At 33.3% G+C, this 266,712-nt stretch overlaps 4 protein-coding genes, 1 long non-coding RNA gene and 1 pseudogene across 16 annotated transcripts in view; 3 read left to right on the plus strand and 3 right to left on the minus strand.

Annotated features, from left to right (window-relative positions):
* Positions 1-22,990, plus strand: part of LOC143240794 (store-operated calcium entry regulator STIMATE-like) — a 23,612-nt gene extending 622 nt beyond the window's left edge. Inside the window, exons 2-7 of the mRNA XM_076483855.1 lie at positions 2,127-2,175; positions 6,178-6,273; positions 10,747-10,868; positions 11,565-11,677; positions 12,661-12,744; positions 14,199-22,990. Of these exons, the coding sequence (XP_076339970.1) occupies positions 2,127-2,175; positions 6,178-6,273; positions 10,747-10,868; positions 11,565-11,677; positions 12,661-12,744; positions 14,199-14,414 (680 nt within the window). The 3' untranslated portion in view covers positions 14,415-22,990. The remainder of the gene's footprint in view (positions 1-2,126; positions 2,176-6,177; positions 6,274-10,746; positions 10,869-11,564; positions 11,678-12,660; positions 12,745-14,198) is intronic.
* A 7,841-nt stretch (positions 22,991-30,831) lies between these two features.
* On the plus strand, positions 30,832-69,171 carry Atg7 (Autophagy-related 7). The gene is given in 19 exon segments (XM_076483857.1): positions 30,832-30,939; positions 37,035-37,179; positions 38,356-38,410; positions 39,606-39,723; positions 43,211-43,291; positions 46,124-46,240; positions 48,724-48,864; positions 54,464-54,552; positions 54,897-55,018; positions 57,955-58,045; positions 58,473-58,617; positions 59,139-59,297; positions 61,907-61,964; positions 62,400-62,530; positions 63,716-63,880; positions 64,271-64,386; positions 65,581-65,746; positions 66,820-66,939; positions 68,636-69,171. Coding segments are annotated over 18 exon segments (2,049 nt in total). The 5' UTR covers positions 30,832-30,939; positions 37,035-37,037; the 3' UTR covers positions 68,669-69,171.
* Positions 69,172-73,476: 4,305 nt separating this feature from the next.
* LOC143240796 (transcription cofactor vestigial-like protein 4) lies at positions 73,477-99,537 on the minus strand. 7 transcript variants are annotated; one of them, XM_076483860.1, is made up of 5 exons: positions 99,365-99,537; positions 84,620-84,749; positions 79,796-80,231; positions 77,870-77,977; positions 73,477-74,907 (listed from the first exon to the last, which is right to left on the minus strand). In XM_076483860.1, exons 3-5 carry the CDS (start codon positions 80,070-80,072, stop codon positions 74,732-74,734), a joined length of 561 nt encoding a protein of 186 aa, XP_076339975.1. In that variant the 5' UTR covers positions 80,073-80,231; positions 84,620-84,749; positions 99,365-99,537; the 3' UTR covers positions 73,477-74,731. The 7 variants fall into 7 exon arrangements, with proteins under 7 accessions (XP_076339975.1, XP_076339978.1, XP_076339973.1 ...); XM_076483863.1 differs by lacking the exon at positions 99,365-99,537 and adding an exon at positions 95,621-95,711; XM_076483858.1 differs by lacking the exon at positions 99,365-99,537 and adding an exon at positions 92,572-92,886.
* Positions 99,538-108,847: 9,310 nt separating this feature from the next.
* LOC143239821 (uncharacterized) lies at positions 108,848-120,819 on the plus strand. The gene is made up of 3 exons (XR_013021397.1): positions 108,848-109,498; positions 110,013-110,129; positions 120,673-120,819. It is a non-coding gene; the product is annotated as an uncharacterized LOC143239821 (long non-coding RNA).
* A 5,912-nt stretch (positions 120,820-126,731) lies between these two features.
* LOC143236239 (rab GTPase-binding effector protein 1-like) lies at positions 126,732-204,752 on the minus strand (annotated as a pseudogene). Its single transcript, XR_013019515.1, has 19 exons — positions 204,705-204,752; positions 202,749-203,168; positions 199,742-199,877; positions 199,312-199,563; positions 196,465-196,586; positions 195,849-195,943; positions 193,833-194,068; positions 192,823-192,965; positions 191,139-191,340; positions 180,958-181,082; positions 179,915-180,137; positions 170,837-170,935; positions 168,092-168,130; positions 166,252-166,353; positions 149,193-149,382; positions 146,553-146,719; positions 144,299-144,415; positions 138,762-138,872; positions 126,732-130,979 (listed from the first exon to the last, which is right to left on the minus strand). The product of XR_013019515.1 is annotated as a rab GTPase-binding effector protein 1-like (transcript).
* On the minus strand, positions 199,744-242,099 carry LOC143240797 (uncharacterized). 5 transcript variants are annotated; one of them, XM_076483865.1, is made up of 7 exons: positions 241,898-242,099; positions 229,748-229,951; positions 228,631-228,748; positions 219,066-219,183; positions 205,072-205,118; positions 204,705-204,917; positions 199,744-199,877 (listed from the first exon to the last, which is right to left on the minus strand). In XM_076483865.1, exons 1-6 carry the CDS (start codon positions 241,941-241,943, stop codon positions 204,893-204,895), a joined length of 558 nt encoding a protein of 185 aa, XP_076339980.1. In that variant the 5' UTR covers positions 241,944-242,099; the 3' UTR covers positions 199,744-199,877; positions 204,705-204,892. The 5 variants fall into 5 exon arrangements, with proteins under 5 accessions (XP_076339980.1, XP_076339982.1, XP_076339985.1 ...); XM_076483867.1 differs by lacking the exons at positions 199,744-199,877; positions 205,072-205,118 and adding an exon at positions 206,409-206,486 and having other exon boundaries at positions 204,782-204,917; XM_076483870.1 differs by lacking the exons at positions 199,744-199,877; positions 205,072-205,118 and adding an exon at positions 206,409-206,486 and having other exon boundaries at positions 204,782-204,917; positions 241,602-242,086.
* Positions 242,100-266,712: the final 24,613 nt, after the last annotated feature.

Raw genomic sequence — 266,712 nt, forward strand, 5'->3', positions numbered from 1 at the left:
TATAAATTACACTAATATTAGTCGGTTATAAGAAGAGTTTCCCCTCTTATGACAGTAATTTAAGGGATCTCTTAGGGCATATAACTACAAGTTATAATAGTAGAGTCAGTAGACTCAATATGTAGATATGATCAAGGTACTCAATTGGCATGATACAAATATGCATATTATAAAATCAAATAATGATAGAAAGTTTTACTTCAAAAGATGATTGCTACTGTCTTTCATTTGCTTCTCTGGTGAAACAGGAATTGCCAGTCAATGCTAGATGAATATTAGATTACTGTAACGTGTAATATACTTGATACTTTGTGCACTGTGCTGTTGGTGTCTTTAAGAAATTGATCGCTATATCATGTATGAAGTGAAGGAGTAACAACAAAATCAATCAGGGGTGAAAATCTCACAAAACAAGTAGTAAAAAACATTTTGTAAATATAAAATGATGTAGGGATGGTAGTGCCAAAAGATGGATGGTACAGCTATACATAGATCATATATTCAAGACTGTAAATACTAAAATTTAATATTACACTGTAAAATTCATACTTGACTTTAATATTATTACAGTTGTAATATATTCCTGACTGTTGCTGTGCATTTTGTTTATCAAAAAATCATGTTAGAGTAGGCTTCAATGTGATGTAACTAAGAGTCTTAGACTTGTGTAGAAGGAAAACATAGTTAAAACTATTATAGACTCTTACCACAGGAGTGGCCAATTTGACCAACCTTGTAACCATTTTGTATATGTGCAATAACTACATGTTTTTACATGTACAAAATGTGTTTAATTACTTGTATAATTTAGAAGTTAAAATGACTAAGCTTATATAGCTATACTGCTTGGCATTTAGAATTACTTAATATCTGTATTACACCATGCATATTTAATGTGTTTATTAGTACTAAATATGCTGTGCTGAAGTATTTTATACCTTAAAGTCTGTTTTGGAAACAAATGTTACATATCTATTTTTGTAATATGAATGTCATATATCATTGAATTAATAATATTGTGATTTGGTACATTCTGTTGTTAATACTCACCAGGCTGTATGAACTCCATTAATATTATTAAATTCTCATTTATGCTTATTTAAACTGTGCTTTGTGATTCTTGTAATGGATTATTGTTAAATTTACTTAAATTTTATTTGACTTCTCATTAGGTGTTTTGTTGTGTCAGTCTACTTTTTGAAAACAGGCTTTTGCACCTCAACCTTTAACATGAATATTGTATATAAAACTGAAAGCAATTATGGTTGTAAAACTGCGCAAAAGTTACTCCAAGATTTTTTTACATTTATATTGATTTCATATATCATTATAGTGTTTCATTTTTATTCCCCTTTTTTATGAAGTTCAGGATATGCCTCAAATAAATGATGCCAAAAAAGTGGCGTAAGTTTGATAGATGAGCCCCGCCTATCATCTTCTGTTATTATTAACATAGTCCATAAATTTTGGAAAATAGCATTTAAATTTCATTGTCAAATATTGTATCACATTTTTAATAAGCTGAAGTAAAACACAAATTTATAAAATTGCCCACAAATATTCTATTGAAAATGTGCATTTCATAGAGATTAACCTAGAAATTTCTGTAAACACTAATTTATTTTAAATTTATAGTTTTTCTCCAGTTTTATTAGAAGTATTTCCCTGATTTATTTCACCTTCAACTCAATTAATGTACTTGTATCTCATTGTCAAAAAGGTGTGTGTAAAATTCATTAAGATTAGTTTTGCTGACTTTGTGAGAATATATATCATACTGTTTCTTTTTTTTTTTCAAATTACGTGTAATAACTATTGAATTACGTACATGGAAATGTTTGAATGAAACACAATGTGAAATGTCTGATAATTGTACTACAATAACAGCTTGTAGCTAAATATTTTACCTTATTATAGTGGTGTAAACATTATCAAGTTAAAATTGGGATAATTATTAAAGCGTGTATTTTTTTTATCATACATCTTTCTTAGTGACACATAAATATGTTCCAAACTTTACTGAAAATAGGAACAGGCATTATTAGCTTCACTGTAATGTATGAATATACATGTGTGTGTGTGTATATATATAGTGCTATAGTATTTCAGTCCATTTTCCTTTTCAGTGAAAAGGTTTTGTGAACCTACAGTACACAGAAGGCCTTGGATTATCTGGTAAGCATACTTCTCTATGCATCTCCTAGTGAGACATTGGTTACTTTACAGATTTACATTCTACAATTTCAGGATTCATTTTTCCACAGTGGACACAGCAGGTAGCCCTTTGTGCTTTGCTGTAAAACAAACTTCTCTAAACAAATCTGTTTTTCCTTCATTTTTGTGTGTAATAACGGTTTGTAATTTTATGGCATACTACAATGATGTGTTATTTATAAATAATTTTCAGAAAATTTAATGTTTAAGAGGGATTATTATCTTGCATTAATATTTTATCTGTTTATCTTATTTCTAATTTTAAGTCTTCAACACATTCTTAATGAAAGCCAACCTAACCTTTCCCATTGTTATCATGATGATTGCTATAAATGCCCATGATGTCATTAAATATCACTAACTTTCACATCTTTACACTTCTTATACATTGTGAATTCATCCTGAAGTAGTAATGTATGCTTTTTTAGAACCTCTAAATTATTAAGATTCTTGTTTAGTCTGATATATGATATTTCATGCTTTCTTAGTATCAGGAAAAGTTAAGTCAGTTTTTATGAACTTTTAAAGCCAGTGTAAAGCCAATTTATTGTAGTGTTTAATTATTGACAATTCAAGAAGCACTGGCATTTTAGAGCTAGTAGATATTTCAGATGAGATTATGAATATTCAGACCAGTTGTGAACAGTGGTTAAAGTTATTGAAAAAACTGACTGCATGTGCGACACGTATAGTGGAAAACCACACTATTATAACTAATTGACAATCTATTTATGAAGTTTCTTGTCAGTATTTCAGTGAGAATTCATTAACTTTAAAATAGCAAGTTAAACAGCAAGTTCAAAAAGTGTGAAATGAAAAATGCAATACTTCCTGTAAATTCACTAGTGAAGTGCCACATAATTAAGAGTTTTGCCTTTTATTTAAATCAGTGATATTGATAAGGGCATACATAGTAAGTTAGTAAAGTTTTCTCATGACATTAAACTTCCCTGTATTTAGAAACAATAAGTATGTTGAACAGATATATATCACAATTGAATTTTAATTATGGCAAGTACTATGTAATGCATTCAGTTATTATGATTTGCATTACAAATAATCTAATCTAAATGGGAATTTGCTCAGCAGTGTGAGTGAGAAAAAGGATCTTTGCATAGTATTGGATAGAGTGCTCAATCTATTGAAGAAACTCTTTTACTAGTATTAATGCTAATAGAATTTTAAGATGTATTTATAGACATTCGTGATGACTAAAAAGTCACTTGAAGCAAAAATGTATCTCAGGTAGGCTGGTATGGGTATTAACACTTTTACTAATAAAGCAGAGAACAATGTTTCAACCTTCTTAGGTCATCTTCAAGTTAACAGAGGTGACCTAAGAAGGTCGAAACATTGTTCTCTGCTTTATTAGTAAAACTGTTAATACCCATACCATGCTGCCCTGAGATACGTATTTATAGACATATTCAATACAAGTCAAAATCATCTGAAAATCATCAATTACACCTGGCTTAGAAGCTGTACACAGTATTCCAAGTGAGTGTATATTCTAAGAGGTATTGACTGACTTGAAAGGATTCAGAGGAGAGCTACTAGAATGATTCTGTGGGTGGAAGCATTATATTATAGGAATGAATTAACATCTCTTAATATATTTCCTTTTGAGATAGGAAGGTAAGAGGTGATTGTATTGAATTTTATAAGATTATTTAAAATATTGATATTATTAAAACTTTGATTTATCTGTGCTATATTCTACAGTTAATAGGGCAAGAGGACACAAGATTAATATTGATAAAAGATAGTATTATATTTCTAACAAGCCATCCATAAGTACAGTTTGTTTGTTAATGCATGTGTTAGTAATGTTAGTAATTTACATGTAAATAGATAAATGGCTTATTATATGGGGTGAAGAGAGTATAAATTTCTGAGCACCCCTGGTTGTTTCTGATCCAGAGCTCCAGCTAACAGCTAGTTAAATCTTAAACCGAAATACTTGCCATGTTTTCTATATATATATTTCTAATAGCATGATTGCTTATGGAATGAATTGTCATTGGCAGTAGTGGAAGCAAGCACTTTAAAAGTTTTATAAGAGAATCGATAACTTCCCAAAAATTAAACATGGATTTAAATTTTTATATTTCTAAAAGGTAGGTATGCAAAGACTGCATGAAAGGACCAAGTGGTCCATTGTCATCTATATTGTATGTTAGTTATATCTGTTGAGAGCATTCAACTTGTGCTTTATTTTTTTTTTTTGACAACATGATTGGCACTTTTGCAAGCAACTTTTAAAGTTAGTTTCAAACCCTCTTTTATGTCATTCTGTGAAACATATGTTAGTGTATCTTGCTAGATTTCTTTGTTTTCTTTTATATATGTTTATAAGTGCTTGTTTCATATCAGCAATACTCATCCATAATATCTGAATTATGTTTGCTCATAATACCAGTTTTCATTTTGACATAAAAATTCACAATAAATTCATATGTTCATCAGCTTTACCCAGGTACAAATTTTTATTTCAGTAAGAAACTGTTTAATGTTTTATTGTTGAAGATGGTTAAAAACAACCCATACATTTTTATTACTTCTGCTTAGCTCTAAAAATTATTTTAAAAAACACAAGTGTTAGAATAGCTTTTTTATCTGAAAATTTATAAAATTTGTCTAGATTTGCTGTAACATGTAAAACATTTTCAGTGGTTTTTATGCCCTTTGCTTGAATTTTCCTTATTCTATCATTTTGATACACACAATTTAAGCTTTGATTTTTTTCAAGCATTGGATTAGATCGATAAATTATTGTCTGTTTGAAAGAAATTTAGGTGTCAGATAAAGATACACTGACATATGAAGATGTAGTTTTATTAAATAAAGTGATGTACATATAGTTTTATTAAATAAAGTGATGTACATATAGTTTTATTAAATAAAATCATATCTATATGAATTTTTTTGTCTAACACCTAAATTTAGCAGAACCATATCATACACCTAAAATTAGCAAAAGCATTTCATACACTGAATGCTCATAACTGTTTTGCTACTTGAAACAAAGAAACTCTCAAAAATGTAGAATAAAACTCGTAGTAAAGAAAAAGTAACTAAAAGGTGTTTGTAGTAAACTATGATATGAATTGAAGCTAAACTATTGCAAAGTGAAGTAAATGTAAAGTTATAATGAAGACAAAGTTAGATGAATATACAGGAACATCTAAATACATATTCACAAATTGATAGATGTATAGCTTTGAACAAACTGCCCATGCATATTTTAGACCTAAACAAATTGAGAAAACTCATAGAAATAGTATATAAGGTGATTTTTTATTATTATTATTAGGAAATCACATGTAGGTTCCATGTTTCGATGAAATACCTTGCAAATGAAAAACTATAGTTGAAATCAAAGCCAGTTATCACATGTTGACAATGACACTGTGTCATCAAATACCATACTCATTGCATTGAAAAGTTTGAACAAACAAAAAATAGGTAAGTTAGGTGATTCTGAATTGAAAAGCAATCTGGACTCCTCAAAGAAAGGCTTTTCTAACAGTGTGAGATTTGTAATATTTGATCAAGAAAAGTTCTGGACAGAAAAATGCAAGTGTATTATGTGTATAGATATGCTCTCAAATTTGGAGCTACAATGGCAGAAATAGATTATCTATAATTTAATTGTTCTACATTATTCATTAGTTACATTTCTCTAAACCATTCAGATTAAAAGTGTACTATTTGTGGCATGAATTTACAAAAAATAAATTTAAAATTTTACAGTTCAGCATGAAGGTTTTCAGAAATCCTGAGCTCAGTTTAACACATCATAGGTTACATGGCATTCATTTTCCTGAGTTTAATAGTATTTAACAAAATCACTATAAAAAGAACTTTGTGAAAATAACTAAGGGTACATGGAATAGGTGTGTGACATTCTATACTATTAGTACCACTGGAATGTAAGTTTGATAATGATTTTTTATTTTGTAGGTTTTATGACACATCAAAGCAAGGTCTTGGAGCTCTAGTCATTCACTTTGCAAATGTGTTTCTTGCCGAATTCTTCCATGGAGATCCATGTACTTGGTATGTTTAATTCTTTCGTATGTATTTATAGTTTCTTAAATCAAGATGTATATAATTCCAAGACTGTAAGCAAATAGGAAATTTACCAGTTTAAACTTTTTCTATCTAATCTTATTAATGTTGGTCAACAAAAGGTCATTATAATATTTTTTTTCACCTTGTATTTGTACTGAAATACATTTCTTCAGAATTTAAACATAAAGATGAAATAATTTATTATACAATTAGAATGTTCTGTAAAAGAACAGAAATAACCAAGATATAATAAATTCCAAACACACATACCTCCACTTACACTTATAGCTATAACTTGACTTCCAGAGTATCATCTTTGCCCATCCAAACAGTTGTCTGATTTTTCATTCTTGCTTCAGTCATTTAAATCCAACTTAGTTACCCTTGGTGATATATATATATATATATCGCCTCATAGTTTCCTCCTGCTTCAGTGCACTCTCTGCCCTGGTTGTGTTTATAGGTACTACATTCAGATAATTTACTTATTCTTGACAAAGTATCACTAACAGTGTTATCTAGTTGATTTTGTAATAATAATAATATTAATAATTTCATTTTTTTTCTTCAAATTGGCAATCTGATTATGGTATGAATTCCCAGATTGTTATTTCTGGCATGGAGGCCAATTGGGTCTCTCCTCTTCCAACTCTGATATCTAGCATAGCACAACATTTGGGGTGGGAGGGTCACTTTTGATTAAGACTGTCATGGTCTTATTCATAGTGCAATAGAGACGTATTTTGTATGTGGTGGTTCAACAAGAGGTGTGAGGCTGCATTTGAGTGTGATCCTCAACATTTTAGAGAGACTTTAGGCTCACTTTTTCCTGTGCTTTCTGTTATTTTGTTGGATTTTCAGCCCCTCTCCCCTTGGATCATTGGTGAGTTTAAGTGCTTGCAGCACTTGGGTTTGATTCCCTAAGTTGGATAATGCAGATAGCTTGTGGTTGCTTTGCTTATATGAAAAAACTTACTTTACCTCACAAGATATTGTTCGAATCATTGATAATCACCATGGTCTTTAAATGATCTATGAAAAATGGAAATGAGTTCCCTTTGGAAAAAGCTTTCTTTGATTTGTTTTTCTTCTGTTGGTTCTTCGATTGTGTGATGTTTGGTGCTTCTTCCAAGTTGCTTTTGAGCTTGCAACTTAATTGAAGGCTAAATGAGCTGGGAGTGTACTTTTTCTTCATTCACAGAAATTATGTTTTATGCTGAAAGGTTTAATTATTAGTTATGTGAAGGGACAGTTAGGCCATATCCAACACATTGTCAGAACTTTGTTATTTTGCCTATCATAACTGCACGGAAGCATTTCTCCCCCAAGAAATTTGGGGTTTTAAGGCAGAGTGTGTATTCACCTATATAGGTCTATGTTCACTGATGGGACAGAACAAATCTATGGACTTACAATTCACTATCAACATTTTGTTTCCTTTCACTTCTTTTTGTTAGAAAACTCTCAAGATCACTAATTTCATTTAGGACAAGCTGGATCCATTGTTAAATTGTATACTGATTCAGTTTTTAGTTTCTACATTCCTTCTGGTTATTGCTAGAGTCTCTTATTTCATTGGCTCCTACATGGTGATTCAGAATTCAACACCTGTTTATGAGTACTGATATCAATTCCTCGATACTTTGATATTCAGAATATATATTATGTCTATTCCACTTCTTAGTCATACTTCTAACTCTGTCAGCAATTGTATATCTTTGGGTATTATGGGGGCTCAGTTTCAAGATTTTCTGGATGTGTTTTACTCTTACCCATTGGTACAGAAGTTCTGCAGGTTCTTTGGTCACAATTAGTTGTTCAGTTCACACCTTCCTCAGTATTATCCACCCTACCTGTAGCATTTTTGTCTCCTGCAGTTCCTTGATACTTAGTTCTAGAATTATCTGAATATAGTTGGTCTGGGGAAAATAAGAGAGTTGGACTAGTTCTTCACTGTCTATTTATGTCAGTTGTTGAGCCTATGAAGACAGGAAATTGGTGTCTAGTCATCATTCTTCCTTGTCTATATCAATGCCTAGATTTTTAGTGTTTCAAAGTGTGTTGTTTTACTGGGATTGTAGATGTCTAATTTGGTTGAAGTTGGTTCCTACCTGCACTTTGCCTCAGCAATGGAGCCCCTCTAATATTGCCATTTGTTGTGCATGAGGATCAGATACTGCAGCTCATGCTTTTGACATAGAGATTATACTATTTGCACACATCTTTAATGTGTAAATTCTAATGTTTCTGCTTTGTCCCAAAATCTCTTTTTTCAAAGGTAATTACATGCATATTGGCAATGTATTGAGAGGAGGTTGAATCCTTTAAAGTAAGTGGTGTCAGACATAACCTTTTTTTGCTTGGCTCTTTGACAGAGATTTTTGCATCTTTCACAATTGCCATTGTTTATAGTAGCCTTATTAACTACCATTCAGTTATTGCAACTATATATTTTTGAGATCATTGTACTGTCCAGATTTCTTGCATCTTTTTAGATAGTTGATTACAAATGACTATTCCAGTTACCTAACAAGTTGGTTCAGGTTACATGTTCTTTCTCTATATTTATTTGTGACTTGAATCTTATATACTATGTATCTTAGATGTTTGGTTCTTTTCTCTGATTCGTCTGCTCTATCTTTCTATGTCAAATTAGAGTTCAATCTTGGGCATGTTTAGTGAGGATCTTGAAGGTTTTGTATCCGACACTTTTGCTTTTTTAGATATGCTAGACAACAGTTTATTATGGGGTTTCTTTGAAGGCAAGGTAATTTCTATAAGAAGCATCTAATCAGTTTTCTCTTTTCTATGTCCGTAGTCACCAAGTCAAATTACCTTACTTGGGTCATTATGCAAACCTAATATATGGATTTTCTCCCAGTATCTTGATCTCTCATTATTTGCTTCATTCTTTTCATCTGAGGGTTTTTGCCTACCCCCTGTAGCTATCTTAACTATTTCTACTAGATTATCCAAAGTAGTGCATATTTTATTTCTACATTTTAAGGTCCCTTTGTTTTTTCTCTCAGGGTCCTACAAATGTTGCCCAAACAGGTGTACTTTTATCAAACCATTTCCACACCAGCAACCACTATTTCACTATAATTACTACTGGTTGCAACAGGCTCTGTAGAAATGAGGTGTTCCATAAGATCACCTAGAGCTCATCAGGTGGTATTACCTTACTATGTTGGACTGCTGCTCATGCACTGTGGTGAGTAAAACCAAAGGGAATTGTGTCCATTCACACTGATCATTAAATTGAATAAATTAATCTCCAACATGCATTGCCCACCCTCTCCATGTTCTAGTAGTGGAACTACTGAGTCCTAACCATACTCAGTTTTCAGTCACTGAGGTGGTGGACAAAGGCTTTTCTTCCAGAGTGAATTTTTCCACTCTTCAAGAAGAAGTCAAAGTTGAGAGCCCTCCTACCTTAGTTCCTAATGTTTTTTTTCCCCCAGATATCAGTAAGAGCCATAATTTTAGAGGAATGGAAGACCCCTAGCTGACTTAGTTGGGACTAAGGATGAATGTTCATAATTGTAGACCAGATGCCCCTTTTGTTGAGTAAGTCATATACTATCCTGTCATTCTGACCCCAGGTTAGAGCCTTTCAGGTTTGTGCACTTTTTGTCATGATTCTGGTAGTTCAGAACACATCACTCTATGGCTACAAGTTGAGATCTAAACAAAAGTACTTCTACATATAACATTGCAGTCCAATTGCACTAGCTACCAATGTGGGATATAAATACCAAAACCCTTTAATTTCAACTCTGAATAGTAGTACCTTGACTATCCAATTTTCAATTGGAGCTAGCCTATAGTGATGATAACACATGTATTATTCCATGCTTGATACAGGAACTAAGTTCAGGGTGAAGAACATCTGTTTTAAATGTAGTATGGTTCCTCCACTCAGCTACCACTCTTATCTTGGTACACTCGTGATCTAATCATATTCTTTGTGTATCAATAATGCCCTCATGGTACTCTCCACCTTCACAGTGTTGGATTCTAGCTATGCGTTAGAGTGAAGGTGTGTGTGTTTTCTGTTTTCCTGAAATGAAAATGTATTTCCAGCAATACTTACCTCCTCTCAAATTCTCCCACCCTTCCTCACCACTAAGAGCCAGTGTTAAAAACTGGGATAATATCAGTTTTAAAAAAGTGATAAACTTATCTGAATGAGGTGCTTGTGTACAGTACCAGGACAGAGGGATTTTGATGTAGGTGGAGAGTGTCATGATACATACATCACTAAGAGCAATTGATTGAACTGTAAAATGACTATGGGAATGGAGGAAAAATCAGACCAATGCTTAGATGGACAAAGATGAAACTCTTGCAGTCAAGTAATAGCTCTAAGTGAGAGAGGAAGTAAGTACGTTTGGAAATACATTGTCAGTTTAAGAAATTGTTAAATTTTGTGTATTCTGTCACTTATTTGGGTAGGTACATAGTCAGCTTTCTTTTGGATTCTTCCATTGGGTTATTCATCATTTTTGTTGGAATACGTCTGACCCAACATATTGCTCGAAAGAAAGGGTGGAATAATATTGTATTTGGAGAATATGGTAAGATTATTCAGTATTACATTGGTGTGTAGAAAAACCCACTAGTCAAAAAGCTGCTTTACAACTAGGCTTGTTATGTTAACTTTAACAATCAGTATTAATTTAAGCATAGTTTTAATAGTAATCATATGTAGAAGCAGTGTCCTCTTTGTATAAAGCTGTTAGAATCAAGTTGTTTTCTTTCTCAATTTTTCCTTTCAATGTGTTCTACTTGCTGCATTTTCGTTATCTGAGTTTACTTATAAATTGATGCGCAAGTGTATTTATATGCATTGTACTTAGATGTAAGTGGAATAATCAGTTGTGCAAATTTTACCAGCTTGTGGCTGGTTCAACTGGTTTTGACACATTTCAACATATTTCTTTTATTGTTACACTCTAAAGTGAGGAAAAGGTTATTTCTTTACTTTAAAGAAGATATTAAAAGAATAGATTTAAATACCAATACAAGTATCATTCTAGGTTAGTTTTTTTATTTGGTCACTTTAATATGCCATTTTTTGTTTCATTTTTATAGGGCTATTCATTTTGTTAATGTAGATTTTGTCATAAACATTCTTTTCCAATAGCTTATCTATAAATAATATACATACTAGATTAAGTAATTACAATATTCATATTAACAGGTTTTCTCTTATTACTTTTGAGTGCAAATAAATGTTTATTTGTTTACATCTAAACACATTTCATTTTCAGGTTATCCTCCAAAAGTAAATGCTTGGTTGGCTCAATGTGGTTTATATGTTGTAATTGTTGTTGTGGAAAAACTGCTAATCACATTACTGATTCAACTGAGATTCTGGAAAAGTGTAAGGAAACAACTTTTTATTTTAAAACTTAGTTTTTGTATGTTGTGCACTTGTTCAAGAGAAATCAATCAGTACTGTTATAACTTGTTATAAGTTTCATTTTTTTTGTACTAGACTTTTTTTTAGCAATGTATAGTGAGACTTTGTCTTTACATTAAAAATCCTTTTTATGAAAATTACTTGATTTCATTTATCATTTTTATTAGCATTGTCTACAAGTCACTTTAAAAATAATAAATGTTTTCTCTAGTAAACTGAAAATTTTACCAAACATAACAGTTACTGATATTATCAAAAAAAAAAACTATAAAAATGTTTGGAACTTCTATAAAACATAAATGATTGACTTGATATGGAAATCAAATTGATTCTGTGTGTATTATGTGTGTTACTTTGAATGTTGTTAGAAATGTGATTATGTTTCTGGCAATCATAAATTAACTAGTGGACATAAATAATGTGAAACATAGTTGTAATTATTGGTTCTCATACTATATACATTTCATTTTTAATTGGTATGTTTCTATAAGTGGAGAATAAAATAAGTTGAGTGAAAACATATGTTTCTGAAAATAAGTAGAACTTCACAATTAATGGCATTAACTAATCAACCAATGTTTGGGCTCATTAATCAGTTATTCTCACTTGAGACTTGAATAGTTGGAATGCTTGTAAACATTAATAATTCAAAAGACTGACTTTGAATAGCTGATTATTTTCATGGTATTAATCAATTTCTTTTGTAATTTCAATTAATCAGTTGTTTTATCTGACACTACTAATTGTATAGTCAATGATCATGGATAACTAGTTATATTGAATAATAATAAAGTTAGTTACCCAGCTGTAATGTGAATAAAAAAAAGCACATGCTCAAGTAACATAATGTTTATTTGTATGTCAGAGTTTAAATGTTTTTGCATTTTGTTAATGTTAAATTATCATATTCATATTAACTGTATAATTACATGTTTATTTTACAGGTTAGGGCATTCATTATGTCTCCAATAACAAATGCTAAAGTAGAAGTGGCCATAGTAGTGTTGATAATACCATTTATCATTAATGTAAGTACCAATGATAACTGATGCTCCATGGCTGCATTAGTTGCAATCCCCATGAATCTTCAAATACTTGAAGATGGTAATAGCTGTTGTAACATGATAAATATATATTTAAAGTGGTAATTCAGACAATATAATTACTTAAGATTTCTGTATAATGTTTGTGGGAAGGTATAAATAAATAATAAATATGACTGATTTACTATTGACTTGTTTCCAGGTTATCTCTTCCTTCCAATCTGTTGCTACAGTTCCAGTAGAACAACTAGATATATATATGTGTATTTTAAAAACAATTTCAGTATTTAGGAAAAAGTATAAACAAACCTAGTTTAAAAAACAACAACTAAAACTACATTTATTTATCTACTTATTTATGCTCTGCTTGTATAGTTGACATTAGTCACTATACTTTATATTTTCTTGACCAATCAGTTTGAAATTGGACTGATCCATATCATAAAAATCTATAAGATTTAGAAACTTGGTTAAACGTCAGAGCCATACGTGTCACTGATGATACTGAAACAAGTACTGTGATTACATGTGACTAGAAATAATACGTACAGCTGAATTGAGTACATAGATGAATACCTCAAAACCAATTATTGACTAAAATCATGTAGTTTTATTAATTGTGGTGAGTTTTTTATTTGCTTTATCAAATTTAGCCAATAAAACAAAACAAAAAAAATTGAGTAGTGTTCTTGCAAAATATGTTTTCATTACTTGGTCTTTAGAATATAAATAATTCTATATTTATTTAGATATTTGCAAGAAATAATTTCTTAAAATTAAGCATTGTCACAACCATAATAAATTGTGTGGAGTCAAATATAATATATTTTACTTACTGATATAAAAAAAGACGCAAGTGTGACTTCAACAAGAACAATTATGTAAGAACATTTTGTATTTATTATTCATAATAATTTTGTAATTCGTGTAGTGTTGTTCAGTAATTTATGTTTTTTATAAGAATGGTTTTGAATAAGGCTTTTAAATGTAACATAACTGCTGATTTGGTATTTAGGGTAGAGTCTGCCTCTGGAAGGTGATTGCAAGTGTACCATATACTATATACGACTTGGAAAAATTCCATACATAGTTAGAACAACCACAATCGTACAAACTGATATACCATCTCTTGCATATCTCCATTCCAAGAAATCCAAGAGAGGTTAATTGCATGGTTATATGTATTAATTTCTATAAAATAAGGAACAAACATCTTTCAGCTTCAGTATTTTGTACTTATAATATTTAAAATATATAGAATACAACGAAAACCTTATTTTTGTTGTATGTTTATATGGATATTGAAACTTTCCACACACCGTTTTTTACACAGAAGTTTTCACATGAACTTTCTTCAATAAAAATGAAGTATAGAATATAGCTTAAAAAGATTAATAAAGAAATCTTTGTATTTTTATTTCTGTTTATATGTACTGTAGGTTATCATGTTTTGGGTGACCGACAATTTCTTGATGCACAAACATGGTCGCTGGAAGGAAAATGAGGACTCGGTCACAAGGTTACAAGTGCAGTACCGACCAATGGATAATCACAGTAACTCTGAAGCTGAAATTCTCTTATCAGATGAGGAGACTGGGGGACCAGATGAACTTACATATCAACATCATCATTCAAACTCCTTGCCAGTTACTTGATTTGGTAGCTGATATATTCCAGGTAGCAAATTAGTATCCAGAAAACAAAGAACCCAAATAGTTACAGTGTTCACTGGGTTCTTTTTTTTCTCTTGCAGCAATTTTTCCATTGGTGTGTTTAGAGGTACTACAATAACACATGTCACAGGGACATAATTATAATGATTTGACTGACAGTAACTGTCAAGGAGGCACTATATTTTCTCCACTTAGCTGGCTGATGGGTCTGCACTGCTAAGATATATATACTGCATTAAGATTTTCACAATATCTATAGTATTATAAACATGGGTTTACAATGAAATGAAAATTATAATTTAGTTGCACTTTTTTTTTAATTTTCTTGACCCTGAACTTCAAGCAGCACTTAGCCCTAAGGAATTATTTTATTTATATTCATATATATTTTGTTTAAAAAAAAAATTCTAAATTCAAAATATTTGTTTCATTTAATTGAACTGTGAGTGGAAGATATTTAATGCATGGAAGTTATTTGTAATTATCTGGTATAATTATTTTCAATTCTACACAGTAATCCAATTTAGAAAAAGAAAATTGCTAAATTACTAAAAGTGAGCAGGAATTATTATGTATTGCAATGATTTTATTGTGATGCATTTTGTGTGTTCATTCCCAGAGTTTATTGTCCTGCAACTTTAGACTGTTATGCTGGACGTTTGTGTAATGTTTTTGGTAGTGACTACTACTTCTTGGTAATCAGCAATATGTCAAATGTGGCCATATTAAATTCCATATTTTTAGTGTTCATGCTTATGACTTTTAATTTACAAATCAGATGTAACCACTAGCATTCATCATTTTCGGAGTTTACCCACAGATTTGAAAATATTTTCATTAACGGTAATCAATTCTTTATATCTTATCTGTATACAAGTCACGTGGTGGATTTGAGCAGATAAGATTGTTTTACTAAAAAGTGATAAAGAGAAAGTATTTTGAGTTAGGAACAGTAAATGATTTCAACATCAACTTTTGTTGTAGTCAGAACTGCTATAAAAATAGACAAGTGACTGATTATATCAGATAAATGCATTATGGTGAGTATTTTAAAGTTGTGTTTCTCATAAAGTTACACCTGTGATTAACTAAACTTAAATGGCACATCTGTTTTTGAATAAATGCTTTAAACTGACAATCTAATTAGTAATTGTTTCTACTACAGTTAGGTTGTGAAAAAATTAATTAGTTAATTAAATATGCTCTAAAATTTGGCAAACTTCAATTATTTTAACAAAACATGTTTGTCTTTTTATGCTAGGTTTAAACTGATTTCAAACATAGTGTATAGTTTCTTTTAAGTATCATTGCATTCAAAGAAATAATGGTAACTATTAAGCATAGCTTATTTGTACAGGCATTGCAACTATTCGTAAACTGTGTATTATGACCAATTATTATGGTAAATTGTCCATGTACCCTCTTTGTAAGAAAACAAAAGTGTGTGTGTGTGTATATATGTATATATAATTGTTGAAATAAACTCTTAGTGGGAATATGACATTTTTTTTAATAGTGTTTCCTCTCTAAGAGTACAATATTCAAAGTAAAAATCTGAATATTTTGTACTTCAAAAATTGTACACACTCATGTTTCATTTTTAGAGACAAAACATTTTATTCAAAAAAATAAATACAATATTTCCACCAAAGTCTGTTTCAAAAATTATATAGATTCATCATTTACGTTAGTATGTCTTAAAAATGAAAAAAGACCATTTATTTAACAAATTCACCTTAGTGAAGCAAAAGAGTACAACTATCATGTATATATATAAGAAAGTTGTATTGGAATTAGATTTTAGAGAAAAGTTAATAAATAAGAAAAAAGAAAACAGTTGATAGTGTAACTAAAAGCAAGTTGAAAACATCAAATTTAAAGTATCTTAATGATATTAAAACCCTAATTAGGATTAATTGGTTTTAGTAAAAATTATGTAACTATGAACCTTAGTAATTATAGTATGAAAAGGTAAATTTTCCTGCTTTTACTCACTCCTGTTCAGTGACTCAGCAGTAAGTACATGCTTCCAACACTAAATGTTTCATTACTTGTGGTAGATAGAGCACTAATAATACATTGTGTAATCTTGTGCTTAACAACAAACCAACTTTTGTTCATGGCGATGAGAAACCCACTTAAAGTAAAAATGCATCTCAGCATGGCTGGAATGGATATTAACACTTTTACTAATATAGCAGAGAACAATGTTTTTACCTTTTTAGGTCATCTTCAGGTTAACAAAGAGAAAGTTTTAAACTGACGATTGCTGGTCACATGTATTAGGGTATAGGATTGTAGGTGGTGTTGCAGTTAAATATCAGGTTATTAATTAGTATAGGTGTAAAAGTGTTCCTTTATATTGGTTTACTTTTGGTTTTAGTTATTGTATAAGTAGGGCTTCTTTGATTTTGCATTTGTTTCCCAACTTAGTATCTGGATGTTTTCTGTGGTTATGTTGTGTTTATTTGACTTGTAGTGTTCAAAAACAGGTGAAGGAGTTTTTGTATTTTGAGTCTAGTTTCCATTTTTCTGCTTATTTCTCCAATGTAGAAGTGGTGGCAGTTGTTGCATTGTATTTTATAAATAATGTTGGTGTTGTGTTTGTCTATGTAGTTTTTAGATAGTATGGACTTTAGTTTTGTACCTGTTTTTTGAATAAATTTGGTGTTTACTGGAATGTTGTGTTTTGTTATAAGTTGGGTTATTTTTTTGCTGATGTCAAGAATATATTGTATGCACCACTATACAGGTATGTTGATGATACAATTGCTGAATTCACATCTACAGAACACACACTTAGTTTTTGAACCATGTTAACTCCATACACCCCAACATTAAGTTCACCTATGAACAGGAAAGAAACTAACCAAATAGCATTTCTTAGTCTCAAGATCACCAGAACTGATATACAATTCAAAACAGAAATTCACAGAAAAATCACCCATTCTGGATTGTACATTCCTTGGGACTCAGCACATGAAACAAAACAAAAACTCAACATATTAAGAAACCAAATAAACACAACCACAAAACTATGGTCACCTGATAAAATTAATGATTAAGTCAAAAAAATAAAATAACACTTCATCAACAAATTTTCTCGAAAAACCATTGAAGAAAATTATACACAAACACACAGATCAACAACACAATCAACAACAAATAAACAATAATAAATCCCAAGATACAACAAACTACAAAACCTTGCACTGCTGCATACTATATATTCCCAATATCAGCGAAAGAATAACCACCATTTGGAAAAAAACTTATAATAAAACACAACATTCCAGTAAACACCAAATTTATTCAAAACCCGCACAAAACTGAGGTCTATACTATGTAAAAACTACACTGACAAACACCACACCAACATTATTTATAAAATACAATGTGATAACTGCCACGACTTCTATATTGGAGAAACAAGTAGAAAAAATGGAAACCAGATTCAAAGAACATAAAAAAACACCGTCACACGTTTTTGAACACTGCAAGTCAAATAAACACAGCATAACCATAGAAAACACCCATATATTAAGTAGGAATACAAATATAGACAAACACAAAATCAAAGCCCTACTTATAAAACAACTAAACCCAAATTAAACCAATATAAAGGAAACCTTTATACCTATACTAATTAATAACCTAACATCTAACTGCAACACCTATACAATCTCGTACCCGTTTACACTCTTGTCCCTAAGATGCCCCTGGCAACAGTCAGTTGCAAATGTTCTCTTTGTTAACCTGAAGATGACCTAAGAAGGTCAAAATGTTATTTTCTGCTTTATTAGTAATAAAAGTGTTAATACCTATACCAGCTGTCCTAAGATACAAACAGACAAGCTTAGTTTCTTCTTTCTGCAGTATTTATGCACTGAAGTGTTATCAGTTGCTGTTACATCTGTACTGTACAATTCATATTTCATATGTAACTACCTTTCTTTTTTGTTAGTTTCAAAGGCTGAGAAGAAATGTTTTATTGCATGGACAATCCAATGTTTATTTGTTGTATGTAGATAAGAACTGTTTTCTTTGTTCAAGTAGTAGTACTATCTATTTTAAATTTTGTGTTGTATTTAGTTCTGCTGGAGTTTTACTCTGTTCATTTAAAAGAAAATCCAGTGTTCACGTAAGTTGTGTAAAAAAATAAACTTACATTTCAAGTTAAAAGGCTGTAGTTATGCATGCTAATAATTAAAAATGTTACATTATGAACTAAAAACTAGAGAATGAACAAATGTAGGATATACTGTCATGACATCTAACATTTTGTTGAATAACAAGACTGTACAGAAAACCATCTTGCACCTTAAATATAATACCAAAATAGAACACTAATAATTATCTTGTAGTTGAAGCAGTTAATCAGATATTTTGATAATGCAAGAGTAAGTCCCTGATATAAAAATTCCAATTGTTTCCTGAATTTTGCATTACCCTGGATATGAATATGGTACTATTATTTTTCCTATTTGGAATAAACAGATTTTAATATTGTTGTGGCATTAAACTAGAAGAAACGTAACTACATGGGATCCTAAAAATTGAACTGTGATTACAAATTTACATTACATTTACTCAGAGTTAATTTACTGTGATGAATAGTAAATGTTAGCTCCTTGTTCTATAGTTATGAAACAGAATATTATTGCATATTTGCATTGCATATTGTACTGTTTATATTTCAACTCATTATTGAGTTTCAGCATGTGCAACATGATTCAGAAGTACAGTGACAAGCAAATGATTCAGAAATGGCAAGGTATTGGATAACTGCTAATACAGTAAAACCTGTCTTAGCCAGAAACTACATAGAGCAGAAACCTGTACAAGCCAGAACTATCAAAATTTTGCAGCATTATCTTAAGATTTCTCTTGTAAAAGGCCCTCTATATGGCAGAACCTGCGTAAAATGGACGGAAAACTATCTTTTACCTACCTCACCTATCAACAAGTAGGATTAGAACCTGAGTAAGGTAGAAAAAATATTATTAATAATATCTTTAAATATTAATAAATTCTTGTTTAATTAATAAGTTATTTAAATATTAATAAGTTCTCGGACATTTTGTTACAGTAAGTGTTGGTTAAATATATTTTGTTCTTTTTTCTGCTGTCATCATTTTGCAGTTAAATTAAACAAAAAAATGAAACAAGAAAATAGGAATATTCTAATTTTCCTAGATAATGCAACTTGTAACCCAAAAGTTAAACTTTCAAATGTTTGTTTAGTCTTTCTACCTCCATGTACAACATCAGTTCTACAGCCACTAGATAATTGAATAATACAATATATAAAATTGAAATACAGAAAATTGATGCTTCAGCATATTATTGCAAACATGGACGACTGTAAGAGAGCATTTGAAATGACCATAAAAATTGATGTGTTAGATGCTATTGCATTTTTAAGTCATTCAATCAAATGTGTAAAAGATGAATGTGTAATAAAGTGTTTCCAAACTGTGGATTTATTCTTGATAATGGCAGAGGTTGTGGAGAAGTTGTTTGTTATGATGATTCTAGTGAAATCCAAACTCTGATTGATGCAGATGATTCTATGAACATTGACAAGAATGTTTTAACAGAAACTGATGCAATTGATTTAAAATCTATAAAAATATTGTAAGATGGTAATGGTGTAAGAGGTTTGGAAGATGAACAAAATGAAAAAAATAGTCAGGAAATAGAAATTCCTACATCATCAGAAGTGTTAAGTTATATTAATACTATTAAATTGTATGCAAAAATGATGGGAAAATGAACTTCATGAAAAGGCTGTAGAATTGGAGTTATCTTTTAACCACATGAGAAAGCCCATTAAATAAATGAAACAGTTGAAATTGGACACTTTCTTCAAACAAATTTAAGACTTTGTGTACTTATGTATATTTTGAATGTCTGTTTTTGTTCTTATTCTAATAAATATAACATAAACAGTATAATAACTTTATTCACAAACATCTTGCTTCCCTTGAGTAAGCAAGTATAATGTTCCACTCAAAAATTACATATGATTAAGGAAGTGTGTGTTCATCATGTCTAAGCTGGATATTTTACTTGGTCCCATGCGATTCTGCCTTAGACAGGTTTTACTGTAGTATGGAATAAGGTGGTGTAGGCCTACCCACTGACAAAGAAATTGAAATAACAACTGTATTACAAAAATAAATAGTCTCAAATCAAAAATCATCAAAATCAATTTTCAGGAACAACAATTATAGAGATAAATGGATCTCTTCTCTGAATGCTGAGTTGTGTGCCATAAAAGATTGAAATCAAACCATAGCAGTTTGTTATCAAATCTAGGTTTGAGGTCAGAATTTTGCATAAAATAATTGCACATTTGAGAAGTCAAATTACTCCCCTTCAGCACACACACTTGTATAAAATAGCATATAAGCACCATACTTCAACTGCTCTCAACAACCACCTAAATAATGACACTTTTAATTGAATAACAGTTTGACACTGTCAGTATGAAAATTGTCACCAGAATAGCAAGCTGCTATCAGATTGAATGTAAAATGGTTTCTAGATAAACATCATTCTTTAAATTAATGTTGTTTTTTTATACCAAGGACTAGCTCACTATCTCTCTAAACTATTGTTGACCAGTAAAGTGCAAATACAATGAAAATTCATTACAATTTACATTTGAATATTTTATTAGTATTTGTTTATTTGTTTGCCTTAATGAAATCCACAGACTGCTGCCATCTCCAAACCAGTAGGTGAAAAATATTACTTTAAGTCGTGTGATAGAAGTACGTGTTTACAGGTGTGTACTATGAGCTCATTTATTTATAGATGCTATTTAAGCGTATCAAGAACAGCAATCACTATTGGCAATTTTCATATTTAAACAGCACTTTGAACACAGCTATTAATTATCTCCACCATTTATAGATGCCGTTAGGATATTTATGTCAACTTTTTTGTGTCTGTAATCATTGCTTTGGATTATTTATGGTTTAAAATGTTTCATTTATTTCCATCTTCACCATCTTTGCATGTGACTTTTTTTTTCTGTCAGATACATTTTAATAAAAGGATTGAAAGATATGACCATGAAGTTGATTTTGAATGATTGCCAATGATATTATCCCACTCTAGGTCTACAACACCTCATTCCATGCTACTAAAAGTTATTTTTGTATATCTTTCTATTTCTGAATTATTTGCCTGTCAAAAACTTCTGAATTCCTGGGAATGTATTTTCATTATGTGATACTGTAATTAATAATACACCTCATGGAACAACTTGTATATTTAAATGTGTATAAGAAGTAATTACATTAGATTAGTTACTTCTTGGTATGTGAGACAGCACTTAGTGGTTAATATGCTAGACTTTCAAAAAAAAAAAAAAAAATCTATGGCTCTCAATATGTTGCCCTGAAACACATTATGTACTTTGAGGTCATGGATGGGTTGTAAGAGTGGTAGTCAAATGTCACTACTGAGAGTAGCTCAAGGATTGGAAGTAAGTGATGTTGACTTGCTCGTACCCATGTAGTCTATCAGTTCAAAAGTAAGGAAAGCTGATATAGATACTCATTGTGTAAATTTGTGCAAATATCTAACAGAAACAAACAAAAATACATCTAGGTTGTTCTATCTGTGAGTAATAGAAATAAGCTAATAGTAACAATATTTAAAACACATTGAACTGTATCTTTTCAAATACAGTTTTTTGTAATAAAAATTGTCTTGTTATCATTTTTAATTAAATCTTGTTTCACTGTATTGTCTGTAAGACTTCATTGGTGTATATAACTGTGAATAAGCATTTTGTATTTCTACAATTGATTACAAATTGACTAAACATTTTTGAAATAATACATTATCGAATGACTTCTGGTATTTTAAAAGGCAGACTTTTTTAAATATATAAAACATTAATGAACTGCTACATAATTAAATAATTTTCAAGAATTATAATAATACTGGATATTAAAACTCATATCTGTTTCTCAGAAAGAGATGTTGAATAGCTATGTATCATGCTAAAATGGTGCCTTTATAATTAGATGATCATTTCTGGATTATAGTGTTCTAGCTTTCAAGGAACAGTTGGAGCAAAGCTCAGTCATTTTGTAGCAACTATTTCTTAAAAGGAACTGGAGCAAAGAGATAACAGTGCTACCTCTTCAAAATATCAGTTATAAAAATCACTCAGTATATATATATATATTAGGATATGCTTATGAGATATGTATCGTAATTTGTTTACTTTTTTTTAGTATTTAACAATTATTCGTACCTTATAACTCGTTCAATAAACCATTGTATTTTAGTTGCTACGTGTTTATCATCCTAGTTTTAAAATAATGTATTTATTGAAGCGAAACTAATCATCACTACGTATAATATATATTTGGCCTTCAATAGATTATGTTAATGTTAATTATGAATCCTTGCAAGTTAGACTATTCAAAGAAATTACAAATGATTTTGAGTTAACCAAAGACTTCATGTTGCTTTTACAATCGTTTAGGAAGTTGTTATAGATGTGTTTGAATAATAAATTTGATTTTGATGTATCTCTTGTTTTGTATTCTTAGACTTGTGTGAAATCTTTCTCACATTACCATTCTTCCACTGGTAGAACAGTGCTAAGTTTACAGGTTTAAGTGCTAAAATCCGGGTCAGATTCCACGTGATGGATACAGCAGATAGCCCTTTATGGCTTTTCTCTAGAATGAACAAAGATAATGCCATTCAACATATTCTGTTTTAATCAGAGCTTAGTTGCTAATAAACTCTTGTTATTTAAACGTTTTATTTTTATAGTTATTAGGTTTAAGTAATGCTAATTATGATGTGAATTTGTGCATGTATGCTTCTCAAAATGCATTCATGTTAGATCGTAGATGTTCGTAACTTTATTTTTTGTTTGTATACAATATATATATATATATATATATAAACGCACACGTAAACAAATATAGTAAAAGACTGTTAGTTTGTGAACACGGCTTCAACTACGCATTAGAATTCAACAACGTAAAGTTTTTAATTTGGGAAATGCATTACTACTGCTATTGTAGATTATGTATAGTTGTGGAAAGTAATACACAGAACTTGTAACAAAATTAATTGTTTATCACAGATAATAAATATTACAAACTCAACTGATATTTTTTATTTGATAATTTCATATAAGTAATAGAATTTTTCGTAAAATATTAATTTTGATAAAATGGCTGCTAGATAATGATATGTTTACGCAGTTAGAAGCTCTAAGATTCTCTTTCCCAGGAATAGATACACACGTTTGCAAAACTATTAATTCATCCAGAGGCAACTTGCTACATAAAGTGCAGTAAATATATAGTATGAAGCTTACTGGTATTTTGTAGCTTATGCTAGTTGATGAAATTTACCTTAGTAAAGAACATACAAAAATATATATCTTTGTATCTTTAAGAGTGGGGGCAACGTGTACTGATACAGATTTTACAACAAAAATCCAAACGATTTACAATACTTGAATGTTCGTCAATGGAATGGCATTCCTGACGTTGAACAAGCGTTATAAAATTAAAAAAAAAAACATACTAGAAAATATATACTCAAAGACACACACATTAATGAACATGTTTATATACACTATTATTCAGAGGTTCATTAACAAGTGTTTTTTTTTTTAAAGAGATTTAGAAAAGCGATTGTTAGCAGTATTGTGGACCTACCCTATGGTTGAGGTAATGTCCCTCAAAAGTTTTATTGAAATGCATCTTAAATAACAGATATGAATTATAAAAGTGTCTACAATAAGAACTAAAATATTGTACACTAAAATCGTTCCACAATAGAATAGTTATAGGCATAAATATCTTGCCAGTGTTCAAAAATGGCAGAAGACAATAACTGTTCAATATATTCAACTTGGGTCAGAAGACAAGTTTTAGTTTTAAATAGCCAGGTTATTAAACTTCCAAAGCTAAAATCAGTCTAATTTTTTATTTCCATCTATATGAAGATATTTGAGTTGCACAACCGCAGATACTTGGAACAAGTTTGATCACACATCATAGCGAGTAATGGATTCTCCACTTTGAATAGCATAAGACACAGCATAATACATCTGTATCAAAACAATTCAGAAGAGAGGATTGGGTCGTTTCTATTTAGTAGCATCATTTAACTTTACAGGGGTAGATGAAATTCTCACTTATCATAATTAGAGTTGACTTGAAATGTTCAATACTAGTTTGTTAAAGAAACTATAAGTAGTGAATTACTTCACAGTTTACTGCACTTAAGAGAGGATTACCATGAACTACTACATCAAGGATGAGTAACATCGTGGATGATATCTAATTATACGTCATTCAAGTGTCTACCTTTTCCACTGTTGATAGGATAATAAGTAATGGTGACTCAGGGTTTAGTTCCAGAATTTGATTCTGTCACACTGCCATCACAGTCTAATAATCAAAGAGCCTACACCAGTAGCAAGACTTGCTGTGATTATAGCATCTAAATGTGTCTGTACCTTACAATCCTGATTAATAGCTTTTCATCTGAGCTTTCAAAGTCTTAATTACTATCTCCATTTAGGCAAACTGGTAATGAACTAAACATACATTCAGCAGCACCAGCTCTGAGGTAATCAAGTGGAAATCACACCAGGTAATGTGAACATTATTTGGTGAAAATCATTTAGTAACTTATAAAGCAAGAATCACCGTTTCCTTTTAAACACTGATTTCTCATCTATATGACTGTCTTTGCTCAAAATCGGATTCAATGTTTTAGAAACAACTGTAATATCCTATTCTGTAAACGGTTTTTGTTCATATGTTTGACTTATTTTGTAACAAGTGGAATATGTGCTATACGTTTATTGTTCGAATTTATTGCCAACAAATCACAGCTACCCATTGCAGGAAAATAATCTCAACCCCCATATACAAATACCTGATGTTTGGCGTCGAAAACAGGATTATACAGGACTTTTGGCATGATGTGATGGATATAACCCTAACACTATTTATTTAGTTCTACATCAGTTACTTTGTCGATATAATTATCTCTTCATGCAGCTGGATAACTGGTCTTTCATAATTGCAGAACAATACCGGAATTTCATCTACTTTTGAACGGCTTGAGTTAATAGTTCTTGATTTCTGGACATTAATAGTTAATTTCAATTGTGAGCTACCTAACAACATTACGTGGCACCAACGTACTAGACACTGTATATAGTAAACCATGAAATACCATTTATGTACCTGAGAGTACTCTGACTTTCTATTCGATATATACTTGTGCAATCCACTATTCTTGGTATCGATCAGGCCATCTATGGATAACTACTATGAATCGTCAATTCGTCAGATGCAAAAAGAAAACAACTAACAAGCTATGGAGCATATTCATTTCAAGGATGTCAACGTCAAAACAGAAGTTGCACAGCTACCTGTGATCTGTAAGCAAAATCTCCTAGACATAATCAAAGCCTTGTTTATCACAATTCGCCGGAATGAATTTTTTTTTCTACTAAACCAAGTGATAGTCCACTTTGAGTGCTTAATATATTGCAAAATTTACCAGCTTTCTAGCTGTTCCTGAACTGCAGCAATATCTTCCATGGGCAAAACATGTATTTTCTACTTGGAAATAAAATAACAAAGGAACAAAGCTAGCTAGAATGAGGTCAATTCAACAGCTTTCTCGACCATGTGTTATGTGAAACCTGTACATGTGCAGAATAAATAATAAAATTCGAATAAATATTATAATATTGAAAAGATACGAGTGCGTGGCCTATTTATAAATCACACTTGTATTAAAAGTGTGCATCACATAAAAAACTTCCTTTTGTTTTGGCAAGTTCAAGAACTCCATGTTTTAAATGAAACGTTTTTCATAGTTTTAGTCCCCAAAATTCCAGTCTACTCATTAACCCTCAACTATTAAAGCAACTGCTAGTTTAAAACAAGTAACCACGCAGACAAAATTAAATTGAATTTTTGTATATCAAGGTAAAAAATATAACAGTTTTGCTTTTGATCATTAAAGAGCAAAGTACAGTGGACCTTTAAATTTAGAAATAAAGCTATTTTTCTGTTTTCTTTTTCAAAATTTCTCTTTTCTTTTTGAGATAAAGCTTACCAAGAAACAGCTGCATTTCACTTGTTAACTAATTGCTTCAACTGGGACATCGTTAAGGTATTTCATATTATCAATCAACTGTGACAACTACCAATCTTTAACATAGTTAAACTAAACCTCTAACACTGCAGTGCGTAAGGCACATAAAACCAGAGTTCCAAGACACAAGCGGACGAAAATGATAATCCATCCCTCCTGGATGAAATGTACGTCTTTCGCAGGTTAACTCCCCATCTGGCCCGGCAAGTCCACGTGGGTTAAGGCGTGCGACTCGTAATCCGAGGGTCGCGGGTTAGAATCCCAGTCGCACCAAACATGCTCGCCTTTTCAGCCGTTGGGGCGTCATTATGTGACGATCAATCCAACTATTCGTTGGTAAAAGAGTAGCCCAAGAGTTGGTGGTGGTGCTGATGACTAGCTCCTTCTCTCTAGTCTTACACTGCTAAATTAGGGACGGTTAGCGCAGATAGCCCTCGAGTAGCTTTGCGCGAAATATAGAAAAAAAAATTATCCATCTAATGCCTAAGTAAATTTGAGTAGTACAGGGGTATGTCTACGGATTTACAACGGTTCTATTTAGGGGTTCTATTCCCCTCGGTGGGCTCAGCAGATAGCCTGATGTGGCTTTGATAAGAAACACACACACACACAAATTTGAAAAGCGTAATAACGTGTTTTACTCAAGAAAACAACAGCATGAAGCGATCCAACCATAACTCTTGACCATTCCATTATAAGGCCAAAGAATGAAGTCACTAAGACACGTTACCCCATCTTCAATATAGCTACTAATTAAAACTTTCATAATAATTCAAAATATCTGTAAAATTAAAATTTTCAAGTATTAATGATGTTAGTTAGTTAGTTAGTTATCACCATTAGATTCTATCTAGGAACATAGGGCCGCAATTGCTTGCGGATTCTTCAACAAATATTTAAGTGAGTAGGTTGTTAGCCCACTGCACCGAGCCGTCCCTAATTTAGCAGTGTAAGACTAGAGGGAAGGCAGCTAGTCATCACCACCCACCGCCAACTCTTGGGCTACTCTTTTACCAACGAATAGTGTGATTGACCGTCACATTATAACGCCCCCACGGCGCGACGCGGGCGCGAACCCGTGGATTACGAGTCGCACACCTTACGCGCTAGGCCATGCCAGGCCCATTAATGATGTGAACAATATTAATTAATACATATGCAATGGTATTATTGAAAAGACTGCACAACCCAGTTCTATTATACCGTATTCCCCTAATAGGTGACCACAAAATGCGCGTCATTTGGTGTGAATAGTCCTATTTTAAATAATGAGGGAAAGTACTACTATTATTAGAAACGTTTACCAACCTCTTTTACTTTTGATGCTGTTGAAACCAGTGCTATCATCCATGATGAAGCTCTAAATTCATTGACTGAAAAAAATCATTATTGAAATACCATCAAGCCAACAAAAATGTGAAAGATGCTATAATAAATAACTGTCGCATACTTTCAAATGATCTAATTGTTCGTTATTTACTGCTAATTTCTTTTTAAAAACGTAAAATTAAAAACCCATTGGCACACAGTAACGTTAATAAATATTACAAGACCAAGCAATCGTTTCAAACCTGTAAACAGTGCTGGTTTCTGAATTTCACGCAAACTTGCACGAGGGTTATCTGTGCTTGTTGTCCCTAATTTTGCAGCGTAAGTCTAGAGGGAAGACAGCTAGTCATCACCACCCACCGCTAACTCTTGGGCTACTTTTTCACCAACGAACAGTGGGATTGACCGTAACATTATGAAGCCCCCACAGCTGAAAAGGCGAGCATGTTTGGTACGACCGGGAATCGAACCCACAATCCTTGAAGTACGAGTCGAAAGCCTTAACCCACCTGGCCATACCGGGCAGCCTGTGAACAGAGTAGATGCTTCAATAATTTACACATAAATAATACTTCTTGCATATATGGTGGGCCCGGCATGGCCAGGTGGGTTAAGGCGTTCGACTTATCATCTGAGGGTCGCGGGTTCGAATCACGGTCGCACCAAACATGCTCGCCATTTCAGCTGTATGGGTGTTATAATGTGGCAGTCAATCCCACTATTCGTTGGTAAAAGAGTAGCCCAAGAGTTGGCAGTGGATGGTGATGACTAGCTGCCTAACCTCTAGTCTTACACTGCTAAATTAGGGACGTCTAACGCAGATAGCCCTCGAGTAGCTTTGCGCGAAATTCAAAACAAACAAGCATATATGATCGAAATATCAATTTCTACATTAATCAGTTATTCGTAATCATTGCAGAATGTATAATGTACTGTATAGTGTACATAAAATGTTGACAAACTTACATAGGATGGAAATGACGCATATACTCCGATTAAGTTTTTAAAAAACAACATGTTTTACTAGCAATGAACAAGTTATTGAAGACACCCCTTTAACAAGAATTAAGGCATATTTCAACTGACATATATAAGGAACAAAAAATCTAATTATCTGTAAACATAAACCCTTTATTTAGGTGGTTTGAGTGAATGTGTTTCACATTTATAAACCACTTTTCTTTTTCTTACTACGTATTTTTCTTTCGTATGTTCTTTAACATGTACATACAAATCGCTCCAGACAGAAGGTGGATTTAATATAATACGTTGCATGGTTAAGTAACCCATGAAAATTTTCATTTAATTTGATATTTTATGTTTAACATGATTTTTATTGTTACTCTTAACTTTCACTTTGGTATTTTAAGCTCAATGATTAGTAATAAATACGGAGGATAAACAACAATATATATATATTTAAGAATTAAACTCAATTTATGACTTGAAGAATAGTTTATTTGTAATTAATTACAAAGTGTTACAATGGGTCATTTGTGCCCACCATGCGTATCATAACCCGATTTCTTCAGTGGGAGTCTGCAGATATGCCGCTGTGCCACTGACGGATGTTAAAGAATTGAATAAATAAACTTCAAGAACAATATTTATTTGCCAAATAATAAACATGAAAACTGACGAATACATTGAACTTCGGCTAAAGCTTCCAGATAGCAAAAAAAAAAAAAAAAAGGCTAATTTTCAATTTATGCTAGAGATATGCTTTGTTAGACGGACAGAATTAACCACCATATACTTCAATAAGTAAAAAGGATTTCCGTAGAGTTTTACGTATTTGTCCATGCCTTCAAACTATTTCCAAACTCAATCACAGCAGTGCTGCTAGATTTTACAGAATACTAAGTTTTTATCCCATAACCTTTCTGCAAGCTACTCCCATCAATAGTGATATATTTATTATAACCAATTTTAGTTATTATTCAGATGAATTTACATTGTTACCTTAATTTATGGATTTCGGTTTGTCTCTTATAGTGAAAAGCCACACCGAGCTATCTGCTGTGTTTCCTGCGAATCGAACCCAAGATTTTAGCAATGCAAGTCTGTAGGCTTACCGCTGTCGTGCAGGGAAACCTATGGATTTTGGACTAATGTTTGTTTGTTGCATTTTGAGCAAAGCTACTCCGCGTTAATAATAATTAGAGTTTTTTCAATACAATATTAATTTTAAATTCATTATTTTTGTCTTCAAGATTATTTCACACGGTTAGCTTAGTTTATAGATTTCAAACTAACCTAAATCTACTAAGCTAGCTTAGCAAGTAAAACTTACCACGTTGTGGTAGTTCATAGTTAAAAATCGACTTACATGAAATAAAGTTCTACTGCTATACCAACACACCTGTACGCTCGTAATTGATTAGAGTATTTAAAATATTATTTTTATTCTTTATTATTAAGTAATAACTCTGTTTAATGTTTTGCTTAATATATCATTTAGAACTAACTTGGGTTTCCTGGGTTGGCCGAGTCTAATGTTATTGAATTTATTTTGTTTGTAGTTAAGAACAAACCTACAAAAAGAACTACTTGTGTTCTGTTCACTACTGGTACCGAAACCTTGTTTCTAAGGTTGTTTCTAGGTCGAAACTTTCAGGGAGTTTACTGGCCACAGAAACCGATTTTTACAGCAGGGGCATAAACAGCATGGTTACATGTTAGCAAAAGTGTGTTGAAGCAAATGGTGCTTACTTTGATTAAAGTATATTTTACAACACTGATTTATGCTTTTCCAAATCTCGCAGTTCAAAAACGACATTTATTTCTGGACAACCGAAAACAACTCTTTTTCCATGTTTTTATAGGTTAATTATTTGTGCGACGGATGTTTCGTGTGTTATAATGATGATCCTTATTAATAGTTAGTATTGTGAAACGTCGTGGCGTGGCGTGAGTGTGTGCTGGCGAACCATAGATATAATATAGATAAAAGTAGCAGAGAGCATAGGTTAGATGAGTAATACACACGGTGTTGAAGGTGGTTGGTATATTATTTTCGGTTTTTAATCTGATGTGATACATAAACTAAACGTTTGGAGAGAGATATTTGCGTGAAAATCTAATTTTAAAATAATATGAATAAGGATTAATTTCTTGGCATAACGATCAGACATTTACAGTTTTATTAGTTTCTGGAAAAATTATTCTAATTGGTAGCATTTCAAAGTAACTAATAAAGTTAATTTTATCTTTACGTGTTGTTAGCATTACTAGTAGTAGTACTAATATAAATAAGTCCCATGATTTATATTGTTTATACACTATACAGTAACTAGAATAGTTGTAGAGTAATTGTATTTGTTCGTAAAGATTACAGTACAAACACAATTTGTAATTGATACACGGTTTTATTCATTTTTATTGTAAATAAAAAAAAGATGGATGCTTGTTAATTTATTTATAAAGTATTATTATTATTATTAGCTACCGATGCTATTAATAATACTAGTATTGTTAATAATGAACAGCTAATGTTTAGTTCCTGAATTAAGTATCGTGTAATAACACACATGTTGCTGCCTTTGTGCAATATATTTTAGAAGTGTGTAAAGAAAGTACTTGATTACAAACGTATGATTTATATTTTTCTGTTAAATATAATAAGCAATAATAACTTGGTTTGCAAATAGTTCCTCTTTTAATTTAGCCTTTAGGTAAGTTTCCTAAAAACAGTATATTTTATGCTTGTTGGTTTCAGTGTTTTGCCAGCTTTTCAAAACTTGAAATGAATATAAGTAATTTGAATGAGCCTTATCAGTATTTAGACTCTACCTGTTTCATAATCAGATGATTTGCTGGAAATTTACTACTATTGTAGCATTACCACTATTAGTAATCCTGTGTTGTAGGAATATGTGATAATATATATGGTATTGACTTGTTTTGATATTATTATAACGTGCAGAATTTAATTATTTAGTATTCTATTTGAAACTGGCAGTTAATAACTGAGAAAAAGGTGGTCATGTGTTGCATGTGGTAGAAATTTTCAAAAGTACAGTACAAGGTTTAAATGAGACATTTTAAGAATTGCTAAAGTCAGTCATTAGGCTTTCTTCATTTGTATGATGATTTAAAGGTATAGAAGCTGTTTTCTTATGATTGCTTTCACCTAAGTGCATTAGGAAATTGCAAATGGAAACACAGTTAAGTAACTTAACTATAATTTTAATAATTTAGTATTAGAGGTTAGGGTTGTTTTTGGACTGGGGAGGATTTTAACTTTGTTTATAATTGGCTTATGAAAATAATTTTTACTGAATGTACAAAGCTTAATGGAAGTTTAATTTTTTTTTTTAATGCCAATACTGTTAATATCCATCACATTGTTAAAATTAGTTTTGTGTGCGTTTGCAAGTTTCATATCACATTTAACATTACTGGGTCATAATTAAGTGATTACAGTGATTTTTGTTGTTGTTGTTTTGCTTCACAAGTTATTGGACATTAAGAGTTATTTTTGTGGCTAATTAATTTTTTTTAATGACAAATATACTGACTGAATTTCTCTCAACAAGGGAAGCTAATTGTAAAATAAAAGCCCATTTTAACCCCCTATTTCTGACATTTATCAATCTACTTTTTGAGTTGTAGTCACTACCATTTTAAATGAAAATTTGTTTAATGTTTCCTGCTCATGTGTTTGAGAAATAAAGTTGCCTTTATTGGAGATGTCTGACTTTTCTAAATATTAAATAAATGACCTTGTATCCCACTGCACTTACTCAACATGGTGGAGGGTTTCATAGACAGTGTAATCAGAGGAGATATTTCATCTATTAACAGCTGTGATGTTTTAGACATTGGTGGTAATGTAATGGTTAAATAATTGTGTAATGGAAGAGGGAAAAAGTTGTTGTTTGGGTTTCTTAACAGATCTTCTGATCAGAAGATTGATATTGATAGGAATATGAATGCTGCAAATGAAAACTCGTTTTTTGTTATTGAAAACTGCTGATATGATGGGAAGTTGTTTCAATTTGAATTGAAAAAAAAAATCAAGATGTATATTATATTATTACTTGGCATTAGTGTTCAGTTCTGAAGAAAACTTTGTAATGTAGGTATGTTATGCAAAAGCCTTTAAGTAACAGTGATCATAATAGTGTCATTTGCTTACTTTTAGATCAAGCATAGAGTAAGTCGTGTCCCATTATTTTAGAAATGCTCTGTCAGAAACTGAGGGTAAGGTTTCAATAATATAAAAAATTTATGGCAGATAATAGAGAATACCAAAATGACATAATTGAGGTTAAGAAGGATTTTAAGACTCTTGGCCTGGTAAACTTGGATCTGTATTATTTTGCTCTAATATTAAAACTGGCAACACTGTACTTTAAGAAAGGTAACATTTATTTTTGTTCTAGTGTTTTTCTAAAAACTAAGAGAATTAACCTGTCTAACATGCCTAAAGGAGAGGGTGGATAGTTTTTCTAATAATGGTTTGGGGAAGCTTAAATTTCTCAGTTAATAAAACTTCTGGCCATTATAGCTTATCCATTTACTGTTGATTACATTGAAAAGGGAAAGAAATGTTGGTGACAGTTGAGCAAATGGCATCAGGAAAATTCTGTGCTGTTGGTTATATGTCACCAAGATGGTCAGAATGTGTAGTACTGCAAGGGAATCAGGCCGTTCCATCTTTGTCAAACACTAAATACTGCATAAGACAAAAGCTACATAGACAGGTGGAGTAAGGAGAGAAAATAATCCCTCATCTATGTCCCCAAGCAAATCAAAGTCCACCTGACTGTTATAATTACAAAGACAGGTATAATTTATTTAGCATTTTGAATAACCAGTATAAAAAAACAAAACAGAATTAGACTATTCAGTATACAAGCACTTCCTGGTAAAATACTTCATACTATGGAATACCCAGCATTAAATGCATGTGGATGCATACATGCAAAGTGTTGGTTTGTGGTTTTAGAGGAGAGTAATTATAATTACTGATATACTAAAAATTTGAATGAATAAATGGGAAAGATATTACTTTTATATTTCTACATATATTTGATATAGAAATATAAAATATAAATTGTGAAAATGATGTGGATGCTTCTACACAAAAACATACACAGTGACTATGCTACTTATATACACAAGTACATACATGCAACATCACTCTTGTACATTTAATTATCAGTTAGGTTTGTTGAAAAAGGAAAGAAATGTTGGTGGTAGTTGAGCAAATGGCATCAGGAAAATTCTATGCTCCTGGTTACATGTCACCAAGATGGTCAGAATGTGTAGTACTGCAAGTACTTTAAGTTTAACAAGGGGGAATATCCTATCCTTTCCAAAAGTTGTTAGATAAGACAAAAATAAGTTAATTTATTAGGTCTAGGAAAGACTCAGAATATCACATTGTTCATTCTGACTGCTTTTATTGGTAAATGACTGGAATTCATTGACAGGGAAAACACCTTGAAGATTGGATTTGATTAAAAACTCAATAAGATTTAAGGAAAGGATTGTCTTTTCCTCCTTTTTTGGCATTTTTTGATAGGGCTTTGTGTATATCAGATGAAGTGTGTAGATTTCCAACAGGCTTTTTATAAGATTCCTAATTATCATTCAGTTAGTTAGTTGAATTCTTACAGAATTGGAAACAACTTGTAAGATTGAAAATACATTATTTTAATTTGGGCACCATTGTCATTGTGTTGAGGGACTATGACTAATGGCAGTGTCTTTTTAAGTCTGTCTTTGGACCTTTGTTATTCATTAGCTATATGTCTGTGTGTTTGTGTGATACCACTATAGATCCAAAAGAAAAGAACCTAGAAACTTAATTATGCACCCATACTAAGTCTGGTTATTGCTTATCTTATCCTTGTGTTAGCATGTATATGTACATCTTTTTAAGGAGGCAAGCTAGCAACACCCTATATAAAAGAATTTACTTGCCATATCTCTAAGAGGAAAGAAATTAAACTTAATTTTGTACCCATACAAAGTAGACCTTGCAAATGCACCAAGGTATTACTTATCTTATTCACCTGTGAACATCCATGTGCACATTGTCGTAGTGAGGCAAGCTAGCAAAAAAAAAAAAAGTGGTTCCTTATATAACAACTTTTTAATGTATACAGAAAAACCAATTCCTTCCAACAATAGCTTTCATGTCCCTTAGTAACAAAAGTATAAACTAATATTGTTGTTAGTCTACATAGTGAAAGTATAAAATGAAATATGTAGACAACAAAACTGGAAATATATTTGATTACTTAACTTAGTCTCTGTTGATCAGATGTTTTTTTAAATTTAAAATATTGGTGATGTAACATAAAATAGCATAATTCAGAAACAACTTAAGTTTAAAATTGGATTAATCTCACTTTAACACATCAGCCATTAGGCCATTCATTCCCACAACAGTTAGATTTATGCTTTCTAACTTCACTCTGGCCAAAATTCTCTTTCATGTGACTTGTTTTACTCTGTTTTTACTCATCTGGTCACAGCCACATCTATTTTTCTGTCATGTAGACCTCATAGAAATCTCCATAGCCTTGACATCAATGAATTACAAACACAAAATAAATAGTAATACTATGTACAATAGTCTTTTATACCTGAAAGCATAAACTGCTAGCCTGTGATAGGTAAGGCTGATTCTTTAGAAAAGCTTGTCTCACCATCTTAAGTCAGGATTAAGTCCTGTCAGTTGCCCTGCACATCAAACTATACTGTCTTGTCTTCAAATGTAACATGCTCTTCAGCTTCGACAGTTGATGTCCCTCTCCTTTCAAGAGCATCTGTTATTCACCATATTGTGTCTTCCAGGTGTCTTTTTTTTTCCTTGCGACTTCCAATTCATAAGCTTCTTTGGGTATCTATATAGCATCTAACCTCAGTTCTTTTGTTTGTTTGATATTAAGCATAAAGCTATACAAAGGGTTATCTGTGCTCTGCCCACCATGGGTATTGCAACCTGGTTTTTAGCAGTATAAGTCTGTAAACATATCACTGCACCTGGAGGGCATATTTCTTTCAGTAATTCCTAGTATTTATGTTGCATTTGAATCTTCTCTAATTTTGTATTTCTCTTTGAATAAAGTCTTTAGAAGATGTTTCTTAAACTATGATAGTGGGGGGCAAACAGTAACAAATATTTTGGTTGTTTTGACTAGATATAAGCTTGTAACTTTCATGTACTGTTTTAGAAATAGCTGTTAAACCTAACTGATAATTAAATGTACAAGAGTGATGTTGCATGTATGTACTTGTGTATATAAGTAACATAGTCACTGTGTATGTTTTTGTGTAGAAGCATCCACATCATTTTCACAATTTATATTTTATATTTCTATATTAAATATATGTAGAAATATAAAAGTAATATCTTTCCCATTTATTCATTCAAATTTTTAGTATATCAGTAGTTATAATTACTCTCCTCTAAAACCACAAACCAGCACTTTGCATGTATGCATCCACATGCATTTAATGCTGGGTATTCCATAGTATGAAGTATTTTACCAGGAAGTGCTTGTGTAGCTTTTGTCTTCTTGTGCAGTATTTAGTGTTTGACAAAGATGGAATGGCCTGATTCCCTTGCAGTACTACACATTCTGACCATCTTGGTGACATATAACCAACAGCATAGAATTTTCCTGATGACATTTGCTCAACTATCACCAACATTTCTTTCCCTTTTCAATGTAATCAACAGTAAATGAGTTACTCCCAATAAGATCATTGGCTTAAACTGATGAGATATACACATTCAAGTTGAAGTTGTGTACAAGTAAAACTATGCTTAACAGTTTTTATAGAATTTGGTAAATTTATAGGTGGCCCTGATAAATCTTCTTGTCTCCTCTTTGTCACTCATTTCTTCTGTTATTAAATATAGATTAACATGCCTCACTAGTATTTTAATTTCATAAATGGCAATTTAATTAACAGTTATATAAACTTTCTTAACTCATTTTTACCTTAGTCTTCTTTGAAAATGTTGCATTGACCAAAAGCAAAATGTTGGTATAAATTAAAATGTGTAGTTAATGTTAAATTTTAAGTTTTTAATTTGTTTTATAAAATAAAAGCATTTTTGTGATTCTTCAGAAAATGGATGAAGAAAAACTTCTACAGTTTGCTCCCTTCAGTTCATGCTTGGATCCTGGATTTTGGTATCAGCTGACTCAACGTAAAATAAATGTATATAAACTGGATGACAGCCCAGTGTCAATAAGTGGCTATTATTCCAATGGTAATCAAAGGGTATATAATTGTATGCATAATAGTATATTAGATGTTTAAAATCTATCAGATGGGTATTTCAATGCTAGAAAGTATATTTTTTTGAAAGCATTAAATGAACTTTATTATAAAGTGAAAAAGGGTTTTTAAATGTTTTCAAATTGTGAATAAAAGAAGTGAATCTTTTATTGATAAAACATTGGTATTATAATTAAGGTTTAAAGTTATAGCTTTTTGATGTTTAAAACTATATCATTGTGATGCATATATTAATATACCATTGAGTTTTAGTTATTGTAAAATATATATGTATATACTATTTTTTGTTAATTTTAATGGAGAGATTCAGTTTTTGGAAGTTTAATATCTGATTTTTCACCTGTATTACAATATTAGAAAGTTTGTTATTTAAGTTGAATTAAATAGTAAAAAAAAATTACATGTGATGACTAATTTTACAGATTCCTCTCATTTTGGTATTATGAAACTTTTTGTGATGTACAAGTTAAAAACAAACTATAAATGTAGACATATAACCGCTTGTTGTAATGTGCAAGACTAACTTTCACTAACTAACTCTACTCAATGTATTTGAGTAACATAGCTATTTCTGTTTTTTTAGCCTGTTTAATTTATCAATCTAAAAATAAAGCACAATTTTCATAAAACTTTAACAAATATAATGCGTATTACAGACATTTGATTTTGAATAATGAACTTTTTTCCTTTAAATCTAAATTTTAAGAGGGTGATTGCTTAAAATCTCTTTCTTTCCTCTCTCTCTCTCAAGATTAGTAATTGACTTTAACACTGTAACCATGAAATTTATCCAGCAGGAATCTCAAAGTAAATTGTTTATTTCTGTTGCTTTACTATCTCACCAGTAATCAAATCAGAGAGGGTATATTTTAGGTGGGATTCAGAAAGAAAACATTATCTTAATTAAAGAAAGAAAATTACTCCCATAATCTACATTTATAAAAGACTAAACCAAAACACTTTTTTGAAACTAAAGAGAGAAATAGTCTTAGCATTGCAGTTGGTTTGCTTTTTGATTTTTTTATTAAAAAAAATCAAATGCCTTGGACTTCTATGCTTTTCTAAGCAGAGTTAAAATGGATAAAAAAATTAAATACTATACTTTTGATTGAAATGTTATCTGCTTGGTTGTGTGCTTTTATTATAGGAGAAGCACCAGGTCTTCCAGTTTTAGCAAATATAGACTATGCAGCATTTGATGGGTAAGTGTTGTATTTGAAGGTTAGTATGTTTCCCAGGATAAAGTACATTTGGTATTTTTAAATATAAGAGAAATAGTAGTAAATGTAATTTAACATATCAAAGTGCTCTTAGATTTTATATGAAAATAAATTGGAACTTCTAAAGTATTGAACTTTTGTTGGCTAAACATTTTTGTTTTGAACCTTCATCAGAAATTCCATTCATAGCAATAAAATTTCTAAATAAACAGTAACACTTCCAAAAACAGAAGAACGAACAAAACTTTATTTGTTTGAGGCACACGTAAGGACAATTTTGTGAAGCAAAGTAATTTAATAATTTGTAAAAAGGAGTGTATATACCTGATTGATATACAAGATAATAATGACATTAAACTACAATCACTGAGAGTTAGGTTGAGACTTGAGAAAATAACAAGTAAGAATAATTGAACAGCATGAAGCTGAGAATTATTTAATTGAATATATAAGCTCTAAATTATTAAATTTTTAGGAGTCTCAATTTTTCAAGTAGCACATTGACCCAATTGAGTTGCTAGATTCCTTTTTCTATTGTTTTGTTACTTTAAGACTAAGATGTGTGTTCAAGTATTCTTAAATTTCAGTATAATACTTTTAGATATATTTGTCACATATATATCACTTAGGTCATCTTAATATTGGGTAGTATCAGTATTCAACATTGAAGTATGTTTGGATAAGATGTGACTTGGTGCATGCTATAATGCTTTAAAACTGGAATAAATATTTTTCTAGTTTTGCATAACCATTGAAAGGTCTGTAAAGCTGCAGAAGTGTTTTCATTATCAGGTCATTAAAACCAGAATTTTCTGACTAGTATAAATTTTCTTGTTCTCATGGAAATTCTTGGTACCTAAGAGTTAGTTAAAATGAATCAATATTACAGCTATTCTGTCCATGCAACTTTGTCATGGATAAAATTGGAGAAATATCTTTAGTCTGTAGAACTTTATGGATTAAATTACAACACTTAATAAATTACATTATTGCAGTACTTTTGTTATAATTTTTATTGAGAAGCATTGATAGTAACATTTAGCAAAGATTTATTAAGTTAACTAAGATTTTTGGCTGTCATGCAAGTTTTTAAATATTGAGACTATAATTCAGGAATAATTGTAATGTAATTGTGTTCTTATGCATGGTTTTCTAGTGTTATTTTGTATTTCTCTAGAAGTCGTAAAGTACCAGCACATCACTTTACCCTGGTGGGCACATTGTACAACACCAATACTTTGGAAGAATTTAAACAGAAAGATAAGCAGAAGCTCATATTAGGTTTTGGAAAACAAGTAAGGAATAATTTTATATCTGGTGTTATCTTGCATGTAGCATGTCGATCGTTTTTAATCCAACAGTATGTCACTAGTATCTCTCACAGTTAAAATATTTAACAAAATTTAAAATTGGTACAAAACTTTTATATAAGTAGTTTATTCTTTAAGAAAATCATGCAGCTAGGTTTAATAGTTCTGTAAGTTTGTAGGTTGTGAGATTTTAGAAAGTTTCTTGTGAAAGGTTGTTTTTAAGAATAAAAAAGTAATTCCTTTTATCTTTGTTTATGGTTTGTGTGTTTTAAGATCCTGTAAATGTGTTCAATAGCTATTTGTTAGTAACAGTATATTTTTTTCTAATAAAAGCATACTTACTCTATCATTTATTTATGCTGCTGTGAGTTTTTTAAATTTAGACTTTTAGTAACGTTATTCAGAGGGAGTTTTTTTAATGTTAAGTGATGCTTTTGTACCTTAATGACTAGGATTTCTTAAGTTTACTTAATGGTTTGAACAGTATTTAAAGTTCAGTCACTTCACAATGGACTGAAACTACTGATTGGTCAGTGAGCCATTTACAATGATGTATCAAGTTAATTAGTACACTACTTGATTAGTCAGTTTTGTGAATATTACATTGTATTTCAATGATGTGGTAGATATACAGGAAAACTGAATAGGTGTGAGAGAAGTTTAGAAAGTATTTTTTTTCTAATAAGATACCTTATTTCTAAAAACAAAACATTTTCTTGATTATTACTGCTCTTAAATGGTATAAATTTCTCATTTGCTACTAGCCTTGTCACTCTCACCTTTTCTGCAAATCTACCTATAAATGATCATGCAACAACCCTCCATCAATAGGGGGTGCAAAACTATCCCTATTGTAATAAATACCCTAAAATTTTCAATATAGTGTTGTTGTTTTTTCTCACAGGATATTTTTAAAAAAATTTCTAGTCAGCGTGCAAATACTTGTATTATGAAACCAAAAGTTCCAATTTTATAAGTTTTTTTTATTTTTTTACTTTTCTGGAAGAGTTAGTGATAATTTATCTGAATAGAAACACAACAGAGGTGTAGAAAAAGTATATTTTATTTAGCTAAGTAATAAGTGGGGGGGGATGAACCACAGGACTGCTACACCTGATAGTGAATGAGTAACAGAACTTTTTTTATTGAGAATTTTATCTCTGGGTACAGATGATTTGTTTTGTTTTTTTTCTATAAATTTGTAATTGTATTTTCCTGAATAACATGCACTAAAATAAGATTTAGTCATCTGAATAACTTGCTGTCCATAACTAGTTTACCGTGTTCACTAACTGTTTAAAATATTCTTGCTTACTTTCTTCATATTCATGAATTACTGTAGTTTTTGAATTGGTGTAACACAGAATTATCATAGATAAAAAGAATGTTGAAAGATGAATTATGAAGATCCCTGGTTCACCTGTATAGGACCTTCTTTTTTAACTTGTTGGGACCACAGATAACTGCTCCAACCACTGTTGTTTTTTGGACATTGGTATGAATAGACAAAAACTTTTTGCTCTTCAGCCTTTTTTGTATTCTTAGTGGTTGGTTCTGTTTTAGTAGTTGATATTTCTATTAGTTATTCAGTTCTCATGCAATGATGCTACAGCAGTATGTTAATAATGGACTGTAGTTATAATACCACTAACAGAGAAGGAAGATCACATGAAAAATAACATTCATAAAGATGTGATAGCTTCTGAGCATCTATAAGCCTGTGCTTTTGTAGAAGCAAAGAAGCTCTAAAGAAAATCAGTTATTCTGTATATAAGCAAGACTTGAGAACTGTACAAAATTATAAAGGGAGCTTTCTAAAATGTTTTTCCAGCATTGTTTAAAATAGTTAAAACTGTTTTATAAGTATCAAAATTCGATATCCATGTTTGCATTAAACACTTGGAGTGTATGCAAGATCTTTATGGTAATACAAATTACTTGTATATACTGGGGTGTTTGATCCAGCTCCCCACTAGCTTATAACATAAGTGTGGGTTTGATACCTACAGTGAGCAGAGCAGAGATGACTCATTGAATAGCTTTGTACTTTAAAACAAATATTTGATCCAACTAATAATATTAATCAGTGATCATAGTAATGACAATAAAATGTTAATGAGAAAAAACAATTTAGATAAATGTTATCTAATTACTTTTATGATATGGATTATGCATTAATTATTGTTTGAAGAAATCTACTGTTTATCTAGAAAATATACCCTAAGATTACAAGTTTGCTAAGTGTACTGATAATATTAAATAACTGAAACATTTTTCACATTTTACTGCTATCACAGATATTAAATGACAGATACCAGCAATGTTTTCTGTTTTGTAGTTTTAATAAATTCTGTTATTAATAGGTAGTGTAGCTCTATTTCATAGATATATATTTTATTAAAAGTTGGGAATAATCAATTTTTGCAGAATTCAATCTTTGTGAATCTAGAAATGCCAGTTCTTAAGGTGCAATTTGAGATTTAAGCCCTCAACCTGATATTTTAATTAAAAGCTAAATTTATTCATTTTTGGCTTATCAAAATTTAAAGGAGCATAAACAACCAGTTAAATGCCAAAATTTTTTCAATTAATAACAAATTAGAAAAAATTTCTGGTCTATAATTACTCTAATTATAATTGACTAACAATTAATGTGCTTTGTGCAGGGCTGGAGGAAGCAGTCAGGCCATGGCTTGACCACTTTTTCATGGCATGTATAGCTACAACTTGTATTAAAACATGCTTTTTTAATTCAATGTGTTACATTGTGTGTAAAATGTAAAAAATGGCTCAAGATTCAGTTTCATAGCATTAGATTTTCAAAACCCCAGACCCCTTTAGAAATGGTACTGTGGCAATAGCCTGACCACTCAAATATTAATTCCTCTGGAAATGCACACACAGTATTGTTAAGATATGCATGAGGGTTTAGTGGAACAACTGTGCATCAGTGTTGGATGTTGTGTGTATTGCATTTTATGTCTAAATAATGTTGACTAAGGCTCAACTTACCTAGTATTGGGCAAAAGGCCTCATTAGCACTGGATGTGGAAGATATAGTGTGGTTGACATATGTTTTTCACTCTTAAGTTATTAGAATTACCACACACACACACACACACACACACACACACACACACACACACACTAAACTTTTAAATGATATTTTGAAAAATACTATTTTATTATATTTGTCACAAGACAATAGTATTAAGCTTATTGTGTTTTTATTTGTCCTTATGTTTTATTTAAGTAAATGATTGTATAATAAGTTAACCACATTATGTCCACCATAGCCATTGCTAATGCCTTGTTTTACTCGGTATCAGAATTCATCAGGTTAGCTGTGATTCAGTAAACATAATATACATTCTTGATATACTATTCAACATTTAATTTTTTATATAAACCGTAAAGATTCTCTTTTCAATTTTGTGTGTTGTTTTGTTCCTCAATACATTTAATTTTTCAGATCTGGGATGACATTAAATCTGGGAAAGCTTTGAAAAAGCCATCGTCAGCTTTATCACTGTTTTTAGCTGTGACATTTGCAGTAAGTATCATGAAATTCAACTTTTTTTACAGAAATTTTGATAGGTGGTATATCTGTTTCAGTGTTATAGTTCCAAGAAGAAAATAGTTCAATAGTTAATCTTCATTGAAATATATAGTATAATGAGTGTTATTAGTTGTGGATTAACTTGCATGTTAAACAAGGAGAGTTCTGTGTTGCCAGTGAGATATAAAAACAAAACTAGTTCAGTTCACACATTAATTTTTTCTTATTACTGAAGTTTGGTACACAAACATTATAAGATCAAATGGATTGTATACAATGCAACTAGAAAACTAACTAATATTATCATAAAGATTTCATATTCACATAATTAAAGTGAAGTATTCTGTTGCATTCTATTTAGATAACTCATACTTAGTATTTGTCATTCTAGACTGTATAAATGTTGTTTTTATGTATGTGTGTCAGTCAGTCTGTTTTAAACTTTAACTTCTGGTTAAAATTAAGTAAGTTTTTTATGTTGACTTAGTCATAAAAGATTTGCCAGTAGACTGTGATCTAGCTGCAAACTCAGTCACATCTTCATTAGATTTAAAATCATATTGATAATATCTGTTAAGATATGTTTACAAAAAAAAAAAAACAGGGCATTTTTAAATATACAACACGTTTCTGACTATCTAATTTGTAGATAATGCTTTACATATTTTAAAAAAATTTAAAATGGAAAAGCTTGATTATGACTAAGTATGTGCAAGTGAAACTTGACATTATTGATAAAATAATTAGGGATTTGTTTTATCTAAACTGTCTTGGCTTTGTTTTAGTGGACCAGTATTTTGTAATAGTCACATTTCAATTATATTTTATGTATGTATATTTATTATCAGTATTTAGACATAAATTATTAAGCTTATTTTCCTTAAAATGTAGAAACAATACATTAAGAAGTAAAGCAAACATCTCTTCTTGCCACAATCTTTGAACTCTGTTGCTGCTGGATATAGGTTGCTAAGCCTTTTAAAATTTTGCATGTGGAGAATATTTTTTTAAGGTTTTATATATACCTTTGAATAACCAACAAAAAATCTTTAACTATACTGATACCATAGAATTCCACTATACTTTATCAAGCTCAGTAAGCTGTATTGAGGTCCACAAAGTATGAAACTTTGATTAAACAAAAGACACAACCTATATCCATGAAATATTGGTTTGAAAGAACATGGTAACCTTTAAACATATTAAAATGGCTGAGGAAACCACTAGTGAGACATTCTAAGCTATTGACTTGTTATTCATGTGTAACATATTGAGGTAAATGTATATAAGGGAGTGTTTTCAAAAATGGAATGAGATGAATTAGACCACTGTTTGATTCAGTGTATAAGCTATACCTCAACAACAACAAAAATGTTCTTACTTTACATTCTAGTTTTAAATATTGGTAGTTTGAGTTACTGAAACTATAGACTTAGAATTTTGACATCAGAAATGTCTAATTTTAAACAGTGCTGCATTCAACATTCCACATGACCCACTAAAATCTATATTTAGGTGTGCTCTTTTAATGTTTATTTTTAAATTAAGAAATTGATGCATACATCTTCAGAAGTGTTGCATAGTAAAATAAGATGAGGTTGCCTAGCTCATTTTGTATTTGACCATACAAAGTTTTATTTCACCGACAAGACCACTGTATTTGTCAGTTTTTATCATGTATCTTACAGTTGAGTCATTACTAGTTAGGAAGTGTTTCCACTGTGTAAAGTGTATAAAAAATACAAAAGGCAATAACACTGCTTACTAACATTTTTTCAGTTACAACTCCCAAGACTGAAATGCTGCATAAGAGTGTAACAGTCAGTTTTGACCTATCAGACATACAACATGCAAAAGGTATAAGTTCCATATTTCAGTAGGAACTGTATACAAGATTACAGAGTTTATGCAAAACTGATATTGCTACTAATAGAGGTGAAAATGTTTGAAAAATAAAATGTATACATTAGTTGAAGTATTAAACAAAAAACAAACTGAGAAGAAGTAATCAAACCAAAGGTTGAAATAGGCATCAGGCCACAAAATGATATTCAACAAAGCTGGAGAAGTGTGCTCTTTTTAGATGAATCTAATTTTAAAATGTTTGGCAACAATGATATTTTTTTTTCATTGTCAAAGATGAGAACAGTATCACTGTTGTATCTACAGGGAATTATGATGGAGATAATCAGTGTAAGATTGGAATTGCATCTCACTCAACACTATTAATGATTTACACAAAGTTGATGACACCCTCTCTACTGACAGACAGATTGATTTTGATCCATCATACCATTCCTTCAAGAACATGACTTATTTGGAGGGGGTTTCATTTTGTAGCAGGACATTGATAATCCCAAGAATATACAAATTAGTCGTAAAATATTTGGAAGATTCACAATCATGGCTTTGAACTGCACATAATGAAATCTTTACATTATGAGCTTATGCAAAAACTGAGAAGATCAAAAGATGAATAATATTCCACAATCATACATTGACAAATTGTATGGCCCACATAAATAGCAGTTTTACTTTAGTATTTTCTGCAATAATGTTTTTCTTTTAATGAATTGACTAATTAGTTGCCATTACTCATTATTTGACTCCTGTTGGTGTATCACTTGTGTATTTTCATAATTATTATTATTACTTTGTATTCATATGTACATACCAACTTTATGTATAGATGTACATGTGTATATGATGTGTGCATATTTATGTAAGTCTGTTTGTGTCATACCACAAATGTACTTAGCACACTGTCAGGGTTTTTTGTTGACAATTTATGAATCAGTTGTAATATAAAATGTGTACTTCTTGCAGGACTTAAAGAAGTATGTCTTCTACTATTGGTTTGCTTACCCAGCATTAATACATCCAGAGAAAGTCATCTTACTTAGCCCACCATTAAGCTTACAAAACTGTTTCACTGCTGAACAGGTAAGTAACCATTGGTCAGTTCAGTTTCTTGGTGATGTAGTAAGGTGAAATTGTCTTTTTATTTGCAATCTTTGATTAGTTAGTAGTATTAATGAAGTACCCAAGGAGCTGCAAATTATTTTGACACTATATAATAACACATCTGTATTTTTACTAAACATTTTGCCACCACATGTTACTGGTAATATTTCAAGCAACTTTGTAGTAGACATGTTGGTATTTATCATAGGAAACTTGGTTTATATAGCTTTTTTTACTTGGTTAGCAATTGCATCTGTAACTAAACTGCTCTGATTTACTTAAAGTGAGTATGTATGTCTACAAGTATAACTTAAACCTAATTGACACATAATAAAGTATATGGTATTAGGGATAATGTTTCTCTGCTCTTATAATTTAACTGTTTGTTATAGCATTTGGTCAGTTTTTTGCAGTTTTAATGTTAAATCACTTGCAGAAGTAGATGTTTTTTTGTTTTTTTTAACTTGCAGGTTAACAATAATTTTCATATGGTAATGAATGTTGCATTTGAGATATCTCGGTTCTAATTAATCCTGACTCTTGTGCCCAGAATATTTGATGCGTCTCAATACCAAATACACATTGCAGAATGCCCTATATGCAAGATCAGTTGATTTGACAGTTTTTAACCCTCAAAGTGACCATCAGTTTCCATACCAAAACTATTAATGTTTGGTGTAAGTTCTCAAAATTTGGGAAGCTTTCAGTAAAAATTTACTTTTTTGTACACAAAAAATTTAAATCGGTTTTTAAATTTTTTTTATTAAAACAGAATCAGAATGTTGACTGCTTTGAGTGCAAAGTTATTTGCATGTTAAGGATATTTTTCTTTACCTGAAAATTGTGAAATTCAATTTAATTAATCTCTAATACCTCCTAAATAACACATCAAACATTTTTCAATAAATGTGTGTATTCTAACTATATCCAACTAGTAAATTTGACTAACCTTGTAACCATCATACAAATGTGAAATACATCTAATTACCCACCCACCCCTTTTTTTTTCTCTTTCTTTCTAGAATGACTACAAATTTTAGCATGAAACTAGAATTAGTCTTAAGTTGCTTAACTCTCAGAATTAGTAGATTTTAGCAAGTTATATTTAAAATTTAAACTACTTTCTTATTATTGCATAAAAATGTAGCTATTAATACAAATTTAAATATTGTATAACCTTTAAGGCAATATTTAAAACTCATACTTCCCTAGTGTGACTTGTGCAGAAAGCATCTCCTCTTCTTAATTTATTTGCCACCCCTCCATGACAAATTAAGCTTAAAATAAATTGCTCATTATAATGTTTTCATCACTCAGTCAAACCTTAATTTTTAAAGTATTCAATTTTATTTGTTTAAAGAACCATAAAATATAAAACAAGACTCTACTTACAACACCCACCACTCATATCCTTTCTTTCAGAAATTGCCAGTAGTTCTTTCTGATGTTTAAAACTATTTGACCAACATAAAGCTGAGGTTTTAATCTATCAAATGGTGTAGTATATTATGTTCTGTGTACATAGAATTGTCTAATTTGCTCCAGTTCATATTTTATTCTTGTAGGAAATGCATCAGCCAGCTTGGCTGAATTTTGAATGATACTTATGGCATAATTAGAAATATAGACAGATTAATGTAGAATTGTATATTCTGTTCTTTTCACAATTAAAACTGCTACCAACATAGTTATTTTATAACAATGAAATGTTTTATGGGTTTAGTATAACCTGATCTAGTAAATTTGTTATAGAAATGAAATAATATTATCAAGATTATAGTCATTTAAATATATGTACTTCTGCAGCTGTACTTAAATCAGACTCGTACTTTGTATCACTGTAAAAAAAAAAAAAAAATAAAAAAATCAGCCTATCAGAAATGATATTCATAGGTGGGACAGCCATATCAGACAGGTTTTTTCAAAAGTATATTGAAACAAAAGAAAAAAGTTGTATGGCCAAGAATTTGTGGGGAAAAAAAAGGCACATTTATAAATACTTCACCCTCACAACAAAAGCAATTGAAAAGAAATAGACAAAAGGAAAAAATCTAATCACAAATATGTTTGCTACTTAAGTAATAATACCTATAATTTTAATGGCATTTAATAAATTTGAATGATTGTTTACAAACACTGCCAACTTTATTATTGTTTAGCATTTTATCACATCTTTAGTAGTATTATCCTTAATAATCCAATACTAACAATGCTTGAAAAATAAATAATTGATTTTGTTGTTGTCAATGTTGGAATTTGTTGTGTTTTTTCACAGTAACTTTTATAGTATTATTTGTGATTAAAATATAAATATGCACAAATTCTTTTATACAATTTTTTATGTGAAATAATTAATAAAAATATGAATCTGTAGAATCAGTATTCTGCTAGAGAATTTTAAATTTATTGTGTCTAAGTTTGAAAACAATGAGAAGTGAGTTTAACTGTTTTTGGTTCTTTAGATTATTCAGCTTCAGTGCACTTATGACTTACTGGAGGATCCAGAAGACAGAAGTTACTTTCTTGTACACATTAATGAGGATAAATCTATTAATGTTAGACCTCTCAGAGAGTATCTTAACATCAAAAATGAACCAGGAAAGGCAAGTAGACTTTGTTCTCTTTCTGAAGTAATCCATTTTAAGTAGTTTAATTGATATTTACTTTCTTTGATCCTTTGGTTGCCAGTATAGGTGCATTTTGATCCAATATTTTATAACGGCCAACTAATATGTAACTTAAGAAAAGCATACATAAATCATGTTGGGGAAAAAACATCTGTTTGATCCTGTGGTATGCAGGGGTTTATTCAGTTTATTTCTTGGCACATACTCTGTTACTTTGAGCAAATTTCAATATTACTTTGCAATTTATCATTCCAGACCTCCCTTTATGTACCAGAACTATGTAATTTTCTCTCTTGGGAACTATTTTACATGAAAATACAGTGATATTTTGAATAGGAAGAATTACACATTTTAATTTTCTGTATAGATGTATGTGAAATAATTATCAGTACTGGTTGTGAGGAAAATTAAAGTGAAATAACCAATACTCTCCTCAAATATCCTTCAGCCAAAAGGAGAGGACTTGGAGAATGATGGAAAATTTTCTTATGAGATGTTAGGTCAAACTAACACAAATTAAAGTTTAAATTTTGTATGAAAAGGATCTGTTCTCACAAATGTATGTATTTTAACTTGACATGTTAAGCACATGCTATTTGACACATTATACAACATGGTATGTAACATACAATTGTAAATATGATAAAATTGGTACAAATACAATAATGAGAGAAGTATTGACACTTAAAGGTATTGCAAGACACAGAATGCAACATGCATATTGGTTCAGACTAGTTTTCTTGTGACAGTCAGTTCTGACTGAACATGGGCAAAACAGACAAATTTCATTGTGTTATTGGAAATGTTCATTTGAAGTAATCAATTTTTATTTATAATGTATGAATACATCTGTAATTTCACACATTATTGTGGATAGATTATTCAGAATCTATTTCAGAAGGTAGAAGTCGTGATCTTTATGAATCGCTGTCACTGCTATGCCTAAGATTAATCATAATAGAATGTACATGCAAATCACATTTTAATATTTTTACTTCTGTTTAGTTTTAGGAATGAGCATTAGCATTCTCTATTCAGAGTTAGAATTTAAATCAGTAATGTACCAATTTTGGAGCTATTATCTGACCTATTACAATTTCAAAGAAGGTGTGAAGAAACTTTCTGACAGTGTAGAATTAAGCACTTTTGCCAACAGTTTATTCCTCCTTGGTGTGAATTCCTGATCATGGTGAGGGGACCTCCCATGGAAGGTCTTGTTTTTCAGTTTACTTCTTTGTTTGGGATCTAAACATCCATTCACGTGTTTGCTGTGCATGGCAACACATGAAGGGGAGGAGGGGATCCTGGTGGTTTAGGGGTCCAACCCTGACACACCACTTTGGCCTGCCATCATCTGTAAGCCATCAATAGATAACTGTGTGGCAGCAGTAACTGACTGTATTATACAAGCATCTGCTCAGTGTATTCCTGAAAGCTCAACACATTTTCCATGATATCCTTGTCCGTGGTGGAATCCTGCCTGCCACATGGCACAGAAGGCTCAAAAACAGGCCTGGGATAATTTCCATAGATATCTCACACTCTTGAACTGCATAGCTTTCCAACAGGCCCATGCACATGCTAGGTGGGTAAGATGTCAAAGCCAGAAGAAATCTTGGATTAAATTCACAACCAACATATCTTCTACCACCAGTTTCAAAGTCATATGGGACAAGATTTGAAAGATTAGTGGGCAATATAATTGTCCCTCTCTCGATCTTGCTCTCTGACCAGGAAGCATTTGATACCTGAAGCATCACTGATACTCTAGGTGAAAACTTTCACTGGGTGTCTAGCACTTCTTCCTCCACATTCTTAGCCATCAATACTTAGGCAGAGCAATCATCTCTTTCCTATCAAGCTGATTGTCTCTATAACAATAATCATCCCTTTATGCTGGTGGAACTCAAACTGGCTATACGTTTGTTGAATCTGATTATGTACACTATGAAATGCTGCACTATCTATCTCCTGCTTCTCTTGCTATTCTTCTGATTTTTTTTAACTGGATCTGCCAGGAAAATGTTTTTCCTGATGCCTGGTGCTGGGATGTTGTCCTACTGTTCTCTAAGCCTGGGAGGGATTCCACGATTCCTTCAAACTGCCACTCAATTGCTTTGATGAGCTGTCTCTGCAAGACCTTGGAGAGGATGGTTAATGCTTATCTTGTTTGGTTCCTTGAATCAAGCAATCTCCTCTCACCTACCCCATGTGGATTCTGATGACCACCTGATTTGACTTGAAATGTCAATCATAGAAGCCTTTATCAAATGATAGCATCTTGTATCAATATTCTTTGACATTGAGAAGGCTTATGATACAACATGGAGGTATGGAATTTTTTGATACCTCTATATGTATGGGTTACGTGGCCATTTGCCCATTTTTATTAAATTTCTAATGGACAGGAGATTCCAAGTTCATGTGGGTTAAACACTTTCCCATTCTTTTCTGCAGGAACCTTGAATCCCTCAGAGCTGTGTTTTGAGTGTCACACTTTTCAGTATAAAGATTAATGCCATGACTGAACAACTCCCTGTCACTGTTACAAGCAAGCTGTATGTTGACTTTCACATCTCGTGTCAGTCGTCGAATATGAGAGATATGTTAAGCGGCAGCTACAGACTGCCCTCAATTGTTTACTGAAGTGGACCACAGCAAACGGCTTTAACTGCTCTCTCTCTAAAACCATTTGCATGCACTTTTGCTCCCAATAGGGTATTCACTCTGATCGTGAACTCCGTATCAGTGAACTTGTGTTACCTGTTGTCCCTGAGACGATGTTCTTGGGGCTTATCTTTGACAATAATCTGACCATTATATTACACATCAAGTAGCTATGGGTCAAATGTACAACAGTACTGAACATCCTCCGTGTCTTCTTTTCCACCTCTTGGAGAGTGGATCTATGTTCTATGCTAAAAATATATTGTACTCTTATTCTATCAAAACTCAACTATGGATCACTGGTATATGGCTGTGCCAGAACCTCGGGCTTTAAGATGCTGAACCCCATTCATCATCAGTTCAGAGCTTGTACATAGTGTCATGAACCTCCTTTGCACACTCTGCCATTTGCAACTGTCTTTACTGTATGCTTTGAAAGTTCTTTCCTTACCAAAGCATCCCACGTGGGATTGTTTTCCTTCCTCAGTGGGCCATACTTTTTCAGAACAGACAATCTGCCATTGCTCCTTTTGGCCTTTGTATGCAGGTGCAGTTGGATGAATTTGGTCTGTCCTTGGATAACATTGCTGTATCCACTGGTCAGCCCATCCCACCATGGCTTCTTATGGTCCCCAAATATGACCTATCTTTAAGTCATATGAGAAAAGCAGACACTTCTGATTGGAAATACTGTTTGTTATTTGCTGAACATCTCTCCGGACCATCCTTCCATTCCTGTTTATATAGATGTTTCGTAATCAGGTGACTGTGTGGGCTCTGACATGGTTTGTTGTGGTACAGTGGTTGCATACAGAATCCCCTTTACAGCGTCTGTGTTCACTGCTGAACTGTACACCATTTCTCTTGCCCTGGATTACATAGAAGTTAAGCAGTACTCAAATTGCACTCTTTATACTGACCCTGGAATTGCTTCATATTAGTTCACACCCTGTTCTTGCCAAGATTCAAAACCGACTAGCCCGTTTCTGTTCAAAATTTACTTCTATCTAGTTTTCCTTGGATACCAGGCCACATTGGTATTCATGGGAATGAGCTTGCAGACATCGCAGCTAACTCTATCTGCTATGGCACTATCACTGCTGTGCCTGTTCCATGCATGGACTATGGTCCTGTATTCAAGTCTTGGCTTCCTGCCAGCTGGCAGTTGATTTGGAGTTGGCAATGTGAAAATAAAACAAGCTTTTCCAAATAAAACCCTCTATCGGACTTTGGCCATCTTGCTTCCGTAAGAATCGGAAAGAGGAAGTTGTTCTAACTAGACTATGCATTGGTCAGTTTTTAACTTGTCATTTTATTTTATCTGGGACTGTGCACCAGTTAGTTGTCTGTGTAACGCTCAGGTCACAATAAGCCACATTTTATGTTCTTGCTGTCATTATGACTCTTAATGATGGCACCAGTTTGAACATGTTCTGTCCCAAGGTTTGTCCATGACGTTAGACAGTGTTATTGGTGATGGTGACACTGTCCATCTTGGAAATGTTTTTAGTTTTTTAAAGACTATTAATCCCTTTAATGCCATTTAAGTTTTTTAATTTATACATTAGTCATTTTTTAATGTGATTTCCTTTTTAGAATTACAGTCCATCTAGTTCGATTTGAAATTAGAAAATGGGCGTAATGTTAAAATACTCAACCAGGACTGGAAAGGCCAACTTCAGGTGACTAACACTGTTGTTTGAACTACCTGTTAGTCATCCTGGCAAGTTATTAAAATTTTGCTACAACTCTTTCATTACTTTTACGTTTTGAAAATGGCCATAACGTCAAATAACTCGGAACCAGGACTGAAAAGGCCAACCTCAGGTGACTGACAGTAATTTTTGTACTTACCTGTTAATCTTCCTGGTGAGTTATGTTAATTACAGTTATGCTACAAAAAGTCCTGTATAACTTGTGTTACTGTAGTTTTTCTCTTAACATAGTAGACTAGATGTAAACATTGGTTTTATGCTGTTTGTTTTTTTAAACATTTTAATTTTGTTTTACCTTATTTTCCTTTTATGAATTTTACTAAATTTCCTTTAATTTCAACTTTTTACTGGATATTTGGTACAGATAATCTAGCTGCTTTGTGCTATAAAACACCAAATCAACCAACCAACTTAAAGTAGCAATATGTCATGTAGAATTTCTTAGAGCATGGGTTATATTCTTCTGTGGTTCCACAATTTTCTGTTATTTCCAGTTTCCACTTAAAAATGGTAGTGAGATTCTGAATTTCTTTTGGTGTCTTGTTTTCCACAATGACTCATTGAACACATGCAGGTAAAAACAAAATGGTAGAGCTTCTCAATGAAAAGCACCACTTGCAGAATAAGGATATAATGGCCTCTCATAAACACTGAGAGCACACATGTTGAAACGGTTGTTGTTAATGTACTGGATTTTAATGTTTTATTTGTTTGGCAGATAAGTAACATAAACCTTCCTTAGGGTATTTAAGTGAGATGAGGCACACACAGGTGATTGCTTGCCTCATAGCCAGCTCCAACTGGTACTGAACTGATTTTAAAAGATAGGTTCTGTTACTTCAGTGTAATTGATAAGTAATTGTTATGAACTTAAACAGTCTATGGCTGCATAAAATTACAATGCTGTCTGGTTTAGGGTTTATCTTAACAAGTATGATTATTTAGTATTTTTTAATTAGGTTGTCTATTCAGATTCTTCAAAAAATTGTTTTTCATCTCCACCCACTTCCCCCCAACATGCATGCACACGATGGCTCAGCTATAAGCTTGAGAATTCATAAGTGTTAAAATTTGTGGTTTGATCTCTGTAGTAAGCATAGTGCAGATAGCATAATTTTTTTTTATACAAATTTTCTCTTTCAATATATTTCAAAATACCATGTAACACTAATGTTTTGTTCCTATTTTTGTAGTTAATTGTAGGGTTTGCAGACCCTTGTACTTTAAAAGAAAACCCTGGTTGGCCTCTCAGAAACCTTCTGGCATTAGTTTCATACCATTGGTAGGTATTAGGTCTGTTGCACTGGCAAATAGTATGACATCATGCAGTTTGTTAGTTTTAGTTTTATCTTGCTGGTTTAAAAAGATATGCAAGATGAGTCTTATTACAAAGAGTTGTGACATCTCTCTTCTGTAATTTTGTAAAACTATTTGATATGATGTAGAAACTATTCATAGTTAAAGAGAAACATTATGAGTGCTGTGATATAGGACATGATGATGATTTTAAGCATATTTGAAAAATTGAAAACAAAACAGATGAAAACCTGAGATAGTGAAGTTATTTACTATGTTAATAGTTGAAAATTGGATTGAAAAAATATACTTATTTTTTTATTTGCACAGGGGTAAAGACAGGTCTGAGTGGGAAGTCTTATGTTTTAGGGATAGAGTTAAAGAAGGCAAAAGATCCTCATCTCACAGTCTTCTACTGAAAGTAAAACTATGTGGAACAATGACCCCTGATGGTTAGGACTTTTCACTCGTTTTTGTTGTTTTCCTGTAACAATAAAACAACTTGATATTCATTTCACCTGCCACAGTTTAATCATGGGTTTTGTCACATTATTTCTATATGGAATATTAAAAGAAACAAAATTAACTCTTGAAATTTGCTGTTTATTTACTGACATTAGCAATATTAGTAATATAGTGTCAGCTTGTCATATCTTAATTCTGGAACATTAAAAGAAGATTATTACTTGATACACAACTTTATAATATTGTGTACCTTCCATTTTGTATCAAACTGATATTAATATTTCCTAACTGTTTTTAACTTCTGTAAACATCTGTTTTAAGAACACTAAATCATATAGGAAAAGAATTATTGGTTTAAATCTAATAGAAGAGGATCATTTGTAGGTTACTTTAATTTTTTATTTTAATTCTTTAAAAGCAGTATTTAGCATGCTGGACTGTTTAACTAAGATTCTGTGACACCCAGTTATGAACATCAAAAATGAATTGGTTTCTGCATTTTTGAGCTATGAGTGTCTTAAAAATCGTAACAAATCCCACTATTCAGTCTGACAGTAGGAGTTAGTGGTGTGTGGTATTGAGTAGCTGCTTTCCCTCTAGTCCAGTACTTCTTAACCATTTCCATTATTATTTGTCCCTCATGTTTTTTACAACAACTTGCTTAACCCAGTTTAAAAACCAAAAGGCCAAGGTACTAAGTTAAAATACAACTTTCTTCATTATTACTTCAATATAAATCAAGCTACAACTAAAATGAATTCAACAAAAATAATGTATTTATCAAACTACAAATAAAGCAAATAACAGTAATTAGATAAAATACTTTTTTGCCCTCATATATATTGTATAATTAATAATTCTCATTTACCCTGATTCTAATCTCATTAACTCCTAGTTGAACCATTCTCCTAATTGACAAGCACTTCAAATTTAGAGATGGTTAGCACAGATATCTCTATGTAATTTTATGTTAAATTCAACAAACATGCTTTTTGTGAAAGTAAACTTTTTGCTATATTTCCATGAAATATTAAGACTTAATGAATTTAAATAATTACTCGGTAATGGGACCAAATTAAAGTTTTAAAATCTGATACTAACCAGTCAATATTGAAATTGCAAGAACATTTTGGTAACCGTACAACTAACAGTTATAAAATTAATTTCTCTACTGTTTTTCTTCTCCGTTCATGCTAGTTAGTATCAGATATAAATACTTCAGTATCAAAAATAAACGTCAAGTATATCGGCTGTTATCATGCAATTTCAGTTGCTAGAACTTCTTTATCAACAAATCTAGAAGAGACTGTTTGGTGGTGAAATAAAAATTATAAACAATATAATTCAGTTTTATATAAGTTTTAATTCCTTCTTTTCTTTCAAAAGAAATGTTTAAAATATACTTAAACTCCAGTTTTGTTGTTGATGCATAAGTGGTTGCAGATTTTGACATTTGTCTATTACTTGGAAAATAGCTTGTACAGTGTGTGTGTGTGTGTGTGTGAGAGAGAGAGAGAGACAATTCTACCTATGCTGCACTTCATCCATTCTTAGTTCAACTTCCTTTAGCTCAACTCTGACATCACAGAAAACTAAATTTGCTCACCTCCTAACAACAGCCATTCCTGTCTTTTTATTTAGACACATTATTTTAAACAACATGTACTTGTTTAATTGGCATGTTTGTAACCAATAGAAAGAACTTGTTTTAAACTATAATCTTCCTATTGTTATTTTAAAACTGGTGCACCATATTTGTTAACAACAGCATTGTTTGCTTATTTTATCTTTGCTAACAATTGCATTGTCTCTCACCCAGATACATAAGTTAAAATGTATTTAGGTTTTATTTGTATATTATAGTTAATTATGTATTATTTATGGATTAAAATTCGTATTTCTAAGGTTTAATAATTTTCTAATACAACTTTGCCTTGCATTGTAAGGGTTAACTTACTATGTGAAAGCAAAAACATTTTACCAAAGGCTTTCATGTCTCTATTTAATATACTGTAATATGTCCCAAGAGCCACCTGTTGGTGTGTGCCATGAAAGAAAATAAAACTTCAAAAATAAACTAAATAAAAAGGTAAAGACCTGAAATTTTGAATGTAACCAAAAGAAAAATGTCTTAAGATTAGTTGATGAAGAGTTAGAACAACATACAAATATAATTGTTTCATTTCAAACATTTCATTGTGCTGAACATTGATAAGTTAGTGATATGACATGGAAAATGAAAATATGAACATTTGTCTTAAAACACAAACTTGATATTCATTAAGATGGTTATAGAACAGAGATGACATACTTTTTCAAGGGCCAAGTGCTAAAATGCATTAAAAAATTGAAGGTTTTAAGCATGCCAGCCAATTTTATTTTACATGTAATGTGTTTTGTTTTTTTACTTCATTATATATTTTACATGAAACTTTACAACAAATATAACATGCCTAACAATTTCCCTTTATCTCCTAGCTGTTCCAGATGTTGTACAAATGAAATTTAAAGACTAAGATTAAAACAAGTATCTTTATACTTAACATGAAAACCATCTTTCAGTTGAACTGCTCAGTCTAAGTGTAAATAACTACAATAAATAATGAATTTTAGTAGAATTGGTAAAGTTTTGTTTCTGAAACTGTATGTCTCTAGGAAAGTTACTCTGATGAATGTTGCATATACTTAGTATTCTCCTAGTACTAAACCTAAATCATAGTATTTAAATGAATAAAATGATATACTAAGGACAATGTCCTCAAATTTTGTTAATCAAGAAAGTGTCCTCCTGTGAGTAATGCACTATGTTTGCCTTTTGTTGTTTTCAATATATTAAGTGTTTGTTATCTTGAATGTACTTTGCATGTTCTTAGTGTTAACTTTGAATGCCATCTTTAATCCCTTTTTAAATTTATTTTTCAAGATGATCCTTGTTGTGTTGGATGGGAGAAAAATGAAAAACAAAAGCTAGGACCTCGTTATGTGGATTTAAGCTCTAGTATGAATCCTAAAAGGTACCTTTCAGACTAAAATCTTTGTTTATTACATCTATTCAGAGATATTGGAAATGTCTTAGAAAGGTACTTTGTTAAAGTCATAGTAAGAAAATATAATAATGCAATACTGTATGAATTATATTCTATGTACTCATAATTAGAGTTAATGACACTACATATATTAAAGTTATAGAATAAGAAAATACTTCTGCCTCGTTGTGAACATAAGTATACACTGAACATTTCAACAGGATACAGTTGAATGTTTATAGTACAACATTTGTTTTACATGTGATTTAATATTGAGTTGATGAAAGGTAGACTTATTTTAATATAATAAACATCAGTAAATAAAGTAGCAGTCATTAGCATTAGTTTGTCTTCTATTGTAATAATCTCTCTTCTTGTTGAGGTATTTATGAGATAACTAGTTATTCTTCAACAGGTTAGCAGAGTCTTCTGTAGAGTTGAATCTAAGGTTAATGAGATGGAGACTAGTACCTTCGCTTGATCTAGAGAAAATAACATCAACTAAGTGTCTTCTTCTTGGGGCTGGCACTCTTGGTTGTAATATAGGAAGGTGTTTATTGGTAAGTTTTATGAATATATTTTTTAATTCATTAAAGGAGATGACACTTTCTATTTGTTATATATCAAAAACACATTTTTGTTGTACCTTTCTGAAACTGTAATTACAAATTTTTTCCACCTGAATCATTTAGTATTTTTCATATCTTCACCTTCTTTCCTTAAGTCTGGTTTGTACCCAGTTAATTTATTTTTCTTCACAGGCTAGCATTTCAGTATCAGGACCAAATCTCTTTCATTAGATGCTGTAATGAAACACCTTAAATTTCCAAAAAATAGCTAATAGCATAAGCAAGTTTTATATTGTTCAAGAAGAAAGTGGTATATTATCTATATAATTGATGTAAATTGACTCTTGTTTGCTTTCTGTGGAACATAAGAATTCTAGAACTATGTCCACTGAAAACAGAATTTTTAATAAGCTTGATAGCTTTATGTAAAATTTAAGTTTGAGAAATATTATACATTAATGACAGTGATTAGTAGTAATGATGAATAAATAACATTGTCTCTTGTTCAGTAGGGTTGGGGAGTGAAACATATCACTTTTGTGGATAATGCCAGAGTTTCCTTTTCAAATCCTGTTCGGCAGTCCTTGTTCACATTTGAAAGCTGTTTGGATGGTGGCCAGCTTAAAGCTGAAGCTGCAGCCCAAGAACTGAGGAGAATCTTTCCTGGAATAGTAAGTTTTTATTATTTTAATTCATAGATTTTACATCTTTCTTAAATGGTGAAGAAACTAACCACTAATTAGGTGTTATGATTTCTGTTTGGAGCTGTTTAATAGAAAAACTGTGTTGTAGAAAGCTACATTTGTTGCTGAGAATTTGTTTTTATAAGCTTGATGTGTAGAGCTAAGCAAATAGTGGAATTTGGTTAAAGAACAAAAAAACTGATATTCTGTAATAAAATATCTGGAAAACTTCTAATTATAAAAATCCAGCTTTGATACCCACAGTGGTTAGAGCACCATATTTTTGTGATTAACTACACTCATGCACGCACATGCTCTCTCTCCAATATTTTACTTGTCTTGATTAGTTAATAATCAGAAACCCTAACTGTAGTGCACTGATTATTGTCATGAGACTATTCAATATTATCATAATTGTGGTTACTGGATAGTTAGAAATCACTAAAAAAGTAACAATCAGAAACACCAGTTATTTTGGTGACATTAACTGGGTTTCCAAACATCCTCACTTTCCTCATTTATTCATGTAATTAAAACAAAATGATTAACACTCCTACGAAAAGACGTTTCTAGTCCTGATTTCTCCAAGCCCGTTCCCCTGGCTGTGGTTTCGCTAGATAGTAGATAGGGACAGTGGGAATCTCATTAATCCATTCATTAATGGATTTAAATGGCAATTTCATTTAAATACAAAATTATTAGCCTAATATTAATAACCTTTCAAGTTGCTCTGGGGCCTATTAGACCCCACTTTTCGTAGGAGTGTTAAAGCTATTCAAACTTTTATTGTCTTGTACTTGAATCTTAACAGTTTTATATCTTTTGTACTGTGGACTAATTTGGTATTTGAGAACTGTTTATTGTAATCTTTAATTTACTGTGTGTATTTATATGAAATGTGGCAAATGTTTTTCAAGATATACAAGTGTTGTACTAAAACAATTGGATACATTACAAAGGTATTTGTAGTTGATATATCTGTGTACTAATGACTGCAGTCTAAGTCTGTATGGAATGTGACATTCACATGAAAAGTAAAAATACTTTTATCTGTTGTATATTGCATTTGCATAACCTCCAAAATCATCATATATATAACTTGTTTTGATATTTGTGTGTGATATCTGATGTTAACTCTTCTCTACCACATACTGTTACTAAATCAACAGTGTAGGATAAGACAGCTGTGACATCAAGAATACAATACTATGTTGAGACATTGTGTAAAAGATTGTCTTGAACAGCTTGACCCCATCCATGCGTGTAGAGTTCTATACAACATAATTTGAGTATTGATAAAACAAGTCTAATCCTACCACATACAGATAAACAGATTGTATTGACTAGAAACCAGATGTTAAAGCTATTTCATCTGTGCTAAGCCTTAAGTTGAATGGAAATGAATTTCCAAGCTGTTATACAGATTAAAGTATTTCTTCAGGTTATAGTTTAGTTTGCATGTAATAAAGTATTTGGAAATTTGCTGAATGAATATAATGAAGCTATAAGTAGAGTACAATTTAAAATTTTGAAAAATAACAAGAACTGAGTATAAAGAAAAATCCATTGATCAATAGACTTAAATTGGTATTAACTCATTGACTGTGGGCTGCTCTAAACTTGAAGTTTTTGCAAGCTGTACAATGTTAAAGACATGTAAGTGCTTTTATGGCACACTTACAATCAATTTGGAGGTGGATCGTATATAGCAATGGTAATTCAGCAGTGGGTTACATTGGTAAAACAGTTAAATTTATTATTAAATATCTGTTAACAAAACTATAAATAAGTTTCCCATTATAGAACTTTGTTGAATTAGTGAAGAAATTTTGTTTTTACTATTTTTGGCTCATTTTTATAAATTTATAAATTAAATTAATTTTTGTTATCCATAAGGTGGTATTTTACAATAACAGTTTATGCTGTTTAAACACTTAATATGGATTAATTAACATTTCATGTAAAAAGCAAATACCTGGTTAGTGTCCTCTCTAACAGGAATTTTAACCTCTGCTAGTTGCAAGCTCTTATGCAACTGGTCTCTGCTACTTGTTAGCTGTTATGTAACTAGACTCTACTGTTGCAAGCCTGTATACAAATAAATCTTTCAGTTGTCCTTCAACTGAAATGTAGCAGGATTGATTTTCTTTAGAACACAAGAAAATCATTAACAAATTTAGCAAAATTCATGTTTTATTCACGTTAGTGTATTTATAGTATGTTTTATAACATTTTGTGGTTGCTTAATAACTTCCAAACTAAACTGAGTTACACAAAAATATGTTACTTGATTTTTAATATTGTGTGGAGGTGGAGTGAAGAACGTTAACTCAGAAGGGATAGTCTAGAACTGAACAAGATGGGTTGTCAGTTTTGTACTCATTACACAAATGTAAACATCTGTGTAAGGATAATGACTGTAAACAGGAAATCTAACTTTTTCTTGTGGCTTTTTCACCTGTATTGCAGTGTATTTTCTTCATGGGTTTAGCATATATAGTGAATTTTAAAAATATTTTATGCAAACGATGTGCTGACATTTTTAATATTGTTTAACTTATCACTTACTAATATTTTGTTGTTTTTTTTTCTTTCAGGTCACGTAAGGAATAAACTTGAGCATTCCAATGCCAGGACATCCTGTAAATGGAAAGTGTAAGAAAATTCTGTATTTATTTTCTTCAATAAGTTTTACTACCATCTAATACTCAAGACATTCTTTTTTTATATATATCCTTGCCTTGTATATTTTATTTTCTCTAATCATTCTAATCAAACAAAACATGTTAAGCTTCCAACCCACATTATTGGGAATTAATAACATTGCTTTAAGATTTTCACACTGTAGCTACATTTATTTGTTAGAGAATTTACTACATTGAGTTTTTTGTTTCCAGTGCACTTTTAAAAGTTTTGGTACAGGATTAATCATGTTTTTGTCCTTTTAATGAAAAGAACTATTTTGGTAAATTGGTGAACCAGTGGTGAGTATTAACTCTGAATTTAAAGTTTTGTAACACTAGGCAGTAGTTCTTTGTTCAATTTTATTTCCTTTTGAACTGAAGGCTTTTCTCTTGTTTTGTTTTATAGTAATAGAACAGATAAAGCAAGATGTGGAACAGCTGGAGGAACTAGTGGAAAGCCATGATGTTGTGTTTCTCCTGATGGACACAAGGGAGAGCCGATGGCTACCCACAGTGTTAGGAGCTGTGAAACAGAAGGTAAGTCTCTAATCTTTTGAAACACTAGAAATTCATTATCAGAAATGGTAACAGTCAGAATTTAATTAATACTATTCCCAATAGAGCCAAAATAATTTATTTAAAAAAAATTCATAAATTGAGTGCATGAGTTACCTATATTGTTTCTTTATAAAAAAAACGAGTAAGAAAGAAGTCAGTCATATGTGGTTTATTTGGCTGACTTATCCAATATGAATATTAAAACATACAACTTGTATGTAAAGAACAGTAGACTGCCAAAATATTGTATAATTTCTTTGTTTTCAGCAGTGTCTTGTTAAATCTGTTTTTAAGTTTATAAATCATTTTATATCTTTAGAAAACTTGATAAACTAAACCCTTCCTTAAAAATGGCATCTGTAAAATTAGTTGTTTTTAATAGTAATAACTAATAGGGTTTATACTTTATTTTAAACATCAAATCCCATTTTCTTTTAATAATTGTTGAATGTGAACAGTGGTGTGTGTGTGTGTGTGTGTGTGTGTGTATTTATCACCATCTTTTTGTTAATATGGATATTATAAATGTTAGTTAATTGAATATTTGTTTCTTTATTAAAGTGATACCAGCAGGACAAAATTAAGATCAATAGATTATCCACTCCAAAGATACATTCACATGAATGTAAAACTAAAAGAAGCATCTGTGAGACATAGTTTAAAATTTCACTGTTTGTTGTCTATGGAAAATAGTTTGAGTTTATGCTGTTTGTAAGTTATATAATGTCTTAGAAGTTGATCTCGGAAGCACTTTTTTGTGCTTTCTGAGAATCATACCTTTTGTGAAATGTTGGTTGTGTTTATAAAATGAAATGTTTGCTTTTTTTTTCCAGAACTAAACTAATCATGATGTTTACAAAGATGGTTTGAATGTAAGTCTATATCTGTGCAATCTGATCTCAGAAATAAGAGATCTAAATAATTTGCGAAATGCATCTGACTCGGAAGAATTCTGTTTTCAGAAATGTAGCTCTTATTTGGGTGGTCATTTTGATTTACATCAGGCTAATGCCATTAATCTACAGCAGTCTCAATATTTTAATGTCCTGCTTAAAAAGGAAATAATTTGTTGTTGAAGTTTCTATTTTCTTACGAAAAAGTATTTTTTTTACATAAAGAATTTTTGAATGATAATTGAAAAAGTTAAAATAATCTTCACTTTAGATAGTCTTCAGTGTAGCTCTCGGCTTTGACACCTTTCTAGTGTTGCGGCATGGTATGAAATCAAAAGATTCTGTGTCCGGGATGAAACCAGTACATTTAGATGGTACTGTGCCAGGAGATCAACTTGGTTGTTATTTCTGTAATGATGTTGTGGCACCAGGAAATGTAAGTAATAACTTGTGATTACAGTGAAATATTCTGCCAGCAACAAGAGAATACTGTAAAAATTATGATAATGCCACATGACTGTTAGCCTTCATCATGTTGAGGTTCTTTGTTTTAGCAAATTTGTATATTTTAGTTCAGTATCTAATAAGCAGATAAGTCAAATAGAATTTTCTTTGTAAAATACCAAATTAATTCTTTTGGTGTTTTTTACAAGTTCAGTAACAATATTGATGTTGTAGAGGTTTTTCAGAGTGTAGTTTTATGTAACCTATAAATTGTTAGCAGGAGTGAGATTCCTATCTATGAAAACTCATCAGTGACTTTTTAGGATTGTTAGTATATTTTTAATATAAAGACTCTTGGTAATTACTACCATTGTTTGTTTAGTCAACCCATGACAGAACGTTAGATCAGCAGTGTACAGTTTCAAGGCCTGGAGTGTCTATGGTGGCCTCAGCTTTAGCTGTTGAACTTCTAGTGAGTTTGCTACAACACCCACGTGGGTGAGTGAAAGTTTAATTCCCATTTTTAATATATTATTAGGGTTTAACGAATATAGAACTTTAATAAAAATACAGATAAAGCTATTGTGTTAAGCTTTGGTAGTTAAATTTATGAAAAAAAAGAAATATTTTGATTGTATTGTATATGTGATTAGAGACAGTTGAACTTCAAAACCCAAGGACCACCTACAGAATTACATAAAATTCAAAAAGCCCAAAATATACAAAACCTAAATATGCTCCAGTGAAAAAATCCACCAGAAATGACCAAACTGAACAAAATTCTAGGTTGTTTGTCACCATTCATCACTCTAAAACAGTGGTTCCCAACCACGGGTGCGATATAGCGTTCCAGGTAGTACCACATAACATTTGTGAGGGGTGCAAGAACATATTAAAATTTTTAGGGGTGCAGGGCATAGAAAATGTTGGGAACCACTGCTCTAAAGTGACTGAATAATTCAATTCAAGTAGTTCTTTCAGTGTGAATGATATACCATTATTTTAAACACCATAGTTAGGAGAAAGGCATGGCACTATCTATTGGACAAAGTAAAATTTCTTTAAAATTTTACGTTTGATATAATTGAAATGCAAAATAATTTCGTCTAGCATCCTCATGAAGGGCAGTTCCAATATTTAAAGACAACTTTCTCATAGATGGAGCCAGAGTTTTATTTTAAGAACAGATGGACAGAAATTCTTTGGGATCCATGGCAAATCATTTATTTAGGTCCTCTGTTTCAGTAGATGAATTCAGTTCAGTTTTGGCCCATCAGGTACACACTGATTGTAGATGTAGTGTATTAGCATTGGAAAGGTAAATGTGATAAAGAAAAAATGATTTAATAGTTTTATATTCCTATAAAACTGAATAATAGATTAAATGGGTATTAAGTTCAGAAGAGCTGTGACATTTAAAATTTGTGTTGAAAAACAATTTGAGCTATGCACGAGCTTTAATCATGAGGTGATGGAAAGTGTAAAAAGGGTTTTCACTTGTAACTTTCATCAAAATAAAATGTTAAAGTGGATTTGGTGTTAGCTGATTAGCAGGTGTAGTGCAGAAAAACTGTGTATATACTGTTGAACTAAGGTCCAATGTTAGTAAGTGCAAAATAAACTTTAGTCTTTCATGCTAAGGATTTTTTAATTAATAATTATTGATGTTGCTATCTACTAAATCTCTTTCAGCCCTTTTGCAGAAGCAGAGACAAGTTCCTGGGACCAGAATTTGACAGTAGAGTCGGAATCGCCATTAGGAATCATTCCTCATCAGATTCGAGGTTTCTTATCTCGTTTTCACCACATCCTTCCTGCTAGCATTGCCTTCAGTCAGTGTACAGCATGTTCCCACTTGGTGTGTATTGTTGCATGCTAAATTATAACTTGCAGTATTACAAGTAATCAGTTATTGTGAAATACAAAGTGGTGCATTGTTAAATGAGTAAGTTCTGAATTTAAGTGACATGGTTTTTTACATGTCAGTTAATTTTCAAGATATAAAAATTAAAAGGTGTTAATGTAGAAGGTGGTTTATGTAACAATATTTTGAATATAAGCTCTTAATTAGTTGATGTTCACACATTTGCTAACAAAATTACTTGTAGAATAAATAATAACAATGTACACATGCACCTAATATGGAACATGATATGATGTGCTGTGATAGTTTTAAACTTGCTATAAATTTAATGTTGTATTGGATGAAAAACTTTTGCATAATATTTTGGTACAGAATTACTTTTTACAATTTACTATAAAGCAACAGTAATTTCTTTCTAACCATTTACTACAACAGTTATAAAATTGACATATCTGCACCTAAGATATTTCAAATCTTGCATGGTTTGTTGAAACACTTGTATTCCAAAAGATTCAATCTCCTGCTTTAATTAAAGTACACAGTCCAAATGACATCACTTGTGTGTCCCTTCCTTGGGTCCTTATTGGCCTATAGCAGATTTGGTGCCAGTTGATCTAGTGGTTCAATAGGTATGAGCAGATACAATGCATAAGAAAGATAAAGTTACCAAGAAGTGTGACATAGGAGAGCCATATTGGAATACCAAACCCACCCCTCACCTACATCTTCCATCAGGGCACTATAAGGGTATGTGCCAGTTTTTCATAACATTTGGTCTACCAGTTTCCCAGTTATAAGTGCATGCACACACATACTTTATTAATTGTCTCAATTTGTCAAATTTACAATAATGAAAATGCTATACTTTTCAGACTGAAAACATTTAAATAACTACAGTAAGATTTTTGTTTTGTTTTCAGCCAGTACATTTTTCATGCAGGTCATGTTACCTGGAAACAACTGTTTTGATGCTGTTAATGAACAGTAGCTTTTGAACATATAATTGTTGCAAAACTTATTGAGCAGGTTGGTTCAATGTATTTTCCTTTATTCCAATATTGTTTTAGGTTCTTGAGATGTATAAAAGTGAAGGATATGACTTCTTGTTGAAGGTCTTTAATGAACCCAACTACTTAGAGGACTTGACAGGGCTTAAGAAGTTACATGAAGAAACAAACAGTGCTGAGGTAAATATAGTATAACTTATTACTGTTAGTTATATTTAGTTTGTGGATATTAGAGATATTGTGGATTGCACTTGTATATTTTCTTTGTTTTTATCACATTTGCATTCCTTTCCTTTATGACCATAAAATGAACCTATTTGTTTAATACTAGATATTAAAAATTCCCAATATTATTTCTGCCAATAGTGGAAATGTTTTATTTTTGCATGTTCATAAGTTTCTAGCAGAGTAAATATGTAGCTTTTTAGAACATTTTAATTAATGTATTGATTTCTGTTTTGAATTCTGTGTTAAGGAGATTTTTTTACGAAGTAGAGGATCAGTCTTCAGACTTGAATATAAGTTGCTCTAATTTAAGTTGTATTCTAAACAGTTTAATTAAAGTATGTCTTTCTACACATTTTCTTCTACTTTTCATATCCTGTTTGTTTATTTTACTGTAAAGATTTTGTGGTAAAATTAGAAACATAATTTTCTGAGGCCACTATATATATATATAAAAAAAATTTATAGAAATGATTCAGTTATGAACTTTTATTTCTTCATGCCTTAAAGTTTTTAAACTAATTGTTTTTGAAGTTTAACTTGTTTAAAAGTAAATACTTTATACAAGCAATTTGAACCTTGTTTTGACATTTGATGGGGAATTGATTTATTCTTTATTAGTTGTATTTTTTGTGACTGTATGCTACATATACTATAGTTTTGGGGTGGAACTTTTTAAATCTTCAAGTTATTAAACTTATTTCTTTAATTTCTATGTTACTAAGTAACTACTTGCTAAGTCTGAGAAGGTACAGACATTTATGGAATAAATGTTTTATATGGCTTCACTCTTTAGTCTGGTATTCATTTTAAACAACGTATTTGTTATTGATTCACCATGTTAAAAAAGAACAAATTCTACTTTCAAGATGCATGAATACTTGGGCATGTATTAACAAATGTCTTGTTTATTTATGGGATCCTTTTTTGTGTAGAAACTTAAATCATATTCTAAAGTTTAAAAAACAATTCTACAGTATGATAAAGAAAATGAAGTAAGTAGGTTGTTTTTTTGAAAAGTGTGTGTGTAAAATGAAGTGTTAAATTTCCAAAACTAAGATCATTTACATGTTGTTTATATATTTATTCATCATTCAGTAAAAGAAACAAATGCTTACTTTATATCAGTCTTACTAAAGTGTTATCTGATGCACCATACTTTTTCTATTGACAAGTACTCATCAAACTTTCCTCTGACTTGGAGATTGTAGTAACAAATACAGCTAGATACATTAGGCCTAATGTGCACCAATGCTTGATATTCTTAAGTTGATAAAACTCTACTATTCAGTATCCACATGCTTTAAAAAAAGAAATCGTAACATTCCTCTATAATAAATAGGAACGTCTTTTAAGTTTAAGGCTAAAGGCACACAAATTAAAATTACAAAACTAAGTTTATCATCACACAAAAATTATTAATTCAACCAGCTCAATTAAACAGCTTTCAATTTAATGATTGTTGTAGAGAATATATTATCTAGTCTTACAAAGCATCATGATTAGTAAAAAATGCTAACTTCTTTTGCTCTTTATGAAAAGTTAACAAATGTAGCTTTATTTCTAACTTGGTTTATAAGAATATATTAACTAAGTGTTAGATAACAGTTAAATAGCTGTGTTTATCATTGTAGTATTCTTTTTCTTTCAGGTTTGGGAGTTAAGTGATAATGAGAGTATGTGATCAAAAGATTGACACTAAAATAGATACAACCTCTTTTGGAACAACCTGTCTATATGGTTATCATCCTTCATCTAGAAAGTTCTCAAATGTTTTGTTTGTGAAAAAGAAAACAAACCCTGGTTTTGTGACAATGAGTTCTACAATTTAATATTAGTGATTTGTTAGTCTTCAACAATTAAATAAATTAATTTAATGAGGAAGTATTTCTATTACCAGTGTTTTTTGTGATCAAGTTTCAGAGAAAGATGCTGTATTGTAGACTGAAAGTCACAAGTTTTACATGCTGTAAGTTGAAAAGGAAACTGATTAACATTCACTTATCTGAATAGTATTTTTAAACCTGTCTGTTGTACTTATGATTTATTTAATTATGTTTCAGCTGACCCATAATAGTATTTTGTGATAAAACGTTGAGTAATTAATAATTTGAATCTATTATTAAAATATATTTTTTTCTCTTTTCTTTGGAGTTTATATAAAAATAAATATATACACACACAGAATATATTTTTTGTTTGGATTTCTTTCCTACAAAAATGTTTCTAGATTGGTATTTCTAAGGTTTCAGGCTTGTATATCACTTTTGTTTAATTTTTCAAAATTACAAACCTGGGTCTAATTTTTAAAAATATGAATGTTTGTTACTTGTTATATATATCCATTAATGCAAAATGTGCAATTGTTTTTCCTTGCACAATTGGAGAATGTGTGGTATCATTTTTGTCAATTTTAAGAGAAGAAAATGCTGGTAAGTTTATGTAAGTAGAGGACAAATTTATAAGTGAGGAGAATAGCATGTGTAAGTATATGGTAAGCTCAGATAGGGTTTATTACAAATTTTATAATTCTTGGAGCTAGTGTTGATAGTACACAACACAACTTATACGATATACCACAGTTTGAAAATTTCTACTGTAAATGGTACAGTTGGTCCTTTTTCTATATAAAACATTATATCATTATAGTATTCACTGAGCAGACATGACACCTTCTGTTACCTTGCTATGTATTTTCACCACTTACAGGAGCAAACATGCATTTATTTCGTAATTGAACATTTAATTTTCATTATGATGCCTATATGAAAGTTAGTGTAAACATTACATCAACTAAGAGGAAAATGGGTAAAGAGAATCTAATGTTTTATACATAAACATTATGGTACTTGTGATTTGGTTCAAAATATTTTAAATTTCTTAAAATTATCATCTATGCAGTATTTTTTAATTTGTAGATAGTTCATTCATTGTCATACTGACTTCATTAATTTCCTTAGTCTGCCATGTTTACTGAATTGAGTCTACTGTAAATTTGTAAAATAATGAACTTGACCCTTTTGTAAGGAATTTCATAGGTTGTAGTTGTAATTAATGTAGCTGTTAGTTTAAAAAAAAATTGGCATTATTGGAAGACAAATCAGTAGACAAGCTGATTAAAGCTTAATTACCTCAAGAAAACTTGATTAGAAGCCATAGTTCCAGAAAAAGCAGTTAGAAAGTGAAGTCATTGAATGAGAAAAACTTCAACGTATTAATTAAAAAAAAAAAGAAAAAAAAGGGGTGACTCTGGTTGGGCTGTGCTGAAATAGTGGAGAAAGAAAATTGTTAGTAAAACTAGCAGTTAGTGTTCATTATATAGGTTAACTTAGCATTCTGTGGAATGGAGTTGTTGAATAATTTTTAACTATTTAATTACTTCTGGTGCTACAACTGTCTTTAAAGATTCCATAAATTGTTCGCTTATTTAACCTCTTTCTTCTGTTGTCCAGCACTTGAAACTGAACTGTCCAACAGTAAGTTGGACCCCAAAAGGATTTGTTAAACTGCATTTTGAAATATTTCCTATAATTAATTTATCTCAGCTTTCCCTAATTCTTTAAACTATTTGTGAAAAACAGGGTGAAATGCATGTTAACAGGATGAAAAAATTATTTACCATGCCAAACTATATAGTTTCTGTAATCATATGGTTTACATATTAATGTATTTTCTCTGTTGAACTTTACTGTGTATTTGTCATATCACACTATAAGGCTTGTTTTGTTATTTGGTTAAGAGGTGCATTTCCAAAGACTTGGTGGAGTTCCCCCCTCCCTTCCAGGCACGTGAGCATCACAAGTATTTTATCTTCGAGTAAGATTTGTTAAGTTAAATAAACGAGGAAGAAAAATTCAGCGCCCTCCTTGTGGATTGACAACTGATAAGACAAGTGATTTACACAATAGTGAAACTAGACATATTATCCCTCTACCTTTAAACTTAATGCAGTTCCAATATTTCTATGATTAAATGATAATCAATGCTCTAACATGAGATTTTGTCGTATGATGATGCACAATAAAGTTTAGCATTGAGACGATTTCCTGTTGCAGTTCTCGTATCATTCTTATTTAACGTTGTGCCCCATTCATTTTCGCAAAGCTACTCGAGGGCTATCTGTGCTAGCCGTCCCTAATTTAGCAGTGTAAGACTAGAGGGAAGGCAGCTAGTCAGCACCACCCACCGCCAACTCTTGGGCTACTCTTTTACCAACTTGTGCTAGAGAAGATGTACAACAAATTTCTAAAATATATGGCGTATGAAAAGGCGAATCGATTGGAACTGTAAGGAAAACGAATGAATCGTCGATATTTTACTTTCAAAATTTAAGTTTGTAAATCAGTGGTCATTAATTTGACCTATACGAAACAGATCTGTTCAAGTATTGTTCTAATACTTCATGAATTATCAGCTTTATAATACTTGGTTGTCAGTAATTTCGACAATAAGAACAAAACTGAAGTGGCTAAAATTCTATATTTACCGATAACCCTAGTGGGAAAATAGTATGAATATTAGAAGAAACCCTCAAAAGATTTGCGGTCAAATTAGCTTTATTGCAACATACCTGTTTAAATAGAGGATTTATCGAATGATACAAAAATTTTGAACTTAAAACATCGAAATCTACGAGTGCTCTTACCTTAGGCTGAACATTAGTTAGGCCTTTTAAGTATTGTCTATTCCGATCAAAAATAAAAAATTAGCGTGTAACTTGGATCTAGATTTTTGATTTAGTTTAGGTAGGGTTAAACTTTACTGTACATAATACTATTAGTAAATAAACAGTTATTCTATGACCTGTCGTTAGACATTTTAAAGAAATACTTAAGTTTTAATATATTGTACAAAATGTTGTCTGAAGGATAGTTACATATACCTTTTGCTTACATACCTTGAAAAGTTAGCGCGTATTTTCAAGACAGACAAAAGCTATTGTCATAATAGATTTAATACCCAAAAATAGACTAGAACACGTAAACTCTTGTTTTTGGCCTTCACAATATGTTCGTGGGCTTGGAAGCATGTCATTTCTAATTCTCATCCCGTAAATCACTGGAGGTAGCAAACCGAAGATGCTACTTTTTAATATCTTTCAGCTTTGCCCTCCTCCACTTATGCTAGGTTCGTTCGAGCGTGTTAAACAGAAACAAAATATTTTAAAAGGTAATTTTGGAGATGTGTGTGTGATGCGAGTTAAATTGTATCAGCAAGTGTTTTGTGATGAAAAGGTAGTAAAAAAACTTAATTGTGAAACACTTGCTGATACAGTTAATACATCTGACTCGCATCTCAAACGTCTCCAAAATTACCTTTCAGAATAATTTTTATCTAACACGCTCGAGGGAACCTAACATAAGAGATGGAGGGTGAAGCTGAACAGTGTATCTCAATCCAAACCAGCCGTTTTTACATCTATAGTGTATATCAACATTCCAATAATTATCTAGTCAATCTTGTTAAGCTTAATATTAAAATTGTACTTGAGCTATAAAAAGTGCCTTAAATCTGAATACTCAGACCTTTTTAAATTAAACTCATTTTTCTAATATATATTTATTTTACTTAAATACTTAATTGTTCTTGTGTTATGGTGATACAGCCTATATGAGTTATGATCTCGTAGAAGGGGTTCAATCTCCGCGTGGAGCACGACCCATATAACCCAAAGTGCAGGTTTGTTAAACAAAAAAAAGTCTCCTTAATTTCAACAGAGTAATAAGCGATGCCAGTCAATTTACAAAGGATTTTAAGGCCTCATTACTGACTGAAAAGCAGGGTTGTCTTTACAAGTTAGAAAAAAAACCCCGAGAAATACGTAAGACAAGAGCTATAGATTTCAAACGTTTATTTGCGAGAAAGGATTATCGTTGTTTTCAAAGTGACACGCGACTGGCTTCTTGTCAAACGTGGAATACTTTTTATATATCGGCGCGTCTAAAATTATCCAAAAACATGTTGCTTTAATTAACTGTCGCACCAAATAACTCATTCAACCACGACATTAGCCATTTTAAGTTACATCGTTTGTTAGTGTTTTAAAAATATACTTTCATTGTAAAACAGCCTTTGTATACTCTGTTCAAAAGATTTCGTAGGTTTGGCAATGCAAACAATTATCAAACAAAGGAACATTCCAAACCACAAGTAGAGCAATAACCTAATATTACACACTATATGTCTCCACTGCAAGAAATCTAAATAACTAAACTATATTTCCAAACTTCTGCATTTTGAAATGTGTTGAAAAACACATATACAAGCAGAAAACTTTAAGATTATACTGTAGCTAAAAATATATATTTCAGGTTTTTCATTCATTTGCAGTCTTTAGAGAAGTTTCTCCTAGTTCCAGTCAACTTTTGCCTGAAAAAGTTTTTTCAACAATAATGACGAATTTGAAGAAACTTGTGATAAAGTTTGAGTTGTAGTTGCAAGTATTGTAGCACTGTGTTAATGAGCAATATAACAATGTAAAAAATACACCACTGTAATACCAATTGTTTATTTAGAAATGTAACTTGATAAAAAATAAAGGCTCAAGGAGAATCTTACCAAACAACAAAAATACACGAATAGTCTTTTTCTCCCATGCTACTCCTGTAGTAACTACAGATCTGAAAGGGGGAGTAAGTTAGTGTAATTTTTACGACCAGAAAATAAGGTTTGTTAGTGACAAATATTCATGTGAAATTTAGAAATAATCATTAGTAAAAAATTACATTGCAGCATAGAAGGCTGTTATTACTAAAAGTCTAAGGAAAACCTTGGTTAGCATGTGGTCTGACATTCAGCTCAGAATGAATGTTTAAGTGAAAAAGGAAAGTCTTAATGTCTTAGAATTAGTTCAGTATTCTCTAAAATGTTCTTGGTCCAAAATCCATTTTCACTTCTTAATGAAAAATTGTCCATCTAATGTTCTCGACACCAACTTCAGAGTTTAGGGCTGATTAAAATCTAAAACAAACTGTTTAAATTTTTTAAAAAATAAAATTAACCAGTTAATTTGCAGCTGAACTATAAGGCACTGCTTTATAAGAAAAAAATATCTAATGAAAATTGGGAGACGTAATTTAAAAAAGGATAATCGTAGGAACTCAGCCTACATTACTGTAAAACAAAGAACCCAGCTTACTTATGTTTTAAAATTAAGCAACATATACATTTTACATATAAATAGAAACTAATGTATAAGTTTAACGTCTGAAAGACTTTGCGATTGCCAACAATTTATTCCTCTTAATATTAAAATTCAAAGAAAGGAAAAAGTAATGATGATAGTGCAGTTTAATAAACTAGTAAACATCAAGCACATTAAATATTTCCCATACAAACTTTGGTTTGGAGTTAAAATTACAAATAGTATAGGGGTTCTGTAATATTATTCCAACTTTAGTAAAATAATAAACATTTTTAAAGCAATTTATCCAATGATACATAAAAACCTCACCCTACAGCCAAGAGGTAACTGAAATGGAATTGTGTAGAAGTTAACATTTTAGAAATCATACAGCGGCACAAATTACTGATTATACAGCATGCCTTATACTTTGCTGTCTCTTGACCAAACTTATTCTCTCTCTCCCAAATGTATCAAAAAATTGTTTTGTTTATAACAAAAGGTGTTCAGACAAAAAAAAGTCCAAAGCAGTAATACACCAGTTTCTGTACACTTTCAGGTTGCAGAACTTTAAGTACCACCAGAAGACTATAATACAAAGTGGTCAAATTTTACAACAAGATCTTAAGTAGACACTATTTCTTGAGGATGCTGCAGTAAGGTAGATGATGAGGGAGAACCTGATGTCAGCCTTGGCCCTGAGGCAGCTGGTGTTAGGGTGGTGATATCCCTTCTACCAGATTTGGTTTGTTGGAGCCTTAACCAGATATCTCCTAGAGCTTTAGCAAAGTGGTCATCAACTGGAAAAATAATCAAATATTTGATTAAATTGGTCACTTCAAGATATATTCTGACATTAATACATACGGTTCAAATAAGTGCTGTTTTAATACTGCACAAAGAGAAAACATTAGTTAATGGAAATACACATGTATTTTTTGCAAGAACTGAAAATCTCAGATGGAGAATCAAACCTTCATGTTACATTTTAAAATCATTTGAACAGTTCCTTTAATTTGTGATGATGAGAAACCCATTTGAAGTAAAAATGTAGCTCAGGATGGCTGGTGTGGATATTAACACTTTTACTAATAAAGCAGAGAACAATGTTTCGACCTTCTTAAGTCATCTTCAGGTTAACAAAGCACCTGTTAACTGGAAGATGTGTTAATACCCATAGCAGCCATCCTGAAATATAGTTCCATTTAATGCTTCAAGCATTTTTGCTAATATATAAAAAAAAGTATTTCTTTAAAGACGTTTTTTGTTTCTTTTCCATTTTTGGAGTGTACAAGTAACGAGAGTTTTAAATTCAATTAGATGTGTGCATATATTGATATTCCTTAAATAAATGCTTCAAATGTTGAAAATGTGCTATCACTACTGAAAAAAACAATAACTCTGAGCTGCATGCTGTAGTAGATTTTCAAATAAATTTGAAATCTATATATATTTCTGAACAAGTTCTTCATAATTACTTGGTAAAAATGTGTAAATCCAGTCTATTAATGATAACAAAAAAGTTCTATTTCTTCAAGTTCCATATTTAGTGTAACCAACATTCATCAATAGAAGGCTAAGTGCACAAATAAACTTTAGCAGAAATTCTACTTCTAAATCTTTGGTGATTTTATACTTCTGTTTCTTAACAATCACAGCATTGAACTAACTGGCTGGCCATAAGAGCCAGGACTAATTCGTGCACTAATTACTCATTAACCAAACACTTGCAAGTTCCAGTCTGACTTGTCTTTTTGTATGTAGTTCAAATTGTTTCCTAAACTTTATAAAAAGTTCAAAATATTAAAGCCACACAACTATCACCTAACTTTGAGAAACATCCAAATTAAAAACATACCTTACAACAACACACAGAGATTGGTATAAATAAATTCTTCAAAACGTGGAAAAATTTTAAGTGAAGAACTTTTTCCCAATAACTGGTTCCAAATATTGCCATAAAGCAAAAATAAGCTGTATGTGCATTAGACATAAAATATATCCATCAAAAATTACTTCTAACTTAATTTATAAACAAAATAAATCCTCAATAACCATGGCACTTGAAATTCTTTTATATGGGATTAACTTAATCTATGAGACCTTGAGGGTTGTCAGATACATCAATCAAAAGTTTTATCTCCCCCCCCCCCTGATCTAAGCCCGAAACTGTAATTAGATATCAAATTGATCAAGAGATGACAGAAGTTTAGTTTCTGGCTTAATTTAAGTACAATAACATGTGGTAACTTACCTGGTTATTGCAATATCCTGAGAATATATATTTGTAATACTTTGCTTTGAAAACTATTTAACACAAGGAAACAAAGATTGGAAACAAGGAAACTTCAGAGTGTTAATTTATATACTCTTCAAAAAAAAAAACGCAAAAGGGATATTTTTGTTATTTTAAAGAGAAATATATGTAATAACGTTACAAGCTCAGAGTATGTGATGTTACTCGTGTTAAGGCACTGATTGTCAGACCAAAATGACAATAAAAGTTGTGCACTTTGAAAACGGAGGAAAACATCGGATTTTTCACCAAAACACATTCGTGTCCAACAAATTTGTTTGAGAGATCTGCATGTTCTGCAAGTGCAACATGTGCAAAATCCCTATAAAAGTGACGGGTTCTCGGTTTCCATAGCTCAGTGTTAAGCCACCGACACGAATTACAGTTACGCCAAGACTGACTGAAGCACAACGCAACAACGCCATTAGTCAACAGGAAGCAGGCAAATCTCGATCAGATGTTGCCAGAGCTGTGAATGTCCACCCAAGCACCATCGCAATGCTATGGAATCGTCACCAACAACATGGATCAACTTGTGACCGTCCACGATCTGGCAGACCTCGTGTGACCACGCCCGCACAAGATCGCAACATCCGTTACGCCACCTTCGGATAGGACCACCACTGCGACGTCTACTGCTTCAACCATACCAGGGCTGCGTGAGGATTTCCGATCAAACCGCACGCAACCGTCTCACGAGATTCTTAGGCCCCATGTGCAACCCATCATGGTGAACGTCAACGACGTTTTTCAACATGACAACGCCTGTCCTCACACAGCCCGACTCACCACTGTCTTCTTGAGACACCATAACATCAACGTTCTTTCCTGGCCCAACAGATCACCAGATTTAAACCCCATCGAACATCTTTGGGACGAGTTGGACCGACGTCTGCGACGATGACAACCTCAACCGGAGACTCTACCTCAGCTTGCAGCAGCTTTGCAGGCTGAGTGGACAGCCATTCCACAGGATGTGATTCGTCATCTCATCGCTTCCATGGGCAGGAGATGCCAAGCAGTTATTGATGTTCACGGGGGGGGCATACTCGTTATTGACGTTGAGTGACGTTAAACTTCAACTAGTGAGCGTGGACTTCGCCTTTGCAGTCGTTGGATGTTCAGCAGTGAATGTGCAAAGTTTCACACATGTCATACAGAACTACCCAGAATAAACTTGTTAACAATGTGTCTCATATTTTGCCTTTTGCGTTTCTTTTTTTGAAGAGTATATTTTATGTCACGAACATGGGAAAGTCATATCACAACACCTTAAACCATTTTATACAACAATCTAAGAAATGATGCAACATTTAGTTTGATATGTCTTTAGTCAACAAGAAAACTACTTCATTTCAACAAGATAAACTTCTAATCATTTTTACAGTTTGAAACTGTATGGATCTGCAAACAAAATGTCACAGACTAGTACTTATGACTCAAAAAATCAAAGTTTAATAGTTTACCTGTTACTGATACACTTGGAGCTGTAGGAGTTGCAGATGAAAGAAATTCTGGGTAATCTTTCCCCAAAGATCTCCTGAAGTGTTCATCAATAACAGAATCACACATGCCTGTCATAAAGTAAGTAGAACCTTACATATAACAATGCAAACCAGAACTAACAAACCTAATTTTACAAACTTAAAAAATGTGCAACAGTATTAATAAGTTTCATTGCTATAAACAAGTTATAAACAAAGTAAGTTTTATTAGAAGTAGTAAGTTGCAAAATGGAGAGAATTATTTTTGAAGAACATATTGCACATTGTGACAGAACTCTAGTCTTGTCTAAATTAATAATTAATATAATTACAAATTGAAATATGCTGATTTATCAACTGGACAGAAAAGAAACTAAAAATTACCTAAGATAGTGTTACATACAATCATGTGTCAGTAGCATGCTCTTTTATTTATTCTGGATCCTTTAAAGAAAAAGAAATCTTCTGAAGAAAAAAATGGAATCTATATCTAATTTCTTTTGTCACCTAACTAAAATATATCTACCAATTAAATTACTCATCACATTAAGTAGTATCATTACAAAGACTATTTTATAACAGTGACTTTAATTCAAGCTTTTCTTTTAAAAGAAATTGTATGTACAATTAATTATACTTGTCATAAGACATTAATTAGCATTAGGTCTATTAAAATCATATTTCACACGCTCAGAAAAATAATTTACACTATAACAAGTGTTATTTATACAAAATGCCTTATGTATAAATATTTCGACAAGTACTGTTTGATTTAGATGTGTAGTCTTATACTCACCACTAATAACCGAACAATACTTTAAGTGTTTGGATAATGTAACAAACCATCACATTTAATTATATATTATTATTCAGTGGACTAACTGATTATTTATATAAATGTTAATTTCTTTTCTTAGCCAAATGGCTTGTATATGGTGTTCTGACCACTAATGTTTTTGCTTCACAGACAGCCTTATGAGCTATATTGCCAAAAATGAATATAGCAGTCTTGATGTGACTGAAATACCACTAGACATCTACTTGAAAATACCCTATAGAAATTATTAGAGTGCAGTGTCAAAAATATGAGGTCTCATACTAATGTCCCATGACAAATACAAATAATTATAATAATTTTTTGCCAGCTGAAATGTTTAAATTAATCTCTGAACTTAAATTATTTTATGGACTTTAAAAAGGTTAATTGGTTGCACTGTTGGCTTCACTCAGAACTACTTACATCACCCACCATGAAAAGTAATTGTTAAACACTTCAGTCATGCCGAGACCCGTTCAACAATAACATACAGTAAATCTACATTTTCATTTTTTATGTTACATCACATTTTGAGATGTGAATGATAGTGTGATTAATTTCTAACAACTTAGTGTAGAATATCCTGCTTACAAAGTAAAAGTTGGCATCAACATTATTCATGTCTGTTCTCCCACCATTTGAAAAGTGAATGTTCAGCTTTGTGTGTACATCTTTTCAAACATAGCACTGGAAACAGCAGCCATAAGCTGGAGATAGATGAACACTCAAATAGACACCAGTTTGCAATATGTACAAGATATATATACATATGTATACATAAATTCTGAATCAATTATTTTCAAATGTATTGATAACTGAAGAATAACAAGGTCGGCCTTAGTTTATGTTGTTGATTTTAAGACAAAGTGTAATAAAGTAACTCAGTCTTACTGGCTGAAATAGAAATATTTCCCTTAATAAGAACTATTCTCACTGGAGATATTTATTCATAATTAAACTATTGTAACTATGTATGGCTCTTGCATTTATTTAAACTATGGATCTTTCATTAAACCACTTTAGAGCATTTAAACAATCATATATGCTAGGTAAAGATACTCCTGGATGCAATAAATCTACTCTGTTTATACCTGCCACTATCTCCCGTCGATAACCAGGTTTAATATTATCACCACCATGAGATGGATGTCCCACACTATGCGAGTGGTCAGTTCTCTGACAATGTGAATGCATCAGGGCTGGAGCACATGTTATCACTGATGGTCTCTGCTGTTGTAACTGTCCATAAGATATGGTTCCAGACTGTTCATAAGTCTTACAGCATTTTTTGGTCATGTCTAATGGCTCATTGCTGTCTGACGAGGACTCGGAAAATATGTATGGAGTTGAGTGCCGTTTTCTTTCCATTACAGAAAAAACATCATTTCCACTTTTAACACCAGGAAATATACCACTAAAACTGAAAGAGGCATGTGGTGAACTGCTAGGGGGAGGGGTACAATATCCAGATAATTCAATGGGAAAGAAAGATGACCTTCTGCTTGTAGCACTGAGGTATCAGAAACTCTGTGAAGAGATTACCAAATCACATTAGAAAAAACAACAAGATTTAAATGATTTTGAATAATCTTTAATATACTCCAAATATTTAAATTTCAAAATTTCTCAAGTTCAGTACATACTTTGAGTGTGCACAGTTATATGGACAATATCGAAATACACATTGAATGAAAACATGCTGTAACAGAAAAAATGAAACTTTGTGCCATCTGTTTGAGAATGAGGACTTCTGTACATAAAATATAGATTTTGTAAATAATGTGAAAGTGTATTAAACAGATAAAAAATGTTGGGTTTTAACTCAGTTCACTTCTACCTCAGCACACTCTTTTAAAAATCAGTAATATAATTACTATTATGTTGAAAAACATGAACTTCATGTTTCCTAAAAGTTTAATTAAATACAGAAATCAAAAACTGTATCAGTGTCAGTAATTTAATTTTTTTTTGTTGTTGTTATACTTTTTCACAGTTTGTTACTGTTATATGAGTGACATTTCCATACTTGTAGAGTTTTTAAATTTCATTAACATGTGAAAGATGCTTGAAATTCCAAAATGCCTTCTAAGTTACATATTCATGTCGCATTGTGCATTTAATATTTCTTTGCAACAAAGAATAGGGTTTGCACCCATCAATAACAATATGCATGGTAAAGGCTACTGGTATTTGTTAATGAGTATTTATTTCCAGGCTATAAATACAAAGGTTAAGACTAGTGTAGAAATTGAGCATTCACAGTTTGGTGTGTTGAGTGAATTTTATTTGGCAACTTGGAACTAAAATGCACTTTTAAGGAGCTAGTAGTGAAGATGTGAAACCTGTATGTAGAGTTTGTAGGCTGGAGAAAAAGTTTGAAACTATTCTAATTAGAGTAGAGGCAATAGATAAAGAGATGTGTAGACTGGGAAATGGCAGCAAAATTTCAAGAGGAGCTTAAGTTTTTACATGCAAGGGAGACATCAGCTAACAATGACCTTCAGGAAGTTAGAGTACTATTAGGGCTAAAATTAGTGGATTTAATTTCAATGAATGTACTCTAGTGACTAATAGATTTTAGTCCTTGGCTTTTGCAGATGAGAAACTATTGGAGATAAAGAAAACAAAAGGTACAGAGAAAAATATGGATGATAAACTTAAGGAGGCTACAGTTATAGGTGATTCACTGACAAGGCATGTGGATAGGATAGTCTGTGACATTACTATTGTAATACTAGAAGTATAAAAAATAAAACAAATGACTTTAGAGTAGCAGTGAAGGAATTTTATATAATGTGAATAACTGAAACATGATTACATATAGGTTATTTTGATCAAAGAAATTTATTTCAAGTGCAGGGTTACAGGTTATTTAATAGGGATAGAGTACTAAGGAGGGGAGGAGTGGCTTTATAAGTAAAATGTGAGTTACACCCTGTTGAAGTCAAGGATATCAAAATTAATACTAAGAGTAGTGAATCCATTTGGGTTTCTATTAGCAGATATAAAGGAAAAATGCTTTTAGTGGGAATTTGTTTCAGACCACCTGGCAATTGTGATGAAATTAATGACAAACTTTACAATAAGGTTAATATTTCAACTGTTAATCAAGTGATAATCATGGGTGATTTTAATTTCAGACAAACAGACTGGGAAATTCTAGAGTCAAACCATGAAGAAGAAAGCTTTTTAGAAACTGTTCAAGATGGGTTTCTTCACCAACTGGTCAAAGAAGCTACTAGAAACTGTTATTTTGAATTTAGTGAATAATGATATTTTGGTTATAAGTTTCAAAAAGGCAAATTCTGAATGGATGCAACAAGAAATGGGGCAACTGAGTGACTTGGATACATGATGTTCCTTGTAAGGAGAAATGGGTAGCTGTAAGCAAAAAAAATCAGGTTGGTGCACATAGAGTATAAAAGATAAAAATTAAAGTATCATAAATTTAGAAATTCCAACTGACTGATATGACAGGAGATTTAGAAAATTAAAGAAGATAAAAAAGGTCAAACAGGAAATCAGGGCATCAAAAAGGATATATGAAAAAAGGTTATTTGAAAATAAAAAAATTAACAAAAAGGATTTCTTCAAAAACATTACTGGTAAACAAAATGTTAGGATCAGGTAAAACCCTTGAGAGATAATAAAAGAAGACTCATATCTAATGATTATGAGATGGCTAGATTATTAAATTCTGCCTTTTCATTAGTTTTTACTTGTGAATATTTAAACAGTACTCTACATCTTGAACAGTTGATAAATGGAAACAAAATGATCATATTAATTCTGAGCTTGTTAAGATAAAAATGGGAAGCTTAAAAAATAATAAATCTCCTGGTTTGGATAATATTTTCCCAAGAGTTTTGAAGAAGGTCAATGATTGGATATATGAGCCACTCACAGGTATTTCTTTTGCAAGTCTTTAAATAGTTAACAGACAGACACCAGAGAATTGGAAATCAGCTAATATAACTCCTCCTTTTCAAGAGAGGTGAAAAAAATTATCCCAGTGATTACTGGACCATTAATCTTTATATCAGTTGTGAGAAAAGTTTTGGAAAGTCTGATAAAAAATGCTTTTTAAAGCCAGTTAACAAGGTTTAGGATTCAATTGGATAATCAACATGGTTTCACTAAGGAATAAACCTTGCCTTATAAATCTTTTGGCATTCAATGGAAAGGTTACTGCATAGATAGATTAGGGTAAGGATGTAAAGTGCCTGTGCAAAACGATTGTAAAGAAACTTATCTTTGTAGATCTGAGGGATAAGTTAACTAATTGGATAGAAGAGTGTCTTGATGGAAGAAAGCAGAAGGTTCTCATAAATGGAGTTCAAACAAACTGGATTAATGTTGCAAATGGTATACCTCATGGCTTACTCTTAGAACCATTGTTCCTTTTTATTTCAATAAATGACAATGATGGAGGAATGGTCAATAAATTACTTAAATTTGCTAATAATATTAAGGTCCTGGGTGTTACTAGCCATGATGTTGCTGATTTAACAAAGGTTAGACCACATACAGAGTATTGTGTCAGTCTTGCAGGGGCATTGAATTGTTGGAAGGGGTTTAAAAGAGGGTTACTAAAATGATCAATGGGATGTAGGGGCTGCTCAAATGAGAAAATATTAAGTTCCCTCAAATTGTTTTCTCTTGAAAAAAGAAGAGTTAGAAGGGATTAAGACTGTAAAGGGAATTGACTGTGTTGATACTTCATCTTTTTATATTTAATGGCAAAAATAGTAGGAACTAGGGGACACAAATATACATTTTGGCAAGGTAGGAGTCATTTTCAGCAAAGACAATTTTATTTTTCTAACAGAGTGGTTACACTCTAAAATGGGTTGTCTTCAGATGTGGAGCCAGTAAATTTATTTGTTTAAGAGAATGTTTGACAATTATATAAATACTAAGAGCTGGCTTTAAGACTTTGTTAATAGTCTTAGTTTAGTTTAGAAGACAGGATACCCAAATTAGATCAATAAGACCCTGGTTATCCTAAAACATTATGTTATGTTATTATATTACATTACAATATTTATACAGACTAGTTGAAGAGTCATATAACTATTATATGAAAATACTGTCAAATATTTTGAAAATGCATAATGACTATTATTTGACAATATCTACATAAATTACATGAAAGTGTGATGTTTGGTAATTATCCTGCAGTAGTTCACAAATTATGAGAATAAGTTTTTAGACTATTAGTGTACAAAATACAAACTATGTGAGAATGAGATATTTTTTTGGCAGTCTGTCTGTACATCTGTGTTTAAACTACTATACATATTACAGCTTGGCCAACCTTTTACAATGCTATTTTGATGAGTTCAAATTTTTCCTAAGAATATGACTGACTGATTACAAAAATTTATTCAAAATACTTAATGGTTATAAAAAATAATTTCCCGTTACAGGATCTATTTAATTATTCCATCAGATAGAAATAAGTCTTAAAACTTTTTCTGATCAGAAAATAGTTTAAAATAAAACCCATGTGATGAACACTCATTTGTTTTTGTTTCCTGCAAATGCAGAGTGTTTAGTCAAGTGTGTCTGATAATCAATACAACATAAAAACATGTGATTAATAAACAAATGGCCTACTTACTTTTAAATTTTGAAATCTAACAAAATTCTACGTCTCCAAAGAAACAAACTTGTTACTGTATGTACAACTAACACAAAAGCTACAATTTTCATTCACCAAAACGAAAATAAGTTACACAACCAAGCATTTTTTGTAAGTTCATGATCTTAAACCAGCACTATTAAAGATAAAACAATATCCTAAAACCAACTTCTTTGATTTTACAAGCCACTTATATCTGAATTATCACATTTTTAAGGATGAATAAATATATCTCAAATCTGTCAGATTTTAACAACAAAGAAATACTTACATTTTCTTGCTTCTAGTCTTTCCTCCAAACGTGTTTTGTTGTACTTTCACTCTCTTCAATTTGTGGCTTTTAGTAAAAGATTCTTTAGGTGAAAGAGACATATGAATGTCACCCATAATTCCACTCTTTTCTGAAAAGAAGGAAACAAATTTTGTTTCACATTGTAGCAGCATTTTAAATGATTAAATGATGAAATTTCTATAGAAGTACTTTTGTCAATACCTTGTTAATATCCACAAATGTACATACTGGTATTTCTTGCTAGAATCAAAATACTTTTTACCATTAATTTTTAAAAGCTATGCATATTTGAATACCTGCTTACTGCATATGTTGTTTTTTTACAATTTACAGATATAAATGCATTTATGGCAATGTCTATTATTAAAAGAGGAATTGTCAAATCTATCTATCTGTGTATATATATTACCTTGCTTTTTACATGTGCTATACTTTAACTTCCATAGACCAATCAGAGATACATGCAAACTTTTTTTTATATTAAATATTTATGACCCCCAGTTGTGAAAAACTAACCTAAATTCAGGGGAAAAAATGTCAGAGCCAAAAGAGGACTGAAGGTGCCAGACTACATACCCATAATCCAATAATACAATCTAAAAATGCTTCTTCTTCTCAATGAAAAAAATATACTCATATGAGAAATCTGTGAAATGCCTTGTTAGGAACATAAACACACAAAGAAAGGAGGCTGTTTTATCTGTAGCAATTATAGATGCTGATTATCTTTGGCAAATATTATAAATTGGAAGCAAAGAAATGATGCTGAAAGTGGAGAAAAAAATGTGATGAGAAGGACAAGGGCCTTGAACAGTCAAAATCGAATTATATTGAAGAAAGCAAGGGGGCATCATATTTCAAAATGTGATGCTATACCTTGACGGAACAATTTTTCATGACCAGGAATCTTGACCATAAATGTGTAAAACCTGAAACTACAAAGTTATGGTGATACAATTTTATATACCTCCAGAATCTGGTATTCTTCGTGCTAAGATAATAAAATATTTAAAACATTCGTATATTGTATACATATATCACTATCGCTGTATCACAAATACTTCATAGTATAAGTTTCAATCGTCATACATATTTAATGTCGCAAGCATTTCTTAAATCCCAGCATGGATACCTATTTTAAAATGTACATTAGTAAACAGTGAATGCACTTATATAAACTTTTCAAACATATATAGCATTTGATAGTAGTAGTAGTAGCCAGGAGCAAAGCTTGTGTGTGTTTTCTTATAGCAAAGCCACACTGGGCTATCTGTAATTTTTTGTTATTTCTCACACTTTTTATAGTTATTCAAACCATTTTTAACGTATTGTGAATTGCCATTGTGTTCACAATACGAAACCACTTTCTGCCCGATAACGTGAAAATAAATGAACCAAATCCAACACGAGGTTAGAATGTATAGTAATCATTCTGTTCTGATGACTCAAAGTTCAAAGCAATCGTGTCTATGATGTAAAAAATTAAAAATCATATGTATTTTTTTCATCTTTAGTAATGGCACTTAGGAATGTTGTTACCGTTAAACATACCACCAACACTCTTACCTCCACGACTAATGCCGCTCAAATAATCTTGAGAATTTTTGGCACGCATTGAAAATTGATGCATCAAAGATCTGCCGCTTCGCGTCGCTTACCGAACAACGCCAAAATCGAAAGCGTTCCTGAAAGACCTCCCCTAGGAAAATTACGCATTCCGGAATAACTGCTAGAAACAATTTTACTTCACATACACTACGAAAAGTGTGATTGGGAAAATAAGTAGGGTTACTTACATAGCTTATCATTAAAAAAAAAACAAAAAAAACAGAAGGACGTTTATTAAAAACAATACAATGATATTGTTGTAAATGTTGAGCATATTATTGTTCAAAAACAATGGAAAAGGAACTGACACTTCTTAAAGCTACATCTCAGAAAGAACACTTTTTTTATATAATAAACACAAAAGGTTCATTTTCTAAAACCAAAGTTCAGTCCTTTCTTAACCATGTAACAAAGATTTATACGTGTAGCATGACTATTTATTATAAAATGAATTTCAATATATTGTGTGGATTTTTTTTGCATTTACCAACTATTACTTTCCAAATAAAATACCCATAAGCTAGCGGTTTGGTTTCTGCTCTGCTTTAATCTGAAGAAATTTCTTGTCTACTTCAAAAAAGTACATATCTCTTCAAGACACAATAAAAATTTATATATTATTTGACAAATTTTGAAATAAGAAATCGAACTACTTTCTTATTATTTTGATGTACATTAACCATAAAAACAGTGCCAAATACACTATGAGTTTAGAATGTTGTACAAATTTGTGATCTAGGGGCATCAAAGACAAAATTCCGTATCTTTTAAGCCGTATGTTTTGCAAAGTGTATTTTTCTGGTTCTCACAGACTTTTCATACAATATTCCTAATATATAATTCTGGTATGCAGTACCAGTATGCAAACTGTTATATCTAGAGCAGTAAAGCTTTCAAATGCACTAAATGTTTTATTTTCTATCACCAATATTTGTTGATATATATAAAGTAAAATATATTTTATTTGCAATTACCTTTTAAGTTATTCTATTTGATACAGTTGTGTACATATTGAATCAGTTTCTGAGATTCATGATGACAAGAAACTCACTTGAAGTAAAAATGTATCTCAAGAAGACTGGTATGGGAACAAAAACTTTTATTAAAATAAAGTAGAGAACAACGTCTCGACCTTCTTAGGTTATCTTCAGGTTAACAAAGACCTCGTTGGGCCGTGATGACTAGCTGTATTCTTTCTTGTCTTTCACTGTTAAATGAGGGGTGGCTAGCGCAGACAACCATTGTGTAGGTTTGAGCGGAATTATGAAAAATTTCTATGCAGTAATATGAACCACAAATAATAACGGACAAAGACGTGTGTATCTTGTCAAACGCGAATGGTTAATGGTTGATGGCAGAATCGTGCTATTCCTTACATTCTTACCACAACGCAACGGCATTATAAGAATGCACAGGCCACAACGCCCATGGTCGCCTAGGGAAATGGACGAACAAAGAGGCTTGCGGCACAACCGCCATTAAATTCTTTTTATCCTAAACCCTAATGTCCTGGTCGAATAAGCTATTTAAGTGTATAATACTCTGTATACATGCAGCAAAAGAATGTTTTTACTATCACGTATATACACATCCCCTAACATTCAAAAACCACCTCTTTATATTACGCTACATATTGCTCCGTTTAATATCAAAATACACTCCATGAAAGTAAATGCATGGGTTCCATGTATTTCCTGATTTAAATAATTTATTTCCTTACTTTGCTGAATGGCCAGGCATCATTTCCTTATTATGCTGTTTATCAGAAATACTGTAATAAATCGAACTAAATGGAGAACATCATGTTATAATTTTTATATTAGCAAGCAAAGAAGATGAGTAAAGTTAACTTCTTTTAAAGTAACAATGTAAACTATAAAAGCTAGGCATCATCATGGTATTTTCAAGTTTGTTTCTGCTATACAAAATAACCATTATGATGCCAGTAATCTCACAGTAACGTTTTAGTGTTCCTGTTGTGACATTACATCATAATATTGTTGTCACATTGTTCTTTCTTTAGCAGGTTTGTTTGTTTTTTATTTGATGAAAATAATTTAAAGTCCAGCTCATATAAACTATGGAAAATTTAGTTTAATCATTCCGTGACGTTTCTTCACGCTTGAACACTGTGGTAAATTCGTAGGCCTAACAAAATACTGTGTTAATTTTTATGATTACATTAAAAATAATTAACTTATTTGTACAAAGTAACTACATGTGCGGAATCATTAACTACGAATATGTAAACATATTGATTGCTTTACAATACAAATTTATTTACTCGTGTGTGTTTGTGTGTTTTTCTTATAGCAAAGCCACATCGGGCTATGTGCTGAGCCCACCAAGGGAAATCGAACCCCTGAGTTTATCGCTGTAAATCCGTAGACATTCCACTGTACTAAAGGGGGGCTTTACTTACGTAGCTTAGTTTCTGGCTCACCTGTAATTATAATTTATCCTAGAATATACTAGAAAACTTTACGTTAGATCTTCTGGACATTTCGCTAAGTTGCTAGGTTTTCGAGACTTCAATATAGAATATTCTAGGACTACTCCAATAAACTTGAATAATGTTAGCGTCGTGTGCCCTTAAGTAAATATACAATGTAATGTATCGATATAAATACGATAGTACCGTTTGATGTATGTCCATGTAATTTCTTTGCAGTAATGGGTTTTCACGAAAATCGGTATGGAGGCTCATTAGGTCCATGCTGAGGTACATAAGAAACTTTCAGTTTTGCGTTTTGAAGTTTTTATGGACTTTTTTTTTACAATTACATATAAGTGAAGCAACATTTCGTGTCGTAGAATAACGTTTCATTTATCAAGAATTTACATAACTTCAGTCCAGAGATCGAGTACTCCAGCTATTATATATATATAAACTAAAAACACGGCTTATAATAATATCCCTCTCGGTGAACTCAGCAGATAGCTGGATGTGGCTTTGCTATAAGAAAACACACACACACATAATAACAGTATCAACGGCACTCATATCGAACAGCTTTTGGAACGGCGCTTAGAAAAACACATTGGTGCACAAATCCGACTTTTCTTACATATATACAGAGGGCTGTACATATTTATGAAATATCCTAAAATAACAGCATTTTTTGTGTTACGATTCTGTAATCGACCATACAGTTTTAATTTGAATTTGTTTTAAGAGACCGAACATTATAAAGCGTGATTTGAATTACATGTGCTTACAGTCACATTTCAAGCTTTTAGTTCCAGGGGTGAATAATTTATTTCTATTTAAAGTGTCTACTTTCTTTCAAAAGAAATGAGTCCTCTGCTGTGACAGCGGTAAGTCTTCAGATTTAAAACGTTAAAATCAAGGATTCGATTTCTCTCGGTGGAAACAGCAGAAGATAGCTTGATGTAGCTTTGCTACAAGAAAAACACACACACCTTAAAGGAAATGAAGGAACATATAGCCAACAACAACAACAAAGAATTAGAGTTACTGTCTAATATTTTAATATTAATTAGAACTGACAACTGCCTTATTAAAGTTATTACTTTATTAAGCATATTTTAGAAATATACCTCGCTAAGCCTAACTACTGAAACTTGGCTAAGCGTTAGCAGCAATTGTGTGAACATTATGACTTAAAATGTCACAGTCTGTTTCCTTTAAAACTCATTCAACCATATATATGTTACAGTATAGTGAACAAAAAACGAACAAGCAAATTTTACAAACGATTTTACAGATTCCAAATTCCAGTGGGAAGAGTGCAGAGGTATAGATATCCGATGTAACATAATGCTTGCAACTCACAACCACTACGAATATTTCTGAAGAAATTAACAGGCGAGATTTAATAGACAAAACACACACACACACAAAAGACTATTCTTAAACATTGTTCACGATCATGAAAATTCAGTGCAATCTCTGATAGTAATAGTTATTAATATTTACTAAACTTTCAATTTGAATATCAAAATAAGAACGATAAATCGCTGATCTGTATGGTATTGTATCTTTCTTTATATGGTTTGTTTGTTTAGCGCAAAGTCACTCAGGAAGCTCTGTCCACCGCAAGGAACTGACCCATGGATTTAAAAGTTGTAAATCTTCAAACTTACTGCTGGCCCACTAGAAGACCTCTTTACAAACAAATGATGTTTTATTGTTCTTTATGCAAAACTGTATAGGACACGTAGAAAAATATTGAAATATCACTCAGACTATCGATCTCCTTCGCTAGCATTCGTGTTATATACCATAACAAAAAGGAACGGTGTTTTTGACCAGTATATTATTTGAAATATTCCTGCTTTATAAACACTGATACGGAAAGAAGCTTCCGAAATTAAGTGTACATGATTATTCTTTAGCTATTTTAAAATGTGTAGTATTAAGGCATAGGTCATTTAAAAAAAAAAAACATTATTAAGTAACAATCTAAAAGTTACTGACTTAAGTCCTTTGACCCATAATTACAGAAACGTAACTGAATGACCCTACCAAGCAGTGTAAGGATTCAGTATAAAGGTCACTGAGATTTACTAAATATTTACCCTTCGATCCTTAATTAAAGAAAATCACTTAGGCAATTCCATCATACCTTTCATCAGGTTGGATTAAAATCTATCAAAATGTTTTGGGAAATGTGAATAAAACAATTATAAACGTGTAAAAATATTCGTTACTTGATTGTCAAGTGGAACTAACACAAACAATACCTACCGGAAAACCTAGAACATTATGTTACACGTCTTAGGAATTACTTTGTTTTAAATTTTACACCCAGCTCAGGGAACAATCCAAACACAAGTGCTATGTCAATATTTAGAACTTTTGATAACTCAAATACAACTAGAATAATGACAAATGGTATATTTATTTTAATGCATGGTGTAAATCAAAAGAAATCAGCCTACGAGGCAAGGTTGAGTGACGTTTCGCTTGCACCATAATCTGACGTCACACTAAGCTATCATAAAAGCAGACTGATAAGTTGTTTATACCGTTTAAGGCGACAGAAGAAACACTACGAAAAAAGAATTATTAAAACTTCTCAATAAGACATTTATAGCACTTTTTAAAACATTATCATGTAAAACGTAAATTATATATAATTTCACAGCATAATATCAAAGTCCTTGAAAATTTTTGTCTAAAGCTTCATATCATTGGCAAATAACAAACCTTTACCAGATTGCACACACAGTTTTCTTACAAATACACGTTTAGTAAAATATTTATCCAGATTTGTCGTTCACTATTAATTATGATAATTAACATTTGTAACAAATTCATAGGAATCATAAAGTTACACACAATACTATTACTAATCGGTAAAATCGGTCACAGCAACGCAAACAACTTAGACCTAGTTTATACGGAACGACAATACTAATCTACGTCAAATAACTACTATATACTGCAAAGCTGAGTTTCTGTGTAGTGAGTAAATTTATCAGCCTGACACTAACATTACAAACTAAAACGAGCATCGATGTAGGAAATTAATTGAAAAATGGTTTAATATTTTCAAACTTAATGAAATAGTTGCTTATTAAACACATTTCTACACAGAATTACATATTATTAGGATCAGACTTACGTAATTCTCGTTATCTATCTGCTATAACCCTGTCAACAGAACTTAGATGAATTAGATATAGTGCAAAAAATCACCCGCAAGATGCGATGTTTCTTTAACTTACAATGATCATCTATGGACATACAAAATACTATATGTTAAGTTACAAGAAAACAAATGCAAAGTTTGTATAGTTAGACTGGGTAAAACGATGAAGTACAAATTCGCACCAAACGTCGTTTCACTTGATTAACCAACTATTTTCTGCTACTTTAGTTCAATGACAGATAATTTTAATTTATCAAAGTTCTCAATACGAGCTCAGATTTTCGTTTTTAGTACCGAAAAACGATGTAGTAGCTCTGCAAATTATACATATTTTATATACATTTTGTATCGTCATTTTATAAAGTAATAATAAACTTTTCGTGGGAATCACTTTCCTAGTTTTCAAACCTTGGAAAGAAACTTGTTAAGTTATAGTCAGGTATCAAACTAAACTAATGTGTAGAAACAAATAAGCACATTACAATGGTTTATAGGTGCTGTCTTTCCTTAATTATAGTACTTTTAAGTTCTAACGACCTTGATCATGTTAACAAACCACTGCCACCTCATAATCAACTTAAAAATTTGCAACATTCCATCTTTCATAAACAATTTATTGAGTAGCTAATTAGGAACTAATAATGAATCTACAGAAACAATACGGCTACCTTCTTGAACATTCAAATTTCATTAAAATCATCTTACCTTTCATATCGCTTTAAGAAAGTTTGAGATTTAGATTTTCAGTGTTTTGGAGGGAAGAAATAAACTCATGTATGTGACTTCGAAATAAATTTGTTTTATAAAGATTTTTAAAAATCAAATCTAAACGAAAATAAAGTTTAAGAGGTTATGGTTCCGCTGCTGCTGATAAATTGCGACTTTACTAAACAAAAACTTCGCAACTGTGAGAAAATGTACCATGTTCACAACAAACACAAAGGTAGCTAGTCAGCTTGACTGGCTCACGCGCACCAATCTGCATCGAGCGTGCGTCCCTAACCTTATTCAGGACTTGCGCAGGAAATGGATTTTGGTCAGCGCCGTGAGGAGTAGTCCAGACCAAAATAATCATGCCCAGAAAAAAAAGAAAAAAGAGATGGCTTATCTATACACTAGCTCGGACACTAAATAACGGCAAAAAAGTTGTAATATTACTATGATACATCCAAAATTCAGTAAAAAAACAGCAACAGAAGCATCGCTATATAGTATCTCTTACTTCTTTAAAGGTAAAAAAGGAAAAAAAAAAAGCACACGGCTTCATTTCCCACAAGAAAGTTAACACGACGTGCAACGAATACTCACAACATTAAAACCCAAACATAAAAGAGACAATCATCCTGCAACAATATATACACACACATTTATATGCGATGTTATTGTGACCCATGTCAACCCACAACATATTAAAAAAGTATGTCGTTGTTACGCTAAGTGCAACCACTACTTTCAGGTAGTTCAAAACTGACACATTTTTTTAACGGATAGAATACTTAAATGAACACTTGTTTTCAAATTGTCTACTTGTTTCTCCAATATAGAAGTCGTGGAAGTTATCACATTGTATTTTATAAATAACGTTGGGTGGTTAATACGGTTAATACCAAATTTATTTAAAAACTAGGCACAAAAATAAGGTCTATACTATGTAAAAACTACACTGACAAACACCACACCAACATTATTTATAAAATACAATGTGAACACTTGTTTTGTTATTGTCCATAACAAACACGTGAGAACGTGTATACATGTAGATATATACAAAAACAGAGAGGTAAGTAAGAAACTTATTTTTAAAAACTGTTCATCACTTTACGAGTATAACACTGAACAGCTGAATTTATTTTACTTTCTTGAGGAGACGCAAACCTTTGCAGATAAACGATAAACAATAAGTAATCTCGACAGACTGACTCTTTTTACTGCATCAGATCAAGGCATTCGGAATATTCTATTTTTACTATCAACTTGCATGGACTATTGTTGTTGTTGTTGTTTTGAATTAGGCACAAAGCTACACAATGGGCTATCTGTGCTCTGCCCACCACGGGTATCGAAACCCGGTTTTTAGCGTTGTAAGTCCGCAGACATACCGCTGAGCCACTGGGGAGCTGCATGGACTATAAATAAAAAGAAAGCAGGCGTCCACAAAGTTACACTTTCAAATACTTATCAGTACAATTCTTGTCATAACATACTTCGTATAGCATCATGAGCATCATGGATGTTTTAGTGTATGGTAACCAGGATAAAAACTTTTATTTTTATTAGATGGTACTAACAATATATAAATGTTATTGTTTAGACTTTTTACACACATTTTTTAGTCATAAGACAGTTTCATAACAACCACTGTTATCACAACTTCCAGCTAATTAAAAAAAACAAATAAAAAACGAAGGTTTTATCAGTATATTTCTTGTCATACAACAATCAAAATTTTCACTGGTCAAATTTTCACCAAACCATAAAAACAAACAACAGCAACAGGTTTTCTCTACCTAAAGTCTAGTTAAACCTTTACACAAACAACAGTATTGATAACTTATAGCTACAGCCTCATTAAATTTTAAAACAATTGACAGGAAAGGCTTTCCATATCTATAGTGTGACCAAACCCTCAGACATACAACATTGGCAAACACTATAACAAATGGCGCTACAGTTTATAATAGCTATAGCCTTACCAAAACCTTAAAGAGACAACAATAGTACAGGTTTCCAATAACCACTGTCTGTTAAAATTTAGTAACAAACTGTACAAATGGGGTGTTAATTACAAGACAGTTGACTACCATCCACTAGCATGTCATATCTCCCACTTAACTGCAGGACACCTTATTACCGTCCATTGACAAGTTATATCTTCCACTTAATTACATGACGCCTTATTACTAACCATTGACAGGTCATATTTATTTGTTTTGAATTTCGCGCAAAGCTACACGAGGGCTATCTGCGATAACCTTCCCTAATTTCGCAGTGTAAGACTTGAGGGAAGGTAGCAAGTTATCACAACCCACCGCTAACTCTTGGGCTATTTTTTTAACCAATGAGTAGTGGGATTGACCGTCACATTATAATGCCCCCATGGCTGAAAGGGCGAGAATATTTTATATGATGGGGATTCGAACCCATGACCCTCAGTTTACGAGTCGAGTGCCTTAACCACCTGGCTTTGCCAGGCCCGACAGATCATATCCTTAAGCTAGTTACAAGACACCTTATTACCTTACACTGACCGGTCACATTCTACTACTAACTACAGGACACCTTATTACCATCCACTGATAGCTCACATCCTTCAGCTAATGATTGGACAGCTTATTAACATCATTTACAGGTCACACCCTCCAACTAATTATAGGACAGTTTATTACCATCTAGCGATAGGTCACATTCTTAAGCTAGCAACACGACAGATTATTACCAGTTACCGACAAGTCAGATCGTAATTACAGGACGCCTTATTACTATCCATTGACAACTCACATCTTTCAGCTAATTACTGGACACCTTACTACTATCTATTAACAGTTCGCATACTTATTACCGTCCACTAACAAGTCACTTTCTTCAGCTAATTACAGGACAGATTATTAACATTTACTAATAGGTCAAAACAGGACTGGTGTGACATGTTTTTCAACCCCGTGCAAACGGTGAATGGATTGCTCCGCCATCTCCAATTTTCCGCCATTATTGGAATTCTACACAATTATGCCCCTAAGAATCTAACAAGACTTACAATGCTAAAGTCCCTGTTCGACTCCATATCGTAGAAGGAGTTAGTTAGCTTGTTGTATACCGTTGCGCTAAAACAAATAAACAAGTTCACTGAAAAAACAACAACAACAGAAAATCTGTGTAGCTTATTATGACTAATTGATAAGTAACATCTTTTAGATAATAACAGTGCGCGTATGACCACATAAGTCAGGTTATAAATCATTTGGTAAACAAAAATTATTTAACCAAAGATGACGAACAATATGGGCCTCTGTTTAAAGTCAATGAAAATAATTCTTAAAACGTAGGTTAATTTATTGAACTGATTAGTATTTAAGGTTTTTTTTTTTATATTTTGCTTCATATATGTATTTAAAGCTTAATGTCAAACGAACTTTTTTATATATCTAAATAATTACCAGATGGCGCTACAGTACATCAAAACAATCAGGTCACGTGAGGACGCAGAACTCGTGAGTCATTCGATAGTGGTCTGAATAGTTTTGTTGTTTCTAATTTCAACTTATTACATATAAAAAGATAAAAAGGTGGAGCTATGGAGAGGATTTATACTATGCTTTAGTATGTTTTCAAAATATGGGCCAAGGGTAGAAAAACTAAATATGAGTCATCATAAGAGAAATGCCCATATTTGTTATATTGAAAGCAGTACAAATTTTTTTTTTTAAAAAATCGTATTATGAAGTTCAATTTGGCTTTTATCCAAAATAAGCTTTAAGTTAGGTCCAATCAAATACATAGCACTTAGTAGTGATCCTGTTTATTTAACGTTCTTAGCTTCGAATACGAAACCTGTTTAGTAACCCAAGTTACAAACCTAGTATGTTCTTCCTTCTCATGAATACCTTGCATTCTTAATAATACCAAAATGCATCATATCATTCATCTACATCTAATTACAATTCAATTATTACCATCAGTTGACAGGTTACATCCTCCAGCTATTCACAAGACACCTTAGTTACATAGGTGAGATTAAAGCGTTTATTGCAACTTAATTTATTCTAAAATATTCATGTTTACCCATATTTATCACCCCTTTGAAATCCTTAAAAAAAGACAGTGTAGTCAGGCTCACAACATATCGAACATTTTTCTAATGTTATATTTATAAATGTACTAAGTGCTAATCACATGAACTTCAGTTATAAGCAAAAATCGATTTTCTGACACTTATGAATATCGATAAACTATTTTGTTTTAATCTTAATACACAGGTATCATGAAGATAACCTACAAGACATTGCGGCGATTTGTAAATACACAGTGATCTGTCATGATAACCTAAACACTATTTTAATATACAGTTATCTTCAGTTCCGATTCTAGCTTTTCTCAACTGGGAAGGGGGCAATGTGACATATAATGGAAAAAATTTAAATTTATATTGATAGAAGGCATTAACTTAGGGGAATAACGACATTTGAGGGGTCTGGCACCCTACTTTCCCAGTAGCTACCTGTCATGATAATCCACATATTTTTAAGATAAATCATAATACACAGTTATCTGTAATAATAATTTACACGTTACGGTGATTTATAATATATAGTTAACCGTAACAATAATCTGCACATTATTATTCATAATATACAGTTATTTGTAACAATAATATAATTTCTATTATGGTGATTCGTAATATACAGTTGTCTGTTAAGACACTCCATTATTTAAAAATCTGTAGTTGTATAATTAAACAATTCAGACATACACACTAATAACATTATTTTACAATACATCGTTTTCATCGGTCCAGATATTATTATGGTTAAAAATAAAGTTATTGTTTGTTTGCCGTTTTGTCCAATGGGCGAAAGGGGCAGTTGACCAAGTCCCGTCGCCGTCAGGAGCCCATCGCTCGCGTGCGAGAGAGCGATGCAGTTAGGTGTAGGCATGGAAGAAACGTCTTTCATTCAGTTAATTTCAAAGTAAACGATTCTTTTCCCTTTTCATTTCATTGTTTTGTATCACTAATAAATTTAGTTTAATAAATTGTACAGGTACTGGTTTATATTTCCCTCAGGATCCATTAGTGTTTTAACGCATCACTGCATAAAAACCTTACATTTTATATCCTAAAACCTGGTCACAGAAAATGCAACAGGTTTGATCCTACTTAATCTCGTTCTGAAAGTAAAGGCTTGAGTAATTTTAAAAAGTGTGTTAAATGACTCACTTTGTTTTTTTTAACACTGCGGAACTACTTATTATCAACATTACTCAAGCTTCAACACACTTCTGGATATTTGAGAAAATACTGTTAATTTCAGTAACAGATAACACTTATGAGTAAATACAATACTTTGGACCAACACCTACACTAGCAAATGCTATAAATTAATGTTTACTTTATATCCCTCTTACCAAATATTTTCCATAAACTCACTGCGATTGCTACTTAATGTTATTGGACACGTTGACGTCACTGTCACATTTACCGCAGAAGTACGTATTGTTGAGTAATAAAAAAAATTGCCCACTTAGTTGAGTTGTTCTCAAAGTGCAATCGGTGAACTGGTATAAAATGCAAGTCACAACAAAAGTAACGCCATTCTTCCAATTACTTCTGATGAATGTTTTGTTTTCCTGAGGCAATCGAAGCGAAAGCAGGTGGTGGTGGGGTCTTTTGCCCCTCTAACGTGGTTAGGATACGAAAAAGTTTGTGGACCATTGGTGTGAACCACAAGTCACAATGATTTATATTATTGATTATTTGGAATTAAGCAAAAAAGCTACACAATGGCTATCTGTGCTCTGCCCACCACGGCTATCTAAACCAAATTTCTAGCGGACATACCGCTATCCACCGGAGGGCGTCACAATGAACAATACTTTTAAGCTTCACCTATTTCTCAAAATATTTTAGCATATGTGGCAAACGAAACGTTTGATACATTTGGTAGTTGTGCTTCCGGTGCAGTGTTGTTAGAGAATATAGGGGAAATAGCTTAAATTAAAGCCTGGTCTTTATTCTTTAGTTAAAAGGTAATAAAAGTCAACGCCTGAAATGTAGCCAGAAAGTTGCACGTGCAAATTTACTACTAACAAAACAACTGTGCCGTAACATAGCCCAACAAAAACAGACCAATAAAACATTAACAGAAGGTATCAATAAAATGTCATAAACTTTAAACTGAACTAGGGCATAGCTCGTCAAAACTGTATGCCATAATATACCCTAACTTGACATTTCATAGTTGACGGAAATAAATAAATTTCGCGAAATCAAGCTTTATCAACAAGGAGGCAGAAAAGTGTAGTCGGAGCAGTCAAACGTGGGTATATTCCTTTGTGAGCCAATCAAAATTAAAGTCATTCTTAATATGAATTCGTGGCGTATTCATAAGATAATTCTGTGAGGCAGAATTTATATTATTTATATTATACGTTTTCTGTTTTGCATATCGTACACTTAAAAAGTTTCAAACTTTAAGGGAGTAGCGTTCTGGTCTTAAGTCTAGTAAAGATGTTACGCTAAAAAATACTTATTCTATTTTAAACATATACACAGAATGACCATTCTATGATCTAACAGATTGCGATAAATACCTTATTAACCACCATATCTTTAGCAAAAATAATTTTTGTTCATTATGTTTGACCCAGATTGCTCTTACGAGTTCAAATAACAATAAAACAATTCTAGGTACGCAGTTTCAGGCTTAATCCTCGTATCAGCCCCACCCTTATAAACATGCACACAACTAATCTATTAACTCATAATCATACGCGTATTACTTACCAGTTTATGTCGCTTAACTAGATAGCAACTTCTAAGAAGGCAACGTGGTACTGGTATTATTTTTCTCAAGAAAGAAGGCTATTTTTTATAGAATCGAAAACAATTAACATCTTAGCTTTAACCTCTGAGACCGATAACGTAGATCTACTTGTTTACAAAATATTCTCAAAGATACAAATCATATAATATATTGATACCAAAACACACACACACGCATGCTCACAGTCAAAAATTATGATTCGCAAGAAAATCAAAATTCTGACTGGGGTGCATTTCTCACGCCTTATTAAAATAACATCAGATATTTAAAAAATACATAACTGTGTCTAATTTTATATTTAACGTTAGTTTCAACATTTACTGAACAAAGGTTATATTGAATAGTTGTCGGTCATACTGCTAGAATGGCAATGGATGACTCAACGCAGTTAATATCCCCGGGGAAACACGGACGCCGATAGAAGAATAAATGATTTATGACTCGTCGTCGGTGAATCACTCGGAGGCTTAAACGCCAGGTGAATCAGTGAGAAACTGACGGCAAAAAATAAATAAAAACCTTGTAGTGGCTCATCTTGCTAAATAGTATAATCATTAATCGAATCTATGAAGAAATATAACAAGAATACAGACTAATGCGACAACGAAATTATAACTTTATTGTATGTACTCGGCTGGGGTGCTATTGTACGAATACAAAAAACGTTTTGGACTGATGAAAAGTAACCAGACGATATAAGTTTTGTAACGAGAATTTCAAACGCTTTTTTTTTTTTACTATTCAGTAATGATAGTACAATCGTAATAGTCCAAAACTTCCGTATTTCTGTTTTTACCATACTATAACTAAAACAGAATGTATCTCTATTTAATTATATTGATGAATATTTAAAAAAAAACAACAACGTATAGGTTTGTTTATTTTTTAGAGCAAAACCACCTTGGGCTATCCACTATCTGCACCGCGGGAATCTAGCCTTGGATTTTAGCATTGTAAGTCCGTTGACATACCAATGTCTCACTGGACGATAATTCATTGCACGTATTTCACATGTAGTTCACGCATTTGTAAACATAATGTAAATAGTTGTGGACTTGCTTTCATCATGCAAGTTAAAGTTTATATAGTGCATTCAAAAGAGCTTGTATTCGCTTGGCTCAGCTTTTATATCGCATCTTCCAGGTGGCGTGGGTCAAACCTACATTAAAAGAGTAGTTTTATTTGTTTATTAAATTTTGTTCAACGCTACTCGAAAGTTATCTGCTTCTACCTTGAAGGTGGCAAATTAGAAGGAAGGCAGTTAGTCAACACCACTCACTACTATTAGTGGGATTTGACTTTCACTCTTATAACATACCTATGGCCCTGAAGTATAGATCTCGTTTTTTTTTAATTTTTGTTTTTTTAGATGGTAACAGGGCAAGAATCGTGGAACCTTAGATACACAGCCCAGCACGCTAAATATCTGGCTGCACTTGATCATAGAAAGATTTTTGTTTTTTACAAGACGTTATGATGAGCTTGTAGTTAACTTCCTATTGAATATGTAACCTAGGGTTATAACCTGCTACATAGAGACTTTGATTTAACTTTCTAAATGTGGTATAGATGATCTCTTCCGTCGTCGTTAAGCAAATACATCTTTTTCCTTTACGCTAATAGCCAGAAATAGTTTAAACCTGAATTATAAACAATAGGCAGAGCAACTGTATTAATATTGTAATATATTTATTTATTTTTTATCTGCTTTTGTTTCAGTTTGATGCATGTGACGTATACTGTTGAATGAGTATTGCACAAGTCCCGCCTGTTTTCTACATTTGTAGAAAATTCTCGAGAACAAGAATCAACAATATTAGTTTTGCGAAAATATTAACGTGTCTTCGAACATTGTTGAACGTTTGGAAATCTCACCTAATTGGCATGAAAGCTAGCCAAGAAACAGTAACAGAACATTGTTTGGTCAGCTACAGTCAGTATACTATAAGCTTCTGAAGCTATAATTGTGATTAACGCTTATTAACCTCGAAAGTACAGATATTTAACAAGGTATGTTTATAGATTTCAAACATTACGAACCATTCAACTTCAGAGAATTAACTTTAGACGTTAGTATTTCTACGAGGACATTAGGTACCTATTTTCTTCTATGAAAAGTAAGCTTGTAACCCGCGTCAGACTAAACAAGACTAGAGCGAGCTAGCATTCCTGTCAAGTGAAGTATATTTGAGTGTTAACATAAAAGTAATTGTGCCTCATGGACCTGGACCGTCGATAAAATATGTACTAAGTTCCAGACCAGATAGAAGACTGAAATTATTTGTGAGTTTATAAATTTTTATACATAGACCAATATTTGTATTAACTACTTGTAATAACCGTCATTATAAATTGTATTGTTTGTATATTAAAATATGTTTTTGTTAAGGTGTTTTTTTTATAACAAAGCCACATTGGGCTATCTGCTGAGTCTATTTAAGGGAATCTAACTCCTTATTTTAGTCTTGTAAATCCGTAGACTTACCGCTGTACCAGCGGGAAACATTTGTATTAAGAAAGAAAATTGCATATATCAATTTTGTTGGCAAACATAAATTTGATAAATATCAAAATGCAATTGATACAGTAGAGTCTGTTATAATTTCACATTCAAGCCACCACTATAACTGTTGGTTACCACAACTGTATCCAGAGCTCTATATAACTGTCTCTTTTTTGTCACAGTATAGTTCAATTATTTTAGAACCCAAATGAAAAGACAAATTATTATTCTTTACTCTGTTATTACAACACAGTCTGTGATAATTTCACTTTGAAATCGCCCCTTTACACTTTTGATTAAACTCACAATTACACAGTCTTAAATCTACCAATACAATTAAATCTTTGATGTATATTTATACTTTGACATCGTTCTAGAACATTCTACACACTAAATATATTATAATGTAATAATACTCAGTTAAAACAATGAAGAAACTCAGAAGATTCTAGTAACACAACGAGATAATATAACAGTCACCAATTCATAACTATGGAACCACACAACGTTTGATTTGTAAACAGTTCCCTAACAAGCTTATGATAAACTATGCTTCTAATAGTAACTAAATTTAACAAACTTTATAAAATATCTAAATCATGACAATCAGTTTAAGTTAAAAATTGAAAAAAATATATTATGTATAAAAAATAATCCCCTCTTGAGAAAACTATTTACAATATTTTTAATACTATATACAAAGTCTACTCATGTAGTTTACACCAACATTTGTAATTTTTTGTCTCAGTAGATGCAGCCGTTAGGTCCTTTTTCCTCTCAGTGCACATCAACAGATTGGCGTATTACCTCTTGGTCTTCTCATTCACTTTCATCTTTTAATCCATTCATTTCATCAATTCCTGCACTTCAGAAGATCTTTTTACTGCAGAGTGAGACTGATATTGTCTGTGGAAAACAAAATTAAAATGTTCTGTCAATCCATAATTTTTTTATCGTTGGCTTTCTTTTCTTCCAAGTGCTTCTGACTGCCTTCAGTTCTACACAAACTCTCATAAGCAAGTTGAAAAGTTTATTTCAATTGGTTTCCGACGGCTAATATGAACTGATATGTGTTCCTCACTTCTGACTCTTCTCCTCATATCTATGGCTCTTTCAATTTTGCATCAGACCTCGTACTATTCTATTTTACAGTAGCTCAAGTGGTAAAATCCTGTACTCACTTGTGGGACTTCTTAGTAAGCAAATAACACCATCTTCAGTATGCTTTTTAAAACTCCATTAACGCTCTCACAAAATACATTACATTGTATTGGGTGATAAAGAACTGCCTAGTGCTGATGAGTCTGCCCATTTCTTGGAGCAGTTCTGAAGTAAAATGGGTCCCTCTGTCACTCAAGCATTCTTTTCAAAAGTTTAACCTGCACAACACTTCCAAGAGGATTTTTACTACTCTCTCTCCACCCTTAGCAGTACTATAAATTCTGGGTAACACGTTGCCTAGTATGGTACTGTCAGCATGTACCTGTTGCCTTTGTCAGATACAGGTGCTAGTGATATGATGAAGTCTACAACTACTCTGCTGAATAGCTCTTCTATGAGAGTACCTCACTCAGTGGCACCTTGACCACTTTCCCTCTATATACTGTCCTTTGGCAGATGTCACATGATACGCAGAATCTTGTCATATCGCCAATGTCTTCCAGACAATGAAAGTTGCTGATGATTCTGTCTGTGAAGTTTTGATGAAAGTTTTGCTTAACACTATTTATATATTTTGTAACACGCAGTGTTTCAAGCGTCTTCAGCACCAAACGATGATTTGTATTAGTTAGAAACGGTCCTAGCCAAATCACCTTTGTGGAATGAGAACCTTGTGCATTTAAAAATAGTACTCGTTGTAACTTCGGATTTCTTTCAGATTCCATTATATGCAGATTTATCTGAACATATAACAAGGTTCTATGGCTTACTGTTTAATCAATGATATAATCCTTTGAATGTATTTCCATGTACGAGTGTTAGATCCCGATTGTAAACCAGTTCAAATTCTGCGCGTAGTGATACAGTATTGTATGAAGGAGGTGAAGCTCCATACGCTGGATCAGATCCACGTGAGATTGGACTGTTACAAAAATATTGTTGTTATTAGGAAGCAGACACGAGAAACTTTCAAGATTTGGATTGTCCATGTTTTTTGTATTCAAACTACGACTGCATTCACCCTAATGTCAGTAAGTAACTGTTTAAGTTTTGTTGATCATAAACAAAAATATTGATTTTTTTTGGGCATTTTCAAAATTAACCTCGTGGGTTTGGATCTAATAATAGAATTTGCAATTTTGTTCGTAAACGATACTTTTGTGTTCAGTGAAGTGTAATCTGAAAAAGTATGTGTCGATGCTATTCTGAATTCTTCATAGATTGACACGTTTATAATTCAATTTTGCACTTATGTCTACTGCACTTTGATAAGTTTTATGTGGCCTTTTTGTGTTTTATATACGAGCTATAGGAAGATATGTTATTATTGCTAACCAAATCAAGTCGTGTATCATGCTACTAAAAAGATTTGTCATATTGTATACTTTCAATTGTTATTTTTCTTCCTTATAGTTTACGGTCTTATTACTTAGCACTTGCTGTTTAATAAAACGATAAGCAATACAACACTTGGGTTGAGTTATTGGATCAGAATACATCACACAAGACAGTGGGAAATTACACTGTCTGTCACTTTTTCCATTCCTAGATGTCTTTCTACAATCGACTCCTGAGCCAACTTCATCACCTGAATCTGGTATTATGTTGCATTATGATGTATTCCAAACTTTCTACAGCGAAATGTCTTTCTTCTGTGTTTCCTTCAGTTCCTGTAGACCCACAATTGGGATACCACTATTTGAGATATGCAGAAGTTTGATGTCTTGCTTGCTTTTCCAGTGCTTTTCTGGTGATTGCAGATGTCTCACCAGCTTTCTTTCTGTTTGGTTCCTCTGAGCTTTTACTGTTTGGTTTATTGCTAATTACCAAATCATGAATGGCGTCTTCATACTAACACTGCTGGCCAAAATCTTAAGGCCAATGAACAAAAAGAAAAAAATATGCATTTTGCGTTGTTAGACTCAACCACTTAATTGAGTAGAGCTTCGAAAAATGAAAATAAGAAAAAGGAAAATAAAAATAAAAAACATTTTTAGCATCTAATAGGGAAAATGTGAACACTATGAAATTAGCCTAAATACTAGCTGGTCAAAATTTTAAGACCATACCAATAAAAAGTCCTAAACAGGATAGGAAATGCCCAACAAGAGGTCTCAGCAGTGAGTTGCACGGCTGTCATTGCGAATAACTTTAAACATTCGCTTTGGCATGGTCGATATAAGCGTTTGCAGAAGGCTGGCTGCAATGTTATTCGAAGTGGTGAAGATGACTTCACGAAGATCATGCATTGTTTGGAATTTCTATGAACTTCCCTTGCCATCTACCTCCAAATATTTTCAATGGGGTTTAGTTCAGACAAACACGCTGGATGGTCCAAAAGAATCACTTTATTCGCCATAAAAAGTCCTTTGTCCTGCGGGCATTGCAACGTTGTCCTACTGAAAGATACAGTCATTTCCACACAAGCGAGGGCCTTCAGCCAATAAGGATGCTCTCTCCAACATGCCAATGTAGCCAGCTGCTGTTTGACGCCCCTGTATAACCTGAAGCTTCATGGAAGGGGAAAGCACCCTAGATCATGACGGAACCTCCTCCACTGTGTCATGTAGAAAATGTCTTCGAAGGGATATCCTTATCGTGCCAGTAACGTTGGAAGCCATCTGGACCATCCAGGTTAATTTTTTTTCATCAGAGAACAAGACCTTCTTCCACTTTTCTACGTCCCATGTTTGGTGCTTCTCAGCAAAGTTTAACCGAACTGTTTTGTGGTGTGGAAGGAGCCGTGGCCTTTGAAGACGTTTACGGTTTTAAAGCCTTTCTCTCGTAGATGCCGTCTTATTGTTCTTGAGTTGCATTTTGCGTCTGTAAGGGCCTTAATCTGGCTTGACGATTGGCTGGTGTCTTGCCAGACAACCCGTCGAACCCTCATGCTTAACGCCGGGGAAATTTTCTTGGGTCGACCACTTGAAATTCTCGTTCTGTATCCCTCAGGGTCTTTTAAGAAATTTGCAACAGAAGTTTTACTACGCCCAATCTCACCAGCGATGGTATGTTGAGAGATACCTTGCTTTTGCAGCTCGACAACTCTGCTACGTTCAAACTCTGTGAACTTTTTAGCTTTTACCATGTTTTTACCCAATGTAACATAGGAGATGTCGGTGGGAGATGTTGAAAATGCTGATGCGTGAACACAAATGACTAAATTTCGTTACGTGTTTACCGATTACCGCTTCGTTTCAGTATGTTCTTAAACTTTTGACCAGCTAGTATTTAGGCAAATTTCGTAGTGTTCACATTTTCCCTAAGAAATACTAGAAAGGTTTTTTATTTTTATTTTCCCTTTTCTTATTTTCATTTTTCGAAGCTCTACGCAATTAAGTGGTTGAGTCTCACAACGCAAAATGCATATTTTTTCTTTATGTTCATTGGCCTTAAGATTTTAGCCAGCAGTGTAAACTGCAAGTTTTTCCACGTAATATTTATTCTTGCTCTGCAAAAACTTTTCACTGTCCCATTAATTAGGACACACAGAAGTATTTTACCCATCATTTGATCATTGGATACCAGACTAATTCTCACTGCTGCACCCAGTATCTCAAAGGACATTTACTTTCTTGTACCTGAACATAACTTTTATCCACTGGGATATTTTTTGGCATTTCTCAATTTTTCTCACATACTCCAATCACTACTGGGACTATGACTAGTTCACGAATGTGAAACCAATTATGTGCTGTTTAATAACGATGATGACACATTCCTTTTGTGGTAAATCTGACGACTTGTCTTCATTCTGTTTCTTCTGGCAGTAACATCCATGGTGACAGTCACTCTTTTCTTGTTTCTTTTAGATAGTTCCAACTACTTTATGCTGAGATTTCCGCTGTTACTTATCGGCGATAGGCTTTTACTCACTCACATTTTATAACAAGAAGAGCACCTTTTCCCCTGTTGTCTACTGACTTCTTATCATCTTTGGTGGAATTTTGCTTTTAGTCAATCACCCCTGCTTTCGGCTATAGCTGGATATTCTTGTACATGTAAGTTATACTCCCTCCATGATGTTCTGCTAGCTTGATCATCTCATCCACGTCTTTTGGGAACATTGACGTGTCAGTGAAACACATGATCATGAACTGCTCAGGTATGCCAGTCCTTCAAAACTATCTCCATATTTGACCGAGTTTGTCCACCTTGTTAAGTGTTGTTATAGACGTGCCACAAACTGACATACAGTTTCTCCAGTGTCAGGTTTGACTTCTCTGAATGTCTGATGAAAAACCTTCACTCAGCAGGTTCTACTAACATGATGCAATAATATAACAATCATCAGTTCATAACTATTGAACTACAAAACGCTTCTAAATATAAATAAATTTAGCACTCACATTAAGTTTAAACTGAAACAGTTGCGTTATTTAACAGACACTATTTATTATATTCCTAAAAAATTTAAAAAATGCGAAACCTCAAATTGTGATGCCTAATGTTTTCCTTTTACTTACAACTTTAGATAATGATTTACTAATTTTGTTAACGTGGCCAAAGATTTGAATTTACGGAATTCATTTAATTTTTAAAAATCTCTTTGAGTTTGTCTACTGTTTTGCTTGTAAACTATAAACATGGAAATTCATTTCTCAAGAGTTAAAACTTACGACAAAGACAAGGAAGCTGTAATTGAGGTAAATATACAATCTAAGAGATCTGTAAGGACTAATAGAAATCCTTTTCTGGATTGAGTGCTTTCAACAACCACGGAGAAAGCAATTTTCACATTCTTACTACAACCTCTATTCCAAGAAGTTGAAAGATGACTGAGGAAATCCTTGCTGCTACACCAAATCATTCTTTAACATTTATTTTCCATACACAAAGGTACAAGTTGCAAGGACGAATCTTAATAGTAGTGAGTAGTAGAAAAATACTATTGAAACTAACTAAGGCATACAATACCTAGAAATGATAATGCACTGGTCAAGATCACTCCCAACCACAGGAAGAGATGAAGTGTGAATGGTGGAAGAGCCATAATACCATCAAGAGAAATAACCAACATCTCACCATAATCCTGCAAATACTTGCAACAATAAGTAATTATCTGGAACAGAAAGGTTTACCGAAGACACCTGTAACTATGTCTGATGGCAGAGAAGAACAAAAATGCAACACCAAGTTATATCCATAGACATTACTGCATTCTGCTGCTGAACATGTTTATATTAATCAGGATACACAACTCTAGATGTTTGAAAGAAGCGGGACATACTCTATAATTCATGATACAGAAGCTAATAGCAAGTACTTTAATTCGACACTGTTTTACAAGGTTGGTGAAAAAGTAGGTTAAGCTAGTGGCATATAATGGGATGGCAAAGAGAGACCTAAACCATTTCGTGAATCAGTTCAAGACAGGTTGAATGCAGCAAAAGGCATTACAACACTTGATAATATATAGGTGATCAAACAATCGATGATCTAGAGCACCTGAATGAAGGGCAACTCGATGCCTGAGATACAATTATTATTGAGTTACAGTTTTAATCCTGTAGAGCACTGTAAACTGAGTTCAAGATTCAAGAACATGGCTCTTAAAAATCTTAGCCATTTGTACAGATAATTTGAGGAAATTGCACAATAAAATGTTTTTGAGAATATCTCCAATGAATCATGAGGAAATTCTCGTCTAATATTGTGTAATGTTGAGTAAACATCAATTCTGAGGAACACACTCTGTCTGAACGATTATTTCTTTAATGACAAAGTTTGAGGTGGTGACATTTAATTAGATGCTGGAGCTATAGACAAAGAAGCTAAAAGCAGTGATTACTGGGACTACTTTGATTCAACTGCACGACATAACACTGACAAACACCTTCACTGATACATGTGCTGCAAGATGGCATGATTCAGCCACATTTCATTCCTGAAGGACAACAGAGCTAGGACCAGATGTCATGGCTGCATAACTAGTGCAGCAGAATGGCTATAAAAAGATACTTATAACATGAGAAGCAGAGACTTTTTAACTGTGCTTTATTACGTCACTAGACGTAGGATTATCTGTATCCTGTCATAAAGTAAGAGTGGCAAATGCAAATTATTTTCAAGCTGATGCTACAGCAAGGAGGTTAACATAAAGCAAAGGCTATAGCAGGTCTGACTGGTTTAAACTAGTGAAACACGAGTTGGATCTGGCTAGGAACTCGGCTGAGTTCGACCATCTGCTTGTAACCGGGATTATGGTGTGTAGTTCGGACAGACATGGCCTTAGTGATGACATATAGGTTGAGTTATTATCAACAATGGACGTAGTAGTTTTGCATTAGTGAACAGATAATAATGGAAGAAGATTACGCGTACAGGAAATAGTTACTCATTACCAGTGTCAATAATGCACTATAGTCCAGAGTTATTGCTAACATAACTGTATGTGTCTCCTTTAGCATTGAGGACTTGACACTCAAAGGTGCTTGTGGAAGTACATTAAGTTTTAACGTTATTTCGATTTGTTTTACGATGGCTGTTTTAAACTTGTTAATATTGTGATATGTTTAATTTTGTTTACATAAAAACCTAATCTACGCTTCTTCTTTGTGGCACGCATGCGCATTTCCTTTCTTGTATTTGAAAAATGTTTCTAATGTCCATTTTTAGTTTAAATTAAGATTTATTTAATATTGCAATGACTATTTTTAGCTTATTTATTCTTGCTATATTGTGTTTAACATAATTTGATATTATCATAAGTTTTATACGTTTTATAAAAGTTTTATATATATATGTTTAAGTCACGTTTGTTTATTTTCGGTTTAAATTGTGTTATGTTGTTCAGCATTTTGCTTAGTTTTTTTTATTTAGCTCAGTTAGTCTGACACTGAATATTTCAGTTTACTAATTTATGTATTCATTCTCAGTTTAACATAAATTATATTTTTTTTATGGTGGTCTGATGGTTCGGAGATTTGTTTCGCATTCCACAGGTCGCGAGCTTGAACCCCTTCATGAACTATTGCTTGCCTTTTCAGCAGCGAGGGAATTATAAAGTGACGGTCGATTTCACCATTCGTTGGTAAAGAATATCCCAAGAGTTGGCGGTGGTTAGTATTGACTAATTGCTATTTCTCTAGTTTATTATTTTAAAAGTAAGGGTAGATAGCGTAAGTAGTTTTGTGAGAAATTCAACAAAAACAAATATTTTGTGCTTCATATAGTTTTTTCAACAAAAACAGATATTTTGTGCTTCATATAGTTTATTGAAAAAAAACAAATATTTTGTGCTTCATACAGTTCATTCAACAAAAACAAATATTTTGTGCCTCATATAGTTTATTCAACAAAAACAGATATTTTGTGCTTCATATAGATTATTCAACAAAAACAAATATTTTGTGCTTCATACAGTTTATTCAATAAAAACAAATATTTTGTGCTTCATACAGTTCATTCAACATAAACAAATATTTTGTGCCTCATATAGTTTATTCAACAAAAACAGATATTTTGTGCTTCATATATATTATTCAACAAAAACAAATATTTTGTGCTTCATACAGTTCATTCAACAAAAACAAATATTTTGTGCTTCATATAGATTATTCAACAAAAACAAATATTTTGTGCTTCATACAGTTTATTCAATAAAAACAAATATTGTGTGCTTCATATAGTTTATTCAACAAAAACAAATATTTTGTGCTTCATATAGTTTATTCAACAAAAACAGATATTTTGTGCTTCATATAGATTATTCAACAAAAACAAATATTTTGTGCTTCATACAGTTTATTCAATAAAAACAAATATTGTGTGCTTCATATAGTTTATTCAACAAAAACAAATATTTTGTGCTTCATATAGTTTTTTCAACAAAAACAGATATTTTGTGCTTCATATAGTTTATTGAAAAAAAACAAATATTTTGTGCTTCATATAGTTTATTCAACAAAAACAAATATTTTGTGCTTCATATAGTTTTTCAACAAAAACAGATATTTTGTGCTTCATACAGTTTATTCAACAAAAACAGATATTTTGTGCTTCATACGGTTTTTTCAACAAAAACAGATATTTTGTGCTTCATACAGTTTATTCAGTATTTTACTTATTTCGAGCTTATTTTAATTTAGTTTCACTTTATTTCTAAGTTAAACTTACTCCGGGTTATTGTTTATTTAGTTTTATTAGCTATTGGAGTATATATATGTTTAACGAATGTGTTCTTTGTTTATTAGTTATTGTTTATTTAGTTTTATTAGCTATTGGAATATATATGTTTAATAAATGTGTCCTTTGTTTGTTGGTTATCGTTTATTTAGTTTTATTAGCTATTGGAATATATATGTTTAATAAATGTGTCCTTTGTTTGTTGGTTATCGTTTATTTAGTTTTATTAGCTATTGAAATATATATGTTTAATAAATGTGTCCTTTGTTTGTTGGTAATTAAGCACAAGGCTACACATTGGGCTATCTATGCTCTGCCCACAATGTGTATCGAAAACCGGTTTCTAGTGTTGTAAGACCGTAAACACACCAATATGCCACTGGAAGGCTTGTCTGCTGTTCCACGTATATATAAGTAACTGTTTCTTTGAAGTTAAGCACAAAGTAACACAACGAACTGTCTGTACTTTGCCCACCACGAGTATCGAAAACCGAATTTTAATGTTTTAAGTCCGCAGACATACCATTGTGCCAATGGGAGGTTTATGTAAGTGTCAGATTTGGTTTTGTTGAAATTCGCGCATAGCTACACGAGGGTTATCTGCGTTTAGCCGTCTTTGATTTAGCAGTGCGACTGAGGGAAGGCATCTATTAAACACCACAACTGCCAACTATTTGATCAATTAGTAGTTGGAATAACCGTCACATTATACTTGGCTGAAAGGGCGAACATGTTCGGTGAAAATAAGTCTAAGAGTCGTGGTATGCTGAATGTATAAGTAGATAAGTAAAACCTAACACTACATTCAAAGTTAAAACCAAGAAGTGTGCGCAATACAAAGTATGAGGAAATTGTCAGTTTAAATGTTATGGGAATTATGGTTAAATATAATGTTTAAATGTTATGGGAATTATGGTTAAATATAATGTTAATATCAAAGTTAATAAATTATGATATAATCTATTCTAATCAATAGTTGTCTTATCCAGTGATTTACTACCTTATATACTTCTTATTGACTTAAAGTTTGGAGACGAATTCGCAGTGAAAAAACTTTATTACAGATGTACAACGTTCGACAAACGTATTTCATCATCATAGTATGGTGTAAACACAGACGCAGGATTGTATATACAAAAGCATTGTACATATATAATAAAGTTTCTTTTTCTACCCATTCAAGCCATCTCCACATTTGATTTTCTAAAAAGTGAGCCCGGTCGCACCAAAAAATGCTCGCCCTTTCAGCCGTGGGTGCGTTATAATATGACGGTCAATCTCACTATTCGTTGGTAAAAGAGTAGCCCAAGAGTTGGCGGTGGGTGGTGGTGACTAGCTACCTTCCCTCTAGTCTTACACTGCTAAATTAGGGACGGCTAGCGCAGGTAGCCCTACAGTAGGATTGCGAGATATTAAAAAACAAACAAACAAAAAACAATAAATTCGACAACAAATGAAAAGCACACACTGTTGTTTCAGAATAATTATTCGAAATAAGTTAAACGTACGTACAAAAATTCTTTACACTACGTATATCATCCAGAGGCGTAGCCAGAAATGACCTTTGGGGGGGGGATTAGTTTGATTGCTTGATGCAAGCGCCGCAGGCGCGAAGCCATGTCAGGGGGGTCCGGGGACCCCCTCGGGAAATTTTAAATAAAATTATGCATTCTGAGACCACCTTTTTGGCAAATTTCAGAATGGCAAACTGAGTTGTTTGTCTTTTTTTTTTTATCATAAATAAATATATAGGCCTATATATATAATATATAACTTAAAGTTATCAGGCCCAGCAAAGTAGGCCTACACTCCTGTCATCAACACATAAAATATAGAGTCACTCAGGAGAGTGTAAAATATATGTATAGTGTCTATAATCTGTATTCAAATATCATGGACAGTGTATGTTCAGATTGCCTAGATTTCAAGAATTAACTTCAAAAATAAACAGTGGGTGGCACTGTGGCAGGCTGGCAGCACCATGGCACTAACCTAGTACCATTGGCGCCATCTATAGTGAATCATTTACAAAAGATGGCGCCAATGGTACTGTGAATGTGACGTAGACAAAAATATTGTTGTTGTTTTGAATTAAGCACAAAGCTACACAATGGGCTATCAGTGCTCTGTCCACCACGGGTATCGAAACCCGGTTTTTAGCGTTGTAAGTCTGCAGACATACCTCTGAGCCACTGGGGGGCTGACAAAAAGAATGTGACGTTGACGTTTAAACAGAAGTTGCGATAAGCAATCATTCACTATGTCAAGCCTGAAAAAGCAAAAGACACTGCATGGGTTCTTTAAACCCATTTATGAGGCTGAACCTGATCAATCTGCTGCAGCCAATCAGGTTGAATCAGAATTGTCAACTGAATTGCCAGAGTCATCACCGTGGCCTTCCACCAGTGCTGTCACTACCACCTCAAGTCTAGTCTGGAACATTGAAAATTACATTTCTGATTATGTCAGCATTGGTAAGCAGATAAGTCGACTCCTCATTATATTAATTTTGTATTAAAATCATGCAAACACTCTGCATCATTGGCTTTCACAGTGGAGATGGCTACTCTACAGTCAACATGCAAAGGGTGCTTTCTGCAAGTACTGCTGTCTTTTTGCTCCTGAAGGTGCTGGTGTTGGAAGTCAGAAATTGGGACAACTAGTGAAATTTCCATACACAAACTGGAAGAAAACTGTTGAAGACTTTAAGGCACATGAATTGAAACAGTATCACCAAAACAGCAAAGAAAAGGCTAACAATTTTTTACAGGTCGTAAACACAAGTTCATCTGTGCACTTGCAGCTTGATGCAACTTACAAGCAAGAAACTGAATAGAACCGGCAATATTTAATGCCTATTATTGACACTGTATTGCTGTGTGGGAGACAGGGTTTAATTTTAAGGGCAAAATATGATTCTGGTCCAATGTTTGTTGGTGAAACTGATGAGGAGCCCATCAATAATGATGGGAATTTTCGGGCAATTTTGCGCTACAGGGTGATGTCAAGCTTTTAGCAAGCCTTAAGAGTACAAAGAGGAATTCTACGTAATTGAGTCCTCAAATTCAAAATGAAATCATCAATGCCTGTTATACTCATGTTCTTGATGCTTTGGTCAACAGGGTTAATGCTGCAAAGTGTTTCTTAATATTAGCTGATGAAACAACAGATATTTCAGGCATTGAACAGTTTTCGTTGCGTGTTAGATATTTGCATGCCAATGACAACTTTGTTGCAATGAGAGAAGATTTTTTGCAATTTATACGTGTTTATGATGTGATATCATAACCAATCTGACAAAATATGGTATTAACATGGCTTACCTGCGAAGACAAGGGTACGACGGTGCTACCTCTATGAGTGGGAAATTCAATGGTGTCCAGAAACACATAACTGATAAATTCCCACTTGCACCCTATGTACACTGCAGTGCTTATTCCCTAAACTTGACAATTTCTGATGCTTGTAAAGATGTTCCTGTGCGAAATTGCATGGGAGTAATTTCTAGTATTGAAAACTTTCTCAATATACCCAAACGAAAGCATGTTTTGGCTCTTTCAGTGGAGAATAAGGCACCTGAATCGAAAAAAAAAGTCTGAAAGGTCGCTGCCCCACCCGGTGGGTTGAGAGGCATGACTCAGTCATTGTCTTTTTAGAATTAATTCATGCAGTTGCATATGCCCTTGAAACCATATCAGGTTGGCAAGACAGAGATTCTGCCACGCAAACCAATCAATTGTTGTGTTCTATAACACAGCCAGAATTTATCATCACTCTACTTACCATTACTAAATTGTTTTCTTTTAGTTTACCTCTGTGCAACTTACTGCAGCAACAGAACATTGATTTCGGTGCTGCGATGCATCACGCAGAAATAGTGGAAGATTGAATCCGTTTACTCAGAAATAATACTGTGAATGAATTTAACAACATTTTCTGTGAGGCTCAAACTCTGTGTAGTGAGCATCAAATTGATATCATAATGCCATAGCAGTCTAAAAGACAGATGTACCGTGCTAACCCATAAACCACTAGCCCTGAGGAGTACTTTCGTATTGTTGTATCCTTTGTACCATTTGTTGACCACTTCCTTTCACAAATATGTGACCGTCTGTCCAGTCACAAAACTCTCCTTACAAACTTCATGTGTCTACTACCATCAGGATCTACCACAGAAATGTCAGAACCTACAGCACAACAATGTGACCAAATTAAAGAGTTGGTCAATATATACAAGGCTGACACTGACAGCACTTCACTAGCTGCAGTAGGTGAACTTAGGGTTTGGTACAAATCACTTGCGAACAACAGACCAAAAATGTCATAGATGCATACGCAATGTGCAATACATAAATGTTTCCAGTCATTTCTAGACTGTTGAAAGTATTTGCCACGCTGCCTGTGTCAACGAGCTCAGTGGAGCGTTCGTTTTCAACTCTCTGAAGACTCAAAACGTATTTGAGAAATACCACCACTGAAGATCGATTGAATGGCCTGGCCTCATTATACATTCACCGTAATATTAAAGTTGAACTAAACTGTGTTGCAGATGTCCTGGCAAGAACGAACAGGCGTTTGAACCTTTTATAGATATTCGATTGTATTTCTCTAGTTCTGACAAAACTTGCTGTATTAAAAGAGTGTTCAGTCAGAAATTTGCATTTGACCATTTGTTATGTGTGAAATTATCTGCCATGCAATCACGGATCTTTATGAAACTTAACAGGTGGCAACTGAACTTGTCTAAAAAGTTTGGGTCCATGGGGGGTAACCCCAACCCCTCCTTGGCTATGCCCCTCATATCATCGTTGTATCCTAAATACTATACAGTTTTCTTGTTGTTGTCAAAAATCCACTTAGGCCACTTCAGTTGCTTTAGAATTCAGTTGACAAACCGAACTATTTTTCTCTTAAATACAACCAGTGTATAATTTACTTATTCTTTTATCACAACAGTGTCGGTGTATAATTCACTTACACTACCACGTGATTTACCACACTTGTATCCCAAAATTCCTATACTTGCTTGCTTGTTCATACTTAGACCTACTTTCAATAAACGTCTGTTTTTTGTGAAAGTTCATACAGGCAAGTTCAATTGCTTCCGAACATCCTTTGACGAGATAAATCATTCTCCTAAAATGCCACAAACTTTTAATCTTACTTTAACATATCAACTGTTAGGCTATTCACTCCTATGACGTTTTATAACTTTTCTTTGACCGAAACTCTCTCTCTTTCACTCGATTTTACTTTTGGTTATCTTCCAACTCTGAGGTCTCTCTTCTACTCGCTGCGTTCTAGAAATTTTCGTAACCTTGAAATCAATAACTTAAAAACACGATTTCGAACAGTCGTCTGCTTTTAACTTTCTTCTTCTTATATATAAACATATATAACACGAAACAAGTATGAAATATTAACTCACCAAGTTAATTAACTAATACTATTTACACTAAACAGTCTTTTATATCTAACATTTAGACATAATTTTGCTTGGATTAAACTCAATGAAATCATACACTAATTTTTAAGGTAAAAGCCATTTAACATTTCAGGTCAATATAATATGGCTAATAATGAAGATTTTCTAGCCAATATATTATTAATCACTCCTCTTCATCATATTGCTTTATGACAAAACATCACGCTAAAGCACTGAAGTTCTACATAAAAAAAAAACAACTTTCGTGCAAAAAGTAACTTAATTAAATTAGGCAGAGTTAGTCCTCCCCTTTTAATTTTACATATAAGCAGTGACAAAACATTTACAGGGTAGAGCTGGATTTTATTTCTTTTATTAATAAGCAGCACTCCAACAGGCAAAGTTAGCAGCGTTTAACTGCTTTTAAACTGCCAGTGACAGTTTTAATTATAAGAATAGGTAAATGGACGGCAGAGATTAAAGCCACCAAAAGTCAGTTTAACTGACAGCAAAGGATCTGTCACGAGCAGCTAGAAACAGTGGCTATCACTAGGAAGGGCGAATAAGATTACTTCAAGGTCATGTTTTTTCAAACTATGCTTCGCGGAGCCCTTGGGCTCCGCCAGAGTGATCTCGAACAATATGAAACATGGCGTCATAGCTGAAACTTGTCCAAGAGTGAAACATTGTAATGTAGTTAGATGCAATATTAATTGTTTCAGTTTCAAAGTATATTTATATGAAGTATAATTATATTTACGACAGTTATAACTGGTAATAGTTTTACATGGACAGGTAATGAAGATGGACCTAGTGGGTTGTGTGTTGAATGTAGAAGAGTGTTGAGTGATAGTAGTTTGCATCCATCAAAGTTAAAACGGCATGTAGAAACCAAACACTCCCAATTAAAAAATCCAAGTTCCGAGTATTTCAAAAGTTTGCAATTAAATGCAAGGAAAATTACATTTCGTTCCTTTGTCCTTCAAGACAACAAAGGTGCTCGTATCGTGTTAGTTACCGTATTGCAGCAGTTGAAGCTCATACAATTGCAGAAGGTTTGATAAAATCATGCACAAAAGATTTGATAGAAAGCACAATTGGTGAGAAATTTCATAAAAAAAAAACATTAACTCTGCGCCCCTTTCTGACAACTCGGTTTCTCGAAAAATCAAGGATATGTCAGCAAATTGCCTAACGAGTAAAAGCGAGTCCAACTTTTTCGCTTCAGGTGGATGAATCAACAGATGTCGCAGGTTATACGATGTTGCTTGTGTTTGTTCGCTATATTCGTGAAGCTACTTTTGAAGAAGATATTTTAATTTACAAACCTACTAAAACAACAGGCGAAAAAATATTTAAACTGGTCGATTTAGTTATGGAAGAACATGAGATTCAGGGGCAGCTTTGCTCAAGTATTTGCACTGATGGAGCTGCAGCTGTGATTATAAAATTTTCAGGCGCAGTGGCACGCATAAAAAAACAAATCCGGACATCGAGAGTATCCACTGCTGTCTTCATCGTCATGCACTTGCAATGAAACGAATGCCAGAAGACTTAATAGAAGTATTGGATGATGTCATAAAAATAGTTAATTTTATAAAATCAAGACCACTCAATGCAAGGATCTTCAGTTTACTCTGTGATGATATGGGAAGTTTGCTGCCTCATACTGAAGTCCGATGGCTTTCTCGGGAAAGAGTGCTTGCTCGGTTTTACGAACTGCTTGAGGAGATATCTTTTTTTTCTTTTATCTGAATGTCATTTTGAACTTGTGTACAAATTAAGAGACAAATGCTCGATACAGAAAGTGGCTTACCTTTCGGATGTATTTGCCTATCTAAATGAAGTGAATGCTACAATTTAGAGAACCAGGGTAACGTACTTCAAAGTTCAGAGTAAAATGAGAGAGCTTCAACGTAAGCTAAAACTTTGGGACTAATGTATACTTATGGAAGAACTAGATTGCTTTATATGTCCCAGTGGTTTTTTACTTATGATTGAAATTTCCTTAAGTGAAGGTGCAAGAGTTTTAGTTTTGCAGCACATACCTGATTTGTGTACAACTGTTGGGTAGTACGTCCCTCCTCATTTAGAAAAATTACTGTGGATTCAAAATCCCTTTGTTGACTCTGCAAATACCAACGATTTGCCTTAGAAAGAAAAAGAACAACTTATAGAAATTTCAACTGATTACACCCTAAAAATAAAATTTCAGCAGGAATAAATTATTCAGTTTTGGATTCAAATGGCCATGGAATACCATGAAATAAGTAACAGAGCTTTGAAAATTTTGATGCGTTTTCCAACATATCTTAATGAGCAAACATTTTTACTTTATACAGCTACAAAGACCAAATATAAAAATAGGCTAAATACTGAAGATGATTTGCGCTTAGAGATAACAACCATAACTCCAAATATTGAACTACTTTGTGAACAAAACCAAGCCCATCCGAGTCACTAATAAATCAATAACTACACTATGCTTTTACTGATATAAATTTTGCAAGCGGAAAATTTTAAACAAGTAAGTAGAAGTAAAATTTTCCTTTAAATATTGATATCTTTATTAAATTTTTATTCTAAAAGCTTGAATAAACCTTATCTGGTGCTAGTGACCGACTGTTTCTATTTTTAGTTTCTTTTTTATTAAAGCTCCGGAATGTTTTTTTCTTTCTGACGTGAAGCTCCGCAAATCTAAAAGGTTTGGGAATCCGTGCTCTAGGTTATACCATAAAAGACAAATGAGTGTGTGGGTGTTTTCTTATAGCAAAGCCACATCGGGCTATCTTCTGAATCTACCGAGAGAAAACGCAAATTAAATCGAATGTATGAGTTTTTTACCGTTTTCTGACTCTTATCACACATGCCACTTTCTTTTATTCTCACAAAAAACTTAGTTGGGTGATATGTGTCAGGAGATTTTTCTGATTGATGAAACAAATGAACAATGAGCTGTCGGCGGGGACATACATGTCCGTAGAGCCTGAGAAAATAACTTTAAAAGGTTCTAGTCACAAAACCGTCAACTAGTAAGAAAATTAAAAAAAAAACTTACAATTTTGAACAGTAAAACAAAAATAGAGCTCTGTGTGGCTACGACATACAAAGGTATTGATGGCACAGACAAAATAGTTGCCAGTTTTGCGAACCATCATATGATCACACCTTTATAGTACCTATAATTTTAAATTACGTTAAGAACTGTATCGTGCAAAAAATTGAATCTGAATTTTAAAAAGATAAAAATATATTTCGAAAATGTTTGAAAGTAGACTGTAAGAAATTTCTTTAATTTTCTACTTAATTAAAAGAGTAAGTCTACTGAGTGAAAGGAATTATTATTATTGCACACAAATCTTTTTTTTTCTATCTCTCTGTAACTACGTTTATGTGAATCGTTTTAAACGTGGACTGTGTCAGTGACATTTCGTAATGTGACCCAGAGACGTCCCTAGGCACTTGTACGCGAGTATCATGCCTTGAATCCCATGTTGTTGTCTTGAAAAATCATAATAGAAAACCATGATCTATATCATTCTAAAAGACTTATAGAGACCTTTGTTGTGACGGTAGAAGATTTAATAACCTATCATATCACTGTGACTGGCAGCAGTGTTTTCTAGTGGAAACACTGAGTTAGAGCTCTCTCTCTCTTCCCCTCAGTGGCACAGCGGTATGTCTGTGGACTCATACTACTAGAAACCAAGTTTCGATAGCTGTGGTGGACAGAGCACAATAGCCCTTTGTGCTTATTAACAAACAACAACTCTCTTTCTCTCTGTGTGTTTCATAATATAATCTCTTGTCTTAATTCAGAATTAAATGGGTAACCAAACACGCTGAGTCAAGCTTCGTTTTTACTTATAACTTTATAAGCAAAGAATCCTAAACGCACATTAGTGGTTTTTGTTACAAAGACGTATACTGCCTAACATGTTAGCTCGCTATTAAATCCAGATAACTAAAATGTCATTTAAATTAATTTAAAAACTCGATGAATATTGTATAAACGCTACTATTATAGTAGGCCTTATATTGTATTTCTTCAGTTTGCTGACCAAAGCTGTGCTGATGAGCCTTGAATAGAAGAAACTACAGTGCACAGGTGAGGGACGGTGCCTATACGTCATTGGATATATTTCAATTTTATGTGTAATGAAAATAATCTTTAATAACACCATCAAACAACATATATTAAGGGCATACCTAAATTTATTTAGGTTACTAAATTGAGTTAAAAGATGATATAATTTTTAATAAATATTACTTCAGGCTCCTTTATTTTATATACTAGTAGGCATGCTAGCAGGTATAGTTAACGTTTTCTTATAGCAAAGCCATATAGGACTATCTGCCGAGTCCACCGAGGGGAATCGAACCCCTGATTCTAGTGTTTAACTCCGTAAACTTAGACTGTACTAGCGGGGGACAGGTATAATTAGACTCATTTTTCAATATAAACAGATATCCCAAAAGATATAGTCAGGTGCCTGTTTTTGTACATAATAGGGGTTCCCCTTGAGTGCCTTGAAGTCACAGCCATGTTTCATTTTTTACACAAAAGCTTGTACCCCAGTCAGAGCCGTATTTATGCATAGATGCACGAGGCGCTAGCTGGGGACCTCGACAAAAAGGAAGCCCCATGGAACTTGCGACTAATGATGAATTTTATTTGTGAAAACGAAACACCTGCTTATAAGCGTAGACTTTCCTATTCATTGTTATAAAATTCGTTCACAAATAATGCGTATGCGTCAACAAACCTTGTAAAGATTTAAATAATGTATATATTAAAAAATAATTAGTCACACACGGGGTTTCAAAGTAAATTGGGGTCCTTAGGCAGATGCCTACTTTACATTAATGGTTCAGCCGCCACTGATACCAAATTATTCTAACATAAAATCGTAAAAAGTATTAATTTATATTGCTAAACAAGCGAACGCAGATGTTTCAGGGAAGCAAACGACACTGGTTATTGCCGTATGTACGAATTAAATAGCAAAATTTATCGCTAGATTCTGAACCTGAAAAGAGCACAAGATAATCCATTCTCAGTCGTATCATAAAATACGCTGTTAATAGAGGGCATTATAAAAATGAATCTTCTAATTATAGCATTTTTCTTAATTTATTATTTTCCTTTGATAGACTTGAAAAGAAGAAAAGAATAGCCAAATATTGTTTGGCCTGCGTAAAGTTATTTTAAAACACTAACAGGGTATTCTATTAGGTCAATTTGACCTTAAAACGCCAAAGCTGGTAACCCCGGCCCAGTGGATAACTGAATTATACATTCATGATTAATACATTTAGAATTACACATTGTACTCTGTTTTGTGTATGGTACCTGTATGATGTGAAATAAATAAATAATAAGTCGTTTGTTAGTATATATTTTTGCAAGTTTCTTGCATGGCTAAGACCTAAGGGGCCTCAGTCTGACTTTACACTTCGGACTTCTAGTATAAATATGGCTCTGAACCATAAAGTTAGACTTTTATCTTACATTCAAGTAATCACTTCAGCAAGTAAAGTATGTCTACACTTTTGTTTTTGTTGCTGTTATTTTTTACATATTAACTGGTACTTCAGCAGTTACAATCAAGCATTTTTTATAGATACATAAGTAGAAACCTTTAAGAAAAGAGAATTATATCTTCTTTTAACATACACACGCAAAAATGTATGGACTAAAAACTTCAAAGTGTGGTTAAACATTTTAACAAATTACTTATCTCCGTATAAGTTCTGAAAGCTGGTTCAAGTAACTACGAAAAACGAATAAATCTAAAGAAACTGGAAATGAAATTGTATAAAACTGTAGATTAAAAAATAACAGGACTAATAAACAGCAATTTATGAAAGTCACCTCATTAACATTTCTCTTTACGAAAGGTACCTCAAAGCAAACACTACAAACTTGAAACTATTGTTCACCTTCAACTGCACGAACTGTGAATATAACTGATTTTAGTGTTTCGGTTAAAATATTCTATAACGTCAGAACATTCCTAATTTTATAGGACGCTTAAAGCAATATGACTAAGCAACTGCAGATTCAAGTGATTTCTGATTACATCATCAGTGGTAACTCATTACCAATATGTGGTTTGTTGTACAACCAGGATGTGTGACTTGAGACAACAGGTTACTGAAAGTACAGTTCGCTGCTGTTGGAGTACATTGAACTATGTGACACATCAATTTTATTGTTATTATTATGTTGTGGTTTTTGTACAAAATTTCATAAAGATGCTGAAGCAAAACAATTACTTTAGCGATAGCACTGGGTTTCTAAATATAACAAAACAGCTGTGGTGGATCTTCTACTCAAACCACTATTGTTTTGTTTCTAGTATTATTATCATAAATAAATAACAGTTTCACGTGCCATGGGAACCTTAATTTAAACTATAATGTTTATAAAATCTAAACTTCGCATTTTAATTGTTTTTAAGAATGTTTATTCTGGAAAACTAAAGTAAACAAATTGTTACTGCTGCAGTATAATCTAGCCCAATATTCAATTTAAAAAAACAAACAAATCATTATTGACCTGTGATGAATTGGTGTTTTACGTCTACTTCTAAAATATAATTAATTTTATCGATAAAAAGATGAAAACATTATTGTGTATTTTTACCCTGATATATCTATAAAAACACAGTTAATGTTTTCGTCATGTGGCGAACATGTTAACACATTCTTCACAATTTTGGCAATTATGAAAAACTGTTGGTCACTGCTGAATTCTAGCTGTTTCACCATGCAACTGATTTTCCATTCCCCACAGTACAATATCCTACTTTATCATCTCTACAAGAAAATAACGAGAACTCTAGACCCATTTTGGCTGTCCCATAAAATTAATTAAATATCATCTGTGCATATCCAGTCCTGACTCCCCAAGTCCCCTTTTGAGCCGATCTTTGGATTATCTTATTACAAACATAAAAAAATGCGTAACTTGCAAACTACTTTTAGCTGTTAAATTTTTAATCTATATCCCATAGTTCTACAACTCTTACCATTAAACAAGAAAAATGATACATCTGTCCTATCTTTCCTCTTTATAATTGTGAATTCTTCAGTCAGATTCCCTTCTTATCGCACGTGAAAATCACCTTAAATGCCTTAAGCTGTGTTGATATGTCAGCCCTCCTTCCTAGGAATCATCTAAGTAGCTCTCCTTGGAACCATTTCCAACAACTCAATGTTCTCCTTAAAAGGTCAAGATTGAATACAATACTCTAAATGAGGCCTGGCCAGATATCGACAGAAACAACTTCTTACCACGATAGAACTGGATAACTTAAACAGTGTAGCCTATGAGCAGAGGTTACATCGATTAATGTCACGTAAACAAAGTGATTAAGCATAATAACCATTACATCGATTAATCGAACTTCTAAATATATATAAACTGTTGAAATTAGTATTTTTATTATCACAACAAACTTTTCATCAAAATTATGATACTGTTTGTCACAAAAAGAGGCAATTAATGGAAATGGCTATTACTATTTTCAATTATTCCAGCTATTAAGATAATCGATATATTACTACTAATGTTTGTTTGTTATTATGAGCAAAGCTTCGTAATGGGACATGTGTACTCTGAACAATGCTATCCTTATAAGTTTTGTTTTTAAATTCAAATGTGTTCTGTTTTGGTGATCTGAGGATCACGAATTAAATTCCTTTTGATACCATACTTGCTCACACTGTCTGTGTCATAACAAAGCTACTAAGGCTATCGTATCTGCCGCTGTTACTAATTCTGAGCCACTGACAAAAGGAAAAATGTCTTTCTGGCAGGATCACTCGCCACATTTTCTACTTTTCCGACTGCTGACTGAGAGAGGCAACTGACTATGTAGCAGCACTTGCCACAACCTTCTTTCTTATATATACTATGGTTTTAAGAAGCATTGTACTGGTTGAATAATCAAATGTAAAAATTGATGGGACTATCCATTAGTGGTAATTTTAAAACACTGGCTTGTTGAGGGTGGTAACAGTTAGTGACATTCAGCATGTTTGATACCAAATGGAATGGTCAGAATATGATTTCCAAACCTTTGCCAGCTGGAATAACACAGTTGCAGTTCTGGTAAAAATCACCTGTGAACATAAGTGAAAAACTGTGGATACCATGGGTAGCCAATGTTTGCCAATAGGAGCTATCCAACAAGCAGATGAATGGTAAAATGAAATGAATCATGAAGCAGCGGTGAAGCTTTTCAAGTCAGGAGGTTTACTACTAAACCAACCAATGACCACAATAAGATGATGGAAGAGCTTCCAAGCATACTTCTTGGTTCTTTTGTCCTAAAGCAGAGACATACCAGTCATCAGTGTCAAGGTTCATAGGTATTCTCATCATACTGTTCCTTCAAATTTTGGGACATCTGAGCTTGGTATTTTTCAAGAGTCCATGAAAGAATTATTTATGACACTCTCACAGGTCTCTCCGAGTAAGGTCAAGTAGATGTCTCCTTGATATTTAATAGATTTCTCTGACCACTGCCTTAATCATTTCAGACAGAAATGTTTTCATTTCTAACATTACTATTCAGACTGGATATTCTGGCAAATACAAATCTGTAATGAGCAGATTCAGGAACAGGCAGCATAATGCTTGATGGTGAATTTGTAAGGTTCAATAGTTGATAAAAGTATTTGAATCAGAAGGAAGAACCTGAGGGTAATTTCCTATCTGTTCACAACAAGCCAGAAAAAGCTTAGAGACCCAGCTTCCACTACCATCTTCATAATTCATATGGTTGGGGTTAAATATGATACGAATGCAGCAAGGACAGTCATTTAGTTAATAAACTATGGATTGAAAAGAAGTAGGGTTCATCGCTTTCTGAGCCATTTGGTGGTAAATGTATGCATGGCATAATATGATTACAATTCGATTATACAAAGTTTTGACCCTTACACGACAATTTCATAATTAACAGTTTGATTGGTTTGTTTTGAATTTTGTGCAAAGCTACACGGAGGATATCTGCACTAGCCATCCCTAATTTAGCAGTGTAAGACCAGAGGGAAGGCAGCTAGTCATCACCATCCATCGCCAACTCTTAGGCTACTCTTTTAGCAACGAATAGTGGGATTGACTGTCACATTATTATAATGCCCCCAAGGCTGAAAGGGCAAGTGTGTTTGATGCAACAGGGGTTTGAACCTGTGACCTTCAAATTATGAGTCGAGTGCCTTAACCACCTGACCATGCCAAGGCTAACAGTTTGAATGGCTGGTGTTAGTAAATCTGATACCTAGGCCATCAAACATGTCCAGGTTTAATTTCAGAGTTCATGGGATGATTACCAATTTTTCTATGGTAATGTAACTTTAGCACAGTCTGATACCTCTTACTCACCAAGAGGGTACTATAACATCCTGACCTAAAAAGGTCAACTCTTAAGCTAATACTTGTAATTAAACTTTTACCAGCTCAAACCACATGGTTGTCTTAAGAACATTAAGAACTTTGTAGCTGTACTAGTTATTACATACATAGGATACAGAGTATATTCTTAAGTTTATAAGAGTTATTGACTTGTTCAGTTCAGTTCATAAAAAGTCAAACTATAAGTAAATTAAAAGATGTAAATCAAAATGCATTTGAACAAATGCTTTATTTTTCCAAAATGCATTGCTTTGTGTTACTGAAAACTTATAGTTCTTACAAACTATAACAACACCACTGAAGACATGACTGTGCTAGATTGACCAACAATCAATCACATTTCAATGTATTTATACACAAAGCCAACAAGTAACCAAATTTACATTCCACATGTTTATTTAATTTTTCTTAATTAATTGTGAAACAACTGTTTTCAAACCAAAAATCACTTCACAAAACAGTTGTAAAACAATAATTTCATTCTGGAATATTCTTTTTTCTACCTAGAATATACCATTTCTAACATTACTATTCAGATTGGATATTTTGGCAAATACAAATTGTAGCCTTCGATATTAGTGGAAGCTGTATAAACAAATTGCAGATGAACTACCTGTTCCTATTATAACTTAAGTTTAATATTCAAGCAAACTGACAATAAAAATTGAACCTTGAAATCAGAAATTAATGGCAGTTTTTTATTAATTTGAAGTCCACTATTCCAAAACTTTAATACAACTGTAAATGTTGAAGTACAGCAGATATTGTAATCAAAATCAATTCTTAGAGGGCCCTACAACAAAAGTTCAAACATCCTTTTTCAACTCTGATACATATGAAAACAACAAACTGTTAATTATTACCAACTGTCAATATTTCTTTATAAAAAAAAGCAACATCATTCCCAAAGAAAACGTTGATTCTCCTAGATGTCAAACAAATGCATATAAATCTTATCATTCTAACTGAAACAGTTTTCTTTCTTGCATTAATCAGTTATAAGTACCAAGAACATATATACAAAGCAATTAGGCATGAACCTGCTCTCTTCAATCATATTTTGTACCAATATTTACAATAATGAATAAAAACTACCACTGTAAGACAACTGTTTCTCATTTTTAAACTATTCTCAGGACCAAAACCAATCATTACCTTCCCATAGAAATATTTCTCTCTCTCTACAGTTCTTTGTGCTTAAAGTGAAACATTACAGAACAAAATCTAGCCTTCTAACAGAATACTGTTTCACCTTCAACTGAACAAGAACTAACACTGACAGGGAAACAACTTTTTCTACTTCCACTAGGATGTGCGCAGAATGCAATTAATCAAAATAACATTTAGGTTTACAATGTTCCACAAAAGATGGAATGTAGAAATATACACACCTAAGGAAACAGTAGTTCTAGTGGTACTGCAAATGGAATGTATGAATCTTTTTAATACTTACCCACATGCCTGTTTCTCACTGAACAATAATAGTTTTAAACACACAAGAAATGTGCAAAACTTATTAAAATACTGAGAAAAAGAGTAAAGGGAAGACATCTAACATGGATTTGTATTTCAACACTATTATACAATAATATTCATTCAATATACTGCTTTACAGTTTATAATAACAGTAAATCTTGCTTGCTAAAATACTTTTCCATCAAGGAGGCCACAATGTTCTTGAATATAAAGAACCCGCTTACAACAATATGTGTTTATATACAATAATATCACAAAACCTGCTTTCAAAAATTTTAAATAACTAGATCAGTTTTAAATTATTACAATAAAGAAATCACACTACAGAAGTAACAAGTCTGTAAACAGCATATGTTTGGTTTAAATAAAAAAATAACACAAATGTTCAGATACTGTTAACACTCTGCTGTTAGTAAGTCATACATTAAAAACAATTTTCAGATAATTATATTACTGCTATTCAAAGACCTTACATAACATTCCTTGAAATGCAATACTACTAAAATTTCTACATTTTAAACATAGTCTGTCCTAAGACTTTTGGGACATAAGACATATCAGCAATATGTCTATATTTTCCAAAATTTCCTCTAATATAAACTTTATCCAATGCTTGATCAATGCAGTTGTATTTACAGTCAATACTAAATGACCATAAACACCAAAATAGAGATTAAGCAGAAATTTTAGTCACATTTCTAGGAACGTTATCATTTTTTGAAAAATCACATATAAATTACTCTAGATACAATCATTTTGTTAGATAAGATCTGACATTTTATTCAATGGTATGTTTCTTGTATTGTTCTTTTATGAACTAAACTCTTCCTTGTACAAATATACACTTATATGAGCTTATTTCTGTATCATCAGTTCTCTACTATTTCATTTAGTTTTATATTTTCATAAATCTTAATAAAATATTTGAAATGTGTAATATTTTAGGGGGGGAAAAAAAGAAGGGCATTCTCTGAATTCATACATAAAAGAATGTCCATAATAAAAAAAACTTACACCATAATACATTGTTATCAGCCAATAACGTAGAAAACAACATAATTAAAACTCTCCTTGCTGTAAACGTCATATCTTTATATCATCACAAAATTCTTCATGCTTGAATATCATACAAATAATATACTAATATGATGGCCTGATTTTATGAGTTTACAGAGATTCAAATTATTTTTAATCTCTGAATGTTTTATTCAAGTGTTCCTCCACCAGGTATCATGTTTAATTAAAAGCAAGTACATGTAATCATGATCACTTTGTTTATGCAATAGCTAGGGCAAAAATATAATTTTCTGGTATATTCATAAATTTATTTCTGAAATAGGAAAAATAAAAATTCCTGAACCCTTCATTAATCCTTTTTTAAAAACCTACCCTATATATATATATCTATATTTGAAAGCTACACGAGCACTATACAACTCGTAAAGGAACAAAATGTTATAATAAAAATCAGATACAATCAAAATTTCAAAGCATTCTCTATATGTATGCTCAAATTCTTTTTCCTTTACATACAAATACATAATTTTTGCACCTAACAACAAAGCAGTTTGAGTTACTTAAAAAATAACATAAAATTAAAATATTATTTGGCCTAAAAAGGAAATTTTGTGAGATAATGTGGAAATTTGTTCCTAAATATGATATATCAGGTATCACCTAGGGATTCTGTGTGGCAAGTCTATTGTGAATAAGTGATAATATCTTTGAATGTCTACTTTTGGTTAAATTAAAAACCACAGTTAACACTTCTGTATATTTAAGAATAGTGTCTTAACATATATTTTGATATAAAAAACAAATGTTATGTGTAAATGTTTGAAAATTATAGTTTTTTTTTTTTTATATAGCATGTATTGAAAAAGATTTGTCATTAACTAATTACATACTTCACTGCCTAAAACTTACATTTATTACCAATATTTATGTTATTCCTTATTTTAAGAGCCAGGTTACATATTATTACAGCTCAGTGAAAAAAATTCATTACTCAGTAGAGCTGTAATAACACATAAATCTACCTTTACAAAGATGGAAAACAGAAACTTGGTGATAAGTTTAAGACTTTTATTAGAGGTAAGACAATAATTTCATATATAATTTCTGTTTGAGCTTGCTGTATATGTTGCAGTTTATAACTTAGGTCCACTCTATCTTACTGAAAGAAGCATTATGCTCAGCAACTACTTTACACTCTTATATATGCCTGCTACTAGTTAGTCATTGTACAGTAAGAAAAAATCCATTCAACAATATTGATAAGTTTTAAATTCATAATTTGATAAGCAATAAACTTCAAAGTAGCTTTACTTGCATTTTAACAGCATTAAAATAGTGAATGTATTCTTGGAAATAAACCATTATAAGTTTTTCATTCTAATATACACCCATTTTGATGTCTTTTATTATTATTGTCACTTTAAAATAAAGTATGACAATTGTTATGATTTATTCTCAACTTAAATTTTTTTTTCAGTGATGAAATATGTTCTGAAAGTTAAAATATATATAATAATAGTTTGTATTTCTCTAATTTAGAAGTCTAAATGTATTAAACAAATTAACAATGTAATTGCTTCTTACATGGTAACACCAAACCAAAGAACAAAGTTCTAAAAATAGTTAATTTTAACAAATAACCATTTTTTTTATGTAAATGCAAAAATGTGTTTACAGAAATATGATTCTGACAATTACATGGATTATTCTAAACGAAATCACCAACAGAAACCCATCTTGAATAGTGTACTGCATAATTTAAAACTCTTTAATGAAACAAGTGCTTAACTTTCTGTTTCACATTTACTTTACTTCATTATTAAAACAAAGTACCTTGATCACTTTGTTGAAGATCACTGTAGGACTAACACAGTGTAATAACCTAGGGCATGTTGAGTCTCAGTAGTAAAATAAATGAAAATTTACTCTAGAATACACTGATAGTCATTATTACAACACAGAAAAAGGTACTAGTCTTTTCTGTGTGTGAGATTTTGTATTATGGAGCATTTTGAGTTTCATTACTAAATGAAAAAGTAGTTGTTAATTAGAAGGTTCTTCAGTGTCTTTAGTAAAATGAAGAAACATTGAATTTGAAAAATGATGGTCATTACTAAAATAAAGAAAGAGTAAATCTGGAATATGCTGAAGGACGTGACTACAATAGTGAAAAAGCTGTCAATATGGAGTGTGGGGAGGTTCATTACTGAAATAAAGAAAGAGTAAATCTGGAATATGCTGAAGGACGTGACTACAATAGTGAAAAAGCTGTCAATATGGAGTGTGGGGAGGTTCATTACTGAAATATGGGGCAGTATTATGATCCAACAAGGTGTGACATACAGAGCACACCTTAAATGGTCGCTTCTTTGGGCCACTGTACACTATCTTAGAGGAGCAGTCAACACAGAATATTTTTCCACAGTGGTTACAGTGGTTCTAAAAGAAAAGAAAAGTCTAACTATTCTAATATACTCATTTGTAAAATAATATATTTATTAAAAAACAAGTTTGCAAAATCACAACAATATAAAGAATATTTCAAGTTACACACTTTTAACAAGATCTTTTAGAAACATAACTTGTTAAACACAACAAATTAGAGAATCTTACTAAGAAATTTATGTAGAAAAAGTTGCTAATATTCTCTCTCAAGATACATATATATCACATACTGATAATAACAGTATGATGTGCCTAATATTAACAGCATAAGTATGCATGATGTGGGACAATAGGAAGAACCAGGTTCAATAATTCAGTTGTTTATATGTAGTAATTACGGTACAATCATACAGTATGTGATTCTGAAAATTCATGCTTGATACCACTTTTAAATGTTTAACAAAATTCTGTTTCTTTTTCATAATTACTGTGTACTTTTTTGACAAAATCAAAATTCTAAATAGTGGACACACACAGATTTTTAAATGATAATGGATAGTCTCTAATCTGATGTCTATTATGCTAATACTTTGTTACACTATGTAACCTTAACTTTACAACCCACTTTCACAAATACAATGTCTAATAAATTACAAATAATAAAATATTATTCATATAATATATTCAATCACTTATAGTGTGAGGTGATACACCTTCATTTTTCATTTACTATTATTTTTATATTTCAAGTAACTTTCCTCTCTATTGTTTAATCAAGTTCCTTCAAGAAATACCAGCTCACTTCCATTAGTTAGTTACTTTTAGCATGAATTTTTTTTACAGAGTGACAAAATAATTGACAGCAGGTGGTTTTGAGATTTTTTATCAAAATAGTACACAGCTGTATGTAAATAATTTGTTGCTGCAATATGTAAAGATGTTTACCAGATGTTCTATCAATAGCACACACTAAAAACATGTTGAATTGTAAATTTTTGTTGTCTGGTAGAAAATAAAAGAGAACTGAAGCCAGATGTTTAAAAGATTAGAAGAATAGATGTGTAAATTACTCACTTAGATTATAGTTACAATTAGAGAATTGTAGGTAATACTAAGTGAATTTTTTATGAACATTTCTCAAGACAGGTTTTTCTTTCTAGTTTCTTTTCCTAACTTCAGTTATACTCAAGTTGTATTCTGTGTTTAAATTTATTTTATTTAGCTAAACCTTTCTGAGTTTTAGAAGCAGTTTTTCAAAAAGATGAGACCTACATTATATTTAGATTCTGAGTACATTCTATTTTTAAAGGTTTTAATAAATATGTTTTATTAAAAATCTTGGTAGTAACATTTCAACTGTTCTTAGCTAGGACTTGTTACAATATCAACAAGTGCTCTAGCATTCTCTATGTGAGAATGGCATGGATGTCCTTATTAAAGCAATACAAAAGTCATTTGGATTTTCTTCTCTTCAAGTCATCAGAAGCTAGATATGGAGCATATCTAGGCATTCTATCTCCAATGTATATGCCATTTTTCAGCTACCCAGAGGATTCCAAGATTGAAAAGTGACAAATAGCAAACCCTAAGATTTCTTATTTTCATTCAACAGGCCCAGTGCCTAGCTAGTTCTAGCAGTTACTATAAGTGACAGAGCAAAGGAGTCTTCACAAAATTTCACTACTTATCTTATTATTATTCTATGCAAAATTCAAAAAGCTTTAGAATACACTCTATAACCTAGTGATCCATGTATGCCATCTTAGAAAAAAAGGTAAACAAACAAGATAGGGATGGAAGTGCACATATCACTTGATCTGGCCAATGATCACATAATAGATTAAGCTGCCTCAGTTTTACATGGAGAACAAAATCCTTACATTAGCTGATCAAGTGATATATCCACTTCCATCCTAATCTTATTTGACCCCTTTTTTGGCCCCATGTTCAGTTGCCTGCCCTACAAAGCTTTTTTATTCAGTGAGAAATTTGTTCCTTAACTTTCTGAAAAATATGTAAGAAGTAAGACAACTTTATTAATACTCTATACACAAAATGTGTTTAATACTGAAAGTTACAGGGACATAACTTAAGACATTCATGACAACAAGAATCTAGACCATCAACTGGCCTGCTGCATTTAACCAGACATTTATGGATTCATACAGTGCAACATCAATCAAATCAACAGTAAGAACAACAAGGAAAGAAGATCTGCCACAATAACAACAACAAAAAAAAGACGCCAACATGACAAACCATCAACAAACCTCGTAATTAACAGATCTGACTGACAATTAAACAATGAAGAGATACATCTACTCAACAAAGGGCTCAACTTTGCAGTAACACCTAGAAATATTCCACCTCTCAAAATGAAAGCCTGTCTGGAAAACTTAGTTAGAAGACTGGTGATCCATTCTACACAAACATACCAACAAAATAATGGAAAACAACCACCAGAAAGAAGACAACTTTGACAACAATTCCATCAAAAACCAACAACCTATCTCTCCAGGTAGAACTGAAAACATCTATTTCTCTGAAACACCTCAAATAACTTTTTCAAAAAATTTTCATGCAAAACCATCAACATAATTACATAGAAAACAAAACTAAAAAGCAACCTTACATGAAAAGGTATTAATTCTATAAACAAACTAAGACAAGACAACAACATCAAAATTTTAAAAGCAGATAAAGGCAATGCTATACAATGAACACAAATGAATACATTAAAAAATGAACATCTTAACAGATACAAACAAATTTAAACTAATAAGCACAAATCCTACAAAAATACACAAAAACCAATTAAACAAAATACCACTACAAATGAAAAAACAACACAATCTCAGAAAACCTTTATTCTTACCTACGAGGGACCGACTTGTGCACACCACAACTATATGCCACCCCCAAATCTCACAAACCCAACTGTCCACTACAACCCAGTAATGTTGACCTATGAATCATTCAACTACAGCTTCAGTAAATGGGCATTTTCTAAATAAGTAACATCAGCCAGCTCCTTTTTCAAAGACTCTTTTAACTTTAAATCTATTGTTAATCAACTAAATCATAAAGCCTTAATGACCACTTCTGATGTAATCTCCCTCTCCATATAAGTCCCAACTGCTGAAGCCTGCAAGATAGCTTTAGAACTTTATATCCAAGATCCCAGCTCAGTGATATACATCTCCAGCAACCAATTAGCAACCCTTACAAAATTCACTACCATCAAAACTATCTTTATATTCAATGACCAAAACTACTTGCAAAGTACAAAGAATCCCATATTACCAGTTCTAGCCAACATTTTTATGACAAAGATAGAATCTCAAGTAACTAATTCAGCCTTCCACCCACCACTATACTGGTACAGGTATGTTGATGATACAATTGCTGGATTCACATTTTAAGAACACACAGTTTTTTCAACCATGTTAACTCTAAACACCCCAACATTAAGTTCACCTGTGAATAGAAAAAAAACTCAACAAATTGTATTCCTCAAATCTCAAGATCACAAGAACCAATACACAATTCAATACAGAAATCCACAGTAAAATCACCCACACTGGATTATACATTCCCTGGGACTTGGCACATGAAACAAAACAAAAACTCAACATATTAAGAAACCAAATAAACATAGCCACAAAACAATGTTCACCCAATAAAATGAATGATGAAATAAATAAAATAACACTTCATCAACAAATTTCCTCCAAAAACCATTGAAAAAAATTATACACAAACACCTAGATCAACAACACAATGAACAACAAACAAACGATAATAAATCCCAAGATACAACAAACTACAAAACCTTGCACTGCTGCATACTATATATTCCCAATATCAGCGAAAGAATAACCACCATTTGGAAAAAACTTATAACAAAACACAACATTCCAGTAAACACCAAATTTATTCAAAAACCAGGTACAAAACTAAAGTCCATACTATGTAAAAACTACACTGACAAACATAACACCAACATTATTTATAAAATACAATGCAACAACTTCAACTTCTATATTGGAGAAACAAGCAGAAAAAATGGAAACCAGATTCAAAAAATGTAAAAACACACCTTCACACATTTTTGAACACTGCAAATCAAAACACACAACAAAACCATAGAAAACACCCATATATTAAGTAGGGAAACAAATATAAACAAAGACAAAATCAAAGAAGCCCTATTTATAAAACAACTAAAACCAAAATTAAACCAACATAAAGGAAACCTTTATACCTGTACTAATTAATAACCTAACATCCACTTGCAACACCCCCTACAATCCTATACCTGTTTACACTCTTGTCCCCAAGACATACGCCTGACAACAGTCAGTTGCAAATTCTCTCTTTGTTAATTTGAAGATGACCTGAGAAGGTGAAGACATTGTTCTCTGCTTTATTAGTAAAAGTGTTAATACCCATACTAGTTGTCCTGAAATATATGTACAACTTAAGACAGTTCACTCATTATATGTGCATTTTTACACGAAAACACTACAAGAGTATATCTGTTATAACAAGTGGAATGAGGTCCTAAAAAATACTGTTTTATAATACACGGGTTTTCCTACAGGAATAATGTTAAAAGTCAAGAATGCATTCCTGCAAAATTATTTTTCCCTTAAAGTCAGTTTCATTAAAGGTATAAACCACTTTTACAACATAAATCAATACATATTAATGTAAAGACACAAATATTAAAAGCAGGACATTTAACTTGAAAATATATAAATACAAAAATGTTTAACATTTTTTTAAAACCTAACAGCTTTTGCCAACTTTTGTTACTTTTTAAAGAATGAGTCCAATGTTGCTTGCTTCACATTCCTCCTTATTTCTTGATAACTTCCTTTGTAGTAGATTAATAATTCCTCCAACTTTCTGTTGAATGAGCTGCTCCTTTCCACGTTGGGGTCCATGTCTGAAATCACTTTATTAACATTATCAGTAAGCAGAAAACAGTTTGATAATTCTTTTAAAGTCATCACCTTCATTAGGACTGCTATTGGATTTGCCTGCTGCCCAACCTCCATTAATTTGCATTAATTCATTGTTAGTGATTTCTTGCAAATGAGCAATTTCTCTATGTCTGCTCCTTTACCTCTTTGGAGTTAGCATCTTGAGCAAGCCCAACAATCTCCATTGTTAAATGTGGCAATGTATTTTTAAAGATTTTTTAAATCAGTGATGGATGTAGGCTAAAGTTTTTTCTGTATCTCATTCATGGTCAATTGTGTGACATCTGACCTTGACAAAGCAATATTTTCTATCACGTTTTTTATATTGAATTCTTTCCAATATCTCTAAATGTTTACTACTCATCCTTCAGTGGCATGCACTAATTGTTCCATTATTTTTCTTTGGTAGTATTTTTAAAAATAGATATGTCCTGGTCCTTAGGTTATAAAATGGATGCTGTATTTGGCAACAAAAATATGACTTTAATATGGTGGGTGAAGTCTGTTTAGGTTAACTGGGTTGCCAGGGGTGTAGTTCAACACAAGTAGGGCTTTGTTATCAAGATTACTTTTTTGATCATATTTTTCAATAAATGCCATAAAAAATGGCAATAAACCAATCTGAAAATACATCTCTTGTTACCCAAGCCTTTGTATTACTTTGCCATACAACAGGTAATGCTCTTTTTGCAATGGCTTTTAAGGTCCTAGGATTTTCAGATTGGTATGGGAACAAAGGCTTCAGCTTCACATCATCATTAGCACTGTTTCATAATAACAGAGTTAGTTGATCCTTAAGGAGTTTAAACTCCAGAAATAATTTTTCTTCTTCTGTGATGAAAGACTTTAACAGCATCTGCTTCCAAATTAAAACATGTTTGGATGAATATTGGCATTCTGCTATTATTTCTTCATATAATTTTGCATAATTTGAAGCTGCCTCCCTATCAGCACTGGCAGCTTTTCTTTGTGAATGAACACTTTTTAAATCATGTCTTTACTTAAAATTTTCAAACGAGCCTTCAGCTACCTTAAAAGCAGGGATTTAAGAAGATCCATATGTATTTATTTTTACAGTCTGCATACAATGATAGTACATCTGTTTGAGTAATTACCTGGCTTATTTTAATACCCTTCCACCTTCGGCCACCAAACAACAAATTCAAAAGTCTTTCCATTTTCTCCAGCAGTGTATCAAGGAGTCCTTATAATTTTCTTTGCACTGATAGGGCAAATACTTCAAGCACACTCTCTTATTTTCGTTTCACTCTGCTTAATGGTATGCACTGTTGATTCATATAAGTTCATAGCACAAACAGTGTTCATCACCATTTTGTCTGAACCAAATTTCTTCTAAACTTCCATTTTCACATCAGTGGTAACTGCTTTCTTCTACTTTTTCACAGCACTTGCAGTAGCTACATATTTCCTTTTTAAGTCCATTGTAACTAAAACAAAATTGTAACTGATAATAATGTTTGGAGAAAGTGTATGCTTATCACGAGGTAACAGTAAACAGAACGGTGAAAAATGAGCAAAACTCTCGAGTGTAGAAATTAGTAAAAATAACACAAGAAATAGGACAGTTAATCACAAGTATGCAATCAGATAATCTAGTTTTGATATATTTGTGGGTCCTCTTCAGTCTCCCATTATTTTCCAGGAGAAAAAGACTGGTCAGCAAACACTTACGTAACTGATGTTCTTGGAATTCTTTTAAGGACACAGGAGATCACGAATTTGTTTAGCTTGAAATGACCTTGGGTGATGTTCAAGTTGGGTAGGCTTTTGGTTAAGTAACTTTTGACAATTCTTCTGTTTAGATAGTTATCTGTTTTATTTGTATGAAATTACTGTTGTTTTCCAATCTTTTTGATGGTTAGTCTCTCTCTCATATGAAAAAAAAACAGCATTGGTTTTATTTCCATATTTTATAACATTTTTTATGTTCTGAAGCTCTTGTATCAATGCTTTTTCTGGTTTCACTTACATAAATAATCCTACTCACAGAGTTGGCAGATTGTTTGGCAGGGTAAATGTACATTTATTTTACATTTTTATCACACTTGTACTTTTTTTTGTATTTAAAATCTACGTAACTTCAATCATGAAGCTTATTATAGCAATTCTGGTGCTACAAAATAAGTTGTGTTTCTCAAAGTCCACATTATACAATGTTATGTTGTAGCAGATACACAAGTATATATATATATATATAGAAAGATTACAGAAACCACTTGACACATTAAAGAAAGAGTTCCTATTGAATACAAATTATGACTTTCTATCAGTATTTTGTTTCTCTGCCACACACATTCAACTCAACAGGAAAAACAAAATCACACAGCCTACATTCATACATATATTACATACTATCATAATACAAATAACTCAAATACTTCACATAAATACTAAAATATATTTTAGTTAAAAATACAAAAAATGAAACTTTTTTTTTGTGAGTTGTTGATTTTTGTTTTTAGTGCATATTCTGATATAAGCTACCCGAGTACTCTAGGGGGAGTAGGGAACTGAGGAATAGAATTTTAGTATTATAACCCTCAAGTTTAATGCTGAGCTCCTGGGAAGGATGAAGCTAATTAACTCACAGTGGAACTCATAATAGTTTAACCAGATAAAATACTTCCTCTTTATTTGTGAACTAAAAAAGTGATTTCTCCCATGCTGTACACAACTTCATTAAGTGAACAGAGAAATTGCTTCTCTTCAGAAAACAACTCAGGAAATATTCACAATAATAAATAAACAACCACCTTCCAAGGAATAAAAGCAAAATTTAAATAACTAATAGTATATATATATATACAAACACCACTGGAACACTCACCTTTTCTTTGCGATAATGAAAAACTTTTTTACATAAATTACAAAAAGAAACATCATCTTCATGCTGCCATCTGACTTCATTGTCAGACTGTCTAATTTTCTCTAATTCCATCTAAGAAAATATAAAGTTAAAATCATAAATTGCATACCTCTAACTTTATTTATAAAGTTTTCAGTTTATATTCCTTTACTTATCTTTAAAATTATTGACACTAACAGAAAACAAACTTCTTTTCTTCTTAAAAACAAGTCTTTATCATGCCTAAAGTTTCTGGAAAAGTTTTATAAATCTGTTTCAAAAGACTGAAACATCAATATCCTTTAGTAATGACCATGAAATCGTTAATAAAATCTCCATTAATATTCTTAAGAAATGCAAACAGTTTTACAAAATCCCATCCTTCATTCTTTAATGAAAAACAAAGTTTAAAAATATCTTTGAAGAGCTGAAAACAACTGACAACCTGTACTAGTTGAGAAACAGAATTCTTATATGTATTCTTTTAGTTACAAAAAAGAATTAGGAAATTATCTTTATTTTATCTTTGTGAAATTAAAAAAAACTTCATTCTTTAGTTAATAAAATAGGTTTTAAAATATTTCTGGAAAGCTTGAAACATTAAAATGTAGTAGTAGTTGGGAGACAAAGTGTTATAAGTTTAATAAATGAAAATGTATTTCAGATATTTCCCTATTCCCTCACAAGATTAGCTTTTCTTGTCTTGTGTTGCCCTCTATTTTCAAACGTTTTTTAAATTCATGCCACAAGCCTTCAACCCTTTCTCTGTTGGAACTCAAAGTTCCAGCACATCTTTCATGTAAATTACTATGCATCACTTCTCCACCAACAGGTGAGCATACTAAAATCATGTGATGCTTGTGACTCCCTCTAAGTATCATCACCAAATTATCACTTCAAAATTTGGCAGAAGATGTGAGCACCAAAAGATGGTGGGGAGAAAGACTGGGAAGTGTGAGAAAGGTGAAATAATTATAAAAAATACATTTTCATTTAAGAAAATTATAACTTCAGAAATGGGACTTTCCCTCCATTCACAAGATTAGTTTACATCCCACAATGAATTGGAGGAGGAACCAGTACCATGGAAGCACAAGCATCCAAAGGACATCCAGGTATTACTTCATCATGAAAAGTGATAAGGTCAGGAGGACCATACATAGTGGAACAAAAAAGAAAGAAAGAAAGAAGAAGAAGCACTTCCACGTGGGTGAGGATGATGCCACAAAGATCTATAAAAGAAGTAGAATCACTCAATCCCATGAAGGAAGGCAGGTAAGAGACGATGTGTCCTAAGTTGTAGAATGACTAGGGTGCAACAGACCTAACTTGACAAATCAACTACATCCAAAACCTCACTTGTTGGTTACTAAAATTATTGCAAGGGTAAAATAAAGACCTGTACCATCTTCACTGCAAATCTTAGAGTAGAGAGAAAACATATCAGAAGACTCCAGGAACACACAGGGTGACCATGAACAAGCTCAAAATGATCCTGGTCATCAACAAACTTGTAACAAGGGAAAACCCATGACAGAAACAGAGATATATCATGAAGACCTTCTGCAATCCATCACACAGAAGAGCAGTTGAGAGGGGAAGATAGACAAATTGAAACCTAAGTGAGTACTTACATGATTGCTTAACTCAAGATCTAAAATCTCATTCACTGAGTACCTATGTCCATGTGAGGGTAAGAGGAGGGCACTCAGTCAGATGGGTGAACTATGGTTGGCCATTTCAAACTCTGGGAAAATTACACATCTGAAAATTCTAACACCTTCTATACTAGCAGAACACCACCCTCTTCCTCTGAATTGAATGATTATGGTTATCTTCATGGAATCCATCCAGTAGCTTGCCTCTGTCTGTGATCAACTATTCCAGCAGCTGGGAACTGGTAAGTTTATCAGTTCCCAGCTGCTGGAGTGGTTGATCATAGAGTACTCCTACACCCCACTGGAAGAGAAGAGGTAAAAGTGTGTTAGAAAGTCTAGAGGAACTGCAACAACCAAGACAGTGCAATGTGTGATTATGAAACCCTAGTTTTAAAAGCAGACCACACTGATTTATTCAATCAAGGCATGTCAGGAATGACCAGCAACCCTTTCTGCTTTACCCATGCCATCCATGTGTAGTGCAGTATGGAATAGGCATATTATGACACAAATGTCACAAGGAATTTACATGCATGTAATCTTGTGAAACACCCCATCTCAAAAGTGAGTGTACGTAGTCTTGGAAATATAGGAATCAAAATGGCATACAGTGCAGATTCAATTGTAGAATGTCTATGAATGGTTATGGCTGTCCAAAATGAATCCATTCAGAGTACAGACAGAACATGTGATCAGGCACCATTTGCCACAGAATGGGATCAAAAATAAAGCTGATGCAGGAGCCTCTGACATAAAAGAAAATATTAATAAAGGCTTACCTCACATCACAGTTGGGAGAAAAGCCACAGGTGGAAGCAGAAACAGTGATGTAGTGTAGACAATGAGAGATGAATGTGTGCAAAGTCATCCTCATACCCTGTAATAGGATCTCCTCTAGCGAAAGACAAAAATAGGAGGCAAGGGAGAAGGGAAGGTGATGTAGTTGACATGAAAAAATGAGAAAGAGAACATGTCAGAAAGGAGATGAAGATGAATAAGCCACTGGTATTAAACGTCAAGCTCAAGTGGTTAGGTTAAATGGGAAAAGATTGTGGGAAGAAGAAGGTTGCAAAGGGAGAAAACAGATGTGAATGTGAAACCCTGGAATAAAGCAAAGTGAGCAATATAAAAATGGGGAGCACAAACAACACAGAGGAGTCCAACTGAGCCAGAAGGAAAAGATCAATATGGAAAGATCAGGTGAAGCAAGGACAATGAAGAAATCAGAAAATGGAGAGTATGGGGTAATGCCCCCAACATCTGAAATTGAGAAGACTGAAATCCCCCCTCAAAGAGCCACATAAGATACCTGGAAATGGAGATACAGGCAACCTTTGGGCAAGATCTCCTAAATCAATGCCCAGGAGTGACAAATGTTCCACTATTGTAGATGGATGGCCAAAGAAGGGTGAACAGGGCAAACTAAATTTGAAGACACTTTGTGTGAGAAACTGTACAATTTGGCAGAGGATCTGACAAAATCTAGGTGGAAAGATGGAGCACCAGTGACTAGGTTAATGCAGAAGGTCAGGATTGAAGCAGAGGAACCATCTGCAGGTAGAGGAACTGGCAGTACCAGAATGACTATGCATGGAATAGCATGGATTAAGGAGAGCAACTGAAAAGTAAAAGTAAAATGAAAATAATTTGGATTGAGGGCAATGGCAAAAGCATTAATGAAGAGCATACCCAGATGCAAACAGAGCCATTGAAAAAAGGCAGGATGCTGGGATCACACTTAGGTTAAATGATATCAGGATGGGAAAGTCAATCAATCAAGAGATGGAAAGCACCCATGATGTGACACACCATCCAAAGAATTTGATAACTCAAGCAACTTCTTTACTAGTTAAGTAACTTCTTCATAGGTTAGATAGTGTTTTGGGTCATTACCAATAACATGGAGGCCATTGGTACACTATGATAGATCAGTATCTGATGGTACTTGCACTGGTCCAATATTCCATCTATTGTGCAAATATCTTCTGTCACATCAGCGTTTTCCCTCAAGTGTCATGGTAGATGCTATGCACTGAGGTAAGCATCTGTCATCTTTCTTCTGCTGGAAGTACAACCTACGCTTTGAACCAAATATTTCAAATGTGAGACTCACCAACCCATAACACTCTTTTACAATCATCAACAGTCCAATTTTTGTAATTTTAGCAAATTTCAGTCTCTCAACAATATTTGGAAATTGAAGCAAAGGTTCTTTAACTGCTACAAAACCAAATTCCTTTCATGTCTTTTTGATACTGTAGATTAGGGCACTTCTGTCATTTGGTACATGGTACTTTGTCTTGTGTTTAAAATCAGTGGCAGTCTTCCTTTTATCATTGACTTTAGGTGTTCTGCTTCTTTCTTCCCTATTTACAAATTTATTTGTCTCAGTTTCACAATCTAGGGTGTACTTAACAGTGTCTGAGGAGCATTTCAAGTCTGCAGCAATTTGTTGAAGAATCCAATCAGTATTATGTAAAGCATTTATGTGAATTTTCTGCCATACAGACAATTTTATGTTTTTGTGCTGTGGTATAACAAGAAACTTAATATATAATGTTAAATACTATTTTCATCAGAAAATGTAAACTCTAACAGCAGAAATTTCCTCTCGGAGGTCTATCGTTTCCATGTACAGAAATCCACATTAAGCTGTGCATATAACAAGAAAATCTGAATTCTACTAATCCATAAAGACTGGAACTCTATTAATTGGAAATAAACTGAGAGAATCTGAACCTAGCTGTAGTGACTAAGATATTTGAGATTTTACAAACCTGAAATGCCTGGGAAAATCTGTAACCATTTTAAATCAATATTGAGCAATAATTCTGTTTCTAAAGAAATTTGAAATAATAAGTTCAAGCTACAATAATATTATTTGGTTTCTTATATGAAAAATGAAAAAGTAACTTAAAAATTTTTAAGGGCAAGAGTCATTTGTTCTGTTTAGTACAACAGTGTTCCAATGTTGGTTACTTTTCAGTTTTTGTAAGTCACAAAAATTATTGCAATTTTAAAACTATCCTTCAAATTTCCACCTATCTTTAAATATCTAACAACAGTAACATTTTTGGAGATTCTTTCAAACAGCAAACATTTGACTACTTCAACCAATGAATTGCCAACAATCATAAAGCTACACAATGGGCTGCACAGTACTCTTCTTGAATCACTAAGTTATGTGATATTTTATTTCTTTTTCACTGGTGAAGGAGGCTCAAATAATTGGGTTTCAACACCTGTGACAAGCATATCACAGATGGCCTGATGTGTAGCTTTGTACTTAACAGCAACAATGCTTCATTGGCTGCAGCAGTCAAATGTTTTTGTGCATGTGAAAGAAATATCAGTCCTGAACTATTTACACAGATTTAGGTTCTAAGAAACTGTAGCAACAAACCTATTAAAATAAATGAGTTTTATGAACTATGTCTTGTTGAATCCACTTTTAATCTGTGCTATTATATCTCGCCATTGTCAAGACATTGAAAAATTAGGTAAGTGTTCATCAGAAAAAGACTTCTTCAGGAAGATGAAAAACAAATAGGTTTATCTTATCCATTCTACCACTCTTTTTTTTTTTTTTTTTTTTTTTAAATTTTAGCATAATCTGTATTATAAGCCACTCTTTCCTTCTGCTGAGTTTTATGCTCATGCCTAGGCATACAAAGTGTCAATCATGCTGGCTAACCATAGAAATAACACATCTGAAAAACACATTAGTGGTCAAAGACACCCTTCATCCAGTCCTGCCTGCAGTGACTAAATTAATTTGAAACTTAACTAAACTGAAGTGATGAAGCAAACCTAAAGTTTTGCCATATTTTAGTGGCTGAAAAAGTTTGAAAATTTACTGACCTGTAATGACTGAGAAAGTTTCACAAAATCCCTCTGAACTGCCTCACTATTGTCCAGATCTGTCTGAAGACTTTGGATTTTGGACTTCAAGTGCCGAACTTCTTCTTCCAGTTGTGTCTAACATATCACACAATAGAATATGCTCACTGAAGTAAAAATAAACTGCCTATTCAAATATACATCACTAAAATATTTTTCCTAACTGCAGAATACTACACGATTCACATTTAACACCCTTCCAGCTTATGATTAATAGATTTGATGAATTTGACAAGTGTACAGCTACCTATATTTAAGACAATACTACTTATATATTAGCTTCACTTAATAAATGTTTTTGCCATTCCATAGCTGTCCTCATAAGGATTTCATAGTTCAATAATCAAACGTACAAGCGTATAATGAGCAAATCCGAAAAGAATCAGTGTTTAAGTTTTTAAGATTCAACATTCTTTCCTCCCACTAACCAAACGTTTTTGAAATATGCATCAAACTGATCATGAAACTGAAAATACAAGCACAATTAAAAAAACATAAAACACAAAAATTAGTTGCAGAAATGTCTTACTTTGATTTCCTAAGTTTTACTGTGAATAACATCAAACATTCAGACGTTATACAAAAATGAAAGTGTTAGTAAAAAAACTACTATTATAGTTTAAATATTTTTTTCTAAGATAAAATAAATTGTTCTTATTAATACAACAGCAACCAACAATAAACTGTTTCAATTCATTGCTGTTAACTAAATACTGTGAATAATAACAGCAACTGCAATTTTAAAATTATTATTAGAATTCCCATGTAACCTTTAATATCTAACAGTGGTAACATTTATTAAACATTTTATCAAATAGCAAACATTTTAGACATCACTCATAAGTGACTTTAGTAGACTGTTGTAACAGCTATAAAGCAAACATGAAATTTGCTTAAATATGTTTGTTAAATCTTTAGATTAAATGTTACATGAATTTCAGTATTATCAGTTAGCTCAGGCAGTTTTCCACACGATTAGGCAGTTCAGTTTCAGTACAAGATAACAGCAGGAATCTAATTATTGAAACTAAAAGCATAGTGTTAAAACATAATTCAGTCTAAAACTTAAATAATATCATACTATAATGGAACTCTTGCTTATATGCTACTGTAAGAACTTCATTATGTGATGTGCAACCCTCAATTTTCCAAAATTTTTTTTTTTTTTTTTAAACCACTGCTTCACCCTGTTGATGGAGCTTCACAAAATTTGGCATGAAGATTTGTTGGGTCCATGAGGAGATAATGCAAATTTACAGTTTCACATTTTGTGTTTTCTTTAAATTATATGTAACGGAAACAACTTTTTATGTCCTAACCTTTCATTTTATCACAAATTTACATAACTTTTGTCCAGGATACAGGTACCCCAGCTAGTTAAAGTAATTACCCAACCAATGTTCATTTTTATGCTTCTTATAAGTTCACACATTTGGATTCACTGAAATGGAAGGTATTTAAAAGTAACCTAGTCACAAGGTTTTTTTCTTTGATCTAATTTTATACAAATAACACAATTAAATTTTCCTATTATTGCTAGTTCTGCTATTATTAGGTTGTCCAGAAATAAATGAGCATGACTAACAATCAACAAAATTGATGTTAGGAAACCTGTGAAGGATGATCCTCCAAAAACTGAACAAACTGGGAATCCAGGTTCTGCCTCAATTACCTTACTTTATACCCCAAACCTTTCCTCTATAGATTTCAATTTTTCAAGCACTTTGACAACTGTTTGAACAATAAACACTTTCAGAACCAGGCAGCTGCAGAAGAAACCTTCAGGGAGTTCACTGACCACAGAAGCTCTGATTTCTGTAGCAGAAGCATAAACAGCATCGTTACATGTTGGTAAAAGTGTGTTGAAGCAAATGGTGCTCACTTTGATTAAAGCATGTTTTACAACTCTGGTTTATACTTTTCCAAACTGCAGTTCAAAACTGACATTTATTTCTGAATAGCCTGATTTTATTTCTGTTGCTGTACAGACTTTCAAATATGTCTAATCTCAAGCAGTTAACATGCAAGGGAAGCTCATCCCCTTTTCCAATGTCTGATCTCAATGGTTTTCCACTAATCTCACAGGTGACTGAGATAAAGATGATATCAGTAAATGTTTTACATTCCTGCAGTAAAGATCTGTTAATGTAAATAAGTTATAAAACAAACACAGTTAATCTTACCTTAAACTTCTCTATCCAATAGTCCTACTTACTTTAAGTATTGAAACTTCAGCCAAACTCATCTGAGTCTCTGTCACTTTTTTCTCTTGCTCTTCTTGAGACTCTAGAAACTTAGATTCAAGTTCTTTTAGTTTTTGTTCAACTTCTCTTCTTTTTGTTTTTTCCAGTTCCAGTTCTGAATTTATTCTCTGCAAATCAGCTAAATAATAAAAAAGTAATAATCACAAAAATAAACAAAATAGAGTAATAAATTAAAAACTCTGCTTGCAACCATCAATGTTATATATATGAGTATGTCCCAGTGCACATTTCACAAGCTTCTTACAATGTTACATTCAAAACATTATTATCAATGTCTATTGAAAGAACTGGTGAAAAATGTAGTTTATAATTCAACTTTTGATATTACATAAAGTTTAATTTCTTAATTTAAAACAACTATTAAAATAAATTTTCATCTACACTTTTAACATATCAAGTGACAGTTCTTTGGTCCAATTTGCCAATTTTAGAATTTTTTTCCACATCCCCTATATTTTATAAGTTTATAAAGGGTTACCACACACTTGTACATTAGATATCCCCAAATTAAAACAAAAATGAATAACTTCTGTTTTTCTTCCTTTAACAAGTATATTCTATAAAGTGAAACTCAATTGCCAAGTCCCTCATAGTTCATGTTGTCTTTAAAAATGACAATAATTCTCTCTGTATATAGGATTACTTATAATGATAAAAAAAATTAATTTACTGCTTTTCTTGTGATGTTAGCCTCATTTGCATGATCAATTTTGAGTTATACTGCATCAGTGTAATGGTTTGCTATTGCTGAAGTTGCCTCGAAAAGATAAAGAAATTACTTTAACATATAGCTTAGTTAGAAAGCCGAATAAATTATAATAGTTTTAGAACACTGTGTATTTTATGCATTAATATTTTGTGTTCTAAGCTGCATATTCAAATTAAATAAAAATTACATTGAGTACTAATAACATCCTTACAAATAAACTAGGGTTAATTTTAAAATGAGGCTCCAAAACCAAAAAAACATCAGTACTCAATTTATTATTTTTTATGAATATTTTATATTTGTTGTTAGAAAAGTAACTAAAACATAAAAATTACAAACATTTTAGGATAGATAAGAAAAAGTAAATAAAAAAAAAATTCAATAGCATTTATGCTTCTTGCCAATTCAGTATGTTTTAGTTTAACAGAGTGTGCTGGTATCTCAATGATGTGTTTATGTAAAACCTTACCAGTGTAATAATTTGTTTTGGCACTAATATAAGTGATAGTAAAGCAATAAAGCTACAGGATCAGGAGATCTGAATAATATTAGCTTTGGTTATAAAATAAATATGATATTAATGATATGAGGTTTTTTTAGAAAATAAAAATAAATGGTAATTTATCCTTTTGTATTTTTTGTGGCTCAGTCAAATGTCACTCAAATGGATCAAACCTATATACAGTGTTAGTGCAGAGAAAATAAAAATATAAAAAGCTTAGCTGAAAAGAACTTCTGATATACATTTAGCTAAGGTTACATAAATGAAAACTGAAAGTTACTAACAGTATTTTATAATCTTAACATGAAAATTACAATTCATGGTAGTAAGGGTCTCAGTCACTCTCCTAGTTCATAACTTCACAGACAAATATTTAGAAAAGATATTTGATTAAAAAAAACCTGATTTTTTTTCTATACAGAAAACTCATAAGTTTATGAAAAGCTTACCAAAGCTTGTTAAGATACACTTACAATATTAAAAGTTATAGTACATATAGTTTTATGATGGTTGCAAAAATGTTAAAATTATCTAGTTCCTATGTAGTGTTAGAAAGTGACAGCAGCATACCTAACTTCATGATTATGATGTATCTTGAGTTACTGGTCATGAGACAAACATGGTAAAAATTATAAGTTCTTAACTTGCAACCATCAAGTTATGCAGTGAGAATAACATAGCTGATATGATGCTTGCAGATTATTATTGTATATTTTATAGCTCTTGTGTTAAAACTGAAAATAAAAGAGCTGTACAGTTATAAATGAAGAGACTGAAATGTATTTTACAACCCTGAGTTGGAAGTGGAGAAAACACGACTCTCATAGAAAACAAAAAGGATTGATGTATTTTGGCTAAAGAGTTAAAAACAACAACTTTATATCACCAAAGGTACATCGCCCTTAGGTTAGGAATAACTTGCTAATTCTCAGAACCATTAAAATTTTGACTGTGTTACGCTATCCATTTTTGCTTGGGAGAAACAAAATTACAAAGCCTCTGGAACATTTTTATTTTGCTGAAGTAATGATAATAAAGTTAATTCTAATAAAAGAATAATAAATAAATACTACTGTGGATTAATCAAAACCTAAAATTCTAATTTGTAAATAAATTAAATCATTAATAGTTACAATACATTTGCTTAACATGATTCACACTGTAACAGATGTTCATTATAACTGAAAATATGTATAGTGCCTAGTCCACAATTATGTCTGTTGTAACCAAGGCAGTTTGAAGATTCCTAGTATTGAGTGAAAGGCATTGTTCAGCACTAGATATGGCAGATGTAGTGTGGTTGACATAACGTATTCTCCTTTGCTTTCACATTAAGTATGTGAGTCATCAAGCATTGTTTAAAAAGTGCATCAGGCTTACTTAATTGTTCTCGCAGAGTGTCATTTTCTTGAGTTAGAGTGTCTTCCATTGTCTCTTTAACATTCTGTTCTGCCATGATCTCATCTCTAAGAAAGAGAATTTCACTCTTCAACCCTTCCTCTATTTTTTCTTTTGCTATGAGAGCTGTTATAAGGTCTTCCTGTAACTTCAAATACAGGAACTGCATCTCCTGCAAGTTGCAGAAATGATAAGTAAATAAATAATAACAATGAACAACAACAAAAACATCATCAAGTTCTTCTTGTACTAACATGTAAATTCTCATGACTTTACTATGCCACTTAGTGGGAAATAATGTCTCAAAATTTCCTAACAGAATGGAGATAAATAACAAATGAAAAGTTATGACTGCATTCCAATGCACACAAAATAAGTGGAAATGTTTATGGCACAAATATAATTAAAATATGTTGTCATTGTCATAATCCTATAACCAGTCTAACTGAGTACCAACTTCTAAATACAGTTCAAATTTTCCCTCCAAATAACTGAAATTAATAAATAGTTTTCAAAATATCTACAATCTCACCACAATAAAAAGTCAACTAATAGCAGCTACTTATTGTAAAGTACTTAAGGATTTCCTTACCTTCCAATGCAAAAGAAAATATTATGAAGGAAGCAAAGCTGAATGTGGCTTTTATTCTTTATTATTTCAAATAATAAGCTGCATAAAGAAACCTTTATCTTTCAAAACTAGTCTGGCAATTAGAGGTATAGCATTTGGCAAAGAAAAGATTGAATTTTCAACAGTATTTTGCATCAAGATTTAAAAGTTATTTTAAAATCAGCTACACTAACTACATTGGGCCATTTTGTTGATGTTGTTGTTCAATGAACATCTAAACAGTGTACTGAAACACAACATTGAGTCTGCCACTCATATTTCAAAACTTCATATGTGAACATTTCCTATAAACACAACATGAAACTTTGTATTCAAATTACAACACTTTATCCAGGAGAATGTCAAACAAACATTTGTACAGAACACCAAACAATTTGAAATATAAAAGTTGAATCTCAACATTTTATCTCGGAGAGTTTTATGATTACTTGTACAGAACTTTGAGCAACAAGATGAAGTGTGAAAACTTGATATCAACATATCTGTATAACTGTCTTCTACATACTATTAGAAAAAAACAACCCAAGTTGAAATATGAAAACCAGATTGAAAGAAAATTCATTTGTAAAAGTCATACACTTGAATAGAATACTGCACAGCAACTCTGTGACATACATTTAACCTATCTAACTAACAACCACAATTAAGGTCAGTTCTGTAGAAATGGCCAAATAACTGTATGGGTTAGACAAGTGAAAGAGTCAAATGCGATTTACTTCAATTCAACCTGAAGGAGGAAACAGATTACTGCTCATAATGAGAAAATGCAGTTGAAGCTATGGTTGATAGAGATATAGATGCCTTCTGTTTATGTGAAATGAGCTTATTTTTTGTTATCCTGTCACATGACGAATAAATCCTATGCAACACAAATTTTGTTCCTGAATAGTATGTGTTATTTCTTAATTGCTTATGTTGTAAAAGTACAGAAAATGACCATTATTCCCTTCAAACTTTGCTTTTATGATCTGGATAATGAAATTTAGAAATTAACCTATTTTCTATGTAAAAACGAGCAAATTTTCACATTTTCATTTACATATAAAACAACATATGAATCAAGATTTACACGTATTTATACTAAAATTATACAAAAATGTTTAAAAGTGAGTAGTTTTTCGAGATTTGCAACTGTAATGCAAATCACTTTCACATCAGCCCCCAAATATAGTTTACCATCATGTTTTCCTAATATGCTCTTTGGTAGCAGTGTTCAAAACCCAGTATATCTTGGTGGAAGCATCCACCCTGCTCCTCTGAGTATGCTCCCATGTTCTCTTTGAATTTATCAAGATGAGCATCAAGGATATGGACTTTCAGGGACATCTTGAAACCCATTTTGCCGTAGTTCTTCACCAAAGCCTCAACCAGTTCCACATAATTTTTGGTCTTGTGATTGCCCAAGAAGCCCCAAACCACTGCGACAAAGCTGATCCAAGCTTTTTTTTTTCCTACTGAGTTTTTTGGAGAATTATGTGCACTCCAGAATGAAGACACCAGCTTTGACCTTTGCCTCAGACAGCTTAGGGAAGAAGTCTCGAAGGTACTTAAAGGCTGCAGACTCCTTATCAAGAGCTGTGATAAATTGTTTCATAAGACCAAATTTTATGTGAAATGGTGGAAACAACAGCTTCTAACATTGTGCCTACCCACAGAAAACTAGGTCTGTTGTGGCCAGTGCTTCCTGTTGTAGTGTGCTGCAGTGTCCCTGCTGTCCTAAAATCAAAGATAACAGGGAAACTTGGTAAAGCCTCCTTGGAGACCCATCAGGAATGTCACCATTTTGAAGTTTCCGATAACCGCCCAACCATATTCATCATACTTCAAGGCTTCTAGCAAGGTCTTGACACTGTTATATTCCTCTTTGAAGTGCACCAAATGAGCCAGGGGAAGGGATGAATACTTATTCCCATTATGGAGCAGCACAGCTTTGAGGTTTCTGGATGAGTTATCAATGAAGAGGAGCCACTTGTTCAGGTTACAGGCATTTCCAGTTGCCAAGCACAGACCAGATACATTGTGGCAGAAGCAGAGCCCATCTTGACGAGTGAAGAAGCTTGAAAAATGTCAGTGACGCTTCCTCTGACTTGCACACTTTCATCTAACAAATCCCACTCCTTGAGCCTAGATGTAAAAAGCTCGGCATTCGAGTTTGTTAGACCAAGATCTCTGATCAAGTCATTGAGATCTCTTTTGCTGGGGTAGTATGGGGTTTCTCTCACCAGCTGCACCTCTGAAATTGTAATCTGGATCTTCAATGTCTACCTCATCTTCTGATTTGCCACTTTCTTCTGAGAATGGTTGCTTTCTCTCTGGCAGAGTGGGTACAAGGAGCCCAGAGCAGTGTTACACTGGGGTGACAGATGATGGAAGGTCCAGATACATGATAGCAGATGCATTCTTGCCAGCCCGACATTTGGAAGGGTCCACCATGCATAAGTAGCAATTACTTGTGTGGTCAGTGGGTTCATGCCAAATTCTTGGAATAGCAAACTTCATGGCTCTCTTTTCCCCTCTGTACCATCCTGCAAAAGAGCAAAATAAAATTGTTATTATGAAGAATTAATTTATTTTCTCTACAACTAATGTGTAAGAGGTTCATGCAAAATATTTTATATGTGATATGTTTTCTATACTATTGAAAATTAAAAAACATAAATTAAAAGATATTCACATTTTAAAAGGTCTAAAATTTGTATAATACAAAATCTTACTATTCAAGCAAGCAAAAATTGTGCATCTTACCTTCTAGAGTTTTTTTGCAGTGCTCGCAGGTAAAATTAGGTGCCCAGGGTTTGTCTTGGCCCCCAACAGGCATGCCGATATATGCCTTGTAGGCTTCACACATTTTAGCAGATGCTGTCAGAGAGTACTTTTCACTGTTGTCTTGATAAATTGGCCACATACATATCAGAATGCATCTGGAGAATGATTGTGGTTTCTTGACACCATCTCTGATAAAATCAGGTAGGTGTATGTGTTCAATTATACAGCTAGAACAAAACTGAAGTGGTGAGCCCCTGTGTATATATATTACTATGGAAAGTTCTAGAAAATTCTAAAAGATACTTGAAAATTATCTTAAGTTCTACAACATTCTAGAAAGTTCTTGAAAATTCTTGTAAGTTTATGAAAATTCTCCATCAGCTACTCAGCACTGAATCTCTCCGATATGTTCTGGAAAATGAGTAAATTTGAAAATTTCACTACCCAGGTCACAAAAGTAAAGTTTGAAGGGAAAAACAGATCTTTTCCATTTACTTTAGTCATAAACAATTGGTAAATAACACTTTCTGCCCAAAACAAGAAAAAGTAAAAATTTTGTTACATAGTGTTTTACATACACATATGTATAGATATGAAAAAAATGCTAAATGTTACTTATGAGTCTTATTTTGAGATTAAGTTGGATTGCTATATGCATGCGTATGGATACTGATAATAGCACAGTGCAGAGTTAGGAAAGGATAATGGTTTATTTGTTTGTTTCCACTGAAAGTTGTGTCACATAGCTAATGTAATCACATGAAGTAACACAATAATTAAAAAATTAAAAAAACAGCAGAATTTAATACAACTCTATTAATATTACTCTGGATAAGTGACAGAAACCTGCTAATTCCAAAAAGCTTGATAATATTTTCAAGGTTAGCAAACAAATATCTTATCAGTAGAAAGAGGCTCAAAGCTAAATACAGAATAGTGGAAACTTACTCTCATTAGGATAAAGAAACAAACAAAGTAAACAATCAAAATTATGAGAAACTAATAATTTATGAATAATGAAGTAAAACCTATTCCAAATTCACTTAGAACATAGAAGGAACTTTAAAGGCAATCAAAAGTAATTTCCTAAATGCTTTAGATGAGTGAGGAGTAGACATATTCAGGCAAACCTTGCAGCCAGTTTGATGCATTAACATACAATATACAATACACTCACACATCTATATAAATACCTCGTGCCGAGAAATAAGTGTAGCTGATAGCCTTAACATATTGTCATCAGTTCATCACAAAGTAGTCATGTTCCCCAGTTCCTTAGTTATTACAACATAATTACCAGCATACTAGACAATAATATTTTTTGTTATTAAACAGAATCGACTGTTTGTGCTTTGCCCAACACTGATATCAAAATAAGGTTTATAGACTTATAAGCTCTGAGACTTATTGCTGAGCTACTGAGGAATGGAACAAAATGTATAAGATTATACACTTAAGAAATGTAAATGAAACATCAACATCTGAAGCAGGTAGAGATAAGAATTAAGGTAGGAAAAAAATCCAGTAATCAAGATATTAATTTTTGAAAGGTATGCCTTACTCAACTTACTTCATATTACATACTAAAGATTAATTTTTTATTGAAACAGTTTATTAAACAACCTGCAAGTAATAAATAAGGCCCCAGTCAGTCACCCTTGTGCATCAGGTAGGTCAAAGTGTGCATGTCACAACCTTTTACAGTGCTACATTTCAAATTTAGTCTATTTTATTATCAATGTGTATAACTAAACTTGGCATCAAAACAGAGCTAATAAATCAAATTTTAATACAAGATTTAAGTTCTTGTTTTTATAAGGTACTATTAATAAAAAGTCCTCAATCTTTCCTAAGAAGAAAATTGTGACATTTGCTCCATCTAGGTCTTCACTCTTCTTTACTTTCTTTACAACCTCTTCAAGAAGTAAACAATTTAAGGTAAATTACTCATTATTATACAGTTTTTGATTTTCTAACATACTGAGAGTTAGTCATCAATACAAAAGAGAAATGTATATAAGAATATGTGTTGAAGCAGCAGCAAAAATCTAAATTAGTAACAAACTGAACAAGAGAAACAACAGCACATTTAATTGACTCTGGCAGCTGATAGACAGGGATTAATTACCATAACGTAATGCACAAGTAAACACACATATCAGTTAATAGTTATCTGACTGCCACAAAACATACAAGTGAAGCAAGTCTTGGTGAGAAATATTACTACTTTTGCTGCAAACTCTGTAAAGACAGTCAAAAAATTGACTTTCGTTTGTCTTCCTGTTGTCAATGATATAGTATTCATATCTGCTGAATGATTTAGTGAATGCTTAATACTGTAAATGTCAACTTTTGTACTCATCAAAATTTTAGATTGTCTTTATTATATCTAAAATATGTTAATTTCTACCTGAGTATAAACTTAGTTTGTATTGAAAAATAAATTAACACTTTTCTATACAGAAAACAATGCAACATAATATGCCATTTGATAGATGTAAACCTTGGCTTTTTGGTTATAAAGATATACTATTGAACATTAGAAAGAACTATTGACAAACCAGGAAAGAAAGGATGTGACAAGAGGGGTCTGATTTTCTATTTGATGGCTATGTAACCAAACAAAACTGAAGGCTATAAAAGGCATACTTTTTCTGATGATGACAATATTATAACGAGTAATTTATGTTAAATTTTATACTTGGTAAATAAAGTAGAGAAGAGGGGATGCCTCAAGAAAAATGTTGTATGTCTCACACTAAGAGAAATTAAGGATTTTTTTTTAAATATTGCCAAATAAAAGTAAGAAATTAAAACTTATATACTATTAAAATATGGATTATTAGCTACATTTATATGCTATACTAACTGATATAACATGAACAAAAAGAGGTGCAATAATATTTTGAATGTAACTTACACAAAGCATTGTAACATGTCAACAGTTCCCAACTACCTTAAAAATTATTGTATCACGTGGTTATTAATCCAGTTAAGTCATATGAGAGAATGTGAGATGGCAATAACACAGTCTTCAGTTGTACGTAAGTATTTCATACTGCTAAATCTAGTCACATTAAGGCAAAGTGTAAATACTGTGAATGAACTACTTCTACTTCAAGAAAAATACACTTCTAACTTGCTTACACATTTGGAGACAAGCCTTTTTTCATTATTATTTTTGTTCACATGAACTATACCCTGTGTAAAATATACAACACACAATATAGGTAAATTAATGATGAAACTTTGTAGAATGGATGGCAACTGCCTGTTGTGGAGACATGAATAATTGCCTAAGCAATCCATCAAAGAATTGGTAAATTAAATTTCTCATGCTTGTTAAACTATAAATTTTTATTTTCATATATTTAGTAATATATGTTTTAATTATTTTTATTATAAACTATATTCTATATTATAACTAATAAATAAATATAGTGGTACCTCGGTTCTCGAACTTAATCCATTCCAGAAAGCTGTTCGAAAACCGAATCAATTTTTCCCATAAGAAATACTGTAAATTAAATTAATCCATTACAGAACTCCAAATACTAAGCATTATGAAGCATTTAATGTAAAAATATTGCTTATTTATACCTGTATAATGATACTTACATGCATAATGTCAACTACAAAAACTATAAACACAATAAAAAAATAATAAATGAAAATTTAACTGCCTTTTACCTGTTCTGAAGAGAGCTGATGGTGTGAGTGAAAGGTGGTGAGTAACGTGGAGAGTAGGATGGTTATTATTGTTTGAAAGGGGAGTCACCTTCCATAAAAATGTCAGGTAACTCTCCTTCTGTGGTTCTTTCTCTTTTCTGTCTCTTTGCACCACTACAACCTGCTTGAGAATCACTGGACCTACTTTTCACTAAAAACTTGTCTAATGATGTTTGTTTCTGCCTGCATTTTAAAATGTTTCTGAAGTAAGACATGGCATTGTCATTGAAAAGGTTTTGCTGCAGTTTGCTACAGCTTTGTCAGGGTGAAATTTTTCCACAAAACTTTGTAACTCTCTCATTTTCCACACATTTCCTTGATTAGTGAACTACAAACATCCTCCCTTCCCTTCTCCTCATCTGAAAACACTTCCTCAGTTGCCTTCTGTTGCTGCTCCTTCTGAAGGTCTTGGAGTTCTTCCATAATGAGCTCAGTGTTGTGGTCTTCCACCAACTCCTCCACATCATCACTACTCACACTTAAGCCCATACACTTGCCTAGTGAGACAATATCCTCTGCAACAGGCTCAGCCTCAAAGCCTTCAAAGTCTCTACCTGCTACTGAGTCTGGCTACAATTTCTTCCAGGCTGAGTTCATGGTACTCAAAGACACTTCCCTCCAGGCTTTGACTGTGATCCTCAAACAATGGAGAATATTAAAGTGATTTTTCCAGAACTCTCTGAGACTTAACTCTGTGTCAGAGGTCACTTCAAAGCACCTTTAAAATAGTGCTTTGGTGTAGAGTTTCTTAAAGTTTGATATGACCTGCTGGTCCATGGGCTGAATGAGAGAAGTCGTGTTAGGGGGCAAGAGCTTCACCGTAATGAAACTGTACTCCTCCACCAATCCGTCCTCCAAGACTGGTGGGTGAGCAGGTGCAATGTCCATAACAAGTAGGGCCTTGAATGGAAACTGTTTTACCATGAGGTAATTCTTTACACTTGGAGCAAACACTTCATGGACCCACTCCATAAAAAATTGCCTGGTTACCTGTGCTTTACTATTAGCCCTTCACATGACATTTAGTTTACTTTTCAGGACATTATTTTTCTTAAAAACCCTTGAGTTCTCAGAATGGTACACAAGCAAAGGCTTAAGTTTTAAGTCCCCACTTGTATTACTACATAACAATAGAGTTAGCCTGTCCTTCACTGGCTTGTGTCCTAGCAGTGACTTCTCCTCCTTGGTGACGTAGGTCCTCTTTGGCATTTTCTTCCAAAAGAGGCCTGTCTCATCACAGTTGAACTTGTTGGGGAATAAAACCCTCAGCTTCTACATAGTCCTTAAATTCCCCAACAAATTTATCAGCAGCATCTTTGTTAGAACTGGCACCCTCCCCATGTCTCACCACACAATGTATGCCACTTCTCTTCCTAAATTTTTCAAACCACCCCCCACTAACCTTAAAGGCATCACTTGTATCAGGGGTGTTTTTCAGGAAGTCAGCATGCAACTGCTTTGCTTTCTTACAAATGATGGTCTCAGAAATGCTATCGCCAGCTAACTGTTTTTCGTTTACCCAAATCAACAACAGGTTTTCTACCTCTTCCACTGTTTGTGATCTTTGTTTTGTAAGCACTGTCACTCCTTTTGCAACATCAGCTCCTTTGATGAGACCTCTTTATTTTTCAATATGTTGCAGACTGTAAACTTCACCATACCAAACTGTGTAGCAAGGTCAGACACACGAACACCACTCTCAAACTTTGCTATGAGATCTTTTTTCACCTCTATTGTGGCTCTAACAACTTTTCTTTTTGGTTTGTTGCTTTCATTATCCTTCTTTGACCTCATGGTGGCTTATTTAATAAGAATATTTAGAAAAACAACAAAAAGAAAAACAAAAACGTTCACAGCAGATTTTAGTGGGGGTGTGGACTGAGTGACAGGTGAGGGTAAAATGTTTTGGGTGAGCTTGACGTGGGCTGAAAATGGTCGAAGGGTCGTTCGAGTCATCAGTCGGGTTATTTTGGGGTTCGGGCCACAACAGCTTGGTTCGAGAACCGAGTTTATGTTCGACAACTGAGACATTTTTTTCTCAAACAATATGTTCAAAAACCGAATTGTTCGAGAAGGGAGTCGTTCAACAACAGAGGTACCACTGTATGTATTTATTATTATAAATTATATTCTATACTGTATAACTGCGATATGTTACTGTATTTCAAGCATAATCATGAGGCACAGCTACCGAAATCTATATCTGGCTCTCGTACTTCTGCCCAGGTGAAGCAGCCTACAACAGCAGGGTATTCTACAGAATTGACCAACACATCCTTGTCAGAAGCACATCACTAACAAACTCATCAATTTTATTGCCAATACACTACAAACCTTCTCATCTATGGAGTCAAAGACTTTCTTGGATTCTCAGAATATTCTTCCTGGTTGCAAGCATCTGTCCACAATGTTGATTGACAGCAGGTTTGTTGAAGTCCAATAAAAAGTTATCTTTATTGCAACTTGACTGGAAAATGCAAAGAGTCATTCTGGCATGTCAACAAGGTTTCATATATACATCTGATAATGATTTAACATGATCAAGCCTTTCTGCTTGCCTGAACTTGAGGTGAAAACACTACCTAGCATGAAAAAATGTGATAACTCAACTGCAGACACTTACTCAGAAGAGAAACGTTTGAATGAATCTAAATCAACATACAACATATCTTAATTTCTTCCTGATATGACCACTGTTTTTTTTTTGTTTTTTTTCCACATGCTACAGCTTGCAGCCAGGGATGGCATACAAAGAGCTGGATCACTGCTGAAAATAATTTCCAAAGCATCAGCCATCATGCCATATATTCAAAAATTAATGCAAGCAACTGACCTACATGAAGGAGAGGCCAAATTTCAGTTTGTAATACCAACAAAATGAATCTTAGATATTAAGATGATCAAGTCTTTATTGAATACTCCTTAGGAGAAGTTGGATAATATAATCACTGGTACATCAAAACTCACTTTTCATGATTGAACTGTGCTTGTAGATTTAGACAATACTGAAAGGTAAGAGATTTCAGCCAGGCTCAAAACATTGTTACCTCCATGTATGTAATGCCATGTGTTTATAGGCTGATGACTTTGACTTCTCATCTGAAATTTTAAAGCAACTGAATAGACCAAGTAGACGTTTAGAAACAAGAAGAGAATTATATAGTGTTTAAGGTACATTTACAATCATCTATAGTGTAAATAATTTGTTGTACATATGTTTAAGTAGTTACAAATATATATATATACATATCACTTTGAAAAAAAGTGAGGTAAGTGCTGTTTGTTTACTGTTATTAAATTTACTATCAAGAAGCTAGAGCAATCTACCATACAAGAATCTTAAGCCTAACAACAACACAGTATATATTTATACTATTAAGAAGAATAAGTAAAAGCCTTTAATTGAATACTGGCAAACATAACATCTGACAACTGGAGTCAGAGCCACGATTATATAGTGGTAAACAGCAATAAATGTTAATGACAGAGGAAATAAGTAGGCCTGTATGTACACAACTGTAGTAGTAACAAAAATATATACCAGCTATCTCGAGAATACATTTTTACTTTAGGTGGGTTTCTCGTCACCACGAGTAACAAAAATAGTGTAGTGATTACAATTATGCTGTATAACCACGTCAACATTGATAAATGGGTAGACAAAGAATCTTATCTTGGTTTAAAAAACAGTGAATTATGAGTATTTGTTAAACAACAAGAATTAGAGAGACAGAATAGCATAGACATAAACAAGAGGAAGCAAGACTCAGAGGAAAACACGAAAAGACATAAAGGAGAAGATAAGAGATGAAGAGGATGGAAATAAAGAAAATGAAAACACAAAATGGGAATGAAGAAAGTGAGAGAAAGCAAAGACTGAAAATACATAGAGAAAATTAAGAGCATAATTTGAAAAAATTAAAGGGAGAGAGGAGAAACTAGAAAGAGAAAAAATAACAGCACAAACAGAAATAACAAAACTTAGAGAATAACAGCACAAACAGAAATAGCGAAACTTAGAGAATAACAGCACAAACAGAAATAGTGAAACTTAGAGAATAACAGCACAAACAGAAATAGTGAAACTTAGAGAATAACAGCACAAACAGAAATAGCAAAACTTAGAGAATAACAGCACAAACAGAAATAGCAAAACTTAGAGAATAACAGCACAAACAGAAATAACAAAACTTAAAGAATAACAGCACAAGAAAAAATAGTGAAACTTGTCCAATTGACAAGAATGACAATGGAGTCGAATCCAGGTAACCTAAACTGCTCAAATTTAATGAACATAAATATGGCATGGATACTTTCCTGGAGTTATATGAAAGATTCATCAAGAGTCAGAAGTGGGACAAAGGTGACTGAGCAGTCTGTCTCACAAGAAAGGGCCTACAAGTATATGCAGGAATGATGTAAGAAGATGCCATGGACTATGACAATTTAAAGGTGAACTTTACTGAAGCAATATGAATTTACAAAAGAAGGTTTTCATTAGAAGTTCAGAGTAGTCAAATCAGACACTGAAAAAACTGTATTTCAGTTTTTTGAGCATTTGTAATAATATCTCTCCAGACTGATTGGCATGGCCATGTGTGAAAATAGTTTGAGGGACTGGTGGACTGAGAACAGTTCATAAATACGTTCTCAACCAATGTGTCACCATTTTGAAAGAACAGAGCACTAAAATATGTAGATGAGATGATCAAGCTAGAAGTACAGTATATGCAAGTCCATGGAGGTGATATAACTGGCAAGTTCAAGAATATTCAATTAAATTTGAAACCAGTGATGGCTGAACAAAAGCAATTGTACTACCAAAGATAACAGTAGGTTAACAGACAAACAAGAGAAAAGATGCTATGTTTGTTATAAAATGGATCACATTACAAATGAGTGCAAGTCCATTACCAGTAAAGAGTAAAACTGGCACTTTGGATGTTGCTGCCAGAAGAAAGAGAATCAAGTCTACTCGCCAGATTCAATACAAGGAAGTATGATTGATCAGTACATAACTAGTGGTCGGCTCAAGTTAGAAAATGGATCAACAGTGGCAATAGTGATAGGAATATGTAAAATATTAAGATGTGTCAAAAAATTATAATATGCCAATAAGTGAAGGTTATGTTAGGGACAAAGAAGTGAAGGTCCTGCAAAACACTGGGTGCAATAGTACAGCAAAGAGAACCAGTCTAGTATCAGATGATTAGATTACAGGCAAGATATGTTTATGTGTACTAACTGATTAGACAGTGAAAAAGTTTTCCACAGCAAAAATTAGGGTAGATCCTCCATTTTATGTAGGAGATCTCAAGGCCATGTGTACTAAGGAACTGACATGTGACTTGGTAATGTGAAACATACCAGGTAACAGAAATTTCAAGGAACTAGACAGAAAGAAGATTGATGAAGCATCTGCTGTTTCCACTTGAGTTCAAGAAAAGAAAAGAAAGCAAGACATTCAGCCCCTGCATGTGTCAAAAGTTGACATCCCAAATGTAAATTTGTAGGACCTAAAGAAAGCACAGAAGAAAGACCCTTCACTGTTGAAACTTTGGGACAATATCTGGGAGAAGATCAAGCACAAGACAAAGAAAGATACTTAAAGAATAGGGAACTGAAAGGGAGAGATATATCGAATCCACCAATCCTGTTATACTGAAGAAATTAAACAGATCACAGTACCAACAGAATACCAGATTCAAGTGATGAAGTTCAGTCATGAAAAAATTGGAGAAGGACACTTAGGGACAAAAAAACTGCAGACAGAGTCACGATAACTTCCATTAGCCTGGAGTCAACAGAAATGAGAGTAGATTCTGCTGGTCATGTGACATCTACTAAAGGTCAATACCTAGAGAAAAGGTATCCACAGTTCCATTTAAGAGATGCCTCTCAGAGAAGAGTTGTTACGCAGAGCAGTTATGGACTTGATAAGGCCACTAGTGTCTGTGGCTGACAAGGGTAAGTGGTATGTGCTGACAGAATTTGACTACAGAACATGTTACCTAGAAGCAACATTACTGGCAAAAATGGAATGGAAATAGAAAGAATAGTAGAAGCCCGCCTGGAGATATTTTGCAGAGTAGGCATTCGGAGAAACATCTTGAGTGACAGAGGAACCCAGCTTATTTCAAAAATTATGCAAAATTTTATAGACTCATCAATACTTGGCAGCTCTTTACCATCCTGTACATTTCTAAATGTAATGGATTTTACAAACAAGTCAATAGTTTTAAAAAAGCAAGTTAAAAAAAGATGTACCAAGTGAGACCATGTGACTAAGACAGGTACTTGCAGGCAATATTATATGTTTATTGAAAATTCTCACAAGCAAGTAAGAAGATTTTCACCTTGGAGCTTCTATGCAGTTTGAGACAATCAGAAACATTTCTATAACAAGAAGGATAAGGATCAACATTTCAAGGTTGAGCAGAAAGGTCTTAGTTCCGTTGCCCACAGATAACAACAAAATCACTTTACATCAGAAAATACCTTTTGAAATACAAGAAGCATTCAATAGAATGGATTACAAGGTGAATGTGAGGACCAAGATATACCATGCCAATCTGTTGAAGAAGTATTTGGGGAGAGAAGACCTAATGGGTACAGCTATTGAAAAAAACCCAACAAAATACAATGAATGTTGTAGGTGTGGTCATCACAGTGACTCTGTCTTAGAAGATGAGGACATGTCAAACCTAAGACAGCTAGATGGAGATGAGACATATAAAGATGCCAGCATCTGTGAAGAACTGACTGGCAAGGAGAAAAAAAAAAGAGTTACAAGAACTACTGTGTTAGCGTACAGATATCTAAATGGATAAACCAGGAAAGATAAGCATTATGCAATACAAGATTAACACCACAAGGATGGATTGAGTTAGAGTGAGGGTCTATTATGCAATGAAATACCTGATAAAACAGAAACTTGAGGCAATGTTGGAAACTGGAAACATCAAGCCTTCAAATTCAACTTGTCATTTATCAGTTGTAATTGTAAGGAAAAGAGGGATGGATCAAACTATTCCTGCACAGACTTTTCAAAGCTAAATCTTGTGATGAAGTTCAACTCCAAACCTATGGGCAGCCTGGGGGCTATCATGGGAAAACTAGATGGGGTCAGATTATATTCAAAAATTGACTTCAGTGAAGTTTACTGGCAAATCCTGATGGAGATGGGATCTGAAGACAAGAAAGCATTTGTAACACCAGAGAGGTGTTACTAATTTAAGTGGATGGCACTTGGGTTAATCAACTCAGCAACAACATTGAAGCACCTGATAAGGAGGGTGTTGTACAACAACACCAGCATCAAACTCTATGTGGATGATTTCTGATATACACTGCAAGATGGAAAGACCACCTGAAGAGACTCAGAGAGCTGTTCAGGCATAACCATCAGACAATCAAAGTGCTACATTGGATACTGTATGCCGGAGTTCATTGGACACAAAGTGGGGGACCAACAGACAGCCATGGAAAAGGAAAGGATAATCCATATACAAGATACACCAGCTTCGATGAACAAACAGCAAGAAAGATCCTTCCAGGGTTAACAGGATACTACAAAAAATTCATTCCAAATCATACTGAAATTACTGCATCATTGACCAACCTGACCAAGAAAAGCTTGCACAAGGTGAAGTGGCATTTTAGAAATTAAGAACATGCTGGAAGTGTGTTAATTCTTTGAATGCCAGACTTCAACAAACTATTAACTGTCCAGACTCATGCTTCAGACATTGGAATTGAGGCAGTACTCTTACAAAAACAGAGAAAAACAGACTATTTCTAGTAACATGTAAGTAAAAAGCTGTTAAATAATGAGAACTATTTCATGATTGAAGTAGAGTGTCTAGTCATCATATTTGCCATCTAGAAGTTCCAGAACTATCTATACAGGAGAGTTCATCATCAAGACAAACCATCAACTACTTCCATATAAGAGGGCTGTTCAAAAAATACGCGGACTGACATCATAAAACAAAATGTACTTTATTTAGAAGTTACATGTCTGGGACCCCTTCAAAGTGCTCTCCTCCCCAACGCACACACTTATCCCAACGGTGTTTCCACTTGTTGAAACAGTCCTGGTACGCTTCTTTTGTAATGTCCTCCAGCTCCTTCATCGCATTTGCCTTAATCTCAGGAATCATCTCAAATCTTCTTCCTTTTAAGGCTCTTTTGAGTTTGGGGAACAAGAAAAAATCGCAAGGAGCAAGGTCAGGTGAGTAGGGGGGAAGTACAAACTCACAAGTTCTGAGGCACAAATTTCGCAGCAATGTGGTGCATCTTCAATTTTTCGGTCAAAACCTCATAACAAGATCCAACTGATATCCCACACTCTTCAGCAAGCTCCCTGACAGTCAGACGTCGATTTGCCCGCACCAGGGTGTTGATTTTGTTGACGTGTGAGTCGTCAGTTGACGTGGAAGGACGTCTAGGACGCTCATCATCTTCAATGGACTGTCGACCATCCTTAAAACGTTCATGCCACTTGAAACATGCCGTACGCTTCATAGCAACATCACCGTAAGCCGTGTTAAGCATAGCAAAAGTTTCAGTCGCAGATTTTCCAAGTTTAACACAAAATTTCACAGCAAGTCGTTACTCCTTCAGGTCATTCATTCTGAAATCTGCCAAACTAAGAAATTGCACTTCACTTAAAACCGTGTAGCTAATACACAAATGAAGATATCTGCAATCGGGAAATGGCGTTGTAATCAGCTGATCTGTGCAAACCTAGCGACACCAAGCGGATTCCCCTGGAACCAACTGGAGCCGCGCAATTCAAACAGTCCGCGTATTTTTTGAACAGACCTCATATTCAAAGGTGCAAGATTAGCAGTGAAAGAATAATGAGGTAAGCATTGTGTCTTCAGATCTACAGGTTCTGTATTGAAACCAATCAGAAGGACTGCAAATGTTGGAGCAAATTTTGTGTATGAACTAAGAACAGTCTCTGTTCTATGTAGTGAAAAACTAAAAAGAGAACTAGAAGAAATTATTTTAAAGTAAATATTATGACAAGTTTAGTTGCATGCCTATACCTCATTAATATTGAGATTATCGAACAAGCATGAAATTTATTGATGCCTAGGACACAGTGAGCAGACAAATAAGTAATTAAACATGTAAATAGTGTGAGATAAGCAGAAAAATAGACAAAAAACAAAGAAGAATACACAAGAAACAAACTACAGTCACATTCAAGGAAAGTTTGGAAAGAGAAGGACGGCTTAACGATTTACACAGGCCTAATATGTATATATATACTAGAATGAGAATAATGGTATTACAGTTTATTTCAAAGATAGTTCTAAAGTACCTGAACCTGCCTGTATGGACTTTTACAAAAAGTACACATTTTTTGGAAGTAGGTTTAAATACAAAAAAATGAGCAAACAATTTTAGAGGTATAGGACACAACCATGTTAATTCAATGAAACATAAGTAAACTATGCTCAAATAGTTTGGAGATAGTAACCAAGGAAAATAGTTTGGCTTATCAACTAAAATTCTAAAGCAATTAAATAGGCCTAAGTAGATTTCTGATGAGAAGAAAAGAGCTACGTAGTGTTTATGATATGCCTATGATCATCTATAATGTAAAGAACCTGGTTTGAAAACATGTGAAGTGAGTGCTGTTTGTTTATCTTTTTTGAATTTACTGCCAACAGGTCACAGACAGCTAATGTACAAGATTCCTATGCCCAACAACAATAACACAGTATATATTTATACTATGTAAGCAAAAGCCCTTAATTGACAATTGGTGAACATAACATTTTACACAGCCAAATTTCAGATTAAGCCAAAAACCAAATAATAACATGAAAAAAAAGGACTGTAGACATACTTCGCATCACCAAAAACCTTATAAAGTGTAAAAGAAAATAATTTACATACCTCGACAGTGTTAGGAAGATTTATTTCTTCATTCTGTAGCTGCTGAGCACGAGCAATATGCTTTCCAAGTAGCGAACTGTTCTCTTCATGCAATTTGGATAGCTAAAAACACAAACTAACAGTTCAATAGTTTATGCCACACAAAAATTTTGATGTTAACCTGAATTACAAAAACTAACTTAAGGAGAAAAATGTGATTTTTACTGATTAACCCAGGCATGAAATAAACTATTATCCCAGTTTACTTTAATTTTTCACAAAATAAATATATATTTGAATTTTGGATTCATGGCAAAGCTACTAAAGTTACCACCATCCCCAATTTTGAACTACTGACCAGAGGGAAGGCAACCAGCCAGCAGCACCATACAATCCACTATCCAAACTATGCTCTTAGCTAACAGTGCAAGGAATATTTTGTGTTATCACATGGATTCAAACTTGGCTCATCTGCTCCAAAATCCAGATCTATACTACAAAAAAATTGAGATTTGGAAATACTTCAACATGAAAAGAAGCAATATTTGCATTACTCAAAATTGACAGGAATATTAGTTTCAGTATGGCAACAAATTCAGAGATAAAAACTACAAAATTCTGCAAACATGGCTGTTTTGAAATTTTATTTAAAAAATTAAAATTCAATTACAATCAATGTCAAAATAAATCTTGCTAAGCACCTAACTTTCAGTCAGTTGTAGGTTAAAATGACCAATCAATATATTTATTTATAATTAAAATGCCACCTTAACAAATTTTATTTTTTTTCTATTTTACTACTTTGCATCTCATGTAATGCTAAATCATCACCAAAACAGTGACATGATATATACTTCAACATACAGAAGGAAGCCAAACATACTAGAGAAGTGTATTAAAACTATTTTTAAGGTTTCATTTAAACCAAAATTCCCAGAAGTCATAATGCTAAAAACATTTTTAACATGACAAAACTAAAAGAAAATACATATAGACAATTGAAGCAATAAATGTTTCACACCTTTAATGATTTTTGTGACTAAACAGAGATAGCTTTATCATTAAATTAGTAGACAATTAGCTATTTTTATTTTATTAACGGATTGCTTTAACAAATTTTTTGTCATTCTCTTAATCTCAGACAAAATCTGTGGGCAAGATTCTATGCCATATTGGTTTGTTTTGAATTTCGTGCAAAGCTACATGAGGGCTATCTGTGCTCACCATCCCTAATTTAGCAGTGTAAAACTAGAGGGAAGTTAGCTAGTCATCATCACCCACTGCCAGCTCTTGGGCTACTCTTTTACCAATGAATAGTGGAACTGACCATCACATTATATAACCCCCATGGCTGAAAGGGCAAGCAACTTTGGTGTGATGGGGATTCGAACCTGCAATCCTTGGATTATGAGTTGAGTACCTTAACCACCTGGCCATGCTGGGCTATGTCATATTGTGAAAAAATAAATACAATATTATAATGTACATGTACATTATAATAATAATGAACATGTACAGCTATTTTCCTAATTTACTGAGTTTTTATCAACAAATGTAATATACCAATTTTTATTATAAATGCTTTTCTTCAATTAGTAATACATACCCAACAATATATATTTTATCTCCCTGAAAAATATACAGATATAAACTAAGACTAAAACAAACAAATCTTAAGAAAAATTTCATTTAGTATCTCACCAGTAAGTTTGAATTGACACTAACAGAAGTATGATAATTTTCAAATTGATTTTTAAAAAATGCTAAAGTATTTATGTAAATTAACTTCCCAATGTTTTTTGGCTTATTTTTTTCTAAAATGTTTATATAACTGGCTATCTACAAAAATCATTTTGCTTACCTTGGTCCTCATTTCTTCTCTTTCAGTTACAAGGCATTTCTGGAATAACATACATTGATTTTAACAGATTCAAGATCAAGAAAGCACTATTAGTAACAACTAAAACTAATAATTAATAAAAAAAATTAGACATATATATATATATATATAATCATTTATAGCAAACCTTAATCAGTGATGTCGAGAAACCCACTTGTTGAGAAATTTATATGCAAAAACGGCTCGTTTTGGGTTGAGAAAATATTTTACATAGAAGAGCGAACAACGTTTCGACCTTCTTCGGTCATCGTCAGGTTCACAAAGAAAGAGGTAACTGACCGGAAGCTGACCACATGTTTGAAAGGGGTTGTGTAACTGTGTGTCGAAATGTAGAGGGCGGTATTAGATGTTTCAATATATAATTTTATTTATTTTATTATATTAATATAGGTATAAAGGCGTTCCTTTATATTGGTTTATTTTGGGTTTAAGTTGTTGTATAAGTAAGGCTTCTTTAATTTTATGTTTGTTTATGTTTGTTTCTTTATTTAGTATTTGAGTGTTTTCTATGGTTATGTTGTGTTTATTTGACTTGCAGTGTTCAAACGCGTGTGAAGGTGACTTTTATGTTCTTTGAATCTGGTTTCCATTTTCCTACTTGTTTCTCCAATATAGAAGTCGTGGCAGTTATCACATTGTATTCTATAAATAATGTTGGTGTTGTGTTTGTCAGTGTAGTTTTACATAGTATAGACCTCAGTTTTGTGCCTGGTTTTGAATAAATTTGGTATTAACTGGAATGTCATATTTTGTTACTAATTTTGCCAAATGTTGGTTATTTGTTTGCTGATGTCAGGAATATATGGTATACAGCAGTATATGGTTTCGTGGTTTTGATTCGTGAGCTGTATTTACTTTAGTTGGTGGTTGATTTTGCTTTTGTCTAGGTGTGTGCGTATAATGTTTTCTACGGTTTGTGGAGGAAACTTATTGATGTTGATGAAGTATTGTTTTATTTTGTCTAATTCATCGTTAATTTTATCTGGTGAGCATAGTTTTATGGCTGTGTTTATTTGGTTTCTTAGTATGTTGAGTTTTGTTTTGTTTCATGTGCTGAGTCCCAAGGAATGTATAGTCCAGTATGGGTGATTTTTTGGTGGATTTCTGTTTTGAATTGTGTGTCAGTTCTTGTAATTTTGAGGTTAAGAAATGATATTTGATTGCTTTCTTCCTGTTCACATGTGAAGTTAATGTTGGGATGTATAGAGTTAATGTGATTGAAAAATTAAGTATGTGTTCTGTAGATTTGAATCCATAACCGTGTCATCTACATATCTGTACCAGTATAGTGGTGGATGTAATGCTGTGTTAATTGCTTGTGTTTCAACTTGTGTCATAAAAATATTGGCTAGAACTGGTGATACTGGGTTGCCCATGCTTAGGCCATTTGTTTGTATATAGTTTTGGTTGTTGAACATGAAGTTGGTCTTTATCGTGGTGAATTCTATGAGGGTTGCTAACTGGTTACTGGGAATTTCTATAGTTGGGTTAGGGTCTCGGATATAGAGTTCTAAGGCTATCTTGCAGGCTTCAGTGGTTGGAACTTCTGTAAAGAGGGATATAACATCGAAACTGGCCATTAAGGCTTTATGATTAAGTTGATTTAGATTAGACTTGAAATTAAAAGAGTCTTTGATGAATGAGCTGGCTGATGTTACATATTTAGAGAATGCCCATGCTATGTATTTACCAAGATTGTAATTAAACGATTCAGACCTTGTTTCTACTAACTACTCTGTTATTGCTTTGGTTCATAAGAATATCTGAGCTTGCTGCTACTATATTATTCTGTTATTGTGTTGTTTCATTGAAGCTCAGTTTCCTGCAACTACATCATTTTCCTACTGTGTTGTTTCAAAATAGCTCAGAGTTGCTCTGCTATGCCACTTTCCTACTGTGTTTTATAAAATGTTCAGAGCTTGCTGTTACTATAATACTCTGTTATTGTGTTGTTTCATAAGAAACTCAGAGCTTATTGCTACTATACTACTCTGTAACAGTGTCCTATCTGGCTTAAAGTTTGTTGCTGTTACCCACTTTGTAAGATATATTAAAACAGTTCAAAGTTTCTTCTTACTTTTGTTTCCTAATTATTTCCCTCTTAGTAATATTCCATTATTTTGAAATCACTTTTAAGGTTTAATGTAATTACTATGTTTCCCCTAATTAATACGTGATTTGTTGATTTCAACACTAATAAAAGTATGTGGTATTATATGTGGATCATACATTGGATTACTATTGCTGTAACACAAAATAATGGGGGAAAGCATTAATTAGGGGCTAGTAGTTATAAATAACCTAAATACTTTCTTGTCTGAATATTCAACATGGACCTTTATAAAATTAAAAAACTCACTACAGTTACCTTTTTTTATATTTCAGGCATTTTTGTATTATTTCTTTACAGAAGTTTCTTGTTGTTTTTTAGTAAGTAATATAATTAAACATGGATTAGGTTTTGAACCCTTATGTTTCTGTGACTATGTGATATCTATATTTTGAACTGTTAATGTATGTATATGAGCATATCATCATACAATAGCTATTTACAATACTTTATTATTAACAAGACACAGAATAACCACTTATTTTTTATTATAAAACCTACTGTACATTAAATACTGAGGTGAGATGTACAAACTTATCAGCAGCTCATAAAATTTCATAATAAACTTAAAAATCACATCAGAAACTTCAAATTACCAATTTGTCATACACATCATTATAACATGATGTGTATTCTGACCTCAGCTCAGAGATGTACTTCTCTTTGTCTTCAAATGTTTTGAACAGTTCACTGACCTAAGATATAACAGAATCAATCAAGTGTTATGGATTTAAACATTTCAAGTTTGATTTTTCTTAAGAGACAACATATAGTTTACCTAAATCTATACTTGTAAAAGCTTTATATATTGTAATTTGATTTTAAGTTAACTCTAATAACATTCCTCACTTCAAACATAAAAAATACTGTAAAATTATCATTGGTGTGTCTAACACACGTGCTTAAACACTGTTGAATGACATACTGTAAGAACCCTTTTATCTTATAAAATTCTTAATTAACATAAATACAGAATCAGACGATTTGACTTTACATTTGTGATAAAAGAGGAAAACAGTCCTAATTTCACATGTATGACATACAAAAAGTATAAATTAGTCAGTTTCTTATGATAATCTAAACTTAATGATGACAAATGCAACATCACAAGTTTTTAATATGTATTACTTTACTGTTGTCTCAGAAGAATATCAGAACTATAAAACATTGTCTAAGAATGACAATTCAAGTAAGGTGTTGTATGAAAATAACATTACAAGCAGAATACAACAGTCTGATAACAGCATTTCAACTAAAACACAATGTTGTCTGCACATGATATCACAACCACAATACAATGCTGTCTAGGAATTATAATGACATTGCAAATGGAATACTACACTGTTTGAAAATTAAATTATAACTAGAATGTAGTGTTGTCTGGGAATGAGATTACAACTTGAATGAGGTTCTGTTTGTGAAAATATTACTTCAAAAGTAATGGGGTGTTGCCTAAGGACAACTTTAAATTAAAAATGAGGTGTTGTCCAAATATGATGTCACAAGAAATTAAAAGTTCCAATGAAAGTTCACCTCCAAACACAGAAAAGCTTGATTACTTTGAACATCTATTGATATGATTTGCATGCCACTAGACTTGAGCTATCTCTCATCTATAAAACACACTTAACATGAACTTTGTTAGTGCAAATGATGAGATCATCATGTAACAAGAGCTCTCACCCAACAGGAGGGTAACACAACCTTTATTGCACAGTAGCTACCCCTAAGCATTTGAACTCAAAATAACTTCAATGTTATACAAGGCAAGAAGCAAGTAAACCAAAAGTGGAAGGGATAGATGAGAAGGCAAAGAGATGTGTCTTCACTGGAAATATATTTTCAGGTGAGGAAAATGTTGACTTTTAAGATAATACCTCACCTCTTGACACAGCATAGCTAGAATCCCAAAGTGAAATGGTAGAATGGCTGATGCAGATATTAAACTTGGATTAGCTCCCTTCAGGGAAGGTGATTGAAAGGGAAGCAGAGGCTCCATAAGGGCACATCTATATCATGTCTCAACCAGAGTATATTCTTTGCCCAGAAGAAAAGAGAAGGAAAGGCAAAAGAGACTTCAGTTATAACAGAGATGGGAGAATTTTCTACATGACCAACAAATGGTCAAAAAGCCAAAATGTGTAGTGTGGTTAAGGCACAATTAGACAGTAAAATTTGTGTCTTACTTCAACTCAGATGGACAAACAATGACAAACCTGTCCCGTTGTAGAAGGAAAACACACTGGCTGTTTGAAAAGTAAATCCACACAAAACATATAGTGAAATACTCTCCAAGATCTGAGGCAACATCAAGGGTCATACATGCTCCACTTTAAGAAGGAGGGAGACCCAGAGAAGTGCCCAGATTTCAATCTGACACTTGAAAGAAATGTCTTTTACTGGAGACAGTGCAATGTGTGACTGCAAAACCTCATATTCATGTGGAGAAGACAAGTGAAGAACAAAACTGAAGGTAACAGGATAACTGAAACGTAGCTGATAAACCCAGATGGTAATCAGCAATAGTGGAAACCAACAATTCATGGTTGAACAGTGTTCTGAAAAAGGCTGAGAGGTGGTCCACAGTAAAATGGCTTACAGGAAGGGAGTGGATGAGGAAAACCTGCTGCTTCTATTGATATATGAACAGAATTAAAGAACAACAGGAAAGGGATAAGAAAAAGGCTATATGACTAGAGAGTTCAGCCCTGCAGGCAAAGAACCAGACACTTCTACAAGTGAAGTTAGAAGAACAACAGATCTGAGTAAAAGAGAAACACATATGGTTGCAGCAAGAAAGGGTCTTGATACCAATTTATGAATAGGAGAAAATGAGGGATGTACTAGTAAAACAGACATCATGAACAGGACCTGACAAAAATTGTCATGTGTTAAAGAAAGGATACAAAGGAAAAGATGAAGAACACTATAAGCACAGTATGATCAATCAGTATAGAGAGAACCAACTGTGCTAGGAGGAAGTGTTCTACTCCTGTTGGTGGAGAGTTGTTGTATCTTATTTGCATGAAACAGTACAGCAATATAATAAGGACATGAGTGATTTTAGTTGGGGGTTGAAAGGACAGTGGCTGAATTGGGAAAACTGCTTTATCTGAGAGGAGGTAAGGTGTTGTATAGGAATTTTTTCGTTTTTAAATTAAAAGTAAAATACAAATACAATGCTGGTTACGCAAATCATAGACACTAAACTTGGGAAACTTAAATGAAATTTCAATCAGTAGATTGGTTGGTTGGTTGGTTTGGTGTTTTATGGCACAAAGCAGTTAGGCTATCTGTGCCAAACATCCAGTAAAAAGTTAATATTAAAGTAAGTGCAGTAAAATTTGTAAAAGAAAATTAAGTAAAACAAAACAAAGTTTTAAAAAATAAATAAATGTTTACATCTAGTCTACAGCAGTAAGAGAAAAACTACAGTAACACAAGTTGTAAAGGACTTTCTGTAGTATAATTGTAATTAACATAACTCACCAGGAAGACTAAAAAGTAAGTTCAAAAACCACCATCAGTCAACTGATGTTGGCTTTTCCAGTTCTGATTCTGAGTTACTTGATGTCATGGACATTTTCAAAAAGTAAAGTAATAAAAGTTTTAAAACACTTGCAGCAAAATTGTAATTATAACTCACCACGATGACTAACGGGTAGTTAAAACAGCAGCTTTAATTACCTGAAGTTGGCCTTTCCAGTCCTGGTTTCAAGTTATTTGACATTACAGCCATTTTCTAATTTCAAATCGAACTACTATCTAATGTATAAATTTAAAAAAAATATAATAGCATTAAAAAGATTAATGGCCTTTAAAAAACCAAAAACATTTCCAAGGTGGACAGTGTCACCATCACCAATAACACTGTATAACGTTATGGATAAACCTTGGGACAGAACATGTTTAAAATGGTGCTGTCCTTGAGAGTCATAACAACAGCAAGACAGTAAAATGTGGTTCATTGTGACCTGAGTGTTACAGAGACAATGCATTGGTGCATCAGTCCCATATAAAAGAAAACGATGAGTTAAAAAACTGTGACCAATGCTTAGTCTTGTTAGAAAAACTTCCTCTTTCCAATCCTTGTGGAAGCACAACAGCCAAAGTCCAATATAGGGATTTATTTTGAAAAGCTTGTTTTCACGTTGCTCACACCAAGTTGACTGCCAACTGGCATGTAGCCGAGCCTTGAATATAGGACCATAGTCCATGTATGGAACATGCACAGTGGTGACAGTGCCAGAGCTGATAGATTTAGCTGCAGTGTTGGTGAGCTCCTTCCCACAAATACCAACATGGCCTGGTATCCAGAAAAGCAGGATAGAAGTAGATGTTAAAGAGAAATGGGCCAGTCGGTTTTGAATATCGGTTAGAACAGGGTGTGAACTAACATGAAGCAATTCCAGGGCCAGTAAAGAACTAAGAGAGTCAGTATAAACAGTGCAGTTCGAGTACTGCTTAGCTTCTATGCGATCCAGGGCAAGAGAAATGGAGGTACGTGTTGGAGGTACTAAACCCCAGAAGTTTCATACTTGCATTCACTGAACCCTTCGTAATTGGAAAAATAAAATATGATTTTTTACAAATTCAAAAGATAAGTAGATATTTTATTAGTGCACAAAATGTACCATGCATCAGTTGCATACAATATCACTGTGTTCGAAGAACAAAACCAACAAAACATGAATTTCACACAAAAACAAAGACATAACTCAATTAATATTTACTGCAAATCAATGCGACTTTTGCTGTTCCCTTTCAGAGACAAGTTCAGTAATGTACAGCTTCACCTTGGCAAGTGCCACTCTAATATCATTTTCGCAACGAAGTCTGTTCCTTTTCTTCGTTTTTATGTTTACCATCCTCGAAAAGGATTGCTAGCAAAGATACGTTGTAACAAACGGTATGAGTATCTCAAGGGCTTTCTTAGCAATAAGAGAGTACGCTACGATTTGGTGACACCAAAACGTTCAGAGCGTTGTTGTTTTGAAACGTTGCTGTTGAACCTGGCTGTGCTGAAGTTCAATGATTTCGTCGAGATATTCATTATTGACATCTACTATCGCAACACTAAACGTGCTGGATACGACTCTCTGATGGGGAAGTATCCGTCGAGAGACTTTGCGACCTCATCTAAGTGCATGGCAATTGCTTGCTTCAGTTCTCCAGGCACAGAAATGTCTTTGATTTCAGACACATCTTCGATCTTACTTACACAGTCGTCCAGAAGGGGAAAGTTTGCAAAGTTAACATTCTCTGTTCATCGTTTCCATAATGGTAGCTTTTATTGAAAAGCCTTCAGGTTTTCTTCTGCTTCGATGATGTTGACTCCACCGCCCTGCATCTGTTGATTGAGATGATTGAGAGCATTGAAGATATTGGCGATGTATGCCAAAATGAGAATGAACTCATTCAGGTTTTTGTTGCCAACACATGCCTGTGCAAAACACAGTGCGTTATAATGATGTGTGGTGAATCGGCTTTTATCAGTGCACCTAAACCAGAGTTTCGTCCCAGCATGACTGGAGCTCCGTCCGAACAAACTGCAGAAACCATACAGTCATCCACAAGTTTCTTCACGTCAGCTGCCTAAGTTGTTGTTGTAAGAGGCTTACAAAACAAAAAAATCTTCTTTTATCTCGTTCTTCACTTAGTGCATGAATACAATAAGCTGTCTTAGGTTGGAAATGCCGGTGGTCTCATCGAGTCGAAGGCTGAATTTTGCTGGGCTTGAACTACAGATCTGCAACTACTTGAACCAAGATGTCATCTATTCTGCTGCTGATGGTGTCATTTGAAAGAGGAATTTGGGATAATATATTTTCAGCAGCTTTTCCCAGCATGATATTTGCCATCTTCAATGCAGCTGGTTTTACAGGTGCTTCACCAATGGTGTGTGGCTTGCTCTGCTTTTCAATCAAGTATGGAACTTCCTGCAATGCCGTGAGGAACAGTTTGTCGATGGGTACAAAGCCCGAGAACAGGCAAAGTAGCCTTATCATCGAACCTAGCTCTCTTTACCTTGAATTCAGCAAGCGTTGTGTTCTTGTATTTCCCATCTCCATGCAGCTTTAGGGATTGTTCTCTTAGTTTTGCTGGTGCTAGACTAGAATTGCTCAACCTGGCATTGCAAATCATGTATTGAGGACGCTGACTTTCATCATGTTCCGTTATACACATGAATCCATATTGTACATATTCGTTTGACCACTTTCTGTTTTTGCTTGACATAGTTTGTATGAAGGGATTGAAAGATTAGGAAAAAAATTACAAATGACGCACGATTACTACAGTCACAAATCGACTGCTAAGCGCACAAAGTTCCCTGCAGCACAGATACTAAGGCCAAGTGATGTGACGTGATCAGCCGCAGCCAATGATGGCCAAGTGGAGCATGACGTCATTAATCATACGAGTGGGGTGAACGGAATGGACACGTGCGTAGTGTGTGTGTCTTGACCTCTGCCGAACCCCTGAAGTTCGATTGAACCCAGGTTAAGAACTACTCCTGTATAGTTTAGTAGTGAACACAGAAGCTATAGAGGGGATTCTGCATGCAGCCACTGAACCACAACAAACAACAGCAGAGCCCACACAGTCACCTGATTTTGAACCATCTACATGAACAGGAATGGAAGTATGGTTCTAAACATGTTCAGCAAATAACAGACAGTATTTCCAATCAGGAGTGTCTGCTTTTCTCATATGACTTAAAGATAGGTCACATTTGGGGATTGTAAGAAGCCATGGTGGGATGGGCTGACCAGTGGATACAGCAATGTTATCCAAGGACAGACCCAATTCATCCAACTGCACCTGAAAATGAAGGCCAAAAGGAGCAATGGCAGATTGTCTGTTCTGAAAATATATGGCCCACCAAAAAAGGAAAACAACCCAGATGGGATGCTTTGGTCACGAAAGAAGTTTCGAAGCATACAGTAAAGACAGTTGCAAACAACAGAGGTGCAAAGAAGGTTCATGAGTTTATGTATAAGCTCTGAACTGAGGAAGTGCAGAAAGTCCCAGTGCAGAGCTGAAGTCCTTGATGATGAATGGGGTCTAGCATCTTTAAGGCCGAGATTCTGGCAGAGCCACAGACCAGTGATCCATAGTCTAGTTTGGATCAAATAAATGTACAATATATCTTTAGCACAGAACATTGATCTGCTCCCCAAGTGGTGGAACAGAGGACACGGAGGATGTTCAGTGCTCTTGTACATTTGACCTATAGTTGCTTGATGTGTGGTATAAAGGTCAGCTTACGGTCAAAGATAAGCCCCAAGAACTTTGTCTCTGGGACCACAGGCAGCACAATTTCACTGATATGGAGTTCAGGATCAGGGTGAATACCCTGTTGGCAGCAAAAGTGCATGCAAACAGTTTTAGAGAGAGAGAAGTTAAAGCCATTTGCTGTGGTTCACTTCAGTAAACAACTAAGGGCAGTCTGTAGCTGCCGCTCAATATACCTCCCCTTCGATGAATGACACGAGATGTGAAAGTTGTCAATATACAGCTCATTTGGAATAGTGAGAGGGAGTTGTTCAGTGATGGCATAAAATCTTTATACTGAAAAGTGAGACACTCAAAACACAACACTGAGGGACTCCAAATTCCTGCAGAAAAGAATGGGAAAGTGTCAAACCCATATGAACTTGGAATCTACTGTCCTTTAAAAAGTTTTAATAAAAATGGGCAAATGGTCACATAACCCATATATATGGAAGTCTTGCAAAATGACATACCTCTATGTTGTATCATAAGTGTTCTCAGTGTCAAAGAATACTGATACAAGATGTTGTCATTTGAGAAAGGCTTCTCTGATTGACATTTCAAGTCAAATCAGGTGGTCGTCGGAATCCACATGGGGTGGATGAGAGGAGGTTGTTTGATTCGAGGAACCAAAGGAGATGAGCATTAACCATCCTCTCTAAGGTCTTACAGAGACAGCTCATCAAAGCAATTAGACAGTGATGTAAATGTCAGAATGAGGATATTGGTCGGCATTGTAATTTCATCTTTGGGAGTGGAGCTACATCTCATTGCAGAAACTCCTCGGGAGAAGAAACCAGTGAGAATCTTTGACTCAAGGATGTTCTTCAAATCCTTCTCCACAATAACTCCTCATGATGAATTCAAATTAGCATGAGGTGTACCTTAATAGGTATGTCCCCAATCACCACTGAATGCAAGAGGAGTTCACCGTGTTGAGATGTGGATGTTTCCACCAATATGTCACCAGATCGAAACTTTTTTACTGACTTTGAAAAGCCAGCAAGTCCCTCTAGTCCCATATGAATGAAAAAGGGAGACATTTGCCCTAAAGATTTGTCTGAAAGAGAATGTAATGTAAGAAAATGAGGTGCAACAGCTGTTACAGATGTTGAATGTTGCTGCTCAGGATCTTCAAGAGATTTACCTAAGAACTGTTTATTCACTATTTTATTTGGAGGATCCATAATGAAAAAAAAGGGAATTTTCTGTGCTCACTGACCCCACCCACCATGGAGACCTACGAGGGGACACACTGCAATGTCAAACAAGGACAATGTAGCAAAGCCAGGGTTTCATGAGCACTATACCCAAACACCAGCATCAGATATAATGTCCATAACACCTGTTGAGAACATCCAACACTGGTAATTGGTTGACCCAAGCCCAAGTGGACCAGCCGATTGACACAAGAGGGGTCGCCCCATGGCTGCCTATCTATAGGAATTCAAGGCCAAAGTGGTGTGTTAGGGCTGGACCCCTCAACCACCAGGATCCTCTCCTCCCTTTCATTGTTCGCTACACACACGGCAAACACATGGGTAGATGTTTAGATCACAGAGGAGGTAAACTGAAAGAACAAAACACTCCCTGGGAGGTCCCCTCACCACATACAGGAATCCACACTGAGGGGTCACTCAGTAAAAAAACATTGCATATGTCATGTAGATGATTAACAATTTGGAAACACATCCATACTAAACAGTGTCAAGGAAAGAAATGAAGTTATTATGTGTGCAAGTGCTCAGAGGTGAGGTACTGCAAATGTATGTTGTGTCACCCTCCTACTGGAGGAGAACTATCATTGCATGGTAATGCCATCATACACTAGCACAGTACATGTTAAACACATTTCTTACATGGCAAGCAACTCAAGGCTAGTGGTATGCCAGTCTCATAGACAGATGCACAAAAGAATCAAACTAGTCAAAATTTGATAATGTGTGAGAATCAAACAACTTGAATATATTAGAACAGGATGCTATCTGAGAATAGCATTGCATCTCAACTAGCATATTGTCTGAGAATAATATTACAACTACAGTATGGTGTTGTGAAATTTACAATGGGACATTAAAAAAAAAATTAAAGTAACTACAGCAAGGTGTTGTTTGAGAATGACATTGCAACTCAAATAACTTGTAGTGGTGAAATAAATCTACAACTAAAATACAGTGTTATGATGACACTATGAATGATAATGAAGGATGGCAATATAACTAACTAAGCTACAGTGTCCGAAAAGATATGTATCTGAAAATGGCATTCTGACTACACTATGATGTTTGACATAACCCTATAACTAGATTACGGTTTGTGATATAACTGAGAATGACATTATGACCACACTGTAGTGTTCGAAAAGACACTATTTATCTGAGAATGATATTATAACTAGCCTGTTTCATAACATCTTCTGCAGCTAAATTAAACTTCTGCTCCAAGTCTAAACGGAAGGCCTGCTCCCCGCAAGAGGTCCTCTTTTAAGTTATCTATTGTCTGTTGAAGATCTGTCAACTGCTGCCGGTGCTTTTGATCAGCCTCCTGAACTTGTTGGAGCTGAAGTTCATAGTTGCTGCACATCTCACATGAACGTCCCATTTTCTCCCTTGCTCGTTTTACCTGAAGAATAGTGAAACATGAATTCCAGTTTTTTACACTTATATTAAAGGTTACTATAAACAGTTAAAATGTGCAAATGAAAAGTTAAAAGTTTGTGGTTTGAAAATTGGCCAAAAATAATATACAAATTTATTATGGAGGATTTATTGTTTAAATATTACCACAACAATGGGGTTAGGCACAAATTTTAAAAAAATCTTAACAACTATAAAACAATCAAAGTTACCAGATTTAAATAAAAAATTAATTAATCCCAAAACTAAGAGAAATGTATCAAAAACTAGTTTGAAGTTTATATATATATATATATATAAAACCACTAATACTTTTACTGAATAGAATTATTTTGCTTTTTAAACTATAGTAAAACTACACTGTTATCTTCAAAAAAAAAATAAAAAAAAAGATAAAGTCATCAAATAATTTGCATTTAACAAATTAGTCTTGTAGGTTTTCAATTTTTTTTACAAAATCATGCAAGGCACATCAGTGCTAAAAATTCCTAACTTTGAATTAGTAAGACTAAAGAGTAGGCAAAAGACAACACAAATGCTAACAGATCTTGGACTTTAATCAAACAGTGGGACTTGTCTATCACTCTTGTAATACATTTAGGGACCCAGTGTATGAAGTGCAAATGCATTTTATGCCTAAATATATATATATATATATATATATACACACACACATATATATTATATATATTGCAATAATGGGATGGAAACTGTCAATCCTTGGACCCACAATCCTACAAGATCATTACAAGGCTATGCAAAGTCTTTCTGGAGATTAAAAAATAAACTAATCAACTGTATCTCACCTCTTCTTCCAACAAAAGCCATTCTTTTTCACTAACCAGTCTCTTCCCAACTAAAGAAAAAGTCTCTTGTTCTGCTCGTGCATTGTCTAACAATAATTTTCGAGCTTCCATTTCTGGTGTTAAGTCTGGTGATAAATTTTAATGTTTTGATTTTATAAAATTGTTAAAAATATTTTATTAAAAAATAAAATTACATAACAAATGCTAATTGTTGTTATTCTTCATTACTTATTGACTTCTTGATTAATAACATTAATCAGTACCAGTGTTATGACCTAAGCATATAGGATTTTATAATAAAATAAACTAGGCTCCAAACACTTAACAAAAAAAAATTCTAGTAATTTTTAAGGCCTTACAAAATGTAGCTATCTTAACATTTTATTAAAACATAGAAAAATAAAGTTTAAATCTTAAGCTAAAATAGTTTAAGTTGGAGCAACAACCAAAAAATCTGCTACATGTTTCAACATTATCTTGTGTCTTCCTCAGTAGCCACTAAATGTAGTAGCAGTTAATTAAATAACATGTGATATTTTGCTGGCATAGTTGTATTAGTATTTGTATTCCCAAAAATTCACCTCCTAAGGCACATGACGACTCATGAAAAGAACACTGGAATACATTGTTAAATGTGATCAAAGTTAAAAAAATTATTACAAACTGGAATATGATTTTTTGAAGTAATTTATTGAACATAAAGCATTAGTATAACAGGATGTTATTTTATTTTATTTAATATATTACTTAATGTTGAGCAACTTCACCACAATATGTTTTTGCAACAAGTTTCATAAGAAATTGCAAAAATGGAATCAATCTTATTTTTAGGTTAGATAAGATTTTTAGAATAAACTAAAATCTTGATTATAGTTGTATTGGTCTTCTGCTCTAATTTAATTTTGTTTATATGTCTTTTAATTTACCCAGATAATCCTTTGATATATGGGATCACTGTGATTTTGTGGACTGAATTCTACTTTTTTTGTTCAATATACTGGATATCACCCACTATTTAAGTGAGTTCATAAAATGTTAATTAATTTGAACAAAGCTTTTAGAATCTTCTAATTTGCTTTAATTCTCTCCATGGGGGTTCAAGTCAATTTGACCAGCCACACAACTTTTTTTGTACTTGTTTGAAGTCTTTAGTGATTTAATACTTTTAATTTTCAGTATAATGTGTATATATATTCACAAAATTTAACAGACTTTTAATTAACATTATAACTCTTTTACACACAAAAGTATTTTTAATAAATAAAAATAAAAATTTGTCAATGAATATATTGAGTATTTGTTTGTAGTAATCTGTATGCAAAGTGATTTTCATGTCAAGATTAAAAATGCTTTTCTTCATCTCAAAAATCCCAGAACTGATTTCTCTAATCTCTAAAACCTCTTAAATCAATTTCATATTTATCTGTTATTTTCTCTACCTTGACTCTGTACAAAGTTGGTCAATCTGACTGATCTCATAATACCCCCCTCTCAAATTACCCTCCTTTTCTTTGTAGAATGACTTCAAATGTAGCACGAAACTATATTTGTTTATCCTAAGTAGTTTTAAACTTGTAACAGTATAGATCTATTAGTAATTAAATTTTATTGTTTTATTAACCTTTGCACCAGGCCTATTCTTTTCACTACTATTCACAGCATAAGTTGTAAATCACTTGGGGAATGTGTTGCAGCTCATATTATGCAATCAAATTACATTACCCATAAACTACTACAAGCTGCTCACATGTATGCCTCATGAAATATTTTATTAAATATCATTATTATTATTTTACCTAATCATACCTTAACTAAACTAGAGGGATATTTGGTTTTACATTTTAGTTACATTTATAGTAATAAATACAGAATAAGTATGAAAAACAAAAAATAATGTACTTACCCAAGTATTCTTTTTGTCTCTCTCAACTATTGAAGACAATTAACACTACTTTTTTTAAACAAATTGTTGTAGTGCATTAAATAATTCTTATCTAATTAAATAATGCATCAAAGAATATAGACTATTACCATGCAAAAAGCACTTAATTTTCTCTCACAATTACAACAATTCCGGCTTTTTAACTATGCAACAAAAATTGTTACAAAAAAGTTAAATTAGATATTGTGTGTTCGGAATGCAATATTATACAATAAGTCATTTGGAAGATGAAATCTTTGACTTTCTGTTGGTTATAAGTAATACATAATAAAACGTAAGATAAACTTTTTACAAATCCTGAGAGGATGTTACAGGAGGAATCTGATTTTGGTTTTGATAGCCCTCTATCCCCCCAAAAATGAAAACTATAAAAATTATGGCTTGTCTGAGTAATGGCAATTTTGCAGTGAGTAATTTACATTGAATTTCATAGTTTTTCAAGGGGTGGTGCATAAAATAGATGTGAAAAGGTATCTGGAGAAAATGTGTTATGTGAGTCACATTAAAAGAAATTAAGGGTTTTTTAAAGTATTGCCTTGTAGAATGAGAACTTAAAACTTATAAACTATTCAAATATGGATTATCAGCTAAAATTTTATGCTAGCTAATTGGTGTAATATAAACAAATAGTAGTTTAATAAAATTTGAAATGTAAATAATTAAAGCCTTGTATCATGCTCAGTAAAAAAATACCTGGGGTGAGAGGGTTAATGGCCATAGATTTATTGGAAGTAGGACAGTGGGAATTCAAATTAAGATGTTTTTCTAATCCCTGGATTTTTATTATAGGGTAAGAGTTAAGGTTCTGTTTATTCAATTATTCTGTAAACATATAGTGTGGGTTCATGACCTCACAGGAGTCAGTAAAGGAGACACATAGAAAGAAAGATAAGTGTACAAAATCCATTTGGAGATTGCACTATATCTAGGTAAGGTTGGGGTGATCCACACTATACTTTGTAAACATCTCTGCCCCACATTCAAATGCAGAGGGACTCTTGTTGTAGCACCAGATGATAGATCCGAATCATTGAGGATTTGCAATGGTCCACCACTCCATTGACTGGAATCTAGTAAGTAGCAAAGGGGAAAGACAATTTATGTAGAGAAACTTGGAAAATGTGCCCAGATCTGTATAGGTCCTTCAGTCCAAATAAGTCTTTTACTCAATACAGCACAAAGTGTAACTATGAAACCCTATTTTTCAAAACCTGTAAGCACTAGCTAGAGAAGCAGGCAGATGCACAACTCTGAAGTTAGTTTTCTCCATGGAATGGGAGCAGTCTAAAATAGACTAGAAAAACTTATATAAACACCAGTGGTCAAGTGGAAAATCCCATCTCACAGTCAGCACTAACTGGGTCAGGACAGATAGTCTGAGCATTTTCCTTTATCCTGGCAGGATGCAGAATTTTGGGTAAGTGTACTCTCTGAAGCAACACTTGCAACCTAGTAGTATTCAAAAGTAGAAGACAGGTGAGAAAGAAATAAGTTAATGAAACCTTTCATTCCTTAAAATAGCAAAGTCAGTTGAAGAGTAACTATTGGTGGAAACAGATATATTACTAAAAGCAAAATAGCCAAATAGTGGAATTGGTATAATATGAGACAAATGACTGTGAGCTAGTTCACATGTCAACATTGAGAATAGAGAAGGTTAAGAGAAACTGACAGCAGAAAAAGTGAATAAAGGAGACTTGAAAGAGCATACAATTATATACCTTCAGAAGAGAGTATATGGCATTCATGAACTGGTGGATCCACCCAGTAATGTTGTAAGGAAAGAGGCCCCAGGTAGAGAATGAATTCTAGCTGTGAAAGCAGAGTGAGGGAAGTTATAAGGAAGAAGAGTGTGACAAAACATTGAACAATCCAAACAAAACAACAGTATCTGTCTGGATTAAAAAGAGAAACAGAAGGAAAGGGAATAGTGACTAGCATCTACAGTCCTGGAATACAAGAGAAGGAAAGACCAGCCAGAATGAAGGAGAAGTGTAGTACAAAGGCAAAATATGTGATAAATGGTGATCAATGCAAGTGCAAACAGAACTAGTGTGTCTACGGAGAGGAGGAGCATCTGCTACAGGTTCAACAGGAACTCGAGGAAGAACAAGGATAAGCACAATGATAATCAGGCAAGGTATAGAAAGGGGGTTCATTGGATAAGAAAAGAATGAATGAGAGCAGAAAAGTACTAGACAAGAAACTAGTATATTGGGAAAGGCTGCCACAAACCCAAGATAAGAGGAATAAAAAGTTCATGGAAGAATCATCCCATAAGAAAGCATGAATATGTTACAGTGCAATGAAGTCAAGTGAAATAGAAATGAGACCTGTGAGAGGTTTCAGTGAGTTACATTCAAAATTTAAAGTACTTTATTATCCTGGCATACGAATATTCTCTGCATAAAAATGTAGCTAATAACCCAAATTTTAACAGTATATAAGTTTAAATTATTAATCAGATAAAGCATTATTTTTAAAAATCCTCACTTTCTCTAAGTATGAGAATTGTACCATTTGCTCTCTAGTCTATTTACCTGCCCTTCTTGTAGTACAAAATTTACATTACTCATTATAATGTTGTAATCACTCAAACAATGCACAATTTTTATAGACATCAATCTTATTTGGTTATAGAGCCATAAACTAGAAAATCAGACACCTTTTGCCACACCCACCTGTCATATACTCTCTTTATACACACTAACAGTTCACTTTGAGATTTAATACTATGTTATTTATAATGAATATACAGTCAAGGTTTTAATCTATCGTATGATGTATTATGTTGTTCATCTACAGAGAATTGTCCATTTTGCTTCCAGTTCAAACTTTATTCCCACAGGAAAAATACTAATGAGATTAGCTGAATTTTTAACTCTTACTATCATACAACAAGAACACCAAAAAAATTGTGATAGTTATGGAACATTGTTTACTTTTTGTATATTATTAATCTTTATTTATTGGTAAATTACTAAAATAAATAAATACTTATTTAATGTATTAGCACCATCAACATAAAAATAGGGTTAAGTTTTTTGCGATAGTTGACAGCAATAAAACCCCAAAACAAACAGGTAAGTACTTTAATTCTCGTTCTTCGTGTGAATTCATTTATTATTTATAATAAAAATAACTTAAATATAAAAATATTAGAAACTATTATATTAAATTAATTAATAAAATTATAATGATAATAAAACTTTTTCATGAGGTGCACTGGCAAGCAACTTGTGAGTAGCCCATGCGTTATGTAATTTAACAATGTAACATCAGCTGCATGTTTGTCAAGTGCTTTCCAACTTCTGTGACAGGAATATTAGTCAGACACAGTTAAAAGGGCAATAAAACAATAAACTGTAAAAATGAGTTTAAAGATATTTAGGATAAGCAGCTGTAGTTTCCTATTAAAATGTGCAGCCATTCCAGGAAGACTGAATGTATAGAATTACAGAATAGAAAATACAAGGCATAGTTTTTTATGTAAAAAACAAAACAAAAAATTGATATTTATTTAGGAGGTTTCAAGGATTACATAACAGTCAACACTCTAAAACTATGTAATTCTGGATGAAGTTCTAGTAAAAGTACTTCATTAAAAATTCTGATGTTTTATCTAGAAAATAATTCTAATGTCTATGAATGCTTGCCATATTTCATGAAGTAAGCTGGAAAAGCACTATAATAAAAATTCTTCACAAGATATGCTTTCAAGCAGCTCAAATGTTACATAATTTAATATGATAATGTGAACTGCATGTTCACTGAGTGATTTACAATTTATATGACAGGATTATTAATTATACATGAGTCAGAGTACTATAAAACAATAAAATGTGTGTAGAAGAACAGAGGTATACTGTTACAACCTTTAAGCTATATTGGATAAACAAATGAAGTTTCATGTTACAATATGAAGTCATTCTAGAAAGTAGAAAAGGGTAACTTAGATTTAATTTGATTTTTTTTTTTAGGTTACGAGGTCGGTCAAATTGACTGAATGTATATATAGTTAGGGTAAAGAAAATAACTCAAGGAAAAACGTTAGAAATTTATTTAGAAAGTTTTAGAGAAATTTGAAAGAAATTTGAGAGTTTTGAGATGAAGAAAAATATTCTTATTCTTAACATAAAAATAACTTCGCACTTGGAGCAGTCAATACTTTAATTCCATATATTCTTGGAGAATGTTTTGTGGTGAAAATACTTTGTTAAAAATTGACTTTTTGTCTACAAGTGACTCTTAATGATTATTTAAAGTAGCAAAACTTTGTAAAGATACACAAAACATGTTAGAAGTTATAGCATGGAAACTATAAAGGGCAGATTGAGGTCATGAACTAAGTCAATTAGGCTGAGCCTGCAGCAAGAGAGTTATGGAGTATGGAAAAGGGTTGAAAGAATAACTACTATGACTACATGTAACAGCCCAAAAGCCATAGCTAAACACTGTCATTTGTGATGTGATATAGAGTTAATGACCATACCCAAACCCAATATGTGATGAAGTAAAAAACCCAGATCTAATCACTATATCCTCTATAGACATGGGAAGGAATATTAAACAAGGATGTAACATGTTTTATAATAAGTGCATGGTAAGAAGTAATTAACTATCATTCATGTGTGACATGCGATAATATTTTGTTAAGTAGAAATGGATGAGAACTAAATATTATCTTTCAAGTGTAGGTATGAAGGAGTAAAAAATTAGAACTACAACAAAACATTGTTCATTTAAGTAGAAATGCTAAGACGTAACGAACAATGTCATACATCATTGTCAAAGCACTGCAAGTTAAAGAAGAATAAATGATATTGAAATACTATCTTCTATGTGTACATGCTACAGAATAATGAAATAGAATTAAATATGAGCATCTAAATATACATGTTAAAAAAAAAAAACTGGTTGAAGCATTATCTTCCATATGTACATGTGAAGAGGTAATGAACTAGATGTAAACATTACCTTATATGTGGATATGTTAGGAAGTAATCAACCAAAAACAAGTTTAACATCTATGAATTGTATCTTAAAGAGCAACTAACTGTAACCAAACGTCTATGTGTACATGTGAAGGAGTGATGAATTATAATGAGATATACTACGTGGTCTGTTTTTGGTACTAAGTAATTACAACCATACATCATATTCTATGTGCTACAAGTGAAGGAGTAGTGAATGAGATCTAAATTAGATATTGCACGTGGACATGTTAAAGAATAATAAACAATGTCTAAACATTAAGACTTATTAGAGTGACATGTTAGTGAAGAATAAATTATATTTAAACAGTAATCTCTACATGCTAGCTGGTAAGGTAGGAAATTCAAGAGTTAAAACAGTGGGACCAAATTCAAACCCCTTTAAAATGTTGATTGTGGAATGAACAGGTCAGGGAGAAGAAAGGAAATCACAGGCAGAAGGTATACATAATGTGGGTGGGAAAATTAAAAAGATCTTCATTAGGTGGAGAAGTATTGGGTGGAAAATTTCCTCTATTTCACCCTCTTCAACTTCACCTTCAAAATTCTGTGAAGGTAAATGGGTAGCAGGGATGGAAGAAAAGTGTCACACTGGATGATGGATGTCACAAATTCAACCAACAAAAAACTTTCTAAATTATTGGTAACTGTTAGTGAAATTTGTACTTGCATCAACAGGAAAATCATTTGTATTAATTTTTGCATGTATACTGAAAAGTTGCAAACACAAAGTAATTTAGCTGAGGTAAAATACTTCAATGTCTCAGCAAAACTAGAAAGCTCTTTGTAAGACTGTGCCAAGGAAAAGAATGAGGAATGTCATGCATTAATGTAAGGGGAACAGTTCCTTAAGGAGATGTGTTGCACTCCTATTCGTGGAAGATTTTGCTGTATCCAACAAATTTACTACTATAAATTTATTTTAATAAATACATTTGTTTCAGTTTAATGCATGTAACATGTATTGTTAAATATATATTGTGCAAGTCCCTCTAAATTTATAGGAGATTCTCGAGTGTAAGAATAAAAAATATGTGTTTTATGAAAACACTAGTGTACCTTCAAACACTGTTGAACTTTCAAGAACCTCACATAATTATTATAAAATTTAGCTATCACAAGACACAGAGAGAAAGTAAATGAATACTGTTGATCTGCTACAGTCAGTCTACTATAAACCTTGGAAGCTTTGATTCTGATAAATGTTTATTGAAAACTCAGATATTTGAACATTTATAGATTTCATACACAATAAACCATTCAACTTAAGAAAATTAACTTCATATGTTAGCATTTCTACAAGGACATTACTTATCCACCTTCCACTGGGAAAAGTAAGCTTATAAACCACATTAGGCAAAGTAATAATAGAGTAAGCAAGCATTCCCATCAAGTGAAGTGTATCAAAAAAATATTTATTTGCTCATCATGAGTCTGGACCATTGATAAAATATTAAGTTCTGGATGAGACAGAAGAATGAATGTTGTTTGTAAATCCATACATTTTTTGTATATAAATAATAATTTGTAATAACCGTTATTATTAATCATATTGTTTTATTATATTAAAATATACATGTGTTAAAAAAGAAAATTGTATGTTTATCAATCTTGTTGGCAAATATCATAAATTTGATACATATTGACATTCAATTAACTTCTAAATTAAAATTAAAATTTTTAGCTATTTGAATTCTTAATATGTGGTATATGTAACATTATCAGAAACTTGTCCAAGATAAATTATAATATGTAACATGTATATTATCATGCAGTAGCAAAATTTATGTTTCACATGAATATTAGGTGGGAGGTGAATAATCAGTAAGTGATAATTTGAAATTACATCCTGACATGTCATTATTTAAAAAGATGTCCATAGAAATGTTATATGGTTTAGCAAAAGCCATTCTATGCTTAAACATTTCATTATTAGATGCTTGGATAATCAAGAGTGGAATTTCTTCTATCTTCATAAACTCTAGGATTTTAATTTTTCATAAGAGTAGAAACTAATTAATGCTCAAAAGGCTTTGGAAAATCAAAACATAAATTTAAAAAAAAGTTCAATTTAGTAAAAATTAAATTTTAAGTAACAGTTATATCTGTCGCTATTTCATAACTTAGGAACTTGTATTACAGAAATGACTGTTATTTAAACAACTTTTGTAAAGCATCATCACTTTTATCATGTAAAAGCACATAAGATGAAAAAAGTGTGTGCTTTATCAATTATAATTTGTGATTGATCTACTGCATCATTTATGACACTCATTCCTAGTATGTAAACTTCATGAGATCAGCACAGCTGCAATACTGTGGTATGACTTGTACAAAATGACACTACACTGATAAACTTATAAACTTTTATGAAGTGAAAACTATAAGGTTTGAAAACGAATGTTTAAAATGAATTTTCACAGTACATCACAATTAATATATAATACAAATGAATCCCTTTTTATCTGGTACTAGTTAAGGGGAGTACATGATCTCCCCAACTAAAGCAATCCATTAATGAAATTGCAGATTTCTTTTAGATTTTTGCTTCACTATATGTGTCACTGTCCCAACTAAAGAGAAGATGGAGCTGAGACTGCTTGCACACATGGCTATAATCTTTCCATAATTCCATTAGAAACAGAAAAACCTAAAAAACTGGATAAAATATTGAAAGTGTATATTACCAGTATTATTTGCATTACATATTTGTCCTATATAAATTATTTAAGGTATAAGTTAATGTTTTAATGTTTTTTATGTAATTATCTGTAATCTTCTTTTTATTTATGATCTATTTATATCATATTGTATTTTTCTTGCAGCAATTCCACATTAGGCTATCTGCTGCATCCACCAAGGGGAATTGAATCCATGATTTTAGAATTGTAAATCCATAGACTCACTGCTGTACCAGCAGGAAACTATACCATATGTACTGAATATATTTAATTTCTGTTAATTCATACATTAGTCTTCATTAAAATAAATTGATATACATATCAGAGTAGTTTGTTGATTTTGTCATGCACAGTTAGGGGTTTTGAGTAACCCATCACAAGAGCAGCAGATGAGTCTCTTAGCAAGTCTATTTTGTATATTTATTTTACCTTATTTTAACTTCTCTCCATTCTTCTTAATGGGCAAAATCTCTCAAAGATTCTAACTTATCAAATATTTAAAAAAAAAAGGCAAATAACTAATTATTAAAACACCTATAAAAACATTGTTTTAGTTCAGTTTACCTGATAAAGCTTTTAACTGATCTTTGGTAAGGCTGGGAAGCTTCTGTGCAGTTAAAGAATTAGCTGATATTTCCTCCAATCCAAGAAGAGAAACAGTATCTTCTGAGCCCCCTTCCTTCTCCTGTTTACACTCCTGAAGGAAAGAGCTAGAAATGGCTCGTCTCAAACTAGAAGTCTCGGTAGCACAAGCTGTTTTTGTCTTCTATTCAAAAGATGTTTGTCTTGGTATCCACTCAGCCCAGTGAGACTTAAGTCTTCAGGAGCACTTCTTGCCCTCTAATAATGAGTGACAATGAATATACATTATTATACGTATTATATTTTAGTAAAAAAAGATTTATAACAATAGTTCATTTTCTGCTTTGTGTCTATTCTGTATTCTTGAAGTAAATTAATATCTTAAAGATTACTTCAAGAAATAAGGTTGGTTCAGAGCAAGTAATAGTTTCTTTTTTAATCAAAGAAAAACTAGTTAAGAGTACACCTTATCTCCAAGAGGTTTGTGCATGACAAAATTTCAACTATTACAAAATCAGCTTTGTGAAACAAAGATACAAATTCCAGCTGTTGGTTATCTACTACAGACCACAGAATCTGGCATCATGCCAAGGTTGCTGAATGTTTGTTACATACATCAGAATTTTGTATATGCTGAAGACTTCAGACTGACACAGAAAACTACAAATACTAAAACATACAACTCCAGTAAAGCACTGTATAATCTACTGCAGAATTGTTGCTGCATGATATTTTTGGCCAAAGTTTTTAGAGCAGTTTTTGTTCATACATTCTCACAATTTCTAACGAATGCAACATCTGGCACCTAACATCACATGCTCTCAATAATTGTGATGTTTTTATCCCAAATATTTTCTTAACAACATGAACACAAAAAATGAATACATACAAAATTTCCAAGGCATTTGTATTGTTAATTTTCTAATAAATGTTCTTTTAAATTTGTTAATAGCCAATTTTGGAAAGCAAAATAAAATGTGATTAAAAGTTTAGGTTATGTAAAGATTGCATAAATGTTTGATATACATAAAACTAAAGTAGCCAAATTAAGTTTAAAAACAACAACATAAAGCTGTAGTTTCATAGTTTTTGTTGGTTTTTTTTTCTTCTACTGCTAAATTCAACAAATTAGACAATAAGGTTACAAGATTACAACCCTATCTTGATGAAGGAGATGTTGAAATTGGGTAGCAAAATATACAGCTATTCATAAAAGCAAATATGGTCATTGGTTTAACAAATCCCTCAGAATATGCACCTCTTTGTGTTCATATTGTTAAAAAACTATTTAGGACAAAAACATAACAATTATTAAGAACATGTGAATGTAATGTTAGATCATACATGCTGCACTTTTTATAAATTTTGATAACTTCAAATATGCATAACTACTATAAAATCTTTGCTCAAAGATCATGCAATCACAATGCTACGGTAGATTATATAGTGTTTTACAGGAGTTGTATGTATTGGTGTTTGTAGTTTTCTGTATCATTCATGAACCACTAACATATGATCCTATGCCATAATTGGTTTTTCACTAACACGAGGTTATAGCCAACCCAAATATACTGGTAAGCCATCTGCAGACAGCATTTTAGCTGTAATTAAAGTATAATTTCACTAGTATAAAAATTCTTAATCTGATCAAAAATACACAACTTACATCAGAACAAAAAGTGATTGAGTCTACTTGGTTGATTGATCTGGCACCTGCTGGTTTCACTCTTCTGTGTCCTACAAGAGGAGAAGACTTACTTGGTGTTGCTGATGGGGACGGAGAAGATCTAGGAGACTGGTGAAAATGCTCTAGAACATAAACAAAAACAGAAATACCTTACAACTACTAGTTGACTTCTAAAGTGAAATACATATTTCCTTATGCAAACCCAAATATCTGCACATTGCAAATCAAGATAACTTCTTAAGTGCCATTTCTTCATGAGCAACTAGACAAATGAAATTAAAACATCAGGGTATTTGCTTGTAGTTTGTTGTTCTGATATTCAAGCAAAGCAATTAAAGAGCTACCTATACCAGCCTGTCCCTAATTTTGAGGTGACAGATTAGAGGGAAGGCAGATAGTCAATAGCATATCCTACTATTTTATGACTAAATAGATTTCACTTTCACCATTAGAATTCATCAGCAACCCCAAAGTCTATGGAGTGATTTTTTTTTATTTTTTTTAGCATTAATGGTATGTGAATGATGGACATACAAATTCACAGTTTGGCACACTCATAGAAGTCATACAACCTCAATAGAAAACAATTCATATCACTGTAAAAACTCTTTAATTTTTATGTTACAATATGTATTTTATTAAGAAATATTATGCTAAATAAGCCAGAAGGTTCACTTTGCTATGTCACCTAATAAGGATAAATTAAAAAAATAGTTCTGTTTCAGTAAACTTTTCGTTTTGGGCAGATAGTTTCTGAAAAATTGTATATGTTAACTTCCAAAACATAATTCCACTGCCACTTATAGTTAGAATCCTATACTAAGAAGGTGGAGGGGCCAGTGAAGACATTATCCACACAGAAGGCACCTCCATACATCGTTGATGTGCCAAGATAAAGCACCCAAATGAGGGAGCAGAACTACATCCAAAACAGGTATCCTATTCAACTTCCTGTATCAAGAGTGAAACTGTAAAGAAGTGGTCATTACTACAGACCAGCCCCAACCAGACAGCTGAGGTACCACTACTCTGAGTTGGAATTAAGGGGTCTTGGTCTCTATATTCCATGTTGGTGGCTAGGGTAATTGGAATGCAACTTTCTACATGTACTTTCAACTGAATTCCAGCATGTAAGCATAGAATGATGCATCTCAAACAACTGGAATCACAACAGGAAAGTAAGCAACACTGAAGAGGACAAAGCTTCTCCTCTACCTGAAGAAGCCTGAAAGGGTTTACTCAACCAAAAGAACAGAACTTATCCAGTCTGGAATTGTGAATATTTATCCTCACTCCCCAACCAAGTGAGCAAGAAACCTACCACTTGCCCCTAGAATAATGGAAAGGATGTGAAACAACTGTGCTCAATCAATGACCCAGGATGGAATCACTCCACAATTGGAATTATTAGGAGATAGTGGATAACAAACAATATACTGAACAAATACTGATCAAAAAGAAGGACCATGCACACCCTAGCTGGAGAGCTAAACGTTAAATTTGAGCCTGTATTATGGAGTAGGCTCCCACATAGCCTGGTGCAGCTTCTATTGACATCCAGAAATTCAGGTAGAAGGGCCTCCAACTTCACCCTATTCTCAAAGAGTGGAGAAATTCACTCTAACATTCCGGAGGAAAAATCTCTATCCACCACTCTAATGGCTGAAAACTGTGTATAGTATGGACTCCCAAGCTCCAAGAGTAGAAACTGGGGGCAAATATGCATTGCGGAATCCTGTGGAACAGTTCAATAGGTGATTCAATTTCCTATATTTTTATAAGCATATCAATCCTGATTTATCTAATCCCAGACTGGCAGGGATAGGAAGGATCCTCCCTTTAGATATACTCATTATACAGTCTATGAGTGGTAGTCCAGTATAGTTAAGTAATATCACCCAGTCAATCTCTTGGTGTTATTACAAAATATCCCATTTCTACAGACCATATTGCAACCAGTAGTAATTATAGTGAAATAATGATTGCTAGTGTGGAATTGATTTGATAAAAGCACATCTGCCTTGGTAACACTCAACACACAGTGGAATCCTCTGAAAAAAATGTAATAAACTCTGAAAGGTAAAAATAAAAATACTTACCTCTCTAGATAAATCTAACATAAACAATTAAGGCAGTTACAGGGGTTAAGCAAAAACCATCAGATGAAGACACTGTCAAATCAGGCAAATAATGTGAGACAAAGGTACTGGGGAAGGTCCATATACAAGTCTGCATAGTGGCCTCCAACAGGGAATCCAACCATGCTGCTAAAGGCATAAAAAAACAACCTGATTACATGTGTCTCATGGAAAATACCTTGCTTTCAAAAAAATTTGAAAATAAATGTTTTCTAGTATATCTAAAGATATAAGTACAACAACAAAATCTTCAAAACCCTCATGAAGCATGACAGAGACTGAAATCTGATTGAGCACAGAGAAAAAACATGAGCAGATGAAATGGAGAAAAGGACTGAACACCATATCTGTCTGACAGATAGTTTGGTAATAAATAATTGGTCTGAGGATATAGAAAGAATGAAAAAGTGGTCTGTGGAAAAAAACTTGTAAACTGTTCTGACTGGTGATGGCCATTGGTCAACAGTCACAAAGAGTAAACCTGCAGGTCAGTGGGATAAATGGCATATAAGAGTTAGGTTACAAACAGATGTAGAGAAAAAACATGTAACCTGTATTTACCTGTCAGGTTACTGGAATGGCCATTTGGAACATATTACCCAAAATTGTGCAAGAAATATGGAGAATATTGAGGACTCAAAGGTATATGGTTGCAATAATCAAACAGTAGTTGATAAGGCTGACATAAACATTGGTAATTGTGAAAGATGCAGAAACCTCCACCAGAGAGTCAAGTCAAAAACCAATTCATGGTTGTCACCATTGACTGAAAAGAATTCAACATCTTCTCAATACAACATTGCCTATATGCATGCCATTACCTTTGAGTCAGATAGATATTAACCTTAGGACATTCAAGCTTAGTACCATGTGAAGAACAGCATAACCTCCATGTTAGAAGCTTTAGCTTCTGGACAGTTGGGTGCACCATATGCCATCAAGTCTACTTCAATTAAGAGAGCCTAAAAAAGAAGTGGAATAGTTGGATAGAGCAGAAGGTAACACATAAGCAAAAATCTTAAGTGTAATTTCTAATCTGATGCAATCAACAGGACATGATAATGAGTTGAAACAAATCATATTTCATACCCAGGGTAATATGTAAAGTGGAAAGAAGGTTGATAGTGGTAATCTTATTCTGTCCAGATGAAAATCATCTTTTTTGTCAAGGCCCAAAGATTAGGTAATGGAGATTAAATTGCCAGTAGTTGGGTGATCCAATGAGAGATCAACCTACTAATCAGAGGTTGCAAATCAAGAGGCAATCCAAATAAACCTTATAATGCAACATATATTCTGTTGAGACAACAGACCCACTACCACAGGCATCACACCTGTGGAATATGGCAAGCTAGAAAGGTGATAAAATAAAACTAGTACACAGAAAGAAGGTCTAAAATAAGGGACCCTAGACCACATGGCTCCTTATTGAAAAACATAAGACACAACTGAACAATAGTCAGAGGGAAATATGCTGATTTACCTGCTGAGAAGCCCAGACCTTGAGATCTTGGCAGAAAAAAATTGCACAGGGAATCCTTGTCATCCACCCATACTCTGGAATTCCTGATACTGGTAAATGTACTCCATCCCTGAAGCAAGGCACTTGTGAAGAAAACAGAACTCTGGATAAGGTAGCAGCAGAAGAACCTGACTGGTACTAGCATCTCAACTTAACCTTTCACGATCAAAGAATGATCCCAACTAATACAAAGATTGATTGTGTTCTTGTCCTAAAGCATGAAGGATTCAAATGATGGCGACATTTTCAGAAGAGAAAGACCTATCCAAACAGTGGGAGAAGGAGTGGTAAGAGTGTGGCATCTTATTTTATAATGTTGGGCAGGATGGCAGACAGTTGAACCCAACTATGAGATGAGATGAAAAATGCTCAGACCGAGGTGGAGCAAGAATAGGTGTCACAGTCCCAAAAGAGAAGCTTGCCTGAGTTGCAATTGAAAGTAAAAGCAGGATATGATTGTCTAACAACTGACAAGATATTTCCAACAGCAGCCAGTTGTCTGTGGAGTGGTGTGTGCACAATATAATGGAATGGAGTAGACAATATGATACAGCAGAACCCAAGTTAAATCAATGTGAAAATGAAGGGAAAAAACCCAGAACTGCATCATCAATTAAAACAGTAATCCTGATAGTTTTGTAACAAAATGTTGAAGTTGTAAGCTGTAGATATACTCTACCCAATCAAGGAACATAAACTCATATAAATGGATAACAAACTCTGCCTTAGAACCCTGAAAGTCAAAGGGCAGATATCATTTAAGTTGGAAAAATGCCTCCACTTTGTATTGGTAGGCAAAATCAAGAAGTCAGGCATTATGTTGGATAAGGCCTAACCATCCCTTTAAGTAACAAATAAGTAAATCTTACAGCATTAACACTGTTTCCATGTAAGAAAACAAAATTCACTTCCAGACCTTTCAGCTATCAATGAATTTGTAGGCTTAAAAAGCCCAAAACATCACACATTCCAAGGATCAACAGAAGAAAAACAAGTCTAAAGCAGCTTAACCTAAAGTGGTCTCCTTCTCATTTTTCATAGGTTACTTAAAAACTGTGTTGTTTATCACTAAACAACTACTTGTGAAGTAAAGTAAGTTGTTTTGTTAGAGCTAAGTAACTGCAGACCATCTGTCATGTCAACCTTAGAGAAATGAACCCCAGCACCACAAGTCTATAAACCTACCACTGACCCACAGAAGGGCTGAAAATCCAACAGACTAAAAAAAGAAAGCATGTGAAGGATTGCTTTAAGATGCAATCTCAGAGCCAATTTAAGACCAACAAAGATGCAAATACATGTCTCCTTTCACTATGAATAATATCTCTACCACTGTCAACCAAACTATGCTTAATATGCTTCTGAGCTAATCAGGTAATAATAATCTAGGAATACACATCACAATCATTTTAACAAACAGAATAAAAAAAGGAAAAAAAAATTAAATTACTATTATTGTTAAGAAATCAACATTCAAAAGTATCACCAAATAACTGTAATACTGGAAAACTAGTTAGTGAATGAAGTGCTCATGTACATCAGCATAGAAGGCACACTGACGGAGGTTGAGAGTATCACACAGCCAAAATTCACCAAGGACAACACAGTGGGAGATTAAAGACTGGAACAAGCAAGAAAAAATCAGAATAATGTTTAGATGCAGTGAAAAAAACACTGGTGGCTGAAAATTGCTATAAATGATAGTAGAAGAAAGTACATTTTGAAATTAATTTGCCATAAAATGTTTTTAAGTATTAATCAAAATGTAATTTGTACACCATTGCAAAAAAAATAATCAAAATACTGATTAAGTTGTATGTTCCTTAATTTTAATATGGTTACTCTGCTCACTATTTACGATTTTTTCAATGAAAGAAATTTATTTTAATATTTACATTTTTAATGTATTCTCTTCCTCTAGTTTTTATTTAATTACATAATATAGGTAATTTTAAACCAATTCTGAAATTATAATCAGCAAAAGAAACTACAGAGAAAGACTCAGAAAAGCTGAAAGAATATTCCCAATGAACTTCTGACCTGCAGTTTTTAAGAAACATAGTTTGGTATTTGTTTACATATATGTAAAAGATTTAATAAAACATATATATTAATCATGTTTTAAAATATGTTTATGCATATTTGTTCTTCAAAACATTAACAATTTTTTTTGTTACCTGGCTTACCAATTATAAATGAAACTTTACTTTTTTATAGTAACTCCACTAAAAATCTTTAACAGCTAGAAACTATGCATTTTTTACTTAAACCGTATCATCAATGGGATCATTTTATTTATCAGTATCATTTAATAATTGCTTAAGATACTATATGTGTATATGATCTTCAATTCAATAGCTTAAACTTAATTTAGTGGTTTATCATCAGGTTTCCTGATTTTGTTTTTTGGTTGGTAATCAATGACATGCTAGGGTACACTTGGATGTGATGTTCAACAGGGAGGTTTTTGCTTTACAATTTGAACTTTTTACATAAAAATATTACCATGTATTAATGTTTCATTTGATGTGTACAAACAGTGGTAAAAAAAATAGTAACTACACATAAAAACTCTATTTTATCTTATAAATTGAGGTGTAAAAATAACAGTCCATAAAAAGCAAAAACTGGTAAACTTGCAGTTGTTAGCAATTTATAGCAAGGCTGCATTTCAACTCAAATATTAATACTGATCAAGGCTTAATTTGGATAAGTATTTCAAAAATGATTTTTTTTAAATTAATTCCAAAATAAATATCTTTATTTTGAAAGCATCAAAACAAATAAATTACTATCATATTAACCCACCTTCATGGTTTTTACCATGATCCACACTTATCTGTTGTAGTTTGGCTATTTTTTTTTCCTGCTGCATCCTCTCTTCATCCTTCCGTTGCAGTTCTGTTACCTGGCGAAGCTGCTCTGCTGTTAGTACACCTTGCATTCGTCTCATGTCCAAGATCTGCAATCTCTGGGCTTCTAGAAACTGATCGTTAGCCATCTGCCACGTCCTCTTTAGTGCAGCATGTTCTTTTTTCTCTTGCTCTAGCAACTGACATACTGCAAGTATATATGAAACCAATGAACTGGTGCAATAGCACAGGATCACAATGAGCAGTTATTGATGTGAGTTGATGACAAATGTAACAGCTGATATTCATAAACACAAATTCATTGTAGAAATTTTCAATCTAATGATGTAATTTCAGCTTCTTAAAACACTCATGAATACATTTACCTTCTTGCAGTTCTTTTCTGACATGATCCATGTCTTCCTGCATGACTTCTTTCTGTGTGTTTAATACTGCCACGTACATCTCTAGGTCACTTCGTGAAGATTTCTCTGCTTGGAGCCCCTTGTTCAGGCTGTTCAACTGTTATATAAAAATATACATACTTTAGTTTTTCTAAGTTGTTAACTGTAATTTTATTACACTACAAAAAAAACTACTCAATAAAATAGTCTAAAATTGAAAAAAAATCTACAATTTATGTACCTTCTGTAGTTAAAATATATTTTATAAGCATACATTTGCAACTATGAACATTTAAAAACACTCAAACTTCTCATTTTAAACAATAAGAAATACCTTTGGTTCAATATATTAATTACTGGTTTTATATCTAAATGCTTGTAAAGCTTTCTACCAAAGTATGTATTCTATACAGCTGTATTTTTATACAATTTTAAAAACACCAAATGCAATTTCACTGTGGTTACAGTCATTGGTGCTCAATAAAAGTAACTTTACAATCATTCCAAAATTATAATCAAGCTAACTTTTTGATACTGCTTATCAGATGGTTTCATTTAATATAAGTAATGTTTTAAACCAGTTTGCCACGCACAAACATACACTTTGTTTTGCTCAGCAGGTTGATTTTTAAAAATGTTTTTTATTTCCACGATTTGAAACTTCTGGTTTCTACAGCTCTAACTGCCTCTTTTTTTTTCTTATACATGATGTTCTGTATCATTTGGTCATTCTTTCATCTTTTGTATACCTTCTTCCTCTGGACTGTTGAACCTCAGGCATTGGATTCTGGCAGATTAGTGGAATATACCATGTGACTCACTGTTTATCTTTGTTTCTCTACCTCCATCTCTCTAGCTGTTGGGATGGCTTGATTGTTCCCACAGAACTCTGAGTATCAATACCGTTATTCATGAATACCTCTCTAGCTATGTAAGATTTGGTTCTAGATACCAACACCATTTTGAAATAATTTCACATTAATTTCTCTGAGATGTAGGCAGTTCAAAAGACTTACCTACATCTTTTGTAACAGCTCTCTCTACATTCTGTTTCAATCTATTTCAATAACTCTACTCCTGTTTCTTACATCAACCAACAGGGTATTTCTCTCTCTTGGTTCCTCTACTTTCCTGTTCACAAGCTCCACTTCTGGGCTCATGTTAGCCATCCATCTTCTGAAAGCTTTGAATTTAATGGTGGATCAGCTGTCTCATCTTGACCACATCCTTCCAACACAGTGGTCCCTACACCTCCTGATATTTCTGTGGATTTATTTCTACTTTGAGAGTCCTCTTATTGATACATTTGTGACAGTTCTCTACACTAAACTTCCACTTGATTGGTCTACATTTTCAGACAATGTGGCCTTTATGGTATTCCCTTTTGAGCCTGAATTGTTTCACTCTCTTTTTATAGGTCTATCTTCTTCTTAGGGTGCTGTCTTAAATTCACACCACTCCTCAACAGATTATTCTTGTTATCTCCCTTTCATCAGCTCAAACATGGCTTTGTTTCTCCACCTCTTCTGTTTTAGAAATCCCTTTTTTGTCAGCTTCAGACATCATCTTTCCTCACAATGTTTCTGTCTTCATTTCGAAGTTTGACTTTTGTTCGGCCTCTTGGCAGATTAGCAAGTTTTTCATAAAAGCCTACTTTTATTGCTCAATCTTGTAAGCCATTCACCTTGCAATTTATGACCATAAATGGATGATTTGTTGATGCTGATCCATTCTCAATCATCCTTATTCAGGTTATTGGTCTCTTTCTTATTTCCCTTTTTTTTTTTACCAGTTTTCAAGAGTATTTTATTCATTTCTACAGACATCAGTTCTAAAGTAGCTTTGTTAATGACATTTTCTCTTTTCTCTGATCACTTTTTATTTATTCTCTGATTCCTATGGACCTTTTCTTAGCCTTTCTTTTCACTCACCTATCTCATCCAGACAAAAAAAATTGTTTAGTTTTTTAGTTTGTTTTTAAGCACAAAGATACAAATGTTCATCAGTGCTGTTTTTATCACAGGTACTGAAACCTGATTTTTAACTTTATAAGTCTACAAGACTTATTTTTGAGTTATTGAAGGGCTTAAGGTTCCTAAGGCTCTTCCATTCAAACTTTTGGGCACCTGTTCCCTGTACCATTTCTCTCGTAATATGGAAGGTGATTGAAGAACACATCTGATCATCCTACCAAGAAGCCTAAGTCTTAATGAGGAAGCAGCAGTCTGGAAATAAAATAAATCTGTTTCTGTGGTAAGAAGGTGAAGAAGTTTCCAAGGCAAAAATTTCAGACAAATACAGGAACAGGTTTATTTTATTTCCAGACTGCTGCTTCCTCATTAAGACTTAGGCTTCTTGGTAGCATGATCAGATGTGTTCCTCAATCACCTTCCATTCTCTTTATTTTCAGTATGATTATTCAAACCTGAATCATGTCCTTTGTCCTCTTTGGGCAATTCATCATCTTCCTCATAATGTTTCTTGTTGATGAAATTATCTTTTTTACTAGGAGAATATTCTTCTCATGCCTTCTTTACTACATTGACCAGTTGGGTTTTTCACATCATTTCCTATCACTGACACCTTTGTGTCACATTCCTTATATCATAGCAGTTTTTTTTAATTGCTGGGCATAATCTTTTCCACTGGTTAATCACCTATACTGTTTACGACATGATGTGCATCACAGAAGAAAAACAAGATGAGATACCCAAGTAGGTGTGACAGCTAAGAGTGAGGTAAGAGAAGAACAGGAAAATGTCAGTTAAGGTCACATCATGATATAGAAGGTCTCAACCATGAAGAAATCATATATGCAAGGTCAAAGCCAAAAATTACAAATGAGTAGAGAGTTACAAGTGATATGAGGACCATCTTCCAAATAGGTAACACAGAACCTAACAATTATTGGTCTAGAAAAAGGGCAGTCTCCACAATGATATGCAAGAGCAAACTGATCCAAAATTCATAGGCAATGAGCCACACTAACCTCATCACTTAGGGCAAACTTGTCACCATGCACCCAAATATCTGAGGAAAGGGGGGAAACCAAAGAGGGATGTGAATATTGGTCATGTAGTGAGGAAAAATGTGGTTCACAAGAAATAGAAGCAAGGGATAAAACATCACACAGTAGAGAAACAAAATCCAATATGATCATAGTAAGTCTAACTGAATCCTCAGGAGAGACAAGGACAATCATGGCAAAATCAGGAAGTGTAAATAGGGGATCCAAGTTCTTGTCAACCTGAACAGGCTCAGCATGTTTGGGAGAAAGTGCAGCAAGGTTCAGAGGCAAAGGTTGGCCCAAGTAACATTCAATCTCCCTGTAAATAAATGGTAATAGATGTCCTACTGGGTAGCCCACATCTGAGGCCCATTTTACAGCACCAGTCACACGTATAACCCCCTATGTAGTGACATGAACTTTGGAATTCAAAATCAACAACAGTCAACCAAAACTCAAAATTATAAATAATAGCACACTAACATTCTAGAATTAAATTAAAGTGCAGAAACAGTCTGAATAAACTTGAAAGTAATTTAGATGAAACCACTTCACAAATATACTAAAGCTGAATGTGAAACTCAAAACAAACAAAGAAAAAACATATGAGCACAAGAGCAGCCAAACAAGAAGTGATAGTTCAATAAAGATGCAAAGTTGCTGTCACATGAATATGCCACTCTCCTATAGGTGAAGTAACGCATAATGATTTGTAGGAGAAACATGTTGGAATCATTCGATTCCAATGAGGTTGAGCAGGAGCTTTGTGGCATGTATAAAGAAAATGTTTGCATTTAAAGGGCAGTACTGAACAACAAAAGCTGATCTTATATTTTCAAGACAGCTGGAACAGGTATTAAAGGTTTAATTAAAATAAAGTACAGAACAACATTTCAACCTTTTTAGGTCATCTTCAGATTAAGCAGTTATCTTTAGAATATATTTTTACTTCAAGTGGGTTTTTCATTATCAAGAATATCTAATCTTGTGATAAGAGGTAAGCACCATCTTGGAAGTGTGTTTTCTGAAATGTTTTTAATCCAATGATGCAATTTTTCCTTTGAAGCAGTTGCACCCATCCAGACAGAAGGTAAGTATATTCAGTTATATCAATTAATAAAATATATAAAAAAAATTCCAACAGTGACCCCAGAAATGAAACTCAAGTAACCACATGTCCCTGGAAAACAAAATGTTTATGATATCCATGCATGTTCCTCCTCCAAATCCTTGTTTTTCCTTTTATTGCTTGCCAGTCTTCCATTCCAGCACTATCAATATGACAGCCAAAGATAAAATCCCACCAAACTCCCACAAATCAAAAACGTTTTGACTCTTGCAGCTAATCAGTAACAAATTGAATTACTGTCTTGTCTAATCCAACTTGCATAGAATACAGATATGGAATTCTCCAATATCAGTTTAACACAAGATACAAAACAAAGGCTAAGATAATCTTTTCTCAAACTTTTTATCTGTTGAGATATCTGTGTTTTTTATGCAAATTTCAGACGATGCTCAGATATAAACACAAACAATTAGTAGTCAAACATTTAGCAAAAGAAATGAAAATGTTAAAAATACAACTTTGTGACAAAAAAAAAAGTCATCTACAAACAATTAAAATTTATGTAAGAAGTACAGTAACTTAACAACAGAACCAGCATATTAATTCATGGCATGGCTGTGTGTCTAAATGGTTACTTCATAGTAAAAAACATGTTAAGAGACTCTAAAAGAGAAATAAAGTAGTCAAAGCAGAATCTAAAATGTGAATGAAACATGTTGTCATGAAAGAAGTAAAGCTCACTTAAACTCTTAATCCACTGTACTAACTTTTCTCCAGATATAAACTAACCATTTTTTATGAAATCTGTATTTCCACATGAAAATTTTTATTTATCTAATTTTGAAATATTTTAAACTATAAAATACTACCTTCTCATCTAGTTGTCCTAAGACATCTACTGGATTTTGATCTTTCATTACATCAACAAGAGATTCAGAGCCCAATCCATTCACCAAACTTGAGAATGCTGTCTCATAAATCTTGAGCTGGTCACTTGTAGAACGTAATTTTTCTTTTAGAATGGAGATTTCCTCTTCTAGTGGAACAACAAGTGATTTCAGTATTTCAGAATCTTCTTGGGCCTACATTAGTAAAATAAGCAAAATATTAGAAAGTAAAAAATTTGAAATAAAAATTTTATATTAAATAATAAGAACAGTATTTACATGCCTTAATACTATTTTTTTTTTTATAAGTCACAAGTTACTCATTTAATTAAGGTATCACAAAACACACCTGTTGTTCTCTAGCAGATCTTCACAAATGAACTTTGCAAAATAAATCTGTAAAGGAACACTGCAGTTGATGTTATAATGTTAAAACTAAACATTAAAACTTAATTTAATGAATTTATTAAAATAGGTAATTTCAAATCATCTTACAAATGATCAACTTAAAAAGAAGGAATTCAAACCTACATGACAAGTGTCTTAAAATATTCAATTAGACAACAGTTGCACTTCTTTATTCTAAATTTTAAAATACATAATAAAATTTACTTCAACTGATTGGTCGAAGCAAATATTTTAACAAAAGGAAATTTAGTATTTGATATGTAGTTTTAAGGATAAGATTTGTAAATCAAATATTAAAAGCAAAAATATGCTAAGAAAACAGACAACATTAAAAAACAGATAATTAATATCTGAAATTTTATGTTTCTGTACATTTGAACTTTGATTTTTGAAACCTACTTACAATACCTTCTCTACCCTACTTCTAAGAATATGATATTTCTTTCTTTTACACCCACTTCTTAGCACTTTCTTACTTTTACAGAATAAGAAATGAGCCACAACTCTGAACTTACACCAGTAAATCACTCACCTATGTATTGCTTGTGAAGGTTTTAATTACTGAAAATGCAGCAAACTTTTTTTTTCTTATGGTTCATTTCTTATGTACCTCCAATATAAAGTAAGTTTACAAATATCAAGATCAATAAATCATGGATATTTCTTTCCAACATTTTCTTATCTAGCATAACAAAATAATGCTACATTTCATGCTGATATTTTGACAACAAAGTTAAAAAAAATTACTTTTACCCTCCAGATACTAATATAAAACTTTTATATTTGCCAACAATTAATTTACTGCAACTTCATCATGGCTAGTAATACATAAACTGTTTTTCAGAATTTGTAGTGCATAATAAAAAGATTTTTATGTTTTTGGTAAATTTTGGAGAAAACGACCATTACTTTCCAGGTGAAAACAAAAAAATATCAGCCAATGTTTTACCAATGTGGCTTCATTAGAGCTAGTTGTAAGAGAACTGTTGAAACCTCAATGATAAAACTCTAGCTAAAATGTCATTATTATTATTATCTGGAGAACTAAGGTATTTTTTTAACTTTATTGTCAAAATGTCTAAATCTCTTCAATATGCATTATAAATTTTAAAAGACAAAATATTTAAAGTTGATACCTATCAAGTAAACAGAAGTATCATAGCTTCATAACTACAAAAAAAACATTAATTTATAATTCATTCTCATACTAAAATAAAAGCTCTAGTAATGTTAAGTACTTATGCAATTAATACTTAAACTAAAAAAAGGCTTGTTTACTTTCTTTTTTTTGTATTTTCAAAGTATTTGTAAAAACTGCCCTTTTCTTTTCAATGAATAGGATCTGATGCCAAAGACCTGAAACAGAAAGAGAGGTAGAAAATTTATTAATAGGTTCTCTGAAGTATTTGTCAGGAATTACACCTCCTCAGTGAAGTGATTTTTAATATGTTTAATAACTCTGAAGGCTGTTGTTGGTGCACAGTTGAATCCTCCTGTAGTGTAGGATCTGGGGTTACTTTTACTTTTTCTAATTACAAGATGAATTCCAAAGAATTGGTCAAATCAGAAATCAAAACTTCTTCACTATGAAATGTCCAAAATGTCTAAAACTAAATACATTCACCACAAAACTTTGCTGACTTTTTATTTTTCAATTACTTTCTAGCCTTTACTATTTTTCCAGCTTTCAATTTTTCCAAGTTGACAATGATTTAGTTCTTTTCAACTGAAACAAGAATTAACTATTGACCCATAACCTCTCATACATGTTCCACTAGTCATAACTGTTTTGAATCAGTTTCCAAGCAACAAATAACATACTTATCTTATTGTCATAACTTGAATATTAACATAGTTTCAGCACATCTTTTACCATTGCTTGAAAATTTCCTTTCAAATGATAGCAGTGTTTCAAAACATGAAAAATTTAAATTATTAATAACAGCTTTTGAGTGAAAGTGAACTCTGTAATAATAATAATATGTCAACTACATTATATGTATTATATGCAGTGTTAATGAGTCTTTTGGCTCAATACCGGCAGTCTCCAAGCTGGCTAAGATATATAACACACACACAGCAAATTGCTCGAATACAACTGTTATGCCTTGAAGTGGATTAAGTTGGAAAAGTGTAATTGTCATCACCTTTATTAATACCAGAAGTTTTAAAAGTTTTGAAATAGAATTTTTGTATGCATTTATGCATACACATGCATAGCATTAAAAATGCATAACAAACTTAAAGATTACAGCTAATGAAATAAAGTCATGAAAATGTCTAATGTTAACAGTCCAATGAGATTACCAAATAAGGACATGAAAAATATTAAATAAAGCATACAAGTTAACTTAAAATGCAATTCAAGCCATAACACAAGAAGTAAAATCCAATGGTTCTTCTCATCTACACCAAAAAGATAAAATTTCAATAGAGAAAGCAATGAATGTTTATGATATCAGACACCAAAGCTGACAAAAGTGGCCTTATAAAATGAGTAATGTAACTTCGATTGGAAGTAACATGTGAGAGAATACATGTACAAAAATCATAGTTAATCATTTGGTATGATACATTCTGAGCTAACATGCTCAGATATTTATGCCAATATCAGTGAATAACTGCGAAGAAGTACTTCCATACAAACCAATTTGCAAACAGTTATGATTTTGGTTTAATAGAAAGTATCAACAGTTAACATTTTATTAAAAAAAAAATGTATTTCCAGTAATTCTCCTTCAGCTATAACCTGACTGCCTGGATTGACTTCCTTTGCCCATCTAAGCACTAGTCTGAATTTTTCTCACTTGCTCCAGTCTTTTATTCCCCACTTAACTGCCCATTACATGACATTCTACACTTACATTAATGCACCCTTCATCCTGGTACTGTATATAAGATATTATCACCACTTTTCCAAAATTGATCCATTATGCAGTCTCTAACTCTGGCCCTTAGTGGGGAGAAAGGATGGAAGAGTACGAGAAAAGGTAAGTATTATTAGAAGCATGTTTTCAATTTAAGAAAACGTCAACTTCCAAAACATACCTCTTTTCACACTGATCGGTTTGATCGTGGATTGATAAAATGGAGGTGCCGATGAGAGCATTCTCCATACAGAAAGCATCTGCATAGATAATGGATGTGTAAACAGAATATTTGGCACCCTATTAGGGGAACTGCATTACATCCAGAACAGGTACGGTCTTCACCTAGAACTTAATTCATGTACCATAAGTGGAATTTTACATGATTTATCATCACAATTAATCAAGCTCCAACCAGATAGCTGAGTTTCTACTACTACAGATCAGAATTATGGATTCATGGTCCCAATATCTTATGTCAGTGGCTAGAGTAACTGTACCATAACATATATGTACCCAAATAGACTTATGAGTGGATCCCAACCTGTAGCCAAAGAGTGATGCATTCAGAGCCATCAAAATTACAAGATAAATGCAACCAAAGTGGACAAGCCTCTTCCTCAATCTGAAGAAGTCTTAAAGACAGCATGGCAATCTATGAATGATAGGATCCTCTATCCAACCTGAGAAAACAGAATACATGAGGTCTGGAATTTTGAACACACTTCTTTAATTCACAACTGAGTGAGTAAGGTAGGTTCTTCTTGTCTTCAATAGATTGGGAAGGAACTATTCTACATTCAGAATTATAAGGAGACAACAAACCCTCTTCTTGAGCAATGTACAGAATCAATATTGATAAAAATATGGCCATACTCAACCCAACTACATAGCTGAGCATTAAATCTGAAAAGGTGTTACAATTAAGCTCCTGTGTAGACTGGAGCCTCTCCAAACAACATGTGGGAAAATATCCAGAGTCCTGGCAGAAGGGCACCCAACATTGCCCTCTTCTTCAAGAGTGGATAAACTTTCTCTAACACTCTGTAGGAATAACTTATGTCCACCACTCCAGTGAATGGAAACTGGATGTGGTAAGGGCACCCTTTTTTCTTATGGTTTATTTCTTATGCACCTCTAATATAAAGTAAGTTTACAAATTTCAAGATCAATAGGTTCTAAATCAAGGATATTTCTTTCTAACCTTTTCTTATCTAGCATAACAAAATATCACATTTCACAATGGTATTTTGACAACTGAGTTTAAAATATACTCTTCAAAAAACGAAACGCAAAAGGCAAAATATGAGACAAATTGTGAACAAGTTTATTCTGGGTAGTTCTGTATGACATGTGTGAAACTTTGCACATTCACTGCTGAACATCCAAAGTCTGCAAAGGCGAAGTCCACGCTCACTAGGTGAAGTTTAACGTCACTCAACGTCAATAACGAGTATGCCCCCCGTGAGCATCAATAACTGCTTGGCATCTCCTGCCCATGGAAGCGATGAGATGACGAGTCAAATCCTGTGGAATGGCTGTCCACTCAGCCTGCAAAGCTGCTGCAAGCTGAGATAGAGTCTGCGGTTGAGGTTGTCACCGTCGCAGATGTCGGTCCAACTCCTCCCAAAGATGTTTGATGGGGTTTAAATCTGGTGATCTGGAGGGCCAGGGAAGAACGTTGATGTTGTAGTGTCTCAAGAAGACAGTGGTGAGTCGGGCTGTGTGATAACGGGCGTTGTCATGTTGAAAAACGTCGTTGATGTTCACCATGATGGGTCGCACATGGGGCCTAAGAATCTCGTTGACGTTATCGTTGAGCCATAAGATTCCCTCGAATGTGCAAAAGGTCTGTTCTGGCATTGTAGGCGATGGCAGCCCACATCATGATGCTGCCACCACCAAATCTGTCAACATCCTGCACACAGTTTGCTGCAAAACGTTCACCTCAGCGACGGTAAACACGGGTTCTTCCATCCTGCCTACGAAGCATAAAATGTAATTCATCGCTGAACCAAACATGCCTCCATCGTCAATGAGGCCATACCCGATGTGCCTGAGTCCACTGCAGCCGTGCTTGACGATATTGCTGGGTGAGGATGACGTCTCTGACTAGACATCGAGGTCGGATTCCTGCATCTCGTAGATGGTTGTGTATGGTCTGATCGGAAATCCTACGCAGCCCTGGTATGGTTGAGGCAGTAGACGTCACAGTGGTGGTCCTATCCCAAAAGTGACGTAACCAGATGTTGCGATCTTCTGCGGGCGTGGTCACACGAGGTCTGCCAGATCGTAGATGGTCACGAGTTGATCCATGTTGTTGGTGACGATTCCATAGCCTTGTGATGGTGCTTGGGTGGACATTCACAGGTCTGGCAACATCTGATCGAGATTCTCCTGCTTCCAAGCGACCAATGGCGTTGTGCTTCAGTCAGTCTTGGCGTAACTGTATTGCGTGTCGGTGGCTTAACACTGAGCTATGGAAACCGAGAACCTGTCACTTTTATAGGAATTTTGCACATGTTGCATTTGCAGAACATGCAGATCTCTCAAACAAATTTATTGGACATGCATGCGTTTTGGCGAAAAATCCAATGTTTTCCTCCGTTTTCAAAGTGCACACTTTTATTGTCATTTTGGTCTGACAATCAGTGCTTTAACACGTGTAACATCACATACTCTGAGCTTGTAACGTTATTACTTATATTTCTCTTTAAAATAACAAAAATATCCCTTTTGTGTTTCTTGTTTTGAAGAGTATATATTACTTTTACCCTCTAGATACCAATACAAAAACTTTTATTTTTGCCAACAATTAATCATTGGAACTTCATCATGGCTAGTAATTCAAGAACTGTTTTTCAGAATTTGTAGTGCATAACAAAAAGAATTTTCACATTTTTTGCAAATTTTGGAAGGTACTGCCAAATCATGCAAATAATGTTAGATAAAAGTATTGAGGGAGGGGTTCACATACCAGCCCATACAATGTCTTCCAGCAAGCAATTCAACTGGACTGCTAAGGACATTAGAAATGTGATAAATTTGATTAAACACAACTCACAAAAGACTCCTTGACTTCATACCTCTAAAGGCATTAGTGCAAGTAACATAGCACTTCAAAACCCTCACTGGACATAACGAACAATCAAGATCTGAGAAGTCATCAAAGTGAGAAATAATGATCAGATGAAATGATGAAAAGAATTTATTCCCTTCCTGGCTGTCAGTCTGTTTTAGAGAAGGAAAACCAGTCTGAGAACATAGATAGAATGATAAAATATCCTGAGCACAATCAACACAAACCACTCCGACTAGCAATGCATGTAGGTCAGTAACAACAAAAATTAACCCTTCAGGGAAAGGTGATACATTGTACATGAGACTAAGACCTCAAACAGATGTTGAGAAAAGGGCATTTCATGCCACCTTAACACATCAGTTATGTAACTGAAACAGTCATTTGGGATGAAGAGCCCAAAAGATATGAAAAAGCCTGAAAGTTCTGGGGACTTATAGAATTTTTTGTCTTAAATATCAAGAGGTAGTTGATAAAGTTGCCTTATAAAATAAAACTGTGAGAGATACAAAACCCCTGTTAAATTCAAAGTAAAAGAAAACAAAAGTTACAACTGGCACTTCTGAATAAACTGGGTTCAACATCTTTTCGATATACATTGCTGATATGCATGCCCTTTCCACTGATAAATGTCCACTGTGGGACTTGGCAGAGACTGAGACAGACACATGGAAACCACAGAAATTAAACCCCAACACTCAGTGAAAGACTGCATAACCACCATGCTTGGGCTTCTGAATTGTTAACCCTTAAATGGCTAATATCATCAATTGATGATTTCATGCTTTGCACTCAGTACAGCAAACATCAACTGATAATACAGTCTAAAAACATTAGTTGGCAACCCCTTCACACTGTCGCGACCATATGCACTCAAAGTGTTGCAATCGAGTCATTTCCTCAGTGTAAGTCATGGAGCAGAAAAGGAAGAGTGTGTCAGCTAAGGGAATGAAGATAAAACGTTTTTTCATCAAAAGATGAAATTGAAATATTAGCAGATGATAATTATTCCAATGAAGAAGAATGCATTTCAGATTTTTTCATCATCATCAAATTCAATTGTTTCAAGCTCTAAAGATGATTTAAATAGTGAATCAGAATCCACTGGTTCCCAATAGGTAAGGTGTCACAATTTTGATCTATTTATTCATTTTTTTGACAGTAGAAATGCTAGACTCACAGATAAATTAGGCTAATGGATGAATCTAAAGAGTATAAATTTTTGCTGTTATATTTGATCAAAGTATAATGAGTCATATTGTGCAAGAAATAAACAGATATTGAGTTTTGTAAATCCTTTAATTCCAAAGAAAGTGATAGTAGCACTCCCTCTGCTTCATGGAGTAAGAAATGGGAATATGCAACTATTAAGAAAATAGACACTTTTTTATTGCTCTGGTGATGCTTATGCCACATGTAAAAAGCATGTGTTGGATGATTATTGGAAGAATGATCCTCTCATAGAAACTTCAATTTTTCCAAAGTACATTACTCGAAATTGATTCAGGAGATCCTTAGATATTTGCACTTTGCAAATAACAAAGAACCAAATGCAAACAATTGATTAGGGAAAGTTTAAAAAGTGTTTAGAATGGTGAAGAACAAAACTAAGGAATCTTTCTTCCCATTTTAAAAAGTAGTTATTGATGAATTTTTTATTCTTTTCAAGAGTCACATTGTTTTCAAGCAATATATTTCAAGCAAGTGCCATAGATTTGGAATAAAGATCTTTGTATTATGTGATTGTGAGGTAGGAATTGTAACAGATATGATTATCTATTCTGCAAGTGATGTAGATGTCCCCAAAGATCCCTGATTAGGATTTTCAAAATCATTTGTCAAGCAACTGAAGAAAGACTACCTTGAAAAATATCTTATATTATATACTAATAATTATTATACAAGTTCAGTATTATGCAACTTTCTGGTTTTTGTGGAACAGTTAAAACTAATCTGAAGAACAAAACTAAATTTGCACCTCTAAAGAAGGGAGATGTCGAGACCAAGAAACAAGGAAATATTTTAGTACTTCAATGGAAAGATAAACATCCTGTCAATTTGCTTAGTACAGTACATATAGGGGAAATGAAATACAATGGAAAGGATAATTACAAAACTAAACAACCAATAACTAAACCTGATATGGTTTTAGATTATACTATCAACATGAGGGTAGTTGACAAAAGTGATATGCACACTGGACAAATTGATTGCCTTCATAAATGCATAAAGTGGTAGAAAAAGCTTTTTTTCACCAAACTAATATCTTAATTTTGAATTATTATAGCATGTATCTAGTAAAAACTGACAAGAAGCCATCATTGAGGCAGTTTAGTTACAATGTAATTTACCAATTATTGGAAAGGTATAAAAGGGTGACAAGACATAGCTTTACTGTTCATAATAGACTTGTTGAAAAGGAAGTATTTTCTCAGCACTTTTTAGAAAGCATTCCATTCTCAGGAGCTAAAAAAGTGGACAAATACAATGTCACATATGTATGTATATAACAAGAAAAGAAAAGAAGTGAAAGATGGTGACTATTTGGTGTAAAGAATGTGGAATAGTACTGTGCATTGGAGAATTTTTTCATGATTTTCATACCCTAAAAACATTTAAACTTGTAATAAATAAGTCTTTATTCTACTTTTTTCTTTTCTTTCATATTTTGTTCAAAATTCATAATAAAAATGATAAAGATTATATTTAATAATTTTTTCCCCCAATTTTTTATGTCTGTAGTGAGCTGTTACCAACAATATTCCTATTGTTCAAGGGTTAAGTGAACAATGTCGGATCATGACTTCCTCAACAAAGATGGCCAAAGAGTAAGTGAAAGACATGGGCACTCCTGAAAGTAACAATGATGTAGAAACCAGGGCTAACTCACCAATTCTGTGTTATCAACAGGACCTGACAATGGGTTGGAAAAAATCATAGCTTGTACCTTGGGTAACATAAGAATTGTTGGAAAGGTCTAAAGGTGTAATCCAATCCCAATTGCCAAAGCCCAAGAGTGGGGTATGGGAGAATAAACTGCCAGTATTTGGGTTTTTCCAATGAATGGCCAACATAACATTCATCAGTATTTCAAAATGAGAGCCAGTCCACCAGAAAACCACAAAATACAGAATCCATTTTAAGAGGAGAATCTATTTCAGTAAAAAAAACTGATTTGCCACTGAAGTTATCACTTGTGGAACCTGGCAAGCTAGTAGAGTGATATGACAGGAGTGATTCCAAGGAAAAAGTTTCAAGGTTTGAAAATAAAGAGCCCTGGTCAACTCGTCTCCTTGATGAGAAATGCAAGACACCACTATGGAAGTGTCAAAGTGAAACCTGATGATTTTCCTTTTAATAAGTATAGATCATGAGACATCACTGTTTGAACAGAAAGAAGGTTTAAAACAGTGTTTGAAAGCTTCATCACCTGTATACAGATCTTGGAATTCCTATGAAAATACGCACTCAATTCCTGAAAAAAGACATCTATAAAGAGATGCATCTTTGAACAAGGTAGTGATAAAGGAACCCATATCTTTGTATTGTCCCAATCTAACCACCCCTCCATATCAAAGAGAACAAACCTGAATAAGGAAACTGTAGAATCCATTGGTTGTACAAAAACCTCAGAAAAGGATCTCGTGTGATTATCTCAAAGCAATGATGGATTTAGGTGGTTGAAAAAGAAAAAGTAAGTAAGACTAGGACCTCTCATTTAGTGGCTTGGGGCCAGATTGAGTTGTCTGAGCCCTACTAAGGTGTGCAATGAAAAAGATACTCCAAATGATGATAGATTGTATTAGAGTGAGAATAAATGTCTGAGCTCTGATAAAGAGGTATGTCCTGGTTGTACCCAAAAGTAGAATCTAGATGTTCTACTAGTTGCCACGATAGTGCCAGCAGTAACCAGTTGTCCAGAAAATGGTGTTTGCACACACCTAGGGAAAGAAGATAACAATAAAAACTTGTACAATTTAGTAGAACAGCAGAAATCATATGATACCACTGCTAATCCACATGTCAGAGCCCTCAACTGCAGTATCTTACCCCTGTGCACAAATTTCAGATACTGACAAAATGCCAACACTGTAGAAATGCAGAAACAGAATTCAGCAACTTGGACATCCACAATCTATCAAAAATGAGGATTGATTCACTTTTGCACCTTGGAAAATCCAAGAATTGATATAGATGAGAAAAATCTATGACTGGATGCCAATCTTCTGTCTTCTTGGGAACAACAAATAAAGGGGAATAAAACCCTAGAAGAACTAGCATGACTCTCTCCACTGCTCCAGACCAACAACACTAATAGCCCTAGAATGAAGTTCTGAAACATGTATATTTAGGAGATGAAATCACTACAGGATAGGTGGACAAGAGTGGAGAAGATGTGAACTGAATGACTTATCTATATTCAAGGACATGTTGTGCCTATAAATCCATGGTTATGGTTTTCTGCCCATCCAGCCATTCTTGGAGCAAAGCCCTCACAGATCCCAAAGGCATACAATAATCATCTTCAATGTTGGCAGCATCACAACTGAGTGAAGGAACCCTTGAATACAAATAGAATTTATTATAGGTACTAGTAGACTGATGGACCCTTTTTGGGGGTCAAGACCCTCAAACAGGAGTGAAATTATAACCTCCTGTAGAAGCCAAGGAACGTCTAGGCACCAACAACAGCACAGATGAATATAGAAGTTGACAAATGAATTAAAGTGCATGCTAACAATGGCACCACCAACAACACAGATGAATGTAGAAGTTGACAACTGAATTGAAGTGCATGTTAACAATGGTCCTAACTTGTCATCAATGAATGTGGTGATGCTGAGTCTCCAAACAAAGTTTAGAGGGATAATAAATAAATAACTCTGTGCTGTATAAAGGGTTGATTGGTTGTTTGTTTGAAATTTTAAGTTGCAAAGCAACTAAATTATCTGAGCTGAAAAACTGGTACAGAAATTAAAAGTAAAGTAAAATTATTAAAATTCATAAAAAGGAATCAAGGTAAAACAAAACAAAGTTTAATTTTTGAATTAAAAACTTAAATAGTGTTAAATTCAATTTTTAAATTTAGTTTACAGCAGTAAGAAAGAAAGTAAAGTAATATAAGTTTTAATCTTAATTTAAAAAGGCTTTCTGTAGCATAATTTTAATTATTATAACTTGCCAGGATGACTAGCAGGTAAGTTCAAACATCAGCATTAGTCACCTGAAGTTGGTCTACCAGTCCTGCTTTCAAGTTATTTGACAGCCATTATCTAATTTCGTATCAACTTATTTTACTTTAACATGTAAAAAGGAATTGTGTTACAAAGTCTAATTTATGATTTAAAAACTCAAAATAGTGTTAAAAAGATTAATGGCCTCTAAAAAACTAAAAACATTTGTAAGGTCACAATCGCCAATGACACTGTCCAACATTAAGGATAAACCTTGAGAGAAAACATATCTAAAATAATGTCATCGTTGAGAGTTGTAATGATGGCACAACAGTAAAATGTGGACTATTGTGACCTGAGTGTCACACAGATCACACACTGGTGCATCAGACCCAGATAAAAAAATGATGAGTTAAAAAACTGTGACAAATGCATAGTTTAGTTACAACAACTTCCTCTTTCCGATCCTTATGAAAAGTTTGTTTTCATGTTGCTCACTCCAAGTTGACTGCCAACTGGCACAGAGCAGAGCCTTGATGACAGAACCATAGTCTCTGTATGGAACAAGCACAGCAATGACAGCACCAGATCAGACAGACAGACTTAGCTTCAGTGTTGGCAAGCTCATTCCTCTGAATACCAATGTGGCCTGGTATCCAGAAAAACTAGACAGAAGTAGATGTTAAAGAGAAATAGGCCAGTAAGTTTTGAACACTGGCAAGAACAAGATGAGAACTAACATGAAGTGGTTCCAGGGCCAGTAGAGGTTCCAAGATAAATCATTAAATTTCTCACAGGAATGAAGTTTGAAGATTGAATGAAACTGACAATTCTTTGTTCAAAATACAATATTATGCAATATATTATTGATAGATTAAAACCTAAAATTTCTATTGGTTATAGGTAATACCAAACTAAACATAAAACTGTTAACAAATTCTAAAACAGAGGATCTGACAGGTGGGTGTGGCAGGAGGGGTCTGATTTTCTATTTGATAGCCTTGTAACTAAAAAAAAAAGGATAAGGCTATAAAAATCATGGTTTTATCTATGCAATGACAATTTTATAGTGAGTAATTTATATTTGATTTTGTACTTTTTTCAAGAGGAAGTGGATAAAAATAGAGAAGACAAGATGATCAGAGAAAATATCTCATGTGTCACACTAGAAGTTCAGAATTTTTTCAATATTGCCTTGCAGATTTAAGAACTTAAAACTTAGATACTATTAACATATAGAATATTAGCTATTATTTTATAACATACTAATCTGTATAACAGAAGCAGAGAATAGTTTAATAAAATCTGAATGTAAGGCACTAAAACTTTATTTCATGTGCAGTAAATGATATCCAGGTAAGAGGGTTATATAACAAATTTTTATTAAAATAGTAAAACAAAACAAAAACTGAATATTTTATTTTTCTCAAATTTCATACTTTTAGGAAAGTTCATGTCAAATTTCAAATTTGCAATAATTTCATCCACTACTTTCTTTTGTGTAAAGAATTTCACAACAGTTAAGTAGCCTACTTACAAAACTAGTACATCATCATAATAGGGTAAAACAAATGAATTTAGGTGAGAGTTAGCTCAAGGCTAATGGCATGTAAATCTCTTAGGTAGACACTTTGTGCAAAAGTGAGGTGGTTTTAGAAAAATGTTTTTTTTCAGATGATATGCACACATGTATTATTCAGTATAATGAACATTTTCTTGAACGTACACACAAAAAATAAAAATTATTTATTAAGTTTTCCAATACAGCAGAATAACTTAAAAACTGTTTACTAAATTTTGTGTATGTTTTCCACTTGATAATAGAATACAATTGAAGAACTATGCTAATTCAATTAAAATGTACCCACTACAAAAAAGTAGTCCCTACCTCTAAAACAATCCACACATTAGGTCAGTGGTGGACAACTTGCAATCTGGAATTCACATGCAGTCCTTAAGGTGAACCCCAAGGTCCCTCTGCATCTTAAAATGTTTCATGTGTAGTTCTTTTTTTTTTAATGTATCAGTTTTGACTTATGACTGATAAAGAAAATTTTACAACTTTTAAGTGTTTGAGGACCACACATTGGTCTGCAGGTTAGTTTAAGTTGCCCACCACTATTGTAGGTATTCTTACAAAAAAAAAAAAAGTTAGACCTGTTACAAAATATCTTTTCAGATTTTCCAACAAAACTTCATTAGAAGATTGGTTCTAGCCAAATAAAGACCCCATCACTGAACACACTGAAACATGGCTGAATCAAAGAATTAGTTCCAGCCTATTTAATTCACCACCAATTTAAGTGTTCAAACACAGGTGACCTAGAATATTAGTTCTATCCCAGTCACAACTCATTACTGTAAGTACTCACACAAAAGTGGGTTAGAGAATTTTCTCCAATGCAGTCAAAAGAATATCATATTAAGTGTTCAAACATAACTCAAAATTAAATTAGTCTTTAACCAACCACAGTATCTTTAACAAAAATATATTATCTATTTTAAATAGACTATAATATCCAATCAACCCAACCAAATTATATTAATATAGATGTTCTAATAATGAAAGTGTCAACAAATTTTCCATTAAAAACCTTGATCAAAATTGTAAAGCCATAGTGTGAACCCAATGCATCAGAATAAAAATACAACCAATAACAAGGGTATACAACTGATGAATTAATGTATTCTAATAATTACAAGTTTTTATTTTGACTTTGCATACTCCTAGGCAGGTTAATATATTAATGCTGCTTTCACTTTTCATATGAAAGTAGCTTCCTTTGTTTAGAAGTGAATAATAATACATAAGTACCTTCCTCATGCTGTCTTCCAAGTTGTCACAATTATCATTCCATGTACTAAACGTGTGTGGACTAATACTTCCAACCCGTTGTTTCAGAGATTTGGCCACTGATGTAAGAACTCCTTCCCTAGTGTGGGAAAAAAAAGGTAATTGTCACAGTTTAAAAAGTTCAGTCTTGTTGTCCTAGATGTGCTGAAAATGCATCTTACAATCTATAACACCATCACAAGGTTCTTCAAAGAGATCAGAATTTAGAAAGGTCAGTGCACTTAGGAGTACAGTTGTAGACCTAGATATAATGAAAATATACCTCACAACCAATGACACCACCACAAAGTGATTTTTTAAAAAAGATCATTTTAGAAAGGTCAGTGTATCTAAAAGTAAAGTTGTAGCCCTACATGTGCTGAAAATATATTTTACATATAACGAGACCACCATGGAATTTTAAAGTGAACAAAATTAAGAAAAGTTGGTCAATTTGTGACCTCCACTGATATACTACATTTTACAATTCTTGACACTACAACTACCATTAAGTTATTTGGTAGTTGTAACATTAACCCTTGTGAAGCTTTTATTTTCATTCACAGTATGGAGGATTACAGTAATAATCCAATCCAGAAAGGGAGGATGCCCAGGAGGCCTTTGAAACCAGAAGGAACATATGTACAGAGTGTGAATAGGGGAAGTAATAATCCCATAGTAACTGGAAAAAAACAGAAGTTATGTGAGACAGCCACCCAAAAAACAGAAAGCAAGGAGACCAAAGACCCACAGTCAAAAAGCCTGGTGAGAAATTCTGCTACCCGAGCCACAGAAGGTAAGTCAACAAGAAATACCCTGGCAGCTAACCGACAAAGAAGACCAACCACCTATGTGGGTACCTTGCCATGGAAGATGAACAAATTAAAGGGATATGTGTGAAGCCACATCTTCCCAAAGTCTGGACAAAAACCAAGCATGAAGACACAAGATGGGGAAACTGGGATGCAGAGCTGGAATCGAGGTTTATGCAGAAGAAAAGAACAGGTGGTAAGAGGTGTAAACACTAGAGCCTTGGAAAGTAAGGTTGTGCTGACCAATGAAGTGAAATCAGAAGAACCCAACAAGGAGTGGAATGTATGAGAGAAATCATCCTATGAAGCAATCAGATAGGAGGGTATACATAAAAGTATGTGTGAGACTAATTCTTGCTGAAGGCATTGACACTGAGAGCCTGTAGTGGAGATACAAGTAATCAAAAAAGAGGCAACCATGTATTATGGTCTATGGCAAATACATCAGTTGGGGTAAACTCCCTCGAAGACAAAGGTCCCTGAAAATGAGTGTATCAAATGACAAATCTATTGGAGAGATGTATCTCAGGAATGAAAGACAATTAGTGGTTGGATTGAAAGCACCCAGCACATGACATGCAAAAAGATGAATGTGATGTGCACTGGCCAAGCATACCATATCCTAAGTACAGAAGCAGAGATCTGTTGGATGGGTGTCCCCTTCATGGTTGATTAGAGCCACCCTTGAAGAGCTGTCTGAAAATACCACTACCAGAAAGCAAGAGGAAGGAAGTAATGTAATGCTAACAAAACAACAATAAAGTCAAGAAAATCAATAAGTAAGACAAATATATATGTAAAAGTGGCTAGTATAAGTAGAGAAAGCTCTATGTAGAGGAATGAACAATATTTAAACTTTTTTTGGTCATCGTCAGGTTCACAAAGAAAGAAAGAGGTAACTGACCAATAGCTGACTACATGTTTGAAGGCAGTTGTGTAATTGAGTGTAGGAATGTAGAGGACATGCTTAGATGTTGGATTATATTTATTAATATAGGTATAAAGGTGTTACTTTGTATTGGTTTATTTTGGGCTTGAGTTGTTGTATAAGTAGAGCTTCTTTAATTTTGCATTTGTTTATGTGTGATTCTTTAATTAATAATTGGGTGTTTTCTATGGTATTGTTGTGTTTATTTGATTTTTAGTGTTCAAAAATGTCTGAAGGTGACTTTTTGTGTTCTTTAAATCTGGTTTCCATTTTTCTACTTGTTTCTCCAATATCGAAGTTGTGACAGTTATCTCATTGTATTTTATAAATAATGTTGGTGTTGTGTTTGTCAGTGTAGTTTTTACATAATATAGACCTTAGTTTTGTGCTTTGTTTTTGAATAAATTTGGAATTAACTGGATTGTCATATTTTGTTACTAGTTTTTGTCCAATGTTGGTTATTTTTCTGCTGATATCAGGAATATATGGTATGCAGTAGAATATCAACTAACAAAAGTAAATATACCCCACGATTTAAAAAATCACGAAACCATATACTACTGCATACTATACATTCCTGACATCAGCAGAAAAATAACCAACATTTAGCAAAAACTAGTAACAAAATATGACATTCCAGTTAATACCAAATTTATTCAAAAACCAGGCACAACATTAAGGTCTATACTATGTAAAAACTACACTAGATGTACTTTGATTCTTTAAAGGGAATCACATAAAAAAAAGGTCTAATGCATAAATTAAAACCTTAAACAGCATTAAAAAAATTAATGGCCTTTAAAAAACTAATATCATTTCTAAGGTGGACAGTGTCACCATTGCCAATAACACTGTCTCACATCACGGATGAGCCTTAGGACAGCACGTGTTTAAAATGGTGCCATCATTAAGAGTCATAATGATGGCAAGAAAGTAAAATATGGCTTATTGTGACCTGAGTATTACACAGACAACACATTGGTGCATCAGTCCCAGGTAAAAGAAAATGATGATTTAAAAACCTGTGACCAATGCATAATCTAGATACAACAACTTCCTCTTTCCAATCCTTATGGAAGCAAAACGGCCAAAGTCCAACAGAGGATTTTATTTGGAAAGCTTGTTTTCACAATGCTCACTGCATGTCGACTGCCAACTGGCGTGGAGCTGAGCCTTGAATACAGGACCATAGTCAATGTATGGAACAGGCAGAGCAGTGCTACTGCCAGAGCGGACAGATTTAGCTGTGGTGGTGGCAAGCTCCTTCCCACGAATACCAACATGGCCTGGTATCAGAAACACTGAGTAGAAGTAGATGTTAAAGAGAAATGGGCCAGTCAGTTTTGAACATTGGCAAGAACAGGGTGAGAACTAGCGTGAAGCGATTCCAAGACCAATAGAGAACTAAATGAGTCAATGTAAATAGTGCAATTTGGGTACTGCTTAGCTTCTAGGTGATCTATGGCAACAGAAATGGCATACAGTTCAGCAGTAAATAGAAAAACTGTAGAGGGATTCTGTGTGCAACCACCAAACCACAACAAATCATGGCAGAGCCCACAGTGTCGTCTGATTTTGAACCACGAATATAAATAGGAATGGAAGGAAGGTTTGAAAGATGTTCAGCAAATAACAAATAGTAATACTTATCAGGAGTATCTGCTTTTCTCAAATGACTTAATGAAAGGTCACATTTGGGGGCTGTAATAAGCCATGGTGGGATGGACTAACCAGTGGATACAGCAATGTTATCCAAGGACAGACCCAATTCATCCAACTGTGCCTAGATATGAAGGTCAAAAGGAATAATGGCATATCCTTTGTTCTGAAAAAGCATGGCCCACCAAGAGAGGAAAACACAACCCAAAGTGGGATGCTTTGGTAAGGAATGAAGTTTTGAAGCATACAGTAAAGACAGTTGCAAACAACAAAGATGTAGAGAAGGTTCATGAGACTCTCTAATACAAGCTCTGAGCTGGGGAAGTGCGGAAATCCCCGGTGTAGAGCTGAAGTCCCTGATGATGAATGGGGTCCAGCATCTTCAAGGCCGAGGTCCTGGCAGAGCCATAGACCAGTGATCCATAGTCTACTTTCGACTGAATAAGAGTACAATATATCTTTAGCATAGAAAATCGATCAACTCCTAAGTGGTGGAAGAGAGAACACAGAGGATATTCGGTGCTCTTGTACATTTGACCCGTAGCTGCTTGATGTGTGGTATAAAGGTCAGCATATAATCAAAGATAAGCTCCATGAACTTTGTCTCAGGGACCACAGGTAGTACAACTTCACTGGTACAGAGTTCAAGATCAGGGTGAATACCCCATTGGCAGCAAAAAGTGCATGCTAATGGTTTTAGAGAGAGAGAAGTTAAAACCATTTACTGTTGTCCACTTCAGTAAACAACTGAGGGTAGTCTGTAGCTGCAGCTGAATATACCTCATGTTCGATGACTCACATGAGCTGCAAAAGTCATTGACATAGACCCATTTACAACAGTAAGGAGTTATTCAGTGATGGCATTAATCTTTACACTGAAAAGTGTGACACTCAAAACACAGTCCTGAGAGACTCTAAATTCCTGTAGAAAAGAACAAGAAAGTGTTGAATCCACACAAACTTGGAATTAAGAGTCCATTAAAAATTTTTAATAAAAATTGGCAAATTGTCACATAAGACATATAAATCGAGGTCTCACAAAATGCATTACATCCATGTTGTATCATAAGCTTCCTCAGTGTCAAAGAATATCAATACAAGATGTTGTCGTTTGAGAATGGCTTCTCTGATGGACGTTTCAAGTCGAATTAGGTGATCCACGGTGGAGAGCTGTTGTCAGAGCCCATACTGGGTGTGCAAGAGAAGGTTTTTTGATTCAAGGAACCAAACAAGATGAGCATTAATCATCCTTTCTAAGGTCTTACAGAGACAGCTCGTCAAAGTAACTGGGCAGTTGTTTGAAGGAATCTTGGGATCCTTCTCAGACTTGGAGAAAAGTAGAACAACAGCCTAGTGCCAGGAATCAGAAAAAACATTCTCCTGCCAGATCCAGTTAAAAACAATCAAAAGAATAGCAAGAGAAGCAGGAGATAGATGGTACAGCATGTCATAGTGTATATCATCAGGTCCAACCAATGTACTGCCAGACCGATGAAGGGCCAGTTTGAGTTCCACCAGTACCAGTGTAAAGAGATGATTATTGTCATGGAGTCAATCAGCTCGAAAGGAAAGAGATGGATGCTCTGCCCGAGTCTCGATGGCTAAGAAGGTGGAAGAAGAAGTAAAAGTGCTAGATACCCAGCAAAAGCTTTCACCTAGAGTATCAGTGATGCTCCAGGTATCAGCTACTTCCTGGCCATCAGAGAGCAAGATTGAGAAGGGGACAGAGTTATATTGCCCACTGACCTTTCAAATCTTGTCCCATATGACTTTGGAACTGGTGGCAAAAGATATGCTGGTTGTGAACTTAATCCAATATTCCTGTGCATGGGCCCGCCGGAAAGTGATGCAGTTTGAGAGTGTGGGATATCTATGGAAAGTATCCCAAGCTCATTCCTGAACCTTCCATGCTATGTGGCAGGCAAGATTCCACCATGGATGATGATATTGTGGAAAGCATGTTGAGGTTTTAGGAATACACTGAGCAGCTGCTTGTATAATACAGTCAGCTACTGCTGCCACACAGTCGTCTATTGATGGCTTACAGATGATGGCAGGATCAAGTTCTGCGAGAGTAGTGAAAGGGGGCCAGTTTGCCTGATCCAAGTGCCACCAGGGCATGTGGGTCAGGTGGAATCGACCACTGCCAGTCTCTCTCAAAATTATAGGAAAATGATCACTGCCTCGTGGATTACTGTCAACCCTCCATGAAAAATGGGAAAATAATGAAGGAGAGCAAATTGAGAAATCAATAGCAGTAAAGGACTGACTAAGTGCATGGAAATAAGTAGAAGAACCAGTATTAAAAGGAGAAAGGTTGTGATCAGAGAGCATATGCTCTAAAGCGCAACCCCTCCTATCAATATCAGTACTTTCCCAGAGAGGATGATGTTCATTAAAGTCCACCAGGATGAAAAGGATGAGAGCATCAAGGTCTGATTGATCATATGTCTCTCCAAGCAACAGGTAGAGAGAACAAACAGTGATGGTAAGACCCAAAGAAATATGGATGGCTATGGCCTCCAAAAGTGTGTCAAGTGGCAAAGACAGGGTGGGCACATGCTGATCAACAAACAGTGCCATCCCTCCATTTACTTGTCCATCACATAGCCTGTCATTTCTGTACAAAATAAACCACCAAAAGGTGACTGTATCGGCGAGTTTCAGAAATGTTTCCTGTAAGGAAAGACATACAGGATGGTAGGAAGCAATCAGTGTTTTGATGTCATCCAGATTAGAACGTAAACCTCAATAGTTCCATTGTATCAATGTGGCCATGTTTATTTACATGTAGGAAAATTGGGTGGAGAACCCTTCTGTTTATGACCACGTCCTTTTTCCTTACTGTCCTCATTCGAGGAAGGTCTCTTGACCTCCATGGATCCTGCCCTGGGTCGATTGGACAGGGTTTTGCTGTTGGAAGGGAATTCCAGAGACTGAGAACATGAACGAATGATTGTTTTGCATCTTGGGGTAGGAGAAGAAGATGTATCTGAAGAAATGCTTGTACCTGGAACCAAAGGACGTAGATTTTTGGGTTTGGTGGAATATATGTAAGGGACAGAGATAGGTGTTGAAATTGATTCATTAACTTTTTTAACCATGGAGGTCAAAAGACTTTTCATTTGTTTGGAGAACAATTCTTTTGGAGGCACAGAGAGATCTGTCTGCACACCCACTGTAGTTGTGGAACAAAGTGCAGCAGCATACGTCCAAGATGAGGTGGTGGACAGCAATTTTCGAGCCTCAGGATAGTAATGTTATGAATCATTTTCAAATGCTGCACCTCTTTTTCTTCCAACCATTTAGGGCAAGAACAAAAGAACGAAAGTAGGATGAGTGAGAGCCATTGCAATTGATGCAATGAGGGTCCATTTCACACTTGTAGGCAACATGGTCCTTGCTACTGCCTCGAGCACACATCAAGGAACCACAACATGACGTCTTTGAGTGACTGAATCACTGACACTGGAAACATTTGAGAGGGTTTGGAATGTATGGCCGTACTCTGCAACTAAGATAACCTTCCTTGATGGTGGCAAATGGATGTGGTAACGTAAATGTGAGAATGAGAGCATTGGTCAGCAAAATAATTCCATCTTTGCGAGTGGAGATACGCCTCACTGCAGAAACTCCTTGGGTGGAGAAACCAGCGAGAATCCCTGACTCTGGGATGTTCTTCAAATCCCTCTCAACAATAACTCCTTGTGATGAATTCAAAGTAGCATGAGATGTAACCTCAATTGGTATTTCCCCAAGTGCCTTTGAATGCAACAGAAGTTCACTGTGCTGAGATGTGGATGTTTCCACCAATATGTCACCAGATTGAAGCTTTTTACTGACTTTGGACAGCCAGCAAGTCTTTCTAGTCCCTTCTGAAAGAAAAAGGGAGTCATTTGCCTTGAAGGTTTGCCTGAAAGTGAATGTAATATAAGAAAAAGAGGTACAACAGGTGATAGAGATGATGAGGATTGCTGCTCAGAATCTTCAATATGTGGTTGTTTAAGTATAGACTGTTTTTTCACTATTTTATTAAGATTTTTAATTGGAGTATCCATAATAAAGAGAAGAAAATGTCAGTGCCCACTGACCCTACCCACCATGGAGCCCTATGAGGGGATGCACTACAATGTGAAACAAGGACACTACAGCAACGCCAGGGTTTCGTGAGCACTATACCCAAACACCAGCATCAGCTATAATGTCCACAACACATGTTGAGAACATCCAACACTGGTATTTGGTTGACCCTAGCCCAAGTGGATCAGCCGAATGACCCTCAGGGGGCCACCCTAAGGCTGATTGTCTACAGGAATTCAAGGCCAAATTGGTGTGTTAGGGTTAGACCCCTCAACCACCAGGATCCTCTCTTCCCCTTCATGGGTTGCCACACACAGCAAACATGTGGGTGAATGTTTAGATCCCAGAGGAGGTAAACTGAAAGAATCTTCCATGGGAGGTCCCCTCACCACATACAGGAATCCACACCGAGGAGTTTCCATTTTTGAAAACAGATTTTTTAGAGTCTATATACATTTTACTTACTTAGCTTAATAAATTTCAGTGAAACTCTATGATATCAGTATAGTTATTTATGACTTTTTTGGTTAATCAACTGCACATATAAGATCTAGAAAAAAATTTTTGTTTAATACCCTCCACATGAAAATTTTAAAAGGCTTAGCATCCTCTTTCCAACAGCAACTGAGTTCAAAGATAATAGCGAGAAGAGATAATTGTTTTCTTTACTTTTTGGTTTATTGTTTTATATTTTAAGAAAAATAAGTTTAATAATTTATTTATCAATAGTAATAATCTATATATTTACATAATGTATAATGATTGAAATGTGACTATATATAACAAAATACTAGTTCACTGAAACACAGTCAAGGCTAGGAAGACTAAAGGTCAGTTTTATATTACTTGGTAAGTCACATGAATGCATGTGCACCATGTCAATGCAAGCCATGTAATGTTAGCTAGTCATAAAGAAAGGTCAATATAATAATAAACATATTGCATTACAAAGCTTAAGCTACTTAGACTAAAGATTTATATTTTTGTATTATAATATGTGGTCATTCTGGCATGAAAAAAGCATATTTTATATTCATATCATAATTGTTTACGATGGTTATGAAGTTGGTCAAGTAACAGACCCAACATAGTTAAGAGTATAGAAAACAAAATATAAAGTTTTACTGAAAATAAACATTTGAAATGTATTTAGGAGGTTTTGGAGATAATGCAAATAGTTTTTGAGATGAAGAATAGTTTTATAATCATGAAATCACTTTGCATTCACACTAGTAACAAACTACACTTAATATTTTCACAAATAAATCTTTTGTAAAAATACTTCAGTAAAAACTCTGATTTTGTTTATAAAATACTTGTAATATTTATTAAAAGTCTACCAAAATTTGTGAAGATGCACATGTTGCATCTAAAGTTATAGTGCAAATACTTAATGTGTGCAAATGTGTAGATGAACTCATATTATAACAAGTCCTTTGCAAAAGAGTTAATAGAGTAGTAAACTAAGAACACTGATCTATGATACTGATATTTGACACAAAATGGTTGTTTTTTACTTATTTACAAAAACAATGATTCAACGATTATTTTTCTGGCATTAATTGATTAATCAAAATTTCAATTAATTAATTAGTTTATGGTACATCAACTGATATAATTGCTGCTTACAGGTAACTGATTAAAACAAGAAAATTGCCCAAGTCTACTTTCTTTACAGTGGTTTTATTAAAATCTTGTGAAATAAATACATGATAATAAGTAGCATATAAGAAAAAAATAATTTACAAACAAAAACTTGATAGCCCAGGTGTTTCAAATACAGACATTCCTTCTTCATGAACAAAATATAAATATTTTTTAGGTTTTGAACACCATGATAAACAGTTTCTGCTAAATTAGAAATTATTTAAATTCATCCTTTAAAATATGAACTTTTTAGAAGAAAAAACATATTTCACAAATATCTACAAGGAAGATCTAGCATCTGTAATGTTTAATTTCATTAATTTGTTACATCAGTCATTAAATTTTGGCCATTTTACAGTTTTTCCAAAATCATGTTTGTTAAACTAGCTTCTGTTTGCTAAGTGACAAAATACTACAGTACCTTTCTCTTGCCTTCATTTCACTTAGCTCTACCTCTAATTTCTGATTGATCTGCTGAAGTCTGGCAATTTCAGTCTCATAGCAGTTAGTTGAACCTGTAGCAGCATCAGCAACAGTTTCTATTAAGAAGCAAATTAAACTTATTTCTTCAAAGATAACTTTATCCATACAATGTATTATGATTGTACATTCACATAAAAAATCCAAAAAATTACTAGCCTACATACACAGTGGTCAGATGTTCAACAAGTAAATATCAAGTTCCAAACAGAAGATTTATGAAATTATTTGCAAAAATAAATCAGATAAAAAGCAAAGAAATGTGGAATCAATCATTTGTGAAAATATACAATTTTGTTACATACATACTAATGTTGAAATATACTTGGGTCTCACTGATAATAGCTAACTTCTTAGTTGGTTTGAACACTTTGGCTGCTGAAGCAGAGAAGGTCAGAAACTATAAAATTATCTACACTTAAAAGACGAGAGAAATGTGTTTACAGCACACTACTTAGGCAGACAAAAGCCTGCAGTATCTCACAATGCTATATTGCCTACATTAGCAACCACTGTGCTGAGCAAATTCAAGGAAAGATTACCCCCCAGCTCATTACAAATATCTGTACGACCTCTCCTCTTGGATATAATACCCAACCTACTGAGGGGATGGCACATAAACATGCAAGTATAAGCTTTATGAAATGTTCACTGTGACAAGTAATCCCATTTTAATGTGAGGATCAATGTTTCTGATTATTCACATCCTGATCACAAGAATATCAGCTAAGTGCAAATCACCCATATATACATTTTGATTTAATCCCAGAATATACCAGCCCAAAGATATATTCATTACTAGTTTTGAGTGTATGTTAAAGTTTTCCAACTGCTCAAAGCTTAATCTATGGTAGTTCAGGTGGTAGAATATCACTCAAGATGGATATATTGGAAAATCCCAACCCATTAAAAATGTCAATTCATAATACCTGATATAAAATGTCCAGCTACTACTTGATTTTAGGCAATGAATATCTTTGTACATGTAATTCAAAATTGTCTTGTTTTGTTTTCACTTTTCTTATTACATTCTGAATTAATGAAATTTTACATTGTACCTGTCATAATCTGCTGAAGAGATGCTATCTCTTCCTTGCACTTCTGCTTCTCATTTTCAATTTCTTTATCTTTCTGACATTCCACAACAGCTACAAGTGATTTAGTTTCTTCTAATTCCTTTAACAGCTGCCTTACTTGTTCTTCCAGAGCCTTACTTTTTGTCAGTGAATCATCAAAAAAAGAACAGTCTCCATCTTTCAGTGCTGTGTATGACATTAATATCAATTTTTTACTTAAAGTTATATATCTATTAAAACTTATTATGCTCTCTTTTCTATTTCATGAACTTAAAAAAAAATGTACACAAATGGAGTTCTACAACTTATAATCTATGCTATAATAAATTTTAATACCATGATAAACCACAGTACAGACAGATAACATGTTTGTACAATAATCATTACTATACAATATTCAGAATAGTTAGAAGTATGAAATGCACTCACAAATGTTATTCAGCTATACAGTTAAAATTTAGTAAAGAAAGCAGAAAAACAGTGATTCAACACCCATTAGCCAAACAGTTTTAAGTTCTTAATTCAGTAGCTGAATACAATTATGTATTCCATAATAGTCATACAAGGTATAATTATGTTACAAGCATAAGCTTTCCTGGTAGTCAAAGTTAAATAATGTGAAAGAAGCCTGTTTCACAGTTGTTTTAGTAAAAATATCATAACTACCATGAAATACATCATCTGTATGACATTCACCATTTCAGGAATATAAGACTAATAAATTAAGGCCTAAGGTGTGAAACTATGAAGTTAACATTTTATTTTTCAAATCTTTTTTCAGCAAAACAAATTTTTTTATATAAAACAAAATGATGAAAATGGAATAGCAAACAGAATTTTATCAACAAAAAACTAAACACTAATGGATAATGAGAATGGATTACAAGTAATTATTTGGTCAGAGAAACTGTCACATTTGGCAGGCAGAATTTATGAGAATATTATTCCATAAAACAACAAGTTTATGCCTTGAATTATGGCTGATGAATAAACTCTTAAAAATGAGTCAGCCAAGTAAATGACACCAAAGGCAGACTCTCCACCTAAGCAATATAAAAAAAGAGAAATGACTGAAAAATTGATTCTGAGAAGATTAAGAATAAAGTATAAACTCTCCATGTACTGACTTTAACCACATCAACACCTCAAGCATAAAGTATAAACTCTCCATGTACTGACTTTAACCACATCAACACCTCAAGCATAAAGTATAAACTCTCCATGTATTAACTTAACCACATCAACACCTCAAACATTTGACTCTGCAATTACAAATCAACACAAAAGGAACCAAGCAATTCAATAACAGATATAAAGTTTTGTTTGATAAGGTCACAGTTAATAAAAGGTTATAACTGTCTTTTGCTGCAAATATATGTCCAATAGGTACTTATAGCTTTTCATATAAATAGCTATTCTCAGTACTTCCCTTTATATGCAATAAAATTATGTGTGCATGCCACAAGCCTTTTACCTCTACTCCATTGGAAATGACAGATTTTAATGCATTTCTCGTGCAAATCATTATGCATCAACTCTCATCCAATAATAATGCAACAAACAATCATGAAGCACGTGACTCTCTCTATTCATTTCTACTAAAGTATCACTTCAAGTTTTGGCAGAAGATGGAAACATTGGTTTCTAGTGGGAAGGAAGAGTGAAAAGTGTAAGAATAGATATGTACCTATCAGAAATACATTTTCACTGTAGGAACAGTTAACATTTTCCAAAACTGAAAATGTAGTTCCAATAATACCTCCACTGACAATAGAGCTAGAGTTATTCTTGAACATTGGCTTTGCCTACCTAAGCTTTGGTCTCACATGCTCTAGTCTTTTATACCCCACTTAAATACCCTTGGCAATATTTAATTTGAAATTCTCTCCACCCTCATCAATGCACTCTCTACCCTATAAATATCTTATTTAATGTAATCACTTTTTTTTAGCCTTACACCATCTGACTTCCTTTTAGAGGGGAGAAAAGGCTGAAAATTGTCAGTAGTGATAAGTGTTGCTAGGAAATACAATTTCAGTTCAGGAAAATGTTAACTCCCAAAACGTATTTATCATCCACTGACAATAGAGCTAAAATACCACACTGAAAAGGTGAAGGGGGGCCAGTGCAAGTATAATATGATTCATACAGAATGCATTTGTGAAACAGTGGTGCACAAAAATAAGAATGGTATACAAATGGGAGAACCTAGTTCCTGTATCAAGTGTGGAACAGAACATGAATAATCATTGTAAGCCAGTCCCAACAAGATAGCCAAAAAGGAAAATGGGAGGTCAGATTAGTTGCCTTACTAACAACAGTAATACAGGAAGTCACATGCACATATGCCCCGTCTTTATTATTATTATTATATGGAAATTATAATTACCTGACAATTCACAAGGCAATGTTAAAATCCCAATACATAATAGAACAATGAGTAGCATTTTATCAGAGAAAACTATGATCATCAGTTTGTCAAGAAAAAGTTACCACATTGTCTATGTAAGGTGTTTATATACAGCACCTGGATAGAGGGTGCATTAGTGAGGGTAGATACATTTGTAAATTAAATATTGCCAAGTGCATTTAAGTGGGGCATACAAGACTAAAGTATGTGAGACCAAAGCTTAGATAGGCAAAGCCAATCTCAAGAAATAGCTCTAGTTCTACTGTAAGCAGATGATATGTTTTGGAATTATAACTTATAATATGGTGCATTAACTCCACTCACATAAATACACAGAATGCCTCATTGAAAAGGTGAACGGAAAAAAGTAGTATCCTTCAAAAGCATCCAAAAGACATTTCCAAAGAGAAGTCAGTCAAATTCTAAGATCTGATGTGGAGAACTGCACCACTTCTGAACCAGGTATACTCTTTGCCCATCATAGTAAGATATCACACTCATGGATTGAAAACAGAAGAGCACATCCATATGAAAGAGAACTAAGACTGGCTAGTGATCAGAACCATATATTTGTTCAACTCTATCCCAGAAAATGTAAGAATATAAAAACTGTCAAATTAACAAGATGTGCTCTAGGCGTAGAGTATAAATACCACCACCATGGAAATATAATATGTAAGTTGACATACCTGTACAGCGAGGATGTGATTTGTTAAAGAATACCAGGTCAGGCACCATTCACCACAAAGTGGGAACCAAAAATTGAGCTATAATAAAAGAAAAAATGTCCCTGAAAGGAAAAGAATAAGAAAAAATAACTTACCCAGTGAAGAAAGGTAAATACCTGTGATATTGCAAAAATAAAAGATATGGGACAGAGCTAGCTGAAAATTCTAAACTGAAATGACAGAAGACCCTGATCCAAAAGTGAGGAAATCTACATGATGAAGAGCAGTCATTTAATCAGGGGAAAATCTGGGGCCCAAAAGTAAACAACATAAAATGTTCCATTTGCATTGAGATACATCCGTGAAGGCAGGGCAAATAAAACAAGACAGAAATGAAACTAACCACCAAGAAGTCATTATCTCCTTGCCAATGATTGGAGGCAACCCAGAAGACAGAGGACAGGAAGGTCTGGATAAAATACACACAACCAAGGGTGACAAAGAAAAGAATGGAGTCATAAGAAGAGATAATGAAGGAGAAAACTGGAGCTGAAAGAGCCACAGAAACCACAGCCAAGATGGTAAGCAAAGAGCTGTCAGAAGGACTAAACAGACAGAGTCATGGATGATTGAAATTTTTCAAAGGAAGAGAATGGAAAGATAGACAAATATGTTGGCCCAAACCTGGATGACAACATCAATAACCACAAGAAGAAAAAAAGATGTAACAAAAGCTTCACAATGTGAGGATTACCCAACTGATGTCAAAGCCACTGGTAAACAAAGGAAGCAAGAAAACACTCTGCTGGATAGCTTTTGTCTAGACAGATATTACATTGACAACAAGAGCAAAAGCACTTGGAACATGACATACAATGATATGAATATCAAGTATGTTGACCCAAAAACAAGATCCAACATATGAAGACAGAGGGATTGAGAATGGGTGATACTTTGGAGATTGAGACAAGTAATCACTGAAGTCAGAAAGGATCATTACCAGACAATTTCTGGCCAGATGTAGATTATGAACCAAAACACAACTTATAGTGAGGAGATCCTAGATGTCTGACATGATGAAGTCTTTTGGCCACAAACAAAAACCCAAAAGCTTCCAACTGATTAACTTGTGATCTCTATTCCCAAAGGGATGCATCTATGAAATATGTAAATCCATGTGAAAAAGAGGAAGCAAGACACCCATCAATATGTGAGTCATGTCTAATCACCAATGGTTATACAAGAGTAGAAGAAAGGGTAACAAGAGCTAACAAAGGATCCCCAGTGAAATTCCATTGATTAAGACCAGCCCAAGAAAGAGTCTGTATATGATCCTGACCTAAGAAGACAAGGGCTGCATTGGAAGATTGCATGCCCAAAAGCAATAGAACCTCATATACTGTAACAGAAATGAAAGTTCCAATGAACAAAGTTGAAAGGAAGAATGGTGTGCCCAACCAAGATGGATATTGAAAAACACCTAAATGGACAAAATATTGGCTATGTCACAGTAAGTATTCCTCCAACATGAAAAACTAGCACATTATAGCTGCCTCCTGGAGTAACTGATGAGGGTCAACAGACAGACTCCTGTTTAGAACAAGCAAACTATATTGCCAGTTGTCCAAAGATGAAAGACAACTCATAAGCATATAAGTGATGAAAGAAATGCTATGACCTGACAAAACATACAGGACCAAAGCAAATTTGAAGGCAATGAATGGAACACATACAAATCCTGTGGAAAACAACCAAAGACAAGGTCACAAGCAATGAGATATTAGGATATGCAAATAAGCATTCATGACATTCATCATGGTTATTTGTAAACAATGAGATAATTCACCTAAGGGTGAGAAAATAATCCAAGGTAAAATGAGACAGACTGAAAATAGAGTGAGGTACAACAAACTCATTACAGGCCATCAGTCTCTGGTTTTTCATGAAGACAACAAACAGCATAGAAGAAAAGTCTATAGAAAAGTTATGAATAGGAGCAATGGCCTGTTGAGACAGATTTTGTACTGCCTTGGATAGCTGGTGGCTGAAGACAAGATCCCAAATCATGGAAAAGGAAAAAAGTACCTGAGATAAAAAAGGTAGAGAAAGAAACAATAAGACAAGTCATTCTGATAAAACTCAAAGAACCCATGAATTTGTAATACTAAAATCATCCAAGGGTAACAAAATCATATAGTCAAGCTCCCACCAGATTGGAACCCATAGTTTTGCCTCTTGTACTATCAGTAACATGACCATCTATGTTGAATAAAATAAGATGAGAAACCCTTACAAGGAGAACAGGGAAGGGTAGGTAAGGACCAGGACAGGAAATAGGAAGATGGGTTTGTCATGGCTCCAACTGTAATAAATGCTCAACCAAGGAGAAAAGGGTAGTGAGTTGATGTTCACACTACACATGTGATTCTACAATCCCAGATGCATGACTGAAAACATACTCTCAAATGAAGAAAATGGGCTATACATAAATCCCTTAAGAAAAAACAAAACAAAAAAATGAACCAGAGATACAAGGTTGTATCATGACCCAGAAGAACACAAAATGTGAATAATGTTGATACAGCCTGTGAACATCTACATCCAGGAAAGAATAAATGATCTGGACAAGATGATGAATCCACCTGGTAGGCAAAAACAATAAGAACTTTCCAGATGAAGCAAAGTTCCATTGCAAAAATAAACAATTGTGGGAACCACAAAATTGGGTCTTACATCCTAAGTTATACCTCACTACCTGAATTAGGCACAAAATTTATGAAGAAAAAGGGATGACACTCCAGGTAAAAGAGAAAGATGTATAAGTTTGGAGCAAGAGTGATCAAAATGGAGGCAGAAGAAGAGATGCCCTGGGTTCCAGTCAGTGAACAAAAGGAAACCAAAACTAAGATTAGCCAAAACAGTGCTACCACAGAACTTAACAAGGAGTGCAATGAATCAATGCAAAAGTATGCAAGAAAAGGCAAAAAGAAAAGGCACATAATATACAGAAAGAGATGAGACTAGTCCTGACTGAGAGCATCATAAGCCAGAGCTGATGGGCAAGATATTGGAACCAAAAGAGGGGGAGTTTGACACAGAAGAGGTTGGTTGGTTTGGCATTTTATGGTGCAAAGCAACTAGGCTATCTGTACCAAACATCCAGTAAAAATTATTAACATTCCGTAAAAGGAATCAAGGTATAACAAAACAATGTTTAATTTTCAAATTAAAAACAGAAATAATGTTAAATACAATTTTTATATCTGGTTTACAGCAGTAAGAGAGAAACTACAGTAATACAAGTTGTAAAGGACTTCCTTTAGCATAGATTTCATTATCATAACTTGCCAGGGTGACTAATGGGTAAGTTGACACATCAGAGTTAGTCACCTAAAGTTGGCCTTTCCAGTCCTGGTTTCAAGTTATTTGATGTCAAGGCTGTTTTCAGAAAGTACTACAAGTTTTAAAAGACTTTTTGTAGCATAATTTTAATTATTATAACTCGTCAGGATCACTAACGAGTAAGTTCAAACATTAGAGGTAGGCAACAGAAGTTGGCCTTTCCCATCCTTGTTTCAAGTTATTTGATGTTATGGTCATTTTCTAATTTCATACTGAACTAGTTGTACTAGTCGCTCCAAGTTGACTGACTAGGTTCATGAAAATATCAGTAAGAATCAGTACTGAAAAGAGAAAGATTGTGATCTGAGAGTATACACTCTGCAGAGTGACCCTTCCTATCAATATCAGTACCTCCCCAGAGGGGATTATGTCCATTAAAGTCCCCCAGGATAAAAAAGGGAGATGGCAATTATTCAATGAGAGCATTAAGTCTGATTGATCATAGGTCTTTTCAGGCAACAGGTAGAGAGAACAAACAGTGATGGAAACACAGATGGCTGTAACCTCCAAGGGTATGTTGAGTGGCAAAGACAGGGTGGGCACATGCTGATCAACCAATAGTGCCAGCCCTCCATGCATTAGTCCATCACCCAACATGTCATTTCTGTACAAAGTAAACTGCCAAAAGGTAACTGTACCGATAGGCTTCAGAAATGTTTCCTGTAAGGAAAGACATACAGCATGGTAAGAAGAAATCAGTGCTTTGATGTCATCCAGATTGAAACGTGAACCTCGACAGTTCCATTGTATCAAAATGGCCATTTTCACTTATGTGTAGGCGAATTTGGTGGAGAACCCTTCTGTTTTCAACCACATCTTTTTTCTTTATTTTCTTTATTCAAGGTTAAATTGGGCAGGTCTTTGTCATTGGAAGAGGATTCCAGTGAATGAAGACGTGAACAAATGATCATTTTGCATCTTGGGGCAGGAGAAGAAAATGTATCCAAGGAAATGCCCATACCTGGCACCAAAGTAAGTGGATCTTGGAGTTTGCTGGAATGATGGGTGGGGACAGGGATGGGTGTTGAAGTTGATTCATCAACTTTTTTAACCATGGAGGTCAAAAGACTTTTCAAATGGTCTGAGAATGAATCTTTTGGAAGCACACAGAGATCCATCTGCACTCCCACTGTAATAGTGGAATAAATTGCAACAGCATATATCCTATCCAAGATGAAGTAGTGGACAATAACTTTCACACCTTGGGGTAAGTAATGTTTTGAATCATCTTCAAATGTTGCACCTCTTTTTATTCCAGCCAATAAGAGCAAGAACAAAAGTAGGATAGGCAAGATCCTTTACAATTAATGCAATGAGGGCCTGTTTCACATTCACAGGCATGATGGTCCTTGCCATCATAATGAGTACACGTCAAGGAACCACAGCATAATGTCTTCGAGTGACTGGGTTTGAAATATATGGTTGTACCTTGCAATTAAGATAACCTGCCTTGATGGTGGGAGGTGAACATGGTGATGTAAATGTTAAAATTAGGACAATGATCAGCATCATAATTCCATCTTTGCAAGTGGAGATACCCCTCACTGCAGAAACTCCTTGGGTGAAGAAACCAGTGAGAATCTCCAACTCAAATCCCTCTCAACAATAACTCCTCGTGACAAATTCAAAGTTTATCTCTTACATAAACAGCTATCCCAACCTTCTTTTAAAACTTTTGTTACTATCAAATAACTTATAGCCTGAAGTTTCAAAATAATTACTTTTATTAAAATTCTCAAATTCAACCAAACTGCAGTACTTCCCATTATATCATATTCTTCCATTTCATCTTCAGAGTTGAATTCATCCATTTTGTAATCATACCTCTGATGTTGTGCTGTAAACCTTCATTCCATAGCCCTCTTAACAGTTTCATTATTCCCAATTTCTCAAATTATGCAAGCTTTAACTGCTTTAAAGAATTTTTTGAATCTCTCCTTAACATATTTCTACTGAACCTGGCTACATAGAGCCCAACTCTAGTAATATGATGCACCTTTACCCTGAAAAATATCCCACAGGTCCAATTAGTCCACCTGTTGCTCAAAGCATATACTTGATAAACTTTTTTATGCCTTAGATCTTGCAAAGTAATAGATTCATACATCTAGTTGGAGGAAACACTAAAAAAATAAAAAAATATTTTTATCCCTTGTGAGATATTAAAGTGCTAACTCATTTTCTAGCTAGAACATGTTGCAGATAACTATGTTTGTATTACATAGTTGAAACAATATTCTTCTAGCAGACATACATATATTAACAATGCAAAAAATTATATAAATTAGCCAAACACAAATTTGCCTGATGGTCTAACCACTAAATAAAAACACTGCCTTTAGGTTAAATGAGTTAGTTCACGATATATACTTCAAATTAATTATTGTTGATTGTCACTCAATAGTATTATTGATCTTGAAGCAGCTAAATTTTGGAATTTTATTTTTGTTTGTTTTTTAAGTTTTTTCTTCTGATTCTTTTTCCTCATTCTTTTTTTATTGAAATTAATAGCAGTGATACTTATGTTGTACTGTTTATTTCCACTTGTATCAAGTCCTAGCTAGACATGGATATATTAACTGTGTTTTTTTTGTAAGTGATATAATTTTATTCCATTTGTTTGATTGTTTTGATTTGGATTTCTGTGGTTGTTAAAGTTTAATAAATTCTCTTTTCTTCAATCCTGATTGTAGTGGGGCTTCGTTTTCATCCATTACTCTCTAAATGTTTGAAGTTTGTCTCATTTTTAAGTAGCTCTTTTGGTTTACAACTTCAAATATCATTTACTACTACATGCACTACAAAAAGAGAATGTTCCTTTGTTTCAATGACTAAACTTTCTATATAATCCTCTATTTTAGTACCTGGCAAGCTATTTCTAGTCCCAATTTTTCTATGCCCCCCCTAGAAATAACTTTACCAGTATACTTAATAAAGTCAATGAGGTAGTTTCCCACATGTAGACTTCTTTATCAATTACTTTTGTATTGTATTACTTTAATGATCTCTGTATTGTATGCTATTTGAAAGAATAATATATAACTGTTAAATTACTATAGTAATCAATATCAAAGAATCTGAAGATTATAGAGTGACTGTAAATTAGTCTGACAACTGTGATGTACATATCTTAGGATCTAACAAGTTATATGAAATTTACTATTAATCTAAAACAAGCACTTGAAGTAGAATATGTGTAACAACATATCAGTTATCACAATAATGGCAGGTATGTACAAATATATTTTTACTTTATAAAATTATAACCCATAAAAGTTATAATTTGTCTATGCTGAAAATGTATTTCTGATAGGTAATTAATCCCTCTCACACATATAGCTATTCTCATTCAGTGCTGCCCTCTACATATTCTGAGAACCAACATCTGCAATTCATGGGGTGAAGTACAATTTTGATAGCTCACTCCAAAGCTACAAACATCCCCTCAAATAAACCAGTTCAGAGATGAAGTATCAGACTGGAGAACATCTCTTCATCTACATCAGTAGATTATCATTATCCTACTCTTAGCTGATTGGTTTTTATCATTGTATGTATAATCTATCATTACCACATTTAAAAAGATGCCTCCATGGTTCACCACCCCAGAGACCTCCAACACACAAAAGGGCCAAGATGTAGGTAAAACATATGGCACCTGCTCAAAGGGAAAACATCAGGAACTGTTCATAAGGAAAGAAGACAAGAAAGAAAAAGGCAATCAATTCCAAATCCAATTGGTAAGGTTTGAAAGAAAAAAAAGTTACAAAGAAGTGGTGTCATGGAATGAAATTGTGAGAAAAGGAACTAATGGAAAAATGCCTTGTAGGCAATGAAGCAACCAAGAGCATATACATGCCCTGTTAGTAAGCAATAAAAACCATCATCGTCAAGTAGCTGAAACTGATCACAATTAGTCAAATACCACCATCTAAAGCCTATGTAATTGTGCTGGAAATAAATAATATCACTTTCAAAGTGGAAACATAAACTTTTGGAAAAAAACCAACAAAACATTAAGAACAATCAAAGTAAGTTTTCACTTAAAACTGGTAAAGTGAAATGGGAAAAAAAATGAGAGAGAAAAAGAATAATAATCAAAATAAAACAAAGCAAAAGAGCACAAACAAAAACGTACTGATGATAGCACTTCCAAACAAACAAGCTGTGATAATTTGATAGAATCAAATTGGAATCATGCTCCAGGAGGTTGGTCATGTTCCTGTGGGTGGAGAGTTGTTGCACGATGATTTACATGCAAGATCTAACCGAAACGCACTTATCATGAGATATGTGGGAGCTCAAGACTTGTGGCATAAAAAAACATTTTTTGCATACAGAGGGCAACACTAAATGAGAATAGCTGTATTTCTGAGAAGAGGTAATGTACCATATTGAAATCTATATATTTATGTACCACTCAGCATAATAATGTCTCACTCTGTTACAAGTTGCATGTTTTGTTCACTACAGTATTACAGCTTTCATGTTTTATTCTATTTAAAAATGTATTTAATAATAATGTTACTGTGCATGTCATCTAATAACAATGTCAAAGAACATACCAATGCAATATATTTTTGAGTTAATTTACCGATACTGTTGAGCAGTATATTTCTATGTATAATAACTTTAGCCATTAATTATACATATGTAAGACTGAGAATGAGTTTAAGTCAAATACTCCATGTTTTAATAAAATAAACAGTAATTTGTTTGTGGTACATTGCTTATTTTGGATGATGCAGTGAAAACTGTTAAGCTAATTCCTATATTTGCCTTTAGGCTTTACAAAGCACATCTTTCATTTTTTGTATTGTATACCACAACCTCCAATATCTTAAAATCATTTATCACATTTTAACAAACCAATATATACTGATACTGGATTTACCTTTTTTCTGATAAACATTAATATTTCTTAATTCAAAACATCTGAAGTTCCATATCAACCTTTCCTATGGTTATATAACTTCTTTACAACGTTTCAACTAAATTCCAACTTTTTTACTTAAAATTAAAAGTTTATTCTACATTTAGGATATGTAATACAGATTAAAATTACATTTACAGTGCTAAATTAGTGTAGACAATTCACCAACCTTAAAATCTAAGTTAAATATATTATACACGATTTACTAAAACTAAATAAAACTAATCTTAGACTAAATAGTGAGAAACTTCTTCAGTTAAAATGTCCTGTCACTGACTTCAGCCAAGTTAAAACAGTATTCAATCAGCTAATGTTAAGTAGGGGTGCAATTATTACTACTGTTACAGCACTAATAGCATCAGTATTAGTACTAGTACCCTAGTGCTACATTACATTACCAACGTAGGTCTGAAAAGTTCCTACCTTTAGTTGTGTCACCCATGATTCAAAGAAACTAAATGTGAAGACAAACATTCACTTGATAAAACAACAAAATATGAAAAATTGTTAATAAACCACTTTATAGATAAAAAATATGGTTGAACACTGTATTTCAAACTCTTTATTTTCTACTAACGCCATATTTACAGAAAATTACAGTCATGATCAGGATCATGCGTGAAAACATCGACTTGTTTACTTTCCGCTACCGCAGGCTAAACGAAATTAAATAAAATTTGAAACAAAAAAAAACACCCGAAAATCTTGAAGATACATACGAAGCAATATTTTATTGCTTGTAACGTCTAATGCAAAGCCAGACATTAGAGCATCTGCACTCCATCACAAAGGGAAACTCGAGCCCTGGATTTTAGCGACCTAAGTCTAAAAACTGTCAGCTGACCTAACGGGAAACAAAAACGTAATCTTTCAGATATAGTAGCTTTCTTCCATCAAAACTACACAACGATCGATGTGCACTCTGTCCACGACGTATTATCTAACATAATATTTTAGCATTCTAAATTAGTAAACTCGCCACTGGTTCACTAAGGAATTAATTTGTTGTTACAAATGTATTTTTAAAATGTAAGGCGATCAGCTAACGCACTGTTTGATTGTTTTGTGTAATATAACACATAAAAAATGACTGAAAAATAAATCACAACAGAATAAGGCAAAAACAAGAACTATATGTAACTTCAGTATATTATAATTGTACAGAGTCATCTTTTTGTTTTTTAATTTCATGCAAAGCTACACAAGGGCTATCTGCGTTAGCCCTTCCTAATTTAGCAGTGTAAGACTAGAGGGAAGGTAGCTAGTCATCATCACCAACCACTGCCAACTCTTGGGCTACTCTTTTTACCAACGAATAGTGGGATTGACGATCACATTATAACGCCCCCAAGGCTGAAAGGGCGAGCAGAGTCATCTTATACAAGTACGTTATACATATGTAGTCTTACAAATTAAATAATTATCAAATTGGCTTCATAAACAGAACACAAATACATATTATCATCTAAGGTCCAGTTTTGAATTTATTAATTAAAAAGCTTTTCTCTGATGGGATGGGGTCTGGCATGGCCAGGTGGTTAAAGCACTTGACTCGTAATCTGAGGATCGCTGATTCGAACCACCGCCACACCTAACATGCTCGCTCTTTCAGCAGTGGGGGCGTTCTAATGCGACTATTCGTTGGTGAAAGAGTAACCCAAGAAGTGGCGGTGGATGGTGATGACTAACTGCCTTCCCTCTAATCTTACACCGCAAAATTAGGGACGGCTAGCGCAATTAGTCTTCGTGTAGCTTTGCGCGAAATTCATAACAAACAAACAGATGTGGTGATAAAATAAGCTGGTTATTACTCAAACGCCCACTGATAATTATGAATGTTTTATAAAATATGAAAAATAAATAATAACAAGAATTATTTATTTATATGTTGAATTTCGTGCAGAGGTCCTCTAGAGTTATCAGTTCTAGTCGATCGTGATTCAGAAATCAAAGACGAGAGGGGAAACAGCTATTCAACACCACCCACCGCCAACTCTTGGATACTTTAGTGAAATAATGGGATTGGTAGTCATATTACAATATCTTCGCTGCGGAAAAACAAGCATGTTTGGCGATTAGATTCAAACACACGACCAACAAATTTTGAGTCGAATACCATACATTAGACCATGCCAGGCCGCAAATAAAAATAATAAAACAAAGTTGGTTATAATTCTTTCAAGTGTAATTCTCAGGTACATTGATCATCTTCTAGTAGCAACAATAAATATATCTATAATTAGAGGTTCGGCAGAATTAGCATTACAGTGTCAATCCAAGTTTCTAGCAGACAAAGCTGGAGAAAAGAAACTGTATACAAGCTTGCAATAATACAAAAATAAACTTACTTATACAATAACACAAACAAGTACAACTCATTATACTGTTATACAGATACCAAAATAGTACCAACCCTTCTCGAATGCCACATACCCCATTTCTGCATCCCATAAGTAAAAACAAGAAGAACATAGGCCTCAGATGTTTCTAAGGCTCTCCATGATCAATATTACCAGAAAACATGTAAGCATAAATTAAAAGAAATCTCTAACAAGAGCTACTATAAGAGAGTTCAGCAATATCAAAAGAGTGATGGTCCTTCATAATGTGTGATTAACCTTATATCTGTACATCACATATATTAGAGAAAACTGAATATCTTATATTAAATCAAGTTGTGAGTTGTTATGTCATAACAGTAATATCACCATTTCTGCCCATGCTTTTTTCTAATGATCATGTAGCACAGTTTCCATTACAAAATACTTCATCATAAGATTGTCATGTTCAAAGTGCACCACTCCTCCTTACAGATTTTTCAAAAGTCATATATCTTACTAAAACAAAAGTTTCCCATCACCCATTTCAATAGTTCAATTTTACAGAAATCCATAGGCACTGCATTTGACCACCTGGTTGGCATGTTTTCGTACAGAATAACATGAATAACCATTTCATTCCTTATGTAGCAATTATTGAGAAATGACTGGAAGCCTTGTCTTGATGAACCAATACCTTGTTATCATCATTTTTTTAGATTCTTCTTTCTTATATAGGTGGATTTTAATATTGCCTTTTGTGGTTAGTGATTATCACGTAGATGTAGTACAATATGCTGCACTTTGATTATCATAGCTGAAGTATAGGTTGTCTCAAGTCTCTTTCTGGGTGGTCCTGTTTCGTAATGTTGATCTGTATCCCTTTGTTTACTGATGCCATTAATGCAATGGGTATCTCGATCTTATGGTTTCAAATCACTCATGTAAACATATCTTTATTATCTGAATGTATGAATATTTTTATTGGAAAGTGCTGTTACATACACAACAATCCATTTTCAGTGGTATAACACTGTCTACTATACGACAAATAATGTCGAAATATTATTCTGATACATGCCATTCAACATCAAATTTATTTCAGTGGTGGTTGTCATGTGGAAAGCTGAATTACGTATTCAACCCTGTGCAAGAACGAATAATATGTGAGAGTATAAATAAACTTGAAAATTTAGTAACGAGAATTATTAAATTTTCTAAATTAAAAAAGAAAAGTAACACCTGCCCAGATAAAAATCAAAAGTTAGAGCAACATTGGCTAATGTACATCCTTGGCATTGATAAAGCTACATTAGTCCAATGTATACTCACTATCATGTAAATGACTGCTAAGTAGCTGAAACCCCAAACAACAGACAAAGGTTGGACTAATGTTGGCTTGACACTGCTAGTTAAATAAGCCCAAAACTGGCAAATAAGATGTTGGCCTATAGGAACTTGGTCCAGTGAGTTAGTTCATTGTTGGCCAACATGAGCATCCAATTTTTGATTGTTGACACAATGCTCTGGTAACGTCAGTCCAAGAAAATAAGGTATACCTAATTAAAGATATAAGGTTATTAATTAATAATACATAAACAGTTATATATAAAGGAGTAAAATCTACAGATGTACATAGTTTTTTTTTTGGAAAAGAAATATTGTAAATTAAAAACAACAAAAGTCTAACAAAACGTATCTTTTACAATGTTTGTAAACATTAAAAAATGCTAAAAACTTTGCAAAAAATGGTGAAATTTCAAGTTTAAAACTAATGATACTTCTAGAGTAGCAAACCTGGCTTTCAACAACATAATAAATGCATCAACACCAACAAAGTCAAGTTTTTACACGACCGCCATAGTTATCTGTGGTTCCGCGAGAAAATTTGAGAATGTTAAATTTTTTTCCTGAAACTGTAAAATTGAATCATAATACTCTGTACAAAAAAGTAAAATGTATCTTTAATATAACACGTTTATCGCGTATTGGCCTTTTAATATTTTATTCTGCCTAACGCCAGACGATTTTATTCAGCTTAGGGGAAGTTCTCGAGGTGAAAATATTAATACAATCTCAATTAACTTCGACAATAGCTTGTCGATGTGGCACCAATCTCAAGATCGCGTTGGAGATGCAAGATAGCCTAGTAATTTTCGTATAAAACATCGGTCAACCTTGAGTAGTGATGCCAACTGTCTTTCAAAAGCCAGATCCAGATTAGCGACTAAATTACTAAGGATATTAAACATGACGTCATAGTTGAAACTTGTCCAAATTGGAAGTATTATGATTCAGTTAGATGTAGTGTCAATTGTTTTAATTTCAAAGTGTATATATACATATATATATAAAGTATAATGATATGTATGATAATTATAATTGGTAATTGTTAGGTTAGATTCGTTGTCGTTTTATTTGACAAACTTGGTACCAATGAGCTCTAAACGTCTTAAAATTTCTGTTGAAAAAATTAATTGTAAAAATAATAGGTTACCCTTTTCCTTTAGAAAAATATATTAATCTAGTAGCCTGGCCTTTTTTCCACAAATCTTTATTTATGGCCTCGTTATGGCAACACTGATCTCAGGTCAGTATGTCGTTGTATGATGATAAAACTCGAATGCTTGAATGAGTTTTCATTAAGAAGCTATTTTGTGTCCGTGAAAATACTGTTGAAGTACCAAAGATATAAAAATACGTTTTTAGACTAATTAATAATTAGTTTTCACCTTTATAATGGATAAGTGGCTGAATATCAGTAATAAATTTGGTATGAGTAAAAAAATCTTCCCAGGCCAAATACCAATTAATCGGTGTTATCGTCGTGTGCAAGCACTTCAACGAAGAATGATGCAAGAAGTAGCGAAACAAGAAAGAAAAAATATATGATAAAAGTTTTATTGAATACGGTTTTACATGGACAGGCAATGAAGATGGACCTAGTGAGTTATGTGTTGAATGTGCAACAGTGTTGAGTGATAGTAGTTTCTATTCAACAAAGTTAAAACGGTATTTACAAACCAAACATTCTCAAATTTAAAAAAATCCAGCTTCCGAATATTTCAACAGAAAGTGTTTGCAAATAAATGCAAGGAAATCTACATTTTGTCCGTTTGTCCATAAGGACAACAAAGGTGCTCTTATTGCTTCATATCGTGTTAGTTACCATATTGCAATAGCAGATGAAGCTTATACAATTGCAGAATATTTAATAAAACCATGCGCAAAAGATTTGGTAGAGTGTACGATTGATGAGAAATTTCTCAAAAACATTAATTAACTCTGTGCCTCTTTCTGAAAACTCGTTTTCTCGAAAACTCAAGGATATGTCAGCAAATTGCTTAAAGGAGTTAAAAAGGCGAGAAAAGCGAGTCCGACTTTTTTGCTTCAGATGGATGAATCAACAGATGTCGCAGGTTATTCGATGTTGCTTGTTTGTTTGTTTTTGAATTTCGCACAAAGATACTCGAGGGCTATCTGTGCTAGCCGTCCCTAATTTAGTAGTGTAAGACTAGAGGGAAGGCAGCTAGTCATCACCACCCACCGCCAACTCTTGGGCTACTCTTTTACCAACGAATAGTGGGATTGACTGTAACATTATAACGCCCCCACGGCTAAAAGGGCAAGCATGTTTGGCGCGACCGGGATGCGAACCCGCGACCCTCAGATTACGAGACGCTCGATGTTGCTCGTGTTTGTTTGCTATAATCACAAAGCTAGTTATGAAGAAGACATGCTAATTTGCAAATTTTGCTTAATCGAACAACAGTCGAAGAAATATTTAAACTGATCGATTTATTTATGGAATAACATATGAAATCTAGTGGCAGCGTTGCTCAAGTATTTGCACTGATGGGTCTGCAACTATGACTGGAAAATCTTCAGGCATAGTGGCACTCATAAAAAAGGAAAACCCGGACATCGAGAGTATCCACTGCTGTCTTAATCGTCATGCACTAGCAATGAAACGAATGCCAAAAGACTTAAAAGAGGTATTGGGTGATGTCATAAAAATGGTTAATTTTATAAAATCAAGACCACTCGATGTGAGGATCTTCAGTTTACTCTGTGAGGATATGGGAAGTTTGCATAAAAATTTGCTGCTTCATGATGACTTTCTCGGGGAAAACGTTCTTGCTCGGTTTTACGAACTGCGTGATGAAATGGATTTATCTTTATCTGAATGCCATTTTGAACTTGCATACAAATTAAGTAACAAATGCTGGATACAGAAAGTAGCTTACCTTTCGAATGTATTCGCCTATCTAAATGAAGTGAATGCTACAATGCAGGGTACTAGGGTAACGTACTTCAAAGCTTAAAGGCCCGGCGTGGCCAAGCGCGTTAAGGCGTGCGACTCGTAAACCGAAGATCGCGGGTTCGCGCCCGCGTTGCGCCAAACATGCTCGCCCTCCCAGCCCTGAGGGCGTTTAAATGTAACGGTCAATCCCACTATTCGTTGGTAAAAGAGTAACCCAAGAGTTGGCGATGGGTGGTAATGACTAGCTGCCTTCCCTCTAGTCTTACACTGATAAATTAGGGACGGCTGGCACAGATAGCCCTCGAGTAGCTTTGTGCGAAGTTCCAAAACAAACAAACAAACAATCAAAGCTTAAAAGTAAAATAGAAGCGCTTCAGCGTAAGCTAAGACTTTGGGGCGAATGTATACATATGGAAGAACTTCATTGTTTTGTGTTTTTGTTTTTTTTACTGATAAATGTAATTTCCTCAAGAGAAGATGCGAAAGTTTCAGGCTTGCAGCACATACCTGATTTGTGTACAACTGTTGGGTAGTACGTCCCTCCTCATTTAGAAATATTACTGTGGATTAAAATCCCTTTGTTGACTCTGCAAATACCAACGATTTTCCTTTGAAAGAGAAATTGCAACTTATAGAAATTTCAACTAATTACACCCTGAAATAAGTAACAGAGGTAAGAAAATTTTGACGCGTCTTCCAACAACATATCTTTGTGAGAAAACATATTCACTGTTTACAGCTACAAATATAAAATTTAGAAACAGGCTAAATATTGAAGATGATTTGTGCTTACAGGTAACAACCATAACTCCAAATATTGAACTATTTTGTGAAAAAAGCAAGTTCATTCGAGCCACTAATAAATAAATACACTGTACTTTTACTGATATAAAGTTTGCAAGCAGAAAATTTTGAACAAGTAGAATTAAATTTTTTCTTTAAACATTGGTATTTTTAATAAACTTATATTCTAAAGGCTTGACGCAAATTTTATATCCGGTTTGTTTTTTGTTTGTTTTTTGGAATTTCGCACAAAGCTACTCGAGGGCTATCTGTGCTAGCCGTTCCTAATTTAGCAGTGTACGACTAGAGGGAAGGCAGCTAGTCATCACCACCCACCGCCAACTCTTGGGCTACTCTTTTACCAACGAATAGTGGGATTGACTGTAACATTATAGCGCCCCCACGGCTGGGAGGGCGAGCATGTTTGGCGCGACACGGGCGCGAACCCGCGAATTACGAGTCGCACGCCTTACGCGCTAGGCCATGTCAAGCCTTATATCTGGTACTGGAGAGCGATTGTTTTTATTTTTAGTGTATTTTTTATTAAGGCTTTGGAATATTTTTTCTTTCTGATGTGAAGCTCCGCAGATATAAAAAGTTTGGGAGCCCCTGCTGTTGACTACTGTACTTCTTAAAGATGAATTTTACAGAAAAAAAGAAAACTTTGCAGCCAAAAGAACTACTCGTACTGATTAATTTTGCAGGCTCACATTTTGTATAAAACATGTGTGCTAATAAATGAAACATAGAACTTGGTGCAGAAAGAGCCCTTTCCGCGCGGCAATCTGAATGTTTTAGTTTTTACGTTTGCCGCTAGGAAAAGTACTGTGACGTAATAGTTGCCAAACAAACCGCCAACGCCAGCGCGTTGAATGTAAATAAACATGGCTAGTGCATACGGAGAAACAGAGGCGGAGTCTGTTTTGACTTTATGTTCTGAACAGTGTCGAGTAGCGCCATATCAATTCGAACCTACTCTGAACGAACCTAGAACAGTTACTTTTGACACATATCTGACAAGTTCTAGTGACGAGGACAGTTCCACGAGGGAGAGTAGCGGAACTGTGAGTGATACTGAAGAAATAATATTATATATTAAAACAACATGCTTTATGAGGTTTATGAGATTTGCATTTAATATGGCAATGTCAAAGTACTGTGTTAAGATTAATTTTATTATGATGAGCTATGGAAATATGTTATGGAGTTTATATTTGATTGTTTACAAGTCTACAATGTTTGTTTTTTTAAATACATAACATTAAATTTATCTTGAAATGTTAAATTTGAAAAATGGTATTCTTCAAACTTTCCCATATGTAAAAAATGATACAGAAACATCTACAGAATGATATACCAGCTTTTAAACTTGGTATTTACTCTATTTGGGATAGATTTGTCCACTGTCTAGACTAGGAAATCAAGGTTTCACTGACTTTCAGGTACCACAAATGCAATACACGCTCATGAATGTGAAATGTGTATGTCTAGTTACATTTTTCATAAACTTGTACTTTTTAAATTATTAGATTATACTAGTTATTGTTTATCGCTTTATACTGCACACATACCTTTAAGTTTGTTCTTTTTTGATGACAAGGGATGGCTTCAGAGGGGTGGAACTTGTACGCTGCAGGCTGAGATCAGTCCTCAGCTTTACACGAGGAAAGATGGTGGGGACGATCCTGTCTGCTGCCGATGGTTTTTTTCAGTCTCAATCTGCCTGGCTTGAAACCCACGGAATCCAAAACAGTGGGATCCGACACAAAACATGATCGTTCAAAGTGATCTTGACAAAGCTTTGCATGGTGTGAAGGAGTCCAATTCTTCCTGTTGACCATCCGTACCCATGTCGCCACCTTGCCGGTTCCTTCTCCTTGCACGGAAACGAAAAGAAGCTTTTGTCCGATGCCGAACCGTTTTTACCACCATAAGCAACGAAATAAACCATGTTATCATTAAACAAATATAAAGTAGCAATATCAAGACAAAAAATAGTCTCACAAAGTATGTAATCCGAAAAAAGCACCGATAGGTTTACATAAAACACCAACACCGAAAGGAACAAAATGGTCGGCACGCAATGAAGCGTGTTTGGCAACTATTACGTCATTGTTGTAAAACGTTACGGAAACAGCCGAACGACCGAGAGGAACTTGAGTTCGAGGACCCGCATATTTTGTTTCATTTTTTTTACTCAAAAACTAAAGTGTTTAAAAATATGGCAATTACACAGGAATTATACCTAACCAAAGTACAGTTTCTAAGGCAATTATTAAATTTGTTGAAAATTCACTTTTAATAAAAATAACATAAAAAAAAAAAAAACATATATACAGTATAATATAGAAACTAGAGATCGCACACAACAAAATGAAAATAAATCCGTAAACTAAGATCATTTATTACATCTAAGAGGGAATAGTTAGCATATCATGTTTGGCTTTGGTGTAATGGGAGGGACTGCTTCCTATGATGATGATGATGTAGAAATGCGTAGGCCCTCATAGTGTAAATCGGTGCCACAGCAGCTATTATGGTACAGTTATGGCTCCACTTTGGTTGTTGTTCCAAGGTTGGCTGTTGAAGTAGCTAGATCCAAAGAGCAATCTTCCTGTTTTAAGGATTTCTTCACATGTAGAGAGTACTAAAACGATCTTCCAAGGATGAGCAATGCGTTAGTTGTTTCAAGATGTTATAATTTTTGTTCCGTTTCATGAAGCATCCTACAATGAAGTGCATACAGTGTTTCATTGTTGTCTTGTTTTTGGACTTTGGTGATTTTGACTTTAATTATGACCACTGGGTTTTGGCCTCTTGTTAGCTTTTGAGGTTGGATGAATCAAGCACAGGACTAATTGTCCGGATAGCTAGTCTTTTGGACATCGTTAACACAATTATTTCTGACTCGTTATGGTGAGGCAGTGAGGACAGTTTTAATGTTCTAAAGTTTGGAGGGATAAACTTTCAATAACATTCTATAGGGCTTGTGTGTTGGGTGTCTCATTGAGAAATGAATCTTTATCCATGGACGTAATTTATATAAAAATACAGCCAGTTTCTGATGTGGTTACAATGCCAGAAACTCTGAAACATATGAGAAATCAAAAAGAAAAGACTCATTATTAATTCTTTCCATGATTCAACATTAGTACTGGATATAATTCAGAGATAATACAGAATACAACTAAATTTCAATTGACTGGTTGGACAAATTAAGACAGCTAGAATAATTAAGAATTTTATTTCAACAAGTAAAAGCCAGAATTAAAAAAATGTAAGCTCAAAGAAATACAAACTGGTCAGAAGAAACAATCAGTTAAGAATGTGGGTTAAAGTTGTTGTTTAATAAACTTATTAAGAAAGTACTCCCTCTTAAGTGTTAAGCGCTGTGTTGACAGATGTATGTGTCATCACACTTAACCGCCTGTAGAACATAATCACTATTACCCTAGGATAGCTTTGTCGACACAGAAATTCTCAGCATTACTTTATGATGTCAATATGGCCGTGGCGATAGTCTAAAGCTGTCCTGTAACTCTGCCACATTCTTTTTGCTACAGTCTGGTTGTTTATAGAAACAGAATTTTGGGAAGCAAGACTGCAAAATAGATACTCACACTAGTAACAGGGTTAGATTGAAGACTATTTTGGCACTGATCCCGTTCTTCCAACTACAGAAACATATTATCAACTATAATTCGTTTTCTTTGTGACTTTCTTCAGCTACAAGATGAACATGAAAGAAGATAGCAACAACTCGTGCGAACGTGCTACTCATTGTCTCCAGTTTACCTGCAAAACTTGCACTTTCGTGCAGTGTAACTTGTAATGAACTGGAAAATATTAAGAATATATTCAGTAAACCGTGTCTTTTCGAAATATCTAAATTTGTGTGATTATAACTATTTCACATAACGAAATAAAACATTGGCTACGCCGAATTTATATTTGTTATTTTTCCCAATAATGGTTATGAACTTTACTAAGTAATTTCATCTTTCTCGTTCGCATTTTGGATCAAACTCACTAAAATGTTTCTGTCAGTATTAATAAAACGTATGTCAAACTGTGTTGTTTTTTATTTGTTTTCTTTTTGCAAACGTGACATCAGTCTATCCTTGACTTTAATATCTTTCAATAAAATCCACTCCTTGCTACATGCTTCAATGTGAAAAATGAAACATTCTTCTCTTAGATTAACAAAAAAACACGGTTTGCTGTTTATTTAAATAATGCTCTACAGTTCTTAACATTTTGATCAAATTCTCCTGCTCTCTTTCAAATATAATTCTCTGGTTTTGTTTTCAGTGATTAATTCATTTTGTATCAGACAATACGTACGAATAACTTTCTATAAACTTTCGTAATGCTATGCAAAACCTTACGAAATATAATAAGAAAGTATGTATATTTCTATCTTCTATGCATTGAAACATATGCTAGTATCTTTTGACAGACCGCATCAGTTGTGTACTATTACAATAGTAAACCATAATAGTTATTTTAATGAACTACTTGTCAGTAAATGGTTAAGCAACATGCTCAACAGTATTTGACAGGATTTACAAAATAAGTAATTCCTGGTAGGATTTAACTGAACTTGGCTATTCAAATAAAATTCCCGCCGTTTGAATTAATATTTGTTTTGTTCCTGCCTTGTAGATTAAAAAAGCGGCTAGGATTATGGAACACTTACATAAATCAATCCACTAATGTTAGTTGGCTTCAAAGGAAAGTAAATATAGGCAACCTTAATAAATATAGGCTTATCTCGCTAACATTCTCAGTCATCCAGTGCACATTAATGAATCATACACATTTAAATGCACAGAAGAATCTTTCCTCTTTAGAAGAACTGCCATTACTGTGATAAAAGTACTTGATTTTCACAAAACGTTGAACTACCATTTCACAGTTTAAAAAAAAAAAAGCAGTTATTCAAGATTCAGTGATCATAACATCCTTGCACTTGCTGACTTTTCAACCAACCAACTATTATTGCTCTTAAAATCAATTAAACAATTATACAATTTAATGTATATGTTGCCAGGTAAACATTGCTTGACAGCTTGGAAAGTAAGGATTTTTACTTCTTCTCAATGAGTGATTATGCAAATCATTGACTGTCCTGACTACAGATCTGGCATTTATTCTTAGCAATAATGATAAAAAGGTCGTTATTTGCATCCTGATATACTCTATGAGTTTTCCAGCACCTCTTCAAATATACCAGATAGGTGCTTTCATATTTATCCTTCTCATAAGCAGACCTAAGATGTTCCATAAAGTATCTTCCATTTTTTAAAGTCAGTAGTCTCAAATTTCGATTCCTAGTTGAAACAGGGTACAAGTGTATACCTACATGTTGTATCTCATATATATATGTTAATTGACCAACTTGTTTAAGGACCAAATGTGGACCAGTCCATCCATATCTGAACAGCTTCTGCCCTATAGATGCATACCACTGCCAGACTTGATTTCCAAGGTAAAAAACTCATTCCCTTGGCTGTGTTATCGTAGCAGATCATGTGATGTATAACAGTCCATCTTATCTCCAAATGAACATCTGTCAGAACTGTTTTTAGTAACTTCACATAAATTTATGAACATTGTTTGACTAAAATTGAAAACTCTACAACCACACACTTAACAGTCTGTATCATCTACTCCACCAAGCTTTCTACATGGGAATGGTAAGGTGACGTACATGTCCATCCCACCCTCAAAATTACGCATAACTCAGGAAATAACTGGCTGTTGAAATTAATTTCTTGTAAATCACTTCAGGGGTACCAAACTGAACTATCCACTTCTCTGTCAACACATCAGCAATATGCTGTGCTAAAGTGTTGACCAACATATATGCCTCAGCTGACCTAATGAAATAGCTGGTAATGAGCACGGCATAAAAATATCTTCACTCAGGATATGAGAAAGGACTACAATATCCAGTGATATTTAGAATGACCAACGATTCATTGCGAATAACCACACCCTTTGGCACAAACTGGCAACTGTGCTCTCTTGAGTCAGTGACCAGTTAGTTTTCCAAAGCCTAAGAAACAATATTCTTAGCACTGCCAACTCTACAGAGGATATCTTTGTGTTCTGAAGACAGTGTTGTAAAGTAGGCTTACGCACGGAAGTTGTACAGATCTTTACAAAGACATTTAAGATATAGGGACACCTTTTGCTATTCTCGAATTGAGGCTGAAGAATATCTTGCCTGAAATAACCGAAGAAAATAATCAGGTTTTCTTCAGCTGCTCCTTTGAACATTGAGACTGCTGCTTTGTTCCCCCTAGTGGGCTCAAATTCAACACTGGACTGATAGTGCCATCAATTAAATGGGCTCAGAAAGACTGGAACTGCTTATAGCTCCAATGAGTAATCTGTATTTCAATTTCTCTGAGGCTTTTTTTGAAAGAAGAATTTCTTCAGCATTTCTGAGTACGCCAGATGGCACCTTCACTCATTTTCGAACTCATATCTACAGAATACCAACTTGTAGGTTCCTTTGCATCATTCAAGAGAAAGGTTCTTCCAAATTTTGCCATCGAACTTACAAGCTACCTTGTTTTGACTGTTGACTCCAAATACTTCAAGTTATATGTCATACACCCTGCAATTAAACCCACTTTCTTCACAGCAATGGACTGCAGATATTTATTTGGGTGTTGTAGAGTCTGACTGTTTGCACTTTTTAAGATAATACAAAGCTCTAGAACAGTAGCAACAGTGATAATTCTGGTCAAGGCACCAGGAGTTTCCTTCAATTCTACTTTGTGGTATATTTCTAGTGCTCAGATATCCCACACAGTAGGCGGTTAGGGTCTGCAAACTTGAAGCTAAAATGTTACCAAGTTATGAAGTTTATGTTTATGTTCCTCTCCAAACTCTAACTAAGTTTGTTGTGAAGGGCTAACATGCATAATGTACATAATAACAATCATTATTCAGAAAACAGTCAAAGTCATAAAGACAATGCAGAAAACTAGAGCAAGTGTTTGTGGTGAGTTAACTCAAACAACTCAGCGCTCTCTATCTCACTACAATCGAGTTGTTTGAAGACATTTCCCACCCTGCTAAAATTTATATTTGTGTTCCATAGTCCTACTATTTTCACCATTATGTAGGAAGACGATTATACATCAACACAATCAGTTCATTTAACATCTTAACCGCATCAGTCAGATCCTCTGTAGTTTATCAAGATAAAACAATTTCATTGATCTGGACCTTTCCTCATATGACAACCCCTAGATGCACCATTCTAGTAACCTTCCTCTGAACCATTTCTAATAATTCAATGTTCTTTCTAAGGTAAGGAGTCCAAGACTGAACCCAATACTCCAAATGCAGTTTAGACTTATATTCCTTATTTCTGTAGATTCAACCTAAAATCCTATTTGCCTTACTACTAGCAACAGTTCACTGCTTGAATAGCTTAAATTAGTGATCAACCATTACACAAAGATCCTCTTCTTTTATAACACTGTCAAGATTATTCTCATACAAACTGTGATAACTCACGTGCATTATTTTGCATGTATTATAATTAAAATCTATCTGCCAATTAATCAACCAGCTAACTGAATGATCTAAATCATTTTGTAAAGAAGCAATATCTTCCTCATAGCCAGCAACATCCAAAATCTTAACATCATCAGCAAAATTAAGTATTTATTGACCACTCCTTCGTATATGTTATTGATGTAAATTAGAAAAAAAACAAAGATCCTAAGACTGGACTTGGACATTAATCCAGTTTAACTGAACTCTGTTTATAATACCTTTTGCTTTCTTCCCTCTAACCACTCTTCTATCCAGTTAGCTAACTCTCCCGAACCTAAAGAAATTTTTTTTTTTTTTTACAAACATGTTATGTGACACCTTGTTAAATGTTTCCTGAAAATCTGGATACATCAAATCTACATTTTTACATTTATCTACATGAGCAGAAATTAGTAGCTTTGCAAAACGTATTTTATCAAACTTTCAAAACCTTTTCCACAACTGATGTAAAACTAATAAGTACACAATTACTAGACAATTTTATCACATCCCTTGAAAAGAGAAGTGGCATTTGCAACTTCGAACCATATAACACCTCTCTACTATTCAAAAACTTACAAAAACAGTAGCAAGTGGCTAATATGTTCAATTATTTATCTTATTGAAAAGCAATGTAGAAATATCGTCTTCAGCCTTCCCAATTTTTTCTTAACAAGCTCAGAATTACTGTTATTATCTTGTTCGATCTCGCTTCTGTTGGATGCGTAATACTGTTCAGTTTAAGAGTTATTATTTAGTTTTGGTAACAAGAGTGTTAGAATTTGATTATTTAAACGTGATAGTTATAACAAATTTCCTTACGTAACTCTATGAATCGTGAGTTAGGTATGTAGTTTAACTGTTATACTAGGCTTTTGTAACATTGTTGACGTCATTTTTCTCAAAACTTCTATTACTATAGGAGCTAGGTATATCTAGATTTTTTTCACATCTTATAAATGTGTGCAGATACAGAAACAAGTTCGTTAGTGAAAATATAATTAAATGTCAAGTTAAACAATGTGATCATTAAGCTATAACGGGAAATTTCTAAAATCAGTTTCACAGCTTGTATTTCAATAACATAAAAATAGGATAATAAGTCACCAAAAGTTGTTCTAAAGTAATTGAACTAATTTGAATAGTCTTTGACGGAAAAGAGACAATTATTTAACATTTTTGATAGAACTGTGGGAATAAAATACGTAAGAATTTTTTAAAAATACAATTTATTTTTATTGAAAATACTATTTTAAAATAAAAGGATTGTGTGCTGTTCGTTTATTGTCTAAATTCATTGCCAACAAGTCACAGATACCTACTGTAAAGACCTAAATAAAAACCTAATAGTTTCCACCTATCAAGTGTTCAAAATGAGGAATATTGCTTAAATCTTCGTTAGTAGAAACTGAATGGCCCGGCATGGCCAGGTGGGTTAAGGCATGTGACTCGTAATCTGAGGGTCGCTGGTTCGCATCCCCGTCGCATCAAACATGCTCACCTTTCCAGCTGTGGGGGCGTTATAATGTGACGGTCAATTCCACTATTCGTTGGTAAAAGAGTATCCTAGAAGTTGGCGGTGGGGGGTGATGACTAGCTGCCTTCCCTCTAGTCTTACACTGCTAAATTAGGGACGGCTAGCGCAGATAGCCCTCGAGTAGCTTTTCGCAAAGTTAAAAAAAAAAATAGAAACTGAAGAAAATGCATAATTCAATAACTCAACCATTTCATAACCATCAAATACAACTCTATTCCACCCTAATATTTTGTTTATCCTTAATGTACTTAAAGAAATTCTTAATGTTGATTTTTAGCCAACCTTTTTCATACACACTTTTCGATGTGCCTTCCAGCTGCACACCATTATGTTTGCCGACTTACATCACTGGAAACCGGATTTTGATACCATTTGTGAGCAGAGTACTGGTAGCCCAATATGTAGCTTTGTGCTTAAACTCCAGACAAATAAAAACTTTCCTAATGTCCTAATTTCCTGCTTAACCAACTTTATTGACGTTGTATAATCATTCAAATATCCAGTCATACCAGTCAATCCAAATTACTTAAATTTATGATGATTTTCTTTAATATTATCTTTTATACCTTTTGAAAACAAACCTGTTTTTTTACCTGCAACCAATCTTTTTTTCCATAAGAATATGTTTGTCTTGGATATTAAAAATTATCCTTAAAGATTTTCCACATGTGATCAGTGACTCCAAATAACTCAGATGCCCAGTTCACAACATATGATTCTTATTGCATCCCTTCAAAAATAGTTTGTTCTTTTTACATTTGTAACAAACATATCATTATTCCTGACCTCTATTAACAGCAGTTGTAAATCTATTTGTTTCATAGAAGAGACCACTCATGACCAATCATTCATGAAAGCTTAATATGTCTAAGTAGGGACAACTCATACTGAAAATGTGAAAACACTTTTCATGGATGTGCATGAATAATTTTCTGTTATGAAATGGTTACAGTTATATAGCTGCAATTTAATTACCTCCCAGTGGCATAGCGGTATTTCTGCGGACTCACACTGCTAAAAACCGGGTTTCGACATCCGTGGGGGACAGAGCAGAGAGAGCCCATTGTATAGTTTTGTGTTTAATTTAACAACAACAGCATATTAATTAAATTATTCCCTATTTAATTACTAGTATTAGTCAAATATTAATTTTAAATCTAAATTCAGACTTTCAATCCCGATCCAAGTTTGGGGCAAGGAATTGCGCTCTTAAGCCTAGGCAACCACAAGATATCATAAGCCTTTTAGAAGACCAAAAGATATCTCTTTTATTTTATAAATAATGAAATATAAGTATAAAATTAAACTCTTTAAGATACATTTTCATTTCAGGTTTGAAAACGCGTAATTTTCAAGTCTTACAAACTACAAAAATGCACAGATTTTAACAAGGCACCCCATAATCGGCAGCTGTGCATTAACCATCATCACTGATTTGGCTCATTAAGCTCAGTATTTCTCAGGGTGCAGGGTCTACAGCATTTCATGGTGTCAGGATACCGTTAAAAACCTTCCTGTAAATCTACAGTAAATCACACTCTATGGTATAATTTACACTGAACACTGTTCACTTTGAGCTTTTACTCCAAAGCTAACCTAACCTGCTTTAAAAAAGTTTACAGGGAAACTCTACATTCTTCTAAAAATGACAATACAGTCCCTTCCCTTCTGCTTTGCCATAGATTCCACATAACTCATATTTCCTTTTTGCGAATACCTTTCTCTGTTCTTCCCATGCCAACATAACTTTCTCCTTCTAATTTAATGCAGAAAAAACACGAAGGAATTTGTGTCTGTACACTATGAACAGTAATATGCTGCTAATGCTCTCTGTATTTCACCACAATTAATCATTACAAAGTGTTTTATTATTCACCTTTCTTTGTCTTTACTCTCATTCATACTTTCACAAATTTCACCATTTTATTCACCAGAAATTTAATCGATGTAATGGCCTTCATAAACACCCTCAACAATCTGTTATGTTTTCATGCATACCAAAGATGCTCGCCCTTGCAGCTGTGGGTGCGTTATAATGTGACGTTCAATTCCACTATTCGTCGATGAAAGAGTAGTCCAAAAGTTGACGGTGGGTGGTGGTGACTAGCTACCTTTCCTCTAGCCTTACACTGCTATATTCGGGACGGCTAGCGCAGATAGCCCTCATGTAGCTTTGCGCGAAATTGAAAAACAAACAAACAAACTTACTTTTAACACATGGTGCATAAAAAATCAGTTTTGGGCTATATATAACTGTGTTTAAATTAAGCAAAATGAATTAACGTTTATAATGCATCTACTTATGTTTTAAATAATATAGCAGTGTTCAAGTAAACCTGAAATTTGAAGCTCTTATTTTTAATTTGATTGGTGGATGTAGTTGAGATTTGAAGAATTCCCTATAGAATATTTATAGTTTCATATGATTTTATAAGGATATTGTTAAAGTTAGTATTAAAAATATCAGAAAATGTTATTTGTATACTGGTACTAAAAAACATGTTTTAGGTTTTGGAATGCCTATGTAAAGTTTAGGCCAATAACTTCTGACTATATATTACATATTCCAAATTACAGTAAAGATCAATGTAATTGGATAAACATTAAAAAATATGTTAATCTACAAACAGTGTTTCTGATTATAAATCTTACGGGGTGATGAAAGTTCAGGTATGTCTCTATAACTTTAACTTAGTGTAAATAGAGGAGAGAAATGGGAGTTTGTATATTATATTCTATGATTAAGATGAACTTCTTTGTAATCAAGGAGAATTCGATCATTTCCTAAGGCATTTCAAATGTAATATTGCTAGTAGTTGTTGCTAGATCAAGTTATGCATCATCTGATGCTAAGTTTAGATGGTCTGGTGCTTTATGCTTATATTGAGACTGACTTTACAACTGGAACACTGTGGGGAATGAAACTATCCATATGATCATGTTCAAAGTTTAAAGGTTAAGCCCTCTTAAAAATGTGGCTGCTTATGTGAACAATATAAGGAGGTTCCATGTGAAGGTATTCCCAAGCTGTACCACAGTGATCATAATGAGACCATCAATGTTATGTTTATGAGCAAACTTATGTGGAACTATATGGGTCTGGGGCATCTCACTGTGATTGAGGTAAATTTTTTTGCTATGCAGTTCAAATGATCACATTAACCAGATATAGGAGTATATGAAGCAACTAGAAACACTGCCAACTCAATATGTAGAAACAGCTCTGAAACAACCTCCAGAGTCTACTATAGTGTATAATAATCTATCACAGAAGCATTGACTGAAAGCTCCACTATATCTATGCAGTAGATTCTATAAGGTGTAATGGTGCAGTTGTCAAAGTACTGTATGATAAACATAACTTTTTAAGCCAAGTTGCCATGGGTGCATCACCTAACTAATATATTTTAACTTCCAAAGATATCAAAGCATGATGAAGAAGCGCTGCTACAACTATGTCTTACACTAGTAACTGATTACAAGAATACCCGTAAATTATTGTGAAACAGAACTGTTGTGTGCAAGTATTGACATCACATAAAAACATAAAGATCAGTGACAAGCTATGGTTTCAGTTTTCCAGCTGATTAAATTAAAATAGCCTGAGTAATAAATATACACAACTGTTTCAGTTTAAGTTTAATATGAGCATTACGATATAGATAATTTGTGTAGTGTAGTGTGGTCAAATTCACCATAATAACTTTAAACAGTGCATTACTAATGGTCAACTCAAGTTAGTAAATAAATCAACATTGTCAGTAATGATCAAAGCATGTAACAAACATTGAAAAATGTCAGTGAACCACAAGTTCAGTAGGAGAAGAGCTATGTTTGGAACAAAATAGTTAAAGTCCTACGAGACTGAGTACAGCAGTGCCGCAGTGAGAACAAGTCTAGTATCACAGATCAGATAATAGGCAAGATACATCTGTGTGTGCTGATTGATGGAACAGTGAGAAATTTTCCCATAGCAAAGATAAAGGTGGACACTCTATACTTGATAGGTAATCTATAGACCATATGTATGAAAGCACACATCTATGACATGGTAATTGACAATATAACAGGCAGTAAAAGTCTGTAAAAGCCAGATAGAAAGAAGACTATGAAGTATCTGCAGTCACCAGTAGAGCTCAAGAAAATAAAAGCAAGCATAACATCAAGCCATTGCAACTCTTGAAGGATGACATCACGAATGTAGGTCTATGGGAACAAAAGGAAGCACAGAAGAGAGATCCTTCACTGCATAACTTTTGTAACATATCATAGTACAATAGGACACCAAACACAAATGATAAAGTTGACTCATGAATAGGTTCTGAGAAAATACCTATGAACGAAGAAGATTACAGTCAGAATCACCAGCAACTTCTATTGGCCAGAGGTCATCAGAGGTGTGACCAAATTTTGCAAGAAATGTAACATCTGCCAAAGGACAGTACATAACGAGAAGGTGATCAAGGCATCACTGCATGAGATGCCTCACATAGAAGACGTATTCAGTATAGTAGCTATGGACTTTATCAGATCACTAACACCTGTATCCAACAAGGATAACCAGTACATATTGACAGTAGTCGACCATGCAACATCCTTTCCATGAGCCATAGCAAAGCTAAAGATAGAGGTTGAAATAATAGCAAAATCCATTTTGGAAGTATTCTGCTGATTTGACTCTCTGAGAAGTACTGAGTGGCAAAGGGCCCTAGTTTACCTCAGAACTGCTGCAAGAAATGTATAGACTTGTCAACACTAAGTAGTTATTTTTCACCCTATACAACCCCAGATGTAATGGACTTTGTGGAAATAAGATGTGCCAGGAGAAACCACGTAACATGTATTTACTCACTGAGAGTCCGTATAAGTGAATACAGGATTTTCTCCCTTTTAGTTTCTGTATAGAAGAAAAGTACAAGGCTCGATGCAAATATTGTCAAAAGTGAGGAACACATATCAGATCATGTATCTTAAGATAGTTGGGATGGGTATTAAAACTTTTATTAAACTGAAGTAGAGAACAACGTTTCGACCTTTTCAGGTCATCTTCAGGTTAACAGAGACCATGTTAGACATCAGAAATCAATTGGATGAGACTAGTCGAATTATTTTAGGAAGTTTGTATGAAGTTGAAAACAGTCAGAAGCACAAGAAGAAACTAATGGTTAGCATTTCAAGGTTGGACAGGTATAATTTCTGTTACTTACAGACAACAATAAACTCGCCCTATACTAGAAAGTGATCAACGTAATAGATTACAAGAATAAAAAAGATAGTAAGACCAACATCTACTCTTTCATTTTGGTGATGCAGAACCTCAACAGGGAATAAAATCTAATTGGTGCAGCATTGAAGCATTTATGAACGTCGCAGGTGTGACTGTCATAGATGAAAAAACAAAAGACAGTAGCTTTGTCATAGAAGATGAAGTCCTAATAGATCTAAAGCCGCACAGTGGACACGAAACATACAAAAACACCAACATCAGTGAAAAACTAATTGGTAAGCAGAAGAAAGAGCTACAATATCTACTGTGCTAATATTTAGGTGCCTTTACAGATAGACTAAGCAAGACGGAATGCGTGCGACACAAGATAGAGACCACAATCAGAGCCTAAGTCAAGGAAAAGCCCTAAGAGATACCCTATATAATAAGACACCTGATCATGGCCTGAAAATGAGTTATATCCGTCTATAAGCTTAGGCTGTTAGCACACTCAATTTGAATCCAATGTTATAGTGTCTGGTTCAGATAAAATTAATTTGATATGACGTGATATGTGTCAGTAACGATACATGCTTTTATGACAACCATACTTGCCATGCCCATCTCTACCTCAATAGCTGTACCTGTTAAGTCTTCTTCTTTATTGAAATAACTCGTAATCTGAGAGTCGCGAGTTCGAATCTCCGTCACATCAGATATGCTCGCTCTTTCAGCTGTGGGGGCGTTATAATGTGATGGTCAATCCGACTATTCGTTGGTAAAAGAGTAGCCCAAGAATTGTCAGTGGGTGGTGATGACTAGCTGTCTTCTCTTTAGTCTTACACCGTTAAATTAGGGACGGCTAGCGCAGATAGCCCTCGAGTAGCTTTGCACGAAATTCAAAAACAAACAAAACCTTATTGCAATATCTCTTCAACAAATTGGAGTGGTAGATCTTTGTCTTCCAGTCAACTTTCACTTTATAGCAAATTATGCTAATAACTTCCTGTACTTTAAAAGGTCCTTTCCATTACAAAGGGAATTTTTGTCGACCATGAGTAGCAGAACCAATATCTTCTGTCAGACTTTTAATTGTAGTTCTTTGACCTCATTGGCAGAAAAGTGTTTTTGACCGCCTTTGATGTATTTAGCTTCCCTAGTAGAATTGCTTTGATATATTTAGTACAGTACTCCTTTCTGACTCTCTATCTTTAAATCTCTTCACCCTTTCTTTTGTGCTCAACGTTTTTCCAGGCAATATCTCAAAGTTTCTGCAATGAAGGGTCTTTTTTCTGCACTTTATCCAGTTACCATAGACCTTCATTCAGGATTTCACATTTCGAGACGTGACGGGATTTTATGTCGTGCTTACTCTTCTTTCTACGAGCTGTTATGGTGACTGCAGATGCCTCATATGTCTTCTTTCTGCCGGATTGCTCCAAACTTCTACTGTATGGTATATTTCTAATCACAAAGTCATATATTATTGCCTTCATACAAATGACTTTAAGGTCTCCCAAGAAGTATGGAGTATTCATCTTTATCTTTGCTATGGAAAACTTTCCCACTGTTCCATTAATCAGCACAAACAGGTGTATTTTGCCTATCATCAGATATTAGAGTTGTTCTAACTGCTGAACTGCTGCACCTAGAGTTTCATCGTACCATCACTTTCTTGTCTCCAGTATAATCTTCACCTAATAGCATATTATGGTTTGTCGGCACTTTACAATATTTATCACATTCTTCAATAATTAGGGATAATATTGATCCCATTTACTAACTTGAGCTGACCATCAGTCATGCACTGATTAATTGTGGATAAAGCATTTCTTTATTATGGTCAATTTAAAATTGTCTTGATTTTATTTCTTATCGCAGCAGCACCCATGGTGACAGTCCAATGTTTCTTGTTTCTTGCCAACTCCATCTTTGCAAGTATCTCCCACTTCTTTATGTTGATATTTGTGCTGACACTTGGAGGTGATGGACTTGCACTCTCTTGCAAGTTGGTCTATTTTATAGCAAGCATAGCACTTTTTCTCCCTTTGTTTCTGTTGAGTTCTTGTCGCCTTTGATGTTTCTGGGCAGGCTCTTCTGGTTTCAACTTTAACTGATTATTCTTGGACTTACTAGTTATACTCCATCCATATACTTCCATATATCGTTTTGCCAACTTAATCATTTCATCCACATTTTTGGGTGTCCTCTCCTTTAGGAACAGTGACATATCAGAGAAATTTCTTTGTTTGTACTTAAGCACAAAGCTACACAATGGGCTATCTATGCTCTGCCTACCATGGGTATCCAAACACTGTTTATAACGTTCTAAGTTTTAAGACATGCCGCTGTGCCACAGGGGACATCAGAGAATCGTGTGTTCATGAGCTGTTAAAGTATTAGTAGATATGCCAGACCTTCAAAACTACTTTTACACTTGGCATGTCAGTCGATCTTGTGAAGTATCATCATAGACGTGCCACAAAGTAAAATACAGTTTCCCAGCGTCAGGTTTCATTTCTCTTAACTTCCAACGAATATCTTACTCGATAAGTTCATAACATTTCAACAAGACCCCTTTTAACTTGTCAAAGTCCATGGCATTTTTTGACATCGTGCCTGAATACACTTATAAGTCTTTTCCTGAGAGATGTGAGCTGAGACAGACTACCCAGTCGCTTTTATTCCAGTATTGACTTTTGGCAAAACTTTATCTCAAAAAAAGCATCCACCTCGTCTTCCTCTTAATTAAATTTGAGCACCTTTGGTCTGCAGGAATGACTAAAGCAGAGTTACGTCATAACTAATGCTTTTAAAATAATTAACTTATAACATTTTAAGAAAACTAGATAATCATTAAATATTATATTATTAGAAAAACTTGTCTGGTATATTCAACACAAACAACATAATGAATTACATTGAAATAATGACGATAATGCAGTTAGTTACATGCGTTTAATATTTAGTTATTATTTAAGATATATCTGGTCAAAGAACAAAAGATAATATTGAAATTGCATTGGTTTCATTAAGCATCTCTTAGATGGCTCATGGGGAAATGTTAATTAGATATCCGTTTTAATATTTAAAATATCGAATGACCATGAATAGTTAAACCTTATTTGAAATTCTTTAATATAGCTAATCTCTTTTCAAGTTACGAGTCAATTGTGTAGTATAATGATTAACATTTCAGACTACAGACTTGAGGATCGCGTATTTGAGATGTGATGATGCTGAACACGCTATACATTTTTCAGTTGTATATACATTATAAATTGAACAGTCTTCTTTCTCATTCAGTTCAAAGAGCTAGATGAAGTCCTTGTGATGGCGGGTGTTGTTGACTAGGTACCTTTACTCTGGTCGTTACCTTAAAATTTGGAATAGTTATGTTTAAACCCTTAAGATCCAGGCTTGGCTATTTAGCAAAATCGCGCATAAGGTGCCGTTCAGGTAGAAAAATTTAATTCCGTTAAATTATGTTTAATTATCACACACATATATTAATATTTAGTATAGATATCTCTTTTAAGTGCTTACTTTTAAAGGTTATGATAAACGGAAAGGTTATAATTTCACAAATCTTTGCTTACAATCTCGTTGACCAAAAATTATTTAGTGAGTTGAATAAAAGTGTTATTTTCCCAAGTGTTTTGTTCAGTGTGAACTTGCGGATCTAAAGGTTCTATTCACGATATGCTGAGGAACATGCAGACTTTCAGTAACAGACATTTCAGATTTTTCATGACTGCCAAACTATGAAAGGTGTATAATATATGTTTATTCGGCACCATGTTACCTTAACACTATTTCTAGTAGTACATAAAGAGGTTAATTTATGTTGTTCCATTATTTGAACT

The sequence above is a fragment of the Tachypleus tridentatus genome, chromosome 13 (genome assembly GCF_004210375.1).
Source record: "Tachypleus tridentatus isolate NWPU-2018 chromosome 13, ASM421037v1, whole genome shotgun sequence".
NCBI lineage: Eukaryota > Metazoa > Arthropoda > Merostomata > Xiphosura > Limulidae > Tachypleus > Tachypleus tridentatus.

Bases quoted from the DNA above. Each gene is read 5' to 3' on its own strand.
- LOC143240796 (XM_076483860.1), bottom strand. From the start codon at position 80,072: ATGGAAAGAAAACGGCACTCAACTCCATACATATTTTCCGAGTCCTCG. The intron at 77,978-79,795 runs GTATAAACAGAG...ACTTTATGACAG, and splicing joins TCGACGGGAGATAGTGGCAG to GCATGTGTGATTCTGTTATT. The intron at 74,908-77,869 runs GTAAACTATTAA...TTATTTTTCCAG, and splicing joins TCCAAGTGTATCAGTAACAG to TTGATGACCACTTTGCTAAA.
- LOC143240797 (XM_076483865.1), bottom strand. From the start codon at position 241,943: ATGTCTGGCTTTGCATTAGACGTTACAAGCAATAAAATATTGCTTC. The intron at 229,952-241,897 runs GTATGTATCTTC...TGTCATACACAG, and splicing joins AAGCAATAAAATATTGCTTC to CACTGAAAGATGGAGACTGT. The intron at 228,749-229,747 runs GTACAATGTAAA...GCTTCTTAATAG, and splicing joins TCTTCAGCAGATTATGACAG to AAACTGTTGCTGATGCTGCT.